At 43.1% G+C, this 227,810-nt stretch overlaps 2 protein-coding genes across 3 annotated transcripts in view; both read right to left on the reverse strand.

Moving 5' to 3' along the window:
- Window positions 1–636: 636 nt before the first annotated feature.
- On the reverse strand, window positions 637–152,538 carry DENND2C (DENN domain containing 2C). Of its 2 annotated transcripts, XM_030220812.1 has the most exons (20): window positions 152,434–152,538; window positions 110,441–110,636; window positions 64,347–65,412; window positions 57,540–57,688; window positions 48,836–48,948; window positions 47,163–47,333; window positions 35,482–35,578; window positions 33,634–33,678; window positions 25,326–25,513; window positions 23,087–23,196; window positions 21,749–21,818; window positions 20,683–20,760; window positions 15,331–15,471; window positions 14,374–14,522; window positions 13,345–13,522; window positions 11,180–11,221; window positions 8,403–8,508; window positions 6,806–7,045; window positions 3,429–3,515; window positions 637–2,077 (listed from the first exon to the last, which is right to left on the reverse strand). In XM_030220812.1, exons 3-20 carry the CDS (start codon window positions 65,174–65,176, stop codon window positions 2,046–2,048), a joined length of 2,826 nt encoding a protein of 941 aa, XP_030076672.1. In that variant the 5' UTR covers window positions 65,177–65,412; window positions 110,441–110,636; window positions 152,434–152,538; the 3' UTR covers window positions 637–2,045. The 2 variants fall into 2 exon arrangements, with proteins under 2 accessions (XP_030076672.1, XP_030076671.1); XM_030220811.1 differs by lacking the exon at window positions 152,434–152,538 and having other exon boundaries at window positions 110,441–110,726.
- A 24,678-nt stretch (window positions 152,539–177,216) lies between these two features.
- LOC115482077 (AMP deaminase 1-like) overlaps window positions 177,217–227,810 on the reverse strand; it is a 50,646-nt gene continuing 52 nt past the window's right edge. Inside the window, 14 exon segments of the mRNA XM_030221641.1 lie at window positions 177,217–177,486; window positions 180,234–180,344; window positions 182,353–182,526; window positions 183,948–184,068; window positions 190,303–190,466; window positions 193,721–193,847; window positions 203,417–203,580; window positions 209,068–209,139; window positions 209,142–209,201; window positions 212,168–212,362; window positions 213,237–213,366; window positions 215,595–215,814; window positions 224,707–224,735; window positions 224,737–224,870. Of these exon segments, the coding sequence (XP_030077501.1) occupies window positions 177,328–177,486; window positions 180,234–180,344; window positions 182,353–182,526; window positions 183,948–184,068; window positions 190,303–190,466; window positions 193,721–193,847; window positions 203,417–203,580; window positions 209,068–209,139; window positions 209,142–209,201; window positions 212,168–212,362; window positions 213,237–213,366; window positions 215,595–215,814; window positions 224,707–224,735; window positions 224,737–224,870 (1,860 nt within the window). The 3' untranslated portion in view covers window positions 177,217–177,327.

Genomic DNA, 227,810 nt, shown 5'->3' on the forward strand with positions numbered 1-227,810 from the left:
AAACCATCAACAGACTTTGGCAATAATAGAGAACATCTAGACACTGATTTCACTTTAGTACTGCTCTGGTGCTGCTGACTTCATGTGATATGTTACTATAATCCAGGGCCAATGTGAGGGTAGTAGGCATCCTAAGTAAACTGAGCCTTATGCTCTCCTGTTCATACAAGCAGCTCTCCTTGACGTTCAGATATTTGAAAGGTATTAATCCGCAAACAAATATTTCCGGAGATGGGAAGGCGGTAGAACGAGAGGACATGAAATGAGGTTGAAGGGGGGCAGCCCCAGGAAAGATGTCAGGAAGTATTTTTTCACGGAGAGGGTGGTGGATGCTTGGAATGCCCTCCCGCGGCAGGTGGTGGAGATGAAAACGGTAACGGAATTCAAACATGCGTGGGATATGCATAAAGGAATCCTGTGCAGAAGGAATGGATCCTCAGAAGCCTAGCCGAAATTGGGTGGCGGAGCAGGTGGGGGGAAGAGGGGTTGGTGGTTGGGAGGCTAGGATAGTGGAGGGCAGACTTATACGGTCTGTGCCAGAGCCGGTGATGGGAGGCGGGAAGTACTGCTGCGCAGACTTGTACGGTCTGTGCCCTGAATAAGGCAGGTACAAATCAAGGTAAGGTTTACACATATGTTGTCTTGTTGGGCAGGCTGGATGGACCGTGCAGGTCTTTTTCTGCCGTCATCTACTATGTTACTATGTTATGCTCTCCTTAATTAACTTTCAGGCTCCTAATCTGCCCCACCCCAGGCGCTTCTTTATTTTATTATATTTCTATTCGTCTCTATCAAATCTTCTAGGCAGATAACATCCAATACATACACAATCATTACTATCATAGGCAAAACTCTACAAAACAACAGCAATAAATACAATCATGCTTTTAAATATTAAACTTTGTTGTATGTGTGTATCACATACACAGACATGAGAACAATGTCCAAAAGTCACTTTTTCACTTGGGTAAACAGGCTATTGGAAAATTGTTCATCCTTCCTGCAAGTACAAATGCACATTGATAGTTCTTTGAGTTTATGTAGTTGTTGGATCTATTGTTTTGCTTTAACTGCAGCTGCCCTAGGCCTGATCTTGTCTAATGGTTGGGCCAGCCCTGCTATGAACTATTTGTTGAATACTTTAAAATTGTTATATCATTCTACCAAACACCAACAGTAGTAAAAACCTTCCTTGCAGCCTACTGTATGCATGTGTCATACAAGGAGCTTTCTGCTTAGAATTTCTGTGCCTACACAGGCTATTTTGCTTACTTTTTTTCCATGACCCCTCTTCCCCATAGATGTATGCATATTGTGAACAGCTGTACATCAACCTGCAGTCAGGGGAGTGACTATCAACATGCAGTTTTTAGATGGGTAAAACTGTGTGTGTTGGGGAAAACACACTTTGGAAATTGCCCTTATAAATATGGGTCGTGCAAAATAGCTATTATAACAGTTGACTTTCATTAAAGTTATAAAATGTACATCATAAGACAAACTACATGTAGACTGTACAACACTAATCAGAACTAATGCTATAAAAAGTAGATGAAAAAGACAACACCTATAACAATGCAAATGAACCAGGTTCAACAGTCACAGAGCCACGGTTAAAAAACACCCTAAGGAACAAATAGTTGGCCCAAACAATGCAGCAAATGTACAACGGTAACAAGACCCAATGCATACTGAAAATAGTCAACACTTGGTCAGTGAAATTAAATATGTGAATTATAAAAGGCTTAATTCCAGTAAACAGAGATGCCTTTAGTAAGAAAATGGATGTCCTGGATACGTAATAGGAAGTAGCTGAGTACTTTTGAGAAGAGAAGCCACCATTTGTTTCAAAATCAAATGGGGTTGTCAATCAAACAGAACTCCAGTTAATCCAGGGAGATGAAGTAGGTAAACGTTTACTTGAATGCACTTAACGTCCCCTAGTGTTTTAATGCTTCTGCAAAGGAAGTTCCAACAGATGCACATCTGTCCTTCCTAGCTAATATACACAAATACACGTTGGCTTCAGGCACTGAGCTGAGTGTTTACTTCTTTTGAAGAAATTTCATTTTGTTACCTGTAGGAGAAGGAAAAATATGTAACTATAGAATCCCCAAAACATCACAACTCTAACTGTTCCCCTCCTCAACAGATTGTATGTATGAATCATGAGCCAAAACACCATTTAGAGTAAAATGTCAAGTTCCTGTGAATGAGTGAAAAATAAATGCTTTTCTTTTATTTTCAAAATGAGCTGCTTCTGTTTGAGATTGTAAACCATTTTGACTGTTTTTGAAAGGCAGTATACAAATACTTGAACATCCATCAAAATCAAATCTCCTAAAAATAAAGCTTTATTCCACATAGAACAAACATCCAAGAAACCCACATGTACATCAGTTACCTGGGCTAAAGCACAGCTTTCAGAAAACGAAAGAAGCAGCAGAATTTGATAATGACTACAGAGATGGAGAGCATGAAGATTCCCTGGAGTTCCATCAGTTCAAAATACCAAAGGTGAAGGTCTACAACCGTAGATGGCATATGAGGGGGCTGGATTGGTAATTATAAAGGCAAGCTCTGTAAGGAGCTAAACAATAAAGATGACTGATAAAATGGTGCCCCCAGAGGCACCCCAAGAAATACAACCTACTCCTTGGTCACATTATTTTGGTCTGTGCACACAGACACAGTAGAGTGCTTCAATTTAAAGTGAAAGTGGACATTGAATCACCTAATTCAGTACAGCAAGGAAATTGGACTAGCAGCAAATCAGAGAATCTGAGAAAGAGTAACAGATAAATAGTTACACAATAGCTGAAGGGACTTGAATGGATGCTTCTGAAGAAATCCTGAACAGATTAGGGCTCTATCTTGGAGAAGAGACGATTAAGAGGGGATATGATAGAGGCTTATAAAATCATAGGTAGTGTGCAATAGGTAAATAACTGTTATTTATGCCTTCAAACTGGAGAAGACTCTTGACACAAAAAAGCAGCAGATTTAAAACTGGAGAGTTTTCACTCAAGAACAACCCAACTGTGGAATTTGATGCAAGAGGATTTAATGAACACATCTAACACAGCTGAGCTTAGGAGAAGTTCCTAGAAGAAAGGTTTATATATAATTATTAGCCATGCAGATCTTGGAAAGCTACAACTCATCTCTGGGAGGGAACTAGGAGAAATATAGCTATTCTTTTGGATCTGCCAGCTATCTAGGATAGGATGTTCAGCTTGATGGATCTTTCGTATTACCCAACATAGCATATCTTCTGTTCTTAATCTGATTTATTTTTTCTTCCTCTGCCTCTACGATCCCTCCATGTTGATCTCATGCATCTTAAAATTTTAACACTATGTTATCTCCTTGATCCTCCACTGAAAATGTGTTAGATCTACTCCTTGTTTTTCCCTTTCATTACTTACCCAGTCCCCTCAGAAATTTGTTCACTCCACTAGGCTCAGAATCAGGAATGCTTTCCAAATATTCACATGCACGTAACTCAAACAGACCTGTATAACAGAATAAGAAAGTATGACCAAGAATGCTACACAATAAGAGACACAACATCTTACCTAGCAAAACTGTACACAAAGGATTCTGTTCTTCAACAGGGAAGGGACAATTTGCAAACAGTCCAGCGCACATTATACAGTGGTCATAGCATGCATACTTTGTACTTGTTCATTTTCAATCAAAACATATCCCTTTTGAAAATCTGCACGAAATACATTTGTTAAAGAGACTGTATTTGCACCTCCTATAGGGAAAAATAATATACTTTTAAAAATGTAATGTGTGAATGCTGTTTTCCCCACCCTGATGTCAATACCATTCTTTAATGTGGATAAAAGCAGGCACTCTAAAACGCAGATTTTATACCGGGCAGAGATTATCAATAGAAATCAAACAAAATAAAACATGGAAAAGAAAATAAGATGATACCTTTTTTATTGGACATAACTTAATACATTTCTTGATTAGCTTTCGAAGGTTGCCCTTCTTTGTCAGATCGGAAGTTACGTCAGACGAGGGTGGGACACAGGAAGGGAAGGAGGCCCGAAGGGAGGCGAACTGCTGCTGCCTGCAGCGCTTTCACACAGAGGTGAGAGGTGCTGTGATTTCAATGCAGGGGGCCCGGCCCGGTGGCAGACGGTCGATGACGGAGACGAGGGCGGGCGGATGGGACTGTGGCGCCGGGCCCTCCTTGGAGGCCCAGGCCAGGGGAATTTTGTCCCTCCTGCCCCCCCTCTCGGCAGCCCTGATCGGAAGTGCCTAGTTGCAGCAAGTGTAAGAGGGAGGAGGCAACTTTGTATCATGGGTTGTGGCAGTGTAGGCACATCACCTCGTTTTGGTCGGCAATAGCTCAATTTCTTCAAGTGGTGATGAGACGTGTAATTACTCTATCCTTTGAGAGAGCAGTGTTTAGTGCTCTGTGTTTGTGGCAGGAGGGTACGAGAGGAGAGAAATTGTTCCTGGGTAAATCATGTATACTAGGGAGGAAATGCATTCTCAATCACTAGATCCTGGATCTCCCTCCCTCCTTATGGTATTGGAGGAACAAATTGCATGAATTAATGGTCTGGGAGTTTCGGGGAGCATGTTTGTCTCCTGGAAGGCAGCACAGGTTCCTTGCAATTTGGGAGGCTTACTTGAAACAGATATCGCCAAAGGCACGCAGTCAAATTTTGAATAACTCCCCTGGGGAAGTTAGATCTACTTGAGAGGGTGGGGGTGAGACACTGCACTGGTGCAGGGGGGGAGGGATAATAGTTTGTGTTAAGAGTAAGGGAAGACCCCAAGAGTAGCGGCTTTCCTTACAGTTTTTGGTTATAATGTTAAACTTGAGGTTTTTTTTGGGGGGGGGGGGTAGGCGTGGGGGGGTACTAGCATCGGAGTCCACATATTGGGTTTAAATATCAACTGATGGCCAAGGTGGGGGGAGCTGGGTTTTTTTTTTTTTCCTTTTTCTTTGAATATTACTGACAAGTTAGGGGGTTTATCCTGTTTCTTCACCTTGGCAATAATAAGATTGTACACCAATAAACAGATCTATGTGTGTATCATCGGAGAGGGAGGGGTGAAAAAAGTTTTTTTTGGGGGGGAGGAGGGTGAAAAAGTGTTAAAACTTTGCGATTGGATTTGACTGGTTCGTATCAACCGGTATGTTGTGACATTTGTAAGCCACTGCTTCTCCCTGAGAATAAATAATAAGGAATCAGACTACTTTTTTTGGGATCCTGCTAGATATTTGTGACTCATGTTGGCTCCTGCTGGAGACAGGATGCTGGACTTGATTGACTTTTGGTTTGACCTAACAGGGTACATCTTATGTTCTTCTAAAAGTCTTTGAAAATTGCCTTTATAAAATCTACTAGTAAAAAAGTCCCGTTTCTGATGCAAATGAAACGGGAGCTAGCAAGGTTTTCTTCTGTGTGCATGTGGGAGTGTGTGTGTCCCTGCCCTCTGCCCTCTCTCCCTTCCCCTGTGCTCTCTGTCCCCTCCCCCCTCTGAGTCCTTCACTGTTACAGAGAGAGCGATTTGATTTCGTGCTTTGCTGTGTTACAGAGAGAGCGAGGGCGGGGCAGACACTCGTGGGGAAACCGGATATCTCGCCCCCTTCACACTTCCGGCTGGAGGCTTCATTTAGAACGTTGGTAGTGCCTTTTATATATAGAGATTATACAAATGACAGAATTAGAACGCTGCCTACTGTAGGACCTGCATCTTGATCCCTATAGTTTGAATGAGTAACAGTGTATATATTCAGATGTTTTCCAAAGAAATAACTCCTTTCCCAATATGAGGATTTCAATAGTCTGTAGAGATTTCATTCACATTACATGTAGGTCTATGGGCTATGCTTTTTTGTGGTAAGTTTTGCCCTTTATTTTAAATTAAGCATCAAGCTAGATATTGGCAGAAGGCTAGAGATTAAATGGTGCACTCTGACAGAAAAATTAACAACCAGGAGATGTTAAAATATATTATATAAAATGCATGCCACAAATTTGATGGTTGAAACCTGAGTTTTGATGAGAGAATAGTGGTCCCTTAATCTCCATTCTGAAATGTTTTTTTTTTAGCATCAGGAAACATTCAGGAGGAATACTATAGAAACTGGTAACATTTTGGACCATATGAGGGAGCTGGACACTTCTTACCTAATAGTGTTTAAAGTAGCTGTAAGAGAATGAATGCTCTTTCATTTTGCTCATATTAAGGTTGCTAATTTTGGAAAGCTATTTTGAGAGCCATCTGGGAACATGGGTAACCTGGGTAATCTGAATAAGTAACAATAAGATTTCATTAAGAGCCCCTTTTACCACACAATGGTAAAAAGGGGCCTAAGGTACTGTCAGCGTATGTTTTTGACATGCGCCAAGGCCCCCTTTTATTGCAGCGGGTAAAAGGCTGGATTTTTTTAAAAAAGGAAATGGCCATGCGCTAATCACAGGAATTGGCGCACGGCCATTTCTGGGGGGAGCCCTTACTGCCACCTATTTAGGTGATGGTAAGGGTTCCTGCTTTAACCCAGCAGTGCAAAAATACAAAATATGTTTGTAGCATCGGAAATGGCACATGCTGGAGGTGGGAACTCCTGCGGTAGCCCAGCAGTAGTCTCGATTTGACGCGTGGAAAAGCGGCGGTAGCTCTTCCACCATTTTGTAAAAGGGCCCCTAAATACAAAACACAGACTAAACTTGTTTTGTAAGACGAGGCACAAAACCTGGTCCTTCATTTGCTTAAAATGAAGGACCAGGTTTTGTGCCACCCTAATTCTTCAACAAGAAAGCCTCACCTTTTACCCCACTTTTACGGAGTTCCCGATCTTGAATGAATCCAGCAAACATCTGTGTTTCCATGAACAAATCCAAGAACTGCCGGACACTGCGAGAGGTATGGGATTTGCGAAATGGCTCCCGCTGGAAAACCCGTTCACCTTTCTCATTGACATACATGTGCAGGGAGTAATGCCCCACAATCTCCACAAAGAATCGGACAAAGGCTTCAGAGACCAGAGAGTTCAGTGTAACATCCTCTACAAAATAAACAGCATGGTGTTAGGTGTTATCTGAAGAAGGGACTTACAAGGTTTTGAAAGCTCACAATTATCCATCCTTGGTTAAGTCCTGTGCTGATGAATAAAAGATATCTAATATTTAAATAAATAAATATTTATTTAATACATTTTTACCCCACATTATCCCACTAGTTGTAGGCTCAATGTGCCTTACACAAAACTGTAGAAGGGCTACAGTACAAAAAGTACAATTATACAATTAAAACAAATTGGTATCAGTTTGAATTCAGAATAATAAAGAAGATGTAAGATTAGTGTCCATAAATTGTTTGAAACCACAAGTAAATCTTAAATTATATCCATCTTTTAAACACTTCTTTACACGTTAATGTAACATGATATGTTTGTGGCTTGTGAAGTGTGAGTACTATGTCCTTCAGAACATCTCACGAGCAGAGAATAAACATAAGCTATGCAATTCTTTAAAAGTCATAAAAAACAAGGATTTTGCATAGACAATCATCTCCTCTGACTAGCCAGCAGGACGTTACATACTAGTGTTCATTGCTTTACACCTATTTAGTAAGTGCTGTGCTGGCATCATTTGTCAGACCAAGCTACAGAGAGCATGATCCTAGTAGGTGTTTTGCGATCTAGCTCAGGTTTATTATTGATGAGACCATCATGGAAATAGCTGATGACACTAAGACTGAGGTCCTAGATTTTTTCAGTGACAGCCCCCACGTGCTGGAACAAACTGCCTATTAAGATTAGACTAGAGCAGTGGTATTCACTCCCAGTCCTTAATGAATGTGCATGAAAGAGATCTGCATACAGTGGTTCTAGTAGGCATGCAAATCTCTCTCATGCATATTTATTAAGGATATCCTAAAAATCTGAGCTGTAGGCATCCCTCAAGGACTGGGAGTGAAGACCAAGGGACTAGGGAATGAGTTAAGACATTTTTCAAGCTGGTCAAGACCTACTTGTTTCCAAGGGGATAGGTAAAGAATAAGGGTTCAGGTATAAAGGACTAGGTTGGTGTGATAGACAGCTAGAGGTGATCTTAATGATTTCAATTAAGTTTTGTCTGGTTTTTGTTTAAATGTAATTTTATGAATGTTTTTAATTATAAAGAGCTCTGTTCTGACATTAGTTGATACTGTGCAGTACATAAGATTTTTAATAAAGATTAGCTAGCACAGGTTGTTATCTGCAGATATGACTCATCTTGTAGCTGAGACTGTCTATACTAAGCAAAGCAAGGAGATCTGTTTTTTTTAGGTTTTTTTTTAAATAATTACTTCTGCATTATCTTAGTATGTGTTAATGTGCCTGCTTGTATGTATGTGATAATTTTTTTTTAAACAGTCACCTTCTGTAAAATGTTGTTCTTGAGTTAAAATGTCATTTCGGTGTTCCAAAATCTGTACAAGTGCAGCTTGGAGTTTGTGAGGTAGAATGTCATCTTCATCAGATATCTGAAAAGGGAAACAAGAATTAAGGCATCTACAATATTTCAGAGTAGCACTGGCAAATTAACAACAGTAAGTATACAGAAAATCATACACTGACTTTCAATCTATCAGCTACTTTAATATCCAATCATATTAATAAAAGAAAATCCTAATATTGACCTAGCATCTTTTGTCTATAAACTGAATGGACTGTACTGCACGATACAGGGGTGTATTAGAGCAAGGCCATGGCTATTTTTTGCACTCCTGCACTGTGTGGCTAATTTTCGAAATGGATCTGGGGATCCTATACATGCAATATCAGCAGGATGAGCATGCAAGCAAACAGAAGGGTAGATAACTGAAAAACAAAATCTATTTATTTATTTTTCTTCCCTGCCCTAGGATGTTACCCCCTTTTATTTTCTTGTGGTTAAATTTAGCTGCCTAGATTTATCCCCACTGAGAGAGACTATTTTACCCTCATACAGCAACAAAGGCTTTGATGTAAGCTGGGACCATAGTGACAAAGAGGGTAAAGTGACCTCCCAGAAGACCACTGGCCTCAATTGGCAATCTCTCTTCTGGGGAGAGTTGTGGAATCTTTTAGTAGGGTATATGTACTACTGTCACAGCTGTAGCATTGATCAGTGATCTTTAATTAGATCCATCATTTCATTCACTCTGGTTCCAAAGACATTTTTCCCAGTGCAAGGTGAGGCTAGAAACCTGAAGCCAGGCAACTCTTCAGGCATCAACCAAGATGTTTGAACACCTATGTGAGGTAACCAAGTTGTCAGGACTAAGCTGGAGAGAAGCATACCTATCACACTCATCCCTTTTGGCTTGGAGGGCTTTGAAGTCATTTTGCTTGGTTTCAAGTAATGAGTCAGAATTTTTTTTCAGTCTCAAGGATGGAGTACACAGGTACTGCAACCTGTGAAACTGGTAAGACAAGAGGCAAACTGGACAGTGTAAAGAGGAGTGAACTTTCTGCCAAACAATTTATGGACTGTATAGGTCCTTTCTCTGAGGCAACAGCAGCATACAATCTTGTGAAAATTTCAAAAAGCAGATTCCAGGACTACTTTATGGTGAAGCAATTGTGATTATTCAAAGCTTAGAACTCTACCATTTTATACTTGACTTCCACCTTACTGCATATTAATGACAGCTGCTTGCCAGGCCTGAGTATGTAGGCCTGGTAAGAATGTTAAGGAAAGCTCTGAACTTTGGTTCTTTTTGGACTTCTGTAAAGAGAGTTGGGAACATATAAAACGTGAATAGTGAGAAGGAGAAGTCCTAGTCTAGATTCCATGTGCTTCTAAGACTGAGATGGGAGTCAAAGTATGGATTCATGATTCAAGTCAAATTCTACCCGCCCCCCCCAGCTTTCAGAAAGAGGCAGAGTTCATATACTCCACAGGGGGATAAAATCAACAGAGAGGTCTTCTGGTCAGAAATGTCTTAGAATAAGAATGATTTGTCTCTAGAGTCTATCAAGATGAAATCTAACTGGACTCACTGGCTACATCACTGTTAGATGAGATAGCAATATCATGAATGAGAAACATTATTATGAGGAAATTTGCTCCATGATATACCCCTGAGCTGACAACACTGAAAACTAAATGTCATTTGGAAAAATTTTGAAAAAGTAAGGAACTGCTGATAAACAGGTTTGGAAGTCTCAGTTTAAAATGTATAAAAATTAAATTGCTGATACTTGAAAAATTTACTATAACCTAAACTCATAGGTAATAATTATTTGAATACTGTTATTCAGCATAGTCAAAGGATTGGCTTCTCCCTTAATGCCTGAATCTATAAATTTAACATTAAACACAAATTCACAAGAACTTGCTGACTTGTTCACAAAGTTATTCAAATTCAATCACAGCTTGGTGTACAAACCAAAGAGCTTTAAATTAAACCTTTAAAGGCAACAAGTTCTTAGACAAATTACAGTGTTATAGTTGATCAAAATTGGAGTACTTTTTTTACCCACTTCTAAAGAGGAAGTTACTACTTTATTTAAAAAAAAAAAAAAACTGGCCCAGTCTCATTGTACATTGGATGTATGTCCTTCTTACTTAGTTTCCTCAATCTCTTCTCTCATGGTTGGCTGGATAACAGATATGATCAAGCTGTGTGTATGAAAGCCGTGTGTAGCTTTAAAAAAAAAAACTTTTTTGGGCTGTTAACAGTGGCGTTCCTAGCCTCGACGACACCCAGGGCGGATCACCGATGCACCCCCCCCCCCCCGGTGCACGCCGCTGGGGTGTCCGCGGCGCGCGCCTGTCGGCTGCGAGTTGGAATCGCTACGTTAAATTCTCTTGTTCGCTGCAGCTCCCTCCCTCTGCCCCGGAACAGGAAGTAACCTGTTCCGGGGCAGAGGGAGGGAGCTGCAGCGAACGAGGGAATTTAACGTAGCGATTCCAACTCGCAGCTGACAGGCGCGCGCAGCGGCACCCCCCAGCAGCATGCACCCGGGGCGGACCGCCCCCACCTTGGTACACCACTGGCTGTTAAAAGCTGAGCTCTGCACTTTTTAATTGTTGGCCCCTGAAGAAGCTGCCCGAGTGCACCTGACAGGTTACCAGTTTACAATAATCTCAGCAGTGTCTCAAATGTTATGCATTTTATTGCACAAGGGGAATAAAGTGAAGACTAATCTAAAGACATTTTAACTCACCTGTTGCAGGAACTTGTTTGCACAAAGATCAACAATCAGTACCTAAGGCAAGAAATTAAAAGACATTTTGAAAATATTTATCATAATGCAAAATTATTTATATAACACCTATGTGACCAGAAAAGTCCTAGATGTCATATTACTCAACCCAAAATAGAAAAGATAAAAGGCTCATTCTACTAAAATAAGGAAATATATAAATCTCTCCCTCTCTCCATCCTTTTCCTTACAGATGTATCTCAAAACGCTTTGCTGACACTCTGAGAAATACAGTGGATGTCAGGAAGAGGGTAAACAGGACAGAGAAGACACAGTGGGTAGCCAGGAGCTTTTTTAAAATTTGGAGTGAAACGCACATCTTTCCTTTCCTACCTTCTTGCTTAGGATAATGAAGAAGAATCAGAAAGCAAGAAAGAAAGATATGCTTTCCCTCCAGGTTTAAGAAGTTGACGGAATCAGATACCCAAATGAAGAGGGAAGGTCTATATTAATTTTATTTTTTTTGCAAACTTATGATGTAATGAATTAAGCCTGTGAAATCAGCATAGACTACTTTGGTCCTGAGCATTTCTCACATAGGTTCTCTATACTGCCAGGTAAATTAAGAGCCAGACAGTGTAATCTTCATATAAAGCACAGTTTCAAATGAGTACAGACAAATCACACCTTAACGTAATGAGTACCTAAGAGACACTGCAACCTGTACTGTATATCAATCACATTTAGCATAGTTGCCAAGATTATCTATTGGGTGAATCATACTATTTTCTAATGCATATTATAAATGTAAAATTTCTGCAGCAGGACCATCTGTCCAGCAATATGTGACCTGGAAGTCTCAAGTGCTCCAAAAGGATGGTTTTTTTTTGTTCTTTTAAGATGAAGGTATTGATGTAGAATGAAGTAGAATGTTTTTCTTTATTATGGATACATGATGTTACATATTTTCAGCTATACTATTTTTAAATTAGATAACCCCCCCAAATTATATATACAGATATATGCATGTGTGTTTATAAAATTATATTTATTTATATACATATATATTACATTCCTGCAACGTTCTGGAACTACGTGTCGTTAGTTGAGGAGATGGAGCCTTACAGAGCGCACGAATGCTTCAAGGCTTGAAGGCTTCACTTTCTCGGCTTCAGAACGTTGGAGGTGCGTTTATTATATAGTATGTGCTCGGTGCTTTTCTGTAGCACATGGGGGGAATTTCATATATGCTGATTAAAGTGGAGGAGTGGCTGGAGGGGTAGCAGGGGAGAGAGGAGAATCGCTGGGGGGCAGGGGAGAAAGAAGAATCGCTGGGTGGCTGGGGGGGGGGCAGGGGAGAGAAGAGCATCGGTGGGTGGCTGGAGGGGAGCAAGGGAAAAAGTAGAATCGCTGGGTGGCTGGAGGGGGGACAGAGGAGACACACTCACACCCAGCAGTCTCACTCTCTCTCTGTCACACACACTCGCACATTCATTCTGTCTCTCTCTCTCACACACAGTCAATCTCACACATACTCTCTCAAACATACACACTCCGAGGAAAACCTTGCTAGCGCCCATTTCAATTGTGTCAGAAACAGGCCTGTTTTACTAGTAGAAATATAATGGGCGTCTCAACGTTTACCGCCAACTGATTTCTACTGCGAGCTAAAAACGCTATCGTACCTTATATAAGTACATAAGTATTGCCATACTGGGACAGACAGAAGGTCCATCAAGCCCAGCATCCTGTTTCCAACAGTGGCCAATCCAGGTCACATGTACCTGGCAAGATCCCCATAGTCTGCAACCACCACAAAGTTCAATGTGGATTACAAGTAAAAGAAATCCAATGCAAGTCTTGGAGAATTACAATGACATAATTATAACATATTAAACTTGTATATCTATATAGATAAATTAGATATACATATATAGATACATATAAATATACTAGAGATGTGAATTTATTAGTGCACCTTAAAATTTAGTGCAAGAAAAATTTATTTGTATGCAAACCTATGAATAAATGCATATACAATCAATCTGTGCACATACTTTTTTTTTTTTGTTAAAAATCAGTGAATATTGGGGTGGAAAAGCTATATTTTTTGCTAACGAACATTTGTTGTCTGTGCACTTCCCTAATGTACAACTACACTTCTATTGTGTGAATACAATTCTTACCTCTTCTATGGGTAAATCACTGAGCAGAGGTAAACAACAAGAGAGGATCCCAATCAGAAATGGTGTGGGTGAACAGACAATATCAATCATTGAGACAGGTAACACGGGGATGTAGGTGTGCTGCCAGGTGAACGGGTATAGCATGGCAACCACAGCATGACCACACTTTGACAGAGTACTAGAAGAAAGCAACAAACTTTAGCATATAAACAGGCTTCCCACATTCACTTTAAACTATTGAACCTTTACAGAATTTAATGAGATTAATTTTTTGAAACATCCAATGACTTGCATAGTATATTGGTCATTGGAAGTGCTTCTGTGTCTGAAATAATAGGGAAACATAGGGACAGCACCTAATTTTAATGTTTTGCTCAGCTGTAGCTGCTGTCCAAGGAGTAGGGAAGGGACATGGGGCAACCAATCCAGGCAGGACACCAAAAGCTGAGTAGATAAAATGTTTATTGCCAATGACCAGATATAAAAGACTCGACATGGTTCTGTGTTTCGGCAAATGGTATGCCTGCCTCAGAAGTCAATGTATCATGCGATTCCCACATGCTAGTTGCAACTGGCATCAATGCCTTCCCTCTGCTACATTATGCCAAGTTGAAATAGGATAGGCATGGGACAGAAAGCAACGCTGGACAACACAGGAGAGTTAAAAATTTTCATTAGGATTAAGAACTTTAATCCTAGTTAAAATTTTAAAAAATTAATAGTGCACTAAAGGCTTCTTTCACAAAGCCGCATAGCAAATGAGAGGAAGTCCATAGGAACTGAATGGGCTTCCTCTCATTTGCTGTGCAGGAATCGCTAGCGCAGCATTGTAAAAGAAGCCCTAAATACCCACCCCTAGTGAATACCAGCTATAATAATCCATACAGCTGGTCCTGAACAGTGTGATAAGGACTCTGTGAAGAGTACATAGTAATAATTTAGGAAAAATTCCCCAAAGATGGCAAGGTATAATCACAAATTAAATCTTTTCCTCTTAGAAAAGGAACAAATACTGAACTTCTTTCTCACCTCAAATTATCAGCAACAAAGATAACTCTCCTTTCTAGCAGAAGTGATGCAAATACTTTGATGAGATGACATACGCTCAGACACTTATACAAGCAATCAAAGTCCACATGTTCCAAGCGGGAATCCGTTGGCCTGCAGAGTTCTATTACCTAACAAGAGTGAAACAAATTAGATTATATTGGAAAAACATATTTTACAGTGAAATAGTAATTATAAAATTAGTCAACTGCATTTAGATATTTTTTCTGTTCTGACTATATCCTTATATTTATTTATTTCATTTGTATCCCACATTTTCCTCAGAGAAATATCTAATACACTTGCTTTAAGCCTGGACTTGGAAAGGCAAGTAATTAAATGTAAAATCCAAGAACATGTGATGAGGAACAGTGGGATTCACTTTTATTATTATTTGTACATTCTATGAAACAAGGAGATAGGGTGGAAAACTGATTTGTTCAAGGTCACACAAAGTCAGAGGCAGAATTAGGATTAGAACTGAGCAACAAGGCAAAATGAGTATTTAGAAATGAGACAAAAGTAAATAACAAGAAAAGTATGAAAATATTTTGAGTAAAAACAAAGAGTACAAACCCAAGGCTTTTTTTTGCCTTTGTATAAAACTTTGTGAACAAAGAGGGCAATATTCAGTCCACAGCAGTCAGTGGAGGAGCAGCCTAATTGGTTACAGCAGCAAGCTGAGAACCAGGGGAGCCCATTTCAAATCCCACCGCAGCTCCTTATGACCTTGGGAAGTCATTTAACCCTTCTGAGGGAAAACATTTGTAGCATAAACCACATTAAGAATAATTTGTGCACTATACTTATGTCAGTTTTAAACACTACTAATTTATGTTTCTTCTATCATCTCATTACACAAAAAGTGCCTGTAGATAGGGCGACTGCACAGTTTAGGATAGATGCAGCAGATGCTGGAAGAAGTTTGCTTTTAGTTACCTCATTTCCTGCTCCTGGCAAGAAGCTCTTCACAGTGATTGTGCGTCCTGGAGCAGGAAAAGGAGCCTCCATTACACTGCGCATGAAAGGTGACACAAGAGCTGGAGACATTTCCCGTCTCTTTTCCACTTCATCCAGGATCTGTGAGGAACAAAAGCAGGTTTATATACTACCAACAGAACAATAAAATGTCCAAATATATAAGTGATAGAGTAAACCAGAATCTCAGAATACAGTACCTGTGGTGCTGTACTGAAAAGACAGGAAGAAACATGGGACACAAACACTGCTTGTGGTATAAGTACAGTGCTTTCCTCATAAAAAATAAGGGGCCCTTTTACAGAGCGGTGGTAAGCCCAACGCAGGCCTACCGCTCGCTCTTTTGGGACTACTGCTGGCCCAACGCGGCCGCTGGCGTTAGTCCCACCCCGAGCACACGCCATTTCCAAGGGGAAAAGAAAACTCCTAGAAATGGCTTGTGCAGCGATAACCCGGCAGTAAATCAGGCATCACCACCTGCTACACGGTTACCGCCGGGTTAGCGCAGGAGCTCCTATCGCTAGCTCAATGGGTGGCGGTAAAGGGCTCCCCATCGCATGGCCATGCGGTAAGAGTTCTCTTAACACATGGCCATGTGTGTCTGGGGTCTTTTTACCTGCTGCGGTAAAAAGGGCCCTGGCACGCAAGAAAAACGGCCCCCGCCGCCAGCACGGGGCCATTTTTCCCACAGCTTGGTAAAAGGGCCCCCAAGAGTGCATGTAAACCAATTCTACTACTTACGAAAAGGATTCCTCTTGGAAGAGAAAGCACAAAATATTTGCACACCTACAGTGTGGCTTAGTAAATAGGGCCCTACAGTGGCGTACCAAGGGGGGGGGTGGTCCGCGGCGCGTACCTGTTTCCCTGTCTCAGTCTGAGAAAGTTCGCAATTCACAAGTGTTCACTGCTCCCTCTGAGTCTGCCCCGGAACAGGTTACTTCCTGTTCTGGGGCAGACTCAGAGGGAGCAGTGAACACATGCGAATTGTGAACTTTCTCGGAGACAGGGCAACAGGCGCGCGCCGCAGCACTCCCTCCCAGCGGCGTGCACCCGGGGGGGGTCATTTTGCCGGGGGGGGGGAGGGGGCGCATCGGCGATCCGCCCCGGGTGTCAGCTAGGGTCGGAATGCCACTGGGGCCCTATATGTTCCATCTTTGCTTATACCCTACACTGTCAATTAAAATGTTCTATTATGTATTGTTATTTGAATATTTTTACTGCTGTAATTGTCTATTGCTCATGTCAGACTTATTCTTATCGTACACCGCCTTGAGTGAATTCCTTCAAAAAGGCTGTAAATAAATCCTAATAAATAAACTAAAGCATATGATAACAGTCTTAATGGAAGGAAGTTATCAACGTGGGTTATTTTACTGTTCAGGTTATTAGTAACTAGGTCTCACTGCATAAAATGGGACCGGTGCTAAAACTGCATGAGTTAGTGGTAAAATAATTCATCTTAATGGTAGCCTATGTTGATGACAGAGAGTTGCATGGGGGCAGAAATTTTACCCATCCCCACTGGAATATAACCCATACCCACCTGTAACTACTAAGATCTATTCCATCCCCACCCGCTCGCACCTACAGGAGCTGACGTTATTACTTATTCAGTCACAGCCCTCCATTTCCTCCCAACCCCAACAGCCTCCTGTGGCTTTTTTGGATAGTATTCACTATTCAAACAATGAGCATTCAAAGCCTCACTCTAATGTCCTGGCTACCTCTCTGGGCATTGCCTCATTCTGGCGCTGCAACTGCCTAGCTCAAAGCATTCCAAGCCTCATTCTAGCATCAGCAGAGATTTTGATTACACTTCCATTGGAATCCCATGGCAACTTCTTCCATCCCCATAGGAATCCCACTGTAAGTTCTTCTATCCCATAATCCCCATTCCCATGCAGCTCTCTAGTTAATAACTGGATAGAGACATTTACATACATTCAAGGAATAAATGCACAGAAGCGGGCTCTATAAACCTTTCCATTTATAAAGCCCTCTTCTATGCATTTATTCTGTGTGGGACTGTAAAGAAAGGATGCCCTGGATGAAAGATCATAAGATGATGTTGAAAGATGATATTACTCAGGAGTAATCTAATATTTCTTCACAAAAAAAGTGGTCAATGCATGAAACAGCCTCCCAATACTATACAATCTAAATAAATAAATAAAAAAGGACATAACGAGGCAGAACTTTGCACAAAATAGCTGCAGCAATCATACAAATTTTAAAAGAGAGAGGGAGAGAGGGAGGGAGGGAGATGCTTGAACAACAGCTCAATTTTTCCTGTCCTTGCATGAGAACACAGAAACATAGACAATGATGGCAGAAATATACCATACAGTCTACTCAGTCTGCCGATCCAAACCAACTGACCAGTCTCTACATTCCCATCTTGTCCCTCAGAGACCCACTGTGCTTTTCTTAAGACTCTTAAAGACTCATTGCTTTTTAAATGGCCTTTTTACAGGAATGAAGTATATTGAAGTGACTGACTTGAATCACTGCATTGACTGTGGATGGATTTATGTTGTTTAGATTGTGTTTTATTTTGAAGGAGATGGATTGAGGGGCTGCTCATCTCCTTGGGTTCTTGGATAGAGAAGACTAACTGATGATATGTTGAGAGGAGAAATACAGGGATCCTGCACAGTCTCAAAGAAGCCTAATGGCTTCTCTACTGAACGAGGGCTCCATTGGATGACATCACCATAAAGTGTGGCTGAATTGCCCTACTTGACTACAGAGAAAAGACTATGGTGCTCATTTTCAAAGTAGATAGACGTCTTAAAATGCCTAAAAAAACGTCCTTCTGCTCAAAGAGTCCAAATTCTGATTTTGGAAAGTCTGAATTTGGACGTTTCACACTGCAGCAAACTGTAAAGGGGCGTGTTGCGAATAGGAAGGGCCCAAAAGTAAGACGTCTAACAGGGATTTTCGAATGAGAAGAAACGTCCATGTCTAAAAAGGAGGACGTTTTTATCTAGACCTGTTTCAATCATGTCCAAGTTACAAAACGTTGCTCTAATTGAGCAGCTAATCACTGAAGGGATTAAGGCATGACCCTTCCTTAATCCACCAGTGGTTGCTGTCCCCCTCTCTCGCCGTGAAACTGAAAAAGAAAACCAGGCTCTATGTCAGCTGCAGGTATTATGGCTATTCTAAACAAAGCAACAAGTAGGTCAGAGGAATACCCTAACAGTGCAGTGGCCTGTGAACCAAGGGACCCAGGTTCAAATTCCACTTCAACTCTTTTTTTTAATAATTCTGAGCCTTCCAGAAACAATACCTACTGTACCTAAATATATGACACCTGCAAGCCTGAAGGTTACTGAAGTGTTGTACATTTAGGTACAGAAGGTATTTTTCAGGTCCTGGAGAGATCACATTTACAAAAAAAAAAGAGTTATAGCAGGGTTTGATCCTGTTCCCCTTGGTTTAAAGTCCACTGCACTAACCACTAGGTTACTCCTCTATTCTGCAGAGACATCTGTGTGGCCATATTTTTGAAAATGATACCAGACTGATGTTCATATTCTTGGGGTTTTTTCTCTCGTTCAAAAGTTAGATATTTCACTTTGGAAAATGGCTATTCATTTTGGACATTTTTCGTTCAAAAACGTTCAGCTCACAGCCATAATCAAACAGGGGTCTAGACATTTTTCCTGTTTGATCATTGCTGTGAGATGGACGTTTTTTTGGACGTTTTCAGGATTTGGGTTTTTTTTCGATTAGATTTTGTTTTGAATATGCCCCTCTAAATGTCATATACCAACTAATAAGCTCTACAATCCTTTCCTTTCTCTTGAATCCAGATACAATCCTCATCTCTACCACCTCTGTAAAGAAATAATTCCTTAGATTACTCCTGTTTATCCCCTTTCACATTCATCCTATGCCCTTCTGTTCCATAGCTTCCAATCAATCAAACGAGACCCACCTCCTGTGGCATAGAAATATTTCAATGTCTCTATCATATCTCTCCTCTTCTGTCCCCATATGCTTCATGATGAAGACCATTAACCATTTTAGTAGCTACCTTCTGGCTTGACACCATTCTGTTTATATGATTTTGAAGGTGTGGTCTCCAAAGCTCTATACAGTACTTCAAAATAGGTGTCACCAGAGACTTGTACAGAAGCACCATCACCTCCATTTTCCTGCAGGCCATTCCTCTCCAGATACACCCAAGCATCTTTCTGGCTTTTGATGTTGCCTTTTCTGTTTGGCCAACTTAAGATCATCAGATACAATCTGCACCCTGGGTCCCATTCTTTTTTTTTCGCTCATGCACAAAAATATTTCGCCCCCTTGACTGTACCTACAAATGGAATCTATTACAATTGCAGAAATTATTAATAATTTGATTAACTGATAAAGGTCATTTTTGAAGCACCCACATGCAGAAATAGTTGCATTTATGTGTGTAGACAGCAATTTCAGAAAGTCTTTGTTTCCATGGGTAGATGCTTTGGAATGCAGAAATTTCAAGGGGGCACAGTTTAGGTGCGTTTTGGGTGGGCCAAAAAAAATATGCATGTGGTTCCCATTGCTGGCTTTTGCATCCACTCTGAGACATGCAAGTACCACGAATCAGTACATTTGGATCTGGGGTATCCTCCAACGAATCTGGAAACAAATGTGCTGACCTCTCTGGCTTCTAACACAACCTCAAAAAAGTGTTTTTTTTTTCCTGTGACTCCTTATAATTGGCTCCTCTTCTAGGTTTGGGTTTGTAAACTACAACACATACAGGTGTAAATGGCAGCAAATGTGCATATATGTTGCAAAATCAGGACAAATCACAATATTGAATCCTGTTTATATAATAGGGTAACTGGTAAATACACTCACTTTAAAAATAATTCACAATGAAATAACATTTAAATATTATTTTTACAAGTTACCCTATTATATGAACAGGATTCAATATTGTGATTGGTTTTGTTACTTAGGCTTGTATCCTGTAGTTCCATCGCTTTTTACAGTATTATGCAAAATCAAGAGATACACATGTACATGCTGGCATTTATATATAGAGAGAGAGCCCCAAGTGATACCATTCTCTTTATGGTTGCCCCCTACTGTATATGCTGGAAAATTACATGTGTATTTGCCTGCATTCTTACACCTATTTTTTAAAAAAAGGCTCCATGTTTTGCAGAGCCTTTTGTAAAATACTGAGGGAAATGTGAATGACCTGACTTGAACATCCCATTTTCCATGCTGAACTCCTATGCAAAATGGGGCTTCAAACACGCTACATTCAACATGAAATTTCCAACAATCGTAGGCTTTGTTTCCAGTTACCTTTGAAAAGAGATTAAAACAGCCTAGTCGACTAACGATGCAGTATACTTCTGGCAATCGTTTTCCTTTATCCTGTGGCTAAAAAGAAAAAAAATATTTGTATTTCAATACTGTATTAGTAAATTTCAAGTCAGAAACATACATGCTGTTTTTAAAGCTGTATGGTTGCCATTTGAACGTACAAAAATAACCTTTAATCAGGGCCGTGCCAAGGGTCTGTGGCGCCCCCCTGCAAGGGATCAGGTGCCGCTCCCCTCCCGCAGACAAGCGGTTGGAGCGCGCGCGTGCCCCCCCCCCCCCCCCGTGAAGATGATCGCTGTCCTCTCTCCCCTGCCCTCCCGCTCCCATGTCCCAACTGCCCGCCCTCTTCTCCCCCCAACAAAATCTCTTTTAAATTTACCTCCATCCGGCTGGCAGGGCAGTGAACGGTGCAGCGTCAGTGAAGGAGGTGGCGCTCCCGACGTCTCTACTAGTCTTCCTTCGCTCAATGTCCCGCCTTCTTCTGACGTCATTTCCTTGACGTCAGAAGAAGGCGGAACACTGAGCGAAGGGAAGACTAGTAGAGACGTCGGGAGCGCCGCCTCCTTCACTGACGCTGTGGCGCGCCTTCGCTGCCGGACGAAGATAAATTTAAAAGAGATTTTGTTGGGGGGAGAAGAGGGCGGGCAGTTGGGACATGGGAGCGGGAGGGCGAGGCAAGCATGGCGCGGCGGGGCGCCCCCCAGAGGACGGCGCCCCCCTGCCACGCTTACCGCGTTGGCACGGCCCTGCCTTTAATAAAAACAAAAGTGAATAGAAGGTGTTACCCTTTCATTGAAAGGTATCATCTTTTTATTGAAAGGTATCACCTTATATTCTTTTTTGTTTGTTATTTATTACAATTTCCATGCTTCTGTTGAAAAATGAATAGAAGACTTTGATTATGCATCTGGATCATCTTTATTTTTACATCAAAAGAGAAGAAAGCAATAACAAGATAAAACTGATGCTTTTGTTATTGCTAATGGGGACTAATGAATTCTTTTTCACACAAGGTTGTGTCTGTAACAATAAGAAAAAAGCTTACCAAAAGCTTCTTACAGTACCCAAACCATCTGCTTCCATCTTCTCCCGTCAAAACAAAGGAAAAGGTTTCACTACAAATATAAGAAAAATAAAAATGGAATAAGGATAGAATCTTAAAGATTAATTGCAATCAAAATATATTTCACTCTTTTGCAATCAGATTTTTTAGTACTCTTTAATTTGTCAACACAAATAAACAATAATGATACAGAAAATTTTACTTTTGTAGTTACTACCCCCCCCCCCCCTTTTTTTAAATTTACACATCAAGGTTTGTCATTTGGGGACTGATCCAATTTCAGCTTTAAAAAAAACAGCTGGGTTGATATTCAGCATTGTGTAAACATGCAGAAGAGCCCCCTGCCCCTTTAAACCACACTGAGCTGGTCGGCTGTCCATATTTGGTGGCACTTAATTGAACAATTCTACTGAATATCAGGTCTAAACACCCCAGCACAATCTGAGGAGTCAGGACGGACCTGGAAATTGTGGGCACTGGAGATATTCATTCATTCATAAAATGCAGTCCTATCTTTGCCCAGTTAGGTATGTGGGTACTGCCACTGAATATCGGCTGGGCAGCTGCATAACTTCTAGGTTCACCAAAAACTGAATATCTAGGTCTAATATAGCCAGCAGCAGCCAGTGCTTAAAAAAAAATCTCAGAACACCGCCAGCCGAATACTGACCCAAGCTATTTTTACAGAACATGAACATAAAGATTAAAAACAAAATTAATTATTCATTTTTAACTTACTAAACCATAGTTTCAATCCCAGCTAGCCATGTCAGAATAATTGAATAAATAGTTTTAGCACTATTATAATTAAATACATAGGAAAGGGAGAGGGGATGGGATTTCATAGCTGCAATCAAAGCAGTTTATATGTTATATACAGCTATTTATTTTGTGCCCGAGGCAAAGGAGGTGACGTCCAGAGTCATAAGGAGCTGTGGTAGGAATCAAATCAAGTCATGAACGACTTTTGGGGGGGGGGGATGCCACTTGCACAATGGTTTCCTGAAACAATATTAGAAGGGTGGTTCGCCATTGCTTTCCCCAGTTATCTTTATTTCTCTCCCCCCCCCCCCCCCCCCCCCCCCCCAGCAAAGGCATGTACTTATATCCCTGGCTAAGATCGGGTACTAATGTACTGACCAAAAGTGGATCTATAGCAGAGTTTCCCAGAGGTCAGCTACCTGACAGAAATCCCAGGCAAGCGACCTACTGATTTCACCATGAGGCCTCACAGGAGAAATATAGAATCTAGCAAATCCAATGATAATATGTATTCATTACTGCACAAACACATTTCCCACTGGGCAGCCTAGTACTTACCTTTTCAGTTCAGATGTGGGAACCCAGTCTTTTGAATCAGGAAAGCAGAAGCTGGGAATAACCTTTAGCCTCTCCTCAGTGTCCCGAGATTGCCTCAAAGGATGCTCGGCCTGAAAAATATCAATCAAACTCATTCAACTTAACTTTCATCAAAGTTTTAACTAAAGCAAATAAACTATCCCAATGAAACACAAGAAAACACACTATAACAATGGGAGGCTTTTTAAAAAAGTTCTCTCTCATTTTTATAAAGATACTCTGTGGGATTTAGCAAGAATCCAGTCAATATTCATCTGGCAGCAGTAACTGTTGTTTTTTTTTTAAACACTGACCATCGCTGGCTAAATTAGCCTCAGATATTCAATGCGCACCAGCATGAAAACCTGAAGGGCAAAAAACACTAAGAATTAAGAGGGAAAATAGAAAAAAAATGAATTTAAAGACAAAAATGAAGAAATGAGAGGAAAACTACCTGCACGGGAAGGCACTGCAAAAGCAAAGATGCATCCTCCCTGCTCTGTAGAAAAACAAAGATCGAGGTACCCATGCTCGCACTTCGGGCAGGAAGGCACCTGCGCATGCACCGTGGGATGCTGCTAGAATTTTCTTGAAACATCTATATGCTAGCCAGCATCCACACCGAGCTCCATTGGATGACGTCACCCACATGTGAGAATACAACTGAGTCAGCTTGTCCTTGGAGAATTAAAGATTCTTTGGTAAAGTATTATAATACAAGCAAAGAACCTGACAGCAAATAGTTCAGATGAGGGCCAATATCTAACTGATGCTTATATAGTCAATGCTTTGATTTAAAAAAAAAAATTTTTTTTAATTATTTTTACTTTTCCTTTCAAATTGCAGAACTAATAAAGACCTTTTTGATACATCTCTGTTTTAAATCTGTCAAACAGTCTAGAGTTTATTTTCTTAAATATATGGTACAGGAGCTGAAATTAAAAAAAAATCACTTCCTGGGTATTATTAATTTTAGACCAGTGAAGGTTGTCATTTGTTCTTTCATCAAATCAGAGATGTTTAAATTGGACAAATATCTGTATTTGTTGTAACTTGTTCACATTTTCCAACTGCATTTTTTAAACGTTTTCTCACTATTTCCTTTCATGACTATTGGCTGAACCTGACCTGTGAACTCTTGAACTGAAACCAGAAAAAGCTGCATGGCTCCAGTCACACTTACTAAAAACAATCACACAAGAATGATTTTACTTAATTTTTGTGCTGCCCTCAAGATTATTTTTGGAATTTACTGTACATAAGCAAAAAAGAAAGTTCAACTCAGAACTTTTCAATCTGTTTATCAAATTGCAGGAGACGGGATATTGAAACAATCTAAGAACTTTCTGGCTTATTTCTGGAATATCTCATCTGAGTCAGGTAGAAGAACAGTGATAGGAGTGATGGCAGAATCTATGGCATTCATGAGCAATTCTAGTGGCACTCAAAACCTCCCTACAAGACATGAAGTCTTGCTTATGTTGGCACCAACAAACTTGCTTCTCTTAGAGACCCTTTTACTAAAGGGTTGCTACATGGCAATCCGGAATTACCGCCGGCCCAATCCGGATGCTGATGGTAGTTCCACCCCAGCACATAGCATTCCAGTGCTAGCAGAAATATTTGAAAAATATTTCTGCAGTGGGATACCCGGCAGTAATTACCGCCGGGATAGCACGGGAGCGCCAACCGCCAGCTCAATGGGTGGTGGTAAGTGCTTCTTCCAAAATGGCCACACAGTTAAGTGTGAACTTACCGCACTGCCATTTCTTTTTTTTTTTTTTTTTTTAACTTCCTCTTGGCAGGGGAACAACATGGATTTGGTTTCAAGAAAAACAAGATGAGAAAATGGAGCCATACTTAAAGCAAATATACCTGCAAAACACTATACTTATAGTATTTTTGTTAATCATAGCTCCTTTTATGTCTAGTGGAAAAATTATCAGTAAATAGAGCCCAGAAGACTCTGAGGGATGCCATTCTAAAAGGCACAAAGACTCATGAACAGCATTTGGGCTAGATAAACATTTTGTTGGATTACTGTTTACGGAAAAGAACTCAAAGCATTCATTAGCAGGTACAGTACCATGCAATTTTCTCATGGGTTGTACTTTTCTTCTCCGATGCAAGAACAGTCAGTACAGCCAAATAAATTCACTCAATATATTAGACAGGGTCTACATTTGAAAAATTAAATTAAAAATCCCATGAATTACTCTACCTTGTTTGGATATTGCTGCGTAATGCTTGGAGTGTAGGTGTTTCCTGTTGGTTTCTTTTGTAGTGATACCACAACAAAGAACTCAAACAGCTGCTGCTCCTGGAACTCAATGAGATCCCGCTCCAGGGTCTGATAATGTGGGTTCCTTTTTAACGAAGAGTAGACATGTGCCAAACGTTTATTGTGTTCTGAAAAAAAAAATAAATCATTATCTGCTGAGAGGAGCCTCACTATTACAACTATGTTGTTTGTCATTTGATATTTCCATTTGTTTCCTTATTGTACAGATAACTCTAGCAGGTTACCTTTTTTATATTCTGCATTTTTGAATCTCCATCTACACTTGATAGTAATATAAAATATGACAATAAATCATAAGACTTATTTAATTTGTCCATATTTTTTTGTTACATTTGTACCCCGCGCTTTCCCACTCATGGCAGACTCAATGCGGCTTACATGGGGCAATGGAGGGTTAAGTGACTTGCCCAGAGTCACAAGGAGCTGCCTGTGCCAGGAATCAAACTCAGTTCCTCAGGACCAAAGTCCACCACCCTAACCACTAGGCCACTCCTCCACTGTTGCTACTATTTGAGATTCTACATGGAATGTTGCTATTCCACTAGCAACATTCCATGTAGAAGTCGGCCCTTGCAGATCACCAATGTGGCCGCGCAGGCTTCTGCTTCTGTGAGTCTGACGTCCTGCACGTACGTGTAGGACGTCAGACTCACAGAAACAGAAGCCTGCGCAGCCTTCTACATGGAATGTTGCTAGTGGAATAGCAACATTCCATGTAGAATCTCCAGTAATAGCAACATTCCATGTAGAATCTCCAATAGTATCTATTTTATTTTTGTTACATTTGTACCCTGCGCTTTCCCACTCATGGCAGGCTCAATGCGGCTTACATGGGGCAATGGAGGGTTAAGTGACTTGCCCAGAGTCACAAGGAGCTGCCTGTGCCTGAAGTGGGAATCCAACTCAGTTCCTCAGTTCCCCAGGACCAAAGTCCACCACCCTAACCACTAGGCCACTCCTCCACTCCTCATTCAAAACTCAAACACAACTTTGTTGCTTTCCCATCATAAAAGATCCCCTTGTGTCCCCAGTGCTTTCTTGAAAGCCATTACTGTTTTTGCTCCCATTACCATCATTAGGAAACTATTCACTCCACAATACTCCCAATCAATACAATATAATCTACCTTACCTCTTATTCAGCCAGTGACATATCATAGGTCTCCAAGCACCTGAGGGCCAATATTTACAATTGTGCCCCTCTCCAAAACACACACCATATCACAAAGACCCTGCACTTTTGTTTTTGACCTTCTGGCTCCTCCTCCAGCATCCCCCTCAGTTTGGCACCTAGGAGCCATGGCCCCTTCTCACCCTCCCCATCAGTGTTCAGCATTATTACATCTTGTTTCAGAAACAGGTTACAATAGTAAGTTTGTTTTGTTTGTATCTTCTGTGAATGAACATAAGAATAGCCATACTGAGTCAGACCAACGGTCCATCTAGCCCAGTAGCTTGTTTCCAAAAGTAACCAATCCAGGTCACAAGTACCTGGCAGAAACCTCAAAAGTAGTAACATTCCATCCTACCAATCCCATGGCAAGCAGTAGCTTCCCCATGTTTGTCTCAATAGCAGACTATGGACTTTTCCTCCAGGAACTTGTCCAAACCTTTTTTAAACCCAGATACTCTAACCGCTGTTACTACATCCTCTGGCAAAGAGATCCAGAGCTCAACTATTCGTTGAGTGAAAAAGTATTTTCTCCTATTTGTTTTAAAAGTGTTTCCACACACATGTAACTTCATTGAATGTTCCCTAGTTTTTGTACTTTTTGAAAACATTTGCTTTTGAAGATAAAATATGCAACATAAGTAACCTCTCAATCTAATTATGTATGGCATGATCTATAAGTCTCATATTCAGAATACTACATTGCTTGTCTGGTAAATTTTCTTCCAAATTGCATCCTTAAATGCAACTGTATACATCCAGTCTGCTATATAACTCAGGACTTAGTGGTTTTTATTTCAGGTATGGACAGGGACCAGAGTGTATTAAGAGAAAGGAGAATTATGTTTTATCTGATAATTTTATTTCCTTTAGTTTTACCAGACCAGTCCAAAACCTGTGGGTTATGTCCAGCGGCCAGCAGATGAACCACTTTTTCTATGTGATTCACCTCTTAAGGGCACCATGCAGCCTTAGAATGCTCAGTATTTCGAATGACCAAGCAATGGTGCTGATGTTCAAACTTCCAGTGAAATGTATTCATGCATTACCTTTACCAACAAAGCATTATTGTACTCAATTGACCCAGTTACTCAGCTAGATCAGGAGCTGTCTCAAAATCTAACACTAGCAGTCAAATGTTGTATTTATCCATTACCTTTACCAACAAGGTATTGGTGTACTCTACTGACTTACAGTTCTCCAACTGGGTCATAAGCTGTCCTAAAAACCTACATTACTGATCAGACGTTGCACTCATCAATTACCTTTACTAACAAAATATTGATGTACTCTATGGACACACAAATTCTTCAATTAGATCTGGAGTTATATCAAAATCTGATAAGAAAAGTTAAGATAAATTGTAAACATTGAAAAATAGGAGAGCAATGTGGAAGGAAAGCATATTCCTTAACAGTCATTGAGAGAGGGCTTCTGGACTGGTCTGGTAGGGCTAAAGGAAAGAAAATTATCAGGTAAGATAATTTCTCCCTCCTTAGCATCCAGACCAGTCCAGAACCTGTGGGATGTAGCAAAGCAGTCCTGAAGGTAGGCGGGACTTGAATCTCCCTGCTAGTACACGCTTGTCTACAAAAACAATGAACACTCAAGTCCACAAAACAGAAGGTGGCTTAGAGGATGTATAAAGGATCAGCTATGTGTTGATCTTCTACAATTGACCATAGTCTCAGGTTGAAACTTTGTCCACTAGGTGCAAAAAGAACAGCATAAGGAGGATCAAATAAACTTTCAAGAAGAGGCTCTCTCTTGTAGGGTATGTTTGGAGTATCATTATTATTAAAATTAATTCAAACTCTGCCTAAGAAAAGGTGTGACAGAACAGTTCTAGATATGTTCCCACTATAGCCACTCCAAGTGGAAGAGAATGGGGAGGAGAGAGGGGCTCTGACCAGCAACAATGTCACTTATAGCCATAATAAATCAATAGAGTATTAGAGCTGCACAAGGCTATCCAAGCTTGAAGGTGGCTAAGTAGTTTTCATGAACCTTCCCTTTTCTCTAATGATGGGGAAAAGGGGAGGGAATAAGACTCCAGCAAGGTTTAGTGAAACACTTGTAACACACAGCAGCAATAAAAGGGCTTGTGATTTTACCAAAGAGGGGCACCAACAGGTGTTAATGAACTTAGAGCATAGAGGCCACAGAAGAAACTGGGGATCTATGGAACTTTGGTTCAGGCTAGTGCTAGATGCTCTTATCGTTCTGATACGGATCAGCTACACTGCTGTATTGCTATGACATAGTTGTAGAATACCCCAGACCTTAATGGTGGATCTACTGGAAGGAATGGAAAGAAATTGCTTATTAGTCAGCCTGCTCTTTGTCCAAGTTAAATGCACTAGTAAGACATGCAGAACTGGGAGAACCCTCCTGCAGGATTTGATCTGCCTCATCCACAGCCATGCTGGACACAAGTAGAGGGAAGTTAGATAACAGTCATAGCTGATATTTGCCTGTCTGCTCCCAGATCTGGCAAAGTACCCCAGCCAACACTCTGAACTTCCAAGACACACCTACAGAGAGAAGCATCCCCTATCGCATAGATATTAGAAACAAGAGGAAGAAAGGATGGGGAAAAGTCAAACAGTTTAGACTCCCTCCTTTAGGGCCACTCAAACTTTGCATCATATTCATGCAAAAGACAGTCTGTTGTTAAAGGAACATGCTTCAGAGAGAAGCAGCAAGACAGAAAGAAAAGGAATACCTATTACTAAAGGTACCTACTAGCATAGGCAGTAGAACAACAGAGAGAAAGAATTTGGCAACTAAGGGTCTGCTGTAGCAAGATCATCTTACAATCATCCTATACAAAGGGTCAACATTTTTTTTTTTGTTAAGTGAAAGATAATTTCCTTATGTTTTCCAATTATACTACTTTACAAACACCTTTCTAGGAGGAACTGGAACTTCACTTCATCAACTCTGGTCGTGGTAGGAAAGGTTTTCCCACCAGACAGCCACTTATATGGCAAAAGGAAGAGTTTGAAATCCCTTCAAAAAGTACTTTTGAGTACAGGGTACACCTGACTCATGTAAAAAGCAGGAGAGAAAGAAACAGAAGGAATGAACAACAAGGAAGTGTTCTTCCAATCCAAACAGGCATTTATATCCCATCCTTTTCAGTTTATCAATAGAAATCAAACAAAATAAAACATGGAAAAGAAAACAAGATGATACCTTTTTTATTGGACATAATTTAATACATTTCTTGATTAGCTTTCGAAGGTTGCCCTTCTTCGTCAGATTGGAAATAAGCAAATCCTTTTCAGAAACCACAATGCCAATATATGGGAAACTCAATTTAAATATAGTTGTAACATAAATCATATACAAATATAATCACAACTATAACCAATTACAAGAACTGTTTTATTCATATGTATACAAAACTTAAAAAAAAATACCTCAACATTTATTGATCTGGTGATAATGATACTCTCAAACCTCAATGGTAACTATAGCTTATTAATAAATGCCCACATACAGACTGCTACTGAGTGCTCAATGTTGATGTGAAATTAATTTATTACGTTCAGATATGTCGTACAGCCATAATAAAGATATTCAGAACTTTTGTGAGCTTATGAGGAAAACTATGTCCTCCTTTTCAAGGTCATTTACAGTTCTACTATTTTCTTCTGTGGGTAGGCTCAACTTAATGCTGATTAAGGTGCCACCCAAGGATCCATATCAGTGACCTTCCCTTCTAGGGAAAATTAAAGTTACCAGTGACTGGAGAATGCTGAATTGAAGAAGACTTGTGCGCAGTCCCAGCTGTACAGGCTAGACCTGATTAGTGACCTGAAGAGCCTACTACTGAGCAAGAATTTCCAGTATTTGTTCAGTACATGTTTACCTGATAGTCAACTGAAGTGCTATTGTCTTAATCTAACAACTTTGTTGACTCCCTCAGTAAAGACTTATTTCACAATCTTTTAATTGGAAAATTCAATACAATATAGAACAAGATATTGTTGATTAGTTTAAACAGCAATATTTACTGCCGTTTTCTTTTGAAAGTGTTCGCTCTTCACACTATCATACCACACAGATGTTAAGATCTGTGATAGCAGAATGTGACTGCCATAATACTACACAAAAAATTATTCTGAAAGGGCAAGATTTATAGAGCTCAATATTAAGCTGTGCAGTGAACATACTTTGAAATGTCTAACTAGCATGTTTTCAAATCATATGTATACTCAGTAATATCTTTTAGGCAATGCCACAGAATATCCAAATGTAACAAACCATCTAAGCACTGCAGCAGTCAGCGCATATATTCAGTGGCTCTATCTGGTTAAGTGTTGTTGAATATCTGCTCTAGGGCTGGCCGGCGTGATTTAACCAAGCACCCGAATAAATCATTTAAATATCAATCTCCTATCCCCCAGATTCTATATATGGCGCCTCAAATTGGTTAACTAGCTAATCAGCGCTGTTAACTGGATGTTAACAAGAAATTGCTAGCACTAACTGGCATTAATTGAGATTTATGCGCACAACTCACTAAGGGCCCTGTTTACTAAGATGTGCTAAGGGTGCACTAGCATTTTTAGAGTGCACTAAATGCTGTTGCCCATAGGAACATGTGGGCGACTCTAGTGTTTAGCACACACTAAAAATCCTAGCATACTTTAGTAAACAGGGCCCAAAGTGTATTCTATAACATGGTGCTCCTAAATTCTAAGTCACATAGTTGAAAAGGAGGCACAGTCATGGACAGGGCATGGGAGTTTCTACAATCTATGCACATTATTATAAAATACACCTGCTCTGCACCTAATTTAGGTGTCGGGATTTACACCAAGTAAAATGTGGCCAAATTTGGTCATGTGGAGAGAGAGACACTTGGCATATTCTATATACCACACGGGACTTAAGCCTATTCTATAAAAGGTAAGCGTACTTTGGAGAATACGCCTAGGCGAGGGGGGTGGGTTCTGCACAGATGTTTCAGGCATCATATATAGAATCTAGCCCTATCCGCCAGATTCAATATATTGCGCCTAGCATTCCTTGCCAAACTCCAAGCGTATTCTATAACAACACGCGTAACTTAATTAGTTTAACAAGCCAATCAGCATTTTTAACAGCACTTAACAAGCAATAATGAATACTAATTGGCAATAATTCGAATTTACGCACATAACTCACTAAGTGTATTCTGTATCGCACAGCACCTAACGTGCGGAGCCAAAAAGGGTGTGATTACAGGTGGGGAAATGGGCGTTTCATGGGCATTCCAAAATTTACATGCACTGTTATAGAATATGTCCCTCTGCACCCAAATCTACACGCTGGCATTTATACCATGTTTCCCTTGGTGTAAATGGATTTGCGTACTGGGATATCAACCAAGCATATTCTATATGCCATGCCTAAATCTAAGTGCTGCTTATAGAATACATTTAGGCAGAAATTTATTGTGCGCTAAAAATTAACTGTTCAAGTGGCCTGGATTTGGGGGGGGGGGGGGGTTGGAAAAAAAAATCTAGAATTTTTGCGATCAGCCTCACTGCTGATTACATTAGTGCTTTTGAACATCAACCTCTTAGATCCACTTTTTTACTAAAGTATGTTAAGCATTTAACACAGGAATTAGCCTGTACTTTTAGTGCAAACCTGTTAAACACAGGGAGTCAACAATGCACACTAATTCCCTCATATGTGACAAATGTGGCATGAAGTGGGTAATGGGTAGGGACTGTGCCTTGCACTTAACATGGGTATCACAAGTTAACTAGTAATGCAGCACAAAATTGAGAACAGTTAATACCACCTCAATAGGTGGCGTCGTGTATCCATGATATCTGCAATGAAGCTGACATGAAGTAACTGTATTGTCTCTGTGTAAACTGTATGGAAAGATGCTGGACACGCCTCCAACAGTTAATGCAGAAACTTTGCAGTTACTGTGTGCTAAATTTGGTCATTAATGCACAGTAACTGAAACAGTTTACTGGGGCCCTTAGAGGCATATTTTCAAAGCACTTAGCCTTCCAAAGTTCCATAGGTTTCCATGGAACTTTGGAAGACTAAGTGCTTTGAAAATATGCCTCTTAGTGTTCTAACCAATGGTTGTTATAGCAAGAGAACAACACTTAATCAGGAAGGGAAATTGCTACTCTGGCTATTAGTAGAGCCCATTTTACATAAATTGGAACTGAGATGTCCTGGTCGGAATATCCTCAATTCCAGTGGATGGCCTCCCGGTGGAGGTGGTGGAGGACTGTTCCAGAATTTAAAAAGGCATGGGATAAGCATGTGGGATCGCTTAGGAACAGGAAGAATTAGGGGTTACAGAGGATGGGCAGACTGGATGGGTCATGTGGCCTTTATCTGCCATCATGTTTCTATGTTTCTAACATGGCAGTTTCCAAGTGCATATGTTTGCATTTACACATGGAACAAGCAATTCTGCCACTTCCATGCATAGCTGCTCCATTTTACAAACCTACACGTGTAAGTGCGGCCAATTAAGTAGTGACACCACAATTTTAATTTGGTTTAATTTTGGAGGTGAGAATGAATTTCATGGGATTAAGAAGAATGACTCTTAATCCTTCATGTAAAACTTTGGCTGAAATGAGCATTTAAAAAAAACCAAAAACTGTGTGTTCCTTCGAGCTGGTGTAAAACCTCACACAGATATTTTCCCCCATACAAGTGTTTTCCCTTATAAAATGGGTAACGTGGGAATTTTAGTTCTGCCCTGAAATCTCCATGTGTTGAGGTTCTCCATATATAAATAGTTTTTTTTTCTAAAACTGGTATTTACACAGGTGTCAGATGTACACATGTATATGCTGCTATTTAGACACCGATATGTTTCTAAAATAATGGTCACACTGTATCAATTTGTTCTCATATCCTAGAAAAAACAATACAGCTCTTTTACAACAGAAGTATGGTACGAGTGTGAACCACTCTATGCAGTGTATTTGAATTTTAAAACCAAAAATTATTTAAAAAAAAGAGCATAACAGATATCAACATTCTAATTACAGACAAAGATTTAAGGGAATATTCTTACTTTTTTGTCGATCTTCCGAATCACTTTCATTGTCACTAAATTCACCTGGAAAAACCATATATAATTTCCATTTAGAAGTGTAAGTAGCTCATCACAACTGTCTATGGCCACAAAATTTACCATTAGTTTTTTTTATGATAAGTTGGATTTATTTTAATCTTATTTAGAGAAATACTCTTTAATTTACATCTACTGCAACAAAAAAATATAGTTCATCTCAAATTATTTAGTGGTTGATTCTAAATAAACCCTGAAGAATGATGACAAAAAGGAAAAAAACAGTTTCTGCTATAAAAATTGGATTACAGGGTAGACAGGAGATTTAGAGGTACGCCTTTGTGATGGCAATTAACAGTGCTATGAGAATGGGAGTGTAAGGCACAGCATGCAATGTACTATGGGAAAAATCACATTAGAAAGGTTACCTACATAAATTATAGTAATCACAAGTAATAATTTATAACATACTATACATATGCACACACCCTTCTAAGACCTATCTTTGCCTACCTGTTTAAAGAAAGCATCCACACTTATTTATTTATTGTGAACATTTATATCCCACATATTCCCACCAAGGCGGGCTCTATGTGGCGTACATGGCAGGTGAAAGTACAACAAATAACAGTAGTGTAAAGCAGAAGAGAAGAGAGAGAAGAAGAAAAAAAAAAAAAACGGGCGCTAGCAAGGTTTTGCTTGGAGTGTGTATGTTTGACACAGTGTGTTTGACAATGACTGTATGTGAGAAAGAGAGAGAGAGAGAGTGAATGTGTGTGTGTGTGTGTGAGAGAGAGAGAGAGTGAGACTGTCTCCTCTGTCCCCTGCCACCCCTCCAGCCACTCAGCGATTCTCCTCTGTCCCCTGCCCCCCCTGTCCACCAATTCTCCTCTCTTCCCTGCCCCCCCCCCCCCGTAGCCACCCAGGGATTCTCCTCTCACCCTTGCCCCCCCTCTCCAGCCACCCACCGATTCTCCTCTGTCCCCACCCCTGCCGCCACACCCCCCCATGTCGCCACCGCTCACCCCTCCACCCCCCCAAGGTCGCCACCGCTCCACTCCACCCCCCCCCCCTCAATGTTGCCGCAGCCACTGCTCCTCCTCCCCCTCTCCCCGTCCTCCCAGCCACTCACCCACCCAACAGACCTGCCAAGTCTCCAGCGACACAGGCGGCAACAGCTCCGATTTCTGGCCACTGCTGCTTCAGCAACAGCGTCCGATACAAAAACACCATCAGCTGTTTTCACGAAGCAAGCACTGCACCGCAGGCAGCCATCAGGTTTGGCTGTTGACTCTGCAGCCCCTCCTCTCACGTCGCTGCGCTCCTCCGGGGTCGTCCTCCAGGGGCAGTGACGTGAGAGGCGAGAGGAGGGGCTGCAAAGCCAACAGCCAATCCTGACGGCGGCGGGGGGGCGGGGGCAGGGCCAAATCTACGGGGGCCAATCGCCCCGTGGCCCCACGTAGCTACGCCCCTGGTTCTTAACACAGTACATAACAGAGCAGTGAAGTGTAAGCTGGTGCACTTAAGTATGCCACACAACGAATGCAACTGATAGTCTGGTAGTATTCTATATACTGCATACGTCGCTTGGTGATACACTCATGGTCTGCCCATGTGTACAACACCTCACAGTTAAATGCTAAGCAACTCTGGCCAGTACTTTGTAGAAGAGTTCCTAGCACTTATACACGTAAATGCCAATTATTGGTGCCTCTGATGCATGTAGTAGGCACCACATTACAGAATGAGGGGGATAACCCAGTGATCATAGAAGTCAGAGACTGCCACACAGATCTGGCTCTTAGTAATTTTGTACAACTGTTAATATGCTTTCTGAAATAAAATCAATACCTTTTGATGCAATGGCCTCTTGTCCAGTGTAAGAATGCAACTTAACCCTTTTCTTGCCTCTTTTGGAATCAAAAATGTCCTGTATTCTCAAGACCAGCTAAAATCAAATGAAAGAAGATGAGTGTCTTATATTGACCTCTGCATTTCAACAGAAATTAAAAGAGAACATTTGCATGAGAGGCCTATTTACTAAGCTGCATCAGTGTGAGTTAAAGGATACACAGTAACGTGGAGGGGCATAATCAAACTGCACCGGCAAAATCGATCGCCGGCGATCTATTTTGGCGGCGCCGCAACAGCTGGCCGGAACCGTAATATCGAAAAAGATGGCCGGCCAACTTTTGTTTCGATAATACGGTTGGGGCCGGCCAAATGCCACAGATCGCCGGGCTTGAGATGGCCGACTTTGTTTTTCAGCGATAATGGAAACTGGAACCGGCCATCTCAAACCCGGCCAAATCCAAGGCATTTGGCCGTGGGAGGGGCCAGCATTCGTAGTGCACTGGTACTTCTGGATGTTTAGATCTTGCTGATCAGTTATGTTATGACTTACTTGTTCTGGAGTGCTGTATTTTCTGATACTGTTTTGAGAAATGTTCAAGAAAGACTTCATACAAATGAAAAAAGTCCCTGACGTGCACTTTCCTTAATAGCCGTCTTTCTCTTGATGGCCGTCTTTCTCTCCGAAAGTGCACTTCTCTTAATGGCCGTCTTTCTCCCTGAACAGGGAAATCAAAAGTTTTTGCACACTGCTTTTTTTGTAGTAACAGTGGGATTTGAACCAGCCACCTCTGCATTACAAGACCAGTGATGTAACCACTTGGCCACAGCTCCACTTACTTGGGTGTCCCTCCCTTTTGATTATACCCCTCCAGGTCTCTCTCAGCCACTCACAGACAGCTTAACGCACTGTGATTGGCTGAGAGAGACCTGAAGGGGTATAATCAAAAGGGAGGAACGGCCAAGTAAGTGGAGCTGTGGCCAAGTGGTTACATCATGGCTCTTGTAATGCAGAGGTGGCTGGTTCAAATCCCACTGTTACTACTAAAAAAAACTGTGAGCAAAAACTGTTTTTTTCCCTGTTTGGGGAGAAAGCCAGCCATTAAGAGAAGTGCACTTTCGGAGAGAAAGATGGCTATTAAGGGAAGTGCACGTCAGGGACGGCCATAAAGGGAAAATGAACGGCAGGGACTTTTTTAATTTGTAGGAAGTCTTTCTTGAACATTTCTCAAAACAGTATCACAAAATACAGCACTCCAGAACAAGTATGTCATAACATAACTGATCAGCAAGATCCTTTTTTTTTTTTTTTTACGAGCTGACCGACTGGCTTCCCCTCCTAGGAAGGAAATGTTTTAAAGGTTTTTTTTTGGGTGGGAGGGGGTTGGTGACCACTGGAGGAGTGTGGGGAGGTCATCCCCGATTCCTTCCGGTGGTCATCTGGTCAGTTTGGGCATCTTTTTGAGACTTAGTCGTGAAAATAAATAGACCAAGTAAAACCGGCCAAATGCTCGTCATCGCCGGTTTTCTTTTTTCCATTATCAGCTGAAGCCAGCCATCTTGTAAGCACGCCCACATCCCGCCTTCACTACCCTGCCGACACGCCCCCTTGAAGTTTAGCCGCCTCCGCGACAGAATGCCGGCGAGTGTATCCAAAAATCGGCTTTCGATTATACCGATTTGGCCGGTTTTAGGAGATGGCCGGCCATCTCCCGATTTGTGTCGGAAGATGGCCGGCTATCACTTTCGAAAATAAGCTGGATAGTACCACAGTAGGTGACGGCAGAAAAAGACCTGCACGGTCCATCCAGTATATTAAGATTCATTAAACAGTTAACAGCGTAGTATCGTGTTAACTGATAGCACATGCTAATTGCCATGTTAAATACCTAATGCAAAAAATTTGTGTTGAAGGGTGTGGTATGGGTGAGGAATGTATCTTGCAGTTTGATGTGTATTTAACCATATTCTGCGTTAGGAACTGTGCTATTAAGGAGCAGTAGACTTTTACCCTTTGCAAAGCTGCCTTTCCTGTAACCCGTATTAATTGTAAAACCTTAAATGCAGCACAATAAAAAGGCCCCATAGTGAGCAAATCAGCAACCTGGAAAGCAAAATAAATGTATTCTATGTTTAAGAAATCCTGTTAAAAATACAACAGTTTTAATGACTTGATAAAGTATGTAAATATAACACACTGAGCCTGTTCCTACTTCAACTTCTGCTAAACTTGCTGTCATTAATAAATTCCATACCTACCATGGTAGACTAGGACATAGATGACAGATGTGAAGAAAAATACCCAGAGTTCCCAGTGTCAATCCCACTTTTACCACTTACCATATGACCTTGAGAAAGTCACTTAGGGTGTCTTTTACTAAGGCGCACTCATGCTAAAATTGTGGGTGCGCTAAACGTTAGAGACGCCCATAGGAATGACAACGGCATATTTGGACATTACAGTTAACTTTATATAGTGTTTTCATCATGTGGATGTTTGTAAATAGAGCTATTTCAATGAATGAATATGGTTCTGGCATGAGGCACATTAGGTAAATGGATAAACTGACACCTTGGTTCTGAAAGAAATAATGTCTAATTGTCACAAATGAAAATATAGGTATACAAGAATACATAAAAGTGTTATGTTACTGGTGAGCTCCTATACTACACATTTGAACATGGTTGTGTAGAAGTTTTTTAATTCATTATATATATATATGTGTGTGTGTGTGTGTGTGTGTGTGTGTGTGTGCTTTTTGATCCTTCACTATTGATTTCATATCTATTCGTGTTTTTTTATACATACATCTGTCTAAGGTTACTAAGACCTATATGATATTATTAGATTTATTAAACATACCCACTATTTCATCAAAACCAAGCATTGAGATTCTGTCATATGTTCCGCATTTCAGGTGGTTTGATTTTTTACTATTAGGGGTAGACCCTGTTACCCACCCCTTTTAGGTATGTACAGAAGTACTTTCTGTAAATCTTCAATATGAGCACTTGAACACCTAAGTCATATGAAATTATATGTTTCATTGAATAGTATGTCACTATGGATAACAGATTGACTTATTTGTTCTGCCTTCATATACACTATTACACTATGGTTTCCTGTTGCCTGTTTGTGAGTATATATTCCTTGTCAACTTTGATTACTGTTATGTTTAATGTTCTTTTAAATGAAAGTTCTCTGTTTTTATTGTTTTATTATTTTATAGTTTTAATATGATTTTCATTATTTAATACTTTGAGTTATTGTTTGTAAGTTTTGATTTACAATGATGCTTTAGATTCAATTTGTATGTTTTTTATCTTGTAGTTTTTTTTACCCCTGACGCAGCCTGAGGGCAAAACGTGACCACGTCGGGTAACTGTTTTAATAAACCACTTCTTTTTTATTCACTCGTTTCTGTGGTTTTTATGTAATCTGCTTTTATCTTGTTGATTACTAGATAATAGATACTGGACTTAAAAAAATATTTTACCTTGTTTCAAGATCTGGGGAAGATAGGAAAAGGGAAAGGGAAAGAAAAATGGAATGGGACTTGATATACTGCCTTTCTGTGGCTTTTTTTCAACTACATTCAAAGCGGTTTACATAGTATATACAGGTACTTACTTGTACCTAGGGCAATGGAGGGTTAAGTGACTTGCCCAGAGTCACAAGGAGCTGCACTGGGAATCAAATCCAGTTCCCCAGGATCAAAATCTGCTGCACTAACCACTAGGCTACTCCTCCACTCCTTGTTTACATTCCTCTGCCTACATTAGCATGCCATTTACTTTGTTCTGTTCGGCACTCGTTGTCTCGGCAGACATTTTAAAGAAACAGCAGCAGCGAGAGGATCAGCAGCAGTGGGCAGGAAAGAGAGGGGATCTTTCCTATCCATAAGAGGCCACTAGACCACCAGAATGTACTGAGGTACATTCAGGGAGGGCACCCAGGACTGGAGAGGAAGGCAGGGGAGGAGAAACGGCTCGCCTAGCCTACACTTCTGTGGGATCCCCACAGGACCCGGGTCCATCTCCCATTTATCTATGCTGATGATATCACTATTTTCATCCCTTTTGAGAAAGACCTAACTGAAATAACCAGTAAGATTCGGCAAGGCTTTAACACCATGCTCGACTGGGCCAACTCATTTCAATTCAAACTCAACGCCGAGAAAACACATTGTTTGATTCTCTCATCTCCCTATAACAAACTCAGGCCTCCTACATTAATTACTCCTGAGCTCGTCCTGCCAATCTCGGAGTCCCTAAAAATCTTGGGAGTCATAGTTGATAGATCTTTGACATTGGAGCAGCACGTGAACTCTACAGTCAAGCAAATGTTCTTCTCCCTTTGGAAGCTTAAGCGTATCCAGCTTTATTTCCCTAGAGAAGTATTCCGCAGCCTAGTTATAAGCCGTCTCGATTACTGCAACAGTATCTACGGGGGATGCACAAGCATGCTCCTAAAAAAATTGCAAACTGCTCAGAACACAGAAGCTCGACTCATCTTCGATAAATCGAGATTTGAAAGTTCGAGACCGCTGTGTGAGAGGTTGCACTGGCTTCCTGTGAAGGACCCCATCATTTTCAAGATCTGCACATTGGTGCACAAAATCATCTATGGAGAAGCCCCTGCTTATATGGACACTCTCATTAACTTGCCGCCCAGGAACTCCCGCAAGTCAGCTCGTTCGTACCTCAATCTCCACTACCCAGCTTTTAGTGGCCTCAAATATAAGACCGTCTATGCTTTCCATTTTTCTTACCTCAGCACTCAATTGTGGAACAGGCTGCCTCAAGTGGTCAAGTTCACTCCTGATCACCCGACCTTCAAGAAGCGACTCAAGACCTTCCTTTTTGGTAGAGCATACGCAGTGAGCCCGCCTGGCGCCACATCCTTCTGAATCACGGCTATCATAGCAAAAAATTGTCACCTTCCCCTCTCCCCCTTTCTCCCCTCAGATACTTCTCTTTCCCTCTTACGAGACTGAATGCTGTATTTTGAATTATTGTTTGCTTAATAGACTACTGTACGCCACATTGAGCCTGCCCGTGGGTGGGAATATTGTGGGATATAAATGCCATAATAAATAAATAAATAAATAAAACAGATGGACCCAACCAAAGTTTGGAAGAAAATTCGAGATATGAGAAATCTGACTGCTGGTAACTTCCTAGAGGCCTTGTGGATGAAAGATGATGACAGTGCCATTACAGGTTGATATCTGGAATACACACAGCAATGGCGTTAACGGCAGACAAACCAGCTCTGAGACTGATTTTCTCTTTAAGACTATCAGATCGACTCTTTGCCTAGCTGTCAAGGTTCATTGGTTACCAGTATCTGCCAGAATTATTTTTAAAATTGTTTGTTTACTATATAAAGTTTCTCATGAATTGGCACCTTCACTTTAAATGCTGGATTCGTATAATTGCAAAATAGGGTGTCTACTATACTTCATAGACCTCCTTGTGCTCCAGGAAAATTAAAACACCATTGTGAAGGGTTGGTCAGTGAACCTCAGCGATAACGCACTGTGTTTAGTCTCCTTATACACAGTGACTTACATATTCCAGTCCTCACCGGTTCTTAGCCACCACCACCTTCCCATGTTATTTTTATTTTGCAAAATCTTAGTAAACGTGAATAAACGTATTCAATGTTTCACGGGAAGGTGGTGGTGGAGCACAAGGAGGTCTATGAAGTATAGTAGACACCCTATTTTGCAGATGCTTATACATTTAGCATTGAGTGGTATATTCAGCCACTGCTACATAATAATCAGCAGCGTTTAATATACACGTGGACTGATGACTACCAGCAGCTGTACTTGTATAGTGGCATTTTAGATAAGTCATCCAAATTTGAATTGAGACACCAAGGTCGGGACGTCTCAGGTTCCACTAGTATTTGAGAACAGGATCTGTTTATGAATATCGAAAACACGAACAGCACGCTTCTAAAATAAGTATTATAGTGAATATTCACTGGCTGTACAGCTAAGCAGTTTAATTTAGGACAGCTTTGTTCTGCCCCAGTACTATTTGGATAGCTAATCAAGGACTTAGGGGCCCTTTTACAAGTTCTGGCTCGAGCGTGCGCCATTTCCGGTGCACTGTAAAACTTTTTTTTTCTTACACGGCGCTAGCCTGGCGGTAACTGGGCATTGCTGCATGGCCCCGCACTAAGAGTTATCGTACCGCATGGTCATTTAAGAAGGGCTTTTTACCCGCTACAGTAAAAAGGGCCCTGGTGTGTGGGAAAAATGGCCCTCGCTGCTACTGCAGGGCCCTTTTTCCCACAGCTAAGTAAAAGGACCTCTTATTCATTTAGCAGTGGCCACTATACATTAAGTCCCTTTGAAAATTGACCCAAATGAGTCTAAGCAAGGGAAAACAATTTGTCTTTTACTCTTTAACATGCAAAGGACTTTCCAGATTAAATTTAAGAAAATATCAAATTAAAGAATAATATGCCTCCAATTCACTTGAGGCTATATTGCACAGTCATCCAACAACGAAATGCTGCTCTGAGAAAATTACTTATTATTTTTAGTAACACCTTTGATGTTATTATTGTACACAATTGTTCTACAATTTGACATGTCAAGCGCTTTCGACATGGTCGATCATGGAATACTATTACACATCCTTGAGTACTTCGGAATCGGAGGTAATGTCCTCAATTGGTTCAAGGGATTCTTAACCACATGATCATACCAAGTGACATCTAACTCGACTACTTCAGCCACATGGATACCTGAATGTGGAGTCCCACAGGGATCCCCCCTCTCGCTGACTTTATTCAACTTGATGATACCCTTAGCCAAACTACTATCAAACCAAAACCTCAACCCATACATATACGCAGATGACGTAATGATCTACATCCCATTTAAGCAAGACCTAAAGGAAATCTCCAACGACATCAACCAAAGTCTCCATATCATGCACTCATGGGCGGATGCATTTCGACTGAAACTTAATGCAGAAAAAACCCAATGCCTAATACTCACCTCTCAACATAACAAGAACAAATTCACCGCTATCAACACACCAAACCTGAACCTTCCAATATCAGACACCCTAAAAATTCTCGGAGTTACCATCGATCGACACTTAACACTCGAGAGCCACGCGAAAAACACAACCAAGAAAATGTTCCACTCAATGTGGAAACTAAAAAGAGTAAGACCTTTCTTCCCAAGGACTGTTTTCCGTAACCTGGTACAATCAATGGTGCTCAGTCATCTAGACTACTGCAACGCACTATACGCCGGATGTAAAGAGCAAATAATCAAGAAACTTCAGACAGCCCAGAACACTGCAGCTAGACTCATATTCGGTAAAACAAAATATGAACGTGCCAAACCCCTACGAGAAAAACTACACTGGCTCCCACTTAAAGAACGCATCACGTTCAAAATATGCTCCCTAGTTCACAAAATCATTCACGGAGATGCACCAGCCTACATGTCAGACCTGATAGACCTACCACCCAGGAATGCCAAAAGAACATCCCGCACATTCCTTAACCTGCACTTCCCTAACTGCAAAGGTCTGAAATACAAACTAATGCACGCATCAAACTTTACCTACTTGTTGAGCACACAGTTATGGAACACATTGCCGTGCAACTTAAAAACGATTTACGAACTAACGAACTTTCGCAAACTACTGAAGACCCATCTCTTTAGCAAGGCATATCACAAAGATCAACCAATGTGAATATACACAACTCCTCCACATATACTCAGAACTGCCCTACTATATCTGCTTGTTATACTACTATCATGTTTTATCATTATCATGTTGCCCAAGATCCTTCTGTAACACTAAATGTCTATTTCTAATGTATTTCCACTATTCATGATGTATTGTAACATACATAGTAACATAGTAGATGACGGCAGAAAAAGACCTGCACGGTCCATCCAGTCTGCCCAACAAGACAACTCATGTGTACTACTTTTTGTGTATACCCCACATTGAGCCTGCAAAGAGGTGGGAAAATGTGGGATACAAGTGCAATAAATAAATAAACTAATCGGCATCCTAACCAGATTTAAAAGTGAAGTTGAAGTTACAAAGCAACTAATACAGTTGCCTCTAGAGGTCGCTAAATACCACTAATAGAAATTCTGTTTCCTTCATTCTGTTTATCATTTGGTTACAATATGTAGATAAAGGGGATAACTTCTGGAGTCTTATAACCATCAACTGCTTCAAACAGATGGGATGCTGGTGGCAACAGACTCTTCAAGGACTAAAAGTTTCCAAATAATCCTGCACAACCATCATTCCTTTATCAGAAACACTCTATCATTAGTCAGTAACAACAGAAAATATTTTTATTATTGTGTGCCAGGTTTTCTAAGCGTAATAGGCAAGAAGGAAGCTCATCACATGAGGTAAAATCAAGTGTAGTCTCAACTTAAAAGGGCCACTAAAGATCATATTCAATTTTGTTAGTTATTTTCCTTTTAGTTTAATAATGCTAATTGAAGAATGGCTGATATCGAAGAAAGGACTTGGCACTGAAATGTAAGAGATCATTTGAGTTTCTCAGAAACCATCTACTAACTGAAGCCCCTGTGGACCATTGTACAGGACTAATCCACCCACTACATTTTATACTTGCAAGTCATTACCAATGGGATACAGTCCATTAGTGCACCCATCACAGTACAGATAGCAAATCTCTGGGTCAATATCTAAACTCTGCATTGAGAACATTTTTAAAACACCAACCCCAGCATTTAAATCATTTACATATATTCAGTGCCACTAAATGTACAGTCAGAGGTGAAGAATATATGTATGACAGCTGAGCTATACATATTAGGGGAAGATTCAATATATGGCGCCTAAAAAAATTGGCGTGGTAATCAGTGCAGACTTAGCGTATTCTATAAGCGGCGCCTAGATTTAGGCAAAAGGTATAGAATACGCTTAGTTGATATCTCAGCGCCTAAAACAACGTGCATCCATTTACATCAATGAAAATGTGGTGTAAAATCCTGGCACGTAGATTTAGGTGCACTGGGCCATATTCTATAACTATACGCGTAAATTTCAGAACACCCACAAAAAAACCATTTCTGCCTATGTGCGTTAAACGTTCGGCGCACTTCATTACAGAATATGCTTAGCAAGATGTGCGTGTAAATTCTAATTAGTGCTAATTACTGCTCATTATTGCTTGTCACGTGCTGTTATCAGCACTCATTAGTTTGTTAAGTTATGCGTGTTGTTATAGAATCCGCTTGGATTTCGGCACGGATCTCTAGGCGTGCTATATAGATTCTGGGGGATAGTGGTAATATTCACCAGGAATATGTATAGCCAAGCAGTTTCATTTTGGACAGCTATTTTGCTGGCCTACACTAAACCACTTAAGTATAACAGCTGAATATTATTGGCTATCCATACAGTTGCAGATGCTTCTTTCCTCAATTTGTCTTTGCTCCACCCGGGCACTATTTGGATACTGCTAGGGGGCTCTGCAAGAATTTTCAGTAGTACAATCTGTATTATACTACTGAAAATTCATGGATAGGGTCCTTATCCATTTAGCACCCACCATTCTACATTTAAACACCTCTGAATATTAGGTCACTCATTCTTTCTATAATGCACCAGTAAAAAAAACTGAAAAATTAAATTCAGAGAATCAGATGTGGCCTTGGTACAATCCAGGAAGAAGAGGATAAAAAAGCCAGAAATTGTGTAGTTTCCCTTTCCAAATAATGAATAAAAATATAAACCACTCCAGGCCCTTGAGAATGCAAATTCTCAGTGTTCAGTATTACTGAATAAGCAGATATTGATATATTTTCAAATACCAGAGAAATACGCTGTATTTTTTTTTAAACCCTGCCTACTAAACTAATAACCAAAATACTTTTGCTAAATATAAACCAGAGCAGATAAAGACATGGGAGGGAAACCAAGCACCATGCACAATTTCTGCTGTGTGGGCGACTTGTAAACAGGACATTTCTTTCCTAAGCACATGATGAGAGGCTGAGAGCAGTTCCTGTTTGGGGTCAAAGTAAGCACATAAACAAGGTAGAGAGAAGTTTCAATTTCAAGGAAAATACAGGATGCATGTACTGACTGTAATATAGCTGTATTTTAAAATGATTATCATGAACCAGATACTGCACTATGGAGGAATGTGTGAGCGGTTTTATTGATGAAACAGTTACACTTTTACTCAGACTGTTCTACATGGTTTTCAGGTTACTATAGTTTGAACATGTAAGAGGCAATTCTACAACAGGACGCCAAGAGGGGCATAATCGAACGGGGCGCCCAAGTTTTCATGAAGGCGTCCTCGCAGGACGGCCCCACGAAGGGGCGGGGAAACCCGTATTATCGAAACAAGATGGGCGTCCATCTTTTGTTTCGATAATACGGTCGTGGACGCCCAAATCTCAACATTTAGGTGCACCTTAGAGATGGTCGACCTAAATGTTGAGATGGTCGACCTTAGAGATGGTTGTCCCCGGTTTTCAGCGATAATGGAAACCAAGGACGCCCATTTCAAAAACGACCAAATCCAAGCCCTTTGGTTGTGGGAGGAGCCAGAATTCGTAGTGCACTGGTCCCCCTCACATGCCAGGACACCAACCGAGCACCCTAGGAGGCACTGCAGTGGACTTCACAAATTGCTCCCAGGTGCATAGCTGGCTGAAGTGCACTGCACCCACTAAAACTGCTCCATGGACCTGCATACTCCTGTCATAGAGCTGGGTATGACATTTGAGGCTGGCAGGCGGACCCAGGCCCATCCACCCCCCCCCCCACCTGTTAAACTTGTGGTGGTAAATGTGAGCCCTCCAAAACCCACCACAAACCCACTGTACCCACATCTAGGTGCCCCCCTTCATCCCTAAGGGCTTTGGTAGTGGTGTACAGTTGTGGGAAGCTATGCACCTGGGAACTTTTTCTGAAGTCCACTGCAGTGCCCCCTAGGGTGCCCGGTTGGTGTCCTGGCATGTCAGGGGGACCAATGCACTAAGAATGCTGGCTCCTCCCACGACCAAATGGCTTGGATTTGGTCGTTTCTGAGATGGGCGTCCTCGGTTTCCATTATCGGCGAAAATCAGGGACGACCATCTCTAAGGTCGACCTAAATGTTGAGATTTGGGTGTCCCCAACCGTATTATCAAAACGAAAGATGGCCGCCCATCTTGTTTCGATAATACGGGTTTCCCCGTCCCTTCGCGGGGATGTCCTGCAAGGACGCCCTCAGGAAAACTTGGGCGCCCCGTTCGATTATGCCCCTCTAAGATTTTCAAAGTACCATCCGTTAAAGCTAAAACAGGAACTAAAAATTGCAACTCATCTGCATACAACTAATACTGAACATCCAAGGTTGTCATTCAGATAAACACATGGTAAGGAAATTGTCCCTGCATTACAAGTATGGGAAGATGATGGAAACGCCTTCAGCAGTTAATACAGAGACTATGTAGTTATACAGCATGTTAATTTTGGTTTAGTAAACAGGCCTCACGGTGTTCATGTAGCTCAAAAACTTCAATCAGCCACACAAATCATCTTTTAAAAACAAAGGAAAACTTTAATATGAATTAAGTTTTTGAAGTTTATTGTTAGCCAACAGTGATTTATGCTCTAGCTCATGATTTGGCACTCATATGACTTACCCTTGGGAATTTTTTTCTTTTTTTAAGAGCAGTTTCTCCAACTTTAAACACCTTCCATTCAGTTAACGTAACTGGAAGAGTGGAATCCTTGCTGATTTTCTTATGAATGTACATTTTTGTACTCTTCAATTCTAATGTTTGACGGCGAAGAAAATGTGGCTTCATAGTAAACTGGAAATAATTTGAGAAACACAGAAGGGAATTAAAAATAAACACAATCACAAAAAACAGTGTTATATCATGACTGAGGTGTTTAAATACATTGCATTTAATCAAGTAGGGTTAGGGTGGTGGACTTTGGTCCTGGGGAACTGAGTTCGATTCCCACTTCAGGCACAGGCAGCTCCTTGTGACTCTGGGCAAGTCACTTAACCCTCCATTGCCCCATGTAAGCCGCATTGAGCCAGCCATGAGTGGGAAAGCGCAGGGTACAAATGTAACAAAAATAAAATAGATACTATTGGAGATTCTACATGGAATGTTGCTACGATTGGAGATTCTACATGGAATGTTGCTATTCCACTAGCAACATTCCATGTAGAAGGCTGCGCAGGCTTCTGTTTCTGTGAGTCTGACGTCCTGTACGTACGTGCAGGACGTCAGACTCACAGAAGCAAAAGCCTGCGTGGCCACATTGGTGATCTGCAAGGGCCAACCTCTACATGGAAGAATAGCAACATTCCATGTAGAATCTCCAATAGTAGCAACAGTGGAGGAGTGGCCTAGTGGTTAGGGTGGTGGACTTTGGTCCTGGGGAACTGAGGAACTGAGTTTGATTCCCACTTCAGGCACAGGCAGCTCCTTGTGACTCTGGGCAAGTTACTTAACCCTCCGTTGCCCCATGTAAGCCGCATTGAGCCTGCCATGAGTGGGAAAGCGCAGGGTACAAATGTAACAAAAATAACAAAATATCTAGAATGTGAATGATATATGAAAATGCACAAAAGCTGAACACTTGCTTGGGCTCTACTTCACTCTTTTTATGTGACAAGCGTGCGAAAAAAATACCGGGACTTTACTAACCAATCCAGCAGCCCAGTGGTTGCACAGAAGCCAGGATTAATATATTTGGCCCAATTAATTTTTTTCCAATATTTAATATAAACATTTCACCATAACGTTTGAGGCACGTTACACTAATAATAATAATAATAATAATAATAAAAGAGTCCATAAGACTACTGCTAGCAATAAAGACCATCAGAAAATTACTGGAAATTTTATTGCTAATTTAAAGGTTCTGCCAGTCCACAGCCTCTCTTAATTAAAATGTTATTTAGCAACCTTAATTGTGGTCCCATTTCCCACATCTGTCAGAGGTTTACCATTCTCATGCAAGATAATTGGCAGGTTTGCAGGTCCCCTTCTTCACACTGGGCCTCTGCATTAACCTACTGCATGTTGCCACACTGGAGATTCAGTTTCATTTCCAAAATCAAGGCTCTTGGTCCTTGGGCCAGTCAGGATTGCAGATGGTTTTACACAGTAACATGACAGGAGACCAAGGCTAATGGGTCCACTTGTCTGCCCATGTTCTTTCCACTTTGGGTAGATGAGCATATAAATTCCCTTACTAAAACACCATCTTAGCCCACTCCTTGTTCCCATCACTATCCTCTGTATCTCTTCCACAAATCATTCCAAATTTTGTTGTAGGTATCACAGCGTCTTACCTTCGGTGTCTTAATGGTACACCTTGGGGGTGGCAACTTCCATATTGATGGAACCCGCCACAAAGGTAAAGGAGAAATTTTGATATCTTCATACGGATTTTCTTTTGGAGAATCTTAAAAATAATATTGAAAACAAAAGTTAAAACAAACTATTAAATAAAACAACACCCTGTGAAAAAAGGGCTCAAACATTAGAGGAAGTCTTTCATTTCTTAAAAAAAGTAAAAGACACAAAAAGTTGAATTACAGGTGTAACCTTTTTAGCAAAATAACATAGTAATTGACTGCAGATAAAGACCTGTACGGTCCATCCAGTCTGCCCAACAAGATAAACTCATTTTACATTTTACAATTGTGAATATTTTAAGTCTGATAGGTCAGGGCTGGTTAATTGTGCCATTAGACAGGGATATTAGTTGAGTATCTGTGAAGGCAATAGCAACTGAGCATATTCTGACTGCACTATTAATTAGAATGTAATCATGTATGGTATCGTTATGGCACTTGTATTTTGTCACTTATAAGTTTGTAAATCACTTTGAGCCAATTTTATTCAAATTGAAAAAATATGAAAATAAAATTAATAAATAGAAGGGATAATTTTTAAAAGTCCTTTACCCATATAAATGATAGGTCATATTGCAACTGGCACCTCTCTTTTAACTCAAAGACCTTCAACCTATAGCAGTGATGGCGAACCTATGGCACGCGTGCCACAGAGGACACGCAGAGCCCCCTCTGTTGGCACGCGCGCCCAGTCGCCAGGGCCGCCGAGACGGGGGACAGTCGCAGTCAGCCTCGCGATTCACTCCGTACGTGCGGTGCGTGCCGCGTGAGTGGGCGGTGTGGCCAGCGGTACCAGCCTATGCTGTGCTACGGGGGGCGGGGCTAGTGACTGCTGCTCCTCCTCCAGCCGAGTCGCGTCGTGGGTCAGGAAGGAAGTGGAGTAGAGTCAGTTCGCCAGGAGGCTCTGAATCAATCGTCAGATCTGGGAACGTCGATTGTTCTGGATCCCCAAGCAACAGTAGCGGGTTCATCTCTACCTGCGGGAGAGCCGAGTACCGCGGAAAGTGAGCAGGAGGTGGTTTCTTCAGCTCAGGAGCAGGTACCTTCTCCAAAATGTCCTTCTTTTCTTTTTGCTAAGCCATCTGAAGTGACCAAAACAGCCCTTACACAGCAATAACACTTGCTTGACTTGAAAATTATATATATACAGTTCTCAATTGCCCACTTGCACATTACTCCACAGTACTTATCTTGGAGTGGAGGAGTCAAGTGCTCCCTTTCCAAGGAGTTTACTACTTACCAGCTGTTTTCAATACTATCGATTTGAATGATTGTTTCCAACGGTAATTCCACAGTATAACTACCTAGCAGCGCTATCCCCTTTTTCTTCTCCCCCCCCCCCCCCTTTTTTCCCCTTTACAGTCCCCAGGGCATTCAGAAAGTTTAATTGATATTTCTCCATAGGTTCGTTTTGTACTGGTTTGGTCTTCAGTATTTTTCACTGTAGCTTAAGTGATGTCACCCTCCGCTTTTTCCCCGCGGTTTTTCATATTAAGGCGTTCACTGCACAGCAGCTTCTTTCAAACAATCAGAAACTGTCCATTTCGAGACTTCAATTTGTTTTTTAACAACGTTTTTTTTTTAGGTAAGCTGAGATCATTTGAAATTTGTATATATAATGAAGGCAGGTTTCTGAGAGGGAGTGGGCTCTGCAGTACCCAGGACACTAAAAAAAAATCACATTAATTATTCAAAAGCATGCTAAATGCTTTTAAAGTTCTGTTATTTAGGTTAAATTGCCCTGTTGGCACTTTGCAATAAATAATTCGATTTTGGGTTGCTGTTTGGGCACTCGGTGTCTGAAAGGTTCGCCATCACTGCCCTATAGGTTTTGTCTGTGTTACTCCTTTGTTTGTCTTTCTAGTAGGACACTTATTTTAGAAGCGCATAAAACTGCAAGTTAATGTCTGATTACATGAACATCAGGATTTACGTTTGCTCCCAGAGACATAGGTCTTAGAAAGTTGTTCGTTTTGTGCAGCGCCCCACTGGTGACAGCGGAGATGGTTGCACTTTTAACTCCCCAGTGTTTTTATTCCCTCCCAAAAGCAATATTGACAAGTTACCAGACTCTGTGATACTTTCAGTTAAAATATATATTCACGTTTCTAAAATGGCTGACACCAATATGTACGTTCCAGCACATAGTCGTGTATGTCGGTATTCCAGCACATCCACATCTGTTACCTGGATAAACAGCGATGACTGGAGTCAATTGGGAAGTTCGCATTATCTGGATAATACTGCTGAAAATTATCATTGAATGTCCTAGCTCTATCCACATAGTGCTGGGGAGGGAGGATCCAGGGGCAGAGCCAGGAGTTACCCAGTTAGAGGAGATATTCAGTCTGCTAGCCAAATAGCTATCTGGATAAAGTCAGGACAGCAAAAAGGCTATGCTAACATTTACCTGAAGAGTGATCCAGGCACTGGTCTGATCGCCAGTATCCAGGTAAGTACTAGCGGACACTTTATACTCAGATATTCAGCACTGGTATCCAGGTAACAGCTCGGCGCTGAATATCCAAGTATAAAAAAATCCATGATGGCCAATCTAAAAAAATAAATGCTGACCACCACAGCCAGAATATTACCCCCTGAAAATTTCCCAGCAAACATGCAGGTGAAAATATGGGAATGGGACTCGATATACCACCTTTCTGTGGTTTTTGCAACTATTTCAAAGTGGTTTACATAGTATATACAGGTACTTATTTGTACCTGGGGTGATGGAGTGTTAAGTGACTTGCCCAGAGTCACAAGGAGCTGCAATGGGATTTGAACCCAGTTCCCCAGGATCAACATCCACTGCACTAACCACTAGGCTACTCCTCCACTAGCAACATTCCATGTAGAATCTCTAATAGGGAAAGGGAAATGGGACTTGATATATCGCCTTTCTGTGGTTTTTGCAACTACATTCAAAGTGGTTTACATAGTATATACAGGTAGTTATTTGTACCTGGGGTAATGGAGGGTTAAGTGACTTGCCCAGAGTCACAAGAAGCTGCAGTGGGAACCCAGTTCCCCAGGATCAAAGTCCGCTGCACTAACCACTAGACTACTCCTCCACAATGCATGCACTTTTATTTACATTTTTATGGAAATAAACCTGGAATGGCTTAGGCTGGGGAAGGCAATCATCACATTGGGGCCCTTTTACTAAGCCATGTAAGTGTCTACAAGTGCCCAACGCGCGCCAAAATGGAGTTACTACCTGACTCCGCCTGGCTCTTGCGGTAATTTCATTTTTGGCACGCGTCTGATATGCGCATCTGAAAAATATTTTTTTATTTTCGGACACACGTAACGGATGCGCACCAAGTGGCATTTGATTCGCATAGGTCATTACCGACCAGATTATTTACCGCTAGGTCAATGGCTGGTGGTAAGGTCTCAGACCCAAGGAGGAGGTGATCCACCAAAGTGGATGAACACAAACTCCCACGAGAAATCAACAGACAGGGGGAAGTGGACCAATGACTCCAGGGAGATGGGATACTGTTGTACAAAGTCTGTGAATAAAGTGGTACTTTGTACAACAGTATCCCGTCTCCCTGGAGTCATTGGTCCACTTCCCCCTATCTGTTAAGGTCTCAGACCCAAAATGGACATGCGGATATCTGGTTACAAAAAGAACTGATATTCCAAGAAAGTAGCTTAAGCATCTTGCATCTCAGCTGCTGTGTGCATCCGAGCAGTCGGCGACACTGACTGTTGCTCCATTCTTTTTAAGGAAGTGGAATAAGGCAATTTTAGTGCTCCAGTTGCTGGGCACAAGATGGATGTGCTCAACAGCTGCGAAGGGCTATTTCAAACCTTGAATATTTTTCTTAGCATACAGTCAGGCAACTATGTGATGAAATCAAGGACTGCCCTTTTAGGTACCACGCCAACTATTCTTTACACAGTGAAATGAGCGGAATATCATTTTTTTTAAATAAAAATAAATACATTTCTGGGTGATTACCTACAAACTATACAAAGCAAGCTTGGGGGGGGGGGTTATATACACAGGCCTTAATTTGTAGACAAAAAGGAAGTGGAGTAAATTTAACATGAATCGGAGAAAATATTTCTTTATTCAACGTGTAATTAAACTCTGGAATTCGTTGCCAGAGAATGTAGTAAAAGCAGTTAGCTTAGCAGGGTTTAAAAATGGGCTGGATGGCTTCCTAAAGGAAAAGTCCATAGACTATTATTAAAATGGACTTCGGGAAATCCACTGCTTATTTCTAGAATAAGAAGCATAAAATGTATTGTACTTTTTTGGGATCTTGCCAGGTACTTGTGACCTGGAATGGCCACCGCTGGAAACAGGATGCTGAGCTTGATGGACCTTCGGTCTCTCTCAATATGGTAATACTTATGTACTTATATACTTATGAGCTGGGGGTGGGGCCAAGGACAGGAGTGAACTTACTCCTACATACACACACACACACACACACACACACACACACTTCACTTCATTTGTGGATATGTACACTACAAATTGCAACAGTATGAACCAAATCTTGGACTAATCAGTACTTTTCTCAACATTTACACATTTGTTACCACAGTCACATCCACAGGGGGTCGTAAACTTAGCTGTTTGGGGAGGCTAAAGTGAGACAAGGCTAGGATCAGGTTTATAGTGTGAGGCTAGGGTGGAAGTATGGGGCAGGGCAGAAGGGAACAGAGCAAGTTAAAATCCATGGGGTTGGAAGCAACTCTTATGTCAGCAGTAAAGGAGCAATGGGGCATTTCTAAACACAGTAAGCTGTCACTCTGGTGCAGCTCTATTTGCTGCCTCTCCTCCCCCTACCACATCTGTTAATGATGGAAATATGCACACTGAATATACTCCAGAAATTATGTGCCAAAAATTAAAATAATGCACCAGTGTAATACAGTATATTAAGCAGAACAATATTTGCAGTATTCTGAAAAATATATGCAGGTACATTAACACTTGGCTCCCCATCAGCCCTAGCTCCCTGGTCCAGCATCTTCCTGTTGGCATACAAAATAGTGGTATTCAGCAACACTGTGACAAAACTTTTTTTGTGGTTAATGGCAACCATAAAATGATTTGCTTTTATTAGATTTTTTGGTAGGTTGCCAAATGGCCACCAGGTTTCACATCTGCTGGCCTTTAGTTTATTAGAAAAAAAATTTTCTACTATGGGATTCAGCAAGGGCCAAACTCAGAATTACTGCTGGGCGCATACTCTAGCCCAATGGTAGTGCTGATTTGGTGCTTGCTACCCACGTGTTACTCCTCCTGCACCTTAGTAAAAGGGCCCCAATGTGCCCTGTACTGGATTTTGGATTTGGATTCAGCTCTTGTCTTTTTCAGTTGTAGCTCAATGCAAGTTACATTCAGGTACAGTAGGTATTTTCCTGTCTCTGGATGGCTTACAATCTGTTTATACCTGGGGCAATAGAGGGTTAAGTAACTTGTCCAAGATTTCAAGGAGCGGAATGGAATTTAAACCCCGGCTTCCTTGGTTCTTAGCTGTTCTTGCTTTAGGTATAGCTGATGCAGATAAAACATATTTTAAACATGTTTGGTAACTCAACATTTTCTACCGCGGGGGGCATTCCCAGCGGTAATCAGCAGATGGCATGCGCTGCATGGTTAACGCGCGGGTAGCGCGTGAGCACTTACCACTAAGTCAACGGGTGGTGGTAAGGGCTCAGGCCGTAAATAGCTGCTTTTAATTTCAGCGAACGCCCATTTCCCAGCCCATTAAAAAAAAACCTTTTTCCTAGCCGTAGTAAAAAATGCCCCAACGCGTGCCCAAAACACGCAACCACACTACCACAGGCTACTTTTTTCTGTGGCCTAGTATAAGGCAGGGGCGTATCTGGACTCTGGCGGTAGGGGGGGCCAGAGCCAGAGGGAGGGGGCACATTTTAGCCCCCCCCCCCCGGCGCCACCGATTCCCCCACCCCACCACCATTTCCGGACCTCCCCCGCCACTGCCAGACCCCCCTCGCCACCAATGACACTCTCCACCCCCTCCCGCCGCCGCCAACCCTCCCCCGCTGCTGTCACTTACCTTTGCTGGCGGGGGACCCCAACCCCCCGCCAGCCGAGGTCCTCTCTTCCATGCAGGCTGCAAGTTGCAATGCTTCCTGTTCTTCTGAATCTGACGTCCTGCACGTACAACGCGCAGGACGTCAAACTGAGTTCCAAATTCTGAGTCTGACGTCCTGCACATTGTACGTGCAGGACGTCAGACTCAGAAGAACAGGAAGCGTTGCAACTTGCATCCTGCACGGAAGAGAGGACTTCGGCTGGCGGGGGCTTGGGGTCCCCCGCCAGCAAAGATCGGCGACGGGTTGGTGGCAGGCGGGCGGGAGGTGGAGAGGGTCGGTGGTAGGGGGGTCCAGGGCAAAATCTGCGGGGGCCCAGGCCCCTGTGGCCCCACGCAGATACGCCCCTGGTATAAGGACCCCCCTTGTGAAGCAATATGAAACCCTACAAAAGTCACTCAGAGCACAAAATGTTCTACCATACCATAACATCACTAACTTCCAGGAATCACACAAAGGTCTGCATACAAAAAGGTAATACTGGCCAGTAGACACACGAAAAAAAAAAAAAAAAAAGGTAAAGGAACCCCCCCACACAGAGAAACCAAATCCAAAAGCAGGGATGGACCAAAAAAATCTCTTGCAGCCAGATGGGCCAGATGGGTAGTGTATTAATCTTTATTTGGCACCACTCTTATTTGGCATGTCTCACTTATTGCAGCAAAAAACAATTTTGGTTAATTTGGAAAGGATATACTCAGAGTCTGTTCCCTAAAGCCCAAAGTAAAGTTATTAATAATTTGGGGGTCCTTTTACTAAGGTGCACTGAAAAATGGCCTGCAGTAGTGTGGACGTGTGTTTTGGGTGCGTGCAGAATCATTTTTAGGCTTATCGGCAAAAAAAAAAAAAGCCTTTTAAAACTTTTTGCCAAAAATGGACGTGCGGCAAAATGAAAATTGCCGCATGTCCATTTTGGGTCTGAGACCTTACTGCCAGCCACTGACTTAGCAATAAAGTCTCACGCGGTAACCGGGCGGTAATGACCTACGCGCGTCAAATGCCACTTGGCGCGCCTCCAAAAATAAAAATTACTTTTCGGACGCACATATTGGACGTGCACCAAAAATGACATTACCGCAACAGCCACGTGGTAGCCGGGCGGTAACTCCATTTTGGCACGCGTTGGGAAGTAGACGCTTACGTGGCTTCATAAAAGGGCCCCTTAGACCTCTAATAGTAGGATACATTCTGATTTTCTATTCTGGACCATCTCTATGGGAGGGGGTAATTCTAACAGTGGGGAGAGAACTGGGTAGTTCGGATGAGTAAGATGAGAGGTTATCAAAGTAAAAACCTCTTGTGTTTGATGGTGTTTTCCTTCATTGGAGATTTTTTGGGGGGGGAGAGGGGGAATGGGGTAAGGATTATATCCTGAAGCCTTGCTGGATTATCAGATTCATATTGTATAATAGGCAGTACAAAATTTGTTAGACTTTAATGTAGAAGTTGTATGTGGGTATTAATAAGAGATTTAATGATGAAGATAAGGGGAGGGACTGGGGTAGGGAATGTTATTGTAAAATACTGAACAACTCAAATGATTCTATGCTGGACTGTATCTTTGTTTAAACTTAATTCTCTAGCAGCCTGATGGGGAGGAGAGGACATGGGTAACCTAGACCCCCCCCCCCCCCCCACTGGCAGAGGACCCAAAAAGCCTAGCGAGCTGGAGCCTGTGGGCTAAAGCTTGGGGTTGGAGGAAATAGGTACTCCCTGCTCTACTGGGATAAGGAAGTTGGTTCGAACCCCAGGAGCACACAGCTCACAGACCAGCCCTAGGGACAGTCACCTGTGGGGATTGTGGGGGGGGGAGGGGGGGGGTCAGGCCTGCCTGACCTACATAGTACCAGCCCAACCTCACCATCTGCAGAAACATTCCAGCATGCACCAGTTGTTCACACTCTCTACCGTCCATCTGCTGGTTGGGAAAAAGCACAACCCATTAGTATGGATTGGTCTAGCTGGATTAAAACGAAAATTTTGAGTAGTGTAGAACAGGTAAAAGTGAATCAATTTTTTTACTCTTTCAAAAAGTGCAAAGACTAGGGGGACACTCAATGCAGTTACATGGAAATATGTTTAAAACAAATAGGAGGAAATATTTTTTCACTGAATGAATAGTTAAGGTCTGGAACTCACTGCCGGAGGATGTGGTCACAGCAGTTGGTGAATCCATGTTTTAAAAAAGATTTGGACAAGTTCCTGGAGGAGAAGTACACAGTCTGCTACTGAGAGAGACATGGGGAAACCACAGCTTGTCCTGGGATTGGCAGCATGGAATGTTGCTAGCATTTGGGTTTCTGCCAGGTACTTGTGACCTAGATTGGCCACTATTAGAAACAGGATACTGGGCTAGATGGACCATTGGTCTGACCCAGTATAGCTATTCTTATGTTCTTTTTTTTTTCTTATTGAATGCTTTCAAGTGTAGAACTAGGAATTTCTTGCTTCTACTCACCTAGATTAAGGGTCATACTATAAACGAATTATATATATTTTGAAAAAAAAATAATTATACATAAAACACTATTTTAATCCAATAAATACATACAGATGATATCTTCATAGATATTGTCCTCAGACAGAGCATGATAAAGTGCCGAGTTAGAATTTTCATGTGTTTCTTCTGGGACTTGCGGGGTGTTTGCTTGTGCCACGAAACGTCGATAGGTCTGAACATCTTCAAATTCAAAAGATTTCCTAATAAAAATAAAAAATATAAAAAACATAATGCAGAGAAATATTACATATCGTTACTGAAAGTCATATTCAAAAAAATAAAACTTGAACAAACAGACAGATTATTTTTTTAAGTATCCCAGAAAACGTTTTTGAGATAAATAGTTTGGTTCCTACTCCAGCTGATTTTCCTGATTACAACAGTGAAGCTAGGTTAGTAGATAAAAGGAATAGGCTTTCATCTGAAACAAAACAGGAACTGTCATTTTGCTAAACAGAATCAAGGGGGGCAGAAATGACTCAGGATCCAGTCCAAAGACTGGCAGATGAGATGAGAGGTTAAAGTGGTCTTGAGGGACCTAGGGAGATTATTTTTGTTTTCTTTTTAAAGCACAAGGAGGTGAGAGGATCCTGATCTTTCTTTTTTTTTCTTTTTAAAAATTTAATTTGTTTGATTTTTCTTTTTACATAAGCACAATAATTGAAACAAAGAAAAACTAAATGAAAAACAAAATGACAAATACCTGCAGACTCCTAATAGAATAAATTAGTTTTAGTTTATTTAGGGGCCCTTTTACTAATCTGCATTAGGCGCTAACGCATGCCTAACACAACTTAAAATGGTGGGATGCGCTCTGTCGTCCTGTGTTAACTGCCAAATCTGCGAATGTCTTAAATACATTTTTTAAGGGGACACGTCAGGGGGCAAAGAGTGGGAGTTCCTGTGCTAAACAATTAGCGCAGCTACATTACCACGTGAAAAACTGGTCAGCACAGGAATACTGCGTGAGCCCTTACTGCCTACAAAATAAATGGTGGTAATTGCTCAAGTGGTAATTTTTTTAAATGGCCATGTGCTAATGGCAATGTCCATTAATAGAAAAAATAGAAAATTGGCCATTTTACGGCTGCGTTAAAAATGGTCTTAATGCATGGGAAAGACTTGTGTAAGGGCACACTAAGGCCACTTTTTACCACAGCTTAGTAAAAGGACCTCTAAAAACTTGACTAATCACCTTTCAAGTAGACAGCAAAGTGGTGTACAACTGTATTATCAAGCACTAAGGGGCATAGTTACTAATCTGCATTAAGGGAATAACACAATATTTGTCTTTTCACATGCATGAAACAACAAAATTGTGCATTATTTTATTATAACACTTTGGTTGGTCAACATGAGCTGCATAATAATGAAATGTAAAGCAGGAAAATTCATGCAAAGCACCTAAATTTTAAGCAAATTAAATAATACAGCTTACATTGAACTTCACAAGCACTGCTCCCTCTAAACTAAAAAATGGGAGTCCTCCAACTGCATTGCTGCCAGTGAGGGATGGGTACTTCAATTTTGTGTTTTCAATCAGTAAGGTCAGGCAGGTTCCCTGGTCCCTCATTACTGAAAATGTGATAGTGAAACAACATCCCCCCCCCTCCCCCCCCACTGGCAGAACTGTAGGTCGAGGACATCCACTCAGCTTAGAGGGAACAGTGTTCACAAGCTGCATTTTTCTTACAAATTAATGCCAGCTTTGAGCTGGCATATTTCCTGCCCAGGAGCATCGGGTTGCTAACATGTGGCCCAATGCTGCTGGGCGACCATCTTAAAGGAGCCGGTGTCTAAACTTGCTGCACGGTCCCCCATCCTCCTCCAGAGTCCATGATAAGTGCCCCCCACTCCCCCGAACACTCCCGACCCATGGACCACAAGACAAGCCCCCTGCCCCAAAATTCCCCCAATCCTCAGTCAAGACACCTACCCTCCAGACCCCATGACAAGCCTCCTACCCACTGAAGACCCTTCCCTAGTAGCTACTGGAGGGTTTTCCCGATTTCTAGTGGCTGCTCATGTCACTTCCAGCACTGGATTCAAAATGGCACTGGTTGAGCCCTAGCAGTATTTTCGTGATACTACTGCTAGAGGTCAAGCTGCCAAGTAGGGACTTTCTTAGGGGTCAGCCAGCATCATTTTGAACCCGATGTCAGAAAGAGCAGGAGTGACTGGGGATCACTCCTGTGCCTGCTGCTAGAAACCATGAAAAATCCTTGGTAAGCCAGGGAGGGGGGGGGTTGATGGATGAGGAGTCTTGTCTAGGGTCTGAGGAGGAGGTCTTTTCTGTGCGTCAAGGGGTCTAGATGGATAGGGGGTCTTGAATAAGCAGTAGGGAGCTTGGCTGGGAGGTAGAAGAGTCTATATTGCAACTGTAGACACCAACCCCTTTAAGAAGGTTCCCGGCGAGCAGAAAAATGCAGCTTGCAAGGCTGATCATAAATTTGCATTATTCATATATTATGGGAGTTACTAACTAAGTTCTGGGGTTACCAAATGTCATTGACTCCCACAGTAAACTAAGCTGCAGTAAAATGCAATATTTTACCAGAGGTTTGCAACTAGCTCCCTAAACAGCCACTGTGCAAGCTGGCTGCTGATATTCAGGAGCACCTAACTGGGCAGTGCCACTTAATCTCAGCTAGAAATCATGGCAGCTATTTTAAGGAAGCAGTCCCATCAGAGAGGAGCGAGATGGCATCACTTCTGCCTGTTTCCCCACTAGACCACCAGAATCCGTGCTTGTAAGGTCACCACAATCTTAGGAGGTGGTTTTGATGTTCCAGAGGGATGGAAGGAAGGAAGGGAAATCCTAGGGAATCTTGATGGTCTTCTGGGGAAGAAGAGGGAGGGAGGGGGATTGGAAGGAGGAGTTGGGGATGTTTCAGCGGAAGATCAGAGTGGTGGGAGGGAGAGGCAGGACTGGCCAGAAATACTTATGCAGGTCCTGACCGACATCCAGCCGAGACCCACATAAGTGTCTTTTACATATTAGGATACTGGCCAGGACCCAGTGGCGTACCAAGGGGGGGGGCGGTGGGGGCGATCCGCCCCGGGTGCACGCCACTGGGGGGGTGCCGCGGCGCGCGCCTGTGAGTTTGAATCGCTATGCTAAATTCTCTCGTTCGCTGCAGCTCCCTCCCTCTGCCCTGGAACAGGAAGTAACCTGTTCCGGGGCAGAGGGAGGGAGCTGCAGCGAATGAGAGAATTTAGCATAGCGATTCAAACTCGCAGCCGACAGGCGCGCGCCGCGGCACCCCCCCCCCCCAGCGGCGTGCACCCGGGGGGGGGCATCGGCGATCCGCCCCAGGTGTCGTCGACGCTAGGAACGCCACTGCCAGGAACCCATATAAGCTCTGGCAGTTAACACATAACAAATTATGTCTAAATATTCAATACCAGTGCCTGAACATGGCCAGCACTGAATATCTGAAGCTAATTCTGCCCACAGCAGTCAGCATTTAAAAAACGCTGAACCTCTATTGACCGTTTTTTTTACTTGTTATTATAGATTGTGATAGGACTGGAGATTTGTGAATAAAGAGCTATTGTTAAATATGGGTATGCCAAAAGTTTGCTATTATGTTTTTTATTCTTTAGCCACTGTTAATAATTTATTTTTACATGCTATAGTCTTATATTTATGTAAACTATCTAGGAGCATAGTTATCAACATAGGCTACTATTAAGGCATGTTATTTTACCACTAACTTGTGAGGTTTTAGCACAGGTACCACTTTATACAATGAGACCTTACTAATAACTGAGGTTAACAGCAAAATAACATATCTGAACGGTAGCCCATGTTGATAACTTCCCCCTTAATACCCTGCAGACAGCAGTAAATCCAATAAATTACATCACAGTAAATTATCATACCAAAGGGCTAGATTTACTGATATGTACTACCATGTTAATGTGAGGTAACACCATTAACAGTACACAGGGGGTCCTTTTACTAAACTGCATTAAGTGCTAAAGAGCACTTAACCTGGGAATAAAGGCTTACCAGAAAACACATGAAAGCATTTTTGCAATAATTTGTCTGTCAGCATGCTAATTGTGTACTATTTTTTTTTTTCAGGAGGGGTGTGCTATGAGCAGGGAATGGATGTGGAAACATTATTCAGCGAGTACGTTCACATTAGGATAACGCAGACTTAACACGAGAGCTCTTAGCACTTCCTAAGCGCTCAGACATGAATATTATCGCAAGTCTTGTGTGTGAATGGAAAATTAGTGTGGGACCTGCAAAAAGAAAAAAAGGCCTTATTTTTGGGCTTAGTGCAGAGGAAAGCCCCATGTTAAAACACACTAAGCTCAATCCTTAACGCATTTTAGTCAAAAGGCCCCTAGGTCCATTAGGATAAAATGGGACCTGTAGTAAATAATGATGCCTCAGCACTCAGCAGTGCTGTTTACATTATTGTTATTTTTCACATTTATCTGATGACTCTATGAAAAAGCCCAAGGATAGCCATAAAAACATTAAAGCCACATTATGCTCTCCTCCTATCTAACCCCCCCATACCCCTCATATCTCCACTCAAATCCATCTCCAACCCATGAACTAAACTCTTAGTCCACATGCACCTCCAAAAATTTGCTTCTACAGCCATGCCTTAAACTGCTTACAGAATTGAATACAGTTCTGGTAGCCAATTCCACAAACTTGGAGAGAGTAGTGGATGCTTGGAATGCCTTCCCGCGGGAGGTGGTGGAAATGAAAACGGTAACAGAATTCAAGCACGCGTGGGATAAACATAAGGGAATCCTGTTCAGAAGGAATAGATACTAAGGAGCTTAGCCGAGATTTGGTGGCACAGCCTGTGGCGGGAGGTGGGGATAGTGCTGGGCAGACTTATACGGTCTGTGCCCTGAAGAGGGACAGGTACAAATCAAGGTAAGGTATACACAAAAAGTATTTATCTTGTTGGGCAGACTGGATGAACCATGCAGGTCTTTTTCTGCTGTCATCTACTATGTTACTATGGTTCTACCACTGAGATAGTCCTTCACCTTGAGAATTCCAAATTCCAGTCCTTACTTCATGGCAGCTGCAGCAGGTTTTTTTTATTAGTTGAACATAATATCCCCAATGGCTAGTACAGAACTATTAAATCTCTCAAATAGTGCAGGCCCGTACCATTTTGTACTTTAAATATCAAATCCAGAATCTTAAACCAGCCCCTAAACTCAACTGGGAGTCAGTGCAGGCTCCTCAAAATTCATGTTACATAATCCTTACTACCTAATCCACCAATCAAGCAGGCAACAGCATTCTGTAGTAACTGCAGCTGACAAACCACGCCCTTCGGTATGGTATGCCCACCAGCAGGGCATTTTCATGATCCAGTCTTTTTAAGACCAATATATTAACAACCATATGTAGCTGGATCTTCAATAAGCTAGGTCCTATTCTGTTCAATCACTCTAAGGTACTAGAAAACTGTCTGGACAAGCCAAGAGATATGATCATTAAAAATTAAACTACTGTCCAGCCAAACACCTAAGTTCCTCATAGAATCCCACAAAGGAATCTTCATTTCCATCTATCATAATTTCCCAAACTTCTTCTCCCCAACCATACTGGCTCTATCTTATGCACATGGACTCATATGAAACATATGCAAATTACAGCATGATAGATATTTAAACCAGTTTGAGCACTATTTTTATTCACCACTGAAAAAAAGTTATTCTGTAGTCCAGTCAAACAGAAGACTGTATTAATGTAGTTTCTTTCTCTAATCATGCTACTAAATTGTAAAACTATTCACCTTTTCTGCTTAGTGCTTTAAAATAATATATGCTGAAGCACAATGGCACTTTAGATCTTTGCTGGGTTCTACAGGACTTCATAATGGCATTATTAACTAACTAAACACTAGAAGTTGTAGCCAGTACTCCAGGCCAGTGTCTAGCTTCAGGCCTTGCTTCCCACAACAAGGCAGGATGAAGAGCTAGCCCGGTTCCAGGGGTGGGATGCCAGCAGGGCTTGCTGGTCTGTGAGAACCAATAAATAGGCATTTTGCAGGAGCTAAATTTTTGCGATGTTTACCAACCCTTAGTGAGGTTTCAATCTGTTTGGATATTAGGTTGGGCTAGGTAATAAATGTGAGTAGATACTTTTTTAAATGTAAATGTATTACTACTTGTAGGGTTGACTTGTTTTATATTTTTAAATTTATTACTATGCATTGATAAAAGTCACTTTGGACCCCTAGAGAAGAAAGCAGGGTATACATCCAAGAACTGTATACAACAGAACAGAACTTAACCATCACAATGAATGAACAAAATACATTTTACTAAGGACCGCTGAAAAATGGCCTTTGCTAGTGTAGGTGCGTGTTTTGGCCGCACGCAGATCCATTTTTCAGCGCACCTGTACAAAATGCCTTTTTTTTTTTTGCCGAAAATGGACGTGTGGCAAAATGAAAATTGGTGCGCATCAATTTTGGGTCTGAGACCTTATCACCACCCACTGACTTAGCGGTAACCGGGCAGTAATGGTCAACGCATGTACAATGCCTTTTACTGCCCAGTTAGAACCACGCGCTGGAAAATAAAAATTATTTTCTGGCGCACGTTGTGGACGCGCGTAAAAAATGAAATTACCAAACAGGCCACGCGGTAGCTAGGAAGTAATTCGAAATTGATGCGCATTGGGTGCGCGTAGGCACCTAAGCAGCTTAGTAAAAAGGCCCCTTAATTTGTCTATTAGAGACTAATTAATAAGCAGTTTCGTCTACTCTATGACAAAAATGCTATGAATTCTGCAGGGCCCAGAATAAAGGATTCTACAAAATAACATATGCAAATTCAGTACCACATACACATTCAGCTAACCTTTTAGATCTGGGTCGTATTCCATTTCCATATCTTTTCTGTTCAGAATGTTCACAGGGGAGGGCAAACCGAGGGGCAGCAGCAGTCCCTCTACCATTATTGTTGCTGCTGTGTTCCCTATGATCCTGCTCAGATGAATAGCGAAATGTCCTGCGGGGTTTTGGTATAGGGTTGACTGTGGGTTTACTGTCTGATCCATCTGAGTCACAGTAAATATTTTCCAAGCTTTTTACAGTCATATGTCCACCAGCCAGTACTTTCAAGTTTACTTCCGTCCCAGTAGAACTGCATCGTTCCCTTTTTCTTTTCAAGTCTAAAGCAAAGGTTTTGCTTTTATTTTCTGGAGCGACTCCCCCCCTCTTCCATAGTCCTCGAGACGTGTAAAAATTTCCCGGCGGAAGCTCCTTCTCTGGATCTAAAAAAGCTCTTCTCGTATTTCCATATTCTCTTCCCTGAGAAGACACTGAGCTGGTTTCTGTTTCTTCACTCGAGATTTCAAACACATTACCTTGTTCCGTTAATCCATCTTCTGAAACATTTTCTCCACTGCCTTCCCTAAAATCCAGACCTAGGTATTCTCCCTTTGGCAGTCCTATTCCCCTGTTGTTTCCCAATTCATCTGATCTTATCTTTGAAAGGGGGACATGACTATTACGCTGTTTCACCCCAAAGTTCTTCAGTAAGTGTTCTTCAGCATTACATCCACTAGTCCTTCCTTCCCATTGAGAAATCTTTTGTTTTATATTTTTGCAGTGGCTTCTGGAAAGTGTGTTCAAAGCGGAGCGGGAAAAGCCACTCTCAGGGTTTCCCGTTGGATGCATAACTGGCATTTGAATCTTCACAAAAGCTCCATTACAAATGCATCCATTCAACAAAAACTGTATAATTTCAACGGCATTCTCATCCCTTCCACGCCCTCCTCCCACTCTTTTCTACTTGCGCTTCCAAATGGTGTCAAAGTATTCCACCTTTTGTTAACTTTGGTCAGCTCCAGTTCTGGCAGAAAAGCAGCCGATCACAACGTAAATCCACTGTGGAAACTGTTACAAGGCCTCTTGCTGCATTCCTGTGAAGGACAGCAAACAGAACATCATTACTACATCTTTACAGTAAAAAGCACAATTAAAGCAGTGTTCCACATCAAATGCAAGGAAGAAATACTAACAAGGCAACTAGGGTTTGATACCACAGAAAGATTAAGGCAGCAAATGTAACTGGAAAAAGTTTATTTCACTATAGTAAAATCATTTTTCATATAGAGTTATAACTTGCAATGTATGATGATGATCTAAACCTCATTTCTTTAGATGTGTGAAGTTTTACTCTGTTTCCTTTGAAATCACAGAAAGGACATGTTATTATACGTCCCGTATCTGAAGAAAAGGCTGGGAGGACTCTAAGGTTCATGGACTACCTTTTAATAGGGACTGAAAAAAACAAAACAAAACCGAATGTATCACAGCTTAAAAAGACTCAGGACCAACATTCAAAAAAAAGCTGAGCTCCTAAATCTACGCTCCTAAGGCGCAGTTTCACTAAAGTGCAATACATTTTCTGGTTACCACAGATAAAGGCTAAAATTAATGTGTGGTAGCTGCAAAACCTATGCAGTAAAGGCCTACTACTACTAACCGTTTCTATAGTGCTACTAGACATATGCAGCACTGTACACATTATATGCAGGCACTTTCTCTGTCCCTAGAGGGCTCACAATCTAAGTTTTTGTACCTGGGGCAATGGAGGGTTAGGTGACCTGCCCAAGGTCACAAGGAGCTGCAGTGGGAATTGAACCCAGGTTGCCAGGATCAAAGCCCACTGCACTAACCATTAGGCCACTCCTCCACTTTCCCTCATCAACATACTAGGTGGTGTGTCAGTTTTCACAGTTTAGACTAGTCCTCTCCCTCTTGTTGCCTCCTTTTCTCTCTTCCCTCCCTCCTGTCGTTGCAATGTGAGTTAATGTTATCATGTGTGCAAGGTTTCTCTTGTTCTTTCCTATCCACCACTCTAGTTTGTTTCTTTACTTTGACTACTGTTTCATGAGTATTGTACACCACTTTGAACGGCTCACTGGCAAAGGCGGTATAGCAAGTATCAGTACAAATAAATAAGTATTTTCTTAGGTTACTCCTGATTCTGTCCACTTTCACCTTCATCCTATGCCTCCTCATTCCAGAGCTTTCTTTCAACTGAAATGCACTTCTTGTGCATTTATGCCACATAGGTATTTAAACACGTATTTAAACGTCTGTATCATATCCCCCCCTCTCCCACCTTTCCTCCAAAGCATACATATCGAGATCTTTAAGTCTATCACCATACACTTTACAACAAAGACCATTTTAGTAGCCATCCTCTGGACTGACTCTATCCTGTGTGTACCTTTTGAAGGTGCAGTCTCCAGAACTGTATACAGTATTCTAAATAAATCAGGCAGAGCATTTGATACAATAAAACCAGAAAACATGTGCTTGATCTACAATGCTCTCCTCTATGAAGGCAGCCCACAGTAACTTAAATCAATGCACATTACAGTAAAATAATTCATAATGTTGCAATTTAATGCACATTAAGAGGCAGATATCATGAATTATTCCCTTAACCCTGATTAGCAACTATTCCCATTAATTACTTGCCTTTCCAAGTTCAAGATGAGTTACAAGTAGATGAGTTATTTCCCTCACCATGTGGACTACCATTCTAGGTGATAAAGTAGGTAATATTCAGGTAGTGACAGTCAGTATGGGGCCCTTTTACTAAGCCGAATAGGCAACTATGAGCGTCCAACGCGTAACAATTTGGAACTACTGCATGGTCCAGGCGGTAATTCCATTTTTTCTGCATGTCCGATACACGCACTGGAAAATATTTTTTATTTTCCAACGCACTACGCTAACCAGGCGGTAATCGGCAGTGTACGCGTGCTGATGATTACCGCCCGGTTAACATGTGAGACCTTATCGCTAAGTCAATGGGTGGTGGTAAGGTCTCAGACCCAAAATGGACGTGTGCCAGTTTTAATTTTGCCGCACATCCACTTTCGTCCAAAAACAAAAAGGCCTTTTTTACAGTCACACTGAAAAATGGATCTGCGCAAGTCCAATACAGCGCAACTTAGTAAAAGGATCCCTGTGTTTTTTAAATGCTGGCTGCCACCATCTAAATTTCCTGGATATTCAGAGCCAGAACCAATCTGGGTATCAGCACTGAATATGTACAGCGCTGCGTAACCCTAGTAGCGCTTTAGAAATGTTAAATAGTAATAGTAGTAATATCCGGGCAGTCGGTGGCCTGCTAGTAGTTACTGGGTATCATAAATATTCAGCAGTAGTACCCGGATAAGCTACTCAGTTAATTTAGGCCAGCCTCGAATATCAGCAATGCCCAGGTAAACTCCTACCTCCACCCTCATTCTGTCCCCAGATTACACCAGCACTAAACAGACAGTACTACCACAGTCTCCCTGATTTCAGCAGCAATACCCAGTTATATACCACTGAAAATCCAGGGATCTCCCACCGATTATTGGCCCTATAAGACTTGATCATAGTCACTCTCTTGATCATAGTCACTCCTTTTACTAAGCTGGAGGAGTGGCCTAGTGGTTAGGGTGGTGGACTTTGGTCCTGGGGAACTGAGGAACTGAGTTTGATTCCCACTTCAGGCACAGGCAGCTCCTTGTGACTCTGGGCAAGTCACTTAACCCTCCATTGCCCCATGTAAGCCGCATTGAGCCTGCCATGAGTGGGAAAGCGCAGGGTACAAATGTAACAAAAATGAAATAGATACTATTGGAGATTCTACATGGAATGTTGCTATTCCACTAGCAACATTCCACGTAGAAGGCTGCGCAGGCTTCTGTTTCTGTGAGTCTGACGTCCTGCATGTCAGACTCACAGAAGCAGAAGCCTGCGTGGCCACATTGGTGAACTGCAAGGGCCGACTTCTACATGGAATGTTGCTAGTGGAATAGCAACATTCCATGTCGAATCTCAAATAGTAGCAACAGTGGAGGAGTGGCCTAGTGGTTAGGGTGGTGGACTTTGGTCCTGGGGAACTGAGGAACTGAGTTGGATTCCCACTTCAGGCACAGGCAGCTCCTTGTGACTCTGGGCAAGTCACTTAACCCTCCATTGCCCCATGTAAGCCACATTGAGCCTGCCATGAGTGGGAAAGCGCGGGATACAAATGTAACAAAAATAAATAAAGCTGTGTTAAGAGCTAGCACAGGTTTTACCACAGAAGTTAGCTCAAACCCATACTAATGAGAGTTAAAACAGCCAGCAAAGTAAAAACCCGCACTAGCTAATTAAAGCCACTATTACTGCTACTTATCGTTTATTTATTTTAAAGATGTCTACACCACCTATAACTAGGTGGTGTACAAAGAAACATACACATTTTCCATACAACATAAACATAAGCAGAGCACTTTTAAAAGTTCTCTCTTCACACAATCAGAATACGGACACAAATAATTGCGTTTTCAATAACTTCCTAAAATGTGTCCTGCTAACAGAAGTGAAAGCAGAGGCTTGGGTATCTGCATAATGCAATTTCATCAATACATCAGTTGATATAATCGCATTGCAATATCAGACCTCAATGCACGTGTCGGATGGTAAACAGTCAAGCTCTGTTTCAAATAAAATGGTGCAGCTGCAAACAGTACCTGATGTATAACTGTCAGCACCTTAAATTTAATTCTTTGCAAAACAGGTAACTCCCATTATTGCTCCGGCCGCTGCATTCTATACTACCTGCAATGCTTTAATACTCAGGGAAGACATACCTATGTATAAAGCATTGTAGTAATCCATGTGTACCAACACCATATTTTGGATTACACAGTGAAAATCATATCATTTGTATAGCGCTACTCGATATATGCAGAATTGTACACAAAACACATAAGAGACCATCCCTGCACAACAGAGCTTACAATCTATTCAAGACAGACAAACAGGACAAATAAGGGATTAGGACGTGATTTATTGTGGGAATGTTTAAAACCAACATGGGTACTGAGCAGGTGAATAAGGAGTCGAAAGTTAAAAGCAACCTCAAAAATGTGGGTTTTAGCGGCTAGGGTTGATGAATGGGTGTGTCGTGTGAGGGAGTGGCCAGCAGTTACAGCTAGCACCGTCAAGAAGTGACATTGAGTGCTGCTGCACTATTGGCAGTACAGTAGCATGGCAACTCAAAGAAGAACAGCCATGGCAGCACATCCCCCCCTTCCAATCCTGACACATCCACCCTTCCAATTCCCAGAAAAGTGACATACTCTGTTCCATGCAATCCCCCTCCCTGTCCATAAACCCCATCCCCCCCAAAATAAAGTTTGTCTCCCTCCAGAGTCCAACCTTCCATTCACCCTGAACCCCCATTGCTGGGGCCAACCCGGGAGTCGAAATCATGATCCAGTGGCCATGGCAGGAGTCCCCCTCTGCTCCCACCTAGGACTGCATTGGGATCAAAACAGCACAGTTCAGGCAGGAGCAGAAGAGGACCACTTTCACCAGCAGTCACTGGACCACCATTGCGAGCCCCAGGTAGTTCTGGGGGTCAGAGGAGGGAGGTTGGGCTCTGGGGGAATGGTATGCTACTGCAGGCTGTTCTTTCTTTCTTTTTTAATAGAGAGGTGTATTTTCTTTTTTAAGTGAGCCCACACCATGTTACATACTGTAGAAGACAGTGAAAGTGCTTGTGTGCTGTCTGCCTAGGGAACTGAGTAACTGAGTTCGATTCCCGGCACAGGCAGCTCCTTGTGACTCTGGGCAAGTCACTTAACCCTCCATTGCCCCATGTAAGCCGCATTGAGCCTGCCATGAGTGGGAAAGTGCGGGGTACAAATGTAACAATCAGTCCCACTAAAATGAGTGTGTGCCCTGTGCAGTAAATGCAAGACAGATGCTTTGCACCTCCCTGCATTAACCGCACAGGCTTTGTACTTACAGTGTGTTAGTTTTTGCACCTAATGCACTGTAAGTGCAAAAACAAACCTTACTATACCTTAGTAAAAGGGCCCCTAGTTCTCTACTGTAAGTTTCATTGTGTTTCTTCATGTTTATATAGAGAGTTGGGAAGCAATGCCAGAAAAGATATAAATTTCAAGGAAGGAAGGAAGGAAGGAAGTGCTGTTAGTCCCACTGGATACATAAAAATAAAGATCAAGAAACCGTACATGTACTAACTTAATACATTTTTGGCTGGCTTTTGATAGCTGTGTTCCCTTCATGAGATCAGTACAGAATGAGCTGGGGATTATTATTATTGATTACATTAAAATGGTGGTGTTGGTAGTGTTTGTTTTCAAAGCTATAAAGAGTTGTAGAGGGATTAAACAGAGGGAAACTAACAGCAGAATTTAAGGTGTAGGTTGACTCTGGTAATGAGTGAAAAAACCAATGTCACTTTCCTTTATGCTCATCTGAGTGTGTTTGGATTATTTTAATTTGAGTAGTCTTACAGTCTTACATAGGTTTGAAAGTTCCTTTTATAGTTTCTTGATTGTACGGTCATTGATGCAGTGGTCTGATATCCACACTGAACCTAGAGAATGACATGGGGACAAAGTTTGTCCCTGTCTCATCTCCGTGGACCCTGATTCCATCCCAACCCCGTCCCTGCAGGTTCTGTCCTCATCTGCAGAAGCCTTGAACACTTATGATTTTATATTTAAATCTTTTTATTAAATTATAAAAAGGAACAATATGCTGTGCAACTGTTGTTTACAAATCACAAATAGAAAACAATAATAACAATAAGCAACTATAATAACCCCCCTTCACCATCACCCTCTACCCTTCCAACCCCAACAATAGCTGACTTCTTCTACCCCAAGGAATCCTAATCCACCCTGTTAAAATGTCCACGGGTACAAAATACAACCTGTTCTGTATCCCCTACCGGGGAAAAATATGCCCTATGAAGCACTGTTATGATTTTTTAATCTGTGGATGTATAAGTCATCAACAATCTCAGGATTCAGTCTAGCTCTCCTGTTTTCCACAGTCCTTCCTGCAATAGAAGATGTGCTGGTAGTAGAAATGTACAGGATCCCCCATGCAAATTCTGCTAGTTGTGGCCAGCACGTTTTCTTGTTTTTGCAAAAAATTAAAATATTGTCGCCTGCATCACTCAAACATTTTCTTCCTGTTAAGTTTCTGTTTCTCGATACTGGTGATACCAGGAATATTTCTTTCAGTGATTCATTCATCAGTAGAAGGAGAAATGAAGGAAATCAGCATCTTCCTACCCACATTTGCACCTCCCCCCCCCCCCGATCATGAAATTCCAACCCCCTCAACCCTGATCAGAAAGTCCAAACCCCCTGCTAAGCCCTCACACCTCAGAACCCTCATTCACCTCTGGAAATTACCCAGAAGCAATGCCTGGTGGTCCAGTGGCAATGAGTGGGAGCTGCCCCCCTTCGCTCCCATTTCACCCAGATCTGGATTCAAAATGGTGTTTTGCAGTACTACCACTAGGGGGGGAGGGTCATCCTTCCATATAAGGGCATTTGGTGTGGAGTAGGGATGTCTTACTTTTGGCCAAGTCCTGGAGGTGAACAGAGATTCTGGGGAGGATTGAGGACAGGTGGGAGGAGCAGTGCTTAATGGGAGGGGCTTTGCCAAGATCTGATCTTGTGATCGGGGGGGGGGGGGGGGGAATGGGGGGGTTCGGCCCTTGTGCCTGGGGTTTGAACCACAGCCATGCTACTGGATTGCAAATAGCACAGCTGCACCTATACCCACCTGTTTTGTTTTTTAATTCTTTATTGGATTCACAGAATAATACAAACCATAATTTGTGTTGCAAAAACTATACACATAATTAGCCACTGCTGCTACAAATACACATTTTATAGTTTTATAACAAACCCTCCTCCCTCTCCCCCAACCGTATAACATGCCCCCACCTAGCAGAAAAATAACAAACAAGCAAACGTTAAACCACACAGTCAGATAAACTACTAGAGCTATAGTTTTCGCAGCCACTGCCAGTACTTGGCCCAGTTGTTCTCCATCTCCCCACATCTTATGGCTGTCAGTTTATTCAGCTGCTAATAGTTGCTCACTCTATTACTGTAAATCATGTAGCTAGGTTCCTGAGCCTTTTCCAAGAAGCTGCGACTTCATATTTTGCTGCTACTAAAGTATTTCAGTAGCATCCAGTCCTTTGCATCAGTACCTCCCCCTCTGATGTGTAACTGAAAGAGCCTTGGATTCCTTTCTACCTGGATTCCCAAGATTTCTTCCATCATTATAATACAATGATCCCCCCAAATCTCTCATATACACAATCCTACCCTGTATGCAGAAAGGTTCCCTGTTGCCCACACTTTCTCTGGCATTTTCTGAAGTCTGACCAGTTTTTATTTCCACCTATAGAGCAACTTATAGCCATTCTCCACTAAATTAGCCACAACAGACATTTTTGCTATTTTAGCATAGACTTGATCCCATTTACCCTCCTCCAGAGGCTCACCTAAGTCCTCTTTCCAATCTCAAACGTGCTGGGGCCTACTGCAGGTAGCAGCATCGTGTATAACTGAGATGGTTCCCTTTTCTCCATTGTTCCAAAATACGTCTCAAAAAAGCTCTTCTGTCCCCACAGATTCTCAGATAATGCCTTAATTGCAAATACCCAAACAGACTTCTGCTATGCAGCTTATAGAGATCTTGCAGTGCCTTAAAAGCTATCAAGTCCCGTTTCGCGTATAATTGCTCTTATCGCTCTAACCCTTTCCTCTCCCACTCCCAGAATACTCCTGATACTTGACTAGAAACAAAAGACCCTCACTGGTCCAAATGGATGTCAATACTGATGCTGCTTTTGCCCTCAGCAAGGTCTTTTTATATCTATACCAAATTCATAAAATGTGTCTACAAAATGGGCTCAGGCCCTCCCCACCAACTCCCCACCACTAGCGCCTCCTACAGCTTCACCCATTATCTGTGTTTCTGTGCCAGTCACAGACTGCCCCACATTGGGCTGCCACATGATATTTTTGGAGATTCAGAACAGCTAGGCCCCCCTCCATTTTAGGTATGCACAGTAACCCTTTGGCAACCTGGGGCAGACTCCCCTTCCAAATGAATCTCCATAACTTCTTGTTTAAAACTTTAAAGATGCATTCAGGCTCTTTTATTGGGAGTACTTGAAAAAGATATAAATATTCTAGCAACATCACCATCTTTACACTGGCTATTCTCCCCAGACAAAATAAATGCAATCTGTCCCAGTGCTCTGATCATGCCCTCCAGCAGCTGCATATAATTCAAGTGACACAACTAAGAGAAGCCTGGGGTGAGATGAACCCCTTAATAGTGAACACTCTGCTGCGTCCATTGGAAGGGGAAACTGTCCCTAAGCCTCCCTTCCTGTAAAAATCCAGCCAGATTTTTAAGATCTTAGATTTAGCTATATTAATCCTAACGGCCTCCTATATCCTTTCAGTTCCCATATCAACAGTACTAAGGAAACATGGGGCCTACCCATAAGATATTGTTTGCAAACAGAGTGATTCTATGATCTACACTCACTACCTCTATCCCCTTAATACCCAAGCAACTCTGTCAAGGGCTGAACTGAGTGAATAACCGTAGAGACAGCGGGCATCTTTGTTACTTACTGCCCCCCCTCTGTGCAGCTGAGCGAGCTACCATGCAGTATTGACCCATGCACTGTCATAGCAGGCCATTCATCCACACACCTATATCATCCCCATCCACTCCTGCATTAAGCAGCTACTGGTTGCTGTAATAGCATAACAGACATCAGCACGGGTCTGTGCTAATGTCCACTGCATTGTAAAACCCGTGCTAACTGTTTAATGCAACTCAGTAAAAGGGCCCCTAAGTTTCAGAGTTAAGAAAACAAAGTAAAACAAAGACAAGTAACCAGGGAAGTGTTTCTTTAAAATGTTCTGTGTAAACTAACCCTCATAGAACTTTAAGTCTACGCACATCAGCAGAGATGCCACTGTCTCTTGGTAAGAAGGGTATCAAAAATCGTCATCATTTTTCAGCCCTGCTCCTAAAAAAAATCTTCTCAGACCCTTTATATTTCAACAGAAGGCCAAGATGAATTCAAAGTTTCCCTTTAGAATGTCCATTACCAATTTTCAAGTGCTCACATCTTTGGCTCAGAAAGCCAAAAGAGGTCCCCTTGCAGCACTGTGTCAGTTTTTGGCAGAGGATGAGGCTTATTGTGATATCAACAGCAAGGGAAGGGTGTACTGGAGGCAGTGAAGGATGGAAAGATACCTCTTTTTTGTTTAAATAACTTTCATGATTTTCTTTTCTTTTTTGTTCTGAACTTTTAAGAACATTGTTTGGGCTCTGTCTGGGAGTATGGTATGCAAGCTGGTGATAAGCCAACCTCACCATTTATCTCCTAACATGTACCTACTAGTCGGCAGGCAGGGCAAGTATTTCCTGATTTTGCTAACTCCCATGCATCGATACCCAAACAAAATCTGGATGGATAGTGAATCTTCTCTGTATTCATATCTGAAGACGCAGCCTACAGAATTTAGGCTCATCTTTGGAGAAGGGTGCCTCATGCTTACATTTATTGACAGATTAGTAATAATGTAGTTTAGAGAGAATTCAAATAATAGATGAAATCCTAAACACAGTATTAAATAACTTCTCAAAAACATGACTAAAATAATTGAAAATGTATGACCAATTACTGTGTGGAAGCAAAAACATTGTTTTGGAGACCATGGCAGCCCACAAGTTCTGGCAAGTAAAAGCAAGCAGAATTTACTGGCAGTTAAATAGGGTATCAGTTACCTTGAACACTTCAAATGCTTTTACTACTGCTACTATTTATTTCAATAGCACTACTAGACGTACGCAGCACTCTACATTAAACATGTAAGAGACAGTCCTTGCTCAACAGAGCTCACAATCTAATCAAGACAAACGGACAAATAAGGGATTAGGAAATTACTTATGGTGGGAATGATAAAACATGGGTACTGAACAACTGAATAGGAGTTAGAAGTTAAAAGTAGCCTAAAAAAGGTGGACTTTTAATGAACACAGCTTTCAGCAGATATTTCTTTCAGAACTTTCGTATAAGCCCTCAAGTAGTACATGACCGTCTTGATAACATTCCTGCTCAAATTTATATAAGCTGTTATCTTCATCAGTAAAGCCAATACACCTTTAAAAAATTGTATGAATATCCTCAAGAATTGTTCTAGAAAACCTCAGATTTGGTATGCTATAGGGCCTCTTGAGTCCTTTAAAGCCCAATTTTGAAGAGCAGATCAAGATAAGAATTGGGATGTTCACAGTTCCCCAAGAATTTTACCAACCCCCTCCCCCCCCCCCCCCCCCAAAAAAAAAGCTTCTGCTCAATACACAACCTTTCGTAAAATATGTAAAAGAGTGCTGGCAAATACATATTTATTTGCTAGCACAAACTTTGGGGACACCAAATTCACAATCCTACACGTCCTAGCTGAGTAGAATATCAGGCTTATTTTCGAAAGAAAAGGGCGCCCATCTTTCGACACAAATCGGGAGATGGGCGTCCTTCTCACAGGGTCGCCCAAATTGGCATAATTGAAAGCCGATTTTGGGCGTCCCCAACAGCTTTCCATTGCAGGGACAACCAAAGTTCCCGGGGGCGTGTCAGAAACATAGCGAAGGCGGGACTGGGGTGTGCTCAACACATAGGCGTCCTCGGCTGATAATGGAAAAAAGAAAGGCGTCCCAAGAGCACTTGGCCGACTTTACTTGGTCCATTTTTTTCTTGCGGCCAAGCCTCAAAAAGGTGCCCAAACTGACCAGATGACCACCGGAGGGAATCGGGCATGATGTCCCCTTACTCCCCCAGTGGTCACTAACCCCCTCCCACCCTCAAAAAAAAAACTTTTAAAATATTTTTTTGCCAGCCTCTATGTCAGCCTCAAATGTCATACCCAGCTCCATGACAGCAGTATGCAGGTCCCTGGAGCAGTTTTAGTGGGTGCAGTGCACTTCAGGCAGGTGGACCCAGCCCCCCCCCCCCCCACCTGTTACACTTGTGGTGGTAAATGTGAGGTCTTCAAAACCCACCAGAAACCCACTGTACCCACATGTAGGTGCCCCCCTTCACCTGTAAGGGCTATGGTAGTGTTGTACAGTTGTGGGGAGTGGGTTTTGGGGAGGTTTTGGGGGACTCAGCACACAAGGTAAGGGAGCTATGCACCTGGGAGCATTTTCTGAAGTCCACTGCAGTGCCCCATAGGGTGCCCGGTTGGTGTCCTGGCATGTGACGGGGACCAGTGCACTACGAATGCTACCGCCTCCCATGACCAAAGGGCTTGCATTTGGTCGTTTCTGAGATGGGCGTCCTCGATTTCCATTGTCGCCAAAAACCGGGGACGACCATCTCTAAGGACAACCATCTCTAAGGTCATCCTAAATGTTGAGATTTGGGCGTCCCCGACCATATTATCGAAATGAAAGATGGACGCCCATCTTGTTTTGATAATACTGGTTTCCCCGCCTCTTCGCTGGGACGTCCTGCGAGGACGTCCTCAGGAAAACTTGTGCGCCCCGTTTGATTATGCCCCTCCACATCTCTTTGGGGACGTGGATGGGTATTTGAGACATATCATGCTTACATTATATGTGACATTTATAACCCACTACAGATAAGTAACTTGGTTTCTCCAAGGATAACCTGGATAGGAAATCCTCACAACATGGGACTCTCTATCTAGAGGGGAGACACAAAAAGAGGTTTTATTTATTTTTTTATTATTGGTAGTAAGCTGTAATTTTTATTCTTATCCCTTCTGTTTTTAAAGGCAATCTGAAACTGAAAGAAATGGACCTGGGGGATGGAGTTGGATTTTAACCCCCAGAGGACTGTCTTGCCAAATCTACTGTCACTTCAGGAGTCTTACTCTACGTAATAATGAGATGTGAATGTATGGACAGAAGGTCATGTCACAGCTCTGCAAATCTCTTCCTTAGAGGCTAACCTCAGGTGGGTTACTGATAATGCTACAGTTCTGACATTTTGAGCTGTGATATGATCCTCAAAAATAGCTTTAGCACCCAGGAAAAAACCCACATAAGTGCACATTAAGGCCAACTTTTCCCACAGCTTAGTAAAAGGATCCCTTACTCTGTAAAGACTGCTCCTGTATTGTTTATTCACAATTACTGAAGTGGTTCCCAAACCTGGTCCTGGAGGCACCCCAGCCAGTCAGGTTTTCAGGATATCCACAATTAATATTCATGAGAGAGATTTGCATGCAGTGGAGGCAGTGCATGCAAATCTGTCTCATGAATATTCATTGTGGAAATCCTGAAAACCTGACTGGCTGGGGTGCCTCCAGGACCAGGTTTGGGAACCATTGGATTACTGGATAGTATTACAGTTATTTCTTTTTATCTATGCTAATTCACTATGGAGCTAATATTTAAAGGAAGAAGAACAGGTAAGTACAAATGTATGCAATCCATGACTTATCTCTGCCCCAGGAATTCATCCATTAAATTCAGGGAAAAGTACAAGTGTTGTTCCACAATGTATATACTTTTACCCATACAGAGCTGGACCATCCACTAAGTGTACTAGGCAACCACCTAGGATGGCACAATTTAGAGGGAAGCCTGGCACTTAATCTTCAACACCTCCCCCCCCCCCCCCCCATAGTCTCCAGCATCCTTCCTTCCCACCCTTTCTCTACCTTAAGATGTTCAGAGTCATACCTCCCTTCTGCCAGGGAATAATACAATAGTCAGAATCATGTTACAGATGGGATGGGAGACAGCAGGCCTTCACCAAGCATTGATGCTTGAGGTTCTGCATTGGCCATGTTGCATCTTCTATAGATGCTGACTGCCATATTGGCACCCTGGAGGAAGTGAGGTAAGTCACTGAACACCTCACAGGCAAGAGGGGAGATGGAGAGAGGAAAGGAAAGAATGATGGAGATGCTGGACATCACTGGGGGGGTCAGGAGGAGAGAGAGGCTAGAGATCAAGGAGGGACACCACAGAGGAGGTGACAGTGATGCTAGACTATGGAATGTTAGGGAAGGGAAGATGCTGGAAGTGGAGGAGAGGGCCATGAGCCACTCGTTGATGGGGTAGGCACATAGCTGAAGGTTCAGCTAGGGTGTCAAATACCTTTAAGCCAGCACTGTAACCACATGTAGGGTGAGTAAATTTTCATAGAGTTATACTCAACTGGAAAGAACAGAGGAGATACAGTTGCTAATTTTTCAAAATGATTGGGGGTGCTAAGCCCCACACAAATTACTCTTACCTGGACACAGAGAAAGAGTCTGCTCAATATTGGAGGTGCTAAACACTTTCCACACCCACAGAGCTAGCGCAAATGTGAGGGGTGAATGGGTACAATAAGAAAATGCTAGAACAAATTATATTTACTACTACTACTATTTAGCATTTCTATAGCACTACAAGGCATACGCAGTGCTGCACAAACATAGAAGAAAGACAGTCCCTGCTCAAAGAGCTTACAACATATAGTTAAAAGAAAAAGCTAAAACAAACCCCGATGCCCCCATCTCCAACCCACACACAACATAATGAAAGTATCTCCTGGATAGTACACAAAGGGCTAATTCATACAGTAGATTAATAGTGATGTTAATGTACTGCATTGAACCTTTCATCTGTTGGTCTATGAAGAAGCAAGACGCAAACTCTACAGATGCTATTCCCTGAAGTATTGTTAGTTTCTGTGAAAGTTATGCATCCAAATATGACCACACACAGCTTGAGCTGTTTTGAGTTACACCAGAAGAAACATTTTAGGAAGTTTAATCCTTTGTGTCCAAGAGATGACTCATTACACAGAGTCTTAGGCAACTTTAAAACTGATTGTGTTCTAGTTTTAAAATGTTATTAAACTAATCTTAAAGAACAATATGCAGTCCAATGAAATCTGGGGGTAATTTTATAAATTTACTGTTGCACATATGTGGCCATATACATACATAAAGTGGTTGTTAGTGGAGACAATTGCTATCTTTTTTTCCTTTGTTCATCATCTGTGGATGAAAAATGTATGCTCAACTCCTGAGGCAGACGAATATGGTGCCAAAACGCAGGACTGCGTCAAGTCACTTTTTATCATTTTTTGCCAATAAACCACTTGCTTGGGAACCGCATTGGTCTACCCCATTCTTCTTTGTGTTTTTGTATTACTGCAGTACCTGCATGCATATTAAAGGTAAATTTAATTTTGAAGTGCTCCTTTTCACAAGCAGGAAACACTGACAGCCCTTCATAAATTACTGCTGGGCAACAAGGAACTACCCACCAATAATAACATAATTTCTGTCAAAAATAGATTGCTACTAGACTAGTTAAATGATCTGTATGACATAGTTGTCAATGACAGCTGTTGCAAATCGTGGTTTCCATCATCATATATCAGCTTTCTCTTTCCCTTTGACTCAGTCCTACCAGCAGTTTCATCAAAAGAAAGCAGAAGTTGAGGAATGCCACAGTGGTAACTGAAAGTCTGTCGGATTGAGACCTAATGAATTCCTCTGTGCCAGAAATGTTAATTATAATCCAGTTATCCCATATTAATTGAAAGACCTATCAGGAATGAGGTATTTCAATATGAAGTATCCATTTAACTAACGTTTTACAGGAATAAAATTGTACATGATACTTTTGGATCTGAGGGTTTTATTAAAAGAAAGATTTTTCTTCCATTCAGGAGATAAATTTTGTAACAACGCATCTCCTGAAAAGTCCCAAAAGGTGCTTTTTTTTTTTTTTAAAGCAGCGATGATCCATTTCACCAAAAAATAAATGTTATAAATAGTTTTTTAGTAATTGTAAACTGGTGAGAATATTATTATGAAGTATTTCGGTTAGGTTGGGGTATTTTCTAAAGACAACATAAAGGGGCATAATCGAAAGAGGGGCCAAGTTTTCCTAAGGACGTCCTCGTAGGATGTCCCGGCGAAGGGGCAGGGAAATCGGTATTATCGAAACAAGATGGGCGTCCATCTTTTGTTTCGGTAATACAGTCGGGGACACCCAAATCGTGAAATTTAGGTCGACCTTAGAGATGGTCGTCCCCGATTTTCGGCGATAATGGAAACTGAGGAAGCCCATCTCAGAAACGACCAAATCCAAGTCATTTGGTCGTGGAAGGAGCCAGCATTCGTAATGCACTGGTCCCCCTCACATGCAAAGACACCAACCGGGCACCCTAGAGGGCACTGCAGTGGACTTCACAAATTGCTCCCAGGTGCATAGATCCCCTACCTTGTGTGCTGAGCCCCCCAATCCCCCCCAAAACCCACTCCCCAAAACTGTACACCACTACCATAGCCCTTACAGGTGAAGGGGGGCACCTACATGTGGGTACAGTGGGTTTCTGGTGGGTTTTGAAGGGCTCACATTTACCACCACAAGTGTAACAGGTGGGGGGGGGGGGGGATGGGCCTGGGTCTGCCTGCCTGAAGTGCATTGCACCCACTAAAACTGCTCCAGGGACCTGCACAGTGCCGTCATGGAGGCTGGCATAGAGGCTGGAAAAAATATTTGTAAAATTTGTTTTTGCGGGTGGGAGGGGTTAGTGACCACTGGTGGAGTAAGGGAAGGTCATCCCCAATTCCCTCCGGTGGTCATTTAGGGCACATTTTTGTGGCTTGGTCGTAAGAAAAAAAGGCCCAGGTAAAGTCATCCAAGTGTTCGTCAGGGATGCCCTTCTTTTTTCCATTATGGGTCGAGAACGCCCATGTGTTAGGCACGCCCCAGTCCCGCCTTCTCTATGCCTCCGACATGCCCCCGTGAAATGTGGTTGTCCCTGCGACAGAAAGCACTTGAGGACGCCCAAAATCGGCTTTCGATTGTGACGATTTGGGCGACCCCATGAGGACGCCCATCTTGCGATTTGTGTCGAAAGATGGGCGTACTTCTCTTTCGAAAATAAGCCTGATAGTCATTTATGTGCTTTTATAAAGTAGGCTTGTACAATGACTCACAACAACTCATAAATCCTCTAAAGGTGTAAATGTCTGCGTTACTGTATGTATTTATTGTGTATTTTTTATGTTTAAATCTGTTTCATTAAGGTAATACAAGGAACATATCAAGCCATATTTCAGAACAATCATATAATCCAACAAGAAGAAGGTCAAGGTTCATCAGAAATAAAACACAAACAGGAATTTATATATCCTCCTATAGTCTAACTGACAATCTGGCAAGAGGCTTAGGGCCCGGTTTACTAACGTGGGCTAGCGTTTATAGCGCGCGCTAATGTCAGAGACACCCATAGAAATAAATGGGTGTCTCTAGCATTAGCATGCGCTAAAAATGCTAGCGTGCCTACAGCGCAGCTTAGTAAACAGGGCCCATAGCGCGTGCTAACCATGTAAATACCCACAGGAATATTATGGGCATCTATACAATTAGTGCACGCTAATGCTTAGCGCACGCTAAAGGAGCAGCTTAGTAAACAGGGCCCTTTGTTTCTTATTGCCTCTCATCTCTTAAGGTTGATGTTGTTTATTAAAGAATATTAGTAAATGAATGCATGTACATCACAATTTCATTTTGCTGCCAATATTTTAGGCATGATATACAGAACCTAGTCCCAAATGTCTAATTTTTGGTCTTTTTTGCTTTTGTTAGTTTTTCTTGATAAGTGGTGTCATTTCTTAATTTTATTGTTGGTATTGTAAATGACTAAGAGGTTCTTTGACTAAGCTGCGTTAGGGGCTAAAGCATGCCTAATGCAGTAATCGAATAGGAGCTCTCTATAGTCGATGACCAAATGCTACAACTAACGTAACCTTCATGCAATACCTTAATGTATTCTTCTTTACTAACTATATATGCACATGTTATATATATATACCATGATCAGCTCCATATATGCTATGTACCATGTATGTTATCATGTATGTATGCACCTTAACGTTACGCTACTTGTAATTCTGTTACCCGGAAATGGCAACTGCCATTATGGCAAATGTAAGCCACACTGAGCCTGCAAATTGGTGGGAAAATGTGGGATACAAATGCTGCTACTACTAATAATAATAATAACATAATGACCTACTGCAGGATGCACTAAAGCATTAGTTTTGGAATGTCCACATGGTAAACATTTTTTGAATTTTTTTTTTGAGTGGGCATGTTGGGGTGGAGTGTGGGCACTCCTTTGATAACCAGTTAGTGCACCTACATTACTGCATGCTAACTGGTTAGTGCATGGATAATGAAGGCACCCTTACCACCTCCTAAATAAATGGCAGTAAGTGCTCATACAGTAATTTTTTTTAATGGCCACGCAGTAATGGTAACATTAGCACACGGTCATTAATGGAAAAAACAGAAAATAGGGTTATTTATGGCCAAAGTAAAAATGGCCTTAACATGCAGGAAAGACCCACATAAAAGCATGCTGAAGCCACTTTTTACCACTGCTTTGTAAAATCTTAATTAGAAAAAAAAATCAAAACTTATAGCCTTTCAAATCTCAAAGTATGTCCCATAAAAATGTTGCAATAAGCAGAAAATTGGTATGAAGCTCTTTAAAAAAAAGTTACCTTTCCAACCATTAAATGCCATTTAAAAGAGACAATCTTTAAGGGCCCTGTTTATTAAACTGCGCTGTAGGCACGCTAACCTTTTAGCACATGCTAAAAAATAGCACATGCTAACGATAGAGACACCCATTATATTCCTATGGGTGTCTCTAGCAGCGCGTGCTACAAAGTTTGCGCACCTACAGTGCGGCTTAGTAAACAGGGCCCTAAGTTCTCCGATTCTCAAAAAATATATTTTGTTTTCCAATAGAACGGAAGGGAATAAATGATTCTGCAGAAATCACACAAACCAGCACAGGATAGAAGGAAATAAAAAAAAGAACTGTAAAAGTCCAATATCTTTTATATTTGGAAGATATCTAGAGTTCTTGGAATTTTATTTTTTTATTTCCTTACACCCTTTGCTGGTTTTTCCACATAATTATATCTTAAGGAAGTTTCTGCATTATTACAAAGTTCTCATGTATCTGTCAGAACAGCTGAAAAAAACTTACTTATGACCTTCCTCAAGGCAAGCTGAGATTTTAAGATATATCACAAAGATCAACACGTGTAACTGTACAATCTCTCTATATAAAAGGCAACCCCAACGTTCTGAAGCCTCCACGGAAGTTGAGGCGCCCGAGATATCCGGTGTGCCCTGGAGTGTCTGCACCGCCCTCGCGTCAAAACATCATGACGTCGAGGGCGGAGCTATACCACTCGAGGGCCGAAACGCCAGGCGAACGCGAACCCCGAACAAGTAACGCAAGTAGCTCCCAGTCCGAGGGACGGAGGGAGGGAGGGGGCCCCTTGCTAGCGCCCGTTTCATTGCACTCAGAAACGGGCATTTTTTTCCTAGTCTTTAATATATCCAGAAATGTTCTATAATGTCTTTTGCTCTAACACTATCATGTATTTCACCACCATGTAACCCAAAACCCTCTGTAAAACCTAACGTATATTCTCTTCTATTTCCATCATCCATAATGAATTGTAAGCCACATTGAGCCTGCAAAGAGGTGGGATACAAATGCAATAAATAAAATAAATAAATAAGCTGAGATTTTATACATTTACAGGGGAAATGCAATGCCAGTGCTACTTTATGTTTAAATCTGTTTATTGACATATTACGCAGGTTAAGATATATATTTACCACCTTTCAGTCACTAATATTGATTACATAACTAATACAACAAACAACTGTTGGTGTTACATCCAGTGTCAAGTGGTTTTCAGTTTTCTCCCAGCCAACCTCCCCTTCCCCCCCCCCCCCCATCTTGCCTATAAAGTGTAACATTTACTTTAAACCTTTTATAAAACTGAACAATATTTTAGTTAATACAGTTCTTAGAACAGGTGCGCGGGTATGAATGTCTTCAAAAGAAGTCTCACCCTTGTATACCCAACATTTATATTATTTTATGGAGCTATGTTCCGGGATGTCATTACATGATGCGCAGCCTTCGTAATGGCTATGCAACTAAATCTGAGAACCCATACTGTTTTGTAGTCCACTGTTGTTCCTATTGTCAACCAACCCCACGAATAGGCCCCAAATAATTGCTCCATCAAGGTGTGCCTTCCCACCTTACCACTAACTTGTGAGAATTGCCCTGTGAAAGTTGTTTACCTCCATAACCCTCCCTCCCCTCCCCCCCAAAAAAGAAAGAATCATGCAAAAAAAAAAAAAAAAAAAGACGGATCAAATACGGTTCAAGATGAAACTGCGTGCTTTGGATGATAATGATTGTATATAGGGTTCCCATATCTCCAAAAATGCTCTCCTTCTCCTTGGGGAGGACCCCACCACCCTTCGCTATGCCAGTGCTACTTTAAATGAAGCTATTTCCATTACCATGTGGGATTTCATGATGAGCCTGTGACTCAAAGTCTGCCTTGCAATTCCACAAAATGAGTGTGATATATATGAAGTAGTAACAAAATCTGCATCGTGTAAATGTCCTTAATCTCATCACAAACACTTGGGATTTCTGTGGAACATAGTCATTTGCAGTCTGAGCTTTAAATGATGCAGGCTTGCTTCAAAAATACAAGTGGGTACAAAAAATAACAGTTTTATGAGTGCTGGTATGGGTATAGTATCAGTCCTGTGGCATTTACATTAAAAAAAATTGCTAATTCTCTTTCTGTGTAAACCTTTCTCAGCAAAATAACTATAAAAGGTCTATCCTGTGTGTGTTCAATTCTCTTCAGTCTTTCACCCTCACATAATGAAACTAGCTCCTTAAAGTGAAAATGATACACATTTTTATTATAAATACTTTTAAATTAACTCTGCTAGAATTAACTAATTTTCACAATCAGCAAATCAGTGCTTTACTTCAGCAGTAAGATTTTCAATTTATGATCTTAATTTTGCATCTTACTTTTATTATTTCCAAACATTATGCTTCATGAAGATAATTCTCTCATGAATTTGATCAAACTGCTGGGTACTTGCTGTACCATCTTTTATGTTCAGCAAAACTTATGAATATTTCATTATGTAAATATGTGACTTAAAGAAGCAATCGGATTCAACAATTCACTTTTTATTTTATTTATTGGGATTTATTAACCACCTTTATGAAGAGATTCACCGAAGGCAGTATACAGCCAGTACAGCTTGACATAAAACTTACAATTTTGTTAACATTATAAACAATAATAAAATGAAGAAAATAAGCCTAACAACAATCAATAAGGTAAACTTGGAGGTGCAAATTGAATCTAATAAAAGGATTAACATGAGACAGCATCAGAAATATAAGCATTTAACAGCACTGTAAAACAATCATATAACAGAAATACACTAGATCCTTGCAGCAACAAACACTGGAGCAGTGGACAGCCCCCACATCACAGAAGAATGCCCACTTTTGAAGACACACCCCTCCCCCATGAGCATCAACAGTCAGTAATGAGTCTAGAAGTATCCAAATTTTCCTGACCTGTGATTTAAGAAGGAGTTCATACTTCTCAAATGGTATTTTGAAGTCAGGTACCTGTCCACATGTGTTAGGAGACCACAGAAAACCAACATAAAGAAGTAAATTCTATAAATGACACCTAAAAAATCAGCACCGAGAAGAATAGAACTTAGGGCTATTCTATAAATGGCACTTAAAGTTAGGCACCATTTATAAAATAGCACTTAGCACTGGGAACCACAACTACATTTAGGAATGTCCATTTACAATAAAAATACAGCTATTTTACTTTACCTATGCTGCCTCTTCTTTTGTGTTTTTTTCTCATGATTATTTCAGAAGTTGGTTTCCGTTACCCACCAAGAAGATTCTGATTGGTGGGCTATACATTTTTAAATAAATGATAACCCAGCTCCAATATTATTTTACTGCTATCTTTCAAAATGTCTCTTCTACAATGTGTCCCAAAAACTTACACTTCAAAATGTTTCAAGGACTAGATTTAATTTATGCAAATCAAATTCAATTGTGAAAGCAATTATCTTCAAAGTGTCACTCACCACAAGATAAACTACTTTGAACAAAAGTGACCACAATTTGCAAAGACTTCCTGGAGATAATTCCAAACAAAATTCAAACTTAAGACCATTTGTCACAACCTTCTTTCTGTTTCTCAGATTTGCAAATGAGCTTAGCAGGACAACCAAGAAATGTGAAAGCTCAGGTCCACCTCATTTGCTAATTAATCTCCAGAAAGCAAAACTAACACCACAATAATAAAAAGATATCCCTGGGTAACAATTAGAGAAAATGTGGTTTTGTACCAGATGCATCCTGTTACTTCTTTGCTTTGAAATTCACTGAATTTACAGAACGTTTGACAGTATCCCTCATCGAATTACCATGCTAGAGACAAATGTTCTTAAATTAAAGGTTATAAGTAAATAAATGCAAATCTATACTACCAAAAAGTCATATATGATCAGGTACCACATTTATTTTTATGTTGCTTGTATATGAAAGATATTTATGCCAGAATTAATAAATGAAGTTTACCAAATCTGCAATTTCAGAACTACAAGGGTTAGGCAATTCAGTGAACAGATCTTGTCTAATGTTAAGGTCTTTTACTTGGAGAGAATACTGGCCTATTCTTACTATTATTACTAAACCTAAGCTGGATGACTACAATTAAAAGATGATTTTCCTATTTTTCTTACACATTATTAATTCCACCCAAATAAAAATGCAAAGATGTACTGGGTGAATTCTGTCAAACATGCATTGTGAATATCCCAACAGACTCCGTGTTTCACATTTGTTAAGAGGTAATTTTAAAATTACATGCACCTTTATAACTACCCCCATTATTAATTTATTTCAAATGAAGCTCAGGTAATTTTGTGCTAAACTAGCTAAAAAAATCAAGTAGGCTTACCAACCTGAATTCAGTACTATTGCAAATGCAGAACTGCAGATTTCTTTAGGATTATGACGCAGCAGTTTACTATAGTAAAACACGGCATTTTACCACACCTTAAGTGTACCATGGGGGTCACAAATTAGCGGTAATGCCGTACTGCAGAGTAATGACTCCCACTATAAAGGAATGCCCAACTCGTGATGAACTTCACAAGCCTTTTATACTTACACAGCAGCCTGACTCCAAGGCTACCACTGGGGTTGCGGGTGCCTTTTTAAACCCAGAGTTGACAGGGACAGGAATGACTGGAGATCATTACTGTCCCATGACCCCTGGACTACCAATGATTTCTTAAGGCAGGCCCAGGGGGCCTATAAGGGGGTGGGGAAGGGTGGAACTTAGTCACCTGATCTTATGTGTCTTTGGGGGGGGGGGGTGTAGGGGAGAAGAATGTGGACCTCCTCAAACTGCACAGCTTGTTAATAGTGCCAGCCTCTTTAAGATGATACCTAGGAGAATTGAACTACATGTTAGTGACCTTAAGCTCCTGGAATTAATGCAGTTTGTAAAGTTCAACACAAGCTGCATTATTCAATTTATATAGTAACTAGACTTTGAGCCCATAAAAACGGGCTATTATAGGAAGGGGGGGTTGAAAGGCCCGCCCCCACCGCCGAGTTTGCCGCTGCCCCTCCCCCTCCGAGTTCGCGCCCCCCCCACCGAGCCGTCACCACCCACCTTCCACCTGGCCGGGCCCTCGCTCCACTATTGAAACAGCGAGGGTCCGGGAACGCAGCACTGAGCTCTGCTGAGCTGCCAACGTCGGCCTTCCTTCTTCTTCTCTGCCTGTCCCGCCCTCGTGTGACGTAACGTCGTCGAGGGCGGGACAGAGGCAGAGAAGAAGAAGGAAGGGCGATGTCGGCAGCTCAGCAGAGCTCAGTGCTGCGTTCCCGGACCCTCGCTGTTTCAATAGTGGAGCGAGGGCCCGACCGGGTAGAAGGTGGGTGGCGGCGGCGACTCGGGTGGGGGGAGCGTTAGACGGCGGTGTCCCTCCCTCAGCAATGCGCAGTACAGACCCTCTGTGTTCCGCCCCCCCCCCCCCCCCGTCATCACGTATTGACGTGGGGGCGGGGCAGAGGTCTCTACTGCGCATTTGCGAGTGAGTACGGTCACTCGCCGCTTATATGTTTGATAAGATGTTTTGCATGCATTTTCATTTCATTATGTAGCCTGCAGTACCTTACACCAGTGCTTCTCAACCCAGTCTTCAGGGCACACCCAGCCAATCAGCCTTTCAGGATATCCAAAATGATTATGCATGAGATAGATCTGCATGCACTGCCTCCTTGGCAGTGCATGCAGATCTATCTTACATCACCCACCCAAAGGTGTGGGCCGAGTGTCCTTGTCACCTCCCACCCAAAGGTATGGGCCAAGTGTGCAGGAATTCTCCAAATTGATGATTCAAGGGTCAAAGTGGGTCTATAAATCTCTGGAACAAAAAGTCCACAAACAAAGCAAAAACATAGCACGGGATCCCTCTCAAAAAGTAAGTAATCCTCCAATGAGTATTCCACCAGCAAGTTGTCCAAGATCCTCTCCAGGTAAGGGGTCTCACCCCTTGCGTAAAGGAAGCAATGAACTCCAAAAGGTGTGAGCAAAATCTAAAAATATAAAATAAACCCTGCAGTTATAATTCTACAATACATCCACTGTTTGCCTTAACCAGTCATGGGAAGAACAAGTCTTTCCCTTTAGGCCAAAAGAGGCCTTGACTCCCTTCTGTGGTCCTTTTTATAACGAATTCCCACAGTCTGTCCACCTATGCAAATCAGATGCAAATGCAGTTCCTACCACAGTAACTGGATGCTTGCCAGTTGCTTCCAGTAATCAGGGAATTATCCAAATGAATTCCAGAAAGGTTAGTCCCCCTCGCTCCCACGTAGCTACCCTGACTCGCTACTACCTCCTGCTCAGGGGTCCCCGATGCTCACCCTGACAAAGGGGTGGGCTACGGGACTAACCTTCAGGCTCAGGTGGTTTTCCTATATTGCCTAGTTCTGGCCTGTGACGAGACACAGACCCTGTCAAAGTATGCAAATCTCTCCCATGCCTATATATTGTGGATATCATTAAAACCCAACTGGCTGAGCATGACTCAAGGACTGGGTTGAGAAGCACTACCTTACACTAACATGCGTTACGGTAAAACAATACATGATTTTCCCATTTTAACACTCATTAAGGGGCAAAAACTGTGCATTATTCCCTCAATGCACATTATTAACTAGCTCCCTTAGTGCTGACTGTACTTAGACCATTTTGATAATGGCCATCTCCATTTAGGCACCCTGAGGCCATGTGGTAGGACCTAGGTTCCATTACAGAACACTGGTATAATCTGGTATCAGCATGCCTAACACGTAAGCAACTGCACTTATGCCAACCATAGAGTAGTACTACTACTACTACTTATCATTTCTAAAGTGCTACTAGATGTACGCAGCGCTGTCCATTTGAACATGAAGAGACAGTCCCTGCTCGACAGAGCTTACAATCTAATTAGGACAGAAAAACAGGACAAACAAATAAGGGAATATTAAAGTGAGGATGACAAAATGTAAATGCTGGCACCTAAATTCACTTACAATATTCTGTCATTTTATTTATTTATTGGGATTTATTAACTGTTTTTATGAAGAAATTCACCCAAGGCGGTGTACAGCATAATTTAACATAAAACTTACAACTTTGTTAACAGCATAACAATAGTAAAATAACCAAGTATAAATAACAATACAATACAATAAATAAGGTAAACTTGAAAACCGTAAACTGAAACCTAATAATAGAATTACAGTGAAATAGTATTAAAAATATACACATTTAACAGTACTGGAATTCAAATACCAGAGATTATAATACAATGTTAGCATAATACTAATGATATACCTAACAAGCATGCAATAGAACATTCAACTTACAGATATGATGCTAAAGAGTTTCTACTACTACTACTTATCATTTCTATAGCACTACTAGACATACGCAGTGCTGTACACTTGAACATGAAGAGACAGTCCCTGCTCAGAGCTTACAATCTAATTAGGACAGACAAACAGGACAAACAAGAGATAAGGGAATATTAAAGTGAGGATGTTAAAATAAGGGTTCTGAACAAGTGAACAAGGGTTAGGAGTTAAAAGCAGCATCAAAAAGGTGGGCTTTTAGCTTAGATTTGAAGACGGTCAGAGATGGAGCTTGACGTACCGGCTCAGGAAGTCTATGACAGGCATATGGTGCAGCAAGATAAAAGGAACGGAGTCTGGAGTTAGCAGTGGAGGGTGCAGATAAGAGAGATTTACCCAGTGAACGGAGTTCCCGGGGAGGAATGTAGGGAGAGATGAGAGTGGAGAGGTACTGAGGAGCTGCAGAGTGAATGCACTTATAGGTCAATAAGAGGAGTTTGAACTGTATGCGGAAATGGATAGGAAGCCAGTGAAGTGACTTGAGGAGAGGGCTAATATGAGCATAATGACACTGGCAGAATATTAGTCGTGCAGCAGAATTTTGAACAGATTGAAGAGGAGAGAGATGGCTATGTGGGAGACCTGTGAGAAGCAAGTTGCAATAGTCTAAGCGAGAGGTGATAAGAGCGTGGATGAGGGTTCTGGTAGTGTGCTCAGAAAGGAAAGGGCGAATTTTGCTGATATTATAGAGAAAGAAACGACAGGTTTTAGCAGTCTGTTGAATATGTGCAGAGAAGGAGAGGGAGGAGTCGAAGATGACCCCAAGGTTACGAGCTGATGAGACAGGAAGGATGAGAGTGTCATCCACAGAAATAGAGAATGGGGGAGGAGGAGAGGTTGGTTTAGGGGGAAAGATATGAAGCTCAGTCTTGGTCATGTTTAGTTTCAGATGGCGCTGAGACATCCAGGCAGCAATGTCAGACAGGCAGGCTAATACATTGGCCTGGATTTCGGCTGAGATTTCTGGTGTGGAGAGGTAGATCTGGGAGTCATCAGCGTAAAGATGATACTGAAAACCATGGGATGAGATCAGAGTACCAAGGGAAGAAGTATACAATACAACTTACCCTGAGGGACCAAGTGCAGATATATGATGGGATCAAGATATGTGTTACACAGTCAGTTGGGATAATTAGATGGTTAGCTAAACTCAAGGCAAATTCTTTGTACAGTTAAGCAAGAGATAAGGAACTGATCTAAGTTGCAGTGTGTGTAGCAAGATAGTCCAGGTGAGAATGAGTGTACAGTAATTCACCCTATGTATTAAAGGCTTGGGAGAAGAGACAGGCTTTCATCTGCTTCCTGAAGTAGAGGTAGTCTCGAGTTATACATAGTCCCTTTGGGGCTAGCATGGGGGCTACTTCTGAGAAAGCTCCCTGGCGGGTATCACATCGTACAATTTTTTTTGATGAGGCTACAGACAGTGATGATCCTTGAGAGGACTTTAGAAGTCTGAAAGGTGTGTAAAGGGCTAACTTATTCTTTAAGTACTCTGGCCCAAGGACCTTGAAAATCATAGAGAGTTTTAAATTTAGTCCTGTAAAGTATTGGTAGTCAATGTAGTTTTTGCAGGAAGGATGTGATGTGGTCATGCCACTTGCAGTCTTCTATCAGTAGTGCTGCAGCATTCTGAATTAGTTGGAACTCATACAAACTATTTTTTGGTCTGGCCAGAGTACAGGGCATTACGGTAGTCTAGTTGTAATCTTATCATGGCATGGACCACTGTGGTCAGAAATGGAGAGAAATTTCGTAGCTGTCATAGGTCATTGAGACAATTTTTGAAGGTTGTTTGAATTTGCAGTGAGTGATGAGTCTAGCAGTATCCCAAGATTCCTGACCTGTGATTTTAGGGGGGATTCATACTTCCCAAAAGGTATTTTGAAAGTCGGGTATTCATCCACTTGTGTTTGGCACCCAAAGAATCTCTGTTTTACTTGGGTTCAGACAGAGTTTGTTGTTGTTTACCCATTCCTGAGTTGCGGTTAGGCAGTCAGTTTACTCAGAGCTGTAAGTAGATCTGGTTCAATGGGTATGAGTAGTTGCACATTATCAGCACAGATGCAGAATTTTGTCCATTGACTAATTCAGCTGTTTACTACTTTAAATAGCTACTTGGTTGAATTTCCAGCTTGTTCTATGTGTTGAGAAAAATATTAATTTTTTGGCTGTTGTTAAAGCCTGGTGGTACTTTGTCATGTATTTCTTATAGTTCAGCATGTCTTCATCTAGGTGAGATTTTTGCCATTTTCTCTCGTTGATGTCCTTGACGTTTAAGGATCCATAGTTCTGGGGAGAACCATGGAGAATGTCTGTTTGTGGAGCATAGCACCTTCTTTAGAGGGGCGGTTTACATCCACATGGGGGTAGGACAAGGCCTCTAGGAAGTTTTCAGCAGTCAGATTTCTCATGTCACGGATTTCCTTCCTTCGAAGTATCAGCTTCCTGTTTAAAATGAGATATGTATTTGGATTTTTGCTCACACCTTTTTCAGTAGCATCAGGTACACTGGGTATTTCTCTGTCCCTGAAGGGCTCACAATCTAATTTTTTTTGTACCCGAGGCTAAACAAGAGTTAAGTGACTTGCCCAAGATCACAAGCAGCACCAGTGGGATTTGAACCAGGCACCTTTGGATGTTGAGACTGGTGCTCTAAGCACTAGACTACTCCTCCACCATATGTAGTCAGCTAATTCTACCTGTATTTTGTGCTTTTAAATCTTGAAGCAAGCTAAAATAGATAATAAGATACTAGACTTTAAAAACTTACAGGTGCTTCTGTTCACTAGAGACATAAATCAAATGGCTGTACTTCACTCCTGTGGAAGTTTTAATGCAGAGGAAGATTCAGAAAGATATCAGAAATTTAGAGATAATGTAAGTTAAAGATATGAACTTCAACTCACAAACTGTAGTGATGGTTTCATTTTGCAGTTTCTGATCCTTATGCCCTTTGATCCAATTGATGCAGATCCCTGGAGACTTTTTTGTTGTAGATTCAGCTCAGATCACAATACAGAGATCGGGGCGGAGTCACAGAAGTAGCGAGAGATTGGGGAGGGGGGTCTATGCCGTTGTGCTGCTTAAGTGGAAGCTCTGTTTATAGCCCATCCATATTGTGTATGCGCCTTTGCAAAACACGCACCATGCAAGTTAGGCAGGTTATTTGCAGAATAACATTTAGGCAGAATACTGTCATTTACGTGTGTAAGTGCATACATACATGTCATTATTTTAGACATATATATGCTTAGCACGTGTGTAAACATAACAACCTAGTTTATAGAGCTGCTCTTCATGGGGATAATTTAAAAAACAGTCTTTGGGGTGCATAATGTTTCTGGGTTAATTTACATCCATACTCTTGACTTTTCAAAAGTATATGTATAGAGGTGATAGGAACAAAAACAGTGGCTGAATTCAAAAATGTGTGAGATAAACACAGGGGATCCCTCTATAAAAAATATATGGAATCAAAGCAAAATTCTTCTAACTTTTAACACAACATTGAAGAGTGTAAGCTGCACGGAGCAGAATGTACAGCTCTAGCAATAATTAATGCAAATTGCTATTTAGCAAAAGGCTCATCCACACTCAACAAAGTTGTAAGAATTTGCCAGTAGAATATTTGCCCTACATCTTTTAGGGATAAGGACTTGAGGGCACCACATGGAGGAAAATGCATTTGATAACCCCTGGACTTGAATGGAACAAGAGGTACAGAGAGTTGAAGGCTTGAATAAAATTGGCTCATTTATAGGACTAGTGCTTTAACGGCGATCTTAGTTAAGCAAAAATATGGCACTGTACAGACACTTCTATGGTCCATATGTATACATTCATAACAATTCTGGAAAATTGTTTCCATCATTCAGGTTATTGTAACTGTGCAGCTCTAATAAGTAGGCATAGCATATGGATGGGTATAATGTTATAATGTTATGTGAAGTCAACATATAACACATTGTATGATTAAGCTATGCTGTAGCCAAATTGTTGGGCAAACTGAATGGACCATGAAGGTCTTCATTTGCCGTCATTTGCTATGTTACTATGGGGTCAATAATCAAAGCAATTTAACCGGGCAGAAGAGGCTTTTGCCTGGTTAAATTGCTTGTGTGGGAGCACGTAACCGGACAGTGTCACTGAGTATCAGCACTAACCACTCCCAATACAAGCTCAAAAAGAAGAGAATGACACATATCCCTGCAATATACCTAGCTGCAAACTGTGCCAACACATCTCACAGGATCCCACGGTCACTCATGGGAAAAGCATTCAGAATAAGGGGATCCTTCACATGCTCATCTTCAATTGTGGTATATATCATTCAATACAAGAAGTGTTAAGAAGGGTGCTATATTGGAGAAAAAAGCCAGATGCTAAAGACGAGACTCAATTTACATAGACATAATATTAAACATTCCACTGCCAACCAGGATGTCACCTCTGTGGGACAGCACTATACAAAACCAGAACACTGCATAAAATGATCTTATGGTGAGAAAACTAAAAGGAAATTGTAAGACAATCCATGAACTTAAGTCCTTTGAAGTCAAAATGATGAAATATTTTGACACCCACCAGACAGGACTTAAAGATCTGGGTTTTCTAGCCTATTATAAACCATAAAATTCCACTGCTTTATCACCCTCTTATCAACCATCCATCCCTTCCTGTCTCTCACCCACCCAGCTCTCCTTTCTCATCTATCCTACCCCACCTTCTCCCTGTGAGACTGTCATTGGAATGCTTTTGTGTTTCACTTATATATTCTGATATTTGTCAACATTTGCTTATTTCTGATCTGAAGAAGAAGGGTCGTTCCAAAACGTTGTGTGTGGGGTTATAAAATAGCCCGTTTTCTACACACAAATGCCAGAAATTGAGAGTTGGCATTTACACCAGGTTTCAAATGGCATAAATACCAGCGCCCAACTTTCAGCACAGAAATCAGCTCTAAGCACTATTCTACAAACAGCACTCAGCCCACAGTGCTGTTTATAGAATAGTGCTCTGCACAGATCTTTCTGCACCATTTATAGAATGCCCCCCAATGTGTGTATGTTTACCTGCATATAAGGTGGAAAACTTTGTAAAAGTCCATTTCAGTGTGGAAAGTACTGTTTTACCCACAGAAATGCAATACAACCAGTGTCTATGGTTTTTGTTACCTCTTAAAAACAGCACTTGCTATGAATAAATATGTCTGTTTGAGCTAAAACAGGACAGCCTGGGTGGAGAAGCCTACGCTCAATGTATAAGCACGTACTTGTTTTCTATTTTGTTTTGATCTGAGAAAGGGAGTGTTAGCTCCCGAAAGCTTGCCAAGAAATGTATTGGTAGTCCATTAAAAAGGTATCAGGTTATACAACTTCTTTTTTTTTTTTTGTTTACTCACCTTTACTTCCAGTTTTTATATATTAAATACCCTGTGTGTATTAGGATCCAGTTATTCAGGTACTATGTAAGACAGAAAGGGGCTCATTTTCGAAAGAGAAAACAAAGTTTAAAAAGTGGCTTAAAGCAGAATTTGGACATTTTGCTTGCAAAAACATTCAAATCACTATTTTCAAAACCTATGTTGCAGACATTTATCTATGCAGTTCATCTGTAGTGCATCCAAATCATAAAAGGGTGTGTTGGGATGTGTTGGAGGCGGGATTAGGGCATTCCTAACACTTGGAGATTTTTCTGCCATAATGGAACAAAACCAAAATGTCCAGGACTAAAACTAAGATGTTTTGAACTAGTCCTGTTTTAATAATGACTAAGCCACAAAAAGTGCCCTAAATGACCAGATAACCACTGGAGGAATAAAGGAATAACCCCCCTCACCTTACTCCCCCAGTGGTCTCTGACCCCCTCCCAACCCCCAAAGATGTGAAAAAACAGTACACACCAGCCTCTATGACAGTTTCAGATGTTATGGCCATTCCTATTAGAGCAGCAAGCAGGTCCCTAGATTAGCCTAGTGGTCGGTGCAGTGAACTGTGGAGAAGGGGACCTAGGCCCATAATTCACCTTAACTGTTACATTTGTGGTGGGAAGTGTCACCCTCCCCCCCAAAACCCACAAAAACCTACTGTACCCATATATAGGTGACACCTGCACACATACGGGCTATTATAGTGGTGTATAGTAGGATACAGTAGGTTTTTGGTGGGTTTTGGAGAGCTCACAATACAAGAGGGTAATGGTGAGATGTGTACCTGAAAGCTTTTATGTGAAGTCCACTGCAGTGCCCACTAGGGTGCCCAACTGCTCTCCTGGGACGTCTGTGTGGTCAGTCTACTAAGAATGCTGGCTCCTCCTACATCCCCAATGGCTTGCTTTTGTGCATTTTCCCCTTAGACTTTTCTTTTTTTTTTTTTTTTTAAATGGACCAAACAGATAAATGCACAGAGCACAAAAACATCTCGCAAGTGGCCGTTTTTGAAAAAAGAAAAAAACCCAGACATTTTGCTGTTTCAAAAATTGCTACATCTAGCCCTTGGATTCTATACATTTTGAGCAAAGCATCCGAAGTCGGACTTAGACGTCATATCGAAAATGCCTCTGAAAGTCTTGCAGCCTTTGTAGCCATCAGAATTAGAACTATGCATATAAACAGGTAACGGAGAACATCCATCTGGTTGATACTGCCATATATTTCTATCCCTTTAAAAAGTAACAATGCAGCACAGGAGAAACTGAAATGTTGGCATTCAGAAGAGACACCTGCTGAAAGCGTGTCCATTATCTCTCAAAATTTTCTGACGTTCTGTATTTTGGAGGGGAAGGAGTACACATTCTTTTCAGAAATGGGTTCCGCTGAGAACTTAAAGGTTAAAAATAGTTCTGCCAGTTCCTACTATTAAACAACTGGGCTCACCCACTTGATTATTATTCCTCACTCCCACCTGATCACTTGAACACATTTAACTGAAACTTCAGTTCTGATGACTTATAAAAGAAGTGCTTCCAGTTCAATACATACTGAAATTCAGTCATATAATAAATAAAATGGGTGCATGGTGAAAAAGGCTAGGTCGGCGCCAGGGGATCGATGCACCGGAGTAGCAAGCACCGCCTTGGTCGTGCCAACGAAGGAGCTCCTTTGGGCGGACTTGGGGTTAACTGTGGGTTGGGTTGGTGGGGTTCAGGGTGTTGGTATTGGGGTTTGTGTTCTGATTTTCATGGCAGGGAATGAAGTGATTTGTGGGACGGGGAGATATCGGCAATTAGTATGGGGCTCATGTTGTAGGCGTCAGTTTCCTGGGGTTACAAAGTGTTTAAAGCAGTTGCTGGTAACTGGGGAGGAGAATTTCACGAAAGAAATTGTGAAGGCTGGGTTAATTAATGCCAAGTTGGTTAGAAATAAAGCTTTGTTGGTGTATGATTTGTTAGCAGTAGAGGGTTATGATATTCTGTGTGTGCTTGAGTCTTGGTTGTTGAAGTCTGATTTGGTAGTTGAAAGATAATGTTGTCCCGAAGGTTTTAAATGGGAGTAAGCATGTCAGTATCGAAAGACAGAACAAGGTGTGATTGTGTTTTTTTAAGAAGTATTTGAATTTTAAAGTGGTATGTGCGGACGTAAGTGAATTTCGTGAGTTTCTGATACTTAAGAATGAATGTATGGTGTTTGGTGTGTTATACTGTCTGCCTGGAATTATGAGTATGGATTGTTCTCCACAGTGGTGCAGAATATTGCTTTCTCTGGTGTCTAATTTTGATAATGTCTGTTTAGTGGGAGATTTTAATATTCCATTTGATCCGGTAGGGGACATGTTTGTGCAGTGGGATCATGTAATTTTTTTATTCCATTCCAGCTTTGTATTTGAGTCATTTGGTGTTGGATGTGATTGTGCGGGACATTTGTTGGATTGCTGAGGGTTTTATGTCATTCTCCAACTATACGTGTGCTGCCATGGTCAGACCATTATTTGATTTCTTTTGCCTTGCATTTTGCTTCTGTGAAGGTGGTTGCTCGGTTGAAGAAGGAAGAGATACAGGTGCAGGCTCCAGTTGATGCTGAGCTGTTAGGAGACCACTGGATGCCTATGTTGAATATTGATGAGAATCATTTGGTGGATGAAGCAGTTGAAATTTGGAATAGAACTTTACAACTGGCTTTGGATGAGGTTGCCCCTATGAGAACAGTGGTTAAAAATACAAGCTATAAGCCTTGTTTATGGAGAACTGAGCCTGTGAAGCAGGTTCCTAGGGAGCTGAGGCAAGCTGAAAGACAGTGGCGGAAGTCTTGTGATGTGGGTGATTTAGAGAGTTATCAGTTGCATCTTGTTGAATATCTTAGCCTTTGTGAAAGATTATAGAATGAATACTTTAGACAGAGGGTGTGTGATGCTTTGAATAGGCCTTGTGAGTTATATCAAAAGGTGAAAGTTTTGGTAGATGGTTCTAGGGTTGAGGAGGAGTGTTTAGGACCAGATGTGAAAGAATATGCTGCTTTTTTGGAAAATGAGATGTTTCAGTTGGATAGGAGAATAGGTTGTGTAGTGATGGATGGGATAGAGGAAGTGGAGATTTGGAGGTAAAATGGGGTGAGTTTGAGTTAGGTAATATACAGGTAATAGAGACGATTGTGTCCTCTATTACCCCGATGAGGTCCTTATTGGATCCTTGTTCGTCTGCTACTATATGTTTGTTGGCGGGGAAAGTTGTTTCAGTGTTGTCATTAATTGTGAATAAGTTTTTGGAGGAAGGTTGTTTACCTGGAATATTTATTTATTTATTTGTTGGGCTTTATTAACTGCCTTTATGAAGAGATTCACCCAAGGCGGTGTACAGTAGGTACAATTTAACATAAAACTTATAATTTTAACAGCATAACAATAGTAAAATAACCAAGTATAAACATAAATACAATAAATGAGGTACACTTGAAACAGTAAATTGAAACATAATAACAGAACTATGTAAGCAGGCAACTGCAGGCAACTGTTAGACCTTTATTGAAACAAGAGAAATTGGATACTTCAATTATGTCAAATTATAGACCTATTTCGTTTATTCCTTTTCTGGGGAAGGTTGTGGAAAAAGTAGCATCAGCTGGAAGAGTTTGTGGAGCAGAATGATTGTTTAAGATCATTGTCGGTTTGGTTTCAGAAGAGCTCATGCAGTGGAGACTTTGTTGGTGTTTACAGTGAATGCGTTGAGAAGGGGATTAGACAGGAATCAGTGTTTCTGTCTTATATCTCTGGATGTTTCTTCCGCGTTTGATTCAGTAGATGTTGCTATGTTATTGTTTAGGCTGAAACAGGAGAGGGTGGTAAAGTATATGAGTGGTTTTCCTCTTATTTGTCTAGACGTGTCATGCAAGTTCATAGCGGGAGGGAAAGTTTCTGAACCCATTGAGGTTAGGAGAGGCGTCCCGCATGAATCGGCTCCTTCTGCCCTTTTAACATTTATTTGGCACCATTGTGTCGGGTGTTTGAGCAGCAAGGGGTTGAATACCACCTTTACGCTGCTGATGAGCAGTTTTTCTTTCCTATAGTGGCATGGGGACCAGGTCTATCAGATTAGATATCAGCATATATGAAGGTGATAGGTGAATAAGTTGGCTTTGAATTTGGAGAAAACCGAGATTATGGTTGTGGATGACAGATGGCCCCAGACAGTACAGGTGTGTGGAGTGGAGATGCCTGTTAAGAGTGAAATGAAGTTGTTAGGGGTGGTAATGGATGCCCATCTTACTATGCAAACTCAGATTGGCAATGTTATTTGAGCATCCTTCACTCAGCTACATTTGTTATATAGACTGAAGCCGATGTTGGTTTTTTCCGATTTTCGGAATGTAGTACAAAACTTGTTTATATCAAGGGCAGACATATTGTAATTCTCTGTATTTGGGGGTATCTAGTGCTAGAGTTAAAGCATTACAGTGGTGCAGAATGCCGCCATGAGGGTAATTGTGGGTGTACTTCCACTTTGAAGCAGCTACACTGGTTGCCTGTGAGATTTAGGATTCAGTTTAAAGTCTTATATTTGCGTCACCAGACTGTTTATGGGAATGTTCCATGGTATTTACATTTTGTGATAAAATTGTTTGCATCTGCTAGGAATTTGAGATCTGATTCTGTGAAGAAGGTAGCAACTGATCTGTTAGTAACTAAACATTATGCTCTTACGAGGGCTGCAGCCTTTTCAGTTGCAGGTCCAGTTTTGTGGAAAGCTTTGCCTGACTATTTGCGCTTTTGTACGAACGCAGGACAATTCAAGAAGCTCTTGAAAATGTATTTCTTTGCTGAAGCTTTTTTTTTTTGTGTTTCAACTTTTTTTATTGATGATACTGTAGCTCATACATAGCCTTGAAATGCAACAATTAACAGAGCAATTGACATAACATTTATACAGATATGACAGTAACTTGTGTCATCAATGTTTTGTTCCCTTTTGTATCTTTTCTCCCCTCATTCCCACAAACTGCTATCACTGTACCCAAAAGGTTCACATACTTTGTCAAAGTGAACAGTAAAGAGTAATAAAATAAAAATTTTTATTGCGCTAACATCACATGGGGTGTTATATTTATTAAGGTACCTTGTCTAGATTCCCTATCCCTCCCCCCTCCCACCCTCCCTTACTTTTCTGCCACTCTCCTTTCCTTTTCTTCTGCTCAAGCTTTTTTAATGTGATGCAGTCAAAGACCAGAAGCTGCTAGTTGTTATTTTATGGGGGGGGGGGGGGTCTGTGTGGGATAAGGATGCATTTGTTGTTTGTATGTTTTTGATTTTATTATTATACTAGTAAAAAAGGCCCGTTTCTGACACAAATGAAACGGGCGCTAGCAAGGTTTTCCTCAGAGTGTGTATGTTTGAGAGAGTGTGTGTGAGAGTGACTGTGTGTGAGAGAGAGTGAATGTGCGAGTGTGTGTGTGTGTGAGAGAGAGAGTCTGGGTGCGAGTGTGTCTGTGAGAGAGAGAGTGTGTGTGTGTGAGAATGAGAGTGTGTGCAAGTGCGTATGTGAGACACAGTGTGAGAGAGAGTGTATTTCACACAGCTACAGTGTGTGCGAGAGAGAGTGTGTGAGACACAGACTCTCTGTGAGACTGAGTGTATGAGACCAAGAGAGTGTGTGTGACTGTGTGACACATAGAGAGTGAATGTGACAGTGACTGTGTGTGAGAGAGTGTGAATGTGCGAGTGTGTGTTATATATGTTATGCTGTTAGTCACTTAGGTTTAAGCGGTGTATACGTTTTATAAATAAATAAAACAAACATGTATATTATTCAGAAAGAATGCTGATTACTTTGGATCAGATGAAACAAAAATGCATACCAATTTCATCTAGTCAGGAAAATGACAGTGGTTCTCTAAATGTGGTATAATCGCAACACTGTGGGTATTATGGGACAATTCTAAACTACGGAAGGATTTAAGAACATTTAGGATACAGCAAGGGCACAATTAAGATTCAAGCAAATTCAGAAAAAGAGATTCAATCAAAATAAAGTTAAGTTATCATTTGCAATTTACCCTCACACTGTTAAAAAGAACAAAACAAGCAAAAATGGTAGTTTAGTTATTTGAACTAGGGATTAGGGCTTTAATAACAGGTGTCGAGGATTCTGTGCTCTACTACCCACTGCACAATAACTTTGCAATATGTCTGAACAACTCCTCCAAAACCTTTCCCTCAGTATCAATAAACCAGATACAGACTTCAACCTCCCAAATCTGCTAATCCAGCAATTAACCTTAATTTTTCTTACAATGAAATGCCTGGCACAAGAACAATGCAAAGTGTCATGTGTAAAATGCCTAATAGGTGTCCACCTTAATGCCTCACCCTTTTCCTGTGATGACACCCTGAAATTACAGAGCACAGTTTCAAGAAATCTATGTGAATGCAGACATATTACACCAGACCTTGATATCAGAATAGCTGCCCACATGTAGAATTTATCACATTCAACCCAGGGTTTACACCAACTCCTTACATTCTAGATCAGTACTATAGCCAATATTTTCTCTTCTTACTCTCACCATTACATTAAATGGATCCAATGATTCATCTAAATATTACATTCTAACTGTCCATATCGAAGGACAAATCCACAAAAATGCATGATAATAAAATTCTAGTTGAGGTAATGCCCTGCATTCTTACAGCCTGATTCAGTGCATCTCAGCTAGGAAAAGGACTCCAGAATTTTCAAGACATTATTATACAGTGGTGGAAATAAGTATTTGATCCCTTGCTGATTTTGTAAGTGTGCCCACTGACAAAGACATGAGCAGCCCATAATTGAAGGGTAGGTTATTGGTAACAGTGAGAGATAGCACATCACAAATTAAATCCGGAAAATCACATTGTGGAAAGTATATGAATTTATTTGCATTCTGCAGAGGGAAATAAGTATTTGATCCCCCACCAACCAGTAAGAGATCTGGTCCCTACAGACCAGGTAGATGCTCCAAATCAACTCGTTACCTGCATGACAGACAGCTGTCGGCAATGGTCACCTGTATGAAAGACACCTGTCCACAGACTCAGTGAATCAGTCAGACTCTAACCTCTACAAAATGGCCAAGAGCAAGGAGCTGTCTAAGGATGTCAGGGACAAGATCATACACCTGCACAAGGCTGGAATGGGCTACAAAACCATCAGTAAGACGCTGGGCGAGAAGGAGACAACTGTTGGTGCCATAGTAAGAAAATGGAAGAAGTACAAAATGACTGTCAATCGACAAAGATCTGGGGCTCCACGCAAAATCTCACCTCGTGGGGTATCCTTGATCATGAGGAAGGTTAGAAATCAGCCTACAACTACAAGGGGGGAACTTGTCAATGATCTCAAGGCAGCTGGGACCACTGTCACCACGAAAACCATTGGTAACACATTACGACATAACGGATTGCAATCCTGCAGTGCCCGCAAGGTCCCCCTGCTCCGGAAGGCACATGTGACGGCCCGTCTGAAGTTTGCCAGTGAACACCTGGATGATGCCGAGAGTGATTGGGAGAAGGTGCTGTGGTCAGATGAGACAAAAATTGAGCTCTTTGGCATGAACTCAACTCGCCGTGTTTGGAGGAAGAGAAATGCTGCCTATGACCCAAAGAACACCGTCCCCACTGTCAAGCATGGAGGTGGAAATGTTATGTTTTGGGGGTGTTTCTCTGCTAAGGGCACAGGACTACTTCACCGCATCAATGGGAGAATGGATGGGGCCATGTACCGTACAATTCTGAGTGACAACCTCCTTCCCTCCGCCAGGGCCTTAAAAATGGGTCGTGGCTGGGTCTTCCAGCACGACAATGACCCAAAACATACAGCCAAGGCAACATAGGAGTGGCTCAGGAAGAAGCACATTAGGGTCATGGAGTGGCCTAGCCAGTCACCAGACCTTAATCCCATTGAAAACTTATGGAGGGAGCTGAAGCTGCGAGTTGCCAAGCGACAGCCCAGAACTCTTAATGATTTAGAGATGATCTGCAAAGAGGAGTGGACCAAAATTCCTCCTGACATGTGTGCAAACCTCATCATCAACTACAGAAGACGTCTGACCGCTGTGCTTGCCAACAAGGGTTTTGCCACCAAGTATTAGGTCTTGTTTGCCAGAGGGATTAAATACTTATTTCCCTCTGCAGAATGCAAATAAATTCATATACTTTCCACAATGTGATTTTCCGGATTTAATTTGTGATGTGCTATCTCTCACTGTTACCAATAACCTACCCTTCAATTATGGGCTGCTCATGTCTTTGTCAGTGGGCACACTTACAAAATCAGCAAGGGATCAAATACTTATTTCCACCACTGTATGTGTTACAGATATTCATGGTTTTTTTTTAAAATGCCAATTTGTGGTGTTCATTTTGTTGTGTACAGCACCTAACATGGCTTTTTCCTTTTTCACTGTAAGATTGTATTTCAGATTTTACTGAGTTCCGTATATAGAATTTTCCGTGGCACCAATTCTATAAATTGGAGTTTCATTTTAGGAGCCACGAAGGGGTGCATTTAGTGCCAGTTCTATAATGGCTTAAGGATGCATTTAAGACATTATAGAATATTAGTGCAGAGCCACAATGGCGTGGCAAAAGTTAGGTGTGCCTAATAGGACAGGCAATGGCTCAGTGCACCATGCAATGAATGCAACTGACAGTATTTTTAAAGTTGTGCATGTCGTTTCGCAACGTCCATAATCCCTGAAATTCTGTAAATGGCGATTAAAATTGTGCATGCAAATTTGGTCGCGTACTTAATTTGCGCACATAATTTAACAAGCCAGTTAGCGTTGATAATTGGGTGCTAATAATCATTATCAAAATTAATTGGTATTAACTGAAATTTACAAGCTCATTTTCAGTCATGGAGATCTGCACATAAATCTTACACATACGGTAGCTCCAAAAAGGTGGAATGCTCATGGAAGGGTCATGGGTGGATCAAGGGTGTTCCTGCAAATTATGTGTGCTGTTACAGAATCAGGGGGATCCGCACCTAATTTATTTATTTATTTATTTATTTGTTGCATTTGTATCCCACATTATCCCACCTCTTTGCAGGCTCAATGTGGCTTACAATGCATCATGAATTGTGGAAATGAGAAGAGAAAAGGCAATTGGTATTACAGAGGATTTTGGTATACATGATAATGATAAAGCATAATAGTAATATAACAAGAAAACATTTTAAGATAATTCTGGGTACATGTGGGGGATTTCACATGTGATGATCTTGGTGATATGTCTTGTTGAAGAAATGAGTCTTCAGTAGTTTGCGGAAGCTGGTTAGACACAAGGATTTACACTAGGGTTTACCTGGTGTAAATCCAGGCGTCAATCCTGGGGCTAAGCGTAGTCCATAAACAGCGCCTAACTTTATAGAATAGTGCTTAGCGCAATTTTTTTCTGTACCAATTTTTTGGTGCTATTCACAGAATTTGGTCCAATATGCCCATGTTCCACCCACATGTACACCTTCCTGACATTTGCATGCTACGCAATTTAGGTTAGTGTTTCTAAAATAGTGCCTGGCACATATACGTGTGCAAATTACTGGTGCAAATCACATACATAAGCGCTACTATTCTATACAGTAGGCACACTATTGACACCTAAATTTTGGCACCAGCTAAAAGAAAAGAAAAACCACGTTTTATACAAGCAAACAAGAAATCTGACTAAGGAAGTGGTATTACTAGGGAGGGTTAATGCACTGAGCTAGAGGTGAAGAAAAATCCAGGGATCGAGTTGGAGACTTCCTATTGCTCCTGACTTTCTTTGTAACATTGACCTAGTCTATTTATTTCATATGTCTTAGCCCTACCCAACTTTGACTGTATAATAAAACACTGTTCCTTCTCTCCTACCTCCTTAAAAAAGTTCTGTGCAATTCAAGCTACACAAGCATGCTTGCCCGACACAGGATGGGGGGCAGCTCCATAAGTGGGCTCCTCTTTTTGCTTCAATACTCTGGGCACTCAAGATTTCATTATAGAATACTAGTGTAACCCGGTATTCGTGTACCTAACATTTAGGTGCCCACAGTTAGAACAGTCACAGACCTGATGTAACTATGGGTGCCCAAATGCAGCAAGGGTGCATGAAAATTACTGCATTCTATGAGTGTGTGCATAAGTGGCAGCCCTGTCCATGTCCCTCCCTTGCTCTGCCTCCTTTCATTTACACACTGTGCCACTTACTCAAACTCTTATGCCTCGATGATCAGAAGCAAATGTGGGTGCTAGAGGCTTTTAGCGCCAGACTAGCACCCGCATTTGCTAGCACTGGATGATCGGAGGGCTCCAGCGCATGGAAAAAGGACTGCGTTTACACAAATAGCATGCAAATCATATTAAAATTGGGTCATTCTCAATGTACCACGATGATCAAAGAAGAGCGCCTTGAACAAGGGTGCTCTTACCACCAGGAACCCTACGCCAACTCGGAGCTGGAGTTAGTTAAGCAGACCAACAAAAATTATGCATTACACATTGAGCTTATTTTTTATGCTTTGCACTTTATAAAGGAAACTTGACAAAATGAAAACTACTACAGACTCCTTTTCAAAATCTTCATAGCTGTTCCTTACACCTCTTCACTGCTGTCCCGAGCACCAGGACACTGCAGGTCCTTGCTCTGGTCACAGCACTGAACTGCTGTACGACTTTGCTCTGGCCCATGTCATGCCTTTGCTTTGGACCGAACTCCAAAGAGGAACTTGCATTGCACACTCTTCCTCAGGCACTTCTTCCTCCTCCTTCCTGTTCTAGGCATGTGCTGAAGAGCTGTGCTCAACGCATGCGCCAGGTGCCATTCGCTCACTTTGCTCCCTCATGATCGAATCTAATAGCGTGAATATCATTTGCATACTATTAGTGTCAATCATGAAGGAGTTATTTTCGGGCGCCATTGGGGTGGTAAACTCCAGCGCTGTTCCGTGTAGCACCAGCGTTTTGATCATCGGGACCTTGCAGAATAGCACTTAGGTGTTTTGCTGCCACTTATGCATGTAGTATTCTGCACACTTAATATAGATGTATTTCAATTACAATTAAGTTACATATCTTACTTGAGTGTTGTTTCAATTGCATTTTAATGATATTACTCGTATTTTTAATTAATTTTGTTGTGTTCTGGTTAACATACTTTTTATGGTTAATTTATTTTCTAAATTATGCCCTTCAAAGGCAAGGTCAAGTTTCACTATGCAACAGATCATCAACCTATAGAGAAGTTTCAAATGATTACTACAGCCAAAAGTCACTGTTTTACATGAAAGAACAGAAATAAATGTCCAGTTAATTAGCGAGCACCAGACTTATGCTTATTATTATACACAGAATAAAATGCCCAGCCCAGAGTGCTCCTTCAAGAATCATCCAGAACAATCAAATTGCGCCTCAAACTAGAATAGGGTTATGGAAAGTACTGGTATCCAAAAAATGAATTAAACATTCACTGAAAGTGATCTCTTTCATTCACAAATAGGCCAAATAATCTGCTGAATATAAAGGAGGTAAATTCTATAACAGGGCCCAACATCTAAGTGCCATATTACCGTGGGTAGTGAACCTATTCTATATGAACACTTTACATGCATTTAAGCATCCCAAATCAACATGCCTAAATGTAGGCGTGAACATTTATGACAGGTCTATGGCTCGCATAACTGTTAGTGCCCATCTTCCCCATTATTTCTTATGTAGGTTTTCTGTTGTATTAGCTTGATTTTACTGCACTGGCGTCTGCCTCTGCAGTGCGCTGTAAGCCACATTAAGCCTGACGCTGTTGGGAAAATATGGGGTATAAATGAGATAATAAAATAAACAAAATAAAATAAATTTACACACAAAACTTACAGTATTCTGTAAGCTGCCCATGTGAATGTCAGCCTCACTGCCCTCCCCTGTGAATGTTTCTCTAGCAAATCAGGCACTGTGCTTTTGCGTAAGTGTACACTTATCCTCTTGAACGGCAGTATTCTATAAATTTAAGCATCGAAAGGTGCTTTATGTTTAGACGACATGTTATAGAATGAGGGGGGAAATGACCAGACTAATAGAGAAAAAATGGTAGAAGGTTATCCCAGCTCTAGCAAACCTCATGAGTTAAGTCTGCCTCAAATGTAATTCCAGTTTATGGTTATATAGTTAAAATATTTTCACAGTTCTCATTCAGATCACGTGGCTTCTAAGTCTGGAATATAGGTGAGAACTCAATGAGTGGAAGTGTTAGGTGGGGGAGGGGGCTGTCCTGCTCTAAGGGTCCTGGGACACAGTATCCCTGTTTTAGGGGACACAGAGTATTTAGGACTGGACCAGAAAGCCTCCAATTCAAAGGTGTGATGTTAGTTATTAACTTCCACTTTTAATCACTGAAGTTAAAATAGAAGTTAACTTTACTTGCACTTTAATGCACATTTTTACTTACATTTGATTTAACATACAATTTTAATTATTGTGCACTATATACCTCATAACCTTATTACATCTGAAATAAAGAAAAAATTAACATGAAAAGTAAACATAATTGTGTTACAAATTTAACACAGATTCTCAGTGCACTCATTACATCAGTCCCTTTGGAAGTAACAGCCTTATTAACTCTACACCTAATTAAACATCTCAATTATAACTGTCAATTTTATGATGAGCTCAGCTAGTATAAAGCTACTCTGTGGCTATTAATGCTTAACAGGTCTATACGCCAAAACTTTGTTGTTCTGCATACTGACATCCTTCCAAAAGAAATTAATTAATACAAACTGACCCAAATCTGTAAAGCTCATTCAAATAAAAGGAATAAGCAGTCATTTTGACCGCTAGCCATGCAGCCTCGTGAACTAAAATAAATCCAGCTGGATAAATAGATCATCTGATCAAAAACATATAAAAACGACTACCTTTACTTGTTAGCATTATTTAGAAAACCAACTGAATTTTCCACACCAAGACGTGGCTATCAAATTTCAGCATTCAAATGATATCACAAAAAAAAAAAAAAGCTTAAAACAAAAATGAAGTCAAATTAAATGTACAAGTCCCAACAGCAGGGCTTCCAGGGAAGAAGGAGGACAGGAAGTGCAATATTTTGAAAACATTCAAATGACCTACAAATACACAAAACAATGACAGGAATGTTTCCCTCAGTTAAAGGCAAAATCACTGACACATTACAAAATATGGGAAAGGGGTATGCTGTTTATGGTGAGACAAGGACATTTCTTTCATCAACACACATGAGCACTGGTGTATTCGTTCTTACAGTGGAAATGAGTCAGAGGGTTTCTTACCATCCCTTAGAGAAGAACTAAAGGATATTTTCATGTATAAAATGCAGGCAGATAGGCGGAAGAAAAAGTACTCAGCTTGAGGCATTTCAAGGTCTGAACAACAGCTATCTCAGCACCCCATTTATGACACTATTCCTACTGTTAAAGAGACGTTTAATGTTACAATGTGATTTTTTTTTTTTTTACTGAAAATTAATACTATTATAGGCGCGCTAAATCTATTAGCTCACCTTGGTAAAAGGACCCCATAATTTGGTACCATCTTCTTAAACCAATAATGGTTTTATTTAGATTTCTAATGTATTAGAATTTACTGCCAGAGAAATTACAACATAAGTACCTTCTGCCATTTACCTGCATTTTCATAAACTTTTTTTCATGAGTTCTTAATTTAAAAAGTAGTACCAGATTATATTCCTGTCAGTGCAACAATTCTAGATGAGACTGTTCACTGTTTAACTTTTAATACATATAGCAGAAAATTTCTGCTGTTTATGAATGTTATGCCATTAAAGTCTATTGAGCTATGTGACATGAGAAAGAGGGTGGCCTGTAATGAGTGCCATTCTGAAAATAACACTGAACAAGCTACAAGTATAAAATTGTGTGCTTGTAGCAAGACATTCTAAATGACACCAAAATACATTAATACAGGAACATATTTTATTATATATATATATATTTTTGTATTTACACCCTAATTACTGATAATCATACCCTGTCCTGATATCATTATGTTATGTTGTTATCCACTTACCCACTTCTTAATCAACATAATTTTCGTATGAACCTTAATAGCAATAATTATGAAATTCTTCTCCGTTAATATGGTTGCCATAATATTCCTATGCACCTTATCTGTTATATATACTCTGATTCTCTATTCCATCAATGTGATTGTAGTTGTATTATATTGTAAGCCACATTGAGCCTGCAAATGGGTGGGAAAATGTGGGATATAAATGCAGCAAAACAAATAAATAAATACAGCACAGGATTACTTTTAAATCACAAATTGACAAACTATGTCTTTTCTATATTTATTGCTGTAATTTTATCTCTTTGCTGTACCTCCCCTATCACTGTAAAGATAGGCAAGTTATAAAGTAATAAAAAATTAAGGGGGTCTTTTACTAAGGCACGCTAGCGTTTTTAGCGCGTGCTAATATTTAGGGCACACTAAACTTTAGAGACGTCCATATATTTCTATGGACGTCTCTAATGTTTAGTGAGCCCTAAATATTAGCGTGTGCTAAAAACGCTAGCGCCTTAGTAAAAGAGGCCCTAAATGAAACATTTATACATTGACCGTAATCTATTCAAACCAAAAAGTACATGGAAGACCACAAAACTAAGACTTAACAGAAAAGCCATTCTGAAGGAAAAAAGATTAAAAAAGAGTCACTTACTGTAGATTCTCTCTGCATTGAAATACGCCTTTACATTCTTGACACCATGCGTTCTAAACTGTAATATAATCCAAGGGGCATGCATCTTCATTTGTTATCTGTTAAATGAGCCAGCAGTCTCTCTTCTCTGGTCGATAGGTATTCAGCTTTGCATAAAGGGGTGTTCAGCTTGATTCATCTTCATTACCTTTTGTGGCTGATAAATCGACAAAAGTAAAAGAATGTACTGTGACAAACTAATTATTTCAGCTCACTACAAAGAGCAAAAGAGAACAATAAAATTACACCACTGTCTTAATCAGAGGCTCGAAAGTAGAAGCTGCAGAAACATGTTCATCACCTGGTTTGGGTGGAGCCTGCAATGCCTATGTCACAACAGCTGAAGAAGCAAAACTACACTTGCTATACATTTTAATTTTTTTTAAAAAGGACAATATAAAAATTCCCTTAAACATGGGAAATGAAACAAAAAATTCTGAGGCTACACACCCCTGTTTATCATAGCATAAACAAAAAGTTTGTTGAGGATATTTGACCATGTGTTGGTTTGTATTAGTAATGTCCACAGTTTTTTTTCTCTCTTTCTTTAGTTCTTTCATTTACATACAGATACATACTAATTTTAGTGCATACCCACAAGCATCATTAAATAAACCAGGTGCTAATATTGACATGTTTATTATGCACACAAATAATTAGAATACAGTAATGCATACACGTATGTGTGTACACATATATGTGTAAATGTCAAATTGTAAGTTAATACTATATAAAAAGTAATGCACTTAAGCATCAGGGCAATGAACAACAAACTACATAACAACCAAATTAAAATTCATCTAAAAACACCTAAGCAGTCATTGACTATACACCTTGGGGGGGAGGGGGGAGGGGTTTGTAATTTTATAACTGTGCAGGTGCCCAAAGGGGCACCTGATTGGTGTCTGTTCTATAAAGGAAAGTAGTCTCTTAAGCTAGCCTTAGCACTGGAGCAAGTGTGTGCCTAAATGCATACGTTACGCACATAAATGTGAGTCCGGCCCACACGCCGCACAGACTGAGCACTCGTGTACACTTATCAGCAAACATGCTACATAATATATGCATATTTTAATCTTATCGCAAACACTCTTTCTTATTGTATTCACAGATAGTCAATGCTACCACCATTCTAACTGAAATATACATTCATAGTTCGACATTATATGATGAACGGGGAGGGATCCTCAGAGTTTTATTTGACAACTTGCACCTTCTAGGGAACTTGTTCCAACATTTTTAGTGGTGTTGTTCACATCGTCATCGATCCACCCGTTTACTTTTTTTCTATAACTATCTATTTTTTTCAAGAATTTATACTTCACTTTTTCATAAAGCTCTCTTCATAAATCAACATCTTCCAATAAGTCTTCCTCAAATCTTAACATCAAAATATATGATGCTCATTGCACTTAACTTTAGGCGGCTTTCAGCAGCGATTTTTCTCCCGAGTCAAACCCCTGCCAACATGGCCAGGTTTCGGAATTCTTCATCAGGGAAGAGGTTTGCATCTGAATGCTTGCTTCCGCATGAAGAGAGCTTTATGAAAAAGTGAAGTATAAATTCTTGAAAAAAATAGATCGTTATAGAAAAAAAGTAAACGGGTGGATCGATGACGATGTGAACACCACCACTAAAAATGTTGGAACAAGTTTCCTAGAAGGTGCATGTTGTCAAATAAAACTCTGAGGATCCCCGTTCATCATATAATGTCGAACTATGACTGTATATTTCAGTTAGAATGGTGGTAGCATTGACTATCTGTGAATACAATAAGAAAGAGTGTTTGAGATAAGATTAAAATGTGGTATACGTATAATCTCCACACTAGTTAAAATAGATCCCCTGAATTACACAATATATGCATGCATTTATAGAAAATGCTTAACTACATATTTGTTCTGCTTCAAATGGCTGTCAATCAAATTTATTAAACATCAAACATTACACTTTATAGAACGCTACTTTTTGTGACCAGTAAGGGGAACATTTTTACATGCCTGTATTAGTGCAAAGTCAATAGATCATCTTACCCATGCACTCCAATATTCAAAGTGAACACACAAATATACTTTCATTTTGAAAATCTCACAGTATTACCCACAGGTACTTATATCTGCTAATTTGTGGATGTAGTTTTCCTGAAAAATAAAATTAAAAACTACTTGTATACTTTTGAAAATTCTCCCCAGTCCTGCTCCCAGGAATGCCTCTTGTCACTATGGCTAAAATTACACAGATACTGTAATGCCTGTAAGTTTACCAGGACTCAGGGAGTATAATTGTTTTTAAAATGACTCTCTCTCTCTGGTCTTAGCTCCAGCACACAAGCCTCTATGAATTCAGTGACGGCTGCTATCTGGACTGTGATGCACTGGAGAGCAGTGCACTGCTTCAGAAAAATTATCCTCCCAGATACTCTTTCCTAATGAAAAGTAAGGCATTCCATTTTGACAATAACGTTTGAGGCACTGCTGCTTTAAGCTAAACACATTTTTAAACTTTTATGGCCTTATTATACTGGTTCTTGAAATCCTTATTTTACTATACTACATGAAAGCAAAAAAGCACTAACTCACCACTCCAAAGATTCTATAACTGAAATTTAAATTTGTATGGAAAAAGGCCACTACAAAAGAACAGACATAAAAAAGGATCAAGTCACTCTTGGAATATTTCAAGCTTCCAAGAGTGACTTGATTCTTTTACATGTCTGTTTTTTTTTTGTAGTTGCCTTTTTCCCTACAAATACACTACACTGAAAGGTGTGTTTTTCACTTAAGAATGTCACTATACTGAAAACAACATTCACCAATATCTCCAAGGTCTTCAAGATTAGTAATTCCATTTCCTACAACAGATATCCAGTTACTGACATTGTTCTTGCAGTATCTGTATGACTGATTTCAGACTACATGACTGTACGTGTCTTTCCTTAGGGGAAAGAGAGATCAAGACCTGGCAAGCACACTAAACTCTTGAAGCCTGTCTTAAATTACACCAACAGCTTTTACATTATGAATTTTTTCACTGCCTGTTACAACAACCTTACATGCAGTATTAGGAAATAACTATCCCCCTGATATTCAGCCCATGGTGAGCATTTTTTTTTTACATGCTGGCTGCCATGGGTTTTCTGTACTTGGATATTCAGAGCCGGTATGGGATACTGGCCAGCACTGAATATCCAGGCATAGCTTGGCCATTGCTACTTATCCAATGTACCAACAATATTCAGACCAGTATCCCGATACAGTTAGGACAGCCTTTTTGCAGGCAGTTATTCAGTCTGCTAATTCGGGGAGGGGGGCAGATGCAGAAAGGGCTTCAGCATATGGTTAACTAGAAGTCTACGAGCTCATTATGAGCCACAAGGTGCAGAAAGGACTTTAGTGACAAAATTAACTCATGCAGTAGGCATCCGCGCACAGCATATTAAAATGTGTTTAAATGCATGGTAAACAGGCTATTAGCTAATCAGCAGCAATGCAGAATAGCTGACAGTCTGTGGATGATGTCTGTAGTGCGAGAAATTTACTGAGGCAGTATAGAAGGATTAGAGACAGCCCCCCATCCAAACCCCCTGCTAGCTTTCTACATTGTTCCCTGGTAGTCTTGTCCCGTCCCCCCCCCCCCCCCCCCCACCACCACAACCAAAAAGTCCCAGTAGTCTAATGGCTCCTCTTTCTCTGATCCCCCACACCAACAATACAATCCCTGGTATCCAGTGGCCTCCCTCCTCCCGAACCAACCCCCTGTCCCCCATTTCAAGAAAAATAGTCCCTGGTGTCTAGTGACACTTCAATCCCCTCACCATGCCACCCCCGAGCCCCCTCAGACCCCTGTACCTCAGAAGAGGCAAGAGTGAGGCCTGGCTGCTCCTGTCACTGGTGCCACCCTCTTCAAAATTGTGGTGCAGCATCCCATTCTGCACAGTGAATCCTGCGATGCACTCGGCCCACCCACAAGCGGCTCACTGTCTAGACCCCCTCGACAGTACTCCCTTTCGCCTGAAGCACCCATTTTGAGACTGGAATTGGCAAGGCAGACACAACTTCTGAACAGCAGCCTGATACTTCCTGTGCTCTCTCCTCTGTCGGCCCACCCCCACCCCAAGAACAAGAGACAACCCCCTCCCGGACACCCAATCAGTCCCCATCCTACCACCCACTCCAACAGCAGCCCACCTCTCAGACCCCCTCCCCCCCATATCTTGCCACCCAGAGCCCCCTGAAGATATACTTCTCATCTCCATAAGAACCCCCTACACAAGTGTTTCCCAAATCTGATCCTGGAGTAACCCTAGCTAGTCAGGTTTTCAGGATATCCACAAACGAATATGCAAACAAGAAATCTGCATATAATGGAGGCAGTGCATGCAAATCAAGTTCATGCATATTCATTGTGAATATCCTGAAAACCTGACTGGCAAGGGGTACTTTGGGAAACACTGCCCTACACCTACCTGTAGCTCTCACCCCAGGCTTACCTCACTATCCCTGTGTTTCCCAAATCAATCATTGCTTTTAAATAAAAGCCGGCTGCCAACAGATGAAAAGTGATTGGGATGTTTCCACAGAAAGAGTACCTACAGAAAAAGCAGGTGAAAATCTCTACAGGTACTCCAGCTATTCCCAAACACGTGATATACAGATAAGTGCCTTTACAGAAGCAGGTTGAAAATCCCTGATCTAAGTAGCATATGCTAGGTAGGGATTGTGAACTGGCTCCATTTCTTTAAGACAAGAAGATCCAATCCTACTTTTTACCCTTCTATATACTAGTACATGAGTTGTCGTTTTATGTCCATGTATGCAATGTGGTTAAAGCAGAGGTTTTTTTTTTTATTTGTTACATTTGTACCCTGTGCTTTCCCACTCATGGCAGGCTCTATGCGGCTTACATGGGGCAATGGAGGGTTAAGTGACTTGCCCAGAGTCACAAGGAGCTGCCTGTGCCTGAAGTGGGAATCGAACTCAGTTCCTCAGTTCCCCAGGACCAGAGTCCACCACCCTAACCACTAGGCCACTCCTCCACTAGCAACATTCCATGTAGAAATCGGCCCTTGCAGATCACCAATGTGGCCGCGCAGGCTTCTACATGGAATGTTGGTAGTGGAATAGCAACATTCCATGTAGAATGTCCAATAGTAGCAACATTCCATGTAGAATGTCCAATAGTAGCAACATTCCATGTAGAATCTTCAATAGTAGCAACATTCCATGTAGAATCTCCAATAGTAGCAACATTCCATGTAGAATCTCCAATAGTATCTATTTTATTTTTGTTACATTTGTACCCTGCGCTTTCCCACTCATGGCAGGCTCTATGCGGCTTACATGGGGCAATGGAGGGTTAAGTGACTTGCCCAGAGTCACAAGGAGCTGCCTGTGCCTGAAGTGGGAATCGAACTCAGTTCCTCAGTTCCCCAGGACCAGAGTCCACCACCCTAACCACTAGGCCACTCCTCCACGCAACATTCCATATAGAAATCGGCCCTTGCAGATCACCAATGTGGCCGCGCAGGCTTCTGCTTCTGTGAGTCTGACGTCCTGCACGTCAGACTCACAGAAACAGAAGCCTGCGCAGGCTTCTACATGGAATGTTGGTAGTGGAATAGCAATATTCCATGTAGAATCTCCAATAGTAGCAACATTCCATGTAGAATCTTCAATAGTAGCAACATTCCATGTAGAATCTCCAATAGTAGCAACATTCCATGTAGAATCTCCAATAGTATCTATTTTATTTTTGTTACATTTGTACCCTGCGCTTTCCCACTCATGGCAGGCTCTATGCGGCAGGCAATGGAGGGTTAAGTGACTTGCCCAGAGTCACAAGGAGCTGCCTGTGCCGGGATTCGAACTCAGTTCCTCAGGACCAAAGTGCACCACCCTAACCACTAGGCCACTCCTCCTTAATCAACCTGTCCTGAAAACATTAAACCAACTGGCAACCCTAATGACAGAAAATGGTAATGGAGATAAAAGATCAGTCTCTAGCAGGGAGCACTCAGTCTGAACCTAAGAGAGCGTAAAGACTAGCCAAGAGCATAAGAAAAGGAAGCCTATTTGATGAGAGCATTTCTGTATAACCCACTAAAGCAGTGTGGAAATTGCAGCAGTCAATCTTCCTTTTCTTGACCGCTGCAATTTCCACACTGCTTTAGTGGGTTATACAGAAATGCTCTCATCAAATAATCTATGTTCTGCAACATTGTACTTGACAATTGTCCCAGTGGTGACTGTGATCATAATACTGAGTTCATTCATATTACACAAAAGTAATAACTCTTAAATGAGCTGCAGAACCAGAAAAAATTACTAATATAAAATGAATCAACTTCTTTAGGCTTTCATTCCAAAATATTTATTCCTGATTGTACCAAGTTAGAGCCTGCATTAAACTGTTTTTGGCAGACAGCTTGTCAAGACATTGTACTGATTTTACATTCTCTGTGAGTATATTAGAATACATTCACTATATCAAAATATCATTGATAATTTACTCAGGTCACTGAATTCTTTGCCAGTGAAAATAAAGGATAGAAATACTTATATCTAATATAATAATTCGCACCTCCAAAGTTCTGAAGCTGACTCCGTGGCAGCGTGGCAGTGAAGCCGTGTAGTGTTTGTAGGGTTCGTAATCGCGATCACTGCCCCACCCTCGAGGGAACTCTGTATAGTTGCCAGGGAAAGAAATGCGACGTCAGAAGGAGAAGAGACCAACCACAGGCGATCGCAATCGCTCTCAGTTTCCACAAACAGGAAATGAGGGCGGGACCAGAGGAACAGCTGAAACCACAGACTGTCTGAAGCGGCATCTGTACTTGCTGCACTTCAGTGTTGGCGGCCGAGCAGGAGGTAAAACGTTTTAAATAGCACACGTCCTCCTTGCACTCGCAGGCCACAGACACAGAGGGAGGGAGGCGCTGGGCGGCAGAAATCAGAGGAGGGGGGCACGGATAGAGGGGGAGTCCTGAGACGAGAGAGAGAGGGGAGAGGGGGGTCCTGAGACGAGGGGGGGGTGCTGAGACGAGAGAGAGGGGAGAGGGGGAGGAGGAGGAGGGTCGGAGGAGGGGAGAGGGAGAAGAGGGGGAGGGGAGAGGAGGGGTGAGGGGGGAACAGGAGGGGGGGAGGGGGCCCTGGAACCTTGCTAGCGCCCGTTTCCTTTCTGTTCGAAACAGGCTTTTTTTTACTAGTTTCTTTATAAATGTTTGGAAGAAAACAATGTCTGTTTTATACATGTGCAACAGTAAAGGCTACCCTTGTGTTATAAATTACTAACAACTTAGGAACTGTTTCCTAAATTTTTCTTAAATTCTGCATGGTTGTACACATTTGTTTGCCCTTGAGAAAGAAGACTCTCAACTAGAAAAAAAAAAAAAGATTCTGATATGAAACATAGGAAAGGAGTGCCTCTGTATGACTCATCCAGTAGTGATGAGGGTTTATGTCAGGTTTCTGTTTAGTTCTCCAACTGTTCCCAAATGCCAGTTTTGATACTCACACTCACCCTTGCTTGGCAAACGTCTCTGCTCAGGATCCACTACAAAGCTATGACACAATCATGGGACCACCCACAAAATCAAACCCCTATTTAAGCAGCTTTATTTATTCAGAATCTTAATATACTGTAAATCTTCAAAACTAAAATGCACCATATTTTCTGATTATCCAAAAAGCAAAATGGTTCTTATAATTTACTGCCTATTTTTTGGAAAAAGAATTCTTCCAGGGTAAGGAAAAGTTCCTGCAGTCAGGGACTTACAGAAAAGAATAGGATAAAAACATTCTCATATATGGGCATTGCTATATGCTTATAAATAAGAAATCAGATAATGGTAATGAATGCTGTTCAATATCTTTGAGAGTGATACTGTATGGTTAGAAAGAAATCTGTCTTTCTGCAGATCACATGAAGATCTGCAACACAAGGGACACTCCTGAGCGCACAGACAGGATGATAAAGAACCTTAAAAAAGCTTAAGGGGTAGTCTGTTGCTTGGTAGTTAACATTCAGTGCAAAAAAAGAGCAAAGTCTAAAACTAGGGAAATTCTACCCATAATAAAATTAAATGCTGTGCAAAAATGTGAAAATTCTGTGCAATTGTTATAAATTCTGCAAAAATCTGCATTTTTTGTTTGTAACTTTTTTTTTTGCATAGAATTCCCTCAGCTAAAATGTGTGGCTCTTCCATGCTCCAGGATTAACATCACCATAGCTGTCTACTAGTCCAGAGGATTCCCAACTTCCCCAGCAGTTTCACCCCTTACTAGCTTGAACTCTTCCCTTAAGATTCTCCCTCCATACCTCTCTGCCAAACCTGCTCCCAGAAAAGACACCCAGAGCTCTCTCTCTCTCATACCTTCCCCTAGTGCACACATTCCCAGCACTCATCGCACCATAGCTCTCAGTTGATCTTTGTCTCCAAACCAAGTGCACACTCTATCATAATTTTCTCAATTTCCCAGCACTCACGGCATCATAGCTCTCTCAAACCCATCCCCCGGTGCACTTCTCTTTCAGCTCATAGATATACCCACACATCCACTGCTCTCCCCCCCCCCCCCCCACCATGGTATCACCATACTTCATCTATAGCACCCCGTACCTTTGGCATACTCACCCTTCCATGAGCACTCCCTCCTCAGCTACTCCTCGTTCCCTAGGTGGACGGACACAGATACTGGTTCCATGAGGCAGAGCACGGAGTTGGGGAGGAGTAGGGGGGGAGTGAGGGGTGGTGGGGGGCTTTGTTGGGAGAAAACGGAAATGAGAATGGTACATGAAGACTCGCACGTAAATGTTATCCTTGGTTGCAATCTTTATGCTGGCTGTATATGTCTGGTTATATCTGGTTAGAAGTTGCTGTTAGCAGGTTTACTATGCTTGTTGTGTGAACCATTCCTTAATAAAGATATTTTTTTTTAAAAGGAAAGGAAAGGAATGGAAAACAAAAATGAGAACGTTATAATACGACCGCACCTTGAATATTGTGTTCAATTCTGGTCGCCGCATCTCAAAAAAGATATATTGGAATTAGAAAAAGTACAGAGTAGGGCAAAGAAAATGCTAAAGGGGATAGGATGACTTCCCAAAGTGGCTAGGGCTCTTCAGCTTGGAGAAAAGATGGCTGAGGGGAGATATGATAGAGGTCTATAAAATAATGGGTAGACGTGAATCGCTTGTTTACTCTTTCCAAAAATACTAGGATTAGGGGGCACGCAATGAAGATACAATGTAGTACATTTAAAACGAATCAGAGAAAATTTTTCTTCAATCAGCGTATAATTAAACTCTGGAATTTGCTGCCAGAGAATGTAGTAAAAGCAGTTAGATTAGCAGGGATTTTTAAAAAAAGTTTGGATAGCTTCCTAAAAGAAGAGTCCATAAATCATTATTATAATGGAGAAAATCCACTGCTTATTTCTAGGATAGGAAGCATAAAATGTATGGTACTGTTTTGGGATCTTGCCAGGCACTTTGGTCTGTCCCAGTATGGCAATACTTATGTACTTATATAATATTGCCATCATGATCTAAGTTCAGAACCTCCATGGTTTTCCTCACAGCTACAAGCTTTTGATTTTGGAATAGAGACCCAGACAGTATCTGAGCCTTGATTTCAATAGTCAAGCACACTCTACTAAACAGGCCTGCTAAAGAAAAGACCTGGTACAAGAGCAAGACTGGAAAATTAAGAAGAGGAATGAGAAAGGATTGAAATATAAAAATATACTGCATGCAGCGTAGTCTCTCTCATATTTATTACTAAACAAGTGCCAAGTATGACTGCAATCAAAACACACACCCTGCCTCACGTTGTGCTCTCAAGTGATCTCATTTCCTTTGCTCCAGAGTTCTTGGTTCTGTAACACTTAACAAAATCTGAAAGAAACATGAAAAGCTCCATCTCAGCTGAGTTTATTCAGGTGGGTAACTACTTAAATCTGTGTTTTAGTTTTTTGCTTTAATGAAATGTGTTACACATTGTATTGTTATTGGCAGTAGGGACTAGTAATGAAAAGGAGAGCAGAGTAACTTAATCTTTCAGTAAAGATACAGTTGATAATGAAAGGACCCTTTTACTAAAGTGCGTTAAGCAGTGAATATGTGAATTAGTGCATGGCGTAGTGTGTGGCCATGGTAACTGTTACCATGCTAATTCAAATGCTTTAGTGCATGGTACTTTACCATACAGTCACTGATGTAAACAGCATGAATGTACTTACTTGGACCATGCAGGTCTTTTTCTGCCGTCATCTACTATGTTACTAAGCTATGTTACTTCCTGCACTATCTGCAACTGCACCTACCACATATTAAAATACTTTTCTGTGTGGTAAATAGCGAGATGCAGAGAACATCTCTAATAGTTAGAGCACAGGCTCTGCACTTATCACTCATTAAAGTTTGCATGTAATATGTGGTAAATGCCAAACTTTACCACATTTAGTAAAAGGGCCCCTTAGTACGAAGAAGAGGTTCTAGTAGAAGGGAAGTAAGGCCAGTGTCAGGCTGAATTCTATGGTCTGTGTCCCAAAAATGGCAAAGACAAATCAAGATCATATTTTAGATCACATTCATAGCATATGATATATCTCAGGAGATAAAGAGGAAGATATTTTGAAGTTAATAGTGAGTAAAATGGTTAATGCAATGGGGCTGAGAACCTGAGACACCGGGTTTGATTCCCACTGAAGCTTTTTGTGACCCTGGGCAAGTCACTTAACCCGCCATTGCCCCAGGAACAAAATTTAGATTGTCAGCCCACTAGGGACAGAGAAAGTACCTGGATATAATAAATGTAAACCACTTTGGTTGTACCACAGAAAGGCAGAATATCAAATCCATGACCCTTTGTCAGTTAACAATGTTGCTGGATTGTTGGTTTAAAATTAGGTAGATGTGATTATGCTGCAACCAAAATTATAAACCTCTCATAGTGGCTCTGGTCACACTGTTGGGCAGACTGGATGGATTATGCGAATCTTTGTCTACCATCATGGGGACAGGATTTGATATACCGCCTTTTGGTGGCTACAATCAAAGTGGTTTACATATTATATACAGGTACTAATTTGTGCCTGGGGCAATGGAGGGTTAAGTGACTTGCCCAGAGTCACAAGGAGCTGCAATGGGAATTTAACCCAGTTCCCCAGAATCAGTCCGCTGCACTAACCACTCGGCTACTCCTCCACTAGCAACATTCCATGTAGAAGCCTGCCGTTGCAGACCACCAATGCGGCCGCACAGTCTTCTGTTTCTGTGAGTCTGACGTTCTGCACGGCCGCGTTGCTGATCTGCAAGGGCAGGCTTCTACATGGAATGTTGCTAGTGGAATAGCAACATTCCATGTAGAATCTCAAATAGTAGCAACAGAATCTCAATAGTAGCAACATTCCATCTAGAATCTCCAATAGTAGCAACATTCCATGTAGAATCTCAAATGGGGAAAGGGAAATGGGACTTGATATACAGCCTTTCTGAGGTTTCTGCAACTACATTCAAAGCGGTTTACATATATTCAGGTACTTATTTTGTACCAGGGGCAATGGAGGGTTAAGTGACTTGCCCAGAGTCACAAGGAGCTGCAGTTCCCCTGGTTCACAGGCCACTCTACAAATCATTAGGCTACTCCTCTACTATGTTACTATCCCCCGGATTCAAATATATGACAGCCAACTTTGGATGCAGAAATTTGTGTACAGATCAAAGATGTGCATGCAAATTAATTAGCTAACAAGCCATTAACTAGCAATAAATTGATGTTATCAATTATTGCAGTTAACTAGCATTAGACTTTGCATGCACATCTCCCTGCACACTATTCTATAACCCCACATGCCTAAACCCACTAGTGCGCAACTCAAAAGAAGGCATGGCCAGGGGAATTTCAAAAATTTGCATGTGGAGATATAAATATTGCCATTCCTGCACCCAAGTGCCAAGAGTTGGGAGCCAGCATTTATACCAGGTTTCAGCTGGCGTAAATATTGGTGCCCAAATCTGGATGTGGGAATGGACTCTAAGCGCTATTTTATAAAGAGTGCGCAACTCAGTGCTCTTTATAGAATAGCGCATGCAGGATTTGAGAGGGTGGGTGAGATCATAATGGGGAGGGAGTTGGGAGAGGAAGGGGGGAGGAAGATAAGGATTTATAATAGGATACGAGTAGTTAACCTAGATAAGGGGGTTGGAAGGGGAGTTGGGAGGGGGGGAAGAAATGTTAAAGCTTAGATGGTGTACTTACTGCATTGTCATTATTTAGAGTGTTTGTTGCTCATGAGTTGTGTTTTGAGATGATGGAATGTTAAATTTCTTGTGCCATCAAAAAAAAAATTGTCGAATATAGAAAATTGTCGAATATAAAAAAGTTAATACAGAGGGTTGGGGGTGAGAAGTATCATCTAATTTTTAGTGTTGCACCTCAGGATGGTCACAAGAACTTGGACCCTGCAAGGCAAATTTGTTGTTTACTATAATGGTGGGAGGTCCAATTTAGTAAGGTTGTCTGTTGCCCTGGGAGGATGGGGTAGGTAGTCGGCTTCTTAACCATTCTCTTGTATTATACCTACTATTTGAATCGCCCAACCTTGTGTTGGCTCAAGAGAAAAGTTTTCAGTACTAGGATACGAATATTAAACCCTGAAGGGGTGGGGGTGGAGTTGGAGGGGGGGGAGAAAAAGTTAAAACTTTGATGATGAGATTATCACCATGCTTTTACTCAGTTTGTCTCGTTTTCAAATGGATATATACTGAGATCGTTGACTGTTAAATCTGTTATATCATCAATAAAAATTGTTGAAACATATAGAATAGCGCCCCGCACTGATTTTTTGTTGCGCCCAAATTTGGCCACCATTTACTGAATCCAGGCCTGTGTGTCTGGTTGTGCAACATTATGACAGAAGGTACTATAAACAGTATATGGAAGCTGGTTGATCTGATACATAACTTGTCTCAAGTATTTCACAATTTTCCTTCATAAAAACCTTGGAAATTAATTCATTATTTACCTAGTTTAGCCTATCATGATATTAGATCCATACTATATCTATTCGATGAACAAACTACAGGCTTAGACTCCCAGTACTATCAATATTATACTAGAACTAATTAAAAGTTCACAATAAATAAGTGTGCATCTCCTGTATTTCAAAGACTCTAAAGTTTGCTCCAAGCCATGTTATCTTCAAAGCATATATACAGGATATTGCCATATCTAAATCCATTCCTATCAGAGGAAACAGCCCTAAATGTCATGTCAGAGCAACTCCCAGAATAGCAATATTCTCAGACTACAAAAATGGGATAGGCAGTGCCCTTCCTACCCGCAATATATAGTACAACAAATTCCTCTGGTTGTACATGACTACATACAATGTTCTTTAATACGATTTACTCTAAAGAATATATTACTGCAAATTTAATAATTTCATTCTTGATCTTTCCTTAATTTATTTTCTGTTTCTGAAAAAGCAGATTTATTTATATTTAATAACAACGGGGCCAATATTCAGCAGGAGACAGCTGGGCAGGCTTCTACCCAGTTACATCCCGCTGACCAGGTGTTCCCCAGATTTTCAGCAACACATAACCAGACAGTACCACTAAAAATCAGGGGAGACCACCACAGCACTATCTAGTTAATACTAAGGCAGTGCATGAGCAGTTGAGGCAGAGCTGGGAGTTATCTGGGCACCACTTCGAAAATCTATTGACCGAATTGTTGTTTGAGAGCAACTGATAAATTACTGTTGGAAGTACCAATGTTGAAACAAATTAGGCTCAATGCTTACCAGGCCTCTATGATCCGTGTGGAAGATGCATGCTTTTGGAATGCATTGCGTTTTGAGTTAAGAAGTGTTGACTCTGTTTTATGTTTTAGAAAATTGTTGAAGGCTCATTATTTTATAGACCTCTATCATATCTCCCCTCAGTCGCCTTTTCTCCAAGCTGAACAGCCCTAGCTGCTTTAGCCTTTCCTCATAGGGAAGTCGTCCCATCCCCTTTATCATTTTCGTTGCCCTTCTTGCACCTTTTCTAATTCAACTATATCTTTTTTGAGATGCGGCGACCAGAATTGAACACAATATTCGAGGTGCGGTCGCACCATGGAGCGATACAAAGGCATTATAACATCCTCATTTTTGTTTTCCATTCCTTTCCTAATACCTAACATTCTATTCACTTTCTTAGCCACAGCAGCACACTGAGCAGAAGGTTTCAACGTATCATCAACGACGACACCTCGATCCCTTTCTTGGTCTGTGACTCCTAACGTGGACCCTTGCATGACGTAGCTATAATTCGGGTTCCTCTTTCCCACATGCATCACTTTGCACTTGCTCACATTAAAAGTCATCTGCCATTTAGATGCCCAGTCTCCCAGCCTCGTAAGGTCCTCTCATAATATTTCACAATCCTCCCGCAATTTAACGACTTTGAATAACTTTGTGTCATCAGCAAACTGAATTACCTCACTAGTTACTCCCATCTCTAGGTCATTTATAAATATGTTAAAAAGCAGCGGTCCCAGCACAGACTCCTGGGGAACCCCACTAACTACCCTTCTCCATTGAGAATACTGACCATTTAACCCTACTCTCTGTTTTCTATCTTTTAACCAGTTTTTAATCCACAATAGAACACTACCTCCTATCCCATGACTCTCCAATTTCCTCTGGAGTCTTTCATGAGGTACTCTGTCAAATGCCTTCTGAAAATCCAGATACACAATATCAACCGGCTCACCTTTATCCACATGTTTGTTCACCTCTTCAAAGAAATGTAGTAGATTGGTGAGGCAAGATTGCCCTTCACTAAATCCATGTTGACTTTGGCTCATTAATCCATGCTTTTGAATATGCTCTGTAATTTTGTTCTTAATAATCGTCTCTACCATTTTGCCCGGCACCGACGTCAGACTCACCGGTCTATAATTTCCCGGACCTCCTCTGGAACCTTTTTAAAAAATCAGCGTTACATTGGCCACCCTCCAATCTTCCGGTACCACACTCGATGTTAAGGATAAATTACATATTTCTAACAATAGCTCTGCAAGCTCATTTTTCAGTTCTATCAGTACTCTGGGATGAATACCATCCGGTCCAGGAGATTTGCTACTCTTCAGTTTGTAGAACTGCCCCATTACATCCTCCAGGTTTACAGAGAATTCATTAAGTTTCTCCAACTCGTCAGCTTCGAATTCCATTTCCATCACCAGTATCCCACCCAAAGCAGGTTCTGGTATGGCGCTAACAGCCTCTAGCGTCTGCGTTTGCTTCTGATCATCCGCCCATAAGAAATTCAGTGCAAACCAACAACTTGGAAAACCGAAAGAGAGATATGAAGTGACTTGCCCACAGTCACAAAGAACTGCACAGCTGCAATTCAAAGTCACAGATGATGACTACCAAGTCATAATTTCATTCTCTGATATAAAGACTATGCATTCAACCAACCGATGAAAGTGTTCTGCGTACCTACTTAGTGCTAATACTCTGAGTCATTTAAGGGATACACAAAGTGGAAGAGAGAAGGAAAAAGATGTTTTTCTCTCTGGTTTCCCTAAAAAAGATTCTCTGCGTGTGCTTCAGCCCAGTTCTACACGAAACCTCTCCCTAACAAACTGATTATGAGTGGGAAGTGTGTGTCAACCTTACTCAGAAACAAGATGTCGGTGGCTGTATCTGTCAGCTAACTCTGGCCAGGAGTTCGCTCTGCATGCAGCTATCAGATGAAGAGGAAAGAAATTTGTTCTCAGCATGTGCTGTACATGAAAGGTGCTGATGCAATTGTGTACTCCCTCCTACAAGCATCCTAAACTAGGTCACATACATTTTGCACTACCACAATTAAATTATCTGGCTTTCAACGTTTTACTAAATTTTCAAATAATGGAGAGTAGCCTACTGGTTAGATGCTGGAAACCAGGATGCCAGGGTTTCAAATCCTGTATCTCCCACCAATGTTCCTTTTGATCTTGGACAAATCACTTCACCATCTATTGCCTCAGCTACAAATTTAGAAGCCAATGCAAGTTAGTTGCCTTGTTCATGCAAAAGATTTCTATACAAACAAACTAGCTGTGTAGCAAACTTCTGCATCAACCAGAGTTTCAATGGCAGTAGAAAAAAAAAAGGTAAGTACACTTCAAAGAGCTGTTCTATATGACACTGCATGACAGCAGCTCATAATTTCAGAACAGCAGTAAAATTTCACACGTAAAGTGCTACGAACAAAACTTTTACTACATGCGAAGGAGTCATTTTCTGAATGTTTTTGCAGATGGAGTCTTATGAACATAAAGTCAAAATAAAGACCTTTCTGTGCCTTTTCTGAAAGACATTAACAGGTTAAGTATATCGGCCTCCTCTAGACTGTTAGCCCCGTGGGTAAGAAAAAGCCTAATGCACCTGAATACAACTCGCCTTGAGCTTGGATTTGTAAAGACAAGTAATTAAATGTAAAATCCAAATCCAAAATCATCTAAGGAGACTATTCAATCTAGCACCTTGCTTGCAAGTAATTGGTATCCTCACATTCTCTTGTGATTCCTCACTCAAACATCAGGAGTGATAAACAAGCAGTGGATCTATTTAGACCTGCAGAACAGAATAACAATACACCTTTGCCTTTGGCAAGGGTGGCATTAGGATCCCCCGTTCAGTACATCTAGAGAACCTTTTTATTTCAGTTTCCATGTCAGAGAAGTAACTTGCAAAACCAGAAGCAACTTGCTTGGAGAAAAAACAGTTTGCCTTCATTCAAGCCTTGCTTTAATAATCTAACTACTAATAAAATAAGGCACAGTGCTATAAAGTGGATTAGGTTTTTGTTTTATTTACCTCTCAATACTCAGAACATACAATTACATAACCATTTTTCTGATTAAATTTTGACCAATATCAGAAACATAACAATGCAAATATCTTCACTGCAAGAGCTTCTGCTTCTGTACATCACGATGGTCATTTTACAACAAAGCAGAAAGGTACCTATTTGAAGTCTATTTCATAAAGATATAAAAGGGCAATTTGATAAGCTGGTGCCTAAATTTAGGTGTCAGCAATGCACCTACTACCACTACTACTAATAGCATTTATATAGCGCTACCAGACGAACACTGTACATTTGACATAGAGAGACAGTCCCTGCTCAAAGAGCTTACAATCTAGGTAAAACAGACAGACAAGACATTATGGGCAAGGGAATTACAGGGTAAAGAGGAACAGGGGAGAAGGAGGGCAAATGAGTAGTGGTTACTTCTCAAAGGCAGTAGTGAAAAGGTGAGCTTTCAGCATAGTTCTTTAAATACTCTTGATGTATATTGTCTGATCCAGTTTTTCTAGCTCTTTTTGATACTCCTGAAATCGACTTCGCCTCAATTCCTGTTTGGATCTGTTTTGTACAGTCCTATTCCCAACCATTCTGCCAAAATTCCAGTCCGGCATCTATCCCCTCTTTAGGGTAAACAGTAATATTTCTCAAGCAAATTTTTTTCTCATCAGTCTGTATATATATTTCTCCCTTTCCCCATTAAGTCACTGATAGCACCTAATTAGTAGAACTTATGCACATGACCGGGCGTCAATAACTGACAGTAATACACATAAGTGCTACGCACTATCCCATAAACAGTGACCCTAAATCACTTACCCACGGATTCTATAAATGGCGCACAAATTTGGGCATGATCCCGAGATCCGCACACAAGTTAATGAGCCATTAACAATTAATAATTGGCTAACAATCGATAACTGACATTAATTGGCTCTAATTTGGATTTGAGCATGGATCTGGCTGAACGCGATTCTATAAAGATCCATGCCAAAAATCTCTCACACACAACCCAAAAGGGGGCTGGCTATAGGAAGGGCATGAGATGGTCAGGAGCATTCCAAAGAATTACCCGCAATGTTAATTTTGGGACTGAGCGCCCAAGTTACGCATCAGGATTTACACCAGGTTTTAGTTAGGATAAGTCCTCACTCCCAAAGTTGGACACCGGAATACGCGTTAAGGAGAAATTAGACCTTACCTGCTAATTTGATTCCTTTAGTCCCTCCAGACCAGCCCAGATTGAGACTGATGGGTTGTGCACGCCTTCCAGCAGGTGGAGACTGAGAACTGTGACTCTTGAGTGACAGCCAGTAAGAGCCCCTGTCTAACATAGAATGCTCCAGTAAACTGTACCAAAGCAAGAAATAAAGACCTCGATCTGTGCATCTGGAACCTGAGCAGCCATGAGCATCAAACCTACTCTGGGCTCGTGCAACTTGTCCTCTGTGCCTAACGACTTAAGCACGGCAAAACTGCCAGAACATGAGAGGACTGACTTGAAATATAACTTTTTAAACCAGAACTAGAGCAACACAGCTTTCATAACCCAAAACAACAACAGACATTGTAAAATTCACGGGAGGGTTCTGTGCCGGTCCGGAGGGACTAAGGGAAAGCAAATTAGCAGGTAAGGTCTAATTTCTCCTTCCTTAGTGTCCCTCCAGACCAGCCCAGATTGAGACTGATGGGAAGTAACAAAGCAGTGACTTAAAGGGCGGGACCCAACAAACCCGCTGTGAGGACACGCGCACCAAAAACTGCATCTTGCCTACACTGCACATCCAATCAGTAAAGCTTCAAAAAAGATTGTAAAGACGACCAAGTGGCCGCTTTACAAATGTCCAAAGGTGGCATCAAAAAATGCTCAGCCCAAGAAGCAGCCTGAACTCTGGTAAAATGAGCCTTCACTCCCTCCGGAATGGGCTTGCAAGCTAAAAGATAAGCGGATGCTATCATTTCCTTCAACCACCTACACAGAGTGGGCTTAGAAGCCGCCAAACCTTTCCGAGAACCCCTAATCAAAACAAAAAGGCAATCTGTCTGCCGGAGGTCTTCTGTAACACGCAGGTAATGCTTGAGCGTCCACCTAACATCCAAACACTTGAGGCGACGCTGTTCCTCCGAACCAGAATAAGAACCCAGCACCGGCAGAATAACAGCCTGAGACAAATTAAATCTGGACAAAACTTTGGGAATAAACGATGGTACCGGGACGCAACACGACTCTATCCTTAGCAAATTCCCAAAATGGAGACCGACACGACAGAGCCTGTAACTCCGACACTCTTCTAGCTGAAGCAATAGCCACTAGGAAGACTACCTTAAGCGTCAAATCCTTCAAAGTGCAGATAGATAAAGGTTCAAAACAGGGCTGCGACAAAGCAGAGAGAACCAAATTAAGGTCCCACAAAGGAAAAATCACCCAAACCGGAGGGCGGACAAACCCCGCCCCTCATAAAAAACAAACGACATCCGAATGTGCCACCAACGACTTCCCCTGCACTCGTCCTCGAAAACGAGAGAGAGCTGTCACCTGAACCTTAAGAGAAGACAGAGATAAACCCTTTTCGAGACCCTGCTGCAAAAACTCCAACACACTGGCCACTGAAGCCCGAAGAGGAGAAAACACAGAAAACACAGAAATTTATAAAAAAAGAAATAAATACTAAGTAAGAGACTAAAGGGCTCACCACCTTCCAACCTGCTGGAGACTGAGATTACTGGAGCATTCTATGTTAGACAGGGGCTCTTACTGGCTCTCACTCAAGAGTCACAGTTCTCAGTCTCCACCTGCTGGAAGGCGTGCACAACCCATCAGTCTCAATCTGGGCCGGTACGGAGGGACGCTAAGGAAGTGCTATTCTAGAAGGAGTGCATCTTCGTAGAACAGCGCTGAGCGTGAATTTTTCCTGGCACCTACTTTTAGGCACCATTTACTGATTCTGGCCCTTAGTGCACATTTGTCAGGGGGCATACACATGGGCAGAGCGTAGGCATGTCATAAGCGTGTTGCCAAGCGATGCACACAACTTACTGGATAGCATGAGTTGTGCACATTGTATGGTGCAGTTAGATGCACCCACTTATGGCAGCCATTGGACCTGTCATATGTAGGCGTTGCCTGTATGGCTTTGTACCAGTATTCTATAACAGCTTAGGTGTGCCTTTAAGCCATTACAGAACTAGAACTAAGCACTCCTCTTTGTGATGCCAGTTTGTAGAATTGCTGCCATATAGATGCCTATCCAGCTTATAATTGAAAAAGAAAAACGCCTATATTGCGACCCAAATCGGGAGATAGACGTTTATCTCACAAAAACGAATAAAGCGGTATAATCGAAAGCCGAATTTGGACGTTTTCAACTGCACTCCGTCGCGGATGCGGACAAAGTTGATGGGGGCGTGTCGAAGGCGTGGTGAAGGCGGAACTGGGGCATGGTTATCGGGCGATCAGAGATGGGCGCCTTTCGCCGATAATGGAAGAAAAATATGCGTTTTTAGCGAGAATTTAGGGCACTTTTCCTGGACCCTGTTTTTCCACGATTAGGGCCCCAAAAAGTGCCCTAAATGACCAGATGACCACTGGAGGGAATCGGGGATGACCTCCCCTGACTCCCCCAGTGGTCACAAACCCCCTCCCACCACAAAATATGCCGTTTCACAACTTTTTATGTTCACCCTCAAATGTCATACCCACCTCCCTGGCAGCAGTATGCAGGTCCCTGGAGCAGTTATTAGGGGGTGCAGTGGACTTCAGGCAGGTGGACCCAGGCCCATCCCCCCCCCCCCCCACCTGTTACACTTGTGCTGGTAAATGGGAGCCCTCCAAACCGCCCCCCAAACCCACTGTACCCACATGTAGGTGCCCCCCTTCACCCCTTAGGGCTATAGTAATGGTGTAGACTTGTGGGCAGTGGGTTTTGAGGGGGATTTGGGGGGCTCAACACACAGGGGAAGGGTGCTATGCACCTGAGAGCTCTTTTACCTTTTTTTTTGTTTTTGTAAAAGTGCCCCCTATGGTGCCCCGTTGGTGTCCTGGCATGTGAGGGGGACCAGTGCACTATGAATCCTGGCCCCTCCCATGAACAAATGCCTTGGATTTATTCGTTTTTGAGCTGGGCGCTTTCATTTTCCATTATCGCTGAAAAACAAAAACGCCCAGCTCACAAATTGTCGAATAAAACATGGACGTCTATTTTTTGCAAAAATACGGTTCGGTCCGCCCCTTCATGGACCCGTTCTTGGAGATAAACGCCCATGGAGATAGACGTTTTCGTTCGATTATGCCCCTCTATGTATCTTTATAAAATATCAGCATAAATCCTGCCAAAATTGCACATAGATCAGCGCCCCCCAATCTTTCTGTGACCATGACCCCAATTCATGTGGCTGCAGAAAGCACATAACCCCTGGACAGTGTAGGACAATCGCATCCTATGGAGCACCTGCCCAGGTCAAGATTGTGACCCCCAGGTTGGGAAGCTCTGGCCTAATCTGAATGCATGGATATAATGCTTGTATTTAATATACAAATGAAGGTGATTGAACAGTATGGGGTTGAAGGGAGGCAGCGGTGCTGTGAGGGATTTTGAAAGTTGTGCCGATGGTTGAGAGAACACTTTTGGGCTCTCTTCCACTCTCTCCTCTCCTGCAGTCAGTACACATATTATTTTACAGCTAACCGCAGTTATTAGTAACTAAGTCTCATTGCATAAAATAGCACGAGTTAGTGGTAAAATAACACATCTTTAACTGTAGCCCACGTCGATAGCTGTACCCCTTAAATGGCTATAGTATAAATACCTCCTGAAATCTTTTAAATCACATTCCAACCAGAGGAAACACACAACTAAAGGGCTGATGACAGGAATCTTTTTTCTCTCTGGTAAGCATAGACTATTTGGCTAACAAATGTTGGCTTTAGAGTAGAAATGTGGTTAGCAATTAGATATATATTGACACTAAACTGCATTGCCAAAGTGCATTTTGAAATAATAATTGAATGCAGGCCCAGTGGTGTGGTAAAAGGTGTGGGAGTCCTAGTTTTGCATAAATTCCCCAGTCTCCCATTGTTGCTACTGTTCCTAAGGCAGTAAAACTCAGGAGTGTCACTTCAGTGACGTGCTTGGTCTCGTGATGGGAGGGGCGCTCACCAGGATATTTTTCAGCACCCTCCCTATTTTTAACTCAGACTGGCACTAATAGTAGTTTTGCCATGAAGAAAATGAGTAGCATAAGTAAAAGATGTAAGTGTATTAATTCATAAAATGGATTGTTACAAGATTAATATAAAACAAAAATGTGGTAGTGAAAGGGAATTTTAAAAATATGATTGACACTTGGAAGGAAAGAGAGGGTTAGTGGAGAGGAGAGGGGATATAGAGAGGGTTGGTGGAGTGGGATGGAAGGGATGGGAGATAGGAGGGGGGTTAAGAAGTATGTTAAAGGGCCCTGTTTACTAAGCCACTTGGAAGAAAAGACAGGGTTAATGGGGAGGAGAGGGGATATAGAGAGGGTTGTTGGAGTGGGATGGAAGGGGGTTAAGAAGCATGTTACAAAGGGCCCTATGGGTGTCTCTAGCATTAGCACGCGCTAAAAGGTTTGAGCGTCTACAGCACAGCTTAGTTAACAGGGCCCAAAATGTTTAAAACATTAAAAGCTTCCTGTGTTCTTGCATTGGACATCTGACATTATCCGGAAACTATGTGTTTATTGTTATGGGTTGACAATAAAAACAGATTTCAATTTAAAAAATCTGAAAAATCTCTTCTAACAAAAAAACTGTTTATATGCATTCTCAAGGAAAAATGCTTATTTTAGGCAATGTAATTAGGTCTTCAGCCCAAACTGCATATAGGGGCCCCTTTATTAAACCGCACAGGCGTCCTTTTACCAAGCTGTGGTAAAAAGGGCCCTGCAGTAGCAGTGGCAGCCGTTTTTACCGCAGCGGGTAAAAAGCCAGAAAAAAACACATGGTCATGTGGTAAGCTTGCAATTAGCATGTGGCCATGCGGGGGAGGAGCACTTACTGCCACCTACTGATGTGGCCCAATTACCGCTGGGTAAACCCTGCAGTATATATATTTCTTTTTGGAGACCACGTGATGCATTGAGGGAGTAAGACGTGCCGCCATGCTCTCTGAGGCTTCCACTCCCGCATAAACCTTGCTTTAAATCATCATCCCGAAAATTGATTCATCAATACGACGAGACCCTTTCTTAATGGACAAATATATCACTACAGTGACCGGAGATATGGTCAGCAAAGGTACTAAAAGAGAAAAAGAAAAAAATTCGTTCACCGGCGGTCAAGATGGACGGCCCAAAGCCGCATAACAGCCAGTCCTTCTCCACGGAACAGTTGCTGCAGTTAAACGCCGCGGTGGAAAACGCGATAGAACCTAAGCTGGACAATCTTTCCAAGCAGCTATCCAGTTTTGAAAAAACTTTAACGGACGTTGGTGCAAGACTGGGAGAGTTTGAACAGCGTGTATTAGCACTGGAAGACGCTGCCCCATTGATAGAGGCAGCGGCGGTACGACTGCAAAACATAGTACAAGAACTCATGGAGAAGATAGATGACCTATAGAATCGAATGCGGAGAGCGAATTTAAGGATAATTGGCTTTCCTGAGTCGTTCAGCAATAATGCATTTTCAGTGCTTGAAAAATGGCTTACCTCAGAGTTTGAGGTTTCGGATCACAACAGGCCATTATGTTTGGAGCAAGCTCTTTGAGTGGGCTGCCAACAAGATGGCCGACAGGAGCCATGTGCGGTTATAATGAAAATCCATAACTACACACATAAAATGGAGATTTTACATTGCTACAGATTGAAAGGAGGCAAAGTGCACTATGATGGGCATCCAGTGAAAATTTTCCAAGACTACTCTGCTGCCTTGCAAGAACGCAGAAGAAAATTCACGCCACTTTGTAGTCAACTACATGAGAAGAATGTCCATTTTATGCTTATTTACCAGCAACACTTAAAATACACAAGCAGGGACGTTGGCGGATTTTTGACAAGGTAGACGCCGCACAGGACTTTATAACCAAATGGACAGGAGGCGATCAAGTAATGTATGAATGCATGTGCCATGTTTGTGTGACTGAAACGCACGGGGGAAACTGTAAGCAATAGTGCAAACTTTATTATATAGCACGGGTGATGTAACGAACTCTGATGTGGGGAGTAGGACCTCAAGCACAAAGTGAGTTTCCGTATCCATTCTGTGGAGATGGATATTAATAGGGTTCGGAGGGAGAGGGAGGGTTAAAGGTTTGGCAGGGGAGTTACAAAGAGGAAGAGAAGGGCAAGGAAAAGGACAAGCGGAAGATCATTGGGAGGTCAAGCAGACAGAGAGGGGTTTGAAGAGGGGCGGCGTTATGTTACCATGGGAGGCTAGAACGAATGTGGAGGTCTAATTCAAAGTGAGACACCAGGAGAATTGGTACCGGGGTGAGGCTGGGCGCCCCAGGACAATTAGAGAAAACTGAGATTAGCAGAGTATCACTGTACACTAGGAAATGGTTAAAGTGTCGAAGCATAAGACACGTATTGTGTCATGGAATGTTGGGGGGGATTTCTTCTCCCATCAAGAGATCCAAAATAATAGCAGCCTGATTAGGCATAAAGCGGATATAGTCTGTTTACAGACTAGGCTCTCAGCAGAGGAACACTTGAAGTTACAACATAGGTGGGTGGGGAGTGTATACTGTTCTCCGGCAACTGGGCAGTGGGGAGGGGTAGCGATACTCATACATAAATCGGTAGCATGCCAAGGAAAGTTGTTAAGGATGGAGAAAGTAGGTACGTGGGAGTTCAACTCAACTTGCAAGGTAGGGAGCTAGTACTGGTGGCAGTATATGCTCCGGCAGTCCCTGACCAGGCTTTCTATTAGCGTTTGCGGGCGATTTGTCAACAGTGCGCGCAGATGCCAATAACTGTAGCCGGAGACATGAACTTGACATATGATTCATATCTAGATCAGACGAACGCCCAGTATCATAAAGCCCCAAGGTCTCCATCGATCCTGGAGACGTTTTGTTTAGCGCTAGATCTGGTACACCCTTGGCTCTTACTACACCCAGAGGAAGTGGATTTCACACACGCATCACAGGCGCATCAAACAATGTCAAGTTTAGATTACATTTTCACTTCCCAAGAGCTGTTCACCCAGGTATCAGCAGTAATAGGCCCAGAAAAAATATCAGATCATGTCATGATATGGATTGATGTGGGGGTGCCGCAACACTTTCAGCAAACGCCAGATTTCCGGCATATCTGTTTGCTTCCCAAGACTTTAACAAGCGTTTAACTGCCAAGTGGCAAGATTTTCTGGTGACAAATGGGCAACATATGGATGATCCCATTCTAATTCTCAGGGGAGAAATAATTGCATTTGTTAGTAATAAAAACAGACAAATAGCAAGAAGCATAATAGACCTTGAGCGCAAATTAAGAACACAAAAACGAAGTTACCAGAGGCGTAGCCTGGTTCTGATCTCAGGGGGAGCAGCCTTTTATAAAATAGGCGCCGGTTGGTGTCAGCAAGACAGCATTGTCTGTGTTGTTGCTCAGGTGCTATGGCGGGCAATGATTAATATAGGCTGTCTCTGTTGCATCCTGCCTACAAGAAAACAGTAAGTTACATCAGGAGGCAGGACGCCTCCTCTATTTTGAGGCCTCCTCTATTTTGGATCTCTATTTATTTATTTAGATTTTGGATCACAAGTAGCAGTAGTGGGATTTGAACCGGCCACCTCTGGATTGCAAGACCAGTGTTTAACCACTAGGCCACTCCACCACTCCTCCATTCCACTCTCTTGAAATTTGGCCATCCCTGTGGAGGGGGGGGGGGGCAGTATGCAGGTCTCTGGGGGGGGGGGGGGGGGGGTTGTGTGTGTCAGCGAAGGCATAACGAAGATGTGGGCGTCCTTCTTTCAAACATTTTGGACGTCCTCAACTGCCCCCCCCCCCCCTCAGGGATAGCCAAATTTCAAGGGAATGGAATAGAGTGGAGGAGTGGTGGAATGGCCAGAGCACTGGTCTTGCAATCTAGAGGTGGCTGGTTCAATTCTCACTGCTGCTACTTGTGATCCAAAATCCAAATAAATAAATAAAGAGGATATTGGAGGCATAGCAAAGGCATGGATGTCCTTCTCACAGAAACATCCACATTTTGGACATCCTCAACTGCCGTCGCTTCCCCTCCTTAGTAAGGAAATCGTGTGCAAATGAGCTAACAGCGAGCAGCTCATTTGCATGCAATTTCCTTCATGCAAGCCCGTTCCTTTCCGGATCGGTAAGGGAAGGCCCTTTTTACATTCAGTTAGTGGGACCAGTGCACTACGAATGCTGGCTCCTCCCATGACCAAATGGCTTGTATTTGGTCGTTTCTGAGATGGGCGTCCTTGCTTTCCATTATCACCGAAAACGGGGAACGACCATCTCTAAGGTCGACCTAAATTTCATGATTTGGGCGTCCCCGACCGTATTATCGAAACAAAAGATGGACATCCATCTTTTGTTTCGATAATATGGGTTGCCCCGCCCCTTTAAGGGGGCCGTCCTTAGAGATGGGCGCCCCCGTTCGATTATCCCCCTCATAGTAACATAGTAGATGACGGCAGAGAAAGACCTGTACGGTCCATCCAGTCTGCCCAACAGATAACTCGTATACACTACTTTATGTGTATACCTGACCTTGATTTGTATCTGCCATTTTCAGGGCACAGACCATAGAAGTCTGCCCAGCACTAGCCCCGCCTCCCACCATCAGTGCTGCCACCCGATCTCTACTAAGCTTCTGCGGATCCATTTCTTCTGAACAGGATTCCTTTATGTTTATCCCACGCTTTTTTGAATGCCGTCCTAGTCTGGTGCTAATGGCCTCTAGTGGCCGCATTTGCTTCTGAACATCTTGTTTAGGCACAGTAAGTATAATGTGCTGCCTGGCTAATGCTTCTACACCCATTACTAAAAGCACTTAACACACAGTTTACCATTCAGTAACTCCTAAAATACTAAAAAGGCCTTAACGCATTCTGCATTAGACATTAGTTTCAAGTCTCAAGTTTATTTAATGCTTTTCATATAATTCATTAGAAAACCTTCTGAGTACAAATTTTAACTAATAAACAAAATAGAAAGCAGAAGAGAAATTCCAATCCAAATAGCATAGAAAGTAGAACAGTCTATAGCAGATCCAGTGGTAGTAGTAGTAATGATTTTGTGACTGACTCTGCCAAGTACCAGAGGCGTAAACTCTGAACATTTACAGTTTACCACATGTTAAAGTGCTTAACGCTGTTAGCTGAAGAGTCCCGAAGTGTAACTGTCCTATACGGTATAAATATTCAACCAACAGCTAATAACACTGCTCTCAATAGATATGCTCACTCCGAAGCCAATTTGTGGTTGCTTCAGGGCAGTACAGTTTGATGCAAAGCAGTTCACTGTAATGCAAATAAAAGTGTGATTTATATCATCCCAAATGATTGAAGGTGATCTTTTATTCATTCCTTATAACATATTGGGGCTCTTTTACTAAGCTGCGCTAAAAAGTGGTCTGCTGCATCCCCAGCGTGGGACTTTCCCCCAAGCTGAAGCCACTTTTAGCACAACAGTAAAATGGCCCCATTTTCCATTTTTACTATTAATGGCCATGCGCTAATTTCCCCATTAGCATATCAGCACTTGCTGACACCTATTTTCTAAGCAGTACACGTGCTGCCGTTTTGCCATGTGTCAAACCAGGACTACCACCGGGCTACTGCTGCGCACATCCATTTCCGGTGCACCAGGTTAGTGAAGGAGCACTTACCATCACCTAAATAGGTGGCAGTATGGGTTCTTCCTGGAAATGTCCGCGCGCCAATTCCTGCGATTACTGCAGGGCCATTTTTTTGGGCTGAAACAACCTTTTACCTGCTGCGGCAAATCTACGTGCCAACGCCACTGCAGGCCCCCTTTTACTGCAGCTTGGTAAAAGGGGCCCTAAGTGCAGCAATAGAGCTGTGCTAACCGATTAGCCCAGTACATGCCTACTCTCTGCCTCAGACATGCCTCCAGCGTTAAAAAATAAAATCAATTTTTTTAGCATGTGGGAAGCACACAATGATTCCAAAACTGCCACGGGATGCCTGACCACACCCTGTGGTAGTGGTTTTAATCCTATGGTAAGCACGTATTAATGCTTACTGCAGCTTAGTAAAAGGGCCCCTTAATCTGATCTAACCTAGCAACAGAATACATTACATAATATAAAATGACTGGTCTAAAAACAGTTAAATCATTCACAATGGATATAACAATTATTCCTCACATATTAATATGAAAAATAGTGCAAAAATAGGTTAGATCGAATTTAGAGCCCTGTTTACTAAGGTGTGCTAGTGTTTTTAGCAAGCACTAATGCAAGAGACACATAGGAATATATGGGTGTCTCTAGCATTAGCGAATGCTAAAAATGCTAGCGCACCTACAACACGGCTTAGTAAACAGGGCCCTAAATGTTAAAAGGAATGAATGAAAGATCATTTTCATTTGTTTGGGATGATGTTCATTCAGGAAGTCTTGTTTTTAGACCAGTGATGTTATTACCTATTGATTACGGCTGATTGAATATATATGCCATATACAGCAATTACACCGAGATCTTTTCCTCCACAAAAAAAAATATATATATATTTTAATTTGGAAAGTTCTGTGATTTTTTTTGTGGGGGGGTAATTCCAGCTGTAATTTGTGTGTTTGTTTTTTTTGTTTATTTTCTGCTCTATTTTGGATTAGCAGTAAACAAAAAAAAAAAGACAAGCTAGACCAGAAAAAAAATTTCTGTACAGAGGTGAATTATAAAAATTGTATCACCAGTAATTACTATAATATGAAAATATAGAGGCCTTTTTATGAAGCTGAGCTAGTCAATGGGCTTAGAGCACACTTACACAGGTCTTTCCAATGCACTAAGGGGTCTTTTTAATAAGCTGCTGTAAAAGGGAACATGCGCCAGCGTCAGCGCATGTGTTTGACACGCGCTGAGGCCCACTTTTACCACAATGGGTAAAAGGATGTCTTTTTTTTTCTGGAAAAGAACTGGTCGTGCAGTAAATGAACCACTTGCCGCATGGCCATTTCGGGGGGGGGGGGTGCACTTACTGCTACCCACTGAGGTGGTGGTAAGGGCTCACACGCTAACCCAGCAGTAACCTGGCAGCACACGGCGCTGTTCGATTACCGCTGGGTAAGCACTGGCGCTACAAAAATAGAAAATACTTTTGTAGCACCAAAAAATAGCACACATTGGGCGTGAGAACTACTACCGGGCTCCTGCAGTAGCCCGGCGGTAGTTCTGGATTGGCTCGCAACAAGCCTGTTGCCATGTGCCAACCCTTTAGTAAAAGGGTCCCTGAGCCCATTTCTAGCACAGACATAAAACAGCCTTCTTTAGTTTTTCCTAGAAATGTGCCTTGAATACCCACTCCTTTTGTGGATTGCTATGGATGAATGTATATATATTTTCCTTTGAATGAGGCTTATTTGCCTGCTATTGTAATATTTCTTATTTCATCTTGTTCTCTTTATCAAGTGATTTTTCTTGGTGTAATACTCAAATTTATTTATAACAATAAAGTTTTAAAAAAATAGCCTTCCTTCTAATTGTTGAATTTCTGGCCATGCATTGTTACCATTAGCATGCGGCCATTTTAAAAAATTAAAATGTGTGAGAACTTCCTGACTTCTAGTTTGGAGGCAGTAAGGGCTCCCAGTTGTCTGCATTTTTCAGTTAACATGTGCTATCAGTGCGCTAGCTGAATAGCGCTTCCATGCCCATTCTCTACCTCTTAAATCCAAAAAAACAACACTCCACAAAAAAACTAGATATAGAGGGAAATTCTCAATGTCCCTCCATGATGAACAATAATGATGGTGAGTCAGTATTCTCTCATACAAAACTTTATTCTTCATACAAAATTGTCCTTTCAATTCAACTTGCTTGAGATATTACAAGCTTTAAATCGGACCCATCACCAACATGGTCCACGTTTCGGAGACCTGCATCAGGGCATATGTCCTAAAACATTACAAGCATACAATTAAAGGATGTCCAAAATAAATCACAAATCCCTTACATATAACAACACATACCTCAATGTGACTCAGCGTTAGTCGAAACATACATTCTTCAAAATGGCGCCTGGACCAGTTGACCTCTTTCTGTCGCTCAACTTATCCTATATAATAATTTGGACCTCTGCATTTCTGTCTGGCTGCCTGGGTTCGTAACACAGTTCCTATTGGTCCGCCTTGGGGATGACGTCACAGGGCAGACCAATGGGAAGTGACAGGGAAGGGACCACAGCAGCAGCCACTGGAGGTGAGTAACCAAACGCCTCCCCCCCTGAGTTCCATGATCCCCAACCTCCCTCCCTCCCTCCTTCCACTCCCATCGCCCGAGTTCCACGGGCCGCAACAGCCCCACTGCTGTTTGAGTTCCACGCCCCCCCTCTCCTCCCATTTCCGCCATCCAGCGCCTCCTTCCGTCTCTGTGGCCTCTGAGTGCAAGGAGGATGTGTGCGGGTGCCCCAGCCCTTCGTACGTGGCAGCTGCTGTTTAAAAGGTTTTACCTCCTGCTCGGCCGGCAACACTCAAGTCCAGCAAGTATAGACGCCGCTTCAGACAGGCTGTGGTTCGCTGTTCCTGTGGTCCCGCCCTTCTGCAAACAGGAAATGAGGGCGGGACCAGAGGAACAGCGAACCACAGCCTGTTTGAAGCGGCATCTATACTTGCTGGACTTGAGTGTTGCCGGCCGAGCAGGAGGTAAAACTTTTTAAACAGCAGCTGCCACGTACGAAGGGCTGGGGCACCCGCACACGTCCTCCTTGCACTCGGAGGCCACAGAAACAGAGGGAGGGAGGCACTGGGCAGCGGAAATCGGAGGGGGGGGGGGTCCTGAGACAAGAGAGAGGAGGGAGGGGGAGGGATGGAGGTCCTGAGATGAGAGGGAGGAGGGGGAGGGGCCCTGGAACTTTGCTAGCGCCCGTTTCCTTTCTGTTGGAAACGGGTCTCTTTTACTAGTTTATTCAGATTTTGCTCACACCTTTTTCAGTAGTAGCTCAAGGTGAGTTACATTCAGGTACTCTGGATACTCTGAACATCCCACTAAGTAAAATTTGTTTCACCCTCCAAGCCTAGGCCTGTCTCACTTGCCTAGGTAATCTTTTCCAGCATCATAATTTCTCAACATTAGTACAGTAGAAGAAAAAAAAATTGCAAGGGTCTTGTCCAGGCAAGCTCAGGATGTTAATCTTGTCTAGTCTACTCTCAGTTTCTGTTTGGAACAAGATCATCAAGGGAATAGCACAGAATGTTGCAGGTTTCACCATAACAAAGTTCAGACGTTAATGGATACATTCCTCATGCTGAAGAAGTGACTTCTTTGTGTCACTTATTTTAGGACCATATACAGAAGTCTGTTTACATAGAGAGTGATTTTATTAGACCCGTGATACAGGCGGTGTCTCTGTCAAAACACGGACCGGTGTTGGGTCTATGTATGGTGCTTTGAATTAAAGACTATTTTCCTTACACGTGTGGAGCTCTGTGCCTTCCTCTGCTCCTTTGGGATTCTATTCCAGGTAAACATATCTACCATGGCCTATAGATTTCAGAGATTGGGGATTGTTTATGCTTCCAACCCAACAGAAGTTGGAAAGAATTATACAAAAGGAGTCCAGATTGTCTGTCTGTGCCTTGGAGCAAAAAACCTCGTCAAACATTTAACAGAATGGGAGTCCTCAGTAAAAGGGGAGACAGGGGTCCTGACAAGACAGAGCCTGAAGCTCCAGCACCCTCCTGGTCAAAGAAATTGCTACCAGGAAAATCACTTTCAGAGTGAGGTCCTTAATCGAGATAGTCTGCAGAGGCACAAAGGGTGGACCTGAGAGCATAATCAGCACTTAATTTAAATCCCAAGCGGGAACAGACCCACACACAGGAGGATGCAAACCAGTGACCCCCCTTCAGAAACCAAGCAATGTCCCCCATAAGTGGTGAGGGAAAGGCCCATGATTCTGCCTTGGAAGCAAGAGAAAACTGCCAACTGGACTTTAAGCAAGTTCAGCGCCAAGCCCTTGTCAAACCCCCTGCTAAAGGAACCCCCCCAGTACCTCAGGAATCTGTGCCTTCCATTAGACCACACCAGCTCTCAAAAACCTTCTAAACCCAGATGTAGGCCAAAGAAATGGAAGACTTATGGGCCTTAAGCAAGGTGGAGATCACAGCAAGTGAGAACCCTTTTTCTCACTAAACACTACCTTTCAAGGACCAGAACGTAAGCCAGAAGGGATCCAGATCCTCCACTTCCATTGGATCCTGCATGAGCTAGCCCCAACCCTGGGGGAGTGGATTATCTACTAACAGATGAATCAGTTCCTCATACTACGATCTTCAAGGCCGATCTAGGGCCACCAGAAGCACCACAAAAGGATGTCATTCTAGTCTGCAAGCACCCAGCCTATCAGAAGCCATGGTGGGAAGACATACAATGGCTCCTCTGTGGGGCACTATTGAACCACTGCATCTATCCCCTGTGAAACTGTCTGTCTCCGGCAACTGAAGAAACGCTCTAGCTTGCCACTGCTGACCAAGGTCATGAGGTCAAAGACCAGCTGCTGCCACTAGTCCGAGAGAAGCTGAAAGGCTGCCTGCCCCAACTCCCGCTCCTCCGGATTCAGCAGGTATCAATTGAGGAAGTCTGCTTGAACCTTGTTTTTGCCAGCTATATGGATTGCTAACAAGGCCACCAGATCCACACCTCTGCCCACCGAAAAAGGGCAGCCACCTGACTCCTGGTGCCACCCTGCTTATTGATATTATCCACTGCCGTGGCACTGTCCACCATCACTCAGACCATTCTCCCGTGAACCGGGGGCAGGAACCCCATCAGAACTAACCTGACCACCCAGGTCTCCAGGTGGCTGATGGACCAAGAGGACTGCAGATGGGACCATCTCCCCTGCACCACTTTGCCCAAACAGTGATCTCCCAACCAAGGAAACTTGCATCTGTGGTGACCACCACCCAATCTAATGGGTCCAACAGGACCCAACAGAGAAGATGACTGGGATTGTCCCACCAGTCCAGACAGCTCTGCACTCTGGAAGGATGTGGTAGCTAGTAGTCAAAATCCTGACATGCCAGTATCCACTGAGACAAGAGGGCCATCTGAATAGGGCACATGTGAGTCAGTACCCAAGGCATCACCTCCAGGGTTGCTGAAATGGAACCCAAGAGCTGAAGATAATCCCAGACCCTGGGAGACCACAAAGACTGCACTTCTGGACCTGAGGTTCCGCTATGCACTCCTCTAGAAGGAAATCTGCTCCCCTCGCCATTTCAAAGCAGACACCCAGATACTCCACGGTCTCCCCAGAAAGGATCATGTCCATTCTATTTCTGTGCAGTTTTAAGGGCCAGTTAACTTTTGTTTAATACACTAAATATAAATGTAGAATGAGTTGCATCTACAGTGGTGGAAATAAGTATTTGATCCCTTGCTGATTTTGTAAGTTTGCCCACTGACAAAGACATGAGCAGCCCATAATTGAAGGGTAGGTTATTGGTAACAGTGAGAGATAGCACATCACAAATTAAATCCGGAAAATCACATTGTGGAAAGTATATGAATTTATTTGCATTCTGCAGAGGGAAATAAGTATTTAATCCCTCTGGCAAACAAGACCTAATACTTGGTGGCAAAACCCTTGTTGGCAAGCACAGCGGTCAGACGTCTTCTGTAGTTGATGATGAGGTTTGCACACATGTCAGGAGGAATTTTGGTCCACTCCTCTTTGCAGATCATCTCTAAATCATTAAGAGTTCTGGGCTGTCGCTTGGCAACTCGCAGCTTCAGCTCCCTCCATAAGTTTTCAATGGGATTAAGGTCTGGTGACTGGCTAGGCCACTCCATGACCCTAATGTGCTTCTTCCTGAGCCACTCCTTTGTTGCCTTGGCTGTATGTTTTGGGTCATTGTCGTGCTGGAAGACCCAGCCACGACCCATTTTTAAGGCCCTGGCGGAGGGAAGGAGGTTGTCACTCAGAATTGTACGGTACATGGCCCCATCCATTCTCCCATTGATGCGGTGAAGTAGTCCTGTGCCCTTAGCAGAGAAACACCCCCAAAACATAACATTTCCACCTCCATGCTTGACAGTGGGGACGGTGTTCTTTGGGTCATAGGCAGCATTTCTCTTCCTCCAAACACGGCGAGTTGAGTTCATGCCAAAGAGCTCAATTTTTGTCTCATCTGACCACAGCACCTTCTCCCAATCACTCTCGGCATCATCCAGGTGTTCACTGGCAAACTTCAGACGGGCCGTCACATGTGCCTTCCGGAGCAGGGGGACCTTGCGGGCACTGCAGGATTGCAATCCGTTATGTCGTAATGTGTTACCAATGGTTTTCGTGGTGACAGTGGTCCCAGCTGCCTTGAGATCATTGACAAGTTCCCCCCTTGTAGTTGTAGGCTGATTTCTAACCTTCCTCATGATCAAGGATACCCCACGAGGTGAGATTTTGCGTGGAGCCCCAGATCTTTGTCGATTGACAGTCATTTTGTACTTCTTCCATTTTCTTACTATGGCACCAACAGTTGTCTCCTTCTCGCCCAGCGTCTTACTGATGGTTTTGTAGCCCATTCCAGCCTTGTGCAGGTGTATGATCTTGTCCCTGACATCCTTAGACAGCTCCTTGCTCTTGGCCATTTTGTAGAGGTTAGAGTCTGACTGATTCACTGAGTCTGTGGACAGGTGTCTTTCATACAGGTGACCATTGCCGACAGCTGTCTGTCATGCAGGTAACGAGTTGATTTGGAGCATCTACCTGGTCTGTAGGGGCCAGATCTCTTACTGGTTGGTGGGGGATCAAATACTTATTTCCCTCTGCAGAATGCAAATAAATTCATATACTTTCCACAATGTGATTTTCCGGATTTAATTTGTGATGTGCTATCTCTCACTGTTACCAATAACCTACCCTTCAATTATGGGCTGCTCATGTCTTTGTCAGTGGGCAAACTTACAAAATCAGCAAGGGATCAAATACTTATTTCCACCACTTTAGGTGGCAGCACCACACATTGTTAAAGCAGGGCAGAATTCTGTGCATTCTTCAGTAGTTTTACAGCAGTTTTTATTCTTATCCAATGATACAACAGGGGAAGTTTACAATTTATGACACGCATTTGGAGAGCAGCCATTGCCCCATTTAAGTCCACCAGCTATACCACATCGCTACATTTGGATTTGGATTTTGGATCAAGCTCGTGCCTCTTCAGTAGCAGCACAAGACTAGTATGTACTTTCCTGTCCCCATAAGGGAATACAATCTAAGGGGCCCATTTATGAAAATGGAAGTGCGTCAAAATGAAAATAACCGTGCATTTTCCGTGCAGCCATTGACCTAGCGGTAAAGACTCACAGGGTAACCAAGCGGTAATGACCTACGCATGCCAAATGCCACTTGGCGCACATCCGTTACGCGTGCCCGACAATAAAAAATATTTTTCAGATACGCGTATCGGACGCACGCCAAAAATGAAATTACCACAAGAGCCACGCGGTAGTCGGGCAGTAACTCCATTTTGGCGCACATAGACACTTATGTGGCTTAGTAAAAGGACCCCATAGTTTTTGAAGAGGTAGATTTGAAAGGAAGGCAACGATATGTTTGTGATTAGCTGTAGAATTTTTTGAAGAGGTAGGTTTTCATTTCTTTTCTGAAGTGGAGGAGATTTCTGACGCTTCTTACGGTTTTATCGAGTTCCACCATTTGGAACCCAGGTAGCTAAATCCTGCTGTGTAGATAATTTTGTAGATGGTGTTTTTGCAGTTGGGTAGATGCAAGAGTAGGTAGTTTCTGTTTTCAGGGCTGGCATTTCTTGAGGATAGTTCAATTTAAGCATATATTTAGGTGCTATTCTGAATAGTATCTTGAAAATTAGGGTGCTTGCTTTGAAAAATATTCTTGCCTTGACTGGTAGCCAATCGGGCTCATTTTCAAAGCACTGAGCCTCCCAAAGTTCCATAGAAACCTATGGAACATAGCCTCCCAAAGGGCTTTGAAAATATGCCTCAATGTAGGGCCTCTTTTACAAAGCCGAGGTACCGATTCCTGGTGCGGCAAATGAGAGGAAGCCCATTCAATTCTTATGGGCTTCCTCTCATATGCCGCACAGAAATCACTAGTGCGGCTTTGTAAAAGAAGCCCGTAGTGCGCTAAGAAATGTCTTATGTTTTAATCAAAACTTGACATACTGCCCTTTCTTCAATAAGGTCAAAGCAGTGAACAATAGAAAAGTAATTCAATAAAAGTTAGAAAAGGATGCAATCATCAAGAGAGCAGGGAAAAAAAAACCACATTCCTATGCTTCCTGGGTTCTACTATACAGACAGGTCATAAATCATATTTAGGACATATTCAAGGCAAAACATTGAAAGCTACATTAAAAAAAAAAAAAAAAAGAGTTTTAAGTAACTCTTGAAAACAAGTAAAGGAAACCTCTGCTCTGATACCTGGGAGCAAATTATTCCAAAAATATGGGGCCAAAAAATGAAACGCAGACTTCCTAGTAGTGTCATAGCGAGCATGCCTAGGGGAAGGTAGGACCAAACGATGGGAATCAATGGAACAAAAGGTACAGGATGGGCTATAGAGAATGAGTAGAGAAGAAAGGTACGAGGGCTTGCCGGTGTGCAGGACCTTGTGGGTAAGAATGAGTGTCTTGTATTGTGATCGAAATTTCACTGGACATGCTAAGCTCTTTTTTTTTTTTGGTACATTTGTACCCCGCACTTTCCCACTCATGGCAGGCTCAATGCGGCTTACATGGGGCAATGGAGGGTTGAGTGACTTGCCCTGAGTCACAAGGAGCTGCCTGTGCCTGAAGTGGGAATCGAACTTAGTTCCCCAGGACCAAAGTCCACCACCCTAACCACTAGGCCACTCCTCCACTGTTGCTACTATCTGAGATTCTACATGGAATGTTGCTATTCCACTAGCAACATTCCATGTAGAAGTCGGCCCTTGCAGATCACCAATGTGGCCGCGCAGGCTTCTACATGGAATGTTGCTAGTGGTATAGCAACATTCCATGTAGAATCTCCAATAGTAGCAACATTCCATGTAGAATCTCCAATAGTATCTCTTTTATTTTTGTTACATTTGTACCCTGCGCTTTCCCACTCATGGCAGGCTCAATGCGGCTTACATGGGGCAATGGAGGGTTGAGTGACTTGCCCTGAGTCACAAGGAGCTGCCTGTGCCTGAAGTGGGAATCGAACTCAGTTCCCCAGGACCAGAGTCCACCACCCTAACCACTAGGCCACTCCTCCACTAGCCCAGACATCAAAAAGAGAGATTTCCTATTCGCTTTATTTCTGGCCATGTGCTAATGGAGCCATTTAAAAAAATTACTGTTAAATCCAGCTGTTACCACACATGTTATGGACATGCTAACCAGTTACCACAGTGGTATTATCAGCTTGCTAGCTGATTAGTGCATTCACATCTATTTTCCAACCCCCTCCAGAAAACATTTTTTTTAAATAATTAACACAGCACACACAGATGGCAAAACTAACACTGATGACTTTAGAATGTCCAGTGTTGTCATTTTTGCTGCATTAGGCATGCAACTAACTCAGGACCCTTTATTACATCTTAAGAATTATTTTATTCTAGGTCCAAAAATAACATATTTCATGTGTTAATGTTTAATACAAATAAATATTACTGAAACTAAATTATCAAATGATACTGTAACAGTTAAGTGCATGTCACTTATCTTAAAAACAAGTCATACTAAACTCTTCATGTTGATACCTTTTCTTCTATTTGGTGCACACCTAATCTCTCCAAAATTTAAGGTTTCTTTCCACAGCCACTTTTTTCATGAGGAGTATTCCCTTTGGGATTACATCAAGCGTGTGACCATCTATACGTCATTTGAAAATTCCTTTGTTTGAATATCAGAAAACGCCCTATTGTCATTTTTAAAAAATAATAATAATGTAAAGGTCAAAAAACATATTTCCTGACTAGGCTATGAAACAGCAGCCATACAATGAACTAAAAAAATCTACTGGATGCAAGCTTCTATTTCCCTGTACATGACAGTAGAGAAAGCTAAGAAACAATAGCCTAATTTAAGGGTGTAGTAAATACTGCATTTGAATGTGGTTTGTTTTAAACTCTCCTGTACCCTCTTAGAGCATTCAATTCTTTTGTGAATGCTCAGGATCACTAACACATACAAATACACTACCAGCATCCAGATACTCACATGGTAAAAATTACTCCAGGGGTTTCAAGCAAAAGAGAAACCACAACATTAGAAGCCAAAATTACAGATCTCTCCATTCTGCAAACCTCAGCTCTTCTCCCTTAAGACTGCAAAACCCACTGCCATGGTAAGACATTCAGCTGAGAAGCAGAGATTACTGTCTGTGACATCGATAGAAATCAAACAAAATAAAACATGGAAAAGAAAATAAGATGATACCTTTTTTATTGGACATAACTTAATACATTTCTTGATTAGCTTTCGAAGGTTGCCCTTCTTCCTCAGATCGGAAATAAGCAAATGTGCTAGCACTCCTCTACCTGTCTGTGACATAAATTCTGACAATACAGCTCTTGCGGTGCTGGAGGCACAAGAGAGATGGGGACTAGTCCCTGATTTTTTTTGTAATGGAACCTTTTCCCCCATCAATCTTGGGACTCTGTCTGAAAATGTCTCCTTGGGGGCCCTTAATCTGAACTTATGCCACTGCTTTCTGTGCTTGTTTATATATACCAGACGTTTTTGGCTAGGTTTCTCCAGTGACTGTTGTCTCGCAAAGACACACAAACTATAAGAAAGAGAAATGCATGACTAAGCAAGCTCTTGTACTACATCTCTTTATGTCAGGCCAATTTAAAAAAATCATAACTTGCTATGACTCCAGTTTGTTTTCCTTCATGAGACTAATGTAAACTCCGGTAAACTGAAAACCTTTACTGACAAGCAAATTTTGAAAAATCAGTTTAATATACATGAACTTCAACTATTGCACACAAACTGACAAATTATGTTTATGCAAATTATACACCACATTAAAAAAAAACTTCACAGAAATGCAGAAAGTTTGATAAACACAGAGGATCACTATATATAAAAAGGACAGAATCCAGCTAAAGTAAAACTTAAATGACCTCATAACTGGAGTGAGCTTTGCCAGCAGCTTCAGATGTTGGAAAGTAGGACCAATGCCTGGAAGACTTCTGGGTCCCGTAAATGGCGAAAAATAGATCAGGATCAAGGCTGGAGTGGGCTTCCACAGCAACTGCAGTACTTGGGAAGTAGGACCACTGTCGGGCAGACTTCTAGGGTCTGTACCCCAAAATTGGCAGGGAGAGACAGAGATAGGCTCATTTTCAAAGACATAGGGCTAGATTTACTAAGCGATGCTATGGGCGCGTTAGCATTTTTAACGCATGTAAACGGTGAACGCGCGTTAAACGCTAACGTGCCCACAGACATGTATAGGTAAAATTTACAGATAAGTTAAAAACGCTAACGCACCTAGGGCCGGTCCTAGGGTCTCTGGTGCCCCCTGCAGACTATCAGTTGGCGCCCCCCCCCCCATCTCCTTTCTCTTTTCTGCCACCCTGCCCCTGTCCAGCGATTCTCCTTCACCCCCATCCCCCTCCCATTTATGGCCACCTGCCCGCCCTCTTCTCCCCCCAACATCCCCCTTTTTCTTCTTGCCACCCTGCGTGGTTTAAGTCTTTTTTAATTTACCTCTGTCCCAGTGGCCGCATCATTTCAAAGCCATGCCCGTCTCTAGCCTTCCCTCCCTTCGTGAGTTCGTTCCCTCAGAGTCCCGCCCTCGAGGAAATGACATCAGAAGGCGGGACTCTGCAGGAACAAACTCACGAACGGAGGGAAGGCTAGAGACGGGCAGGGCTTTGAAATGATGCGGCCGCAGGGACGGAGATAAATAAAAGCTTTAAACCGCCAAGGGCGGCGCGGTATAGCGGCGCAGCACCCTTGAAGGCAGGCACCCCCCTGCGGTGCGTACCCCGCTTACCGGGTTTGACCGGCCCTGAACGCACCTTAGTAAACATACCTCATAGAGACTTACAAAGTTAAATTAATCCAGAATTAATCTCCATCATTAAGCTAGGACAGGGGTGGGGAACATTTAGAGGGCTGCATGAATGTCAGTACTATCCCTCGGGCTACAACACTATGGGGACCTTGTACTAAGCTGCAGCAAGCACTAATGTGTTCTTAACCACTGGGTTAAAAGCACTATTGCAGGGAGCACTCAGGTGTCACACAGTAGTTTTGGGATCAGCGTACACTTCCCATGTGCTAAAAAACAGAATTTATTTTTTAGCGCTGGGGGTGTGTCTGAGGGGATGGAGAGAAGCCATATTCTGCACTAATTGGTTAGCGCAGCTACGCTGCCGCACACTAACCAATTAGCGAAGAATTAGTGCACGAACCCTTTACCTCCTAGAAAATAGGTGTTGGTAAGTGATTTCATAGCTAAGGAAGAGCGACTGATAGTTTCAGCCCAGGACAACGGATTATGGATGAGATGGTTTACAGCTGGCATAGAAAACAAAAATGGTACATCAGATATCTGTAAATTCTGTAAGAAAGAGCTGGAAACAGCATCTCGTAAACTGCGACGTTCTGATAGCAGAAAATTTCTACACAGAACAGCACAAGGTGGAACATCTCATTCATTGCAAACTTTGCAAACAATACATGACTGTACCATAAAAGCACTGGGATCATAACCCTAAGAGAACTGTGGAGAATGAAGAGATTCTGATCACCTATGGCATCCCAATCTTCACCAAACAAAACAAACAAAAAAAAATAATCTGGGTGCAAGGAAGCCAGACAGTGGCAAAAGAGGAAAGACCCCAGAGCAGCACTGATCATAAAGGTGTCAGTCTCGGGTGACTCCATAAATTGCGTAGAGAGGAAGATCCTCAAGTAGCAAGAAATGTAGTCTGAGGCCAAGTAAATGGGGAACATTTCTGCATCTTTCTTCCATGTCCTTAATTAAAATTAATTTTCAAGCACAATAAGTTTTCTATACAGGTTACATCTTATGAACTCCAGAAAGGCACTCTCTTTAGCACAATGCAATTACTACAGCAAGCTTTACCAGTAACTTTGGGAGACAGAGATCTTACTCCACATACCCTGGGGCTTTGATGTGAGCTTTGCTGCCACAGTATGTGCAAAACTAACTTATTTGCAGACTTTGCCTACCCACCACCACCAGAGTGACACACATCCTCTGTGATACACACACTGACCTGTGAAGCAGAAAAGCATTTATAGAATATACAAACACACAAAGTGACACGCACCTCTGTAACAGGGACATGCAGACACAGGTACTGATCTGTGAAGCAGGGGCACGGACGGACACACACACACACTCTGTAACAGGGACACACAGATTCAATCACATACACACGGTGACCTGTGCAGCAAGGACACACACACTCTGTAACAGGGACACACAGATTCAATCACACACACGGTGACCTGTGCAGCAGAAAAGCATTTATAGAATATACAAAAACACAGAGTGACACGCACCTCTGTAACAGGGACATGCAGACACACGTACTGATCTGTGCACGGACCGACACACACACACACTCTGTAACAGGGACACACAGATCCAATCACATACACACACTGACCTGTGCAGCAGAAAAGCATTTATAGAATATACAAACACACAGAGTGATACGCACCTCTGTAACAGGGACATGCAGACACAGGTACTGATCTGTGAAGCAGGGGCACGGACGGACACACACACACACTCTGTAACAGGGACACACAGATCAAATCACACACACACACACACACACTGACCTGTGCAGCAGAAAAGCATTTATAGAATATACAAACACACAGAGTGACACGCAGACATACGTATTGATCTGTGCACGGACCGACACACACACACACACTCTGTAATACGGACACACAGATTCAATGATGCGCACGCTGACCTGTTACTTCCTGTAATAACAAGGACAACACGCAGCTACACGTACTACAGCTCGGTCTCTGTACGGGGTCGACGCCTCCTGGGTGACTCCCGGAGCCCCCGGGGCTCGCGTGATCACACGCAGCCCCTCCTCCAGTCTCCCTTCTCCGCGCGCAGCATAACCCACATAAGAATCCCAAGAGAGCGCGCGGGTGTACCCCCGTCCCCACCCCCTCCTCAACCGTCACCCCGCAGAACGCACGAGCCGCTTACAGCAAAAATCCACTTCAAGTGCACGCGATGGAGATGACCGCCGCGCGCGCACGTCACCGCCCCCTCCTCCTCCTCCTCCTCCCGCCCAGTCCGTCCGCTCGTTGCCTGCGCGAGACTAGAGCCACCACCAGGTTCAGACCACAACAGCGCGCGCTACTCCTTGGCGGGACGCGGCCTCCGGCAGCATAAGGAATTTGCACATCCGGGGGGGGGGGGGGGTGAGGCGCAAACAGTGACACTTTGTCCACCGTAGGAGATGCTAAACCCTCTCCCTGACGGCTTTTCTATAAAGTAAACTATGCCAAAATATTTCACAGGACCCCAAAGTCATCCACAAAGGAAAGATATTCAACATAAAGGGATCTTTCACTTGCTCATCTTCCAATGTGGTATATATCATTCAGTGTAAAAAATGTAACGAAGGATGCTATATTGGAGAAACAGGCCAGATGCTTAAGACAAGATTCAATTTACATAGACATCACATGAACAATACTGGTGCCAGCAGAGTTCCCACGCCTGTTGGTCAACATTTTACAGGACCAGGACACTGTACCAGTGACTTCACAGTGAGAATCCTGAAAGGTAACTTTAAAACCATACAAGAACGTAAGACCTTTGAAGTCAGAATGATTGAATATTTTAACACCCAACAGAAAGGACTTAACAAGGATCTGGGGTTCCTAGCCCATTATAAACCATAAAGCTCCCCTCCCCTCACCTATCCACACCCATCCTGTTAGAATATCAATGATATGCTTTGATGTCCCCATGCATACTTCCTACCCACCCCCCTCCTCCCACCCTGTCAGACTGTCATAGTAATGCTTGAATGTTTTCACTTATATACACTGTCAGCTAGCACATTTGCTTATTTCCGATCTGAGGAAGAAGGGCAACCTTCGAAAGCTAATCAAGAAATGTATTAAGTTATGTCCAATAAAAAAGGTATCATCTTATTTTCTTTTCCATGTTTTATTTTGTTTGATTTCTATTGATAACCTTAAGTGGACTAACACGGCTACCACACTCCTCTGGATAATACCCTGAAACCCTAGCCCATTTATGGCTCTCAAGGACTGAAAGTGAACGCCACTGAGGAATACAGATATCCAGAAGGAATTGGAATGAAAGCACAAGAGAAAAATACAGTGGGCATGAAAACATTTGGAAACAATGGGAAACGTGTTAATTTACTATGTTGAAAATAGTGGGGTTTATAGTTATTGAAGAAAATGCCCCCTAAGGCTGACATTATTCTAAAACATAGCACAGAATAGGAATTTGTCCCGGGGAAATGCATCTCCCTGCTTGACTGGCTGCTCCCTTGTGCTTTATAATTCATATAAAGAGGGTATTTAATGTTTACCACTTTCATGTAGCAAGCAGGGGTGTGGTAGTGCAGAGCACATGTTTGAGAGGGACGTGGGCAGAGCTGCCAGAAGTGTCTTGCAAAGACAGAACCATTATTGGCACCCATTTGGCAAAAGGTGTACCTCCTATAGTTCTTGCAAAGGTGGTTAAATTACCCTGCTCTGTCACAGAGGGTGATTTTTCTATCATTATAAGAGTAACAGGACCCCCAGAAGGTAAACCTAAGCTTTTGTGTGTGTGTGTGAATGCAAGGTGCTAATTTTCACATAGCCAGTGGGCACTCTGGACTTGACTGGACAGGCTGAAATGTGACCAGAAATCTTTAACTATTTGAAGCTCCCGTTTCTTTTAATGGTTGCAACAGTGAGCATAGAAGAGTTTCTTGAAGCAAACCCTGCTGCTTAAATTACCCCTGGAATGCTTAGCTGCTGGCTATAACTTCTCAGATAGCTCTTTAGAAGGAAGGAAGGAGCCCCATGTGACCGAACCTTATTCCCTGTAGTCAATATTATGCTTTTCAGCATAAGAATAATAGTTTATACAATCGTTATAAAAGCCCCATCTCTTTTCATAATCTGAATTTGGCCAGACTGGAAAATATACACACGGTCTTGCACAGTTTTAATTATTAGATGCATTGTCCAGGAACATTACAACTATCAGCCTCTTCAAACCTTTCTCCATGTAACTTTGCTTCTTCGCTTAAGAACCACAACCAGCATTTAAGACGAGCCAAGCTAATGAACAGAAATAAAACAACAACAACAACAAAAAAAGATACGATGATACCTTCTTTTATTAGATTAATTTAGAGGCCCTTTTACTGAAGGGCGCAGGGCGACCGCTGCGTTGGTGAACGGCAAATTAGGCCTATTGCAGGACCCTGGCAGTAGTCCCGGCCTCTGCCATGCACCAACTCCGGCGCTAGAAAATACATTTTTATTTTCTAGTGCTGGGGGCTTACCTGTCGGCGCTGCCTGGTTACCTCCAGTGTAGCGCAGGAGTGCTTACCGCCTCAATGGGTGGTGGTAAGGGCGCCACCAGGAAATGGCCGCCCAGCAAGTGGTTGGCTTACCACAGGGCCATTTCCCTTTAGAAAAAAAGCCTTTTACCCGCTGTGGTAAAAGGGAGCCTCGGCACGCAGCAAATTCACACGCCAACGCTACCACAGGACGCCTTTTACCACAGATTAGTAAAAAGGGCCCATGGTACATAGTTGACTAGCTTTTGAAGAAATGATCAAAAGATGACAAATATCAGAATATGGTAGTGAAACATAAAAACATTCTAATGAAAGTCTCAGGGGGAAGTTGCAGGAGGGAGAGAAACAGGGAGAGATGGATGAATGATCAGAGGGTGACAAAACAGTATAATAAGTACATAAGTACATAACGTAAGTACATGAATATTGCCATACTGGGACAGACCAAAGGTCCATCAAGCCCTGCATCCTGTTTCCAACAGTGGCCAATCCAGGTCACAAATACCTGGCAAGATCCCCCAAAAGTACAAAACATTCTATACTGCTTATCCCAGACATAGTGGATTCTCCCCCAAGTCCATTTAATAATGGTCTATGGACTTTTCCTTTAGGAAGCCGTCCAAACCTTTTTTAAACTCTGCTAAGCTAACCACCTTTACCTCATTCTCTGGCAAGGAATTCCAGAGTTTAATTACACGTTGAGTGAAGAAATATTTTCTCCGATTCGTTTTAAATTTACTATATTGTAGCTTCATCGTCTGCCCCCTAGTCCTAGTATTTTTGGAAAGCATAAAAGACGCTTCACATTACCCGATCAACTCCACTCATTATTTTATAGACCTCTATCATATCTCCCCTCAGCCGCCTTTTCTCCAAGCTGAAGAGCCCTAGCCGTTTTAGTCTTTCCTCATTTTCGTCGCCCTTCTCTGTACCTTTTCTAATTCCACTATATCTTTTTTGAGATGCGGCAACCAGAATTGAACACAATATTTGAGGTGCGGTCCTATAATCTGAGAGGAAACCCAGGAGCTCTTTTACTAAGCTGAGCTAGTAAATGGGCTTAATGCATCCTAAACTGGGACTGTCCCACACGCTAAATGCATTTCTAGTGTGGCCGTAAATTTGGCCTCTTCCTATTTTTTTGACTGTGCACTAATGTTAGCATTAGCGTGTGGCCATTTACAAAAATTGGCACAGGAGCACCTATGACTTCCTATTTAGGAGCCACTAAGGTCTCCCATGTTATGGATGTGCCGAGCAGTTAGCGCACAAGTGATGTCAGCGCACCAGCTGAATAGCGTGTCCATGCCATTCTCCACCCCTTCAAAAAAAAAAAATATTTATTTATTTATCTGTTACATTTGTATCCCACATTTTCCCACCTATTTGTAGGCTCAATGTGGCTTATGTAGTACCGGAGAGGTGTTTGCAGACTCCAGTGTGAACAAATACAAAATGATATTGTGGTCAGATAAAGCTCATGTGGCAGAGCCACACTAGGGAATCGTACAATGGAAGAGTTGTGTTATATCCATTACGCAGTGGCGTTCCTACCCTCAACGGCACCCGGGGCGAATCGCCGATGCGCCCCCCCCTTCGAAATTACACCCCCCTGGGTGCACGCCGCTGGGGGGGGTGCTGCAGCGTGCACCTGTCTGCTCCCAGTTCGCTACGCTCGCTAAATTCTCTCGTTCGCTGCAGCTCCCTCCCTCTGCCCCGGATCAGGAAGTAACCTGTTCCAGGGCAGAAGGAGGGAGCTGCAGGGAACGAGAGAATTTAGCGAGCATAGCGAACTGGGAGCAGACAGGCGCGCACTGTGGCACCCCCCCAGCGGCGTGCACCCGGGGCGGACCGCCCCCACCGCTCCCCCTTGGTACGCCACTGCCATTACGTTCTTTAGTATTGTTGTGTTGCAGAGATCAGGCATTTATTTTGGATTGGTAGGGTATGACTTTTTAAAAAGGTTAGTTTTTAGTTTTTTACGGAAATTTAGGTGGTCGTACGTAGTTTTCAAGGCTTTTGGTAATGCATTCCACAGTTGTGTGTTTATGTAGGAGAAACTGAATACGTAAGTTGTTTTGTATTTGAGTCCTTTGCAGCTTGGGTAGTGCAGATTTAGGTAAGTTCGTGTTGATTCGCATGTGTTTCTAGTTGGTAGGTCGATCAGGTCTGTCATGTACCCCGGGGCTTCACCGTAGATAATTTTGTGAACCAGAGTGCAGAATTTGAAAGCAATGTGTTCTTTGATTGGGAGCCAGTGTAGTTTTTCACGGAGGGGTTTTGCGCTTTCAAATCGCGTTTTCCCAAAGATAAGTCTAGCTGCCGTGTTTTGAGCGGTCTGAAGTTTCTTTAATGTTTGTTCTTTGCATCCCGCATAAATTCCATTGCAGTAGTCTACTTGGCTTAGTACCATTGATTGTATCAGGTTGCAAAATGTTTCCCTCGGGAAGAATTGTTTCACGCGTTTGAGTTTCCACATTGAGTAAAACATTTTCTTTGTTGTGGATGTCACTTGGCTCTCTAGTGTTAAATACCGCATGCTTAGCACATGCATGCTTAGCCGAGATTGGATGGCAGAGCTGGTGGCGGGAGGCGGGGATAGTGTTAGGCAGACTTATACGGTCTGTGCCAGAGCCGGTGGTGGGAGGTGGGGCTGGTGGTTGGGAGGCGGGGATAGTGCTGGGCAGACTTATACGGTCTGTGTCAGAGCCGGTAGTGGGAGGTGGGACTGGTGGTTGGGAGGTGGGGATTGTGCTGGGCAGACTTATATGGTCTGTGCCACAGCCGGTGATGGGAGGCGGGGCTGGTGGTTGGGAGGCGGGGACAGTGCTGGGCAGACTTATACGGTCTGTGCCCTGAACTACTACTACTACTACTATTTAGCATTTCTATAGCGCTACAAGGCATACGCAGCGCTGCACAAACATAGAAGAAAGACAGTCCCTGCTCAAAGAGCTTACAATCTAATCTGAAAAGGACAGGTACAAATCAAGGTAAGGTATATACAAAAAGTAGCACATATGAGTTTATCTTGTTGGGCAGACTGGATGGACCATGCAGGTCTTTTTCTGCCGTCATCTACTATGTTACTATGTAAATGGTAAAACTAATGCAGAATGCTTTAGTGTGTCCTAAATGAGGCCATTTTTCCTGCATTAAGCACACATTAGCACTTTACGCAGTTTAGTAAAGGCCCCTTCCCCCCCCCCCCCCCCCCCCCCCCCGAAGGTTTGTTAAGTCCTGCCTGGAGGGTGTCAAAATATTTCATCATTTTAACTTCAAAGTTCTTATGTTCCTGGATTAATTTAAAATATTCTGACCACACCATTTCATCCAAGATGAGCCAAGAAAGGAAAAAGCAAACAACTTTCACATCCCACCTCTTCTTCCTGTAAGCCATTTCCTCCCATGTCTAAATTAAAGGGTCTTTTCCTTTCCACTCTGTTCTTGCACTTCCATCCGTCAGTTCTATAGTTGAAACGAACAATATAGTTGAAGCCTTCACAGAACATTGAAGTTCATCTTTTATTCCCCCTCCCCCCCCCCAAAAAAAAAGAATTTACCACAATTAAAACAAGCATGAAATAATGAAAAACAATTGTCTACGTTAGTGGGTCCCAACCTGGTCCTGGAGGCACCACAGCCAGTCACGTTTTCTGGATATCCACAATAAATATTCAGGAGGCAGATTTGCATGTAAGTGCTCCTACATTAATTTTTAAATGGCCACGTGCATGGCTAGAAATTCAACAAATCGAAAAACGCCTAATTTACAGCATATTAGAAATGGGCTTAGCACACGGGAAAGACCCACATTATGGTGCACTAAAGCCCATTTACTAGCATAGCTCAGTAAAAGTGCCCTATAATCTTTTTTGAGGTATTTGATGGCTAAAATCGTTCTGCAAATTTACAGTCTCTTAATCTACATTTGGCTTCCTGTCCGTTTCCGCGTATAGTTCAGGCTCCTCTTGTTGACCTATGGGTGCGTTCACTCTGCGGCTCCTCGGTACCTCTCCACTCTCATCTCACCCTGCATTCCTCCCCGGGAGCTCCGTTCACTGGGCGGATCTCTCTTATCTGCACCCTTCTCCTCCACCGCTAACTCCAAACTCAGTTCCTTTTATGTTGCTGCACCATATGCCTGGAATAGACTTCCTGAGCCGGTACGTCAAGCTCCATCTCTGGCCGTCTTCAAATCTAAGCTAAAAGCCCACCTTTTTGATGCTGCTTTTAACGCCTAACCCTTATTCACTTGTTCAGAACCCTTATTTTATCATCCTCGCTTTAATATTCCCTTATCTCTTGTTTGTCTTGTATGTCTGTCCTAATTAGATTGTAAGCTCTGTCGAGCAGGGACTGTCTCTTCATGTTCAAGTGTACAGCGCTGCGTACATCTAGTAGCGCTTTAGAAATGATAAGTAGTAGTAGTGTGTTAATGCATATTATTTACTGCAAGCCCCATTATTCTCAGTGGGACCTAATTGCAGGTTTGTGCATGAGGCCTTTAGTCTGAAAGCAAACTGTTTTACTAAGGGGCCTTTTACTAAGCTGCAATAATTGCTATCTCGTGCTTATCACAGCTTAAAATTGCCAAATTAGTGCATGCTAACCACTTGCTATAAAATGGTTTTTGTTTTTTTTTCTTTGGAGGGGGCATGTCAGGGCATTGGAGAGTGGGTGTTCCTGCGCTAATCAGGGGCGTAGCCAAACTTCAGCGGGAGGGGGTCCAGAGCCCGAGGTGAGGGGGCACATTTTAGCCCCCCCCCTGGCGCCGCCGACCCCCGCGCCATTTTTAACCCCTGCCACCACCACCTTTTGACCCCCCTTCCCGTCGCCGCCAACCCTCCCCCGCCATCGCCTTCAGGTACCTTTGCTAGTGGGGGTCCCCAACCCCCGCCAGCCGTCCTCTTCTCCGGCGCGGCCGCGTTGCTGATCTGCAAGGGCAGGCTTCTGTTTCTGTGAGTCTGACGGCCAAGGGCAGGCTTCTGTTTCTGTGAGTCTGACGTCCTGCACGTTGTACGTTGTATGTGCAGGACGTCAGACTCACAGAAACAGAAGCCTGCCCTTGCAGATCAGCAACGCGGCTGCGCCGGAGAAGAGGATTTCGGCTGGCGGGGGTTGGGGACCCCCGCCAGCAAAGGTACCCGACAGCAGCGGGGGAGGGTTGGTGGCGGGAGGGGGAGTCGAAGGAGTTGGCGGCGGGGGGCAGGGCCAAATCTACGGGGGCCCATGCCCCCGTGACCCCACGTAGCTACGCCTCTGGCGCTAATTAGTTAGTGTGGCTACATTACCACGCACTAACCCCTAGATTATATATATGGCACCTGAAATTGGACCAAACCAAGAAGTAGGGGTGAACCAAGGAGGCACTTGCAGCCAAATGGGTAGAATACAAGTCTTTATTAGGCACCTCTCATGCATCAGACCCACTACCCCCAATTGTACACCACTATTATAGCTTTTATAGGTGAAGGGGGGCACATGTGGGTTCAGAGGGTTTCCTGGTGGGTTTTGGAGGGCTCGCTGTTTCCTCCACAAATGTAACAGGTAGGGGGGTATGGGCCTGGGTCCACCTCTCTGAAGTGCACTGCACCCACTAAAACTGCTCCAGGGCCCTGCATGCGCTGTCATGGACCTGAGTATGACATCTGAGGCTGGCATAGAGGCTGGCAATCAATATTTTTAATTATGTTTTTTGAGGATGGGAGGAGGTTAGTGACCACTGGGGGAGTAAGAGGAGGTCATCCCCGATTCCATCCGGTGGTCATCTGGTCATTTCGGACACCTTTTGGTGCCTTATTCGCAATAAAAAGAGGTCCAGGTGAAAACGTCCAAGTTTTAGACTTGAACGGCTCTGCATTTTTTCTATTATGGCTCAAAGACGTCCAAAGTCTTAGGAACGCCCAAGTCCCGCCTTCACTACACCTCCGATATGCCCCTCTCAGATTTGGATGTCCTTGCGTCGGACTTTCGCTAGAGACGTCCAAAATCGAGTTTCGATTATATCCATTTGGACATCTCTGAGAGCTGGACGTCCAAGTGCCGATTTATGCCGGAAGATGGACGTCCATCTCTTTCGAAAATGAGCCTGATTGTCAGCCAGTAGCACTACAACATCGGACACTGGCTACCATTTCAAAGACATCTGCTATGAGATATGCAACATTTGCATAGCTGTTATGAATAACAGATATTTTTGAAATACAAATGGATTATGTTAATATCATCTTATGACTTTATAGGCAGGGTGGAGAGGTGGATTCAGCGCTATGATGGTATAAGATTGATGTGCTATATGCTGGTACTGTGATAAATGGTGGTTTGTCACTTCCAATACACTGAGCACTGCAAAAATTTGGAGGAGTGGCCTAGTGGTTAGGGTGGTGGACTTTGGTCCTGAGGAACTGAGTTCAATTCCCACTTCAGGCACAGGCAGCTCCTTGTGACTCTGGGCAAGTCACTTAACCCTCCATTGCCCCGTATAAGCCGCATTGAGCCTGCCATGAGTGGGAAAGTGCAGGGTACAAATGTAATAAAATTTATTAGAATATGAATAATTGGTATGAAGTTGAAATAATAATTAAGGGATACCAGATAGAATATATTAGAACCCTAAGAGTTATATTGAGACCCAAATTTATTTTATTTATTTTACTTAGATTTTGCTCACACCTTTTCCAGTAGTAGCTCAAGATGAGTTACATTCAGGTGCTCTGGATATTTCTCTGTCCCAGGAGGCTTTGTCTTATTAATCCATGCCTTTGAATATGCTCAGTAATTTTGTTCTTTATAATAGTCTCTACCATTTTGCCCGGCACCGACGTCAGGTTCACCGGTCTATAATTTCCCGTGTCTCCTCCGGAACCTTCTTAAAAAATCGGCATTACATTGGCCACCCTCCAATCTTCCGGAACCATGCTTGATTTTTAAAGATAAATTACATATTACTAACAATAGTTCTGCTGTATGACAGGCTGGAGTGCAAGCTGCACACCCACAGTACGCCAGGTCTGTGCAGTTCACTTTTACCAACTGCTATACTCTGAACATCTGCTTTAAATAAAATACCATTAAAATAGCACAGGAAATAATTAACAGAGACCTGCATGTGGAGAATCCGGTAAAAGAGATGGAGATGCCTGAGGAGGAGGAGGAGCGGCCTAGTGGTTAGGGTGGTGGACTTTGGTCCTGAGGAACTGAGTTCAATTCCCAGCACAGGCAGCTCCTTGTGACTCTGGGCAACTCACCTAACCCTCCATTGCCCACCACATTGAGCCTGCCATGAGTGGGAAAGCACAGGGTACAAATGTAACAAAAATAAATAAAAATGTACTGAGGCCAGGGGAAAGGTGGAAAGTGGGATTTTTAACATTTTCCAATGAAAAAGAGCAAGTGCCCCTTCCCAAAGAGGCCAGGTTAGCACCTCTATACAGGTAGGCCACATGCCATAGATGCTGAAAATGTGTACTCCTCTGTGCATCTACAATTGGTAGTAGCAATGTCAGGTACAATCCAGCAGATGGCTCCACTGAATATTCATCTTTAGAGGAACCAGGCACCATCACACTCCATCACTACTATGGCCCAGGAAATTATGGGCTAAATATTTAGTCAGCAGCGGACAGCCAGCACTCTGGAAAAGTGCTGATATTCAGTTAAACCAGCTAAAGATAGGACTGCTATTATTAAACCTGTTCAGGAATGAATACTGGCACTTATCCAGTTAAGTGCCAACTCTGCAGGGTCGCTGAGAGACACAGCCGGGCCCGGGGCAGGACTGCTGCCCACCCCATCCCACACCTGGGCTAGCATGTTGCCGCCCCCCCTTCTACATTTGGGCCCCCACCCACCCCCTTCCCTTCCTTTGTCTAACTTCTCCTCCCTCAGTCTGTTGTCTTCTGTTCCTGTGTGTCGGGACCCATCCGGGTCCCCCTGGCATACAGGAGCAGGAGCGAGACAGACCCCGGATGCAGGCAGGCAGGAAGAAGCTTGGGGAATTTTGCCCCTCCTCCTCTCAACAGCCCTGTGACTCTGCCCCCGAACCGCCCACACAATAGCCAGTTTCCATGTTCATGGTTAGAGGGGATATTCAGTAGTACTAACTGGTTAGCAGCATCTCGGTTCGATGGTTTTGAATATGGACTCCTTTCTTTTTAAGTACCACACATTTATAATATCAGCCTAGCCTTAGCTGACATCTTTTCTTTGTGAACTTTCCTGTAAAGAGCAATTTAGGCGTTAAGTTTAGGATCACGAGCCATAAATTAAGAATGATTAATCTTTCCACAGATTCATACAGAATATTTGTATTAGCTCATGCCTGAAAGTGAGTTTAGTTCAGGTATAATAAGCATTTCCCTATCCCCAGAAGGCTTACATTCTAAAGGCTCAATCCACTAATATGACTTATTAGTAAACTAGGAAAAAAGGCCCGTTTCTGAAACCAATGAAACGGGCGCTTTCAAGGTTGTCCTCTAATGGCAATTATGTTTTTTTAAGGGAAATGTTAGGAGAGAGTATGTGTGAGAGAGAGTGAGTGAGTATGTGTCAGAGAGTGATTATGTGTCAGCGAGAAAGAGTGTGTGTCAGAGAGAGAGTGTGTGTGTGATTGACAGACAGTGTGTGATTGAGAGACAGAATGTGTGTGTGTGTGTGTGTGTCTGTCTGTCTGTCTGTGTGAGTGAGAGAGTGTAGTGTGTATCCCGTGTGCACCAATTATGCTCTCTCCCCAGCATTCATCCATATGCAGCAAACGTCCTCTGTGCTGCATCCATGTGCAGCATCTCTCCCCTGCCCCCTCCATCCATCGTGGTGCAGCAATTCTCCTCTGTCCGTTGCCCTCCCCCCCTACATGTGCATCAACTCTGCATTCTCCCCTGGCCTCCTCCGCACCCCTCCCCCTCCCCTCCCCCTCCTCACCCCTCCTCCTCATCTCCCTCCCCCTCCCCGTCATCTCAGGACCCCCTCCTCCTCCCCCTCTCTCTCATCTCAGGAACCCCTCCCCCCGTTGTCTCAGGATCCCCTCCCCCTCTCTCTCATCTCAGGCCCCCCCACCGGAGGAGGGGCAGCGCAGTCTGTGCCCCCATACCAGAACACTGCCCGCCAACACGGGTATTACACCAGCACTCCCGCCATCCCTATCACCCGGCAGCTTGGAAGGCAAGGGTGGAAAGGGCGATTTCATTTTCCTTAGAGAGAGCTTTATTTAGATTGAATCGTTTCACCCTACTGCTTCGATCTCCTATCTCCAGTTCCGTAGGTCTTAATGCTCACCTTGCTGCTCCTGCTTGCACGGCCACCACAGTGTACGGATTTAGAAGAGCTGGATAGTTGTGTTTTTCTTTCTTTTGTTTTTTTCTATTTCTGATGTTCGTTGCAGAGATCCGTGAGTAAACTGTAGCAGCAACCGTCTTCAACATAAAAGGCAGTTACTTAGTCACATTTCGATTAGAGATCGGGGAGGGAGATTCATTAAGTAGATTCTTAGTTCAAGTTATATAGCGTGTTTGCGGCGACGTTGGCTGCGGACCCAGGGGGGAGGGCATCTTGTGTCTGGGAGGGGGGTTGTCAGGGAGGCAGCGAGTGGCTTGCAGGGGGGTGGTAGCGGCGGCAGTACCGGCAGTGTTGATGCCGGCGACGTTGGGCGCGGACTGAGGGTACGTTGGTGTGCCTCGTGCTGCTATCCAGCAGTGGTTGGTCACTGCGGCTTGTGACGAACCAGGAAGCACGCAAACGTCAGGACAGGAGATGGATACAGCCAGCACGAACCCTACAAACCCTTCACTGCCACGGAGTCAGCTTCAGAACGTTGGGGGTGCTTTTTATTATAGTAGATAAGCCCAATTGGCAATAAGGGGGGCCTGTGTCAAATAGCATTAGTGTGTAATATCAAGTTTTAACACACATTAGTAAATATAGCCCTAAATCTGTACTTGTGGCAACAGAGGGCAGGTCCAGCCCTGCCACTAGGTGAACTAGGTATCCACATAAAGTGTCAGAGTTTGGAGGGTGGCAGTGCAGTAGTGGCCAGACAGAAGCTACAGGCCTTTAGTACCCATGCCATTCAAGGGCAGCTGCATCAGTCCTCTCTGACACATTTGCATCGGAGAGGGCAGGATGCTGCTGGCTTGTAATATGCACAGGTACTTAAAGGTCCTGTGTCATGTCTGCTCAGGCACTGAGAACAGAGGTAGGATGTGGTGGCAGCAGTAGCAGGGAGAAGGAAAAGGAGAAACACAGAGAACATGATGGGAGAGGAAGGAGGAATACTGGATACAGCAGGGGGAAGAGGGGGAAGGAGAGATGCTGGACATGTTTATCATCTCTCTTTGGGGGAAAGGAGAGATGGTAAGTATGGTGGGAGGAGAGGGAAGAAGGATGCTGGATAGAGCACAGAGTGAATGAAGGGAGATGCCAGACTATGGGGGATGGGAAAGGAGAGATCCTGCACACAGCAGGGGGGTGAGGGAGAGGGGTGATGCTGATCACGGTAGGGAGAAGAAATGGAGATGCTGAACTTGGTGAGAGGGGAGGGAGAGATGCTGGACAGGGCACACGGAGAGGGAATGTTGGACTATGGGTGGAGATAAGGGGTGGAGAGATGCTCTCCAAGGTTGGGGGGAGAGGAGGAAAAAAGAAGATGGAGAGATGCTGGACTCTGGGAGGAAGACCCGTGCTTGAAGGTTTGCCTAAGGAGCTAGAAACCCTTGGGCCAGCTTTGCCAGAGGGTGAAGTGATTTGCCCAAGATCACAGGGAGCATCAGTGGGACTTGAAGCCTGGCATCCCTGGCCCTTAGCCACTAGTCTAACCTCTAGGCTACTCCTCTCTATGCTACAAACTAATGTTCAGCACATCCAAAAAGCACAACCAAAAAGCAAGTACACACACTGGAAATACAATTTATCATCTGATGCAAAAAAGAAATGCAATCTGCAAATTCAACCAAACTTCCCCATACACAAAACATAATTAAACTTCTGTAATAATAATAATGTATACCTGAAAGATTTTGCACTAGCAGGAAATGTTTATAAATCAGGCTCTATGTGTTTTATTATGAAATACTGCACGCAGAATTTGAAAACGTTTTACAGAACACGGTGTGGTCAGTGATGGACTGTGTTCAAACTGGTGCGAAGGGGCTCCCACAGTCAGGGCAGATGCGTTAGGAAGTACCAGAAATAAGAAGACAAAACAAGACAGAGAGAATTAAATCAGGCTTAAAAGAAGGTGTGTATGGGAAAGTGAAAAGCCGGACATAAAAAGTTTCTGACTCAGACATTGGAGAATTAGGGTGTTGCCAACCTTGTTTTTAACTGAGTGGAAAAAAAGACTCCCTCCCATTCTGGAAGAGGCGGCAGGACTGGCAGCAGGAGGGCCATGAAGTCGAAAGGGAAGAAAACTGAATGTATATAGTTTATGAAACAATTTGAGTTTGTAAAAATAGCTACCCAGTAAATAATAAAAGCAATAATTGTTTGGTTAGATAACTTGGCACACGTAGGACCTTGTTTACAAATGTACCTCAGAATTCTGCATCTGTGGCAAAAGTACATAAAAGTGTTGCCATACTGGGAAAGACCAAAGGTCCATCAAGCCCAGCATCCTGTTTCCAACAGTGGCCAATCCAGGTCACAAATACCCGGCAAGATCCCGAAAAAGTACAAAACATTTTATACTGCTTATCCCAGAAATAGCGGATTTTCCCCAAGTCCATGTAGAACCCCAAAGAGCAGCAAGATTCTATTCAGAATCCCAAGTACATAAGTGTTTCCATACTGGGACAGACTGAAGGTCCATCAAGCCCAGCATCCTGTTGCCAACAGTGGCCAATCCAGGTCACAAGTATCTGGCAAGATGCCAAAAAAAGTACAAAACATTTTATACTGCTTACCCCAGAAATAATTGATTTTCCCCAAGTCCATTTAATTATTTATTTATTTATTGCATTTGTATCCCACATTTTCCCACCTCTTTGCAGGCTCAATGTGGCTTACAATACATCATGAATAATGGAAATACATGGTAAGATAGACATTTAGTATTACAGAGGATCTTGGGTAACATGATTGTAAATAAAACATGATAGTGGTATAACAAGCAGATATATTAAGACTATTCTGGATATATTTGAAGAAGTTCACATTTGTTGGTCCTTGTGGTATGCCTTGTCAAAGAGATGTGTCTTCAGTAGTATGGACTTTTTCTTTAGGAAACCATCCAAACCTTTTTTAAACTCCGCTAAGCTAGCCGCCTTTACCACATTCTCTGGGTAACAAATTCCAGAGTTTAATTACACTTTGTGTGAAAAAAAAATTTCTCCGATTCATTTTAAATTTACTGCATTGCAGCTTCATCGCATGCCCCCTAATCCTAGTATTTTTGGAAAATGTAGACCAGGGGCGTAGCTAGACACCCAATTTTGGGTGGGCCTGGGCCCAAGATGGGTGGGCAGAAAAACCCTGCCCCATCCCACAGGTGATTTGGTCTCTCCTTCTCTCACCTGCATGCCATACAGTCTCTCAAACATCCCCCCTTTCCCGCATACCTTTTAAATAGCAGGTTTTCACCAGCAGCAAGCAGCAACTAATACACACTGCTCATGTTGGCCCCACGGCATTCCCACTGACGCAACTTCCTGTTTCCACATAGGTGGGAATACGTCAGAGGGAATGCTATGGGGCCGGTGCTAGTAGTATGTATCAGTCAGTGCTCGCTATTTTTTCAAGGTATGCAGGAGGGAAAGTTGTTGGGAGTTTTCAGCTGGTGGGGCTTGGGAATCTCTGCCAGCCACATCATAGGTGTTCTGCTACTAGCTGGGCCTGAACCCAAAGTGGATGGGCCTGGGCCCACCCAGGCCCACCCTTGGCTACGCCACTGATGTAGACAGATGCTTCACATCTACCCGTTCAACTCAGGGGCGTAGCCAGACATCCAATTTTGGGTGGGCCTGGGCCCAAGATGGGTGGGCAAAAGTACCCCACCCCGTCCCACAGGTAATTTGGTCTCTCCTTCTCTCGCCTGCATGCCATATGGTCTGTCAGACATCCCCCTCTCCCACATACCTTTTAAGTAGCAGATTTTCACCGGCAGCGAGCAGCAACTAATACACACTGCTCATGTTGGCACCACAGCCTTCCCACTGATGCAACTTCCTGTTTCCGCATAGGCGGGAATAAGGCTGTGGGGCTGGAGTGAACGGTATGTATCAGTCACTGCTTGCTGCAGGCGAAGATCTACTATTTACAAGGTATGCAGAAGGGACAGTTTTCAGCTGGTGGGACTTGGGAATCCCTGCCAGCCACATCATAGGTGTACTGCTTCTGGGTGGGCCTGGGCCCACCCTTGGCTACGCCACTGGTTCAACTCCACTCATTATTTTATAGACCTCAATCATTTCTCCCCTCAGCCTTATTTTCTCCAAGCTGAAGAGCCCTAGCCGCTTTAGCCTTTCCTCATAGGGAAGTCGTGCCATCCCCTTTATCATTTTCGTCGCCCTTCTCTGCACCTTTACTAATTCCACTATTCCTTTTTTGAGATGCGGCGACCAGAATTGAACACAATATTCGAGGTGCGTTCGCACCATGGACCGATACAAAGGCATTATAACGTCCTCATTTTTGTTTTCCATTCCTTTCCTAATAATACCTAACATTCTATTTGCTTTCTTAGCCACAGCAGAACACTGAGCAGAAGGTTTCAACGTATCATGACGACACCTAGATCTCTTTCTTGGTCTGTGACTCCTAACCTGGAAACTTGCATGACGTAGCTATAATTTGAGCAGTGCTGCAGATGGAGAATTTAGCACATGTTGGAAACAGCAGGAAACACCCCAAGTGCCCCCTTCCCCCCCTCCCACCTCCTCCATCTCACCCCCATTTCACCAGGTGGCAATAACTCTGCTGCACAGCTCAGTCCATACCCCTCCCCAATAAAACAGGCTCTAAGCCATTGCATACCTTGTGTTCTGGTTTCCAGCTTTAGACCCTTACCCTGTTAGGTCCAGTTCTTATCAACTTCATGTCCCTTTTCCTCCCTGTCATGGAAATAACACCAAGCTCTGTCTGATCACCGAGCTCTTTCCTTAGATAGGTAGTGGGTAGTTCAAATTGCTGTCTTGTGTTTAGATGGTCTAATGGAGTGAAACTGTGGCTATTTATGGAGCTGAATGTTTTGTCCTCAGCATAAATATTCATCTTTTATAGTCCGAAGATATTGCTAGGTTCATCGTGTCCTTATCAAAATAGTTTCCTGAGCACATGGTGTGCTCCATAACAAAGTCTTGATCTGTTTTGATGTTTTTCTGCTATTTTATTTTGCTTCAGTTCAGATTTAAGCTCTTCCTGGGCAGTGGGACACCTTTTTGGTTAGAGCAGAGGTTCTCAACCCAGGTTGTGGCACACTTAGCCAGTCAGGTATTCAGGATATCCACAATAAATATGCATGAGAGACATCTGCATACAAAGGAGGCAGTGCATGCAAACCCACCTCATGCATATTCATTATGGATATCCTGAAAACCCATCTGGCTGGGAGTGTCCTGAGGTTTGGGTCGAGAATATTTATGTTCTGCCTCTGCTGCAGTTACTGTCTTTGCAACTGTTATTGTTCCAATATATGTACTGAAGAGACTTTAAGAAAATCATGTGTTCAGAACACATGTCCTGGAGGCAGTGGTGTGCTGGAGCAGGCTCTCACAGGCTCGCAAGAGCCGGTTGTTAAGTTTTTAAGAATTTTGGGAGCCGGTTGTTTAAAGTAGGGCCCTCCATGGCTACTTTAACAACTGGCTCCCAAAATGTGGGCTTGGGCCCCCTGCTGAACTATCTTTTACTTTGCTGGGGGGGCCTGCTGAGCCCTGCCAGCCAAGTAAATAGACTACTGTTGCTCCCCGCTCCTTGTTTCCAGCTCTGAGCAGCAGGCTGGGACTTCTCCAGCATATGTGAGAGAAGTTCCAGCATGCTGCTCAGAGCAAGACTTTGGGAGTGGTGGCAGTCCATTTATTGGCTGCCAGCAAAGGTATGCCTAGCGTGCCCGCACGAAGGGAGGGAGGAGAGAGAGGCAGGTGTTGCTCCCCCCACCCCCAACCCTGGCCACCCATGGCCCTTCCAACTGCAGAGCTGGCTACCTCCGGAGAAAGAGCCTGTTGTTAAAAATTTACCAGCACACCCCTGCCAGGAGGGGTCTGCCTTATTGACTGTATGGACAGTGCAGCATGTGGAATAACTGCATACTGCCTCCTGGCATCTGTCGACCCTGATCCCAAACCCATAAATTTGTAATGTAAGCTGTCCCCCCATACAGCAGCCAGCCCAGGCATACCTAAGGGCAGTGGCGTAGGAAGGGGGGGTGGTGGGGCGGTCCGCCCTGGGTGCACGCGCTGGGGGGGGGTGTCGGCTCGCTGGTTCCCTGCTCTTTCTGCCCCGGAGCAGGTTACTTCCTGTTCCGGGGCAGAGAAAGCAGGGAAGCAGCAGAGCCGACGCAGCTCCCAGTGACGTGCACTGGGGGCGGATCAGCCCTCCCGCCTGCCCCCCGCTGAAAGGTAGGGTGCGTTTCGGGGGGGTGCGCTCCGGAGGGGGGGTGCGCCGTGCCCTGCACCCGGGGGGGGGGGGTGCGCAGCGGCGACCCGCCCCGGGTGTCAGGCACCCTTGCTACGGCACTGCCTAAGGGGCTGCCTTTATACTGGTTACCCCTTCAGAAATACTGTTGATAAGCAGGATATACTACTTACTACTACTTATCATTTATAAATTTGTTTTAAATAAATATATATGTAGGACTGTTGTTTCCGTTCCTTTAAGATCAGCAGGAAATAGGAGTCCATGATGCACCAGGGCTGACTTAGCCTCTCCTCCACTCCCTACCCACTCAGGGCTTAATTTGTAGATAAAAATAAAGTAGATGTGAGCAGGCCAGAGGCAGGAGCAAGGAGGCTGGATTAGGGAGCAGTGGTCTGCTCCAGGATCACCCCCCACCCTTCCTCTTCTCTGCAGGCTGCCTGGAAGAGGTGCTGGAGCACAACACCCTACTGTTCCAGACTCTGAAAAGAAGTGGCGGAACTGTGTTCCTGTTCCAGGCAGTTCCTCCAGAATTTAAGCCCTGCCACCAGCTTCTCCGTTGTTAACCTTAGATCAATGCTTCCCAAACTTTTATCCAATATGACCCAATATGGTGGAGATGAAAATGGTAACGGAGTTCAAACATGCGTGGGATCTGCATAGAGGAATCCTGTGCAGAAGGAATAGATCCTCAGAAGCTTAGCTGAAATTGGGTGGCGGAGCAGTTGGGGGGAAGAGGGGGTGGTGGTTGGGAGGCGAGGATAGGGGAGGGCAGACTTATACGGTCTGTACCAGAGCCGGTGATGGGAGGCGGGACTGGTGGTTGGGAGGCGGGAAATACTGCTGGGCAGACTTATATGGTCTGTGCCCTGAAAAGGACAGGTACAAATTCAAGGTAAGGTATACACATATGAGTTTGTCTTGGGCAGACTGGATGGACCATGCAGGTCTTTATCTGCCGTCATCTATTATGTTACTATGTTACCCAATTTTAAATGCTTAAAAATTCACATGACCCATGGTGATGATGAAAACAAAATAACAGACCCTCACTCCCCCTCCTCCGCTTATCCAAAGCACGAAGGCAGCAGCAACAGTGATGATGGTGGCTAGGGTTACCATAAGTCTGGATTTCCCTGGACATGTTCTCCTTTTCAGGGGATCGTAGGGGGTTCAGACATTTTTTTCCCAGCCAACCTATTTGTCCGGGTTTCTGGGCTGGCGGGCGGGTGGGCAGGCAGACAGGCTTGACTTCTCCCCCCACCCCCATCCCCAAGCCTTCATTAGTGCACCCTAGTGGTCTAGTGGCCTCATCGAGGCAGGAAAGAACTCCATTGCACATGGATGGGAGGGAGAGAAAGGGGCAAGCAGCATGTGGATGAAAGGGGAGAGGAGAGGGGGCATGCTGTACATGGAGGCAAAGGAAGGGAAGGGAGAGGGGGAAGGGAAAAGGGGGAAATGCAGCACATGGATAGAAGGGGATGGAGAGGAAAGGGGGTCATGTTGCTCATGGATGGGAGGGAAGGGAACGGGGACATGCAGCTCTTGGATGCTTGCTTTTTTGAAATATAGAGATTTTCTAATTTTGTATTTAGCAGAGTATGAAGAAAATGCATTCTATTACTTTTACTAGTATTTTCACTGCTTATGGAATCTGACTTTCTTGGGGGTCAAGGTGACTGTGTGGCAGGATGCAGTACATAAGTATCACCATACTGGGACAGACTGAAGGTCCATTAAGCATCCTGTTTCCAACAGTGGCCAATTCAGGTCACAAATACCTGGCAAGATCTCAAAACAGTACAATACATTTTATGCTGTTTATCCCAGAAATAAGAAGTGGATTTTCCCCAAGTCCATTTTAATAATGGTCTATGGACTTTTCATTTAGGAAGATAGCCAAACTTTTTTTAAACCCCGCTAAGCTAACTGCTTTTACGGCATTCTCTGGTAACGAATTTCAGAGTTTAATTACACGTTGAGCGAAGAAACTTTTTCTTCGATTCGTATTAAATTTACTACTTTGTAGCTTCATCGCATGCCCCTTAGTCCTAGTATTTTTGGAAAGATTAAACAAGCAATTCACATCTAACCGTTCCATTCCACTCATTATTTTTATAGACCTCTATCACATCTCCCCTCAGCCGTCTCGTCTCCAAACTGAAGAGCCCAGTTGCTTTAGTGAGGCCGGGGGTGGGGCAGTATTTTATTTATTTTTTTGTGTCCTCTTTTTTTATCTCTACAAATATGGTAACTTTAGATAACAAGAAATTTAAAACCACATAAAATATCTATGGAGGAGAACCACAATACAAAAAAATACATTGGCTAATCACAACTCTACACCAGCCCAAAGCTGGCACTAATGTTTCTTTATTCAAAGTCCATCTCCCACCCACTTTGCCTTCATAATGTAAAATATCTTTAGACTCTGGTAGGCCACATACTCAGCCAAGTGGCTCATATTGCACTGTTTAGTAGCCCTACCTCCATTCTCTTCCTACACCCGCCATTACCTGCCACTGGCAGTGGAGCCGACTCTGTGGGTGCTGTGGGTGCTTGAGCACCCCCAATATTGAGAAAATTCCTTGTATGTGTCCAGGGAGGGGTTATTTTCATTGGGCTTAGCACCCCCAATAATTTTGAAAAGTTGGCTCCTATGGCCACTGGTGCTGCCATATCTAGGGTTGCCATATTTTGTCCCCCCAAAAGGAGGACACATGCCCAGCCCCCTTTCACACCCCACCCCCTTTCATGCCCCGCCCCGCCCCCTTTCCCGCCCTCGCTCCGCCCCTGTCACACTTTTCCCTCCCCCCTGTCACACACCCCGTCACTCCCCCTCCCCGTCACCCCTCTTTCCTTACCTTACTACTGCCCTGGTGGTCTAGTGACCTCTTCGGGGCAGGAAAGAGCCCCCTCTTTCCTGCCCGGAGCGCTGCCCTGCACGCATCCTTCCTGTTCGTGATCTTGACGCTGATTCAAAATGGCCACCGAGAGTTGCAGTCTCACTAGGTCACTTCAACTCTCGGCGGCCATTTTGAATCGGCACCGAGATCACGAACAGGAAGGATGCATGCAGGGCAGCGCTCCCAGCAGGAAAGAGGGGGCTCTTTCCTGCCCCGAAGGCGGAAGAGGTCACTAGACCACCAGGGCAGTAGTAAGTAAGGGGAGGGGAGGCTAGCAATCTGTCCGGATTTCTGGACAAACGGGCAGGCTGGCGGGCGGGCCGTCCTATAGTACGGCCCGCCCACCAGCCTGCCCGTTTGTCCAGAAATCCGGAAAAACGGACAGATTGGCAAAACCCGCCCGGTTGCCTGAACATGTCCTCAAAAAGAGGACATGTCCAGGTAAATGCGGACATATGATAACCCTAGCCATATCCCTCCCCCTCCCAAGACCTCTAACCGTGGCAGCAATGGCACGAAACAGAAAAGGAGAGCGACACAAAGCCTTTGAACCCTTGTATGGTCTGAAAAGTCCAGCTAGTCCTGCTCCCTCCAACACAGACTTCCTGTTTGCATCAGGGCGGGATCAACTGGACCTTTAGGGCCTAATATTCAACCAGCGACGATCAGTGTTTTGCTGACTGCCCTTTTACTAAGCAGCAGTAAGCCCAATGCGGGCTTACCGCTGTTTGTTACTGAATTACCGCCGGCCAAATGAGGGTGCCGGTGGTAGTTCTGCCCCCTGCAAACGGCATTTCTGGCGTTACCGGAAATATTAAAAAAATTAAGCCCACGTAGTTGGTATACTCCAAAGTTCCAAAAGGGGAACTTTGGAGTATACCAACTATGTGGGTTTAATTTACTTATCCCTGGAAGCCTCCCACTTACCTGAAGCATTCTTTGGCTGCCTTTAATTTAAAGGTTTGACTGCGTGCAGGAGGATCACAGAAGATTTGTGTGACTTTGCAATTCCCAGTGTTTCTCTGTGGGTTTTTTTTTTTTAATCATAGGGATAAGAACAGTGGCTTTATATTGCAGTGGAATTTTTTTCTTTCTTCACTTGAGAACTTGTTGGATACAAAGATCAGCAATGTTCAATATCTGCTACAATTATTAAGAACTGGGTTTTGTGTGCCCTTGTGTTTTTTTTAGGGCTCATTGACTGATCTTTATTGAGATTGTGCTCTGATAATACACAGAGACTGAAGAAACTGCAATTTAGGGTTTATGTTCAATGTTCTTTGTGGGATTTACGTATGTGATCAGGGTATAAGTCTGGTGTGGATGGCAGTGTGAGTGAGTTGCAGGGTTACTATTTGGTAATTCTTTTAATGCACTGGTTTGTTTTCACTAATAAAGATTGTGTAATTTATACAGAACAGCAGTACTGTTTGTTGGTAATTGGGCAGTGCCACGTGGTACCCAGTTTTTGCTGTGTTAGTGTGGGAGCCCGTAAGAGCTCCCTCCCTCTCTCCCCCCTCCCCCCTGGCATGGCCACGCTGTAAGAGCAGTCTTACTGCATGGCCATGGTTTTTTTTCGACCTTTTTACTCACTGTGGTAAAAAGGACCTCAGCGTGCGGCAAAAATGGCCCCCACCGCTAGCACAGGGCCCTTTTTACCACAGCTTAGTAAAAGGGCCCCTAAGTGTGATATTCAGCACTTAACCGGCTAAGGGGCTTCACATAAATGTAGGACTTTTATATGGTCTTATTTATGTGGTGACCTTGGGATGGTCAAGTACTGAGTATTGGCACTTAACCAGCCAAGTGCTGACTCCTCCCACATCACAACCCCAAATAGCCGGTTTTCAGTTTGATGCTAACCAGTTATTTATTTTATTATTCAGATTTTGCTCACACCTTTTTCAGTAGTAGCTCAAGGTGAGTTGCATTCAGGCACACTGGATATTTCTCTGTCCCAGAAGGGCTCACGATCTAAGCTTGTACCTGAGGCAATGGAGGTTTTTTTTTTTTTGTTACATTTGTACCCTGCGCTTTCCCACTCATGGCAGGCTCAATGCGGCTTACATGGGGCAATGGAGGGTTAAGTGACTTGCCCAGAGTCACAAGGAGCTGTCTGTGCCTGAAGTGGGAATCGAACTCAGTTCCTCAGTTCCCAAAGACCAAAGTCCACCACCCTAACCACTAGGCCACTCCTCCACTGTTGCTACTATTTGAGATTCTACATGGAATGTTGCTATTCCACTAGCAGCATTCCATGTAGAAGTCGGCCTTTGCAGATCACCAATGTGGCCGCACAGGCTTCTGCTTCTGTGAGTCTGACGTCCTGCACGTACATGCAGGACGTCAGACTCACAGAAACAGAAGCCTGCGCAGCCTTCTACATGGAATGTTGCTAGTGGAATAGCAACATTCCATGTAGAATCTCCAATAGTAGCAACATTCCATGTAGAATCTCCAATAGTATCTATTTTATTTTTGTTACATTTGTACCCTGCGCTTTCCCACTCATGGCAGGCTCAATGCGGCTTACATGGGGCAATGGAGGGTTAAGTGACTTGCCCAGAGTCACAAGGAGCTGCCTGTGCCTGAAGTGGGAATCCAACTCAGTTCCCCAGGACCAAAGTCCACCACCCTAACCACTAGGCCACTCCTCCACTCCAAACAGGCGATTTAACCGTCCAAGAGCTGTTTCTGGCTGGTCAAATCGCCTTGAATATTATTGATCCCTTTGAGCACAGTGCACAGAGGTTCAGAACCCCCCCCCCCCCCCCCCCCCCGCACTGCTCTATTTTGTTGTTATTGCTACTGCTACAGCAGGTGGTAAGGAGATATGGCAGCAGCACAGTGCCAATAACGGTGGGATTGGGAAACCGGAGACATCCACTGCAAAGGCTTGCGCTTTCTACCCCCAAAAAAACATTTGGACATCCAGGCAACCACCTAGTTTGCTTAAAGGTGGTACCAGTCCTGCAGGATCCATGTTGACTCACACAGTGGAGGCAGTAGCGTAGCCAGGTTGAAGGCACGGAGGGAGCAGACAGCGGAATGCCGACAGCACCAGTGCGTATCTTAAATGTGATAGATTGCGTGACAAATAGGCGCCAGCACAGTTGGAGGTCTGTTTGGGGGAGCGGCTGCTCCCCTGGCGACCCACCTAGCTACAACTCTGAGTGGAGGTCCAGAAAGCAAAGGAAGGAGCTGTTCAGTTTCTATGAGCCCATGTAACCCTGATGTCACCCCTGATGAATGGTGAGCACTCTTTTGGAAAAGAGCACACTGTTTCTCGATACTACACACTTTTCATGAATAGTGAGCACTCTTTTGGAAGACAGCGCACTATTTCTCCATACTGCACACTTTTCATGAATAGTGAGCACTCTTTTGGAAGACAGTGCACTAATTCTCCATACTGCGCACTTTTCATGAATAGTGAGCACTCTTTTGGAAAAGAGCACACTATTTCTTGATACTGCACACTTTTCATGAATAGTGAGTTTGGGAATCGCTGCCTTAGAGCTTAGAATATCATCTGGGGTTTAGGAACTCTCTTAAGATCAGAACTAAAGAAAAGTGGCAGAAGACAATGAAGAGGGGATATAAAGCCACAAGACAACTCTGAAGCAACCGTTAAAAACAAAACGAAACAATAATAATAAAAAAAAAAAGCACGACATAATATTTTTATGAGACGTTTTGACGACGTTAGTGATGAATCAACTTGGCTTTAATAATTGCAGGTTTCACAGAGTTTTACAATGCAATAGTTTTGGGTTCATGATGATGTTAGCTTTCACCAGATTCAGTGCTGATCTCTCTTCTAGTCTGCAGCTTTCAGGGCCTGAAGAAGTAAGTTGAGCTCATAACACCAGGTCTCGTAGCGGTAAGCCATGCGGATCTGGGCGACATTTGTCTTCCTAATGTCATTTCCTTGGGGCCCTTCCTTGTGGAAATCTTCTCCGAGGAAATGCCCTTTTTCCTAGGGCAAAAGAAGCCAGAATTGAGTAACTGTTTTTCCAGTCATTGATTCTCTCAAGTCTATAACATTTTATCTCCCACTATTCCCAGGGACAATTTCCAGCATTCATACAATGTGCAGAATTACACTATTGAAGCATCTAATTATTAGAAAGCAAGAGATACCATTGAACTTCTGGACTGTATTGCAAATAATGGAGCCCTCCCCAAGAGGAAAGAAAGGGAACTTCCCCCTTTCCCTCTTCTGAGGTGTAGCAGGCCACTCGCCACCGGGTGCCTGGGATCAAGGGGAAGGTCAAGGGAGGGGATCTGACCAGTCCACGTGGGCTGCGCTGCAGGTGAGGGATAAAAGGGGGTGAGTCTGTTTGCTCAGCCTCTCTCCTGTTTCCTGTTCCTACCCTGACACTCTCAGCTTGGCATGAATGGTGACGTAGGTGCTGGGAAGGAAGCTGACATTGCAGCTCAGGAAGGTGAGTTTCTGACCCAGTGAACTGGGTCCCTGAGGGATTGTTCTGCAGAGGGCACAATACAACCAGGGATGGATGGTCAGCGCAGCCTGGGGGCACGGTTGGAGGCACAACAGGAAGGGATGTGTGCTGAAGTGGAAGGCTGCATCAATCATACCATCAGTCTGGTTAGCTTCCAGATGGCGAGCCAAGGTCAAGTACATGTATGAGAACTGCGGACAGGTTTTTTTTACTTGTGTGTCCATCCAATAAAGCTGCAACCTTGTAGGCCAGGTCTTGTGTAATGATTGAGGGGTGGGAGGGGAGGGGAGGGGAGCATAGAGCTGCCTGGGTTAAGAGATAGGCAGACTTGGGAGAAATATTTCTTTATAGAAAGGGTTCTGGATGTGGGAAGGGTTTAAAACCCTTCCATTTTCTAACTGTTTTAGGTAAATGTAGCATTGCTTTGCTTTATATGTGTCTGTCTGTATGCTGTTTTGGTATGTTACATGCCTAACATGTATCTTATATAAATAAATAAATAAGGATATTCATTTGTTTGAAACATTTCTCATGTTGTTCAATGTCGTTTTTGGCAGAAATTAAAGTGAAAAACAAAACATTTTCCTGTGTTATAGTTTGCATTCAATAACTAGTATGCACTCTTTTGGAAAAGAGCACACTATTTCTGGATACTGCAAACTTTTCATAAATAGTGAGCACTCTTTTGGAAAAGAGCACACTATTTTTTGATACTGCACACTTTTCATGAATAGTGAGCACTCTTTTGGAAGACAGCACACTATTTCTCAATACTGTGCACTTTTCACGAATAGTGAACACTGTTTTGGAAAAGAGTACACTATTTCTCGATACTGCACAAATTTCATGAATAGTGAGCACTCTTTTGGAAGACAGTGCACTATTTCTCGAAACTGCGCAAGTTTCATGAATAGTGAGTACTCTTTTGGAAGACGGCGCACTATTTCTGGATACTGCATACTTTTCATGAATAGTGAGCACTCTTTTAGAAGACAGCACACTATTTCTCAAAACTGCGCACTTTTCATGAATAGTGAGCACTCTTTTGGAAAAGAGCACACTATTTCTCTATACTGCACACTTTCATGAATAGTGAGCACTCTATTTGAAGACAGCGCACTCTCGATACTGCATACTTTTCATGATTCTATTGTAATTTCTGTATGATTTTTTAATGTGATGTTGATCTATTTTAGTTTATATTGTTATAATTTTGTGTTTAAGCTTTGTAAATCACTTTAAATCTTTATTGTATTAAGCAGTATATTAAAGTTTTTAAATCAAATCAAGGAGTTATAGAGCTTAGCAATGGGTATGGAGGGGCATGCTGGATAGGCCATATAGAGACATATTTTCAAAGCACTTTGGGAGTAAGTTCCATAGGTTTCTATGGAACTTTGGGAGGCTAAGTGCTTTGAAAATGAGCCTCATAGTGTTTTGTCAGCTGTCCTTTTTTATGTTTCAATGAAGTAATCTTTGCCCCAAAGAAAATCCATTAGAACATAAGAGTAGCCAAACTGGGTCAGAGCAATGGTCCATCTAACCCAGTATCCTGTTTCCAACAGTGGCTAATCCAGGACACAAGTACGTGGCATAAACCCAAATTGTGGCAACATTCCATGCTACCAATCCCAGGGCAAGCAGCAGCTTCCCCATGTCTGTCTCAATAGCAGTCTATGGACTTTTCTTCCAGGAATTTGTCCAAACAGAAAAGCACTTAGCAGTGGCGATCCTAGCCTGGATGGCACCCGGGGCGGATCGCCGTTGCGCCCCCCCCCCTCGCCTGCGAAATGACACCTTCCCCCCCCCCCCCGGTGAAATGACACCCCCCCGGGTGCAAGCTGCTGGGGGGGGGGGGTGCTGCAGCGCGCGCATGTGGGCTCCGACTTCGCTAACTTCGCTCGTTTGCTGCAGCTCCCTCTGCCCCGGAACAGGAAGTAACCGGTTCCGGGGCAGAGGGAGCTGCAGCAAACGAGTGAAGTTAGCGAAGTCGGAGCCCACAGGCGCGCACCGCGGCACCCCCCCAGCGGTGTGCACCCGGGGCGGACCGCCCCCCCCCCCCCCCTTGGTACGCCACTGGCACTTTCGTGGGTATGTGCACACATACACACATAAGTGCTAACATTCTAAACATGTAAAAGGGGTGTAAAATGGGTGCCTGGGTTATAGAATTAGTGCATTTAAGACAAAGCTAAATGTGACTGAGAAAGGTCTTTGTTCAGTCAGACAAACGTGTTACATCAAGCGCAGCCTAGCCTACCTCTTGGGACATCCCTGACTGGAGGACGCTGTTCCTGGCTATTTCGCACATATCACAAGTGCTGAGTTTGAAGACCTGAGCAGCGATGGCGTACTCTTCCATTAGAGGTTCCTGTACAATGCAAGCACAGGGGCATTAGGCTCAGCGATTAGGCTGGCTAACAAGGACAGCAACACATGTAAGGATCGCAGCTCAGTCATAAAAACATTTTTAAATAAAAAACACAGAAATGCAAAGTCACAACACCTGCAGGGATGAGAAGGTAAATAAAACCCTTTCTCACCACAGTCCTGGTGCTAGCAGAGGTTCTGACCCTGCACAGCCACTATACAAATATTTTTGTGAGCTGCGACAGTAAGATGCTGGACTTCACTTCCTGCCTCTCTTTGGCAGGGCCACCAAGAAAAGGGGGAGGGGGGAAAGACACCCCCTGGCCTGACCTCAAAGGGGGGTGGGGGACTCTGATGCCAGCAATTAAAAAGCCGCTTTTTTCAGGCTTCCGGCGGCAAGGCACAGGCAGAAGGCTGGCTTGGGTCTCCTGCTCCTGTGCGCTGGGTTATCTTGTTAACTGCTCTGCAAACCCGGAAATTCAATGCTGGGTCAGTGGCGTAGCCACAGGTGGGCCTGGATGGGCCAGGGCCCACCCACTTAGGGTTCAGGCCCACCCAACAATATCACATGTTTAGTGGTAGCTGGTGGGGATCCCAAGCTCCAGCAGCTGAAGACTTCCCGCTGATGGTAACTCTACTCTCCACGATACCCGCGCATGCTCAGTTTTCAGTGCATGCCTGCTGCAGACTGCCAAGATGGAAAGAAGTGTTTTTCTGCCAGCTGAGATATTTTTTGGGTGATGGTGAAGGGGGGAAACACTTGGTGCCCACCCACTTCTCGCCTAGGCCCACTCAAAATCTGTTGTCTGGCTACGCCCCTGATGCTGGTAGATGCAGATGGTTTGGCATTGCTAATTACAGCCAGTTGAACATGGGGTCCTTTGTGTTCTCACACATGGTGCAGCATGGAATAGGGACTCCCCTACTACTACTACTATTTATCACTTCTATAGCGCTACAAGGCATACGCAGTGCTGCACAAACATAGAAGAAAGACAGTCCCTGCTCAAAGAGCTATGTAATAAAAGTAAGCCAAGTATAGGACAATCAAGCCATTGTGACATCACTGATGAGGTTGGCTCTTATTGGTGGCCTGAGGCATTATGACATCACAATATCACCTCTGATTACAAGAGACTACTACTACTACTACTACTATTTAGCATTTCTATAGCAATACAAGGCATACGCAGCGCTGCACAAACATAGAAGAAAGACAGTCCCTGCTCAAAGAGCTATGTAATAAAAGTGAGCCAAGTATAGGACAATCAAGCCATTGTGACATCACTGATGAGGTTGGCTCTTATTGGTGGACTGAGGCATTATGACATCACAATATTAGCTCTGGTTACAAGAGACTACTACTACTACTATTTATCACTTCTATAGCGCTACAAGGCATACGCAGCGCTGCACAAACATAGAAGAAAGACAGTCCCTGCTCAAAGAGCTTACAATCTAATAGACAAAAAATAAATAAAGTAAGCAAAGCAAATCAATTAATGTGAACGGGAAGGAAGAGAGGAGGGTAGGTGGAGGCGAGTGGTTACAAGTGGTTACGAGTCAAAAGCAATGTTAAAGAGGTGGGCTTTCAGTCTAGATTTAAAGGTGGCCAAGGAAGGGGCAAGATCCTAAGCAGCCCCCTTGCCATCAAACTAGTGGCACACCAGAAAGACGTTTTGTCTGCATTCATGAGCCTGCCTTTCCCTTGCATGCAATGACCCATTTTTCCACACTGTACAGACACTGTATGCTATTTATAGAAACTTAATTGTACAGTGGTAATTGATGCCTTGATTTCCTCTTAGTGTTTAACTTTTGGATCCGTCTATTCCCACATCCACCCAGTACCTCTTGGCATAATTACTTGCCCACAAGTTATATGAGCCGTAGGGAATTCAATACTGTAGACGGAATAATTCTTCCCATGCTGGGCACCACATCCATGTGCCATGACCCAAATAATTCTCGCCCCCAACACACAGCAGACAAGGGGTTCCGGACTGTACCTTGGTGTAGTGGAACTGCATTGGGTCGTCGGTGGAGAGGGAAACCATCAGTCCCTTCTCATGGAAATCCAGCAGCGGGTTTTTAGCATACTCCAGAAAGAGACTATTGTTACTCAGCGGGGACATGGCGATGGGTATTTTACAGAGAAAATACAAATATTGCAGGACTGGGCTCTGAAAGAGAAAGACCAAAATTCCATGACATAGGACGAGACTCACTGATACTACTCACGCCTACTCAAGCTGAGGAGAGAAACAAAGGGTTTGATATTCATATTTGTTTGGTTTTTTTTACACTGTCTATGACCTCCAAAAGACACAAGAACATTAGCAGTAAATCTAAGTTTGTTCCCCTGCCCTCCTTGATTTAAGAAAGTGGCTCATTCTTGCCGTGTATGCACAAAACAACTCTCCTGAGGGACACATAGCATCCAGAAGATATCTTAATATCCTTGTGCTTATTTTTTTTTTTGTTACATTTGTACCCCGCGCTTTCCCACTCATGGCAGGCTCAATGCGGCTTACATGGGGCAATGGAGGGTTAAGTGACTTGCCCAGAGTCACAAGGAGCTGCCTGTGCCTGAAGTGGGAATCGAATTCAGTTCCTCAGTTCCACAGGACCAAAGTCCACCACCCTAACCACTAGGCCACTCCTCCACTGTTGCTACTATTTGAGATTCTACATGGAATGTTGCTATTCCACTAGCAACATTCCATGTAGAAGTCGGCCCTTGCAGATCACCAATGTGGCCTCGCAGGCTTCTGCTTCTGTGAGTCAGACTCAGAGAAACAGAAGCCTGCGCAGCCTTCTACATGGAATGTTGCTAGTGGAATAGCAACATTCCATGTAGAATCTCCAATAGTAGCAACATTCCATGTAGAATCTCCAATAGTATCTATTTTATTTTTGTTACATTTGTACCCCACGCTTTCCCACTCATGGCAGGCTCAATGCGGCTTACATGGGGCAATGGAGGGTTAAGTGACTTGCCCAGAGTCACAAGGAGCTGCCTGGGCCTGAAGTGGGAATCGAACTCAGTTCCTCAGGACCATAGTCCACCACCCTAACCACTAAGCCACTCCTCCACTTATCTTGCTCTTTCCCATTTCTTCCACCCTAATGGAGTGAAGGAATAGCCTAATAGTTAGCACAGCAGGCTTTGATCCTGGCAATCTGGGTTCAATTCCCACTGCAGCTCCTTGTGACCTTGGGCAAGTCACTTAACCATCCACTGGCCCAAGTACAAAAACTTAGACTGTGAGCCCTCTAGGGACAGAGAAAGTACCTGCATATAATGTGGACAGTGCTGTGTACACATAGGAGTCCTATAGAAATGATTAGTAGTAGTAGTCCTACGTCCACCAGAGTAATCAGAGACTGCTGCACTTTTTTCCCATCATTCTTGGTGCCAGTGTAACACCTTGCACAGGTGTTCAGCTCCTGCCAGTGGTTTCTCTGTCACTTTCGATCCCAGTAGACTGAGAATTGCACACCACCTTGGGCAGGCTGCGTCACTCCTCCTCAGGTGAACATAGGCACGGCTCTGTCACAATCAGTTATCACAATTACACAAGAAAGTGAACGTTCCACTCACCTTCTTTAAGTTAAGGCCATGAGAGATGTTGTCAGCGGTCATAAAAGCCGCCAGCAAGTGGGTAATGGCCCCAGCCTCACCGCAGTGTGGACGGAACAGGAAGGTGTTCATCCCTCGCTCCCTAAGGGCAGCAAGAGACAGTGAAGTCAATTTTAATCCCTTACCTCCCATTTCCGTGAAGACAATAATAAAAAGATTCCTCTTCCCATGTCCTTCCATCAGTGGAAGATGGAAAGATAAAGATTAAAAACCACTATTTATTACTGAAACAGAAACGCATCTAACCAAATTTCTCTCCAGACTTTCCACTGATGGAGGAAAAATGACACAGGCTCCTGAGACCTTATAGACTATTTACCCTGACATTTCCTATTCTGTGTGTCTAGGGGGGGAAAACAATCATAGTAAATTGGACCCGAAGAGATTTAGGTTCTTGAGAAGCATCCCCACATGTAAATGGTAGCGTTAAATGTCTAGAGAAGCACAAATGAACAAATGCCATTTCAGTGCAAAAGCAGGAGAGGAGTGGGAACAGAATCAGGCTCTTCAAAAAAACCAGACCCAAGGCGTCCAACGTTAGTGTAAGCTCTTTATTAGAGGGTGACTCAACGCGGTACCATGTTTTGGCACTAAAAAGTGCCTTCTTCAGGAGTCTTGGTAAACCTGTCTAAAAATCCTTGTTGGTGATATCTTTAGAATCAAGCTGTTCCCACTCCTCTCCTGCTCCTGTGACATTTCGTGGGAATTTCAGAGCAAGAGCCATTTACATGTGGGGAAGCTAACTACCTACAGGTTTCAAGAGGGTCTGGGTAGGCCAGGGAGAGGGAATGTCCTCAGCAGACCTGCAATGTAGATGTGGCTTCCTCATTTCCTCATTGGTAATCCACGTCTGCACTGAAAACATAGATATCGAGGCATGTCTAAATACCTGCGATAAGGGACAGCTGCAGATCCCAACACCTGGGCCCTCAAATCACCCCCTTAATGTCTGCTCCTCTCTTACACATCCCTTCTGGCATCCAATTACTTCCTACCTCCAAGGCATCCATTCCCACCCCCGCAGCTACAACTGCTCCCCTTCCCACAGCCAGGACCATCCTGAAGCAAGTCCCCCCCCCCCCCCAGTTCACAACCCTCCCAATGGCAGCCCCCCTGCAAGCCTCTCTTGTGTCAGAATCACTTTCAATAGCAGCCCCACCACAGCAAATCCCTCCCCCCTCCACAAGTAGGCAACATCCCAACACGTGGTATCCTCCCCTGAGGACAAAACCTCTCTGAAGGTCAAAAATTTCTAGATGGCCTCCCAGCAGACACCTGCACCCCCACCCCCAACCTACACCCCCACTAAGCTTCCCAGAGGCCCTTGGGGGTCTAGTCGGGGTGGGAATGATGCCCACTCACTTTTGCCTTGATGATCAGGTCTTCTAAAATGAGGACCTAGGCCTCTAGGAATAATATCCTTTATAGAATAGCTCTGAGCGCTGATTTTTCCTGGTGCCTATTCTTTGGTGCCATGTACTGAACCCAGCCCTGTGTTAATTAGATGCTATTCTATAGGGTAGCACCTACATGCCATCACTAACATAGTAACATAGTAGATGACGGCAGAAAAAGACCTGCATGGTCCATCCAGTCTGCCCAACAAGATAACTCATATGTGCTACTTTTTGTGTATACCTTACCTTGATTTGTATCTGTCTTTTTCAGGGCACAGACCGTATAAGTCTTCCTAGCACTAGCCCCGCCTCCCAACCACCAGCCCCTTGATTTGTATCTGTCATTTTCAGGGCACAGACCGTATAAGTCTTCCTAGCACTAGCCCCGCCTCCCAACCACCAGCCCTTGATTTGTATCTGTCATTTTCAGGGCACAGACCGTATAAGTCTTCCTAGCACTAGCCCCGCCTCCCAACCACCAGCCCCTTGATTTGTATCTGTCATTTTCAGGGCACAGACCGTATAAGTCTTCCTAACACTAGCCCCGCCTCCCAACCACCAGCCCCTTGATTTGTATCTGTCATTTCAGGGCACAGACCGTATAAGTCTTCCTAGCACTAGCCCCGCCTCCCAACCACCAGCCCCTTGATTTGTATCTGTCATTTTCAGATTTATAAATATGTTAAAGAGCACCGGTCCCAATACAGATCCCTGCGGCACTCCACTTTTCACCCTCCTCCATTGAGAGAAATGACCATTTAACCCTACCCTCTGTTTTCTGTCCAATAACCAATTCCTAATCCACACCAGAACCTTGTCTCCTATCCCATGACTCTTTCATTTTCTCAGGAGTCTCTCATGAGGAACTTTATTAAAAGCTTTCTGAAATTCTAGATGCACTACATCAACCGGCTCACCTTTATCTATATGTTTATTCACGTCTTCAAATAAATGAAGCAAATTGGAGAGACAAGACCTCCCTTGGCTGAACCCATGCTGATTCTGTCCCATTAAACCATGTTTGTCTATGTATTCTGTAATTTTATTCTTTATAATAGTTTCCACTATTTTGCCTGGCACCGAGGTCAGGCTTACCCAGTCTGTAATTTCCCGGATCACCCTCCGAGCCATGATTTCTGAAGAGAAAATTCCCTCTAAGCTGAGTGGGAGTCCTCCAACTGCACTGCTACCTGTAGGGGGCGGTGCTTCAAATTGTGTTTTCAATCTCTAGGGACAGGCAGGTTCCCTGGAGTCCTGCAAAACTTGCCTGTCCCTCACTATTGAAAATGTGATTGTCACAAAATGCCTAGCCACTCACCTGGGGCTAACCCTATAGCCACTTAGAGGGTCTATCCCCATCACAGCTTAGGTCCACCTGCACCTGCTGCTTGTGTTTTATCCTAGCACCCTCCTCCCACCGACTGGGTCCCAACTGCCCCTGGGCGAGTCTTCCACTCTCAAATTATTCCCCAGTAATTTCTAGAACACTGAGGCCACACTCCCAGGGGTCCCACAGTTCACAGAAAACACCCACAGACCCAAAACACCAGGATTCTTAGTCAATCCAAGACATCAGAGCCAATAAACAATTATGTTTATTTTCATACAAAATATTAAACCGTGAACTATAAAAACAGATGGAAAATTACAGGCAAATAGCAGGTAACTGAATAAGGATCAATTATAAAACTATCTATCACTACCTGGATAGTGCCTGGGAAGTACAGGAAATATAGCTGCTCACAGGGTCTCAGTAAAGAGCTCTTTCTCTCTCTCTACTTCAAAACTGAGACTGGAGAAAAATACAGTATGTACAGACTGAGTTTGAGCTCCTGGGCCAATCAAAGCCCTGAACAACATTTTTTAAAGGTAGCTGGCCACAGCACAGCAGGTTACTTCTCCTCTATGTGTTAAACTAAAGAGGGAACAGTCATTTTTCTGTAAAGCTTTAAGCATAAAACATGCACCAACTGCTGACCGAACTAGAGAAATATACTTCATGAAATATTCTTATAATTCACATGCTGGAAAATTCACCATGTCGCCACAGTGATAGTGAAGCAGCACCCCCACTGGCAGGACTGTAGGTGGAGGGATCCTGTTCAGCTTAGCGAGAACACTGTGCACCATAACGCCTAACTGCAAGGGGGACACACACATGGGTGGCGCATGGGCGGGCCATGGGCATAATCTTCCAGTTAAACGTGTAGTTTATAGAACACTACAAATTATGAGCGCCACTTGGCACATTTAGGCACCCCAATTTACGCCTGCCATTGACTTGGCTAATCATGGGTGCGCCAATGCTGACTTTTCTAGTATTCTATCCTAGAATCTTGGTGCCAGGACACTGTTACAGAATTGGCGCAAAGTGAGGCACTAATTTATAGAATGACTGCCTTAGTGTGCCCAACGGCACAATCGTTATACCCACACTAGCCCACTCCTCAAATCACTTCACTGGCTCCCTGTCCGCTTCCACATACAGTTCAAACTTCCAGTGGCATTCCTAGGGGGGCTGACACCCAGGGTGGATCGCCGATGCGCCCTGCCCCCCGGGTGCAGCGCCCCCCCTCCCGGATGCAGCGCAACACCCTCCGCGAAAGACCCCCCCCCACCGGGTGCATGCCGCTGGGGGGGGGTGCCGCGTGCGCCTGTCCTCCGTTCGTTCCATGCTTCTTCTCTGCCCCGGAACAGGAAGTAACCTGTTCCGGGGCAGAGAAGAAGCATGGAATGAACGGAGGACAGGCGCGCCACCCCCCCAGCGTCGTGCACCCGGGGCGGACCGCACCCACCGCCCCCCCCTAGGAACGCCACTGCAAACTTCTCTTACTGACCTTTAAATGCATCCATTCTGCAGCCCCCCATTACCTCTCATCTCTCCTTACATTCCTCCCTGTGACCTCCGCTCACTGGACAAATCTCTCTTGTCGTCCTCCTTCTCCTCCACTGCTAACTCCAGGCTTCGCTCCTTTTCTCTCGCGGCACCTTATGCCTGGAATAGACTTCCTGGACCTATACGTCTAGCTCCATCTCTACCTGTTTTCAAATCTATGCTGAAAACCCACCTTTTCACTGCTGCTTTTGGCTCCTAGCCACTACTCAATTGCCCTCCCCTTGTCCCTTCCTTCCTTCTCACCCTTTTCTCTTCATCACCTATTACTTCATTACCCATTACTTTTCATCACCCGTATTTGTCTTCTCTGTCTGTATTATTTAGATTGTAAGCTCTTTTGAGCAGGGACTGTCTCTTTGTGTCGGGTGTTCAGCGCTGCATGCGTCTGGTAGCGCTATACAAATGCTAATAATAATAATAATTAAAAAAACAGCGTCATCCCATTCAGGGTGAGTTAAGCTGGTAATACCCAGTTAACTAGTGCTGACCAGGTCCCCACAGGATATTCAGCTACACATAACTGGACAGAGCCACAGAATATCCTGCCTGACTCCCCCGCAGCGCTATTTGGTTAGTGCCGGGGTGATCCAGGGGTAGAGTCAGGAGTTACCCGGGTTAATTTAGCACTGCAAAAAGGCTGTCCGAAAGTTAACCAGACAGCTATCCAGGTACCACTGATGAGTACTAGCAGCAATACCCAGGTAATTCCCAGCAGTTTCCATGCACCCAGATATGTGGAGACACTGAATATCGAGCATGAATTCAACCAGTGTTTAAAGAAATGCTGACTTCCAACGGCGGAATATTGCCCCCTAATATTTTAACGTTTACGGACTGCCACATGGGGTTGCCCAGTTGCTCAATAGATTTGTTGAACTGCAGAAAGGAATTGACTAGATCTCCTGGTTACTGGATGTTTCAAATCCTGACAATTAAATTTGAGATTCCCTATTAAGGTAACATGGTATGCTTCTGACGCAGGCACAAGCTGAAACGTGGCCACGTCGGGTTAGGTAACTTTTGTACCAGCAAATGAACTAAACATTATTAAAAACTTTGTACCATACTGCACTGTTTCCTTGATTTTTTTTCCCAAACACAATAGAATAAATAAAGAGATAGGTACAATGCTCAGAAAGAGCTCCACCTCTGAATGGGTGATGGTTACTGCAACACTTTACAACCAACTGCATTGGAAGAAACTCACTATGGACGCCTTTGCCATGGCTGCCACGGCACCTATGGGTCTACCCAACCCATTAAGGGACTATCTTACTGGGGACAGAACATTGCCTTGACTCATTATCTTGACACGGGTAAGTAAAGTGAGTGTCTGCACAGAAAGGACATGAGAATCTGAACTATACAATACAGTCTATCCTTCCATTCCCCCCAAATTTATTCCATCAACTGGTATAGATACCCACTTCATGCATCTGAGCAAGTGCACTCATGCCTTAATAGATTGGTTTGCCTATAAGGTTCAACTAGTACTGTGTCATTTTTGCCACTTCGGCCTAACATACAGTGTTCCCTCTAAAGTATGTGGAAGTTGAAGGAGGTGCAGCAGTATCACAGTTTCAGTCTCACAGGCCAGGTGGGTCCCTTGGGAATCCTGAAGAATTTGCCTCCCCTACAGCTGAAATCACTGTATTTCTGAACACCATCAACAGCAGGAACGCTTCCATACATCTTCGAGAGAATATTGCTCACGTGGCTTCCCCTCTGGACGTTTTAACAGTATTAAAGGGGCCTACATCCTAGATTGCATAGCTATACAAGAAAATTGTTCTTCATACGAAAGATTTGTGTGGAGTTTAGAAATGGTTTTGTCTGTGGACTCTCAAATTACTGGCATGATATGAATGAAAACCATGGAATATATAACTTTGACTATATTAACTGGTATTCAAAAGATAGCAGCAAACTATCCTAAAGCTTGCAACCCCCCCCCCCCCCCCCAAATAAAAAGAATAAACAATTCATCTGAAGCATGTGGCCGGCGGGAGATCTGCTGACTTACTTGCGGAGCTGATTCAGAACTATGATGTTGGCATACATGTAGTAAATGTAGTAAGTGTAGGAAGGATTTTTTTTAATGGTCCACTCCTCCGGCTTGGGACTCTTGCAGGAGAACATGAAACCGCTGTGCTTAGATTCATCGTCCACGCTGTCAAACCCAGTAACCTGAGAGGTTTCGCAGAGAAATACATCATTGCAACATTGGTGACCACGCATCAACAGAAGGGTGAAAGGTTACAAGTGATATCGATGATGGCCGCAAGTAGCTAGTGGTTAGTGGAATTGACTGAGAGAGATGAAAGCCAGGGTTCAACGCCTGCTTGTGACACTGGGCAAGTCACTTTATTTCCCATTGCCTTAGGTACCCTCTTACAAAATTTAGGTGCCAATAGTCAGGGCTGCCGAGAGACTGAGCCGGGCCTGGGGCAGGGCCATCGCTGTCGCCCCCCACCCCCCAGACTGCTGCTGCCGCTCCCCCAGACTGCCACTCCCCCAGACTATAAAACTTATGGGGGGCGGAGCCCAAAGTGGGAGGAGCACATTTTGCTCTACCTCTCTGCCCCCCCCACCGCAACTCCACATACCTTGGCTGGTGGGGGTCCCCAAGCCCCACCAACAGAAGCCTTTCTCCAGCGCTGTTCTCCACTGCATTGCCTGCCCTGTGGTGGAGAACAGTGCTAGAGGAGGGCTGCTGCTGGCAGGGCTTGGGGACCTCCGCCAACCAAACCAAAGGCCCCGAAGCCCTGTGTCTGCTCCTCTACAGCCTCTAAGAGGGGCCTGGCACCAGAATTTCCTCTCTCCTGCTCCTGTTGGGACATGATCACCCGGATCCCATCAGGAGCAAGAGGGAGACAGACCCCGGCATCGGGTCCCCATTGGAGGCCAGATCCGGGGAAATCTTGCCCCCATCCATCCCCCTCTTGGGACCCCTGCCAATAGTGCACCTAATTTATAAAATACTAGTTGCATGATTGGCACTAATAATTATTAGCTTTGCACTATTCTATAAAGAGGGTACCTAACTTACTTAATGCTCGCAATTTGTAGAATACTGTCAGTTGTGCATATTGCATGGGACAGTTAGGTGCACCCACTTATGCCAGCAATTGACTTGATGTACGTAGGCATGCATAACATTTGGCACACCAATGTGACTTTGTATCAATATTCTATAACAGGTTAGGCCCACCCTTCCTTAAGTTATTATGGAATTGGCACTGAGCATACCCCCTGGGGGGACCTGGACCCCTCACTTTGGGCTCATCCCCCTCCCCCCCAAATTGCAGCATGATTGCAATGGCTGGTGGAGATCTCCATGCCCCGCCACCAGAAGAGGTCCTTCTCTGGTGGCCGTTAATTCTGCAATGCTTGTGGTGGCGGCACTTTCCATGGGCCACCACCACGCCAGCCCCCCTGCGCATGCTCAGTTTTCATGCATGCACAAAAACTGAGCATGTACAGGGAGGGGGCTGGTGCAGTGGCCAGTGGCATAGCTAGGTGGGGCCACGGGGGCCTGGGCCCTCCCAAGTTTCCTGTGGGCCCCTGGTTTTGTTCAGTTTCTCTAAAAGGCGCATACAGGACGTGAAGGCAAGACAGAGCAGGACAGGCAACGCAGCGGCGCCGGAGACTGGTGCTGGACAACGCTTCAGCTGGCAGGGGTTGGGGAGCCCCACCAGCCAGGGTATTTGCTGCGGCGGTGGGTGGGGAGTGGTAGGGCGTCAGTGGGGCAGCAGACCAGGGGTGCCCCCCCCCCCCACCTCAGGCTCTAATCCCATCCCACCGCGAGGTCTGACTATGCCCCTGGCAGTGGCAGCCCATGGAAAGTACTGCCACCTGCCAGCACTGGAGATCTTCTGGCTGCTGGAGGAGGACGTCTTCCAATGGCAGGGCTTGGGGATCCCCACCAGTTCAGGTACTTAATGGTTGAGTTGGAGGTTGCAGGAGAGGGGGGCATGAGAGTGTGTGTGTGTGGGGGGGGGGGGGGTAGGGTAGAGAGAAGAAGGTGGGGTAAAGTTTTGTGGCCACCCTTCTTTGGCCTCAGGCCCCCCCAAATTGATGATCTGGATACAGTACTGCTTGAGGCAGGGACATATTGTATCTGAATACATATCACCACCAAACGATGCTGTCATAAGATTCTTTCAGTATCCTGTTACCCCCTTTTCTTCATCTCTGCTCACTTGAAGCATGCCTGTTGCTCTCTCAGAGATATGTGAAAGGAGGACATTACTGAAGAGCTTCAGCTTTTACTGCCTTTGGCAATTTCAGTTCACTGCTGTAGTGTTTGTTTCAGCAGCTGTCAGGTGTATATGCCTTTAGGGGCCCTGATAGTGGAATGATAAGCCCCTGACGCAGCCTTTTGGAGGTGAAACGTGGCCACGTCGGGCCACTGATTTCTGCTTTTACTCTGGGCCTGCATTGTTCTCCTGTGGACTCCCAGAGCAGGAAAGGCTTGAAAACAATAAAGATTATGATTGTTATCCAATTTCAACCAGGCAGATTACTGTGTTATACAGCACTCACATTCTCTGAGACGCAGTACGAGGTAATTAAGGATAATTTATTATAGGGATTTAGAAAATTCTTTCTACAAGTAGTATGGGAGGGAAAAGGACTTTCACATTGATTCCGTGGATGAATGGGGATTGGAACTGAGGCTCACAGGGATCATGAGACTTGCTGAAGGTTACACACAGTTGATGGCAGAGTGAAGGTTAGCACTGGAGGCATAGGGAGATGGAGTGACCCACCAAGATCTCATGGAGCCTGTGGTAGTACAGCAGTGAACACCAGCCCCCCCCCCCCCCCCCCCACCGGTATTCAAAGGCACCTGGCCAGTTAAATGCCACATAGCCAGCTATCTGCCGATTTTCAGCAGGACACATGAATGGCAGACCTATCTTTGGCCGGTTGGACTTTGACCAGCCAGAGCTGAATACCGGCTTGGCCGGTCAGTCAAATCGGCTAAAAGTAAACCGAATATTCAATGCCGATCACGGGAAACGACCCGGCATTTAATATTCGGTTTTAGTGCCAACCACTGAATTTAGCCCAGCTAACTCCCGCAGTCTGAAAGTCAGCCCCCAGTAGCCTACCCTCGCCATACCTACATTCGATCCCACCCAAGTTATGTGGAGGGTGTGTTCAACATGTAACACTACAGATTCGTAGCAGATTAACTCTATACCTGTGATACCCTACAATGTGATGGGTCATTTTCTCCTACACCAATAAGGTCTACGCTGCAATTCTAATATTTCTGTCCTACAGATATCTTCCGCATAAGACAGACTGCCCATACTGTTGCCTTTTTTAGCTGTGGTTTTACTTTTTATGGGGAATATGATGCCAGATAGGGTGCCCAGTATTCGGATGCCTTGTCTGATTCACTTATCATAGCTTATTCAAGTAACACTCACGTTTCTCAGGAAAACGCTGAGCTCCTTATTGGCCTGAGGGTTGATGGTTGCTTCGAACACAGGCATGAAAATATTTTCTAACATTTTGCCGAAGTGTGGGATGAAGTTCTGAGCTCTAAAAATATCACTAGAAACAAAAACAAAGAACCCCCCCCCAACAAATACTGTCATTTTGGATAAGAACAATCAGCAATCACAACACCTCCAAGACAGGAGGAGACATGGGCAAAGTTGGAGGACATGTTTAGAAGGAGGTTGAATGGGTCAATGGGGGAGCGCAAATGGATAACTGAATGTCACAACTGTCAGGAATGGTGAACCCTTGGACCAAAGCCGTAGCTTTGGCAGACAAATCACCGGGGCTGGCACAGGCAGGAATCAGAACAGACTGGACTAGGATAAACTAACAGACTCAACAAGGCAGGACAGAGGTAACTAAACACAATGGACAACACAAGATCCGGATCCAGACGAGGCAAGGAAAAGAAGGCAAAGGGCCAGAATTGGAACCCAGACAGGACAAGGCAAGACTCGGAACTGGATTAAAACTGAGACTGGGACCCAGACAAGCAAGACAAGGCAAAACACGGAAGTAGATAAAAACTAGGTCCAGAAAAGGGAAGGACAAGGCAAGGACTGGATCCAGACAGAACTAGACTGAAAAAGACAAGACAAAGCACTACTAGACAGGCAAGACAGGGTAGGAGCTAGGCAACAAGAATAACAGAAGCAAGATAATAAACAAAGCAGGGACAGGATTCAGGATTCTCAAACAGGCTGGGCTGAAACAGGATTCAGGATTCTCAAACAGGATTGAGGATTCTCAAACAGGATGGGCTGGAACAGGATTGAGGATTCTCAAACAGGATGGGCTGGAACAGGACTCAGGATTCTCAAACAGGATTCAGGATAACAGGATTCTCGAACAGGCTGGGCTGGAACAGGATTCAGGATTCTCAAACAGGATTCAGGATTCTGGAACAAGCTTGGCTGGAACAGGATTCTGGAATGGGCTTGGCTGAAACAGGATTCTGGAACCGGATTCTGGAACGGACTTGGCTTGACTGGAACAGGATTCTGGAACAGACTTGGCTTGGCTGGAGCAGGATACTGAAAGGAACTTGGCTTGGCTAGAACAGGATACTGAAAGGGACTTGGCTTAGCAAGGAACTGGGACAGAACTAGCTCAAACATAGAGCAGGAGCAGAACTTGGCAGAAACAGAGCTCAAGAGCCAGAAACAAACATGGCAGGCAAAGGATTAAGCAGCCTAAGGGAAGACAAACAAAGAAGCAATGTGCTTACCAGCATCCACAGCTGGATAGCAGTGAAGTAATCAGGTATGATGCTTGCTTCTACAGATACAAGAACTACACACACAGAAAATAAACACATCCAACAAAGCATTTTATACATCTCTCTTGATCGCTGCTCCCTGCCATTCAAAGACTCCAGGCAAGTAGAAGACCTGGGGGGGGGGGGGGGGCAGCAGCGGGCCACTTAACATTGTTTGCCCCGGGCCCAGCTTTGTCTCTTGGCAGCCCTGATGAGACATAGCCTGGTTGCTTGACTGCAAGCAAAGGAGGGAGTCCAAGGAGCAGCTTGGAATATTAACACACAGATGCTAAAAGAACCTGATTTTCTTGTCAATATAAAGCCCCCATGGGTTGGGCTCCTCTCAGTAGTGGTAATACTGCATTTGCTTGTCAAGTTATATATATGTGACAATAGAATTTTAGGGGGTGGAGAATTACAATTACCAACACCCCCCCCCCCCCCCCCCCCCTCCCTAATCTAGACTTTTTCACATCCTCCCATTCCAATTCATTTCCCTTTAGAAAAAAAAAAAATCCTCCCATCCCAGTGGCCTTTATTTCTTGCTCTTGTCTCTTGGCAAGGGGAATGTGGGTGACCCTGTTCTGCAGCTAGATTGTGCCATGCCTCTAGCAGATCTGGGTCAAGTCTTTAATGGATTGCTGAGCAGAATTTACAGCCTCAGCTCATCCTGAACAGTCTGAATGCAAGATTTCAACTCCAAATCATGATCACAAGACCCTAAAGCAATAGCACTGTTTGCATTGCACAAAATGTCAGCTCGCTCCCCTTCATTATTATATTCTTGGGTCTTATACGAAGTGGTTAATGATTGGAGATTTGATTGGAGTGATGATTTGTTAATTATGGATTCTACTACTTATTAAAACGCTGAAATTGATTTCTGTTTGATTTGTGTATGGGACATTCTGTGAGAGAGCTTGGACTGCTGAGGTATTTTCCTCCTGATAAAGTATTGTCATTTAGGTTACATAAGTACATACGTATTGCCATACTGGAACAGACCGAAGGTCCATCAAGCCCAGCTTCCTGTTTCTAACAGTGGCCACTCCAGGTCACAAATACCTGGCAAGATCCCAAAAAAGTACAAAACAATTTATGCTGCTTATCCCAGAAATAAGCAGTGGATTTTCCCAAGTCCATTTTAATAATGGTCTATGGACTTTTCCTTTAGGAAGCTGTTCAACCCTTTTTTAAACCCTGCTAAGCTAACCGCCTTTACCACATTCTCTGGCAACGAATTCCAGAGTTTAATTACACGTTGAGTGAAGAAACATTTTCCCTGGTCTGTTTCAAATTTACTACTTTGTAGCTTCATTGCATGCCCCCTAGTCATAAGTACATAAGTACATAAGTACATAAGTAGTGCCATATTGGGAAAGACCAAAGGTCCATCTAGCCCAGCATCCTGTCACCGACAGTGGCCAATCCAGGTCAAGGGCACCTGGCATGCTCCCCAAACGTAAAAACATTCCAGACAAGTTATACCTAAAAATGCGGAATTTTTCCAAGTCCATTTAATAGCGGTCTATGGACTTGTCCTTTAGGAATCTATCTAACCCCTTTTTAAACTCCGTCAATCTAACCGCCCGTACCACGTTCTCCGGCAACGAATTCCAGAGTCTAATTACACGTTGGGTGAAGAAAAATTTTCTCCGATTCGTTTTAAATTTACCACACTGTAGCTTCACTCATGCCCTCTAGTCCTAGTATTTTTGGATAGCGTGAACAGTCGCTTCACATCCACCCGATTCATTCCACTCATTATTTTATACACTTCTATCATATCTCCCCTCAGCCGTCTCTTCTCCAAGCTGAAAAGCCCTAGCCTTCTCAGCCTCTCTTCATAGGAAAGTCGTCCCATCCCCACTATCATTTTCGTCGCCCTTCGCTGTACCTTTTCCAATTCTACTATATGCCTCAGTGCATAACAATATATTCAAGATTTTTCCAGTTGTTCTATTTTTGGGTGAGCACCTCAGTAACAGCAACACAAACTCTCCTACTACCTGCCCCCAATTCCCCTTCCTCAGCTCTACTCCCTCCCTGCCATTGAGATCCTAACTCAACCCTTCTAGACACTCAAGTCTCTTTCCACTGCCTCTCATCCCCTCCCCAGCCATCCAGGTCTTTCACACTATCTCTTATATTTCCTGTCCTTTAGCTCTTCCTCCATTTTTAACATCCCGCTGTCCCCAAATCTTCACTCAGTCGACAGTATCCATTCTGCCTCACTCAGGCCCCGATGATCAATTTCCCCACGCTGTTCCAAACAGTGCCATAAAATTAGCTCCTGAACAGCGCGGGGAAATAACACCCCTATAATTGAAGCTAATAGCATGCAAATTTATGCACGCTATTAGCTTCGATCATGGGGGTACTTCTGCGGGAGGCCTGTGCCTGGGCATTCACCCAAGGCACAATCCTCCTGCAGAATTTGTTTGACAGGTCTGGGCTGTCAAAAAAATGCCCAGACCTGTCAAACATACCAATGCAAGGGGCTGGAGGTCCACTGGACCTCCAGACCCCCCCAATCCCCCCCCCCCCTCAGACAGAGAGGACTAGATATATAAGGGCTACCATATAAGGGAAGCCCCCCACGCATCCCAGGATGCACTGGGTAGGGCAGGGTGCTACCATTTTGGAGGCAGCGCTGGAAGGAGGAGGAAGTGAAGGGTCCGGTAGTGCCCTGTACAACCACACAGGTCATGCACCCCAAAAGACCATCCCATCTCTATCATACTGTCACTTTAAGGATCTGAACTCAAAACTCTGCACTGGGGTGTTGTATCCAGGATCTCGGGGAATTAAATGCACAATGGGAAGGCACTGGCTTCAGCTTGCACCAATGGCCCCATCTGGTGACTATTCCATGAACAGCAGCAGTTGGGAACATAATGGCTGCTTTATGGCTTCTAGTCCTCATCAGGTAATCTGATGGATAAAAACAGTTTTTTTTAAATTCACTAAAGGGCCCTTTTACTAAAGTTTAGCGCATTCTATACCTATGGGCCATGTCTGTTAGCGTGCACTAAGCTTCAGTAAAATGCTCCCTCAGTTACTGCCCAGCTTAAGCAGGTAAAGAACACAATCTGATCGCTGTAAACTCCTTTGCTTATTTTTCTTCCATTAAGGGAATTCATTTCAAGCTCTGTTGGATGGTTCTTTTTTTTATATATATATATCAGGCTGCAAGTATTTGCCTTCCTTTGTGTATCACAGTCCAATTTCTTTATTTCTCATTTCAGGGACAGCTAAAATCTCGATACGCCAAGCAATTTAACCAGTGAGAAACAGCTCCTGGCCAGTTAAACGGCTTGTTTGGGTCTAATTTTGGCACACTTAACCGGTTAGTGTTGCTGAAAATGTCCACTTAGTATTTTATTTATTTGTTACATTTGTATCCCATATTTCCCCACCTATTTGCAGGCTCATTGTGGCTTACATGGCGCCGGAGAGGTGTTTACAAGCTCCGGGTTAAACAAATACAAAGTGATGTTGTGGTAGAATAAAGATAAAGTTCATGAGGCACCTGCCACATTAGGGGATCGTTCAACGGAAGAATTGTGTTATGTCCATTACGCTCTTTATTGACGTTGTATCACGGGGAATCTGTTGGTTAAGTTGGGTCGGTAGGATATGCTTTTTTAAACAAGTGAGTTTTTAGCGTTTTTCTGAATTGTAGGTGGTCGTAAGTAGTTTTCAGGGCTTTTGGCAGTGTGTTCCATAGTTGTGCGCTGATATAAGAGAAACTGGATCCGTAGGTTGATTTATATTTGAGCCCGTTGCATCGCGGGTAGTGTAGATTTAAGTACGAACGTGTTGATTCGGATGCATTTCTGGATGGAAGGACAATTAGTTAGTGCTTCACCGTAGATAAGTTTGTGAATCATAGTGCATATTTTGAAGGCAATGCATTCTTTGATTGGAAGCCAGTGAAGTTTTTCGCGGAGGGGTTTTGCGCTTTCGAATCGTGTCTTTCCGAAGATGAGTCTTGCTGCCGTGTTTTGCGTGGTCTGAAGTTTCTTTAAGGTTTGTTCTTTGCAGCCCGCATAGATTCCGTTGCAATAGTCTAAGTGGCTTAATACCATTGATTGTATCAGGTTGCGAAAGGCTGCCCTCGAAACCAGCTATTTTGGGGGCGTTCTGGAGGCAGAGTTAAAGTGCTGACATTCAGCACCTAATCAGCCAAGGTAACCACATAGATAAAGCCACATAAAAGTCCGTCTATTTTTACAGGAGTAGGAAACGGTTAAGATTTTGAAAATGATAATATACCAAAAATTTTAACAAAATGGATATTATTACAGATGATTAATATTGAGATTGTTGTTTTCCCAGAGTTCCGGGTATAACTCCTAAAAATTTCCTCAGAAATATTTCCTGAAACTTTTGTTATTTTCCTTTGTAATGATTCCTCTTAGTAATATAAATTATTACTTAGTAATATTAATTCAAAAGGAGTGAAGCCTGTGAAACTGGGATTACCTTAATCAGTGGGAATTGGATTAGAGACTCAAGTGCTCGCATTGTTAAATAATTTCTAGTTTTAAAAGAGAAAAAATGAAATTAGGTGTATTATTTCTACTAATATTGGACAATAAGTATGTTTCCAACGAAATAAATTGAATATACACCATTTTGGGTTTGAAGAAGCCAACCAGACGATCAATGTGGAATAATGATTCAGATAAATAATAACTGGGGATAATCAGGTTAATACCATGTTTTTTCTGTTTACTGTTGTTTAATTGATCTCCTTGTCTTGTTTCACTCTCCCTATTTTGTGGTCTAAGGAAGAGTATAGAATTACCTGACTGAAATAATTCTTGTGTATTACTTTCTCTGTATTTCTGACAAGTTATTTTATTGCTTGTAAATTTGAATTCTTATAAATAAAAAATAAAAAAAAGTCAGTCTATCTTTATGCCGTTCACCACAGCCAGTTAAGTGCTGCATATCGCACTTGACCGGCTATGGTTCCACTGGCTCCGTAAACCCAAAATTCAACATTGTAGCCTGGTCATGATCTGGTGTTGAATTTGCATGTATAACACCGGCGGCGGACAGCAAAACGCTTATAGCCATAACTTATAGAAAACTATAATTTACTCTCTCACATTTACGCCTCCCTTTTGCATTGCATTAAGTATTAGCGCCTGAACCTTGGCATACAAATGTGGATTTCTACTCCGTTCTATCATGGAATCTGGATGCCCAGATGCTGTTATAGAATTCCCCCCCCCCCCCCAGATATTAAGCCAGCAGCAGGCAGCGCAGTTAGGTGGCACAGCCGGCGCTGACCCCAGATATTCAATGGCGGGCGCTCTGTCCGCAGCAACTTAACCGGTTAAGCCAATATTCAGCGCTAACCGGTTAAGTGCTTATCGGTTAAAGAGAGGCCTGCTATTTCTGCGGCCTATCTTAACTGCTAAACTTGTCCAGTTAGCACTCAATATTCACGCTTAACTGGCTATGTCATGTGACATAATTCTACTAAAGTCATCAAAAATTATGTGCGCAATTTAACTGAATAACGAGCTAATTAGCACCAATAATTGACTTTTTAACAAGCAATTATTTGCACTAATTAGATTTAATTAGAACTTATGTGTGCCTAAACTTTACATGCGAGTTTTAAAAAATGGGCGTGGAAATGAAAGGGTCATGGGTAGAATGGGGAATTAGAAAAGGTGCAGAGAAGGGCGACGAAAATGATAAAGGGGATGGGACGACTTCCCTATGAGGAAAGGCTAAATTGCTAGGGCTCTTCAGCTTGGAGAAAAGAAGACTGAGGGGAGATATGATAGAGGTCTATAAAATAATGAGTGGAGTTGAACGGGTAGATGTGAAGCGTCTGTTCACGCTTTCCAAAAATACTAGGACTAGGGGGCATGCGATGAAGCTACAATGTAGTAAATTTTAAACGAATCGGAGAAAATGTTTCTTCACTCAACGTGTAATTAAACTCTGGAATTCGTTGCCAGAGAATGTGGTAAAGGCAGATAGCTTAGCGGAGTTTAAAAAAGGTTTGGATGGCTTCCTAAAGGAAAAGTCCATAGACCGTTATTAAATAGACTTGGGGAAAATCCACTATTTCTGGGATAAAGTATAAAATGTTTGTACATTTTTGGGATCTTGCCAGATATTTGTGACCTGGATTGGCCACTGTTGGAAACAGGATGCTGGGCTCGATGAACCTTTGATCTTTCCCAGTATGGCAATACTTATGTACTTACATTTACACGTGTTGCTTTAGAATAAGGGGGGATACGCAGCCAATTTAGGCGCATCCATTTCCACCACGTTTCAGTTGGTGCAAATGGCCGCGTGTAAAGTTAGGCAAAATCCCTATGCATAAGCACTATTCTATAAACTGCACATAACTTTAAGTGCGACTTATAGAATGGCACTTTTTTTCAGCGCCAATTTTTTCACCGCCATATTTAGAATTCTCCCCTAAGTGCTAAAATTCAGCGGAGACAACCATCTCTCTCGTGATGAATATTAGCAGTTAGCTGGCGAAGCGCTATTTAACCGGCCAGGAGCCATTCCTAGTAGTTAAAATGGCGCTGAATATCGGGGCCTTTGTGGTCGACGCCCCGCATTTTGATGCTCAAATTTGGGTGAGCTTGATAGACCTGCTCTCCTAAGTGTCTATTTTACCAAAAGTGCTGAATTTGGCAGATCCTTTTGTAAAATGCACAGGCATAAAGGGCCTTATTCTATAAAGGTTATGCTCCTAAATTTACGCTCCTAAAATTTATGCTCCTAAATTAGGAGCATACTCTATGCTCCAAAATAGGTTATGCTCATAACTTAAGAGCATAACTTTAGAAGCATAAATTATGCTCTTAAATTAGGAGCATAAATTTTGGGAGTGTAAATTTAGGAGTATAACCTTTATAGAATAAAACCCAAAGTGCAGTTAATGCAGCCGATGTTAATCCTTGCGTGTGTGACTAGATTCTTCCATGGTCTGGCTGTCTCTGTGCTGCGGAGGCTGTATGGAAGCCGGACAAGATAAATCATTTTAATTGATTTGTACTTGATATATAAATAAATGGAAATCAAGCACTATGGACACAACACTTTGAAATATTGGATCTATACATCGTTTGGGAATTTTTTATCTGTTTGGTTAGTTTACATATTTTTGCATTTTTCAGTCCAACCAGTTTGTGAGATCTTTACTATATTGTGAGCCTTTATAAAACACGCATAAATTAGGCACTTTTTTATTCTGGACAGTTCACGTGGAGGGGCATAATCGAACAGGGGCGCCCATCTCTAATGATGGCCCCGTAAAGCGGTGTACCCGACTGTATTATCGAAACAAGATGGGCGACCATTTTTCGTTTCGATAATATGGTCGGGGCCGGCCAAATCTCAACATTTGGGCCGCCCTTAGAGATGGCCGCCATTGGTTTTCGCCGATAATGGAAACTAATGGCAGCCATCTCAAAACCGGCCAAATCCAAGCCATTTGGTCGTGGGAGGAACCAGCATTTGTAGTGCACTGGTCCCCCTCACATGCCAGGACACCAACCGGGCACCCTAGGGGGCACTGCAGTGGACTTCACAAATTGATCCCAGGTGCATAGCTCCCTTACCTTGGGTGCTGAGCCCCACCAAAACCCACTACCCACAACTGTACAAAACTACCATAGCCCTTAAAGGGTAACGGAGGGCACCTAGATATGGGTACAGTGGGTTTCGGATGGGTTTTGGAGGTCTCCCATTTATCACCACAAGTGTAACAGGTAGGGGGGATGGGCCTGGGTCCGCCTGCCTGAAGTGCACTGCAGTACCCACTAAAAACTGCTCCAGGGACCTGCAGAGTGCTGTGATGGAGCTGGATATGACATTTGAGGCTGGCAAAAAAATGTTTTTTTTTTGGGTGGGAGGTGGTTGCTGACCACTGGGAGAGTAAGGGGAGGTGATCTCCGATTCCCTCCGGTGGTCATCTGGTCCCGGGCACCTTTTCAAGGCTTGGTCATGAACAAGTAAAGTCGGCCAAATGCTCGTCAGGGCTGGCCTTCTTTTTTTCCGTTATCGGCCGAGGATGGCCATCTCTTAAACACGCCCCCGCCCCGCCTTCGGTACACTTCCGACACGCCCCCTTGAACTTTGGCCGGCCCTGCGACGGAAAGCAGTTGAAGCCGGCCAAAATCGGCTTTCGATTTTACCGATTTGGCCAGCCTTAGGAGAAGGCCGGCCATCTCCCAATTTGTGTCGGAAGACGGCCGCCCTTCTCCTTTGAAAATAAGCTGGATAGGCACTCTTCTGTAAAATTAGCCACATAATGCAAGCTGAAGGGATCTGGATCGTGCTCCAAGAAATGGAGAAATAAAGCACTCACTAAATCCTGGGGACTTGTATCATCCACTTCATGTTTGGGGAGTAGACTTTGTGCTTGGTAAACCACTGGGCAAGCTTCGTCCATTCTTCCGGGGAGCGTCCATAGATGAGAGACGAGGTTCTGCATATTGATACTTTCGCATCTTCAAAGTCAGAACCAACTTCCTAAGTATCAGGAAAATGAACCATGGTAAATGAAAGGCTCACAAAAAAAATAATCTTTGAGAGCTCTTTTATGCACTTTATAAGTACATAAGTATTGCCACACTGGGACAGACCAAAGTTCCATCAAGCCCAGCATCCTGTTCCAACAGTGGCCACTCCAGGTCACAAACACCTGGCAAGATCCCAAAAAAGTACAAAACATTTTAAGCTGCTTAATCCAGAAATAAGCAGTGGATTTTCCTAAGTCAATTTAATAATGGTCTATGTACTTTTCCTTTAGGAAGCCATCCAGACCCTTTTAAAACCCCGCTAAGCTACCTGTCTTTACCACATTCTCTGGCAACGAATTCCAGTGTTAATTACACGTTGAGTGAAGAAAACATTTTCTCCAATTCGTTTTAAATTTACTGCTTTCTAGCTTCATCGTCTGCCCCCTAGTCTAATATTTTTGGAAAGAGTAAACAGATGCTGCAGGTCTACCCTTTCCACTCCCACTCATTATTTTATAGACCCTATCATATCCCCCTCTGTCTGAGTAGCCTTCAGACAGATCTTTATTAATGAGCCAGTTCCCCCCAATTCCCCCCCCCCCCACACACACACACACATACAATAATGGAAAAACCTTCAGCACATCTGGCCCTCCACCGTTTTCCTGCAGATGGTTACACTGTTTCCATAGATTCCGGATCAAGCTCACTTCCCTTTCAGGTACATTTCCTGTTATCTCAATAGATATGGATGGCAATTTAATCTCTTTGTGATGTCAGGGTCTGGCCATTGTTTCAAGACCATCAACAAGAAGACCTTGAACGATGACAATAGGAAATAGGCCGACAAGCTAAGAAATACTTTAAAGGGGACAATTCACTGTCCTGCATTTAATACAGCATCTCCATGTGTAAAAAAACAAAATCCACAATGCTGGTTTTTCTCCTACCAATGTACTAAAATTGAATTCCCTTCCCAAATGATTAAGTCATATAAATGACAATCTTACATTTCGTAAACTATTAAAAACGTACCTGGTAGGTTTATCTTTCGATGCTGAAGATAATTAGTTCACCGTATAATCTTTAAGATTTTTCATTCTTGTTAATTCTACTGTATTATTCTGGTGGTTGGGAGGCGGGACTAGTGCTGGGCAGACTTATACGGTCTGTGCTGGGGCTGGTGGTTGGGAGGCGGGACTAGTGCTGGGCAGACTTATACGGTCTATGCGGGGCTGGTGGTGGGAGGCAGGAATAGTGCTGGGCAGACTTATACGGTCTGTGCCAGAGCCGGTGGTGGTGGCAGGAATAGTGCTGGGCAGACTTATACGGTCTGTGCCAGAGTCGGTGGTGGGTGGCAGGGATAGTGCTGGGCAGACTTATATGGTCTGTGCCAGAGCTGGTGGTTGGGAGGCGGGGTTGGTGGTTGGGAGGCAGGGATAGTGCTGGGCAGACTTATACGGTCTGTGCCAGAGCTGGTGGTTGGGAGGCGGGGTTGGTGGTTGGGAGGCGGGGGATAGGGCTGGCCAGACTTATACGGTCTGTGCACTGAAGAGGACAGTACAAATAAAAAAAAAGTAGCACATATGATTTATCTTCTTGGGCAGACTGGATGGACCGTGCAGGTTCTTTTTCTGCCGTCATCTACTATGTTACTATGAATTGCATTGTTCTATCACGAGCTTTGAATGTATATTAACATATTGTAATCTGACCTATATCAATTAGTTTAAAGTTTTTACTTGAGCCACATTGAACCTGAAGTTGCTCGGGATAATGTGAGATACAAATGTCATAAATAAAATAAATAAGATAGTGGCATGTACGTACATCGATTGCAAAAACAAAAGGGGTTCACAATTTTCCACAAAAACCAGAACTAAACAAAAACAGGGTGGAAAAGAACCAGGGTCCAAGAGATCGGGACCAAACACCATTTTTATGTCACATTTTTTGGGTCATTGTTTGCTTGTTAACTTGGATGTTTCATTTATATTTACTACGGGGTTATTTTTCTAAATATATAAATAGTACAACTATTTATTTATTAATTTGTATCCCGCACTTTCCCACTAAAAGCAGGCTCATGTGCCTACATAGTAAATAGGTAACACAGAATTTTGTTAAGTAAAGTAGGAAATTAAGTATAACATAATAGAAGGATGGATGGGTAGTAAATGCCAGTGAATGTTATACGTACCAACTGTGAGGTATGTTATGTTTCAGAGTGTCTTGTTTTTTGGACTCTTTATATATCACAACTGATGGAATTTGATTGTTTAATCTATGATGACGCATAGGTATCATTATTATATTATTAAATATACTATTTATATATTTTATCTTATTATAGATATTTTTTTAGTTCAATTAAATCAAAATGATTAATGTTCGTTTGCACTTTTTTATACTTTGTTTTATGTATTTGTGAATATATTGGTTTTGTATCTATATGTTATTTTTTAGAACCCCTGATGAAGGCTTCCTGTAGCCGAAACACAGACCGTGTAGGGTCCTAATAAAGTTGTATTCGGAGCATCTTATCCTGGTGTGTGGACTGATCTCTTGGACCTGGTTCTTTTCCACCCTGTTTTTGTTTCGTACATAGATTGTATACACGTGGTAGAAAACTGCTATTTACATGTGGAGATGCCATCATGCAAAGAATTAAGAGGGGGGGGGCATGGTGGGGATGGGGTGTTGGGCAGGCTAAAATCTACTTCATCATTTTACAAAAGGAAGACACAAACATGGGGAAAAGTTTGCAGCAGCTTACAGGCATGCACCAGATTTTTTTAAATAATGTGTTAGTTCGACAGGGCTTTATTCAAAGGATTAATCCCCCTATTGCTTAATTCCATCTCCAAAATGAGGAAAATTAAAATTGTGGCCTCACCACTTACCTGGCATCACCTACACATGTAGGTTTGTAAAAGGGCCAGCTCTATGTGAAAGCATTTTCACTTATACACGGACACCGTGAAATCTCTGCGTTGACTTCCATGGGTTCATTACATTGGAGAATGTCTAAACCATCCCTGGAACAATCCATGTTGTGGTGTAATATCAGTCTGGCTTATATGATTGGCCAAGTAGAGTAGAATGCAGTTCAAGTACAAATCAAACTCAGGTATACATATAAGTATCACATACCATGTAAAATGAGTTTATCTTGTTGGGTTAGACTGATGGACGTTCAATTCTTTATCTAGCGTCATTTACTATGTTACTCAAGTTACTCTTGGGGTTCTACATGGAATGTTGCTACTAAGTGGGATTCCAGAATCTGGTACTCTTTAGGATTCTAGAATCTTCAGAACTTTTAGTACAAGAAGAGTCATGGTGCCAGACTTCTACGGTCTGTGCCCTGAGAATGGCAGGACAAATCAAACTGGGGTATACATATAAAGTATCGCATGCCATGTAAAATGAGTTTATCTTGTTGGGCAGACTGGATGGACTGTACAGGTCTTTATCTGCGTCATTTACTATGCTACTATGTATGTATGTATGCCGCTCATTTTATCTTGTATGTATTGCAAACACAGCTGCTTCCACTGTGCATGCCAGCCAATGTGCAGTCCTGCATGTCCTTATGTTATTTTTGGTAAACCAATATACTCAAAAAAATTCCCCCAATAAATTCAAAATTCTCTGGATGAAGATAACCGAACAGTATAATACCAGAGACAATCCTATCTAGGACAACCACAAGGGAGAGGGTTGTCCTAGAAATGGTAGAACCATTCTAGGAACAAACCTCTCCCTTGCGGTTTTCCTAGATAAGATTGTCTCTGGCATTATACCGTTTGGCTTATGTATATTTTACCAAAAGTGCCGAATTTGGCAGAGCCTTTTGTAAAATATAGAGAGAATTGATTACCTGGATGTCTCAATTCCAACCTCTACGAGCTATAGTCAAATGGGCCTTTAAAGCTATTGGGCCTCTAATTTAAAGAGTTCTGGAGGTATGCAAAAACACAACAAATCTATACACAGAGCTGAATGCCCCCAGTCTGCTCCTTGTATTTTTATTTTTTGTTTTGCAACATGAAGAGAATATTGTTACTGAAGAACTTTGCAGATTATCCTTCCCACCCAATCTCTGTCTTTACCTCCTCTCAATGTGTAAAATCACTGGAATCTGATGCTCAGAAACCAACATGGCTACTACCCATCCTTATCCTCAGCAACACCTACAACAGAGGGGAAGAAAATTCTGTTCTTGGTTGTGTGAGCCCTCACCTTTAAACACCCTCTCCAAAAGACATTACACGATGTGATACCCGTAAGCGAGCCTTCTCCAGAGTAGCCCCCCACACTCTGGAATGCACTGCCTGAAAGGCTCCGCTTAACACAAGACTATCTCTACTTCAGGAAGCAGGTGAAAGCTTGGCTCTTCAACCAGGCCTTTAATGGCAGAAGTAACTAACTTCTTAGTCCCTCTCTCTCTCTCTCTCTCTCTCTCTCTCTCTCTCACACACACACACACACACACACACACACACACACACATTCAAAGTCAATAAGGTCTTTCCAAGGAATATCCGTAACCACACCTTCCCCAAAGAACATTACATGATGTGATACCCGCAAGCCAGCCTTCTCCAGAGTAACCCCCACACTCTGGAATGCACTGCCTGAAAGGCTCCGCTTAACACAAGACTATCTCTACTTCAGGAAGCAGGTGAAAGCTTGGCTCTTCAACCAAGCCTTGAATGGAAGAAGTAACTAACTTCTTAGTCCCTCTCTCTCTCTCTCTCTCTCTCTCTCTCTCTCTCTCTCTCTCTCTCTCTCTCTCTCTCACACCACACACACACACACACACACACACATTCAAAGTCAATAAGGTCTTTCCAAGGAATATCCATAACCACACCTTCCCCAAAGAACATTACATGATGTGATACCCGCAAGCCAGCCTTCTCCAGAGTAACCCCCACACTCTGGAATGCACTGCCTGAAAGGCTCCGCTTAACACAAGACTATCTCTACTTCAGGAAGCAGGTGAAAGCTTGGCTCTTCAGCCAGGCCTTTAACGGAAGAAGTAACTAACTTGTTAGTCTCACTCACACACACAAGGAGTGACACGGGCTGCACATACTGCAGCGGAACATGTTTATCCACTCCTATCCTAGCTGAGATAATATTTAACCATCTCTCTGACCTCATATGCAACTTTCTTCAACTCAATCACCTTACTTTCTAATTCTTCCTATTTTCTTACTCATCTATATGTTACAACTTTGCCTTACCCCTCACTACCAATTATAATGTTCTAGTACATATTGTGTTGTCATTGCAAGTAGTATACCATGCCATACTTTGTATTGTTATTTGAATATTTTTACTGCTGTAATTGCCTATTGCTCATGTTTGATCTATTCTTACTGTACACCGCCTTGAGTGAATTCCTTCAAAAAGGCGATAAATAAATCCTAATAAATAAATAAACACACAGTCGCTGAGAGTAGAAAAGGAATGAAAAGCCCCTAACCTTGATAATAGTAGCAAAATATTCGCCATCGATAAAATTATCTGTCTTCATGTAAAGATCTCGCAGCTCACTCTCGCTCCCACTGGATTGTATTTAGCGTTAAATTTGTCGAACCGTTGAAAGGTTTGACGTCCCTAAAAAAAAACAAGTCACATGAGAGGTTTCTTTGCGGCGTACCATGAAAGAGTCACTCAGGCCAGCTGTAATCTTTCGTCCAAGTAGGTTTTTATAAAGTTTTGTGAGATCAAATTACTTAGAATACAGAGACGGGGCATTTTCGAATGGTGTGCCCATCTCTAAGGGCGTCCATCTCTGAGGATGTCCCCGTGAAGGGACGGGGCATCCCGTATTATCAAGACAAGATGGGCGTCCATCTTTCGTTTCTGATAATATGGTCAGGGTGCCAAATCTCAGCATTTAGGTCGTCCTAAGAGATGATCGACCTAAATGTTGAGATGGTCGACCTTAGAGATGGTCGCCCTGGTTTTCGGCCATAATGGAAACTGAGAACACCCATCTCAAAAAACAACCAAATTCAAGCCCTTTGGTCATAGGAGGAGGAGCAGCATTTGTAGTGCACTGGTCCCCCTCCACATGCCAAGACCAGTGCACTGGTCCCCCTCACATGCCCTAGGGGGCACTGCAGTGGACTTCATAAATTGCTCCCAATGGTGCATAGCTCCCTTACCTTGGGTGCTGAGCCCCCCAAAACCCACCTACCCACAACTGTACAAACACTACCATCAGCCCTTAAAGGGTAAAGGGGGCACCTAGATGTGGGTACAGTGGGATTTTCAGGTAGGTTTTGGAGGGCTCACATTTACCAGCACAAGTGTAACAGGTAGGGGGGATGGGCCTGGGTCCGCCTGCTTGAAGTACACTGCAGTACCCACTAAAAACTGTTCCAGAGACCTGCATACTGCTGTCATGGAGCTGGGTATGAACATTTGAGGCTGGCATAGAGGTTGGCAAAAAAATGTTAAAAACAATTTTTTGAGGTTGGGAGGGGGTTGGTGAGCACTGGGGGAGTAGGAAAGGTGATCCTCGATTCCCTCCGGTGGTCATCTGGTCAGTTCGGGCACCTTTTTGTAGGCTTGGTCATGAAAAAAACATTGGACCAAGTAAAGTCGTCCAAATGCTCGTCAGGAACGCTCTTCTTTTTCCATTATCAGCCGAGGACACCCATCTTAATCACGCCCAAGTCCCCGACTTCACTACACTGCCGACCATGCCCCGTGAACTTTGGTCATCCCTGTGACAGAAAGCAGTTGAGAACGCCCAAAATCAGCTTTCGATTATGCCAATTTGGGCGACCTTGAGAGAAGGACGCCTATTTCTCGATTTGTGTCGGAAGATGGGCGTCCTTCTCTTTCGATTATACCGCTGAGAGGGGCCTATATTCAGGCCACAGGAGATAGCCGGGCTGCCTCTCACAGTCAGCGCTGAGCCCAGAGATTTAATACTTGGCCATTTCCACTGACCTGGTATTGAATATCCAGTTTATTTTTGACTGGTTTAAACATACCAACTAAGCCAATATTCGGCGCTGGCCTGTTTATTTAACCGACCAAAGATATTTCAGGTATTCACACGGCCAAATTCACACTGAAATTGGCAGATAGCTTGTTATATTGGGCCACATAACCGGCTGTCTTCCACTGAATATCGCCAGATAGCGGCTAAGTACCATTTTTGAATATCGGGGGGGGGGGGGAATATTTTTCTGTAAACAGCCACTTCTGGGGTACATTCACTTTACCTAGGATTTATGTTTTGCTCACACCTATAAAGGTTGGGAACGGATTACATTTTAAGAGACCAGTTACATTAACTGGGAGCGGATACATAATACAGTAAGGTTTGAGGCTAGATTACAGTGCCAGGGACCAGTTAACATCAAATAGGCAGGATGCATAACAGGATGAGAGATGGATTAGAGTGTAGGAAACCAGTGATAACAACTGGGAACAGGCTACAGGGTACATCGGCAGATTCACATTATCCTTCTGAGGAGAACTGTCTGAGGTTATACTGTCTGATTATGTTGGGTACATATCTGCTTTAAGAAGATATTGAGGGGCATTTTCAATAGGACGTCTAAATCAGAATTTGGACATTTTATTATTATTAGCATTTGTATAGCGCTACCAGACGCACGCAGCGCTGAACACCTGATACAAAACGTCCACATTCTGAACAGAGAAGAAGGTCATTTTCGAAAAAGAAAAACGTTTATCTTTTGTTTTCGAAAATACTATGGACATTTGTTTTTTGGATGTTTTTTTTTGGGGGGGGGGGGGCATTTAAAAAAAAAAAAAAAAAACGTCCAAGTGCAAAACGTCCAAATCAAGCCATTGGAATGTAGGAGGAGCCAGCATTTTTAGTAGACTGGTCCCTCTACCCTAGGGGGCACTGCAGTGGACTTCATAACATTCTCCCAGGTACACATTTCACCATCACTCTCTTACCTTGTCTGCTGAGCCCCCCCCCCAAACCAACCCAAAACCCACTACCCCCAACTGTATACCACTATCATAGCCCTTTCGGGTGAAGGGGGCACCTATATGTGGGTACAGTGGGTTTCTGGTGAGTTTTGAAGGGCTCTCAGTTTCCTCCACAAGTGTAACAGGTAGGGGGAGGTAGGAGTCTGGGTCCACCTGTCTGACGTGCGCTGCACCTACTACTAAACTACTCCAGGGACCTGCATGCTGCTGTAATGGACCTGAGTATGACATTTGACGCTGGCATAGAGACTGGCAAGTAATGTTCTTAATCACAATTTTTTGGGGTGGGAGGGGGTTAGTGACCGCTGGGGAGTAAGGGGAGGTCATCCATGATTCCCTCCAGTGGTCATCTGGTTATTTAGGGCACCTTTTTTGTGCCTTATTTGTAATAAAAACAGGTCTAGCTCAAAACGTCTAATTTAGACGTCCTTCTGACAGACTTCAGAGAAAACGTCTAAAAAGATGTTTCGAAAATACTGATTTGGACGTTTTTGTGAGATAAACGTCGAAATGCAGAATTAGTCGCTTTTTGGACATTTTTCTCTTGAAAACGGGCCCCATTATGACATAAGAGATCAGAAACAAGCACTGCTTACAGCATGGACATCCAGGGAATCCACAGTCAGGTCATAAGGGTGGAGCTTTAACATTTCGAAGAGCTCTTTCAAAGTCATTTCTTTACCCTTGATGCTGTAGACCACACGTTCTGAATCCAAGTGATAAGACTTCTTGATGAAGCGCAAGAGATGCCTCTGACTCATGCAGGCAGCAGCATGAATATGGGTGTCCACCTAGAAAACACAGAGAAGAATGCAAAAGTTGTTGGGTTCAAAGATGACACAGGTCCATTGAGTCCAACCACACAACACAACCTTTTCTCTCTCACTGGTAGTCCAGAGAAAAATATACCCTCCCCCAAAGATAATCTATCACCCATTCTGTGGCATGGTGGACAAAAGATTCCTTCCTTCCTAAATGTAGTGAACAGCTTTGGCACTCTTGCCTGAGCGTAACTATGTAATTATGGTCATTTTTTTCACCTTACTTGCAAGCAAGGTCTCACCGGTAAAACACTCATTAGTCCAATAAAACTATACTGAGGTAGTGTTTTCATAGACATATCAAAAAAATGGCTGTGTTCCTTTTAGACAGATTGAATAATAAAATTAATTATAACTAGGCAGGGGAGGCTCCTTACCACTGGCCGGGAGATCACTGGATTTCATAGGCACATAGCCAGGTAGTGCTACTGAAATCCAGGAAGACTGCCTTAGGCATTATCTGGCTTCTACAGGGAGAAAGCCGGGTGGAAATCTGGAGTTACCTGGGCTGCTGACTGCCAAATATTCAGGGGTGGTACCTGGATAACAATCTGGTTATCTAAGGGCAACACAAGGCTGTCTTAAGTTAACCAGGGTCCAGGTATTGCCACTGAATATCGGTGATACCCGGGTAACTCCTGGCAGGCCGCTGACTGCACAGATGTTCAGTCCCGGTACCCGGATAAGGCTGGCACTGAATTTCCAGGCACGACTGCCGCCAACTGACTATTTCCCCCCAATGTCGTTACAAAGCTAATTATTGCTCCCCATGGTTCTGTCTTTTCTTCAGTAAAGTGGCTCTTACTGACATCTTGTTAATACCTAAAACAAAAATCCCTTTTACCTTTCTGCAGTTGTAAAAATCTCTGTGTGGGTTGTTTTTCAATTCCTTCATCTCCTCCATTTCATTGAGCATCTCATGGACCTGGTACTTGGAGGAAATAAACTTCAGACGACGGTGGGAATATGTTTTACTAAGGGAAAAAAATATTGTATTTATATACAGTATGTTCATCATCTTTCTCCATCCCTCCTCACATCTTATTAGTCCTAATCCATGTACAGAATGTAAAACGGTTGTATGATGGCCATCCATTATGCATTCTCTTTCTATTCAAGAAGATGACCATAGGTTACTAACAAAAAGGCCCGTTTTCTATAGGGTATCTAGGTTGCAAATGGAACCTCCAAGTCAGACGTTCACAATTTACAGTCTATTTTACAAAAGGCCCACTGAAAACAGAGCCTTTTATAAAATATATACACACACATGCAGGAGTATATGTGTGTTTGCCAGTCCAATAACAGGATAAAAACCTCTGCAGATGCACCCAAAGCAACATGAACAGCAAAGGTGATCCAAGGAATATAGAACAGATGGGAGTTCACCAAAAAGAAACCTTATTGAAGAGCAACCAAGACCCAGCTTGGCCAAGTTGGATGACGCAATGAGAGGAAACACTTTTATACTTGACTGATGACGTTTTTCTGCTGAAGTGAATCTTTTAGATTTTGTTTCGAAGAATCTGGTGACCCTTGATGAAGGAAAAGCCGAAACTTGGCCAGGTCGAGTCCCTCTTCTATAAAGTTTGTTTTCGTGAACTGCTGTCTGTTCTTCTTTCCTTGGATCACCTTTGCTGTTCATGTTGCTTTGTATATGTGTGTTTACCAACATACACAGTGGGAACAGTCATGTTACAGAAAAACACATTCAGAAAAGGAAAAGCATCACTTAGCAGTTTGTATATCCAAGAGCTAGCCCTTAGGTGGGTAGCTGCCGCTTTTCACAACCTACACTTCTAAGTATCCGTGCTTACATGTGTAAGTTTCAGATTTCACAAAACTACATGTTTAACAGTACTTAATTAAGGAAACCCAGCTCCAAAAGTCCCATGTGCACCATTTTTGTGTCATTTGAAAACACAGAGTTAAGTATAACTCTTCCCTCAATCACACCCATAAAGCCCTGGCTGAAATGAGACTTATGCATGCAGCACAGAAGGTGCAAAAGCTGACAGAGAAATCTTTTAAAATATGTGTAATCCTAAGCAAATCAGGAATGCATGTATCATTAATTGGACTGCCGAAGCCAGGCCAGTAGTATATCTCACTGACATTTGTCAAACTTGATTTTGACAGGTGACATGCCCACTTCTGGGTTCTGAGCCAATCAGAAGTGAGGACATGCCCAAGTCACATCATGCTCCACCCAATCCACGCCCACACTCCTCTCCTTTGATTATGTCATTGGATATGATATTATAGCCACCTCCAAGCCCCGTCCCTTTTGCATAACCATGACCCTTGCCCACCTTATTTGCATAGCCCCAATCCCTCTTTTTGCATAACCCTGCCCCCAACCCTTTTTGTGATGTCATGGGAAGTGATTTAACCACACCCCTTTTCCAAATGGCAGCTTCTACTGGGTACACTACATTACTTACTGTTTTCACTACTAGCCGCCATCTTGGATGGGGGTCACACGACGGGAATGACATCAAATCCCCTACAGCAGGCACCAGATGCAAAGCCGTTTTAAGATGAACTTACACAAGAAACCATTGGGTGGGGTCCTGACCTGTCAGGCTTTCAATCCTCCCAAGGAGCATTATTCCACTGTACATAGACAGACAATGCATGGCTAATCATAAGCCTCTTCCCCACTCCCTTTATATGGCTCCCCCACACTACAGCGCTACTGTTGAAACGTGCACCGCCCTATGAAGTCATGTACACAAAAATCCTAAGCAGAATTTACTTTGATCCGGAGGTGTCAGGAGTTTAGGAGGCATCACAACTCTGTTCAATACCTCTAGAAAACATGATAAAACTCTCACCCAAAAACAGGTCAAAGAATGGCTCTGAGGACAAGACACTTATACCTTACACCAATCTGCCCGCATTCATTTTCAAAGAAACAAAACCATAGTTTCATAGATGGACACTCAGTGGCAAGCTCTCGGTGGATTTTGTCAACTCTGTCTTCTTTTAACTATGGCTATAAATACATACTGACAATTATCAACACTGCTGATAAAAAGTGAAAACCTGAAGGGTTCCTGCTTTTGACCATTTGTCCCTGATTTTAATAATTTGGCACCAGCCATGAGGTGCTATTTACAAAGCAAAGAGACCAAGTGTGAAGACACAGCCCTGACTTCCTAGCCACAATCTGCTGTTTCATGCCATGTTTAATACTTACACGGGCCCTTGGGCAATGAGAGCAATTAAAAAATTCATGTCGTCCACAAAGGAGTTGAGGTCTGGGTACATCAGATCTTTGGGTTTGTTCTTTTCTGCATCCTGCTGGCTGGCATAGACATGAATCACACCGTCTTTCATCTGACAGACGTAGCCAAGGCTCTCAGGGAGATTGTCTGCTCTGAAAGGGTCATCTCCCTTGGCCGGAGGTGGTGTAAAATCTGTCCAAAGGAAGGGGAGGAGAGGAGAGCAACAAGAGATAAGATCCCATGTTTGAAAAAGAAGGGCTACAGAACTGCTGGATTACTCAGGTTCTAGAGGTGGAGTTTTGGCCAGTTTTGCGTTCTTGATCCCAGTGCATTGTGAGATTTGTAGTCCTGATTTCTTCCATTTGACATCAAAACTCTAGATACCAAAATGCACAAGGATCATCAGTTCTGGACCTAGACAATTTAGCCACTAGCCCCACGATATTCACCCAGCGACTGGCAGTGCTTTTGCTGCTGGTGTTAAACCTGGATAATCAATGCTGAGCCTTTCTAGTGACCAGCATTGAATGTCCAGTTTCATTTATGACCGCAGCAACTTAACTGGCTAAACTGTCAAAGATAGGACTGCTATTTATGCAGCCTATTTTAACCGCTAAACATAGCCGGTTTGGCGCTGAATATCTGCACCTAATCAGCTATGTCATGTAATATAACCGGTTAGCAGATAACTGCTAACCGCAGATATTCAGCAAGAGATAACCAGTTATCTCCCGCTGAATATCCATGGTTAAGCGCTAAAGTCTGGCCACTAGATGGCGCTGTTCTCATAGAAATGGGGGGAAATGTCCAGGATGAGCCACTAGAGGGAGCCAGTAGGGGAATGTCCAGGTGGAGATTGCTAGGACCAAGGAGAGTCCTGGGCTGGAAACCGGTGTAAGTTGTTATGGGCTGGGTCCTGCCGGAATTAGGGGGAAGAGCCTATAGGGGTGGAGGAGCTAATTAACCACCTTATACCTGCCTGAGTGGGGAAAGAGAAGAGAGGAGCTGGAGACTTGGCAGCTGGAGGAAGAATATCCCCTTGAAGGTACTGGCTGAACTCTGTGGACTTTTGAAGCTCTCTGCTGCAAAGGGGTCAGCTGCACTACTCTCTGAGAAAGAAAAGTAAATACTTTCGTTTGGCTGTTTGAACTGTGAAAGTTTGGGGAACTGCTTTAAAGGTTTGAATTGAAGAAGAAATGTTTAAGTTAAAGAAGGAATAAGCCATGAAGATTATGTTAAATGGCAACTAATAAAACCTTTATTTATAAGAAGCCTGGTGTTGGTGAACATTTGTGGAAGGTGATGAGGAGGCAGAGAACTCCCCTGTGTTTGAGGCAGAGTCTGGGTGAACTACTGAGAAGTGTAGAGTCCAAACGTGACTGTGTGTGAAGGAAGATAAGCAGGGTCAGTCCTGGCCAGAGCCTGGAAGGGTGACCTGCTCACAATATGAAGGTCTTCCAGTTTCAGTAGAGTCATATTCTTGTCTCTTATAAGAAACTTACTTCTGCAAGTACAAGGTAGGACATGCAAGAAACCCTCAGCTCCTCCTCTCCCCTATCTGGGACCACAGACGAAATGAGAGGTCAACTGGCATCGAAACTTCCAGAAGAAGCCCTGTGACTTTTTTTTCATCTTAATTTCTCTCCACTTGATTTGTCTTCATTGGCAAAAGTCATCCATGGGCATCCATTTCAACATAGCCAACATGGAAGTCAACATTTGTTTTGACTGTACAGTTTAGTAACTTCATGGAATGTCTCCTAAGCTTTGTACCTTGTGAAAGAGTAAACGCAAACCAATTTGCATTGGCTTTAGAACAAGGCCATCAAAAGAAACATTTGGGGATCTTAGAGAGATCACTTAATCAGACCACAGTTAATGCCAAATTATTATTATTATTATTATTATTACTACAGTTTTATAACCCATAAAATACCAAATGTTCACTTCAGGTAACAACAGACAAAAGCTGAACAAACATCAGGAATTACAATATTTTAATAATTTTCAAAAAATACACCATTACCACAGATTAGTAAAATTTCATAAAAAGAAATGTCTTAAGAACTTTCCTAAACTGAAGATAACCATAAATTCTTCAAAGAAAAGAAGGAAGAGGATTCCAAAACTGCACAGCCTGATAGGTAAAAGTAGATTGAAAAATCCTCTTTGCCTTTACATGGCGAAATGAGGGATATTTTAGTAAAAATTGATTTCTCGCAGATCTAGAAATAAAATCATTTTGAAAAATGAGATAAACACCTAAACAAGCAGGAGTCGAACCATACAATGCTTGATAGGTCAAAGCTGATACCTTAAATTGAAATCTTGTCTCCAATAGTAACCAATGCAAACAGAACAACAAAGGAGTAATGCAATCATATTTGTCTACAGCAAAAATAACACTTGCTACTGCATTCTGTACTCATTGTAATTTAGACTTCAGCAACTTTGTGCAACCAATTTAAATAGCGTTACGATAGTCCAGTTTTGAAAGTATCGAAACCTGAACCAACAATCTACAACCTGACAAATCAAAATATTTCTGATTAATTCTTAACTACCTTACCAACCCATCCAGTTATTAAAATCCACCGTCTATATCACCCAGCCTATCACCTATCACCTCCCCTCTCTCTTCCCTTACTTAACTTGGCACATTATCAATTGTATCTGATTTAATCTTTGCACATTACAAACTGTATCTGATATCCTATAGACTATGTCATAACCACACTCTGTAAGCCACATTAAGCCTGCAAATAGGTGAAAAAAAATGTGGGATACAAATGCAATAAATAAATAAATAATAACAGAAAAGAATCTCTTACCGCCTTATGAACCTGAGTTCCTAAAGATAATTGACTATCCACCTCAATTCCTAGAAATTCTGGAAGAGGCATCCTGTTTTATCTGAAAATTATTAACTTGTAACATCATATCACTCAAAAGCACCGATGGACCTACCCACTAGCAACATTCCATATAGAAGCCTGCCCTTGCAGACAGTGGTGTAGCCAGGGCGGGTGCCAGGGGAGCAGCCGCTCCCCCAAACGGAGTTCTGCCAGCTCTGGCGCCTATTTTTTTCTCAATGTGTTGCATTGAAAATGTGCACCAGCGCCGGCGGAAGTCCGCTCTCCGCCCCCCGCGCCGTCAACCTGGCTTCGCTTCTGCTTGCAGATCACCAATGTGGCCGCGCAGGCTTCTGTTTCTTTGAGTCTGACGTGCAGGACGTCAGACTCACAGAAACAGAAGCCTGCGCGGCCGCGTTGCTGATCTCCCTTCTACATGGAATGTTGCTAGTGGAATAGCAACATTCCATGTAGAATCTCAAATAGTAGCAACAGAATCTCAATAGCAGTAACATTCCATCTAGAATCTCCAATAGTAGCAACATTCCAGGATCTCAAATAGTTGCAACAGCAACATTCCATTTAGAATCTGAAATAGGGAAAGGGAAATGGGACTTGATATACCACCTTTCAGAGGTGGTACATTCAAAGCATTTTACATATATTCAGTTATTTTGTACCAGGGGCAATGGAGGGTTAAGTGACTTGCCCACAGTCCCAAAGAGCTGCAATGGGAATTGAACCCAGGTCCCCAGGATCAAAGTCCGCTGCACTAACCACTAGGCTACTCCTCCACTCCTGCTTTACCTGCAGAAATATTTTCTAAAATTACTCTCAAATTGACACATCAAGCAGGAACATCTCACCGCTAAGATTAGAAAACCCCAGCTCAGTGAGGCGTGTCGCTAAATCTCCTTGACATTGACAGAAGACTGCAGCTGGTAAGTCCGACTGCTTTTAATTTTTTTTTTAGCATGCTAGCTGAGAATTGTTCCAGTTGGCTCTCCTCTTCAGTGCTGGTGGTTTGGTTCAGTCACATGGGATGAAACAGCACAGCTGCAGGACAAGTAACCAAGCCATGACCTCATCGATTCAGGCTTGTGCAGCCCAGGCATCAGTTCATGTGGTCAATGCACATGCTTGTAGGCGTTAGCAGCAGTACTTTTCCCATGTGTTACATAGACAGATTTCAGGAGACAGCATCAGTCCCTGAAGCTTTTACAATGTAAAGCCTGTATGTTTCAAACATTTTTATTGAAACCAACGTCACAGAACACAAGAATACAAAATCAACTGTGTCTAAATTGCAGAGATTCCTCCCGCCCACCCCTCCGCCCACTCTCCGCCCTTTAAACAAGAAATCTGAATGCCGTCACCTGTTTCTGATAAGGTTCCAGTTTCAGGAATAGAGAGGTGTGGTAGCCGTGTTAGTCCACTTTTAAAGGCAATCAATAGAAATAAAACAAAATAAAACATGGAAAAGAAAATAAGATGATACCTTTTTATTGGACATAATACATTTCTTGATTAGCTTTCAAAGGTTGCCCTTCGTCAGGTCGGAAATAAGCAAATGTTGGTAGATGACAGTATATAAGTGAAACATCAAAGCATTCCAGTGACAGTCTAACAGGATGGGGGTGGATAGGTGAGAGACAGGAAGAGGGACAGGGAGGTCTGCATGGAGACAGGAGGGTGACAAAACAGTACAATTTTATGGTTTATAATGGGCTAGAAAACCCAGATCTTTGTTAAGTCCTGTCTGGTGGGTGTCAAAATATTTAATCATTCTGATTTCAAAGGTCTTATGTTCCTGTATTGTTTTCAAGTTCCCTTTAAGGATTCTTACCATGAAATCACTGGTACAGTGTTCTGGTTTTGTAAAGTGCTGCCCCACAGGCATGACATCTTTATTGGTAGTAGCATTTTTCATATGGTGTCTATGTAAATTAAATCTCTTCTTTAGCATCTGACTTGTTTCTCCAATGTAGCAGCCTTCGTTGCATTTCAGGAATGAAAGTGTAGTAGTATGCTAAATATAAAGCAAGTAACTTCTTGCTTATGGTGTCAGAGTACCCCAAAAAGGCTCCCATATTGTTTGGAAATGTTGACCAGCCTCATGAGACAAATCACAAAATGCCATTCACTCCACTCGCATGTGTGCTATCATAGAAGCTCTCCAAAATGAAAAATGAGGGCCAGGAAAAAAATTCGATTTAAGAGCAAACAGAATAACTCGTTGTAGGAAGGCCTTAAACCCAGGTGGAAAAGTTCGGCCTGAAGAGTAATCTGCAAAGAGTAAAAATGGGTTGTGCGACAGTAGGCAATGCCAAAGCTCTTGAATAAACTTGAAGACTACCAACCAGAAACATCGCACCCGAGGACAGGTCCAGAACATATTAAAGTCTGTATTTATTAAACTGTGTTATGGCAATAATGCACATTAATTATGTGTGCTATTTGCCAACAATGCAGCTCAATGCAAAAAAAAACCAAAAAATAACCTCAACTCGCATTAAATTAATGAGATGTGGAGCATGCAAGTGCATGCAAAGCAGCAAATTAATATGCAAATGGAAAGACACAGCAAGCTTTTGTGGCATACTAAAAGAACATGAAACAAGACACATCAGACTATATGGTACCGTTAATAAACTTACCTAAAAAAAAAAAACACTAAATATGAGGCCAGAAACTATCTCAGACTACACCTCCCAAATTGCAAAAAAGTGATCTACAAAACTGTCCCCTGCAGACTTCACTTACCTAGAAACCAAATGGTGGAACCTCTTACCAACCAAAATAAGAAACATTCAGACATTCAGGAATGTACTAGATTCCGCAAAATCCTCAAATCGTTCCTATTCAAACAAACCCTCACAGTTATGTATCCTATACTGTTTATTGTAAGCCACAATGAACTCAAACTTGCTTGGGATAATGTGCAATATAAATGTCACAAAGAAATAAATCAGCCCCGATATTCAGACTACGGGAAATAGCCGGGCTGCCTGCCGCGGCCGTTTTCAGTGGCTGGCATTGAATATCCAGGTTTTTTCTGGTTTAAAAATCGGCAGATAGCCGGTTATATTGCTTGATATAACTGGTTATCTGCCAGCCCCTAACCGAGGATATTCAGCGGGAGGATAGCCGGTTAAGCGCTATTTAACTGATCAGCATCCGTTCTGACCGGTTAAAGAGCGCGTCGGTCTGTCTGACTTTCAGAATGACGAACTAAGAACAGGTGTGATGGAATGGAGGAGTGGCCTAGTGTGTACAGCACCGGTCTTGCAATCCAGAGGTGGCCGGTTCAAATCCCACTGCTGCTCCTTGTGGTCTTGGGCAAGTCACTTAACCCTCCATTGTCTCAGGTACAAACTTAGATTGTGAGCCCTCTGGGGATAGAGACATATCTATAGTACCTGAATATAACTCACCCTGACCTACTACTGAAAAAGGGGTGAGCAAAATCTAAATAAATATCGGGCAGATCATCTTTTCCATGCAGTCCCCTGTTGTGCTCTGCTTGGCGCTTGAATAGTTCAATCAGGTTATTTTGTCTGACGGCTAATTCTGCTGGTCATCAATGAGCCAAACTAAATTATAAATGAAATGTATAAATAATTTAAAAAGGTGTGAAAAGATCAAGCTGGACTGGTTCAGAATTCCAAAAAAATTATGCAGGTTGGCCACATACTACTACTACTTAACATTTCTAGAGCGCTACTAGGGTTACGCAGCGCTGTACAGTTTAACAAAAAGGACAATCCCTGCTCAAAAGAGCTTACAATCTAATGGGCGAAATGTCAAGTTGGAGCAGGCTAGATTTCCTGAATAGAGGTATGGTGGTTAGGTGCCGAAGCCGACATTGAAGAGGTGGGCTTTGAGCAAGGCTTTGAAGATGGGCAGGGAGGGGGCCTGGCGTATGAGCTCAGGGAGTTTATTCCAGGCATGGGGTGAGGCGAGGCAGAAAGGGCGGAGCCTGGAGATGGCGGGGTGGAGAAGGGTACTGAAAGGAGGGATTTTCTTGAGAGCGGAGGTTACGGGTAGGAACGTAAGGGGAGATGAGGGTAGAGAGGTAAGGAGGGGCTGCAGATCGAGTGCATTTGTAGATTAATAGGAGAAGCTTGAACTGTATGCGGTACCTGATCGGAAGCCAGTGAAGTGACTTGAGGAGAGGGGTGATATGAGTATATCGGTCCAGGCGGAAGATAAGGCGTGCGGCAGAGTTCTGAACGGACTGAAGGGGGGATAGATGGCAAAGTGGGAGGCCAATGAGGAGGTTGCAGTAGTCAAGGCGAGAAGTAATGAGAGAGTGGATGAGAGTTCGGGTGGTGTGCTCAGAGAGGAAAGGGCGAATTTTGCTAATGTTATAGAGGAAGAAGCGACAGGTCTTGGCTATCTGCTGGATATGCGCAGAGAAGGAGAGGGAGGAGTCGAAGATGACTCCGAGGTTGCGGGCAGATGAGACGGGGACGATGAGGGTGTTATCAACTGAGATAGAGAGTGGAGGGAGAGGAGAAGTGGGTTTGGGAGGGAAGACAATAAGCTCGGTCTTGGCCATGTTCAGTTTCAAGTGGCGGTTGGACATCCAGGCAGCAATGTCAGATAAGCAGGCCGATACTTTGGCCTTGGTTTCCGCAGTGATGTCTGGTGTGGAGAGATAAAGCTGGGTGTCATCAGCATAAAGATGATATTGGAAACCATGAGAGGAGATTAGGGAGCCCAGGGAAGAGGTGTAGATTGAAAAAAGAAGGGGTCCAAGGACAGATCCCTGAGGAACTCCAACAGAGAGCGGGATGGGGGTGGAGGAAGAACCATGAGAGTCGATGATGTCACAGGCTTGTCCCTAAAGGCTTCAAAGGTTACCAAGATGGCTGCCATCACAGAAAATCAAGATGCATTTGACATCGTCTCAAGGCTGTCAGTTTTGCATGAGGATGACCAGAGCTTCATTATTTAAACACTAGTAAAAGAGGCCCGTTTCAGAGCAAATGAAACGGGCGCTAGCAAGGTTTTCATCGCCACCCCCCCTCCCTCCCTGGCCAACCCCTTCGTTGTTCTGCCGTTGCTCCGCCCCCAACGTCATGACGTTTGACGCAGGATGAGGCTTGGAGCAATTTCCCACTCCCCCCCCCCCGCCTCCCTGCCTCCCTCCCTGCCAACCCCTTCGTTGTTCTGCCATTGCTCCGCCCTCGAGGGCAGGGCCCGGAGCGATTTTGGTGGCTTCACCACCACGAACCTTCGAACCTTTTTGAAGGAAGTCAGGGCTTGGCTTCACTGACATCAGTGTCCTCAGAACGTTGAGGGTGAGTTTTTATTAGTAGTATAGGACTACATTCTGTAAATGGAATGGTATACTAAATCAATGTTCTTTGGACTTAATGTTACTACTGATTCAAAAAGTATAATCTAAATTAGCAGAGGAAAAGCCAATGTTGGAGGAAAGATTAGCTCATTTACAAACATTAAGGGAATGTGAAGCAGCTAAAGAAGATTTTGATTAAAAAAAACCTGGAGAAATACACTAAAGATATGAAATATTTGAAATGTAAGAAGTTACAACGAGACCAAAAAGATTATACAGAGGGTATGTGTATAATTGGCAGCGACCAAAAATAGACACACAGGAGAGAAACCGACAGAAGAAAGCGGGATTTGCCTTGTCCACGGATTCATCCAGTGGAGATGAGGAGGAGGAAGCTGGGGGATCAAAATCGGACGGCCACACACAACAGAGTTCAGAACAAGACATGTCCCTCAGTGATCACCTCACCCCTGAAGCATAGGCGCCCCGTATAAGAGGCTTGGGGAGGCTAAGCCTCCCCAGCCCAATCGTCGACTTCCACTTGTGGTGCAGCCCACCCTCCCGCCCGGCGTATTTTCATCTTTTATTTCCGTGGCAGCGACGTCAATGAAGAAAAAGACTACAGGCTCGCCGCCAGCTTCTCCCTTCTCTCTGCTCTCGCGGAAACAGGAAATGCATCACGGGACACTGTGGCAGAGAGAAGGGAGAAGCTGGCGGCGAGCCTGTAGTCTTTTTTTCATTGACGTCGCTGCCACGGAGCGTATGGAGGTAAGCTCCGCCCCCTTTAGCCTCCCCAAACAGTTGGGCTACCGACCGTCTATGCCCTGAAGGGTGGCCTGGCATTTGAGTTTGCTAGAAAAAAACACTGGACATAGGAAAAGGGAATGCAGTGAACACGGGGCATTTCAATGCTAAGAAAGCCCTTACCTGGGTACACTTCATCTTGTTCTCTCCATCTTGCCCTCGATGGCTCGTATGAACTGTGCAGTGGTCCTTGGAAACCTCTGATGAGACTGATGCATGTATTTCTCACGGATTGTCAAGGCTTGGAAAAGCCCTCTACTGGCAAGATCAAAATCGTCAACCGAAACCTGGCAAGAGAACCAGACAGAGAGGATGTGACAGCTGACAACAACTGTCTGCCTGGAGAAGAGTATCTCACAGATGCTTATCACATACTGAGAGCAACATCAGTCCCCAACACCTTTTGCTAAGTAATTCTATTTTATCCAGTCTTTTTTTGTTAATGATTGTTCACAGCCTTAAGTGTTTTAATGAAAAGGTGTTAGTTTAAGTGGAGGAAATGTATGAATAATGAAATGGTGTGAAAGAGAAATGTTCACACATTCATTAGTCAATGCAGAGAGAGTTTATTTATCCCATGTGCACAAGCCCCTTCCCCCCCCCCCATTTGTACACAAATCTCAAACACAGAAGCTCTTGGCCTAGTCCTTGGGGACCCTCTCAGCCAATCTGTTTTCCAAAGAACATCCATAATAATCAATATGCGTACAGTACGTTTCCCAAGAAAAGGGATCTCGGCATCATTCTTGATGGTACGTTGAAACCTTCTGCTCAGTTGCTGCGGCGGCTAAGAAGCAAATAGAATGTTAGGTATTATTAGGAAAGGAATGGAAAACAAAAGTGAGGATGTTATAATGCCTTTGTATGGTGCATGGTGCGACCGTACCTCGAGTATTGTGTTCAGTTCTGGTCACCGCATTTCAAAAAGATACAGTGGAATTAGAAAAGGTACAGAGAAGGGCAACAAAATGATAAAGGGTGGGAAGACTTCCCTATGAGGAAAGGCTGAAGCATCTAGGGCTCTTCAGGTTGGAGAAAAGATGGTTGAGGGAGATATGAGAGAGATCTATAAAATAATGAGTGGAGTGGAACAGGTCGTGAATCGTTTGTTTACTCTTTCCAAAAATACTAGGACTAGGGGGCACGTGATGAAGCTACAAAGTAGTAAATTTAATACAAATCAGAGAAATATTTCTTCACTCAACGTGTAATTAAAATCTGGAATTTGTTGCCAGAGAACTGGTAAAGGCGGTTAGCTTAGCGGGGTTTAAAAAGGGTCTGACGGCTTCCTAAAGGAAAAGTCCATAGACCATTATTAAATTGACTTGGGAAAATCCACTGCTTATTTCTGGATAAGCATCATAAAATGTATTGAGCTTTTTTGGGGATCTTGCCAGGTATTTGTGACCTGGATTGGCCACTGTTGGAAACAGGATGCTGGGCTTGATGGACCTTTGGTCTGTCCCAGTGTAGCAATACTTATGTACTTTGGCCTGGGTCTTAGACCGAACCCTGCATATCTGTTTGAGTATATCCACTATAGATAGGTTCAAAACCAGATCTGGTTTGTCAGGGGGAAATGGAAAGTACATAAGTACATAAGTATTGCCATCCTGGGAAGACTAAAGGTCCATCAAGCCCAGCATCCTGTTTCCAGAGGAGACCAGGAGGAAAGAATCACTAGGAAAGGGTTGAGAGAACCATTGCTTCAGGCCTCTGTCAGGCCATTCTTTAGCTCAGAATGAGATCCCGGACCCTAAGCATTATAGCAGTGCTCTTCACCGCAAGGCCCAGGGGGCACTGATGGCTCCCATCCACTCTACATATAGCTCTCTGACTCTCTTCCCTGGAACAGCTGTTCTGACTGCTTCTGGCACTGCCTGACTCTCAGTGAGTTTGACCAGCACAATGCTCAACTTTTCTAGTCTTCTTGTGAGACTGTGAGAACAGTACAGCAGTAGCGTCACCAAGAGCGGACGCAGGCAGCACAAGGGTGCACAGAGCAGTCGAGCAGCTGTCAGCTCTACCAGACCCCTGCCCCCTCTAACGTTACTTCCTGTTCTAGGATAGGGGATCGGCAGAGCCAACAGCCACGCGACTGTTCCGTGCACCCCCTTGCTAGGAGGAAGGGGTGGTGGGGGTGATGCGCTTGGGGGGGGGGGAGGGTGCAGCAGCGACCCACCCTGGGTGGCAAGGAAGCAAGCTAGGTACACCACTGCAGTACAGGAGTTCAGACGCCATACGGCTCAAACTCACTACATGCTACTTGCGCTAAGAGCCCTGTTTTGCATGCATTTGCATGTTAGTTGTGTTCAGAGCCCACGAGCACGTCCTTTCACACACTCGGAGGGCGGTAGCAAACACAGGCACTAGTACGGCGCTAACAGCCTCTAGCGTCTGCGTTTGCTTCTGATCATCGGCCAGTGAGAGCCGCACTGTGCTGAATGAAAGAGAAGAGCTGTATCAGGAGACAGCATTGACGGCAAGACCCCTGGAGAAGGTGGGAGAGATTTAGCAGACTGAGAAGAGAGCTGATCTGGAGGGGTTACATGTGCGAACTGGAGGATGAAAATGGACCGGTGGAAGAGGCAGGTGGGGCTTGAAACTGACTGGGCTGGGGGAGAGGATGTATTGGCGGAAGAAAGTATATACAGGAGAAGCATTGGGAGACAGAGAGACAGTTGGGGGAGTTGAGCTGAGGGAAGAGTGAATCATGCATAAGGGCTGGATGGGGAGAGAGTGGAGCAAGGATGATTGAGGGGGAGAGTTTAGGGCAGGGGAGACAGGCTGTTAGAGAGATAGAGGCAGATGCACTAAAGCTAAATGAGCCTTTAATGACTCTCCAACGAGGAAAATTTGATCCGTGGCATGCATCAAAGGGCTTTTACCGAGGAAGCCAGCAGCTAACGAAAACGGAATGGAGATGAGCAATTAGTGTGAAAACCCCATTGAAACGACATGCACTAACCTTTTCCGATTGCCTTTACGCAGGAAAAAGGCAGGAAAACTAACGAGAGGTCTGGACCACTCGTTAGGACAGCTCTGTGCCAGGAAAAATCATTAAGAGAAAAAATAAACAAACTTTGAGCCAATCCCAGCGCATTAGCAGAGCTAAAAGCGCTGTGATTGGTCCAAAGGACGTCAGAAAAACATAAATAAATAAAAAAAAAAAAGGATCGGGAGGGGGCAAGGGCGCTCATCAGGAGCGTCCTGTACGGACGGCCTTG

Source organism: Microcaecilia unicolor, chromosome 12, assembly GCF_901765095.1.
Source record: "Microcaecilia unicolor chromosome 12, aMicUni1.1, whole genome shotgun sequence".
Classification (NCBI taxonomy): domain Eukaryota; kingdom Metazoa; phylum Chordata; class Amphibia; order Gymnophiona; family Siphonopidae; genus Microcaecilia; species Microcaecilia unicolor.

Excerpts from the sequence above, each read along its gene's own strand:
- DENND2C (XM_030220812.1), bottom strand. The coding sequence starts at position 65,176 with ATGCCAGTTATGCATCCAACGGGAAACCCTGAGAGTGGCTTTTCCCGC. Across the intron at positions 23,197-25,325 it reads CGCAGCAATATCCAAACAAG|GCCGAGCATCCTTTGAGGCA; the intron begins GTAGAGTAATTC and ends GATATTTTTCAG. Across the intron at positions 13,523-14,373 it reads TTTGTTGCTGATAATTTGAG|TACTCTGTCAAAGTGTGGTC; the intron begins GTGAGAAAGAAG and ends GCTTTCTTCTAG.